Consider the following 278,342-nt stretch of genomic DNA (forward strand, 5'->3'; position numbering starts at 1 on the left):
CCGTAGTTTATGAGTGTTTGTGTGAATGAGTGTGTATGGGTGTTTCCCAGTACTGGCTGTGTAAAACATATGCTGGATGAGTAGGGGGTTCATTCCGCTGTAGTGACCCTTGATAAAAATCAGGGTCTAAGCCGAAAAGAAAATGAATGAATGAACATTTCAGCTAAATTTAAAACTGTTTTGGCTTCAGTCCTGACTAATCTAATGTATAAACACACTTATATTGTTGAACAGCATCCGATAGAAAGTAATAATTCATCAGAGAGATCTGTAAGAGGTGAACTCATTTATATTTTCATCTGTAATCTTATTTTATTAGTCCAATACTGCTTCTTTAAATCAAAATTTTCAGAGACCTATTGGATTTATTTCAAATACCTTTTTCCTCTATTCTCATATATATATATATATATATATATATATATATATACACACACTATATATAATATTCCTTTAACACACTCAGGCTCAGAAAATCTGCACAGATATCTTCAGCTCCAGTGGTTTGTGTGTTGTCTTGAGGACACGCCCACAGTCAGGAGAATCTCATTAATATTCATGTCAGCAACGCTCTGTGGAGCCAGTAATATTTTAGGATATACCTGTAGATCACACAGGTGTGTTTTAGTGAAGTGAAAGAGTGAAAGAGCTCAGATTGTGTTCCTGCTGCACAAGAGCGTCTGTACTTCTGCATGTGAGTTTAACACTTCTACATTACGCTGATTTGTGGAGATGATGAAGGGTTTATATGTGTGAGTGTGATTTAAATGTCTGATCCTGAAGATCAAATCCTCAAACACAGATTAAACACTGAGTCAAACACGCTCATTTAAACACTGTGTCTAAAAGCTTTATTTTTAATCCCTTTAAAGTGTTTGTTCTCTTCTATATCAGACTGACTCAATAGTTTCAATAATTCAGCATTAAATATAACTCTAAACATTCAAAGCCACGACCTTCAATTGAACAGGAAGAAAAGCTGCTGAAAAACAACAAGCTGACGATCCTTAAACAACACTGCATTTAACCTTTGTCCGTCAGAGTAACTTATTAACCAAATTGCCTCTTTTGTAGAGAGACATTTTATTACTAGGTGAACTAAATCAACAATTGGCTGTACCTGAACTTCTCTTGATAAACTCTATATAACATGCATTTATCTTAAATCAAATGTGAAACAGCTGGGATGTCAGATCAGGGGTTAAACCAACTGCATTTATGTTAAGGACTATGTTTATATATATATATATATAAATATGAGCAATATCACACGAGTAGCAGTGCGATATGGCTGTATATCGGCACTGGTGGGAGGCGTGTGATGGCACGAGGCCGCAGGCCTGCTACGAGTGTGATATTGCGTTTATACAACAGTTTGACGACATAATTGTGTATATAAAAACAAAATCAAACATGGAGAGTCTCAAAAACCCTTTTGTATGAAGAACTACTTTCTTCCACATTGGATTCAAATCATAAGCTGACATTTAAAACAGTTGAGCAAGCATCCTTTAAACTTTAGATCTGTAGTGTTTGCTTTTTGCTGCTTGTATGTGGGCGGAGTAATACACAAAGGGTAAAGAGGCTGTAGGAGTTCTGATATAGCAGAATATCGCACGGCTATCAGCCAATCAGATTTGAGAACCAGACAGAACTGTTGTGTGTGTGTGTGTGTGTATATATATATATATATATATATATATATATATATATATATATATATATATATATATATATATATATTGTTTCCTCAAAGCTCTGCTAATGTCTGCATTGGTGTTTTAGCTGCAGTATGGCAGAGGAGCGAGTAACGGACTCTCTCTCAGAGAAACACAGGTATTGACTCTGTTTTTACACCATTATTTCAACACTTTCTCTGAAGAACTAAGACCAACAACAATACACTTATTTGTGTTGCTATTGCCTGATCAAATGATGGACAAAGCTTCAGTTTACAGCTTCAGCAAATGTGTTTAAATCATTCTAGATTACAGACAGCTTGATCTGTGCTCAATGGTGCGGTCTATTTCAGTTCTTCAAATAACCTTAACACACCTCCTTTATAGACCGCAACAACCATGAGCCCACAAAGTGGCGCAAACTTGTGTGCTATTTTAACAACATGACATAAAACATGAAAATGTAGTGGCAATTTTCTTTAAAAAGGCGCTCTCTGTGGTCAAGAAACAAAGTCTTACCCGGGATGTCTTTTCAAAGTATTATTCTTTGCAAAGAAGGTCACAGTCATACAGCAACAACAGTTTCTGCAGAGTGAGACAGTGAAGCCAAGTGTGTTCACCCTTTTATCTGGTTTTTACTGCTTACAAGGTCAAATCCTAATAATGCCCATTCTGACAACAGTTTCTGCAGAATGAGACACTGAAACAAAGTGTGTTCACTGTTTTATCTGGTTTGTACTGCTTGCAAGGTCAAATCCTAATAAGGCCCATTCTGTATGTGCATCAAGCGTCTCCGCCATTTCTGTTGCAAGTTTCCACTACACATGTTCATCTAAAAATAAATTTCCATTACAAAAATTACAGTTGTGCTAATCTGAAAAAAGCAACGAATCATGTTGTTCACCTCTTGCACCTTGTGAATTATATATATATATATATATATATATATATATATATATATATATATATATATACACATACATACACAAAAACTTGGTATAATAAACTTATCACATGTTTCTGTTATTAGTAATAGCTAGACCCACACGCAATCTGTGTGTGCAGAAATACGCATGTTTTGATTTGGGTTTGATTTATTTACAGTACAGTTTGTAAAGTCATATTTTCTGTCTTTTAGTCAATATTACACGAGAGACTTGCTTTGTTTACCAAATATGTGGATCTAAATGGATTTGCATTGTAAACATTAAATAAAACTTTAACATTTTTTATTTTCATTTCATATATTAAGTTTTTAGTTATGATACGATAATGATTTATATTTATTATTTATATTTTATTTATATTTATTTATATGTATTATACTTTCCAAAATCATTCTGCAGATATTCTGCTGTAGATTTAGCAAAAAATGTAGAAAAAGAAGAAAAAAAAAACGTGACGGGAGAATGCACAGAGCTGTGAGTAAACTCCATGTAAATATATTTAATATGAATATTGACTTCAATCAAAAACTTTGAATGCAGAGGCACACGTGGGAATGTTGGACTGGGATTCACATATTCAGAGGAGTACACTGTTAACCCTTACTTTAGATTATGCAGTAAATAACTGTAAAATAGCCAGTGTTTTGCTGTAATAAAAAGAAACAGTATTTTACTGTAAAAGGAGCAGGATTTGTATGAAATTTTGTAGTGCAAAGAATAAATTACAGTAATGTACTTTATGTACCCATTACAGATAGTTACTGTGATAATAAATGGTAAATTACTGCTCAACCATTATTACCCCATGTACTCTGATGCATTATGTTGATATATATATATATATATTTTGGTTTAGTTTTGGTATGTGTATCGTCAGTATTGAGGAGAAAGTGAGACAATGCATTGATGATAAGCTAAATTTCTCTGCAGCCATCTCTGTGTTTTCTTTGGTTCCTTTTATGTTTTTAACATTGAGTATCAGGAGTCAACCAATGTCAATGTCACAGAGCTAATTAAAAGGTAAAGATATCGACAAGATGCATTTAAAGGCAAAAATATTCACACAGAGCAACCACATTTTCACAATCATTTTTATAACTTTGTTTACTTTTCTATGATTAATCTAATTTGCCTAGTTTAGCCTATAGTTAATTTTTTAAATTGCAGTTTGAGCTGAATATTAGTATTTTGCTAAATAACTAGTAAAAATGTGTTATTTAAAAAATATCTTAAACAGCACGTACATACAATTTTGCAGAGACTCAATGAATTTGTCTGGAAAACTTCAAATGAACTAGGTAAAAGTGGCATTACAGTATAGTATAAAAGCTTTCCTAAATAAATGATTTTATTCTAAACGCAAAGGTGTTAGAAAGAGTTTTCAGAAAATGCTGGCCCTTTAAGGGAGCCAGGTGTTTGATTTGTTTACTGCTGAGTGTGCTGTCCATCAATTCAGATGTAGAGTCTGTTATGTTTTAGGCTTTAAATAAGAATCTACAATGAGTAAGTAAAATGTGTTCAAATGTTTTTACGGTTTTTAAAATAAGGCTGTGTTTTAAGTTATATTGTTGTTATCTTGAACTGTGTACTTGAAAGCTACACTGTTAAAAATTGTCCCGTTAAAAAACAGTAAAATACTTGCAGCTGCAGTTGCCAGCAATGTACTGTTATTTTACAGTATGTTGCTGTAAAAATTTGTAAAAAAAATCCATTGATTTACACAATACTCAAGTGAACTCATTTTGCTCACTGTAAGCAACTGCCTCAACTTGGTCAACTGCTGAATGAGTTTATGAAGTAATGTGCTATATATGCTTAGAAGCATACTTATAATGATAACTTATTTTAGTTAATTAGAAAAGTTCGGTTTAACTCTAATGTCTTATTTTTCACAACAACACACATACATGTAAATCTGGAATCACCAGAGATTCTGACTGCATCAGCAACTAAACAGCCGCTATCTTTAAATAGAGAAACATGCAGAATAACATCAGCAGTTCATTGTTCATCTTTAACTCATACACTGGCTCTACTCTCCTCCACAACGGTGACACACAGAAGAAATTTGCTTCAGGTTTTACAGAAAAATACTGTTTTTTTTTCCTTGATTTAACGGTAAACTACTGGCAGCTGTGGTTGCCAGCAATCTACTGTTTTTTTACAGTCTACTTCCGTTGTGTAAATGAACAGTATATTACTGTTAAAATACATTTTTACACTGTGTTTTTACCTCTCACACCTTTAACCCTTTAAACCCCAGAGCATAAACTTCAGTTTTTATTGAAGTGTCCACACTACTGAGTGTTCAAGAAACATGTAGCAAAGCTGAAGTAAATTCATTAATTAAATGACTAATTAAATGATCATTGAGGATTAACAATGAACAAATGAAGAAATACTGAAGGGAAAAAACAAGAACAGAACATACAAAACTTTAGTCACAGCTTTATAATAAAATAACATGGAGGTCAACAAATGATTAAATCATTTAAATGATCAGCGGATGATTAAAAACTCTGCAAACATCATCACCAGCTACACTTATTACTCAATACATGTATTTTTGTATAACATCTACTAAAGTTCTTCTTGAGAAAAAGTGAAAGTTTTACGTCACCATCATGGAGAACAGAGTTTGCTTTAGTTGGGCTCTTAGCCCTGTCATTTTTAACATTTTTATATTTTGGCTGCTGCAATTGTTAAGAACTTTGTTTAAAAAGCTTCTTTGTTGTGGCCAGCCAAAAACCTAAATAAGATCTGGTGATGTTTATGTTGCTATTAAATGGCAGAGTCTGTTCTTATTTAGTATAATAAAATTTACTGCTCTTTATCAATGTTAAATCTATTGTTTTACATTATATGTCTTTATATGGCAATGATTTCTGGAAGTTTTTAAGAATATCTTGGACAATAACACTGCTCTATGGTGTAAAACGCACTCAAAGAGACATCAATAATCAGCATATGAACCTCAATAATGGTGACAACTAACAAAATTAACAGTTTAACTCACAAACAGGCAACTGAAAGTCTAAACATAAACAACAGCAGAATCAAACACAAATAAAGAAAACTGTTAGACCATTATACAACATTTATTTATATCGCAATGCATGCTGGGATATTTGTACCGTGCCACTCCCAGCATGCATTGCAGCATGAAACATTTGAGATGTTACCATTGTTGAGATATACGGTCAGATTCATGAGGTCTGAGTGTATAGTTGTCATAACTGAACTGTTTTTGTATGTTATTTTTTAACTGTTAAGTAATTACGGAGGTATCTTTTCTGTTTCCACTTCTCTTTAATTAAATTAATACCTGCAACTAAGCATAAAATCTGTTGCATGAGGTCCTTCTTCCAGATTTATAACATAACATTTATCAGAACAAATTTCAGACAAATAGATTTCTCTTATTATTGACTTTCCAACTTTATTGCTACAATACAAGCATTTTGTTAACTCTTTATTACAGTAATTGGAGAGTCTGAATTAATAAGTTCAACGGTGAAGAGCCCAACTAAATCAGCCCCTCACTCCATTACGGTGACACAAAAAACACCTTAATTTCTGTTGGATCTCAATGAGAATTGTATGGAAGTCAAATCAGTCAGTAATAAGTGTGTCTGCTGTTGTTTGTGGAGTTGTTTAATGATCCTCTGCTGAGATTGAAGGTGTTTTATTTGATTTAATGTTGTTACTGACGTCACTGTTTGTGTTTCTTGTTTCTTTCCTTCAGTAATTGTGATTATTAACAGCAGGTGTTCATCAGTGTCTGAATTCACTCATTAGTGTTCATTAAAACTGTCAGGTGAACTATATTAGTTTACTAGTGTATGAAATAGTGAACAAGGACACAAAGTGTGATTTCAAACACAGACTTTAAAACATCGAATCTGAACTCTGTTAGCTCACAGTTTTCTGCAGTTGGTTACTTTCTCGAAAACAAAAATGTTACCCAGAAAGCACTGTTTTTAACAGAATATTACTGTTTTAGTGAAAAAACATTATTTTACCGTAGAATATGACCGTTTTTAACAGCAATTTTTTACAGTGTACATTGTTAGCTAGTTAACTTCTCCTCATATAACTTCTTACATTACTTTTGTTTAAGTATATGTATTTATTGGATATTGCATATTGCCATAACGTACAGATGCTAACAGTTTCATGTATCCTTTTGGCAACTAAGCCAAAATTAAATTCCATCATCTCAGTAAGGTAACATGTGCACATCATCACAGGGAATCACAAAAACATGATACACATAACGTTAGCCATCCACAAACAAAAGCTCCACTGTCCAGTCCCAGGTTGTGAGTTTGTTGCTAAGTATCTTTCAGAGTTGTGTTTCCACCTATGAATTTATATTAGAAACAATAGAAAAGTTTGTTGTCATGAGATTTTTAAAGTAAATAAATAATAATTATAACAATAAAAGATTGGATCCTTTGGTTTTTCGGTGTTGCCAACTTTATTTTAGTTTTTTTTAATTATTTAAAACTTTAAAAATTTAAATAATTATTTTGTTGTTTTTTGCATGGTCAGAATTGAGGAGAGAGTAACACATTTCACTGCAGCACTTTGTGTGTGTGTGAGTGTGTGTGTGAGTGTGTGTGTGTGTTTATTGGATATGTGATTGTGATAAATGTTGGCAGTTGCTTTAAAAGTATGCTATATACCAGCGGTGCTCAATCCTGTTCCTGGAGATCTACCTTCCTGTAGATTTCAGTTGCTATCCGTATCAAACACACCTGAACCAATTAATAAGGACCTGAACACCACTTGATAATTACAGGCAGGTGTGTTTGATATGGGTTTGATATCATGTGATTGCTTGAGACCAATCAAAGATCAAAACATGACCTCTCTGGCTTGCTTTTTTAATCTCTAATTATTTTGTTTAATTCCACTACTCGCTTTGTTTAATTTCACTTCGCAGTGGTGTATGACAGAATTTTGCATGCTCAAACATTAGTTTGACCGCAGCCTTAGTGTGCAGACCTGTAATATGTAAGACAATATTTATATCTGCTGATTTCTTAATTTTGTTATACATTTTCTGTTATTTATTTGTTTGGTGCCAAAACAATAAAATAAATTTGTCTGAAAATTTTTTATGCCTTCTATTTTTAAATGACAGCTAAGAATACTGATTAATTTAATAACACTACAATAACTATATATGACATACTATTAATGTGTATGCAGTATAATGCTGTGATTTGTAACACTACAATACAGTAACTAAGGGTGCTTTCACACCTGTGAATCGATTCAGTTGTTCCGAAACAGAGATTAGAATTGTTACATTGTTGCTCTTGGAGCGGTTCGCTTTCACACTGCAAAGTTTCTAATCGGACCAAAAGAGCTAAAACAAGTCACGTGCGAGTAAACTCTCCTTACATTGGTCAGAGTGTCAGGGTTTATTTTGCAGCGTCCCGCTCAGCTGTCAGGAGAGGTGGTGGTTTGGTGGTGATTGACAGGGTGCGCGCGCGTGACGTGTCTGAGGAGAGACACGGTGGGGAGGGGTGAGAAGGGTGCGCGATGATGCCTATTTGAGGACTGGGAGAGAGACACGAGATTACCAGGAGATCATCACTCGTTTGCGGGCATCCGGAGACTCGCGAAACTTCCCGCCCTACTCATAACTCTCTCTTCATATAGCCGTAAGCCTATTACATATCCATAAAACACTGTGATATAACCGCGCTCGGATCGGATCGCTTTCTCACTGCAATCGAACCGCTCCAGGGTTCGTTTCAATCGAGCCGAGACCACCTCATTCAAGCGATCTCGGAGCGATTACTTTGGCGCGGAACAGAGCGCGATTGCCCTGTTCACGTATGTCAATCGAACCGCGCTAACTGGGCAAACGAGATGCGTTCCGAAACAAAAGTGTAGGTGTGAAAGCACCCTAACTGTAAACAGTTTCCAGTTAGTTACCACTGCTGCTCTATTACAGTAATTAACTGGCAACACTGTTGCCAGCCACTCAATGTAATGGTTCAGTTACAGTAATTAACTGGCAACACTGTTGCCAGTTACTTACTGCAACCAAAATTTTACAGTGAGTAGCTGGCAACAGTGTTGCCAGTATTCTACTGTAAAAAAAACACGGTAAGGTCTAACAGTGTATAATAAATGATCTGTTGACTATATTGATCTGAAATTTTGCACATTAAAGATTTATCTTACACATTAAAAAACACATTGAGGTTGTGATGCTCCTTTTCCTTTAATGTGTGCAGTGTGAGACCAGGATCATGTGTGTCCAGCTCTGTGTCTCTGAAGAGTGACTGGTCAATGCATAATCCACCAGACCTTAGAGAGAAAACACCATCATCTGCCCAAAGGTATTTAGTGCTGTGCATTATTGATCACACATGGACTGTAATTCAGTATTCATCAATACATTTTTATTATACTTAATATGTTTAAAAAGAGTCTCTTTAATAAATTGTGTTCTATAATGTTGGCTTTCTTGGATGTCCCCCCTTTTTATATCCTTTTTGAGCCATGAGGCATAACCATGGGGTCTACTCATTGATTCTTTGTGTTGTTATTGTTCCTGCAGTGTGGATAGAGATGATCAGACTGGAGACCTGCAGCAGGATTCACTCCAATCAGAACTTGATGAACTTCAGAGAGTCAAAGAGCAGCACAAAACCATCATGAAGAACAAGTATGAGAGATTATTTGAGGGAATCAACCATGGAGAGACTCAAACCCTCCTGAACAGGATCTACACACAGCTCTACATCATAGAAGGAGAGAGTGAAGGAGTAAATGAAGAACATGAGGTTATACAGATGGAGAAAACAACCAGAACAAAACTTTCACAAGACAGTCCAGTCAACTGCAATGACATCTTTAAAGCCTCAGCTGGAGCAGGACATGAGGAGAAGATCAAGAAGGAGAAAGCCCAGATCAAGACTGTTCTCACTAAAGGCATCGCTGGAATCGGGAAAACCGTCTCTGTGCAGAAGTTCATACTGGACTGGGCCGAGGGAAAAGACCATCAGGATGTAGATTTCATGTTTGTGCTTCCATTTCGAGAGCTGAACTTGATCAGAGATCATCAGTACAGTCTTCACAGACTTCTGCTGGACTTTCATCCTGAACTTGAAGATCTGGAGCCCAAGATTTATGAGCAGTGTAGAGTTGTGTTCATCTTTGATGGTCTGGATGAAAGCAGAATCACACTCAACTTTTCAGATGAGGAGAAAGTTTGTGCTGTGACTGAATCTTCATCAGTGGCTGTGTTGATGTGGAGCCTCCTGAAAGGAGATCTGCTTCCCTCTGCTCTCATCTGGATCACCTCCAGACCAGCAGCAGCCCATCAGATCCCCTCCAGATACATCAAGCGTCTGACAGAAATTCAGGGATTCACTGAGCCTCAGAAGGAGGAATATTTCAGGAAGAGAATCAGCGACGAGCATCAAGCCAGCAGAATCATCTCCCACATCAGAAGAGCAAGAAGCCTCCAGATCATGTGCCACATACCCGTCTTCTGCTGGATCTCCTCCACTGTGCTTCAGAAGCTCCTGGAAGAAGATGTGAGTGCAGAAATCCCTCAAACTCTGACTGAGATGTACATCCACTTCCTGCTGATTCAGATCAACATGAGGAAGCAGAAGTATGAAGAGAGAGATCCAGAGAAACTCCTGCAGTCCAACAGAGGAGTGATCCTCAAACTTGCTGAAGTGGCTTTCAGACAGCTGATGAAGGGCAATGTGATGTTCTATGAGGAGGACCTGATTGAGAGCGGCGTAGACGTCACTGACGCCTCAGTGTATTCTGGGATCTGCACTGAGATCTTCAAGGAGGAATCTGTGATTCATCAGAGGAAAGTCTACAGCTTCATCCATCTCAGCTTTCAGGAGTTTCTGGCTGCTTTCTTTGTGTTATACTGCCATTTAACAGAGAAGAGAGAACCGCTGGAGTTGATTTATGACAGAGGAAATTCCTATAATCAATATCCACAGTCCAGCTCTGAGAACTCTCTGTATGATCTGCTCAGATCAGCAGTGGATAAATCTGTCAGGAGTAGTAATGGTCATCTGGATCTGTTCCTGCGGTTCCTGCTGGGCGTCTCACTGGAGTCCAATCAGAGACTCTTCCAGGATCTGCTGACACACACAGAAAAGAGCTCAAAGAGCATCAGGAGAATCACACGGTACATTAAAGACAAGATCAAGAGAGATAAACGTCTCTCAGCTAAAAGATCCATCAATGTGTTCCAGAAGAAGAGAAATTTCCATCTTTCAGCTGAAAAATCCATCAATCTGTTCCTCTGTCTGCTGGAGGTGAAAGATCAGACTCTGGCCAGAGAGATTCAGGAGTTTGTGAAATCAGACAAACACTTGGAGGAGGAACTCACTCCTGCTCACTGCTCAACAATCTCCTACATAATTGAGATGTCAGAGGAGCCGCTGGATGAGTTAGACTCTAATAAATTCAACACATCAGATGAGGGAAGACGGAGACTGATAGCAGCTGTGAGAAACTGCAGAAGAGCTCTGTGAGTATTCATTGATTGATCACAGAAGACACACATCAGTCTGCACTGAAGACTCAGATCAGTTTAGTGAATCACAGCCCTGCTTTAACAGATTCACACAAACACTGTTTATTCCTCATCTCAATACTGAAGCAAAACGACAAAAAAGGCTGAAAACACTCTGAGAGTGTGTGTGTGTGTGTTGCTCTTGGATAATTGTGTTTGTTTTCTGATCAGAGAAATAGTGTAATTTTAGACACAGTATTGTTGTCTCGCCGCAGACATGCCTCTAATATTACATTTACTGTAGGCCTAAACACTAAACTTTACTCTGAGCTCAGTAAAATGCTCTTTGATTTGTTATTAATTATCTGTTAATTAATTCATTACAGTCATATGAATTGGGAAATACAGGTTTAGTTTAGTTTAATGTAGTTTCCATAAATAAATTAATAAACAAAAAGAACAGATTTTAAATTAAATAAATAGGAAATAAATGGAATAAAATGTATAAAAAATACATTTTCAGCTTGTTCTGTGCAATTCTTGCAATTCCCTAGAAGTAATGAGCATATGCTGTAATGTATTTAAAATTTACTCATTTATTGTGAATATTTCAAGTGTGAAGTCAAATATGAAAAAATAGCAGATATAATATTGCTCTTTATTGTAATTTCTGTTGAAATGATCATTGATTCATATTCTTTGATTTTTTACTCACACAAACAACATTTGTACTTATTTAATAATCTACTTCATTTGCTTTACATTTAATCCTAGAAAATAACTCAAATCCCTGTAAATCCCTGTGCTCCTCCAGCTGAATAGTGTCACGACTGTCAGTGACCACCTGAGGGCGCTGTAGTTCTATAGACAGAGTGGAACTACAGTGGTAAAAAAAGACTACATTTCCATACATACCACGCACATACACCGGAACATATACACTGACCTGTCATCACATCTGTTCTGTGTTACCGTTGATTATCTGGACTATATATTTCATCATTCCACCGTTGTTTATCGCGCCGTTTATCTTTCTTGTCTCCAGTTCCAGTAAGTCTGATATTCCGAGTTGTTATTCCTGATCTTGTTCTCTTATCCTGTTAAGTCTAGTTCATGTTTATCCATCTTAATTTCTTGTTTCGTTGTTTATTTGTTACTTTGCACCTTGATATTTTTGAATTTTTGTTCACTGCTTTTGCACTATATTATATTAAATCTGCACTTGAATCCGCAATCTTTTTGTTCCTGTTTTTGTTATTGTTTTGATCACGCTTAACGTGACAGAACGACGCGATCACATAATGGATTCAGCAGGTAATATTCTAGTGCGAATTAAACAGGGTAACCGCTCCGTTAAGCGTTACGTTAAAGAGTTTTTGGATCTGGCCCCAAGCAGTACATTTAGTGACTTACTGCTAATGATGTTTTGTCGGGGAGGACTTCTAGAACCTGTACGATCCAAAATGCCGCCATATGAGGAGGATTGGAACCTTTACCGCTTCATTGAAGCAGCATTGTTGATCGCTGGCTCCCCTCTCTTTGTTGCCCTGAGGGAGGAGAACCCTCAGGAGGGAGGCCTGAGTGGAGGGCAACAGAGAGGGATATTTTCGGAGCCAGCCGATTTAACAAAGGGAAAGAGGAAAGAGGCTGGATTAGACTTGCGGACTTATCCGCTTCGGGCTGTCCGGAGACCACCCTTCTCGGAGCCTCTGGAGACACTCCTAGAGCTGTGTGATACACCAGTTTCCGCTCTAATCCCACAATGCCTGCCAGTGTCGGTTCCAGCTCCAGAACAGGCTCCTTCTTCTGCCGACAGCGCTCTCCCTCAGATAACCAGACGGAGGAAGCGTTGGAAGAGGACTGCCAATGCACCAGAAAGTCCACCAGTGTCGGCTCCAGCCCCAGAGCGCCTGCCAGTGTCGGCTCCAGCCCCAGAGCACCCGCCAGTGTCGGCTCCAGCCCCAGAGCGTCCGCCAATGTTGGCTCCCGCCCCAGAGCGCCCGCCAGTGTCGGCTCCAGCCCCAGAGCGCAGTACTGTGCCAATTCCAGTCCGGCTCCTGGCTTTACTGGCGCCACCCTGGCTCCTCGCCCTGCCGGCACCACCCAGGCTCCTCGCCCTGCCGGCGCCACCCAGGCTCCTTGCCCTGCCGGTCCCAGTCCGGCTCCTGGCATTACCAACGCCATCCAGACGTCTTGCCCTGCCGGCACCTCCCAGACGTCTTGTCCTGCTGGCCCCAGTCAGGCTCCATGCCCTGCCGGTTCCAGTCCGGATCTTTGCTCTGCCGACCTCGCTCGGGCTCCTTGCCCTGCCGGCTCCAGTCCAGCTGCCTCCTGTCCCGCCGGCTACAGTCCAGCTGCTTCCTGTCCCGCCGGCTCCAGTCCAGCTGCCTCCTGTCCCGCCGGCTCCAGTCCAGCTGCCTCCAGTCCCGCCAGCTCCAGTCCAGCTGCCTCCAGTTCCACCAGCTCCAGTCCAGCTGCCTCCAGTCCTGCCGGCTCCTGTCCAGTTGCCTCTCCAGCTGGCTCTCCTAAGCTGGGGCGCCTGAACCACGGACCTACCCTGATCTGGCCCTCCCATCCCTCCCTTTGTTCCTGCTCCGCTCCCCCCCCTCCCTTGTGAACTGTTCTGGGAGCGTCTGGTAGCCGCTCTTTAGAGGGGGTGGTAATTTCACGACTGTCAGTGACCACCTGAGGGCGCTGTAGTTATATGGACACTGAGTGGAACTACAGCAGCCAAAAAGACTAAATTTCCATACATACCACGCACATACACCGGAACATATTCACTGACCTGTCATCACATCTGTTCTGTGTTACCGTTGATTATCTGGACTATATATATTCCATCATTCAACCGTTGTTTGTTATCGCTTCGTTTGTCTTTCTTGTCTCCAGTTCCAGTAGGTCTGATATTCCGAGTTGTTATTCCTGATCTTGTTCTCGTATCCTGTTAAGTCTATGTGACGAGGGTATAGAGTAGGGTTTAAATCTCTTTAAATAAAAATAACCGACTACGCCACCCCAGGAGTTACCCAGGGAATAAACTATTAGAAAAGGACACAGGTTCGTTTCTCCCAGAAAGGCACAGAGACGTGAGTTAATGAAAAAGTACAAAAATATTTATTTGGAGTAAAACTATCAAATGGTACGGTTCTTAAAAATACATCAAAAACTCCCACTTCATTATTAAACACAAGAAACAATAAATAAACAAAACCAAACCAGGATTGGAGGTTCCCACTGACTGGGTACGAGTGGACAGACTTTACCCCAGCACACGCACACACCACAGTGCACTCAAAAATCACGCTATCACGCACTCAGTGTCCACAGCACACGATAGAGAAACACCACCACCAGTGGAAAGTGACCCGTCACCCACCGGGGGAAACCTCAGTTCCTGAAATAAATAAAAATCAATAACCAACAAAACACAAATAAGTGGGTCAATCAGGTTAACACCTACTTTACATGATCTAATTGAAAGATAGCTACAGCTGTATTTACACCATCTGACCTACACTAGACCCAACATTAACTGTTACTAGAAATAAGACTAAACTCACAAAAGAATACTCTTAATAACGAAAGACAAAATCAATACTTTGCATAAATAAAGACACAACAAAAAAAAAACAGAAGAATGCTTATGTTGACAAATCAATTATCCAACACAAATAAACAAAATGAAAGAATGAAGAGGAGCACAAAGCAGCACGCTAAGAGTTATTGCAGGCAGTCCCCGCTAGCAGCTGCATTGGTGGTGTCCAAGCGGCAGCCAATACGCTGCCGTTAGCATTAGCAGCAGTTGCAGACGGTCTCCGGTAACCACGGCAATAGCGATGAACACGGGAGCTAGTAAGCAAATGATACCAGAGGAAGATCCGACGTGAGAGAGAAAGAAAGGGGAAAAGGCAGGATCCTAAGGAGGAAAAGCGCAAACAAGCCCATTAACATGGTCCTTTAAATGATCACACCACATCATACGTGCTTCACTTACCAATGGGCGCACACTCAGACACGTTCTAAATCACTCGTTGGTCGATACAATACAGCGAGGTGCCGGAATTAATAGCTGTACAGCATGAAACACGCAGGTTAAAATGCGGCTAAACCCCATTACTCAGCCAGTTCAAAGCCATCACATACCTGCAACTGAACAGTCATCCAGCCCCCACAGCCAAGGGAAAAGCCACCGCCACACGATGCACTAGAACAATGCCAAAAGAGAGCTTAACGTGGGTCGATTCAAACAACTTACAAAATTCAGAACGAGCGCAGAGCCTCTACCTGTAGCCGCGGCTACAGACACCCAAACCAGTGCGTCGGAGTCGGACGTGACGTATCCCAAGCACCGACCAATCAGGTTTAAAAAGGCGGTGCTACGTGCCAATTGGCCGATGTCAATGCCAATCAGCTGCACAGCACCATCACATTTTGGTTACTCATTTCAATCAGCTGCACTACACCATCACATTCCACCCCCAATTTCTGCAACGTCGCCCCGACGGTGAACTAAACATATCATTAATCGACGAGCCTAATTCCAAGGGCGAAAGAATGTACCAAAAGGGTTACTCGCTATACTGGACACTGTCCCTGTACCTACAGCTCGTGGAAGGTGGTGCAGGTTAGAATGCTGACCCGCCGTACTTCTCACAGTTCTCCTTACCACGACTTCGGCTGCTTTTACAGGGTTAGAGGGCACCACTTCAGGCTGCACAGTCTCCCCAGTTGCTCGACCCTCCAGTTCCTCGTCTACCACCCGAGGAACAGGGGGGACAGCACCCTGTGACCTTGACCTTCCTCTAAGCTCTGGTGTCTCAGGAACTAGAACCAGCAAGTCTCCATCACACTCCTCATCTGAAGGCTGCATGCCATCACCCATTGCAGGTTCAGGTGGACTAGGAAGCAGATTCGGACCAAGCTGGACCTTCAACAAGGATCTGTGTACATGTTTGGTTTTACTGAGGTCTGCAACAGGAGCAATAGTATAGACTACTCCACTTTCAGTAGGTGCTTTTAGGACTTGGTAGACCACTGAGCTCCACAGGTCTTGGATTTTACATCTACCTCGCACACTATGATCGCGAAGGTAAACTAGTTGACCCTCCTTCAGTGGTGCTTCCCTTACCTGAAGATTATGCCGGGCCTTCCGCCGGTCGGCTGCGGCACCCAATCGCTCACGAGCACCTTCAAAAGCGACTTGTAACCGATCTTGCTGTTCCACAATCCACCCATGAACACTGCCGGCTGACGGCTCTTTAACTCTACCCAAGAGGAAATCAATGGGAAGTTTAGGTTCCTGTCCAAACATCAAATAATAGTATTTTCCAGTTGACTGGTGAGGAGTAGTGTTGTACGCAAAGAGAACCTGAGGGAGACAAAGTGGCCAATCACTCTTTTAAGAAGGTGGAAGAGAACGCAGCAGATCATGTAACGTTCTATTGAAACGCTCACATTGACCATTTCCAGCAGGGTGGTATGGAGTAGTACGTGACTTTACAACTCCATACAACCCACACAGCTGCTGAATTAAAGTGGACTCAAAATTACGACCTTGGTCGGAGAGGATGCGACCTGGCACCCCAAATTTACAAAACCATTCGGCCACAAGGACCTGGGCTACAGTCTCGGCCCGTTGGTGTCTAGTGGGTATAGCTAAGGTGTACTTTGTAAATATGTCAGTCATGACCAACACATTTTCTAGGCCAGATCTTGAAGGCTCCATCAAAGTGAAATCGAGAGCTAAAATCTCGTTAGGCCGAGAAGCCAGAAGATGTCCCATATAACTACTGGGAGCAGAGGGGGTGCCTTTAGCACACTGGCAGCGCTCACACTCCTGGCACCAGCGTGCAATGTCAGCAAACATACCGGGCCAGTAACATCTCTGACGAACCAGCTGGGAAGTACGCTCAACCCCCTGATGTCCATGCTGCTGATGCAGCTGGGTCAAGACCTCAGTCTTCATGACGGCTGGTAGTAACACCTGGAGAACTTCCTCGCCGCCATCCGGCCGTGACACACGCCGATAGAGCACCCCTTCAATTTCCACAAGGCGGCCCCATTGGCGAAGCAAGATGACTGCCAAGCGAGAGAGCTGCTTACGCTCCTCCGAGGTAGGGAGCAACTTACGCCTCCAAAACACCAACACCTCACCAATGACTGTGTCTGCTTCCTGCAGAGCACCCATGTCACTGCCAGAGGGGCAGGGAAAGGCGGTAACTTGATTGACCTGGGTCACCAATCCATCTGGGGCCACTTGCTGCAACACAGCTGGAACAGCCACCCCTGGACACAGGCCTTGAACTTCTCCTGTACTGGAAAAGTTCTGCCGGGACAAAGCGTCTGCGTTACGATTGCTCCTACCCGATCTATACTTTATTTCAAAGTCAAATGCAGACAATTGAGCAGCCCAACGATGCTCCATTGCACCTAACTTGGCAGAATTCAGGTAGCTAAGGGGGTTGTTATCAGTAAAGACAATACATTTTTGGCCTAACAAATACTCCCTGAACTTTTCAGTCATGGACCACTTGAGTGCTAAAAACTCCAATTTCATTGAACTATAATTAGATGGATTACGCTCGGTGGGCCTAAGACTGCGGCTGCCATATGCTATTGGTCGCACCTTGCCTTGTTGTTCCTGTGAGAGGACTGCCCCCAAGCCTCCCTGACTGGCATCGATCTCTAAAATAAAAGGCAGAGAAAAATCAGCATAGGCCAACACTGGAGCACTAGTTAGCTTAATTTTCAACCCCTCAAAGCTACTTTGACATTCTGTGGACCAAGAAGCCGCAAAGTCATGGGCATTGCCCTTTCGCTGTTTTGGGTTTGCAAGCTGAGCCACCAGCCTATGGAGGGGGGCAGCCAATTTGGAAAACCCCTCCACAAAACGACGGTAGTAGCTAGCAAACCCCAAAAATGAGCGCAACTCGGTAACGCTGGTCGGGCAAGGCCAGTTGGCCACTGCCTCCACTTTACCTGGATCGGTAGAGACCCCCTCTGACGAAATAATGTGACCCAAATAACGCACTTCCCTTTGAAAGAAAGCACACTTGGATAACTTGGCCTTCAACCCTTCCCTCTGCAGATGGCTCAGGACAACCTCCATCCGTGCCAGCTGTTCATCTATAGAGGAGGAAAAGACAATAATATCATCCAAATACAGGAGGAGGGATTGGCACTGTTGATCCCCAAACAACCGTTCCATCAATCGTTGGAAGGTGCTTGGGGCATTACACAGTCCAAACGCCATCCTATTCCACTCAAAAAGGCCAAAAGGGGTACAGAAGGCAGTCTTAGGCTTGTCCTTCTCAGTTACAGGCACCTGGTTATACCCACTGGCTAGGTCCATGGTGGAAAACCAACAGGCCCCAGCCAGCGAGTCCAAAGTTTCCTCAATACGTGGTAGAGGGAATGCATCCTTTCTGGTTTTCGCATTCAAACGACGGTAGTCTACACACATGCGCAGACCACCGTCTTTTTTCTTAACCAGGACAATGGGCGAAGCATAAGGACTGGAACTTTCTCTAATCACCTGGGTCTCTAGCAGTTGGTTGATATGTGCCTTTACCACCTCATACTCAGACGGAGGGATGCGCCTGAACCGCTGCCTGACAGGGATCTCATCTAACAATGGTATATCGTGAGATATCAGGTTTGTACAACCCAAATCACCATCGTAACTGGAAAACACAGGCAAATACTTCAACAGCAATGCCCTAACTTTACCCTGCTCTACCTCAGGCAGTTTTGACAGGTCTAAAGTGGCTATTTGCTCCTGCACAGAAGGAGAAGACTGTGCACTTACCCTAGCGGCCACCATGTTTACCTCTGCGACCTCTGGGGGTAACGTAACTACATCAACCTTACTCACAACGCCCACAATAGTTCTGGCGTACAATACCACATCTATAGTGCCCACGTTGACTATGGGCACATAGACCGTACCACCATCCACCTTTAGGAGCGCAGGAGAGGCCAGCAAACCTGCAGGGAGACCAGAAATTGGAGGTTCAAACAGTACAGCATTACCAGAATACTGCACCGAACAAGTTGTAGCAACAAATTTTACAGTGCCACCTGGGATGCGACACGCCCGACGTCCACGCACTCTGACTTGTCCTTCTGCATCTTTAACTGGCTGAACTCCAGCTTGATGACAATTTTGTAAGGCCTGAAAGATAAAACTAGGGGCCTGTGATACTGCCGGTAAATCAAAAAGGCCTGTACCATGCTGGCCGAATAGCTCCTGGTAGCAGCGGCTCAACACATTCATACCCAATACACCAGGTGTTTGTGCACACATGCCCCCAGGAGGATCTTTAACAACCAGCACGCCACAGCCTGAAACTACTCGCCCACAAAGCTCTATATCTAATTCCAAATAACCAATATAAGGAATTGAAAGACCATTTGCAGCTCTAAGCTGTAACCAATGACATGATCTAAGCTGTTCTTGACCCCACAGCCCAAAATTAGTCATGAAACAACTCTCAGTAATGGTGGACACCATGGAGCCGGTGTCAACCAAACAAGGGACCTGAACCCCACCTATAGTTACAACGAGCTTCGGACATGTAGACATTAAACACGGCATATGATCATTAGAGCCTACCCTTTTCCCAACCAAGTTATGGCCCTGTAACTTGGTGGGAACTAGTTTTCCGACGGCTGGCTGGAGGATGACTGTTCGCGTCTTGTTAAAGCAGAAGTTATTTGGGCTGATGGTGCACGGACCGACATCCGCCCACCATCGCAATTTCTCGCAAAATGGCCTGGCTGACGACATCTTCTGCAAATAACAGGGTTAACTTTAGGTGGCGGCAAACTGGGTGAACAACTCTGAAGCAGAGACATACTTTGAACTAGTTGATTTAATTGTTGCTGCTGCTTCAGCAACATGTCCCGCAATTCAGTCATTTCAGACTTTGCCCCACTACTAACACTTCGATTCCCCTGCACCCCATACTGAATACCATAAACTGATGGAACAGACTGACTTCGGCCCCGCGCTCCCCCAGGCATGCCCTCTCTTTCCCACCGAAGTGCTTCACCACGTACGTCAACCAATGTGGCAGTAGGTTGACGCCGAACAAACTGCTTAAGTTCACGACGAAGGGTGCAATCATTAACATTTTCCACTAACTGATCTCGCAGTAAAATTTCTGCATTAGGCATGCCATGAGGTGACTGACCTTTAACCTTTTCCAGAAGGCTCATCAGGGCTAAGGAAAACTCCACCAAAGTTTCCCCTTCCTGCTGTCTTCTGGAAAAGAATGACTCCTGAAGAGCTACATAAGACTTAGTACAGCCATATAGATCGCGCAATACCTGAATCACCCGCTTTGGATCCTCCCTTTCACTCTGTGGCCTATAACGAATTTCCTCTCTTGCCTCTCCCTCCAGGTGATCAAACAAGAAAAATGCCCGATCAGCTGAAGACAAATGGCAAAGACGCATACAAGCCTCTGCTTCTTCCACTCACTCATTGATGTCAATTCCGGACCGGCCACTGAATTTTGGACATTTACGGTCTCGAGGAACGAAAACAAATCGTTCGGTTGACGAGGGACCAGCATCAATGAGGGGAGGATCTGAAACAACAGGAATAGAAATATTAGATGGACCCGGCAGTGCAGCTGGCACCTGCTCTTGCCGTAGTCGCTCATTATCAGCTTTTAATTGAGTTACCAACTCCCTTAACTCACGCAATTCATCTTCCATTGCTACAACGTACAAGCGAAAAGTCAACGTTTGTTGACTCACCAAAAAGAATAGGGGAGGGGGAGGGAGACTGCCGCAATTCAATTCCTACAAAAATGAAAATATACAAAAACAAACACACGTCTCTGCACACAATGAGGGGGAATCCTGCCGACTACGCCAGAATGTGACGAGGGTATAGAGTAGGGTTTAAATCTCTTTAAATAAAAATAACCGACTACGCCACCCCAGGAGTTACCCAGGGAAACAACTATTAGAAAAGGACACAGGTTCGTTTCTCCCAGAAAGGCACAGAGACGTGAGTTAATGACAAAGTACAAAAATATTTATTTGGAGTAAAACTATCAAATGGTACGGTTCTTAAAAATACATCAAAAACTCCCACTTCATTATTAAACACAAGAAACAATAAATAAACAAAACCAAACCAGGATTGGAGGTTCCCACTGACTGGGTACGAGTGGACAGACTTTACCCCAGCACACGCACACACCACAGTGCACTCAAAAATCACGCTATCACGCACTCAGTGTCCACAGCACACGATAGAGAAACACCACCACCAGTGGAAAGTGACCCGTCACCCACCGGGGGAAACCTCAGTTCCTGAAATAAATAAAAATAAAAATCAATAACCAACAAAACACAAATAAGTGGGTCAATCAGGTTAACACCTACTTTACATGATCTAATTGAAAGATAGCTACAGCTGTATTTACACCATCTGACCTACACTAGACCCAACATTAACTGTTACTAGAAATAAGACTAAACTCACAAAAGAATACTCTTAATAACGAAAGACAAAATCAATACTTTGCATAAATAAAGACACAACAAAAAAAAACAGAAGAATGCTTATGTTGACAAATCAATTATCCAACACAAATAAACAAAATGAAAGAATGAAGAGGAGCACAAAGCAGCACGCTAAGAGTTATTGCAGGCAGTCCCCGCTAGCAGCTGCATTGGTGGTGTCCAAGCGGCAGCCAATACGCTGCCGTTAGCATTAGCAGCAGTTGCAGACGGTCTCCGGTAACCACGGCAATAGCGATGAACACGGGAGCTAGTAAGCAAATGATACCAGAGGAAGATCCGACGTGAGAGAGAAAGAAAGGGTAAAAGGGAGAAGGGAGGATCCTAAGGAGGAAAAGCGCAAACAAGCCCATTAACATGGTCCTTTAAATGATCACACCACATCATACGTGCTTCACTTACCAATGGGCGCACACTCAGACACGTTCTAAATCACTCGTTGGTCGATACAATACAGCGAGGTGCCGGAATTAATAGCTGTACAGCATGAAACACGCAGGTTAAAATGCGGCTAAACCCCATTACTCAGCCAGTTCAAAGCCATCACATACCTGCAACTGAACAGTCATCCAGCCCCCACAGCCAAGGGAAAAGCCACCGCCACACGATGCACTAGAACAATGCCAAAAGAGAGCTTAACGTGGGTCGATTCAAACAACTTACAAAATTCAGAACGAGCGCAGAGCCTCTACCTGTAGCCGCGGCTACAGACACCCAAACCAGTGCGTCGGAGTCGGACGTGACGTATCCCAAGCACCGACCAATCAGGTTTAAAAAGGCGGTGCTACGTGCCAATTGGCCGATGTCAATGCCAATCAGCTGCACAGCACCATCACATTTTGGTTACTCATTTCAATCAGCTGCACTACACCATCACATCTAGTTCATGTTTATCCGTCTTAGTTTCTTGTTTCGTGGTTTATTTGTTACTTTGCACCTTGATATTTTTGGATTTTTGTTCACTGTTTTTGCACAATATTATATTAAATCTGCACTTGAATCCGCAATCTTTTTGTTCCCGTTTTTGTTATTGTTTTGATCACGCTTAACGTGACAAATAGGACATTTGTTGATGTGTATTTGCTCAAATCTAACACAGTGTTGCTCTTGGATAATTGTGTTTGTTTTCTGATCAGAGAAATAGTGTAATTTTAGACACACTATTGCCGTCTCGCCGCAGACATGCCTCTAATATTACATTTACTGTAGACAAAAACACTAAACTTTACTCTGAGCTCAGTAAAATACTCTTTGATTAGTTATTATTAATCTGTTCAATAATTCATTACAGTTATATGAATGGGGAAATACAGGTTTAGTTTTTTTTAATGTAGTTTCAATAAATATATAAATAAAAATAATTTATTTTATTTTTATGAGGGTTGAATGAGAGCCCTATGTCCACAGGTGGGAGTTGCAGCCCAACACCAACACCATGAGGTAGCCTGACTGCCATTAGGTACTGAGATGAGATCCTCAGACCCTTTTGTGAGACCATATACAGTGTGGTTGGCCCTGGATTTCTCCTAATGAAGACAATGCTGGACCTCATGTGTCTGGAGTGTGTCAGCAATTCCTGCCATTCACTACAGTTTTAAATGTGACTCCAAATCCAGTCCTCCATGGGTTAATACATTTGATTTCCAGTGATCATGTCTGTGTGATTTTGTTGTCAGCACATTCAACTGTGTAAAGAACAAAGTATTCATTCAGATCTAGGATGGGGTATTTTAGTGTTCCCTTTATTTTTTGAGCAGTATATATATATATATATATATATATATATATATATATATATATATATATATATATATATATATATATATAGTTTTTTTTTCAGTGTTACTTTTATCACTGTAAACAGTGCTCATTTCTTACTGCTGATTTTGTTGCGCTTTGTCCTCTACACAGGCTACAGCACTGTAATCTCACTGTTCAGTGCTGTGAGAGTTTGTCTTCAGCTCTACAATCCTCAAACTGTGTGCTGAGAGAGCTGGACCTGAGTAACAATGACCTGCAGGATTCAGGAGTGAAGCTTCTCTCTGATGGACTGAAGAGCCCAAACTGTAAACTGGAGACACTGAGGTAAAATAAAAACATTTTCATTAAATAAATGCTGCCACAAATGACTTTTACATTTTAAAATGCAGCAAAGTATGAGGAGGTAAAGAGCATTTGCTGTAATGTATTTTATTTTTTGTTTATTTATTGTGTATATTTCATACTTTAAGTGTAAAGTCAGAAATGAGAAAACCCTGTTTATAGCAGATATAATATTGCTCTTTAGTGTAATTCCTGCTGAAATGATCATTGATTGGTGTTCTTTTGTGTTTTTGGGGCGTCTCTAAATGAGCCGTGTTTCTGCAGATGTTCAGCTCATCACTGAGTCTATTTATTTACTAATGTTAATGTGTGTAAAGTTATATTTAGTCAGTTTCATATTAATTTCAGTAATATTATTGACTAATATGAAGATTTTCATGTGATTTATTTACAATAGTTTGTAAAGTCATATTTTCTGTCTGTTTATATTATATGAGAGACTTGCTTTCTTTAACAAATATGAGGATATAAATGGATTTGCTTTCCAAACATTAAATAACAGTTAAAATTTTTATTTTATTTTATATAATAAGGTCTTTGTTATGATTGTTACTCTTTTAAATCATTCTGCATAAATCTGCAAATTTTTTACAAATAATTGCTTAGAAATAGCAAGTAATTCTGTCTGGCAGACTCATTTTGATCCAGTGATCTTCTCTGTAAAAAAAAGTTTATGTAATAATGAAATACAAATGTTTGATCTTCCTCCATGTGACCATTGAAGCAACTCTGAATAGTTAAAGGAGTCTTTACCTTTACCCTATGAGGAGATATCACTCCTCACGGGGACATCAATAATTACATGCACACTCACACACAATAATACAGTGTATTTTACTGTCCTCTACACAGGTTACAGTGGTGTAAACTTACTGTTCAGTGCTGTGAGAGTTTGTCTTCAGCTCTACAATCCTCAAACTGTGTCCTGAGAGAGCTGGACCTGAGTAACAATGACCTGCAGGATTCAGGAGTGAAGCTTCTCTCTGATGGACTGAAGAGTCAACACTGTAAACTGGACACACTGAGGTAAATGATTCTCCACTCAACAGATACAGTTATATTGGGTTATCAAATGTGGAGCCCTGTTCAGTGGATTGGCAGAAGAAAAAACAAATTATTTACAGGATTGTGATTTTAATCATAGCTTTACTAATGAATGTTTATAAAATATATTTAAAAGCATCACTGAGTAAATTGTTAAATGTTGCATTTTCAGAGTATCTCTTTTTCCAATATGATTAACAGTTAAAGGAATCAGTTTATTTTAAAGATAATTTTAATTCAACTATTTATTCATATTTTATGTTTGGCTCATGATTATTGATGAAGTGTTTCTCACCTGACAGAATAAAAGTCCTCTAATGGTCCATCAGTGTGAATGTGACTGTCAGGCTTGTGAAAGAGACATTAAGAGAGTGGGTTTGTGTTTGTTTTAGTTTATTAACATCATCGTCCACAATATAATATACAAATGAAGATCAGGTCATTTTCTGTTGTTCTTCATACAAAGTTTGTTCTTTATATAAAGTTTGATCTACAAGGTGAAGTTTGTGACTGTCAGGGCTGTAGTACTCGAGTCCAGACTCAAGACGTTTCTTTCTATTGACCTTATTCTCCGCAGACGAGTGGGCGCTGCCATTTGAATCTTTTTGGCACCAGACTTCCGGTCTCATTCACTTCCATTCATTTTTAGACATTAAAAACTGCTCGTTTCGCTGTTTGATGTTGCAAACTGATATTTCCTTGTTATATTATTCTACTTGGTCTGTATAGTCATGCAAACATTTGTTTGTAGAGCAAGTAGTTTGACCGGTTTTTGCCGTTTATTATTCCTTGTCATTTCTCCCATAGGCGACTGAAACAGAAGTTCTAAGACAATCGCGAAAACAGGCACACTTCCGCATTTTAGAATAAGGTCAATAGTCTAGGACTCTCTAATATTCAGTCATGAACTTGGTCCAGCAATAGCCATTGGTTGAGTGTGTTTGTCTGGAAAACATCACTGTTAAATCCACTGTGAGTCTAGAATGGGCACTGACACTCTCGTGTTATACGCTTGTCTGCGGCTGCGTCTTATTGCTCCTCCTCCATATGAGTCCCCTGTTCAAGTGTGCATCAGTCACTGTCACTCAGACACATGTGGGACACCGCTGTATTTCTTAAGACTCCTGGCTGCTAAAGCTAATCTAATAGAGGTGATGTTTAGCTGAGAGCTAGCTAACGTTAACTGCTAGCATGCTCCATCCCAAACATAAGAGTTAGCATTCGCACTGGTTAGAAAGCAGTAAAAGTGATATAATATAATGTATGTCTGATATCTGCACATTTAGGGAGCATCTTTAAAGTCTGGACACCTGATTAGGGCTGGGTGATGTGAATTTGATTAGATCAGGTTAGATTAGATTAGATTAGATTAGATAATCCACATTATTGGGGAAAGATAATCTAGTGAAGTGATTAAGTAAATGTCGGCCCAGTCTGTAAGTGTAAATGGTCTAGTAATAACACGACACTTCCCTTTAGATTGTAGATGAATGCATATGCTAAAGCTTTATTTCATGTGTCAGTCGCTCCATCTCACCCACAGGAACAGGCTGACAGACATCTAGAAAGACTTTAACACACAAATAAACCAAACAAACCTCAGACATCTGAAGGGAAGATCGGACCTTTTGCTCATGAGTATAATCTGAGGTTTAGACCCCCTCACACGCTTTGTAAAGAAATGTGTGAGTGAAAGAGAAAGTGGATGGCCAATCATGAGCTGCGGCCTCAACACATTACACACATATTAGTTTGAGCACTGGCTAGACAGTATCTATAGGCTGTATCATATTTGCTTGTCCACAGTTTTAGTAGTTAATAAATGTGTCTTGATGATGCTGTGATGTAGGGCTGGACGAGAGTGTGAAGCTGCATTGAGTTTGTGCTGGGCGTCCTCCAAGATAAGCAGCTCAGCATCTGTCTGTTGGTCTGTCCCCAGCCTTACACCCGATTAGACATTTCAGACCTCTGTAGCATTTAATTCATTCATTCGTTTATTCAGAAGGATCTAAAATCACACTAGTAATAAATCACATTCTGATTATATTGATCATGCTGATTACACAAATCATTTAACAGGTTTCTGCACACATTAATACACTAGAGATCTTCAAACCCTCTTCTTAATATAGTTTCCCCATTAAGATTTACTTTTCAAAACATCCCTCTTCCCTGGGAGCCGGGCTAAACGAATAATCACTGTTATTGCGCTCCTGACCGAAATCAGACCCTCAGTCACCCCTCAGAGGTTTCCATCACAGAAATTGCCTGTTATTTGCACATTATTCATTAATTTCACACAACAAAATTCAGAAACATTTGTCAATCAGTTAAAATTACTAACCCTCTTCATTGTTAATTCAATTATAATACTCATTAACATAGGAACACGTTGTTGTTTCTGTACTCTTAAACATACATCACATTTTTACTCTTCTCTCGATTTTCATGCAAATGATCACTCTTTTAAGACTTGTTACAGAACATACAACTCATGCAGTTTGCTGTTTTTGTTTCGATAGACCCAAAATACATATAAGCAAGCAAATAGTCGTCTCAAAATTCAAACAAAAGTCAGATCCATTAACATTTTCTCAATTAAGTAACAGCCGTCACCTAAATCTGTTCTCAATCTGTTTACCGGTTTTCTTTGTTCATATCCACATAGCTGCTGCTATCATCAAAGTCATAATCAAATTTATCCCCCATATCAATATTCATACCCTCTTTGTTGACAGCCATCTCTACCATCTGAAGGGATGATTTAGCTGTAATCAGTCTGCCCACCGGCCATGATACAAATCTAAATATACATGGCAGACAACATAATATCACCAGGCCCACCCCCAATACAGGTAACACCACAATAAAGGTCCAGTAGATCCAGTTTTCCCGCATAAATGACAGCCAATCTAGCCATTAGTTGTTAGTGTTCTTAGGCACTTTTACGGCCAATCTCATATCAACTACAATGCCAGTAATGTTTTGTTGTAATCAGGTTAATTAAGGTGACACTAGCAGCAATGCCAGTGTTGTTCTCCTCAGTACCACACATTCCTTGCACACAGAATGGATGCCAGCAATCTTTTCGTCCATCTTCAGATCCTTAATGTGATGGTCAAGCACAGCTTATTCACCTCTCTTTTGGTTGCCTTCTCCTCAGTCTGATTGCTGCTTGGTGTTGTATTCAGAAGTTGCTGTTTCACACACACCTCTTGACTTTGTTGTTGTTTCTCCCCAGCTGTGACCTTGCTTCACTCAGATATCAGCCTGCTCTTTTCCTTCAGACAGCTTCAGAGCCCCTCTTTCTCTCCTACTCCCTCGCAGAATCCTCCTCAGGTGGTGGAATTTTCCTGCAGTGCCCAGCGTGCACCCACGTCGCCCGCTCCGCGACCTTCACCGCTGTCTCAGTGGTCAGTAGCACTTGAAATGGACCCAGCCAACGTTTCGCTCTCCAGCTCTTTTTCCTCAGGTCCCTTATCACCACGAAATCGCCAGGCCTCAGATTGTGTAATGGTCTGTCAGCTGCCTTTCCCAATGCAGCCTTTACCTGGACACAAACATTGGACAACACATGAGACATTTCTTTACAGTAATTCAACATGTCATCCTCACACACATCTGTTGAGGGCAGCTGCTGTTTACCCCCATTCACACCTACACGCGGTGGTCTGCTAAAGACAATTTCAAACGGGCTCAAATTCATTCTTGGTCTTTTTCTCATTCTCATGTACATCAGGACAATAGGTAGAGCTTGAACCCATGTAAGCCCTGTGTCTTCACAGCATTTTGCCAATTTGTTTTTCAGAATACCATTTTCTCTCTCGACAGCTCCGCCTGAAGCTGGATGGTAACTGCAATGTGTTCTCAAATCAATTTCCAAATATTGGCCCACTTGTTTGATTGCTTCATTAACAAAATTAGTACCATTATCTGAGCTTTTTTTTTTTTGTGGTATTCTCCATCTCGGCACGATTTCAGTCAGTAACGCTTTTGCTACCGCAGCCGAATCTTGTTTTGAGGTTGGAAAAACTTCAACCCACTTTGACCACATGTCAACCATCACCAAACAGTACCTTTTCCCATTGCATGGGCACAATTCAATGAAATCCATCATCAAATTTTCAAAAGGCCCTGTTGGAGGTGGATGAGATGATAGTGGAACCTTTATCGCTCTGGCCACATTATGTGTGTTGCAAATTACACATCGTCTACAGAAATTGTCCGCAAATGTAGTGAACCCCTTTGTGAACCACAGTTCGTTCATTTGCGCAACCATTGCTGTTTTTGACACATGATCTTTACCGTGAAGTAATTTCGCATAATGTTGGAAAAAATGTTTTGGTAAACACGCCTTGCCATCAGCACACATCCACACATTATCTTTCATCACACAGCCAGACTGTCTCCACTTGTTTTTCTCCAGCCCCGTCGCGAAGGTCTGCATATCCTGCAAAGAAGAACACATGTCATTGTCATTATCAACAGATAGCAGAGAACATTCAGAGTTGTCCTCGTCTCGGGACGCCGCGACTTTTGCTGCTGCGTCTGCTCTGTAGTTACCTGCAGAAACAGAATCTTTGTTGTTAGTGTGCGCTGCGCATTTACAAATGGCCAGTTTGTCAGGTAGTAAAATCGTATCAAGCAGCGCTGCCACTAAAGGAGCATTGAGTATTGGTCGACCATCAGACTTTAAAAATTTTCTCTGTTTCCACAGAGCCCCAAAATCATGAGCTACCCCAAATTCATACCTAGAGTCAATGTAAATGGTAGCTTATTTTTCTGCCATCAATTTACATGCCTCTGTCAACGCCACAAGCTCTGCGGCCTGTGCCGAATAGTGCCCTGGTAATTTACCAGAAGCCATCACATCAAATTCAGTTGTTACAGCGTAACCAACCTTATTCTGGCCTGTTTGTGGATCTTTGAACGCTGAACCATCCACAAAGAGGACATTGTCACAATTTTCAAGTGGTTCGTAAGAGAGGTCAGGTCGTGGTGTACACACCTGTTCAAGTGCTGTTAAACAACAATGATGCTCTTCCCTATCCTCCTCAGTAGGAAGAAGAGTAGCTGCATTCAAACCAGTACATCGTTTAACAGTCACATTTGGCATATCTAACAAGATAGTGTGATATCTCAGCCAGCGAGCTGTTGACAGATGCAATGTTTTTTGTTCTTGAAGTATCATGGACCCAGAATGTGGCACCATCAATATCAGATCAGAATAACCAACAAAATCTCTTGAAGCCATAACAGCTTTTTCCACAGCCGCCACTGCTCTTAAGCAACGTGGCAGGCCTGCTGCTACAGGGTCAAGTTTGCTCGAAAAGTAGGCCACAGGTCGCAATCTACCTCCATGATCCTGTAGGAGCAATGACGTCATAAACCCATTTCTCTCATCTACCATCTGAACAAATGGTTTTGCAGGGGCCTCAGCCATTTGTAACTTCATGTTTACAAATGCCTGCTCTGCCTCTTTCGTCCACTCTAGTTTATCAGTGGATTTCATCCCCTTCCCTAGTGTTAGGGCTCTCAGGGGTTGTTCCAAAATTGCATAATTTGGAAAAAATGTGCGACAATATGAGCACATTCCCAAAAAAGACAACATTTGTTTTTTTCGTCAGCGGTTTTGGTACATTTTTTATACCACTCACCCTATTTTCAGACAGGGATTTACTGTGTGGTGTAATGACATGCCCCAAAAATGTTACCTTTTATTTAACAAACTGCAATTTTGTCAAACTGACTTTGTGGCCCTCCTTAGCCAGGTCTTTAAGGAGAGTCACAGTGTCTTTCACACATGTCTCCTCATCCTCAGCACATATCAACAAGTCATCAACATACTGTAGCAAAGCAGTTCCAGCTGTCAGGGTCAAAGGTTCCAAACTTCTTAACAACGCTTCATTGTACAAAGTTGGAGATGCTGTAAAACCCTGACACAGACGTGTAAAGGTGTAGCCTTTACCATTAAAATTGAATGCAAACCAAAATTGACTGTCTTTGTCCACTGGCACACTGAAAAATGCATTTGCCAGAACAACCACTGAATAGAATTGTGATTTTTCAGGAATTTGTGACAAAATCGTGTACGGATTTGGAACTAATGGAGCCCTTTGTTTGACAGCTGCATTTACTACTTGTAAATCCTGTACAAAACGCCATTCTGTAGGCATCCCATTATCCCTTATCTTTTTTAACAGGAAAAATAGGGGTGCGAACCTCAGAATTGTTGCATGGTACAATAACACCCTGTTTCAGTAAAGCCTCAAATACTGGGGTAATGCCCTCAATGGCTTCCCTTTTCAAAGGATATTGTTGTTGGCAAGGTCTGTTATCAGATTTTGCAGTGATTTTCACTGGATCACAACCTTTGATTAAACGAACACCATATTTGCTTTTAGCCCACAATTCACTTGGTATTTCTGCTAAAGCTGGGTGTATGTCTTCAGCGTTAAAGTCAAACATGCAAGAATTCTTTACGCAAAGTTTGTCAATAGCAGTCACAGTTTTTGAAACAGCTGTTTCAGTTTCACTGTCTACTCTTAATGCTTTTGCTAAATTCCATCAACACACTGCTTCACAAACGGCCCTAAATCAGCCCGAGATTGTTGTTTGCCCTTGCAAACTGATATGTGAGGCACAGCCTGTGCTGACAAGAGATACAATGAAACCTTCTTTTCTGACAGAGACACTGAAACTGCACACAGACTATCCTTCCAGTACATTTTCTCTAAAATCAACGTTTCATTCACATTTGTCTCAAACCAAGCTTTCTCAAATTCCTCATCTGTAAATTACGACATGTGACGTACAATGCAGTTCACCAGGAGACATCATATCCCTGTCAAAAGGTTTAACACGTTCTTTAGCCAATTTGCAAATTTAATTAGCCCATTCATTGTCTTCAATCAGCCATTCATAGGCCCACTTCGGCTCTTGTGATTCAATTTGTAAACGACAAAATTCCTCCCCTTCAATCACTCTCACCCCAGAGGAATCTGCCGTTAAAATCAAATTTAGTTTACACAAAATATCCCTTCCGAGGATGGGAACGGGGCATTTTGGTGAACAAACAAATGCATGTCTGAAAATTTTACCCCCCTCTGTCTCACAGGTCAGCGGAGCTGTAAATCGCTCAACCACTGTATGACCAGATCCAGACAGAGACTTGTGAAATTTGGTTGATAGAGGTATTTCACACTGCAGGTCACATGGTCGTATGTAAGATCTGCTAGCTCCGCTATCAGCTAAAAAACTCAACCAAAGTGGTCTCAATCAACATAAAATATTTTGTCATATTAAAAATGCTTCATTACCAAAAAAACAATGCCATTTCATCAAAAAATGATCAACATCACTGTGATCAAAATTACAGTGGGAAATGCAAGCTTTTTCTTCATTGCAGAGAGCCAGTATATCAGTGTATGTGACTATGTCTGTATAAAAATGTGTCTGCATTTACACTTGTTAGTAAAAAAATGTTCACTTCCCTTTACTGTAGCTGTTGGCTGTTTGCCCAGACCCTCTCCAATCTGCTCTTCCCTCTCCGCACATGAGCTCCGTTGTTGGTTTGCGCCTTTCGGGTCAATCCTTGACCAAAAGTCCATCTCGGTGGCAATCGCAGACATTTGGTACAGTTTCTCGTCATGTACCCCACAGGCTCTGTAGATTTCATCGCCATCCGTCACATTCCAGTTTCTCCATCTTCTGGTATCTTTCTCACCCTTGACACCTTTGTCGCCTTTGAACTTGTGATATCTTTGGTTGTCAGGTCTTGGTTGGATCTTTGGTTGGCCACTTGTATCAGAGCCATGCACAGCTGCCTTTCTGCTTTCTTCTTGTCTTGCTCTTGCTTCACTGTCAGCTTGTCTTCAGCATGTTGAGCACACAGCAGAATGTCCGTTAAATGTCCATTTCTCCAGTTCAAACAGATGTCCTCCACTCGCTCGAGGTGGGAATTTCGTTGGTGCGGTCGGAGGTCTTCTGGGACAGTAGCAGTTGAGGTCTGGGTCAGTTCTCAGGGCTCGCAGCTCAGCCACGGGATAGTGATGGTACGGCGGTACATGTATGGAAACAGATGTATAGAAAAGATTAGTAATGCTAATTAATCTTTCATTCACACTTTCACATTTTTCACTTGCTTTTTTCTTCACTTTATCTCCTTCATTCTTTTCCCTACATGACACTTCTACGTTCTCTTCCCTATATGCCAGCTGCCTCAGCAGCATTTTCCTCTTTGCCTCTTATCTGCCTTTCTGAGCCAACAATCAACAGTGTCTCCAGACGACACACACACATGCCTTTCACAAAAACAAACTGCTTTTCCTTCTGCCTTCTTAATCAACTCTTTCAATTTGTTTAACCTAGTAACACTCAACATTCCCTTTCCCTCAGAAACTTGTGATACTTTATTAGTTTTCCTATATCTTGCATGCTTTTTTCCCATATAATTTTTTCCCATATTCCAAAACACCGGTCTATCATATCTTCGTACTTTGTTTTGAGACGTCCCCATGCTGGCAAAAATCTTCCCCTGGACTTTGTCGGTACCTATTAATCTGTCGGACGTCTCCAACAGATTTCGATTTTTCACCTAAAATCGACAAGTTAAGCTTTCCAGCTCTATTTCTCGTGGCACACAATTTCACTTTCCTTTTAGAAGTAAATCGCCCGGCCCCTGATTTCAACCTCCTTCTGGAAGTAAATCGCACAGCCTGGATTTCAGCTTCTTTTTGGAAGTAAATTGTACAGCCCCCTGATTTCAACCCCCTCCCGGGAGTAAATCGCAGTTAGCTAGCCGAACGTATTAAAAAGGTCTTGATCTTAGACAGGCGCCAGATCTCACTTGTATAAGGTCTTGATCTCAGCTAAACGCCAGATCTCACTTGTATAAGGTCTTGATCTCAGCTAAACGCCAGATCTCACTTGTAACAACAGTCTTGATCTCCGCCCGATGTCCGATCTCACTTTCATTAATCACGCCGCTATCCCACAGAGACAGATCTACCAGCATGGTGAGGCCCAATTTGCAGTAAAAACCCTTCTAATTATTTTTGATCACAATAATCAAATACCCAAAACTTGTTAAATTTCCTTTTTTAACAATAAACAAAGAATTTGTTTCTTACCAGAGAGTTCAGATGCCACTGAGTTCTTTTCCCAGATGTCAGTGGGGTCCCCCTCCGAGCCCGGCGGTCGGCCCCTCAACCCTCAATCGCGGGGCAGGGCTGTGACACAAAGTCCCAGGATGATCAGTCACCGTCCGCAGGGTCCGGAAAGGTTCCTCCAAGACATCCCACTATTCTGACACCAAATTGTAGTGGCTATTTTCTCTAAGGAGGCTCTCTCAGTGGTCAAGAAACAAAGTCTTACCCGGGATGTCTTTTACAAGTTTTATTCTTTATAAAGAAGATCACAGTCATACAGCAACAACAGTTTCTGCAGAGTGAGATACTAAAGCCAAGTGTGTTCACCCTTTTATCTGGTTTGTACTGCTTACGAGGTCAACTCCCAATAAGGCCTCATCTACAATTACGTCAGGCGTCTTCTGCTGTTCGTGGGATATGCTCATAACAACCACACATCCTTCTTAGGATAATGAAAAAGCTTTCACCTAAAGAAATATAGTTATCTATAAAAATGTACACATAGGTTTTATGATGAACATATGGAGAACACAGATACACACACATGTAATAATGAGTCTTAGACAAGTTTCTAACATGAAGCTCATCTAAAAATGAATTTCCATTACAAGATCATAATAAGATGATACATTATTGATATGAGTGTGTTTGCTGATGTGAAGGCTCGATCAATAAGGAGAGCTAATCAGGATGTGTGTGTTCATCACTGCTGTTGACATGAGCAGAAACAGCAGTCAGCATCTTCACAACACAAAGAGATGTGTGATTGTCCAACTGTGTGATGTGGACTATTGCTGTGTTTGTAGATTGTCTGGCTGTATGGTGACAGAGGAAGGCTGTGGTTTTCTGTCTTCAGCTCTGACTTCAAACCCCTCACACCTGAGAGAGCTGGATCTGAGCTACAATCATCCAGGAGATTCAGGAGTCAAGCTGCTCTCTGAACAACTGGAGGATCCAAACTACACACTGGACAAACTCAAGTATGTGGAGCATCACTGGCCTTGTGCTTTTACACTGAATGGGTTTAAAAAGACACTAGAAAGCTCTTTTGTGATCAGCTTCAGTTTTCTGTGAGGGTTATGGGGTGAGGACAGACAGAAGATACAGCTTGTAGAGTATTACAGAATCAGACTCTTGGATTAATGTTCAGACTCTTGTTCTAAAATCAACATCTGGATTCCTCTTCTCTGTGCACACATGTGTATTTTTCACTTGCTAATCTGTCAGGAGCAGCTTTAATAATCTGAACATAGTTTAGAGATGGACTGCAACATGTGCTCAAAGGCTGCATCTGCTGAAGAACGATGGCAAAGCTAAGTGTGATCACTGTAATAAATGAATGTTGCAGCAGGGTGTCTCCATCAACATGAGCAGTATCTGCGCTCGCTTCACCAACAGCAGAGGAAAAGAACGCACTGTGTTACATTCATTGTGCATCCCGGCTCAACCAACAAGTGTTGTGTGTTTGAGCTGAAGTGTTTTGAGCGTGTAGCTAAGCAGCTCAGTGCTAGCTTTAGCTTATTAGCTGAGGGGGAAACTAAACAGCTCATTCTCTCCATCTGTGTGTGTTTACAGTCTGGATCATGGAGGACACACGAGGATTACAGCAGGACTGCACAAATGTAGGACTACACACACACACATACACTCCCTATCTCACGCACACAAACACACTCTCTCTTTCTCTCTCTCTCTCTCACACACACACACACACACACACACACACAGCTGTGGTTGTAAATGTGTGTTCTTGTGTTCAGATGTCTGTTTCCTCACTCTGGATTTAAACACAGCACACACTCGTCTCATTGTTTCTGAGGAGAACAGAGAGGTGAAGTATGTGGAAGAGAATCAGCCGTATCCTGATCGTCCAGACAGATTTGATTATTATCCTCAGGTATTGTGCAGAGAGAGTGTGTGTGGACGCTGTTACTGGGAGATTGATTGGAGTGGAGATCATGTTGTGTTTATATCAGTGTCATATAAGAGCATCAGTAGGAAGGGAGGAGGTGATGATTCTTGGTTTGGATATAATGCTAAGTCTTGGAGTTTGAGCTGTGATTCCTCCAGATTCTCATTCTGGCACAATGACACACGCACTGGTCTCCCAGTAGAGTCGCTCAGCAGGAGAATAGGAGTGTTTGTGGATCACAGTGCAGGAACTCTGATCTTCTACAACATCTATAGAGACACAATGAGCCTCATCCACTCAGTCCAGACCACATTCACTGAGCCGCTCTGCCCTGGGTTTACTGTTTATTATGGATCATCAGTGAAACTAAGCTGAAGACTGATGAGAGATTTACCCAGAATCCTCTGCAGGATCAGTCAGTATGTGTGTTAAAGGGTGTAGGTGTGTGTGAGAGAGAGATACTGAGTGTGTGTATGTGTGAGAGCGAGAGAGAGTGTGTGTGTGTGTGAGAGAGAGAGGCAGAGTGTGCGTGTGTTTGTGTGTGTGTGTGTGTGAGAGAGACAGAGTGTGCGTGTGTTTGTGAATGTGTGTTTGTTTGTGTGTGTGTGTGTGTGCATGCGTGTGTTTCTCAGTCTTCATCAGTGTCATCATTGATGTTGATGAAGTGTCCTCCAGGATGCTGCTGTGTTCAGATCAGCTCATTCAGATCAATCATGTCTACAGATTGATCTTCTTCATTGTTTCTCTGTTGTTTGAGCACAAATAATAAAAGTCGATGTCAAATCCACTGCTGATATTAGAATGTGATGATGAACATGGAAATGTCTGAATCCTGTCTGAATCTCTGTAAAATCTTGAATCAACTGTAGAGAAATCCAGCAGCTCAATGAATAAAGGAGAAATGAAGTGTGACGTTTGTTTCTGCTCTTCTGATCTTCTTCTTCATGATTTGACTTGAACCGAACAATAAAAACACATTTATTCCAGTATTTATTAATCTGGGGCCTGTTTCAGAAAGGAGGTTAAGTGAAAACTCAGAGTATTTTAACCCTGAAATAAGAGAAACTCTGGGTTTTCCGTTTCAAAACGTTTGAGGTTACAGAAGTAACCCTTCGTTCCCCGAGGAGGGGAACGGAAGTGCTATTAAGTGGATTTGATTTGAAAATCCCTGAAATGGGAGGATTCGGTTCAGAAGCCGCTTGTCTGAAAGAGTATTGAACGGGCCAATGAATGCAATGAATTGGCAGCGTAAGCTTGCACAGGTGTGCTTCATTGCCAATTATCCCAGCATTTAAGCATACCTGGAGCGAGCAAACGCCATCCTTTTAAGCTGAAGAGACTTTCAAACAGCTAAGGGACAGTCATTATGGCGACGGAGTATAGCACTTCCGTTCCCCTCCTCGGGGAACGAAGGGTTACTTCTGTAACCTCGAACGTTTCCCTTCGGTTGGGGAACTTCAGTGCTATTAAGTAGATTTGATTTGAAAATCCACGAAATGGGAGAACTATGGAAAGCGCCATAATGACTGCACCTTACCAACGCCCCCGATGAGGGGATAGTCAAGCAAGCGTGACGCACCCACATCATGGGAGGCGCGGTCCTCCAACGTGTCCCTGGCCCTAATTTATCCTACTTCAACAGAAGTCTTATGGATTAGGATATATTTTTTGGGAAGTCGTGAGCATCTAGATAATTCTAGGAAAATATGACAGTACGTTGGGAAGCGTGCAATCCCGATAGGGAGGACGCTGCGGAGGCCATCCGTTACCTAAGGGGGGATAGATGGCAGAATTTACATATGGACTAGCCCTAAAAAGGGGGAGTACGCATAGCAAAAGAGTGGTTAGCGGAGAGGGAAGACACAGGTCTGCCCAGGGGGGTGGACTTAACCATGGCGGAAGAAGTATATGGGATCGCCTAGTGGGGATCACGCATAGCAGGCACCTATACCCAAAACGCAGGCTGACCAGCGGGCAGACCTACAACGTAGTGGGCCAGCAAGTGACTCCTCCGCTGAGTCAGTGCTGGGGGCCACGGAGGAATCTGCAGGGTTCACCTGACGGGGAACTTTACTGACAGATAAAAAGGCGCATGTACCTCCATGTTAGGGAGAATGGCGCAGCAAGCGTGTTTCAACACCCTACCGAACTGTTTCCTCAATCACCAAGGGTTACCTAATGCCCTTGAGGAAACCGGCTCCACTCGCAGATAGTAAAACCTTGCAAATGTGTTGGGTGTCACCCAGCCCGCAGCTCTACAGATGTCTGTTAGAGAGGCGCCGCGTGCGCGCGCTCGAGAGGATGCAAAGCTCCGAGTGGAGTGCGCACGCACTCTCGGGGGACGCGGCTCACCTCGGCTCTGATAATCGAGAGAATGGCATCCAAAATCCAGTGGGAAAACTTATTTCGGTACGGCACTTCCCTGCTGCCGACCGCCATAACAGACGAAAAGATGCTCAGATGATCTAAACTCTGAGTGCGGCCCGGATAATACGCAAGACGTGAACTGGACCATAAAGAAAGGGCTGGGTCTGCCTCCTCCGAGGGCAGCGCTTGCAGGCTCACTACCTCGTATTAGAACGGAGTGGTAGGAACCTTGGGCACATATCGCGGGCGGGGTCTCAGGACGTGAGAGGAAGCCAGCCCAATTACAGGCACGAATCACTGACCGAAAAATGCCTCCAGGTCCCCGACCCTCTAATCAATATCAACGCGACCAGCAGAGCTGTCTTCAGGGACAGAAAGATACTGAGTCGAGGATCGAAGGGATCTGACGCGGCTTGTGTAGCGAGGGCGAGATCCATAAGAGGGCATGAGAGGGGGCGGGGTGGATTAATTCGCTTAGCGCCCCTGAGGAACCGGATGATGAGGTTATGCGTTCCCACGGTGCTGCCAGCCACCGCGTCAGGAGAGCGGAGATGGCAGCCACGTAACCTTGAGTGTGGAGGGCGACAGCCTGCTCTCCAGCTTCTCTCGGCATAAAAAAAAGCACAACGCTGATCTGGCAAATTACGGGGGTCCTCTCTGCGAGAGACACACCATTCAGTGAATAGACTCCACTTCAGAGCATAGACGCGCTCGGGGAGGGGGCTCTAGCCCGAGTGACGGTATTAGCCACTGCAATCGGAGGTTACCTAAGTCTTCCTCGCATCTAAGGACCTCCAAAGATCGGCAAGGGTGCCAGATGGTGCCCTGTCCCTGAGAGAGTAGGTGCTCTCTCGAAGGGAACTGCCAGGGGAGGGCTATCGCGAGGGAGAGCTCTGACATCCAGGTCCGGTTGAGCCAGAGGGGCGCAACCAGCAACCTGTTCCTCGTCCTCCCTGACCTTGCACAGTAACTGCGCGAGCAGGCTCACTGGGGAAAACGCGTATTTGCGCATGCCCCGAGGCCAGCTGTAAGCCAGTGCATCCCTGCCGAGAGCACTCGGTCAGGGAAAGAACAACTGGCAATGAGCGATCTTGGGGGAAGCAACAGATCGATCTGGGCTTCCCCGAATCGCGCCCATATCAGCTGAACAGACTCGGGGTGGAATCTCCATTCTCCAGGATGTAAGGCTGTCGTGAGAGCGCATCGGCTGCACAGTTGAGTTTGCCTGAATATGAATGGCGTGCAACGATTTCAGCCGCGGATGACTCCAGAGGAGCAGACGGCGGGCGAGCTGAAACATGCGGCGACAGCGCATACCCCCCATACGGTGATATACGCCGCCGCCGTACTGTCCGTCCTGACCAGCACGTGTTGCCGCTCCAGCACCAGAAAAAAACGCCAACAGCCAACAGCTCCAGGCGATATGCCAATGCAACTGGGTACCTATCCACAGGTCCGCAGCCGCATGCCCGCAACGCACAGCCCCCCAGCCCGTGTTGGAAGCGTCTGTTGAAACGACAACAAGACTGGACGCCTGTCCTAGAGACACCCAGGCCTGTAGGAACGAGGGGTCGCTCCAAGGGCTGAGGGCGCGGCGACACAGCGCAGTAACAGAGACCCGGTGTGCGCGCGTGCCATGCGCGTTTGGGGACTCGATTGTGAAGCCAGTGCTGAAGTGGTCTCATATAGAGTAATCCGAGCGGCATGAAGCGGCTGGAGGGAGCGGCTCGATGGCATCCTTCGCCAGGAAGATAGCAATCTCCTCTCACAAGACAGGGGTGGACAGGGGGCTGTCCCTGGTGAATACACACCCGTGACTTGGGGGGCCGTTTCGCGAACTGAATCGCATAGCCGAGTCTGATTGTGCGTATGAGCCACCGCGAAGAGCTGGCCCGCGCTAACCAGGCAGGCAGAGCTCTCGCTAATGGACTCATCGCTACAATCGCTGATGTACCAGCAGTGGGGCAGCGCGGAGTGGGTGTGCTGATCCGGGAAGCGCGCGGGTCCCACGGAGAAGCTGGAGGTGAGATATTTGCTCTCACTCTGCACCCGAGCTCCGGACGGGAGGCTCGAGGGGTGGGAGAAAGGAGACCGTCCTCCCAGCGCTCGTGAGCCACTGGCGAAACGCACAGAATCTGCGAGCTAGAAAGCATAGCATCCCAGACTGGCAGATTTCGGGCTTTCACATCCGGGGAAATGGCAGTAAAAAGTGCCATTGGAAATGGGGCCCCGCCCTCCAGCGGGGAAAGAGCAAGTTCCCTCTTCTCCAGATGGCCTGTCCCAGGGACGCTTCGCAGTCCGTTGCCGGACTTAGCGGCATTCTGGGCAGGGGGGGCTGCCTGCTTCCGAGGTGCCCGACGCGTTCGCTTCGCCAGAGGCGTGTGCGGGGGCAGAGCAGCTCTCATCGGGCGTAAAGCTACCATCTGTTAGACGGATCGGTTCCTCCGCCCGAAGCTTGGATGGAGCGCTTAGAGGAGCGGGAGGTCCGCGGGCCCGTGGGCGACGCATTATCTTTCGCTGAAACCCTCAGATCTGCCCGAGTGCCCGCTGCAGAACAGGGGACAACTGGGGTGGTTTGCCCTTTTGCAAAGGCTAGCCGCGATCTTTACTGCGCAACAGTCATGGCACCGCAATGACGACATGAACTGCCCGCGAGCAGCACATTAACATGCTGGACCTCCCAGGCATGTAATGCAGTGCCCGTGCCCATCATCCGAGGACAGGAAACCACCGCATCCAGAAACGCACAGTCGGAGCGCCGTCCTGAAAAGGACGTGCTGCACGACTGCGTTGCTCTTTCTGTGAAGTTTGCAACTTTATACGCACCGCTCTGGAGGACCGGACCCAAAGAACGCCAGGCAAGGGAGAAACCCAGCTCGACCGTCTGCCGCTGCGTGTACACACTCTGGACCGGGAGAATGCTCTCGTTCGCTCAGAATCGCTGGTCACAGCAGGAGGAACCCTCATCGACTCGATCAGAAAGTCTCTGAAGCGAAAAGGATGGCGTTTGCTCGCTCCAGGTGTGCTTATATGCTGGGATAATTGGCAATGAAGCACACCTGTGCAAGCTTACGCTGCCAATTCATTGCATTCTTTGGCCCATTCAATACTCTTTCAGACAAGCGGCTTCTGAACCGAATCCTCCCATTTCGTGGATTTTCAAATCAAATCCACTTAATAGCACTGAAGTTCCCCAACCGAAGGGGAATGGCAGGTTTGTTAAACTCAAGAAATCAGGGTAAGTCAAGCCTGTTTCTGAAAGAAAGGTAACTTTAACTTAGAGTCAGTTACCGTGGTAACTGACTCTGAGAATCTATCCTGGTCCGGAGCAGGATTTATTCTCTAAACTCGGAGTTTCTGTCGGTCTCCTCCCCTTTTTTAAAGATGAAGCGGTATTTCTCGCCTTAGCCTTACGTCTCCACACACCTATTTTAGAGCTCATTTTGGAGATGCCCATAAAAACGATTGATGGAAACGTCATGATTCACATAACTTTTGAAAATACGCATAATAAAACATGTGCATAACTGATAAGATGCACATAAACTACTAAGTGCACTTAACAAATTACAGTATGTGCATTAAAAAAAGGTTTGTTAGAGATGATGATGAAAATATGTGTGAATGGACAAACCAGCAGGCTGAGCACACTGTAGAACATCTTAAATGTTGTTTTAGTCATTCTAAAATGCCTTAACTGTTTCAGTATTATTGTATATTATTAATTCACGTCTGGAGGGTGTCAAGATCTCCGCGTCTGGCTTCAAACGCCCCCACGTGTTCATTGTGTGTCAGCATTGTCTTGTCGCAAGTACATTTATTAAATAAAAATAATGGACGCAGCTTCTTCTACCTAAGTAAATTCTGTTTTTACTGTTGATATTTGGCGCAAGTTAATCAGGAAGTGACGATTGTGTTCTCTTCGACTCTTTGGATAAAAACGCTACTTTATTTTAGGCATTATTCCAGTTTTGCACAAATTTATGTAATAGCCTATATTTTGATGGAAACACAGCTGTTGTCTACATTTTTGTCAAACACAGAACAAAGTCACGTACGAGGCTTGTCATTTTTTTCATAAATAATTAGCTTAACCTTCAACATGCACTGTTACTAGATTAATGGGATTATTATTCTGTCTAAAAATTATTTTATTACTGCTTACCTTCTTAATGTTATATCAACCTCTATCACTTGATCAATAAAAAGGCAGACACACAACAAGTGCACTGTTAAATCTATTAAAACTAATAAAAGTGTATAAAAGTTTAGAAAAAAAGTATAAACGTCACACATTACATTACTTATTTTATTATACTTAAATGTTTAAATACTTAAAATTAAAAATTACGCATTAACTTGAGCAGCTGTTTTCCCTGGCTAACTGTCTCTGTTTCACTGATGGTTGCTTCTTTTTAAATATATAAACTCATATTTGCTATAACTTTGCATGAGCAGATCAAGTTAAGATGGAGAAAGAAATGGTGATCTCTTTTTTTAAGATGTTGCTATAGTCACTCGTAATATCTACACTCTATTGATATTGCCTTTTTATAGTCACGGTGTGCGCTCTTAACTCTGAGTTGGTCTACTCAAAGTTGATTGACCCAGCTCAGATAAGCTATTCTGAAACCGAAAACTCAGAGTTTTTAATCTCTCTGTAAATCAACTCAGAGTTCAAGTTTAAACTTTGAGTTGTTTGAACCTCCTTACTGAAACAGGCCCCTGGTCATGTTAGTTGATGACAATAAAGTTGTTCTCTGTTAGTTCTTGATGACTCTCAGTGCATTAACTGATGTTCACAAGCACAACTGTGGATTAATAATGCTTAATAAAGCAAATCAATCAAGCTCAGTAATGTCTGTGTCCAGTAATAAGCCTGTAACTCTTGACTAGATGAGGAGTTTTCTGTGTTGGATTGACTAAAGTAGGAAAACACACAGTTTAGCTGAAGCTTTCCTGCTGCGCTCAGAGAAATAAAGGCTTCTGCTCCTTCAAGACCAACACAGAGACACTGAGGAGGAGCTTCTGAACACAGACCAGACGCTCTCTCAATCACAAAACACACACACACACACACACACATTCAGCACGTCTGTGGACACATCTGCACATTCAGCCACAGTTACACACTCCACACACACACACACACACACACACATCTTTGTATGTATTCTAGTTCAGTTATGGTGTTATAAAGATCATTTGCCATGTGCTTGAAGGCCTTATAAAAAAATTATGTTCATGGGTTTTCCACTTTTGACATAAATCTAGTATTAAATATGATTACTCCATAAAGTTAACCTCCACTCCACAGCTGCCCTGTCCTGACCTATTCATGCATCTCAAAGGACCGAGCTGTCCCGGGAGAAGCTTGCTAATATACAGAATTGGACTCAAGGCCTTCTGGGCGTTCAAAGCATTTGCAGACCTGGACAGATTTGTCCAGCCCATCACCTCCTTGTGCTGCAAAAGGGATTAATTCTCCCTATGAGCTATCAACCAAGGCAGAACCTGGACGGGGGCGTCCCGCGAGTCACTTTTAACACACAAGGCAGGGATAGTTTGTCCCAATTGGAACGTGGCCAAGGCAGAACCTGGACGAGGGCATCCCACGTGACACTTTTAACACACAAGTTAGGGATAATCTGTCCCAATCGGAACGTAGCCAACGCAGAACCTGGACGCAGCAGGCATACAGCGTTGAACTAAGAAGACAGGGCTCATTTTTGTCCCTACTGAATCTACTTTTACCACACAGATAATAAATAAAAGGAATAATGAAGACACTGAACACCATTTGACCGTTAAGTTGTACAATATTTATTCAGGACGATTAAGAGTCTTCTGTTTGTTTGAGTGGGCGAGCGCCCTGGCTTTTCCCCCTGGCAGGGCGCCATGGCAGCGTCCCCCTGCTGGTTCCCTCCTGGAAAAGAGACACATAAAGGGCAGTTAGCCAATGCCACACGTTCTGCTGTCCACGCCAAAGAGAATCTGATTTTTACCAGGGGAGAGACGGGAGTCTCTGTCCTCTTGCGCCCTTTCCGCGGGGGGCTTTCAGTGCCCGCTGCCTCCCCATCCTCCTCCTCCTCCTCCACCAGGGCCCTTTCAAACAGTCTGCGGCGCTCGCGTGCTTGGAGAGGTCCGAGGTGAAGTGCGTAGAACTTATCTGAGGTTGAAGTGTCATGGCACATGAATTGCGCCACCTTGCGGCGATCCTCTGAAGAGTGTGCATTCTTTGCCTTTGTCGGAGAGAGACAGAAGCTTGATTAGGATCGAAGCCGCCGCTGGTAGTTACAGGGGCGTCACAATGCCTACTCACATGGGTCGCGATCGCAGTCCGTACGTCAGTAAAGGTGGGTTTGCCTGGAAGGCCCATACTGACCCAAGCAGACTGAAAGTACTTGTTCAGGGTCCGACAAGGACTGGCTCTGGAAGTGAAAAAGAAATAGGTAGCCTGGCTCCCTCCGGGGAGACCAGCCCGCAGCGCCAAAAACCTGCGGAACCAGCTGTATTCCTCCCTGTTTAGGGACAGCTGCGCCGCCCCAAAGGCTCTGTTTGTCTTGTGAGTGGTAATCTGCCGTCAGAGAACAAGCAGTGAGTGAGAGAGCATGCTACTGGTGACCCCCACCTTACTTGCGCCATACTCACGTTAATGACATAAGCAGACTCGTCGGGGCTTCTGGAGGCCTCTTCAACCTCCTGGATTGTGAGATTCTGGAAGACTCCACAGCGGTGCCCAGAGATGGAGGTTAGGTAGCCAGTCAGAAAGCCATAGAAGCGCCACTGTTGCCTAGTGCTTGGGTTGGATTCGAGGCTATCTGGTGAAGGACATTAGACAAATTAGACCACCGACGGTTCTATTTCCTCTCCGGGCCACCAGCAGCTCTTGGTTGAGCTGCTGGCGCCCCGGAGAACAGGTCACCTGTCAGGTCAAATGTTTGTTTCTTCTTCAGGGTCACCAGCAGTTCTTGGTTCACCCAGCCACGTCTGTCTGACTCATTCGGGGGGAAGGGGGGCAGACAGACGTGGCTGGATGAACCAAGAACTGCTGGTGACCCAGAGAGGAAATTAAACCTAGGCCACCAGCAGTCGTTGGTTCATCCAGCCACGTCTGTCTGCCCCCCTTCCCCCCGAATGAGTCCCATTCGTGGGGGAGAGGGGCAGACAGACGTGGCTGGATGAACCAACGGCTGCTGGTGACCCTGAAGAAGAAACAAACATTTCCTCTCCGGGCCACCAGCAGCTCTTGGTTCATCCAGCCACGTCTGTCTGCCCCCCTTCCCCCCGAATGAGTCCCATTCGCGGGGGAGAGGGGCAGACAGACGTGGCTGGATGAACCAAGAGCTGCTGGTGACCCAGAGAGGAAATTAAACCTAGGCCACCAGCAGCCGTTGGTTCACCCAGCCACGTCTGTCTGCCCCCCCTTCCCCCCCGAATGAATCCCATTCGCGGGGGAGAGGGGCAGACAGACGTGGGTGAACCAAGGGCCGTTGGTGCCCCGGAAGAACGAACAGGGGGAATCGTTGGAACGGCTGGCTTACCTAGCAGGGCGGGAATTTTCCTCCCAGCGGTCCGGTGACAGCGCACTAGGCTGGCCTTGGGGATCAGTCGGCTTTCCTTCGCCTGCTTGGTCCGTACCTCGTGCACGACGACACACCGGCGTATGCCGCGAATGAGGGCTCTGACCTCCCGTCGAATCAGAACCAGAGCCGTGCTGGAGAGCCGACAGGCGGCCGGCGGCGTTTCCGATAAGTAGTCGAGGAATTGGGCCACGTTCTTCAGATAGTGCTGCCTGGTGGGCTCGGCCATCCGCGTCTGACCTAGCAGGGCGGCCCACGCTCGGATTCGGGCTGGTTGGTTGAGGAAAAGGAAGGTCCCTGGCTCCGCGGTGCCCCTGGCCATGTAACCAAGGAAGGCTTTGATTCTCAACAGCTTGACTCTGCCGAAACACTCTGGAGTGAGTCATACATTCCCGCGTTCGTCTCGGCAGCGCGATTCGGATAAACGTAACTTTTTTGTATGGAACGTATTTTCAGAGTCAAGCCTAAAAATTTACCGATCGGCGACCCCGACCATATATGGCCTAGCGGGGTAACCGCGCGGGGCGCAAAAACAACCTCCGGGGGCAGAAGCCTGATCGCCGGGACTGCGCGCGTGCCGACTCTCAACATTCTGACGCGATTCGTCAACGTTCTCACTATTGCTCAGTGAGTGAATCGGCCTCTCACTGAAAATGTTAAAATACCAACGGAGCGCGCGATCACAGTGAGACGGGCGTCGCCGCGTCCGGGCCGCTCCCCCGAGAACATCGGCATCTCGTTTGTCGACGTGCGATTTAGCGTTTTCGTTTTAGGACCAAAAATGTGGTTTTGACCCGCCTCAGGCCAGACAGTCGCCGATGGGCTACTGGTCAGGAGCCGGAGGTCGGCCAAATTCTCCTTCCAATTCCCACTCTTCAGAAAACGCTGGAACAACGAGTCAGGGCTCTGTGGAAAGCAGACAATCTGAGCTCTCCAACGATAACAATTATTTGATTATAGCCTTCAAACTGGCGGAATTATGAGCAAAACGCTCACGGCAAATTTGGACTCTCGACACTACTGAAAAAAACTGCTCGGTTACAACGGCTCCTGTACAACTTCAGAACGGGATAGAGGAAGTTAATTGATCTCATTGGAAAACTGAGAATTTGCCGTTTCTGTTAATGTCAGTTGTTTGATGACAGCATTCTAACTCACATAATTATGAGTCAAATTATAAAGGTCAAATTTGGACGTTCGGAGAATTAGGAAAAAACAGCACAATTTGACAAACGATTTTGCAAGCTCCAAACAAGATACAGCTGAATCCAGCTGGTGTTCCTGGAAAGAGGGGATTCTGGGGTTTACAATGATGTGAGTAGATTGACTGGGGCATCAAAAATGGCAAAGTTATGAATTTTTTAATTCGGGCCAAATAATGTGATTTTTTAATACCGGCCAAATAATGTGTTCCACTACCAAACAATGTGTTCCGATGGGGATTTCAAAAGATAGGAACCTCCTACAGCTTCATGCCATACCTTGATGGAAAGCTCTAACTTAATTTTTGCATAAGCACAACCAAAGTTATGAATTTTTTAATACCGTCCAATACCCGGGCCCCTGCAAATGACTGAAAACTGGCTCAATTTGAACAGGGATTTTAAGAGACAGGAACAACACAGAGCTTAATCCAATACATCCTTGCTTAGAAAAATTGTGATACAATGGTGTTAATTTGGTCACTATAGCATTAAGACTCTTAAAGTTATGATCAAAATACTACTAGCATAAAAAGGCCCTTTCCATAAATGAACTTGCAAAGCACTTTAAAGGTCAGGAACAAGATACAGCTAAAAGCTTTACATTTCTGGAAAGAAGAGGAAATTTGCAGTTCATTGATGTGAGTAGATTGACTGGGGCATCAAAAATGGCAAAGTTATGAATTTTTTAATTCGGGCCAAATAATGTGATCCATGCAAATGGCAAAATTCAGCCAATTTGAATGGGGATTTCAAAAGATTGCAACATCCTACAGCTTCATGCCATACCTTGATGGAAAGCTCAGAGAATGTGCTAAACAATGGTGTACATTACTTAATTTTTGCATAAGCACAACCAAAGTTATGAATTTTTTAATACCGTCCAATACCCGGGCCCCTGCAAATGACTGAAAACTGGCTCAATTTGAACAGGGATTTTAAGAGACAGGAACATGTGCTTGGAGTGCCTGTTTGATGGTAGCTTTTTTTGATAACTCAGCATGCCGGAGTCTCGTTCGTTATCGGAATGCACTTAACAAATCGCTCCACCAACTAAGGCCGGGTGAGGTTTCCCGTGTTGAGTCAAATTAAGCCGCAGGCTCCACTCCTGGTGGTGCCCTTCCGTCAATTCCTTTAAGTTTCAGCTTTGCAACCATACTCCCCCCGGAACCCAAAGACTCGTGGTTTCCCGCACGCTGCCCGGCGGGTCATGGGAATAACGCTGCCGGATCGCGGGTCGGCATCGTTTACGGTCGGAACTACGACAGTATCTGATCGTCTTCGAACCTCCGACTTTCGTTCTTGATTAATGAAAACATTCTTGGCAAATGCTTTCACTTTCGTCCGTCTTGCGCCGGTCCAAGAATTTCACCTCTAGCGGCGCAATACGAATGCCCCCGGCCGTCCCTCTCAATCATGGCCCCGGGTTCCAGAAACCCACAAAATAGAACTAGAGTCCTATTCCATTATTCCTAGCTGCGGTATTCAGCGGCGGCTGGGCGGCCTGCTTTGAACACTCTAATTTTTTCAAAGTAAACGCTCCGGGCCCCGAGGTACCGGACACCTAGCTAAGGGCATCCGGGGGGCGCCGGGAGGCAGGGTCCGGGACAGGCGGTGGCTCGCCTCGCGGCGGACCGCCAGCCCACTCTCGAGATCCAACTACGAGCTTTTTAACTGCAGCAACTTTAATATACGCTATTGGAGCTGGAATTACCGCGGCTGCTGGCACCAGACTTGCCCTCCAATGGGTCCTCGCCCATGGGTTTAGGATACGCTCATTCCAATTACAGGGCCTCGAAAGAGACCTGTATTGTTCTTATTCAGTGTCTGTTTAAAAGCGGGAATTTTTTTTATAACTCAGGGAAGATTTAAGCTATTTTTATATAACCAACATCATTAAAAAACACATATTCTTAGCTTTCTAATGAGCCCACATGCGCTACTGTATCTTGTTCAGAAATATTAAGGTCACAAGGTTAAATTGGCCAAAAGTTAGCGCACCTCTACTGTTGAAATAATTAAAATTCAACTCGACAGATAACCCAAATTTAACATTTTCAGAAGTAGAAATATTGGATAAATAGATAAAATTTGTGGGTTTTCTGCATCTCACTGAGTACTCTGACACTATAGAATGTAAAATTAAGAATAAACACACACATGTTGGTCATACAATTAAAATTTGACCTTTTTTTTTGCGCATGTGCTTGGAGTGCCTGTTTGATGGTAGCTTTTTTTTGATAACTCAGGGAAGGTTTAAGCTATTTTTATATAGCCAACATCATTAAAAAACACATATTCTTAGCTTTCTAATGAGCCCACATGAGCTACTGTATCTTGTTCAGAAATATTAAGGTCACAAGGTTAAATTGGCCAAAAGTTAGCGGACCTCTACTGTTGAAATAATAAAAATTCAACTCGACAGATAACCCAAATTTAACATTTTCAGAAGTAGAAATATTGGATAAATAGATAAAAGTTGTGGGTGTTTTGCTTCTCACTGAGTACTCTGACACTATAGAATGTAAAATTAAGAATAAACACACACATGTTGGTCATACAATTAAAATTTGACCTTTTTTTTTTTGCGCATGTGCTTAGAGTGCCTGTTTGATGGTAGCTTTTTTTTTGATAACTCAGGGAAGGTTTAAGCTATTTTTATATAACCAACATCATTAAAAAACACATATTCTTAGCTTTCTAATGAGCCCACATGAGCTACTGTATCTTGTTCAGAAATATTAAGGTCACAAGGTTAAATTGGCCAAAAGTCAGCGCACCTCTACTGTTGAAATAATAAAAATTCAACTCGACAGATAACCCAAATTTAACATTTTCAGAAGTAGAAATATTGGATAAATAGATAAAATTTGTGGGTTTTCTGCATCTCACTGAGTACTCTGACACTATAGAATGTAAAATTAAGAATAAACACACACATGTTGGTCATACTAATAAAATTTGACTTTTTTTTTTGCGCATGTGCTTGGAGTGCCTGTTTGATGGTAGCTTTTTTTTGATAACTCAGGAAGGATTTAAGCTATTTTTAAATAACCAACATCATTAAAAAAACACATATTCTTAGCTTTCTAATGAGCCCACATGAGCTACTGTATCTTGTTCAGAAATATTAAGGTCACAAGGTTAAATTGGCCAAAAGTTAGCGCACCTCTACTGTTGAAATAATTAAAATTCAACTCGACAGATAACCAAATTTAACATTTTCAGAAGTAGAAATATTGGATAAATAGATAAAAGCTGTAGGTGTTTTGCTTCTCACTGAGTACTCTGACACTATAGAATGTAAAATTAAGAATAAACACACACATGTTGGTCATACTAATAAAATTTGACTTTTTTTTTGCGCATGTGCTTAGAGCGCCTGCTTGATGGTAGCTTTTTTTTGATAACTCAGGAAGGATTTAAGCTATTTTTATATAACCAACATCATTAAAAAACACATATTCTTAGCTTTCTAATGAGCCCACATGAGCTACTGTATCTTGTTCAGAAATATTAAGGTCACAAGGTTAAATTGGCCAAAAGTCAGCGCACCTCTACTGTTGAATTAATAAAAATTCAACTCGACAGATAACCCAAATTTAACATTTTCAGAAGTAGAAATATTAGATAAATAGATAAAAGTTGTGGGTTTTCTGCATCTCACTGAGTACTCTGACACTATAGAATGTAAAATTAAGAATAAACACACACATGTTGGTCATACAATTAAAATTTGACCTTTTTTTTTTTGCGCATGTGCTTGGAGTGCCTGTTTGATGGTAGCTTTTTTTTAATAACTCAGGGAAGGTTTAAGCTATTTTTAAATAACCAACATCATTAAAAAACACATATTCTTAGCTTTCTAATGAGCCCACATGCACTACTGTATCTTGTTCAGAACTATTAAGGTCACAAGGTTAAATTGGCCAAAAGTTAGCGCACCTCTACTGTTGAAATAATAAAAATTCAACTCGACAGATAACCCAAATTTAACATTTTCAGAAGTAGAAATACTGGATAAATGGATGAAAGTTGTGGGTTTTCTGCTACTGTTTTCAATTTCTTAATTTTACCATAAGGACAACCAAAGTTATGATTTTTTTGTCTTTTCTTTTGTAATGAATTGAATAATGATTATTTATGCAATGCCATTTAAATCAAGTTTTTTCTAAGCAAGAACAGGTTTTTTTTCAGTTATTAATCTTTAATGTATTGAAAATTTATAGTCATTTTTTAAAGTGTATGTTAATTGTATATAGTTGCATTTGTTTAAGATTGTATATAGTTATTATTGTATTTTTTATATTATTATGTACAGACTTGGACAAAGCCAACAAAGACAAGGCAAAGCAAAACTTCTTTCCCAATTTTAAGGTGAAAATGTTTTTCACGAACGCCTTGTACTCCAATGCTTATAACCTCAGAAATGAAGCATATAGTTCATTGTGTATATAGTTATGATCATGTTTAGTATTTTATTTTTGTCTTATTATTTTGTATTTTGTTATCTTTTTAGTAGTGTGTATTTTATGTAGATTTTTTGTTGAATATTAATATTATATGTATTCATTTAAATTAATTAATTTATTGAAGGAGTAAATCTGTTTTAGGGATGTGCAAAAACCTCATTGTTTTGGCCATTCTATAAGTCACTACAAAACCGACCAATCCAGTTAGGCCCACTTTTTTTATTATATCAATTTTTTTGTATATATGTTTATAGCCTTGTTTTAAAGTGTTTGTTTTTTGTATATAGTTACAGATTGCAAATTAATTATGATTATGATTAAGAGTGTATATAGTTATTTATTATTTTTATATATTATTATGTATATATGTAATGATTATGTTTAGTTTTTTAATTTGTGTAATTGCCATTTAGCAATGATTATGATTAAAAGCATATATAGATTTTCTTGTTTATTTTACAAAGCAAACAGATATTTCCCACCCAACTTTAAGGTCAAACTGTATTTCACGAACATCGTGTAGTGTCTTTGGTAATAATGAACCAGATCACTACCGTTATTCAGACGTAATGCAGCAGGTCACCTAAAGAAAACCACAAGAATAATACTACCAGGAGTAGAGCATGCGACCTGAAGTTTGATGATTATGATTAAAAGTATATATAGTTTTTCTTGTTGATTTTTATTTTATGGTCACCGTGAACAATGACAAGGCAAAGCAAAACTTCTTTCCCAATTTTAAGGTTAAAATGTTTTTTACAAACGCCTTGTACTCCAAAGCTTATAACCTCAGAAATGAAGCATATAGTTCATTGTGTATATAGCTATGATCATGTTTAGTGTTTTATTTTTGTGTCTTTTTATTTTGTATTTTGTTATCTTTTTAGTAGTGTGTATTTTATGTAGATTTTATGTTGTTAATTTTAATATTATATATGTATTTTTTAAATTAATTAATTTATTGAAGAAGTAAATCTGTTATAGGGATGTGCAAAAACCTCATTGTTTTGGCCATTCTATAAGTCGATCGACTACAAAACCAGACAATCCAGTTGGGCCCATTTTTATTATTATATCATTTTTTTAATATATATGTTTATAGCCTTATTTTAAAGTGTTTTATGTATATAGTTACAGAGTGCAAATTAATTATGATTAAGAGTGTATATAGTTGATCATGTTTAGTGTTTTATGTTTGTGTCTTATTATTTTGTATGTTGTTATCTTTTTAGTAGTGTGTATTTTATGTAGATTTTATGTTGAAAATTTTAATATTATATATATATTTTTTAAATTAATTAATTTATTGAACCAGTAAATCTGTTATAGGGATGTGCAAAAACCTCATTGTTTTGGTCATTCTTTAAGTCGATCGACTACAAAACCGGACAATCCAGTTAGGCACATATTTTAATATTATATCATTTTTTATATATATATAATGTTTATTGCCTCTTTTTAAAGTGTTTGATTTATGTATATAGTTACAGATTGCTAATTAATTACGATTAAGAGTGTATATAGTTATTAATTATTATTATATATTATTATGTATATATGTAATAATTATATTGAGTTTTTTTATTTGTGTAATTGCCAATTAGCAATGATTATGATTAAAAGCATATATAGTTTTTCTTGTTTATTTTATTTTATTAATTTGGGATTAATGAACCAGAGCACTACCGATATTAAGACAAAATGCAGCAGGTCACCTAAAGAAAACCACAGGAAGAATACTACCAGGAGTAGAGCATGCGACCTGAAGATTAATTTGACTCAACACGAGAAACCTCAGATGGCCAGGACTTGGGACAATGAGCTTGTCCTAAACCCACGGGCGAGGACCCATTGGAAAGCAAGCCTGGTGCCCCACTGTAAGAAGCCACATGCAGGCAGAACTGCTCTATGCTATTCTCATATGACTATATCTTGTTCAGAAATATTAATGTCAAAGATTAAATTATCAAAAAAAGAAAGACAGTGCAGCAGTATTGTTGTATGGCTGCAGATGAGCACAGGCCTCAGGCCCCGTTTACACTAGTGCGTTTTAGTTTGAAAACGCATAAGTTTTGCTACGGTTACGCCATCCGTCCACACTACGCCGGAGTTCTTGAGCGCCGAAAACGGAGCGTTTTGAAAACGCTGGAGAGGCCGTTTTCATCCTAAAACGCTGCTGCTCCGTCTCAGTGTGGATGGGGAAAGACGGAGACATCTGAAAACGGAGGCGGGGCTGCAAACGTTCGCCTATCTGATTGGGGCTTTTCCTCAATATTAAGTAGCCTAACACACAGTTCAGTCTCGCATCCTCTTATTGTAAGTTAAGACTTCGCAAGTTTGATCAAGGCTGCAGTCTCCCCCTTCTCAGTTTGATATGGAAAACATACCGAGGACACGGGTAAATCTTCAAAGGGAACAGTGTACTTTATAACTTCATTCACATCACCTTTGCTACGTTGTTTCACTTTCTCAACAATAAAATGTAAACATGATTTAAGGAACTGCCTATTTTCATTTTAATATTAGCAACTTAACAGACAGCAGAAATGTTGAGGCGTCGTGCTGCATATATGAGCGTCATCTTCACTGTGTGGATATTTATAACAAAACGGAGCCGATAACAACTGCCTCCTTTCAATTTCAGTGAAAATACGAAACACACCCTCTCTTTTGCTGAATATCAGTTTTAATAATCGATAATTATAAAAGTATAACATACAATAAGTTTATACATTGTAGGAAATAAAGGCAAGCGATCAGTCAATGTACCTGGATTAATCATTAACTTTGCGCTTAACCAAAACATGTTACCCGTGAACAAGTAACTTAATAGATTCCAATGACCAAAGTCAGGGAATTGGCCTATGTCGTTAGATAAAGACAACAACATGAATGAAATATCACGTTTAGCAAATATAGTGAGATTAGATCCAGCGGGAGATGCTTGATGAGCAGTCCGACAAGCAGAGCTCTCATCTGGGTAGAAATGCTGGAGCGCTTGCCCGAGAGTGAGTGTGTGGTCACGTGATGTGCGTTTTCAGCGTTTTGGTGTGGACGGAGAGCTGTTCAGAAACGCTGGGTAAAACGCGAGTGTGGACGCGGATCGTTTTCATTCTACAACGCCGTTTTAAAACTAAAACGCACTGGTGTAAACGGGGCCTCAGTGACACATGACCTGTATCCAGCAGAGGCCCTTTTGTTCTTTTGTTTGAAGGTGAGAAGATGCCGGTGTGTGTGTGTGTGTGTGTACACTGAAACAACATTTAGTGTGATAAATAAATGCTGTTGTTTAGACAGATATCTGCATCTGAACAAAGCTTAGTCTTTTAAAAGATATTAGAGTGCCTATCACCATGTGTGTTCATGGAGCTTGTTTCCAGCAGAGCACTGAAGAGGCACTTATCCTAAAAGGCTGCATAGGTTTAAAATAATGAAGTGTATTTTCTTAATTTAAGGATGGCACATTTTTAAATGACATAAATAGTTTGAATAATCATTTAATATATCTCAAACATTGGCTCTGTGTTTAATTATTTGTTCAGTTTAAATGCCATACATGAATATACTGAAACAGAGCTTGATGACACAGACTATTTAAATAATTTTTTTTTTTTTAAGAATATAAAATAACAGCACAGTGGAGGACTGTTAATTTTGCCTCAGTGTAGCAGATCCCAATCTGTACATAACAAACAATCACACCGGAAACAGCAGGACAGCTTTGCATCACCTTTTCTCCTTTCACACACACAAAATAGAAACACAAGTGCAGGAGAAACTTTTGCACGTCCTTCCTCGTCAGCGTCTGAACTCCGGCTGAGGCTTCTTCTTCTTCTTCTTCTTCTGGTGTTTTATGGCGGTTTGGCAAACCAACAAACATAGGTGCATTACCGCCACCTACTGATCTGGAGTGTGGATTGTACATAATTGGGGTAGAAAGAAAACACTTATATATACATTAAATGACTATATTAAATTATATATTTAAAAAAAAACTAAATCTATGCATTATTCCTATATTTCCCAAATATTTAATTAATATCTCATGAATTTTTGATTGTCTAAGCCCGTTTCCTAGCAATACTTTCAAAGAAATTACCTTATCTTCCAGCTGTCCTAATTCTTGTATTAAATCAAACCTCTCTCTTTCATAAGCTGGGCATTCTAAAATTATATGATTGACTGTTTCCAACTCTCCACAATTATCCCACTTCCCTGATTCATGCTTTCCTATTTTATACAAGCTGTAATTTAATGACGTATGGCCTATCCTTAGTCTTGTTATGATGACATCTTTCCTTCGATATCCGTATCTTTTCCTCCCGTTTCCTACAAATTCCTGAATCTGATATAAATGTCTTCCTTTGGTCTCCTTGTTCCACACCTGTTGCCATTTCTTATATATTTCGACTGCAATCATTCTTTTAAATTCTGTTTTACTTAATGCTAATTTAATTTCTATTTGCTCATTATTTAAAGCTTTTTTTGCTAGCATATCAGCTTCCTCATTCCCATCTACACCCACATGTGCCGGTACCCAGAGAAATGAAACCATTATTCTTAACTGCCTAATTGTGAATAAATTTTGTAAAATTTCAAATACTAAATCTTGTCTAGCTTCAGATTTGGCACTTTGAAGGCTTTTAAGTGCAGCCATTGAGTCCGAACAAATTACTGCTTTTTCTGGTTGGACTTCTTCAATCCATTGAAGTGCTATAATAATAGCTAATAATTCAGAGGTAAACACTGACACGTGATCTGATAATCTCTTTGCAATTTTGATGTTAAATTGTGGAATATATACAGCAGCAGCAGTTCTTCCACACTTAGGTTCCTTCGACCCATCTGTAAAGATTTGTAATACAGAATAATAATTCTGTTGGATATATTCTTGAACTAATAATTTAGTTGGAATACTTATCTCCTTGTTTTGAATTCTTTCGTGAATTTGCAGATCTACTACTGGCATAGGAAACACCCATGGGGGAATTGTTGGTATAATGACAGATGGAGCAACTTCCAGATCTTTCCATTCTAAACTGTTTATTTCCTTTCTTACTACCCAACCAAAACTTGCTATTTCTTTGTACACATACTCCCAGCAATCTTTTAAAAGACGTCTAACAGGATGGTTTTCCAAATGACCTTTTATTCCTATCCAATATCTCATTCTCAGCTGAGACATTCGATGTTCTAATGGCATCTCTCCCATTTCAACTTGTAATGATGCCACTGGAGAAGATCTAAAAGCACCACAACATATTCTCAGAGCTTGATTTTGTATGACCTCTATTTTTTTAATCAATGTTTTATTAGTAGAACTATACACCATACACCCATAATCAATGTTTGACCTTATCACTGCGTTATAAATTCTTTTTAATGCTGTACTACTGGCACCCCACTCAACTCCAGCCAAACACCTTAATACATTTATTCCTTTTTTACATTTTTCAATTAATTTCTCAATATGAATTTTAAATGTTAATTTATTATCCATCCATAAACCTAAAAATCTGATTACATTTACTTGCCCTAACCGCGTTTCATACATTTTGATGTTTAATACTGGATTGCTTTTTTTTTCGAGAAGCATATTACTTGCGTTTTTTCAACAGAAAACCGAAAGCCCCATTTATTAGCTCAACTCTCAACTTTATTCACTGCTATTTGCATTTTATTTTATTTTTTTTTTATTATTATTATTTTTTTTTATTGGTTTTAATGAACATACAAACGTAAACAAAAAAGGGTAAAGACAAATATATCAGTAGACAAATATAGCAGCAAAAGGCAAAGAGAGAAAAAAAAATCTATAATTAAATTATTTCAAAATAATAATAATAAAGAAATAAATAAACATACCAACAAAATACAAAAAAGAATAAAAATAAAACATAATACACAAAGTTATGCAGTGATTAAGGTCACACATATTGTGAAAATACATCAGATGTGTTCATAGAGTCAGAGGATCATTAGAGGCATCCATATTTTTTGAAAGGCATCCCCTTTGTTTTTTAAGTAGTATGTATATTGTTCCAAGGGCATTGTTTCATTCAAGATTTTTATAAAGAGTTCAAATGTTGGAGATTTTTGTTGGTTCCAGTTGAGCAAAATGCATTTTTTTGCTAGATAGGAGATGATGCCGAGTCTCTTTATAGAAATAGGATCAAGTGTCTTGTTCAGTTCTGTACCAAAGAGGTATAGTGTTGGTGTGTTGTCCAATGGAACTTGCAAAGCTTTGGCTGTAAAGTCCTGTACTGCTTTCCAGAAAATTTTTAGCTTTTTGCATTCCCAAAAAACATGCATGATTGATCCTAAATAGGCTTTACATCTGTGACACCTGGGTGATACATTAGGGTACATTTTGCTCAAACGAAGTGGGGTCAGATACATCCTATGTATAAATTTATAATTTTGTTCAATTATTCTGTTATTGGAAAGGGGAATAAAAGTATTCTGGCATATAGCCTCCCACTGATCGTCATTAAAATTATATCCCAAATCTTTTTGCCACACGTTTTTAAGTGATCCCAGTGAAGAGTTGTAATATTCTAATAGTGCAGAATATATCTCCGAAATTTTTTCTTTTAAAGATTCAGAGTTCACCAAAATCTCCTCTATATTGGACAGCTTTAGGGATAGTTGACCTCTCTTTTCGTGACTAATTATCAAATGGCGAATTTGCAGATATTTATAAAAATCCTGTCTTGGAATCTTGAACTCTTGCCTTAAGTCTATGAAGGATTTAAGGGTATCATTGATAAACAGATCTCGGAACTGACATATACCATGTTCTTTCCACTTTATAAATAAAGATTTCCCAAGCGAGGGTGGCAAATCTGGGTTAGGGGACAGAGGGGCTAGCATAGATATTTTAGCAGAGAAACCACAAAACCTTTTTGCATCTTGCCAGGCCTGAAGAATGTTGTGGATAACATAGGTTCTTGTCACTGGGGGTAATTTTCCCATATTGTTAATGAAAGGAAGAGATGTCAGAGGTATAGGTGAGCAAAGAGCTTCTTCAATATCTGTCCAGTGAGCAGTTCTTGATGGTTGTATCCAACCAATCATCCCCTTTATCTACGCAGACCAATAGTATAACTGTAAGTCAGGAAGGCCTAACCCTCCTTTCTCTTTTGTGTTAGTTAGTGTTTTAAAAGATATTCTGGGTGCAGAGTTCTTCCAGATAAAAGAGCTTATCAGTTTGTTAACATTTTTGAAAAAATCTTTATTTAAGTAACAGGGCAAGGATTGAAATAAAAAATAAATTCTTGGTAATATATTCATTTTTATTACGTTAATTCTTCCAAGCAGTGAAATGGGGAGCAAATTCCAATGTTCCAAATCTTCCTTAATCTTTTTATTAAGTGGGGGGTAGTTTATGTGAAATAAATCTTTGAGATTAGGAGAAACATTCACCCCTAAATATTTAAATCCAGTCTGAGACCAATTGAAAGGTGAGATGGTCTTTAGCTTATTAGAAATTGGCATGTTCATTAAAAATGCATTAGACTTTGATAGATTAATTTTATAGCCTGATATTCTCCCAAATGTATTTATCAGATCTAGTGCTGCTGGTACTGAATTTTCTGGGTTATTTAAGTACAGGATTATATCGTCGGCATATAGTGAAATTCTGTTTTCTATTTTATCAATACAAATCCCTGATATTTTACTGCTGAGCCGTACGGCCTCTGCAAATGGTTCGATGGCTAAATTAAATAAAAACGGGGACAGGGGGCATCCCTGCCGACATCCTCTATGCAGACCAAGTTTTTCGGACAGAGTCCCATTTACACATATTTTGGCTTGCGGGTTGCTATACATAGACTTTATCCACCCAAGACATCTATCGCCAATATTGAATTTCTTTAGAACTGAGAATAGGTATGGCCACTCGACCCTGTCAAACGCTTTTTCAGCGTCCAGAGATATTATTAATGCTGGTTGTTTGTACAGGGCCGAGTGGTCAATTACATTTAGTAATCGTCTAACATTGTCAAATTCCTTTCGAGTTTTTACAAAGCCAGATTGGTCAGGATTGATAAGTTTGGGCAGTAAGTTTTCTAATCTACGAGCGATTAATTTGGATATAATTTTAAAGTCAACTGGGAGCAATGAAATAGGGCGGAAAGAGCTACATTCTGAGGCATCTTTATCTTTCTTGTGTATCAAGGATATTGCAGCTATCTTCAATGTTTCGGGAAGAGTTCCATTTTGAACAAAATCTGTAATCATTGGCATAAACAAGGGTTCAATCTGAGGCCAAAAGGCCTTGTAGAATTCTACAGGATATCCATCCAAGCCCGGTGCTTTTCCAGTGGGGAGTGATAAAATAGCTTGAAACACCTCCTCTGAAGTAAATGGAGAATCTAGTAGTTCCTTTTCCTCCTCAGATATTGAGGGCAAGGATATCTGCTGCAAAAACAACTTAATATCAACTTCGGAGGGGTTATCTGATGTATAGAGCTTTGTATAGTAGTCAAAAAAAGAGGATTTTATTGATTGCAAATCATATTTCAGTTGGCCTGCTGCATTTCGTATACATTTTATAGTACGTTCAGCCTGCTCCTTTTTGAGTTGATAGGCTAAAAGCTTGCTTGGTTTATTACCATATTCATGATAGTGTTGTTTAGTAAAAAATAAAAGTTTTTTGGCATGATCAATTTGAAGTAAGTTAAGACTATTTCTAACAGTGTTGAGCTTCTTCTTGTTTGCCTCTGTAGGTGACTGTTTGTGAAGTTGTTCTAAGCAGGAAAGCTCTGTTTTCAGTTGTTCAGTTTGTTTGTTTATCTTTTTTTTCCTTGCAGATGCATATGAAATCAGTTGTCCCCTAAGCACTGCTTTAGCTGCGTCCCAAATCACTGCAGGAGTGACAGGGGAGGCCTCATTTTCTTGTCTGTATTGTTCCAGCCATTGCCTAATATTATTACAGGCTTCTGTGTTCGTAAGGAATGAAGAATTAAATTTCCAGTACCTTGTTGAGTGAATCTGTTCGTGTAGCAACAGCCGAAGGTAGACTGGTGCATGGTCAGATATAAGGATTGAACCTATACTACAGGAATTAACAGATGGTAGTAAACCCTGTGGTATGAGAAAAAAGTCCAATCGAGAATATGTCTTGTGTCTCGCTGAATAAAAGGTATAATCTTTAACTAAAGGATTAAACTCTCTCCACACATCAACAAGGCCTGCATCATTAGAAGCCATTTTTAAAGCCTTTGACGCATTGGGGTTAGAGGCAAAGGGTGAAGATTTATCTAAACTACTTTCCATACAGCAATTGAAATCTCCAGCTATTGTTCCAAACTCTGTATTGTATTGGCTAAATAGGGTAATCATTTTTATCATGAATTTAGGACAGTCTGCGTTTGGGGCATAGATGTTGAGCAATGTAAGTTCCCTGCCGTAGAGTGTTCCATGTATAAGTACATACCGACCCTCTGGGTCATTAAATTGTTCTTTAAATATAAATGGAAGATTTTTATGAATCAGTGTTGCTACCCCCCTTTTATTACTCGCAAAACTCGAAAAATATACCTGTCCTACCCAATCTCTTTTAAGTTTTTTATGCTCCTCACTGGACAGATGTGTTTCCTGTAGTAGTGCAACATCAGCCTTTTCCTTTTTTAAGAATGTAAGAATTCTTTTACGTTTAATAGGATGCCCTAAGCCTCTGACATTAAATGACATTATATTAAGTATATTGTTAGCCATTGGAAATCGTATGTTTCCATATTTTGTTGTGTGACTCGAAGTAATGGAGCAGTGTGAACATAATAATAATAAATAAAAGAAGGAAAAAATAAAAAAATATATAAAAAACGAAACGAGACATCCCCCCACCCCCAGAACAAAAGCCTAGTCCCCAAATGACAAGGCATCTTTATATAACCACAACTTTCCTGTAGCACCTAACTAAAACAGCCAACAATAGGTGTCCACAACAACGCGTAAAAGAGTATATTAACATGTAACGTTAGGCTAGACATAGCCTACAGCTTTAATTTATGAATGAAATTGAATATAACAAAGCTCCCGTTATTTAAGTCAACCAAAAACTATTTAACTAAGAAAGAGCAAGATTTTGTATAGGGATCGTAGCAAAAAGCAAACAAAATAATAACGTTAATAGTAGTAATAAAATCCAGGAAAACGGGAATTATGTCCTCATATTAAGTATACTGGTGGTGAACGGATAAGTTCAAAATTTTGTCTTTAGTTATGTAACAGGTAAAATATATCTATTCCCAAACAAATGGTCCAACCTGGTCATAAAGTTTGCGGTCAAGTAGTGCTAATGCTGCGATGGAACTCCTCGGCTTCGTGCGGTGTGGAGAACAGCTGGATCTTACCGTTGTGGAGCACCCTCAGCTTACACGGATGGTGAAACCCGCGGAAGTTTCCCATGCTCAAAAACTTTCTTTTGACATCGTTAAACTCACGCCTCTGTCGAATCGTTTCTGCGGAGAGATCTTGGGCAAATGAGATTTTGGATCCATCGTGGATGATATCTCGATTTCTCGCGTTGCGCAGTACAAATTCCTTGTCTTGAAATTTGAGAAAGCGGACGAGCACCGGTCTGTTTTGGTTGGGAGTTGCAGGTGCCAGCGTACGATGGGCCCTTTCCAGTGTGAAGGATTTCTCGGGTTCAAGACCTATCCATTGAGGGAGTGTGTCGTGTATAAAGTCCAGTAAAGAGCGTGTACCCTCTGCTCCTTCCTTAAGACCGAACACACGGATGTTCTTCCTCCTTCCGCGGTTTTCCAAGTCGTCTGTTTTCATTTCCAGATGTGCAATCCGTTTGGTCGCCATGGTCAACTCAGACTCCGTTCTGTCCAGTCTGTCCTCAATTGCAGAAATGCGCGACTCCGTTTCCTCTATGCGTTTCTCGTTCGCAGAAATCTCACGTTTGATGTCAGTCAGGCTGTTTTCCAAAACTGAGACAGAGCTTGCCATTAGTTCAAGGCGGTTGTTTATGCCATCTAGTTTTGATCCGAATTCGGAGCGAAGCGCTTTTAACTCAGTTAGCACCTCAGCTAAGTCCGCCATGCTGCCGGCCTCCACACTCTCTGTCGAAGGTGATACTTTCGCGCTTCGTGTACTCGTCGTCTTGCGTGCTTTAGTAAAAATATCACATTCCTTCAAAGGCAGTGGTTTAGGCATAGCCTGACCCAGGTTAATAGTCAGTTTGTAAAAGGTAGGAATAGTTTTTTTACGCGAAGTTGTGGAGAGCTCTCAAACTACGCAGCCATCCTCGTCGAGCTCACGTGCGCCCCCGCTAAAGTTGTTTTTAAGCAGAATGTCTTTATTTGTGCAGGTGAATTAAACAAAGCCTCAATCTTTGCGTCTCCTTTCTTCTTTATCATGTCAATATAACATTCACTCCATGTATACACAGCACATATCTAAACACTGCTGTTTTCTGGCTAGCAAACAAGTTACTCTGTAGCACGGTCAAAAACCGTGTGCTTTCCCATACCTGACGCTCTTCCTCGCTTACACAGGCACCTCAGTTATAGTTTTCAGTTAGTGACACCTAGTGGACAACATAAATCACTACAACACAAAAAATGGCTCCTACACTGATTTATCTGGAGCAGAAACGTAATGAATTGCCCCATAAGCCTTACTGTAGCTGCACAAATAGGTGATAGTGATCAGCAACAGGCTTAGTGATTCAGTAAATCACCCTATAGACTGACAAAAGTAATACACGGCGCTCTGGCAGATACAGTAAAGGACAGAGAAATCCTGAGGTTTGTAGCTGCTCATTGAAAAGAAAGTAGATACAAATAAAACAACTGAGATAATCGCACCAAGAATGAGAAGCAAAAATTGCCTTTTGAAGATATGGAGCCAGAAAAGAGAGGCCTGATTTTGGGGTCTAGTGTGCACTTTTTTTTATTACTGTTATTGATTAGCTCAAGTTATATAGTTTGGTTTTACTCTGATTTGCATGGATCAATCATTCTGTTTTCTCCTTTAATAAATATAACTTATTCCTCTATAATTCAAAATATGAACTGAACTTGTAAATAGTGTTCATTTAACATTGAGCGAATGCTAGTGCTTTACCCATTGAACATTCCAGTGATTATTTATAAAACATTTTACTTACTACAACTTGCCTAGTGCTTGACATGGATAACCCGCTGATTTACTGTGTCATCGCTGCAGTACAAACGGTCCTACATCCTCTTGAGACACTCTGCTGCAGCCAAGGCATTTTATACTGTCTGCACAACGGCAATACAACATGCAATTTAATAAAAGACTAATTAAAAAAAAACTGTATATGTTGTTGTATGATAAAAGACAACAAATTTAATCATATATATATAATGACTCCTGATGAATGAGTGATCAGACATTTACTGAAGCATTATTAATCCACAGCTGTGCTGGTGAACATCAGTTAATGCACTGAGAGTCAACAAGAACTAACAGAGAACAACTTTACTGTCATCAACTAACATGAACAGATCAATAAATACTGGAATAAATGTGTTTTTATTGTTCAGTTCAAGTCAAATCATGAAGAAGAAGAAGATCAGAAGAGCAGAAACAAACGTCACACTTCATTTCTCCTTTATTCATTGAGCTGCTGGATTTCTCTACAGTTGATTCAAGATTTGACAGATTCAGACAGGATTCAGACATTTTCATGTTCATCATCACATTCTAATATCAGCAGTGGATTTGACATTGACTTTTATTATTTGTGCTCAAACAACAGAGAAACAATGAAGAAGATCAATCTGTAGACAAGAATGAGCTGATCTGAACACAGCAGCATCCTGGAGGACACTTCATCAACATCAATGATGACACTGATGAAGACTGAGACACACACACACACACACACGCACGCACACACACACGTGCACACGCACACACACACACACACATAAAAGTGAACACAAACCCACACACACACACACACACACACACACACACGCGTGCACACGCACACACACGCACGCACACACATAAAAGTGAACACAAACCCACACACACACACACACACACATACACGCACACACACACACATAACAGTGAACACATACACACACACACACACATAACAGTGAACACATACACACACACACATAACAGTGAACACATACACACACACACACACACACACACACAAACAGACTTTCTTACACACACACACACGCAAATAACAGTGAACACATACACACACTCACACACACGTGTTCTCTTTCTCACACACACACACGCACGCGCTCTCTCTCTCTCACACACACACACACATACAGACACTCTCACATGCACACACTCACGCACACATACTCTCTCACACAAGCATGCTTGCACACACACAAATACAGACTCACACACACACACACACACACACTGCTGCTGACTGCTCCTGCAGAGGATTCTGGGTAAATCTCTCGTCAGTCTTCAGCTCAGTTTCACTGATGATCCATAATAAACAGTAAACCCAGGGCAGAGCGGCTCAGTGAATGTGGTCTGGACTGAGTGGATGAGGCTCATTGTGTCTCTATAGATGTTGTAGAAGATCAGAGTTCCTGCACTGTGATCCACAAACACTCCTATTCTCCTGCTGAGCGGCTCCACTGGGAGATCAGTGTGTGTGTTATTGTGTCTGAATGAGAATCTGGAGGAATCACAGCTCAAACTCCAGGACTGAGCATTACATCCAAACACACACTCATCACCTATTCCCTCCCTCCTGATGCTCTTATATGACACTGATATAGACACACCACCATATCCACTCCAGTCAATCTCCCAGTAACAGCGTCCACACACACTCTCTCTGCACAAAACCTGATGAACATCAAATCTGTATGGATGATCAGGATACCGCTGATTCTCCTCCACACTCTTCACCTCTCTGTTCTCCTTAGACAGAATGAGTTGAGTGTGTGCTGTGTTTGGATCCAGAGTGAGGAAACAGACATCTGAACACAAGAACACACACATTTACAACCACAGCTGTGTGTGTGTGTGTGTGAGAGAGAGAGACAGAGAGAGAGAGAGAGGGTGTGTGTGTCTGTGCATGTGTTCACTGCTGTGTGTGTGTGTTTACTGCTGTGTGTGTGTATGTGTTTGTGTGTGTGTGTGTGTGTGTGTGTGTGAGTGCATGTGTTCACTGCTGTGTGTGTGTGAGCGTGAGAGAGAGAGGAAGTGTGTATGTGTGTGAGAGCGAGTGTGTGTGTCTGTGTGTGAAAGAGGGCCATGCTTGTGTGAGTGTGTGTATATGTCTGATTGTGCGTGAGCCTGTGTGTGTGAGAGAGAAAGGGTGTGTGTGTGTGCGTGTGAGAGAGAGGTTGTGTGTGTGTGTGTGTGTGTTTGTGTGCGCGTGAGCATGTGTGTGAGAGTGCATGTGTGTGTGAGAGTGAGTGTGTATGTCTGATTGTGTGTGAGCGTGTGCGTGTGAGAGAGACAGAAGGGAGCGTGTGTGTGTGTGTGTGTAAGTGAGAGTGTGTGTGTCCGATTGTGTGAGTGTGTGCATGCGTGTTTGAGAGAGTGTGTGTGTGTGTAATCCTACATTTGTGCAGTCCTGCTGTAATCCTCGTCTCTCCTCCATGATCCAGACTGTAAACACACACAGATTCACATTCAGTCAGTACACAAACATCAGCTTATAACACACGCACGCACACACACACACACACACACACACAAACACACTCAAACAAACACACACACACACACACACACACACAATAAGACATGTGGAGTGTGTGCTGAATGCTGGATTGTGATTGGCTGATCTCAGTGCATTAATAACTGCAGTAAAACAACATGAGTGTGTGTGGAGCTGTCAAATCAGCTTCTGAATGACACACAGAGCTTTTAGATCAGATGTGGAAACAGAAAACAGAATGGAAACACAGAAACAGACAGATATAAAGACTGAAGGATTCATTCAATGATCAATTGACAAAAGCGCAGCACAATAATAAAGCAGAATTCAGTGTTAAATGACTTGAAATATGATGGAGATCTTCATCTTCTGTCAAATGCCTCTTCATCATCTCCAAACATTGCTAAGTTGGAGAGCAGTGAATCCAGACCAATCTGCAGTCCTCCTCGCCCTTTGGAAGCTTCGTGGGTTTGTGTTATGTTTATTGTTCATAATACTTCAGTTATTAAGGATTAGTTTAGGAGTTTTTTGTCATTTGCTTTATTTGAGTTTGTTCAACATGTGATTGCCACTGGACTATATCAGAACCAGCATCACTGTCTGCTGATCACTTTTAATCAAGTTAGTTTATAAGCAGAAAAGAGCCAGATTACAAGATATGTGAGATATTTGCCAAAAACATCTTTGTTATGTCCACATTGTGAATGTAAATTGATATTGTTTATTTTCTTCCTGTTTATAGTTTTACTCGCCCTTATTAAAGTGTGATAAAGGACATTCTGTGTCTGTGAAGTTAATGAGGGAGAGTTTAAGTTGCTGTTAAAGTATACGCAGGACGTATTTGGAGAACAGTACACACACATCTCTGACCTGATACTGTACAGTTCTTCAGCAGAAATGTAGAGAACAAGTTTCACTGCTCAACTACAATGCTGAAACTGTACAGTGTTAATATGAGATATAATATCACGTTTAATGTGAGAACTGCCCCAGTGCACTGACATATTTAACAGGTTTGATTAATATCTGGACACTAGAAGAGCAGTGAAGTATCAAAGTATCTGTATTCACAATAAAAAAGGCAGTGCTGCTCCACGTACTTGAGTTTGTCCAGTGTGTAGTTTGGATCCTCCAGTTGTTCAGAGAGCAGCTTGACTCCTGAATCTCCTGGATGATTGTAGCTCAGATCCAGCTCTCTCAGGTGTGAGGGGTTTGAAGTCAGAGCTGAAGACAGAAAACCACAGCCTTCCTCTGTCACCATACAGCCAGACAATCTACAAACACAAACAGTCCACATCATATTTGTTTGACAGAGAGATATCACTGAGAAAAAGTCACGAGTGCAGCTTGATATTTTCTGCTGTTGTTTTCTGCAGGTACAGTACTTTATACATTTCTGTTCATTCTGCCCTGGGCCTTTCTTCTGTCAGAAGCGTCATTGTATTAATTGATGGAAAAGCGTTTACCTCAGTATTGTCATCTTACAGTCGGGACTCTTCAGTCCACCAGAGAGAAGCTCCACTCCTGAATCCTGCAGGTCATTGTTACTTAGGTCCAGCTCTCTCAGCACACCGTTTGAGGATTGTAGAGCTGAGGACAAACTCTCACAGGACTGAGGATTGAATTTGCACAAGACCAATCTGTGCAAGAAGAACACAGACTACATTAGTGTGACTTTTAGTAATTGTGTATATGTAACCACAGTGGAAGGACATGTGTCACTATAATACACTATCATCTTCTGCAGCACCACCTTTTGGACACTGGTACATCTGGACTGACTGTATTTGTCATAGAGGTGCATGAACCAAACCCTCACCCCAGTACAGTGACACTTCAGAATGAATGCATATACCGATACACTTTTAATGCATATCAGTCAATCAGTTGTTTGAACTCAGACCTTAGTATCTCCAGTTTACAGTGTTGACTCTTCAGTCCAGCAGAGAGAAGCTTCACTCCTGAATCCTGCAGGTCATTGTTACTCAGGTCCAGCTCTCTCAGAACACAGTTTGAGGATTGTAGGGCTGAAGACAAACTCTCACAATGCTGAGCGGTGACATTACACATGACCAGTCTTGAGAAAGAAGACAGATTACATTAATATAGTTAGTAATTCCACTGATGTAATAATACATTTAAAATTAGATATCAACCAATAAATCAGGTGCATGAACTCAGACCTCAGTGTGCCCAGTTTACAGTCTGGACTCTTCAGTCCATCAGAGAGCTTCTTCACTCCTGAATCCTGCAGGTCATTGTTACTCAGGTCCAGCTCTCTCAGCACACAGTTTGAGGATTGTAGAACTGAAGACAAACTCTCACAGCACTGAACAGTGAGATTACACATGCACAGCCTGAGAAAGTAGAGAGATTACATTAACAGTGTGATTTTTAGCAAATCAACAAATGTAATAATATATATATATATATATATATATATATATATATATATATATATATATATATATATATATAGCTTTCAAATTAAAGCTGTCAACTGTCAGCTTTATTTGAGGGTATTTATATCCACATCAGGCGAATGATTTAGGAATTACAACAGTTTGCATTTGTGCCTCTCACTTGTTAAAGGACCGAAAATAATTGGACAATTGGCTTCTAATCTTTTTAATGGCCAGGTATGTGTTATTCTCTAATTATCCTAATTACAATGAGCAGATAAAAGCTCCAGAGTTCATCTCAAGTGTGCTATTAGCATTTGGAATCAGTTACTGTCAACTCTCAAGATGATATCCAAAGAGCTGCGAGTATCATTCAAGCAAGCCATAATTAGGCTGAAAAAAAAGATAGCAAAAACATCAGGCATGGCCAAAACAACTGTTTGGAACATTCCTAAAAGAAAAAAAACGCACCAGTAAGCTTAGCAACACCAAATGACCCTAAGAGAAGACTGCACCAGAGTCAATACAGGGGGTTCAGCACAAGATGTAAACCATTGGTGAGCCTCAAACACAGGAGGGCCAGATTAGAGTTCTGAAAAAGCCTTCACAGTTCTGGAACAACATCCTATGGACAGATGAGATCAAGATCAACTCGTACAAGAGTGATGGGAAGAGAAGAGTGTGGAGGAGGGAACGAGCTGCTCATGATTACTTGGATTGAAGCATGGTGGTGGTAGTGAGATGACTGTCAATGGAACTGGTTCTCTTGCATGTATTGATGTTGTGATGCTGACTAAAGCAGCAGAATGAATTCTGAAGTGTTTCAGGCAATATCTTCTGCTCATATTAAGCCAAATGCTTCAGAACTTATTGGACAGCGCTTCACAGAGCTGATGGAGAATGACCCAAAGCATACTGCAAAAGCAACCAAAGAGGTTTTGAAGGGAAAGAAGTGGAATGCTATGCAATGGTCAAGCCAATCACCTGAACTGAATCTGATTGAGCATGCATTTCATATGCTGAAGATAAAACTGAAAGGAAAATGCCGCAGGAACTGAAGACAGTTGCAGTAGAGGCCTGGCAGAGCATCACCAGTGATGAAACTCAGCGTCCGCTGATGTCGATGCGTTCCAGACTTCAGGCTGTAATTGACTGCAAAGGATTTACAACTAAGTATTAAAAGGGGAAAGTTTGACTTATGATTATTACTCTGTCCAATTACTTTTGGACCCTTAAAATGTGGAAGACACCTATGCAAACTGTTGTAGTTCCTACACCGTTCACCTGATTGGGATATAAATACCCTCAGATTAGATCTGACAGTCTGCAGTTAAAGCACATCTTGTTTGTTTAATTTCTAATTGTGTTGGTGTATAGGGCCAAAAATGTTAGAATTGTGTCAATGTTGAAATATTTATGGACCTAACTGTATATCTATCAATCAATCAGGTGTTTGAACTGAACCTCAGTGTCTCCAGTTTACAGTGTTGACTCTTCAGTCCATCAGAGAGCTTCTTTACTCCTGAATCCTGCAGGTCATTGTTACTCAGGTCCAGCTCTCTCAGCACACAGTTTGAGGATTGTAGAACTGAAGACAAACTCTCACAGCACTTAACAGTGAGATTACAGCTCTGAAGCCTGTGAGGGGAAAACAGAAATAATGATTTTGCATTTATCTATTAATCCAGAGCAGAGACAAAACATTTAAATGTTGTCTTTTAGTTTGAGCAATGGTAAAATCACAATATGGACTCTGTAAATACTGAATTTAAGGGAGAATACAAGGCTGTAAAATAAACATAAATGTATTCTTTACCTAACAATTGAGAGTTTATAGTGATAATTAATTATTAGTTATCATTATTAAAAATTTCTCGTTTTCCAAACTCTTTTTAACATATTAGAGTTATCAGTTTTGAAATGCAAATCATTTATATTTATATTCTATCTATCTATCTATATATATATATATATATATATATATATATATATATATATATATATATATATATATATATGTGTGTGTGTGTGTGTGTGTGTGTGTGTGTGTGTGTGTGTGTGTGTGTGTGTGTGTGTGTCTGTGTGTTTGTTAAAAGAAAGACGAGATTATAAAAGTAAAAAAAATAATCTAATTATTGAAAAGAATGTCTGAAAATGGAGTAAACATAAGCAGAAATAGTCTGTGCTGTTTCTGCACTGCACAAATATGACTCATGGGCTGCAGATGTGTTGCAAATCGATGTGTGAAGTGGGCATAAGTGTATCCAGAAAATTACAGTGCTCTTGTGGTGTTTTTGACCACTGGTATCAGTCTCATCAGTGCTTCATCAGATCTTCTGTATTTCTGCAGTTCAAACTTCTCTCGAGTTTTTTCTGACATCAGGAGCACAAACACCAGACCCGACCACTGAGCAGAGGACAGATCCTGTGATGTGAGATTTCCAGAGCTCAGACTCTTCTGGAGTTCCTCCACAAAGTCATCCTTCAGTTCATTCAGACAGTGGAAGAGGTTGATGGTCCTCTCTGCTGATTTCTCCTCCTCTATTTTCTCTTTGATATAGTCAGTCGTGTCTTTGATGTTCTCAGGCTTGAGCTTCAGTCCTGGCAGGAGCTCCTTCAGGTCACTCTGATTAGACTCCAGAGAGAGACCCAGCAGGAACCGGAGGAAAAGGTCCAGGTGTCCGTTCTTGCTTTGTAAAGTCTTCTTGACTGCATCCTTATGAAGTTTAAACAGGGTCTTTGTAGAGAGTTTCCATGTCAGTTCCTGTTTCCTGGATTCAAGAAATGGATTTGCTTTCTTGTCTTTGTAAGTGAAAAACACATAGAGAGCAGCAATGAACTCCTGAACGCTGAGATGAACAAAACTGTAAACCTGTTCCCCTGAAATGGGGTTTTCCTCCTGAAACATTCGAGTACATAATCCAGAGAACACAGACCCTTCCTTGACATCTAGTCCACACTTCTCTAGATCTGTTTTGTAGAAAATCAGTTGTCCTTTCTGCAGCTGTTCAAAGGCCAGTTTCCCAAGCTTCAGAACAATGTCATCAAAAGACCAGGCTTTAGGTTCAGAATCTTTGCTGTATTTTTCTTTCATCTGTTGCTTTTGAGACAGTAAGTAGCTGGTGTACATCCCTGTGAGAGTTGTGGGTGTTTTTTCATTGCTCTCTTGACCCAGCAGAGGCTGAAGAACAGTGAGAGAGATCCAGCAGAAGACGGGGATGTGGCACATGATGTACAGACTCCTGAATTTCTTGATGTGGCTGATAATGTTTCCAGCAACCACAGGACTGCTGTTTTTGATGAAGTACTGCTCCTTCTGCTCATCACTGAATCCACGCACCTCAGTTACCTGATCAATGTAGGTTTGGGGTATCAGACTGGCTGCTGCTGGTCTGGATGTGATCCAGATGAGAGAAGAGCGAAGCAGCTTTCTCTTTAGGAGATTTGTTACTATCTTACTCACTGTCATTTCCTTATTAATATCTGTATAGCCATCATCCTCTTCAAAGTTCAATTCAAAGCGATATTCATCCAGTCCATCAAAGATGAACATGACCTTGCCTTGTTCTTCAGGAAGAGAACTCAGTTCTGCCGATCTACTAAAGAAGTACTTGTTAATCAGACCTATGAGACTGTACTTTTCTTCTTTAATCAGATTCAGTCTACGGAACAGCAGTGGAAATATGAAGATTATTTCCTGATTGTCTTTTCCGTCAGCCCAGTCAAGGATGAATTTGTTGACAGATACAGTCTTTCCCACTCCTGCTATCCCCAGTGTCAGGACTCTTCTGTTTTGTCGACCTGTGTCAGGCTGGACTTTAAATATGTCGTTACACTTGAGTGGTTTATCTTTGGCTGTCTGTTGGTTGTGTTTTGACTCCATCTGCATCACCTCATGGTCATTCTCTCTTCCTCCTGTCTTGTTCTCCACCATATATAGATCAGTGAAAATATCATCCAGGTACTTCTGGTGACCGGTCTGTGAATTACCAAGCAATATCTGCTCATATTCCTCTTTTAATTTCTTCTTGAGTTCATGGCTGATGTTTGTGTAATTAAGAGGAGTTTTACTGTTCTCAGAAGTTGCACCTTTACAACAGAGAGGAAAAAAAAAAAAACATAAGTAAAACATGATTATGCCCTGTGCTTCCCTTTATGAAAAAAGCACAATTACACATATAAACAAATTAAGATGAACAAAGAATAATATATAAAAAATATATAATTGTTGATCATATGAAATTCAGACACCCATTTACATGCATTAGCAATATGATTGACCAACACTGTTGTCCATAGGAATACTGAATTTAAGACTGTTCATCTGAAGCTTTGCAATAAATTTTATGACAGTACATCTGACCCACAAACCACTGCTAGGACAGGGTTTTAACATGGAATCAAACTAAATAACATTTCTAAATTTTGACAAGGAATTAACCAATACCTTGCTTCTGTGTTTTCTCCAGCTCTTCAGCTAATTGATTCTGCTTTATTTTCCTCAGGGTGTCCACTGTGATCTTCACAGCTCTTTCTGGTCCAAAACATGACACCAACTTATCCACAGTATCCAACCTGTCTGCATTCTCCATTTCAGCTTTTGAAATCTCATCATGGTTATTCACTAAGCACCGCTGAAATTTCTTTAGTTCAGCTTCTAATAGTTCATCCAGTGAGTTGTCGAGCAGCTGTTTAACATATGCCATGGTGCTTCACCCATTCACAGCTACAGGACAAGAGCAACAACATCTGCATTAGTTTCACAATTAACATACGGACCTAAGCATTTTTTTTCTTGTTTGAATAATGAAATTAACCACAAAGTAGAAACTTGACATTTCAAATTTGACCATTTTGAAAATTGTCACTATTTTAAGTGGCTCTTACTAACCAGGAATTAATGTAGATGCTTGGTTGTCTACCTAACTTGTGTCTTTGGCTGAAGCTCTTTAACTTCTTCCTGAATCATCATACAGAAGTGCTTATTTGGATGTTGAACTGTTTAAACCACAATCATTTTAGAAAACTAAGAAAGCCAGTTAAAAAAGACTTCAGAAGACAGGTAAGACTGGTGGAGTTTCACACACATTTGACGACTGTTAAAAGCATTCTACATTTGTAAGTAAAAATGCCCATCACTGTGGTGGTACCCTAAAAGGTAACTTTCTGTACCTCTAGTTTAGATCTTATAATTCATAAAGGGTACAAAATAGAGGACTGTTGTGTACCTTTAAATGTACAATTATATTTAATGTACCTTATTGTTGCATTTTTTTCTGACTGTGTTGTAGAATTATTAAAAAAAGTGAATACTGAAAAAAACTGACGACTAATATACAAGCTCAAGAGATGTACATGTACATGCTCAGAATCCTCTGAATGAAAAACTTTTTTGACACACATGGCCACAAAGACAGCAAGATCCACTGGCAAAGGGGCTGCAAGAGCTGCCAAATCCCCTGTCACTCAAAGAGCTGTCAAATACTTTAGAGTTGACAGATCATCTTCCAGAGTACTCGGAGAGGGTCCCAGATCCTTCAGAATTCTCTGAATGGTGGGCACCAGATCCTCTACAATTCCCCAAATGTCGGGCACCAGATCCTCATGAATCCTACAAATGGCCAGAGCCACCACCTGAGTCTCACAAATGGCTACCAGAGCCATGTGTTTTCCCAGAGCCGTGTGACTTCTCAGAGCCATGTGATTTTTTTCTAGAGCCGTATGAATTCTCAGTGTCTCCTGATCCTTATTCTCCTTATCCACATGGGTTATCTGAACTGCCACGCTCCAGGCCCTCCACAGCTTCATGTATAGAACAAAATCAATGCCAAAAGTCTTGAATTAAAAAGCTTGTTGAATAGCACAAACTGAAAAAAATAATGCACCTTATTAACAAGTTCTTGCACTTTAATGACTTGAATTCCAGGATTTGTATTTTTAGGTCCTGAAATTTAACATAGCTGTTTATTTAAGCTGTTAATATTTCAATAAAAAATATTTCAAACACGTTTTCATACTTAAAACTTCAATAATTCATAATCAATTTTCAGATTTCACTTACAAAATATTCAATACCCTTTAAAATACGATGTACAATATTCAAAAGGTACTTTTCAGTTCATTTTATTTCAGTTCAAATATTTGCTTCCAGAAATTCAGTGGTTCATATTTGACTGTTAAAATTCAACATTACATCCGGGATCTGCAGGAGAAGCAATAGATTGCAGACTGAAGATCACCAGCTGCTCTAGCTGGAGATGGAATAATGTAAGATTTTTAACCCAGTAAACAGGCGATAAAAAAGATAATAAAGGCACAAAAGTATAATTTAATATTAATATCAATGCCTTGGACATTATAAATAATAAAAAGTATGAGTAAAATTATTAAATGAGGTTTTAGTCATCGATATTTGCCCTTATGTAACGGAAGCCAGCTGGTGATCGCGTAAATCTCACTCCTCGGATCCAGCGACAGACGTTCTGCAATCTTTAGCATCCTCGGAGCATTTGACTCCAATGCCGGCTCGCTCCCTGTTCGGAGTGGTGTGGTTACTTGCACATAAACCGTCTTTTGATGAATATGATGTTACACATTCTCTATCATTATTAACTCATTCTTCCATAGACGTGAAGTATTATATTGACAGCTAAAGAATATAAACGTAAGAGAAACAGGAGAGGAAATATTATAATAATAATACAAAATAGATAAACATTGCCAGGGCTAAGAACAATTACGAACAAAGATATTCAAAACCAGAGAGATTTTATGAGAATGTCACACAAAACAGTTTACTTGGAACTGTTAAACAGAGAGTTCAGGTATGATTTAAGGTTGGTTATGGATGGGACATGTAATTTAAAATAATTTAACATAGCGAGACATTACATCGTAACAATATATAACTTTAGATATAATAACAAGCCATGGTCGACCAGAGCTCAAACAAACCTTGTCGTCATCTTGGTGTACAGCCACAAAGCCAAGAAGAACAAAATCTGCTGTTTTACGACGCCATCTAAAAGTGTGAGCGGATTCACTTTTTCCAGAGAGCTCATGATCGTGTCTATATTTGGAATAATGAACTACTTGAGCTCATATTAATAAGGTGCTCATGGTCATTGAAGCGCTCTGATATCTGATCCTTTCAGAAAGAGACAAATGCAAGACTGGAGTAGGAAAAAACAAAGGAGAAGCTGGAAAAAACAACAAATGACGAACCTGCAACCTAAAATATGACCAAACTTCACCATGTTTAACTAGTATCACCACCTTTTGAACTATTATGAACTCAGAATGAAGGAATTACTCTCTAACAGAGGTTACATGTGCTGCTGAAGATTACAGACACTTATGAGAGGTTTGCTCTGTCTGCTCTGTGTAGTTTTTTTTCTGCCTTTAGTAACATCTTGGACACTGTAAGGGTCTGTATGTGTTCATACATGTTGCATTTATTTATTTATTTTATACAGTTGCAGACGTTACAGCAGACTACATGTTTACATTGATCTGATGTTATAATCAAATCATGTTAATAGAAAGGTTAGTAATGGTAAGACGTGCTTCTCATAATGATATGTGAACGACCCATACGGCTTTACTGTGACATTTCCTTGAGTAAAAATGACGTCTGAATCTTTCTGTCACAATTTACACCACGCCCACCAAAAGGCATTGAAAACGCAATCCTGATAAAGGTGACCCGTACCATACTGTACTGTACTTCTCAGTGAAAACGGGCCATTAGCTGCTAAGATCCACTCCTACTGCAGACATATCACTCTCTTCCTCCCTCACAAAGCCAGAAGATTCCAAACTTTTCTCAGGGCAACAAACAAACCTGCTACCTGGAGGTCATTACCTAAAGCATCTCCACATGAGTGAAAGACCATCACCTTCAGCTCAATCTAGCTAAATAAGAACACTTTATCCTGCCTGCGATTCTGACTACACATCATATCTTCATGATCAAACTGGAGTCCGCTACAATTAACCCTTCCCATTCAGTCAGGAATCCTGGGGTGATCTTTTATGACCAAACACAGCACAATTATGTAATCATGAACACTTTGAGATGTTCAATAAAGTCAATCTGAACCCTTGATTTATAATCCAACAATGGCTGCATAATTTTGATCTCAAACGATTGGGAAAAATGTTTGTATTTATTTTCATTTTATTGTACTTTTGAAGGGGGCAGCATAGTAGCGCAGTTGGTAGCACGATTGCCTTACAATAAGAAGGTTGCTGGTTCGAGCCCCCGGCTGGGTCAGTTGGCATTACTGTATGGAGATTGCATGTTCCCCCTATGTTGGCATGGGTTTCTTCTGGGTGCTCTGGTTTCCACCACAGTCCAAACACATGCGCTATAGGGGAATTAATTAATTAAATTGGCCAAAGTGTACCAGTGTGAATGTTGGAGTGTATGAGTGTTTCCCAGTACTGGGTTGCAGCTAGAAGGGCATCTGCTGCGTAAAACATATGCTGGATAAGTTGGTGGTTCATTCCACTGTGGCAACCCCTGATTAATGAAGGGACTAAGCTGAAAATAAAATGAATGAATGTAATTTTGAGAATGATTTTCCTTACTTTAGAGAATTTGTTAGTTTGTTTTCTACTTTTGTTTTGAGAAATGTCATGATCTCTGAAATGTACAGGTTTAATAGTATTTAGAAAAATAAAAGTGTATAAATAATGTAAAACAGGTGACAGTTGTAGCCACAGCAGTTGTTTATCATCAGAATCAGTTAAAGCAGAAACACTTCAGGCAAACACATGAAACCGGTCTGACTACTCAAACTCTTGAGGGTTTTCAGCTCATGTCTCTACACAAAAAATTGTGTGAATCCACTGTAAAATAAACTAAATGCATTCATGAATACTTTTATCGCAGTGCAAGTTTTCTGCATTCTGTAGCTTCAGTAAGGGCGCACTCACACTATGCTATCCAAACTGTGCCAAGCCTGTTTCCATGTACGTTTGAGAGGTTTCAGTGCTCTGAATCACGTCAAAAGTGGCTGATCTGTTTGGCGAATTATTTGACAGTGTGTCACTGCAAATCAAACTAAAATTATATATTAAAAAAGAAATGTTCACTGTGTTGAGCTTAATAAACACTCATAAACATACAGATCACTCATAAACACACAGATTTTAGTATCAGAATGAGAAGGTTATTGCTTTCTGTGATCCTCTTCCAGAAACGCACTTGACATTAAAGGTGTAAATTAAATCCTCAAAATGTCTTCAGCTCAGCCGTAAAATCTCAGTAAACACAAAGAGATGAACCACGGATAATCAGACAACACTCATAGATTATATAAAGCACAGAAAGAGCAAACTCACCTCAAATAATGCCTGCAGATCTTTCTGTTCCTCCGCTGAACTGTTGAATTGAACAACAGATCGGAAAATTCTTTCATGTCACAACCTGTTTGAGACATGAGGAAAAAACCAGTCGGATGAGAAACACAGACACACAAATAGATAAGAATTGAAAATAAAAATTGAGGCTTTTGCTCAGCTGGTAATAGCAGTGTTGCGAGTACAAAAGTAAAGCAATCACTGTAATGTAACAGTGGTCACTTTTCCAAATGTGCTATATATTGTATAATCTCAGTAACACAAGTTACAATGAGTGAATTTTAGCCCCAGTTAAGTCGTGTGTTTTATATTGTCCCCGATGGGAAGTGGGTAGAGTTTAAAATAGAAAAACAGTAAAAGTAGCACAACAACGATGAGGCTGTTCAAAAGGCTTCAATAAGCTGTATTTTAGATACGTTTCAGACAGTATTGATCTCTGTAACACTACAGCAGAGCCAGACACAGCTTCATCCCTCCAGGATGGCAGATATGTTGCTTTGAGCTTATTTCAGCTGATTTCCATCTAAGCCTGTGACTGGAGTCAGTTGAAGTGTTTGTGTTTCTCTTCAGTGACTCTACTTATTAACAGCAAGTCTTCGTCATCAGTGCTCGATCATCATTTAATTGTCTGATTAACTCAATGTAGAGAGGGAGCAGACAGACTCTGAGCTGAGGAAATGTTACTCAGAGGAGTTGTGTGGTACTGTGTAATTCAATCACAGCTTGTGCGCTGTTCTGAGGTATATTTAGCAGGTTTTGTAAGATATACAGTTTAATATATAAAACAAAGCAGGTAATGTAACACCCCCACAAATATCTTTTCAAGCATCAACCAATGTCTTGGAAATAAAAGCTCTATACAAACCTAATACTCATATTTATATGTTTACTCTACAGCACAATAATCTCTCGAAAGCTCTGCTGTTTAAACCTTTACAGTAAACTGGATATTCAAGGTCTGTTCTTCATCATCATCAGATTCTGATTATGGTCCCTGACACCTGCGCCTCTTCCTCAGATGTCCTGTCCTGTACTTTTCTATTGTACTTTTGAGCATTGGTGGATTTCCTAAAGCACATACAGGATGATCTACACCAGGGGTGTCAAATTCAAGTCCTGACAGAGTCAATAATCTGACAGACTATCAGATGAACCACTGCTGGATCTGGGTTATAAGAGAATATCTTGTGGAACTGATCTGCAAACTTTATTTAATCACAGTGAATGTCTCTCTGTTCTATTAAATGAATGAAACACATTACACATGAGAATCTGACTTTAATATTAGATAAACTCTAGCAAACTCTTCAAATGCTGAAGGAAAGTCAGACTTCCTGCTGAATATTCACCCTGTCAGACGATGTTTTGATGAACACAAACCTCTCGCTGGGCGAAGCAGTGGCGCAGTAGGTAGTGCTGTTGTCTCACAGCAAGAAGGTCGCTGGGTCGCTGGTTTGATCATCGGCTTAATTGACATTTCTGTGTGGAGTTTGCATGTTCTCCCTGCGTTCGCGTGGGTTTCCTTCCGGGTGCTCCGGTTTCCCCCACAGTCCAAAGACATGCGGTACAGGTGAATTGGGTAAGCTAAATTGTCTGTAGTGTATGATTGTGTGTGGATGTTTCCCAGAGATGGGTTGAGGCTGGAAGGGCATCTGCTGCATAAAAACTTGCTGGATAAGTTGGCGGTTCATTCCGCTGTGGCAACCCCGGATTAATAAAGGGATTAAGCCGACAAGAAAATGAATGAATGAATGAAAAAAAAACTCTCGCTGCTGAATGTAGAGTCTGAATGAGTTCAAATGAACTGTTCTGATGGTCTACTGTATTTGATCATAACAGTACAGAGTACAGTAAGAGTTATCATGTCTGTAGAAGCAGAGATAATGACAAACAAAAATCTGGAGATCCTGGAAACACACTGTAATATTTACAGCTCAGAGGATGTGAAATCAGACTGGATTGATTATGTTTGATGAATAATAGTGCAGCAAACCCTCACTGATGATCCTGATATCATTCACAGCAGCTCATATTAAGCTGGACTCAATAAAAGACTTTCTCCAGCTGATTTCACTGATTATACTCTATATATACTGTGATGTTTGTGTCCACCAGTGATGTGTCTTCATAAGTGTGCAGTTTCATTGCTTCAGAAACAAGAATTCAGTAGAAGAATGAAGCAGTCCTTTAAAAAAAAACCTGTTTTGTAAGTATTGTGCATTCCTCAACATGTTTCTTTACGTTTCGCTGCACTTCTTTTAGCAGAAAACACAGATGAAAACTCAGCTTTAATGACACACGACAGCAACTCAATGCCCCACTCTTTATAAGTAATAAAACACTGTAAAATGCAGTCTCTACAACGTAATAGTCTCTATTGCGGGTCCTTCTCAATTCATTTGACACTTTAGTTTAAGTAACAAATCACACTATTAAATACTGGCTTATTACCTGTCATTTTGTAACATATTAACAGTTGATTAGCAATTATGAAGTGTGTTCTCATTCTACATTCCTAATCCTAGCCAGTGCCTAAACCCAACTGGGTCATTCCTACTATCCTACATTTGAGTCCCAGAGGCATATTATGGTACACAACAATAAAAACTGCAATAAAAAAATCCCTTAAAGCTTGTCAGATAGGATTATACCATTCCCACCACAGAACGCAATGATGCATACTCTAAATTAAATGAAATTTAAAATAATTACTAATAGTAAAGAATTACTATTTTCACAGTAAAATCCTCAGAGTAAAATTTACTCAGTTCAGAGAACATTTTCTCCCTCTCTAAATTGAGCAAAATTTACTCAGCAGCAGAGTTAAAGTTAATGAGACAATGATGGGGTTAATTAAGTGATGATTGAGGACTGATGATGAACACCTGCTGTTAATAAGCACAAACAGAAGAGAAACACAAAACTACATTTACCTTCAGTCAAAGCCGTTCATAAAATAAACTAAATAAAACACATCAAATCTTTCAAAAACTCAGCAGAGAATCCTTAAGCAACCCCACAAACAGCAGCATTACTTATTAACAACCTGTTTGGCCTTATTTCTGCCACACAAAATTACATATAGTGATAATATTAAGAATTAAGTAATTTTTTTTACAACAACAATAAAAAAAAATAAAATAAAAACACTTTTTGTGTTTAAGCTGTCACCATTGAGGAGAACAGTAGTTGCTTTACTTGGACTCTGACTCGATTGCTAATGTTAGTTTCTATTTGTTTGTCAAATAGTGTATTGCGGCAAATAAAAAAGAATAATTATGCTTTGGTTTCGATCTGCTCAATGTATTTTTGTGTTTTAATTATGTTTATCAAGGCTACATTTATTTGATCAAATATTTAGTAAAAACTGGAATAATGTGAAATAATAATATAGGCAAATTAAATAGAGAAAGAATAATTTATTCAAACAATTCAAATCAAATAAAATCTACTTAATTTAAAAGCAAATCAAACACAATAGAATTCTTGTTATATATGATTAATATTAAGCTTTTATATTTTAACAATAATCATTTTTGAACATTAGTGTATATCACATTACATTTCAAGCAATTAGAAACTATCTTTTTATATGTCTGTTGTACAATCAGTTTGATTCCTATACAGTGTTTCGAGTTCAAGCTGTTTTTTACTACCACCCTCTGCTACTTTTACAGGTAGAAATAAGATATAAGTTAGAAAAGATTTAATTAGACAACTGGTTCATTGCAAATAAATGTGACACGTTAGGCTTTGAATAAAATTATAGTTTTCTGCATCAAGGAGCAATATGCAAACAAATATTTTTTTTTACTACCAAAGGAATAAAGTATTGCATTATGTTTTATACAGTATTATTGTACTATTATTACATCATGCATTTCAACAAAAACATACATTGTATATTACAACATCACACTATGTGTTATATACAGTTGAAGTCTGATTTATTAGCCCGCTTTTTTATTTTTTTCCACCAATTTCTGTTCAATGGAGAGATTTGTTCAGCACATTTTTTTAAACATCAAAGTTTTAATAACTCATTTCTAAGAACTGATTTATTTTATCTTTGCCCTGATGACAGTAAATTATATTAGACTAGATTTTCTTTAAGACACTACTATACCACTTAAAGTGACATTTGAAGGTTTAACTAGGTAAATTAGGTTAAGTAGGCAGGTTAGGGTAATTAGGCAAGTTATTGTATAATGATGGTTTGTTTTGTAGACTATGCCAAAAAAAAAAAAAAAAAAGCTTAAAGACGCTCATAATATTGACCTTGAAAAACGTATTCGAAATAAAACAAATAAGACTTTCTCCCAGAAGAAAAAATATTATCATACCTGTGGTAGCAAAAAAAAAAAAAAAAATATATATATATATATATTTATATATTTTTTAAATATGTACTTTTTCAAGATAATACCTCAGACTCGTTGTTTAGAAAAAGTACAAATTTTAGCTTACACTTAAAATCGAAACAAAGTATTTACTATTAGTGTTTATTATGTATCATTATCTGAAGACAAGAGGTTAAAATGTAGCTTTAAAAACTGTGACCCTGACCATGACCTGACCATGTAATTTAATCCAATCACAGAAACTCAAACCGACCAATCAGCAAGTGTCTGTTACCCCCCACTGTGCAAGAGGTGTGAAAAGAAGCAGGTCTCTAGCAACACCTCAACTTTTTTTAATGCTTTTTGTTCTTTTCTCTCCTATGTTTGAACTTTGAACTGAATTTTGAACACTTGAACACCTGAAACACTGAAATTGTCATTTCTTTTGATTTTTTAAAAAATGTACCATTGACAATTGCGGTGAAATCTTTAATGCCACTGGTGGAGTAGACGGGGGCTGGGGCTGGGCCCCAAGTTGTCTCGTCTCCATCACCTCCTGAGCAGGTACAGTAGGGGCAGGTTGTTGCACCGTTTGTGCTGGAGCAGCAGAAGCAGTACTCTGCTGAAAATAATCACAAAAATACATATAATCATGAAAAAGGAAAGGCATTCTAGTAAATAAAAATACACACATATTGACTCAAAAATGTACCTTTTGAGTGTGAAAACCACATGTGCATTTCAGCACACCTCCAAGCAAAGTCCTCTGCCCACGAGATTGCAATGGGCATTTCTCAATCTGAAAAAATCATGAAAAATATAATAAATAATTTATACAATACAAAAAACTTTTATAACTAAACAATAATTTTTACTCAATGACTCCCTTAATGAAGCACACAATAGCTCTGTAAATTAATTTACCACTGTTTCTAGAATGTGTTTAATATTTGTCTAATATGTAATCGTACAGTTTGTATCTCCAAAAACGAAAAGAAGAATAAAAGGAACTGGACAGGAACATTTCAGGCCTTAAAACCACATGCTGTATACTGTACACTCATAATCCCTTCCCTCACCTTTTCAGATCTCTCTCATAAACGGTCAATCTTACTAAAGTATTCGACGTAAATCTCAAAATACATGCAATTTAAAACCCTTTAATATTTAAAAACAAGTATGACATGTTTTACACAGATACTGTACTGAATGTACTGAAGCCTAACAAGTTAACGTTACTCTGTTAAGCAAATTTCAACAAACGTTATATCATGTAAACGAAATACACACCCTTTGATAAATCTCATGCCACTTTTTTTGTCGAGGAGCTGGCCTGTTGCCCTCATTTGATGGCCAAACTCCTGTGCTGGCAAACTTTTTCAGACGTGAAGTCCAGTGAGCGTCTGACATGGCTTTATGAGATTTTCCAGACATTTTTCTCCTAGAAATTAAACGGTTTTGAATTAAAGTATCCAAATTTGAAATACAACACACTAAAACATTAATTCCTGCAATTGTGTAGTTTTTCCAACCTTTTTTAAGAAATCACTATCGGAAAAAATCCTTAACTGTAAGCAAAACGATGCTGTGCTCTGTCGAATGATGCTGTTAGTTGAATATCACTGATGATCAATGAACTTTTTTGACCTCTGACCCGCCTCCAGAGGACTGCGTCATTCCTTCGTGTACCTTCGGCTCAGTTCGGAAAATTGATTGACATCTGACTAACCTGTTTGACTGCACACTTAGCTGTGATTCTTGGAACAGTTCCTCCCCCGGCTTCAACATTGTCTCGACTCTGATTGGTCAAATGTTGAAAATGTTGAGAATTCCGGTCCGCGATTGGCTGCAAATGTTGAAGCGCTGCAACGTGATTGGCTACAATGTTGGAGCAAATCGCTCCGATTGGCTCTCATCTTCAACATTTGTGAAATATTGTCGGACTACCCTTCTGCAGCTGGGATTAAGGCTCCAGTCTCTTTGGGGGCGTGGGTTCGAATCCCATCGCTGCCAGGCAGTCCTTTTAGGATGCTTGAGAATGACCTCTCTGCTTGAGCAAACAGACTTGCAAAGTGATACTGCATGCTTCCGCTCACATCCAAACGTAGACTCCTTAGCCAAAGTTGAAGGGCTTCACTAAGAAGCTAGGCGTCCTCTCTGCTTCCGTAAAATTGGGCAGAAAAGGGACCACTGCATGGAGTCATCTGGGATAGCGTAGCCAAGGGATCGAAGGCGCTGGATTTAGGCTCCAGTCTCGTTGGGGGCGTGGGTTTGAATCCCACCGCTGCCAGATGTGGTTTTAAACACGGCCAAACTGCTTGAGTGTGTGCGCATTCTCAGTGAACGCTGGAAATGAGAGAGTACATTTAAGTTGGCAACGAGTCAGTATAATGTGTTCTTTGAAACTCACGGCAGACTCGTTGGTGTGACAGCAACACATCCCCGGACTCAAATCTGATCAGGAGCAAGTGTCTTTCCCACGATTAGATTGCAGCATCTTAACAAAGTCTGCACTGGAAGTCTCTCTCTGCCATTGCTCCTTTTAGCAAGAGCACCCTATTGAAACAGGAACAGTAAAGATTCACAATTAGAGTAGTAATACTCTATAACTGGATTTGAATATAATAACAACAACAATGTGGGGTCTGCTGTGATGGAATCAGTAACTTTCACTCTTTTGTGAAATAACAGTTACCTTGTAATCAGGTGCTTACATGCATCGCAGCTGGCTGCCGTTTGGAGTAGACTTCAAATGCCTTAAGGTGTGCTAAAATAGAGACACAACTGTGGTTGACAGGAAGGTGGGAGTGCGTCCTAAGCTGGTATTAAGGAGCTCTCTTTCTTTGTGGAGGAGCTCCAGCAAGGCATGGCCAAACTGAACTGATTTCCCAGTGCTGTTGCGCTACTTGAAACAAGTTGGGGAGAAAGCTGCTCAGGGAAAACAGCTTGGCAAGGTAGCGTGGCCGAGCGGTCTAAGGCGTTGAATTAAGGCTCCAGTCTCTTCGGGGGCATGGGTTCGAATCCCACCGCTGCCAAGCAGTCCTTTTTAGGACGCTTGAGAATGACCTCTCTGCTTGAGCAAATAGACTTGCAAAGTGATACTGCATGCTTCCGCTCACATCCAAACGTAGACTCCTTGGCCAAAGTTGAAGGGCTTCACTACGAAGCTCGGCGTCCTCTCTGCTACCGTAAAATTGGGCAGAAAAGGGACCACTGCATGGAGTCATCTGGGATAGCGTAGCCAAGGGATCTAAAACGCTGGATTTAGGCTCCAGTCGCTTCAGGGGTGTGGGTTCGAGTCCCACCGCTGCCAGGCAGTCCTTATAAGATGCTTGAGAATGACCTTTCTTCTTGAGCAAACAGACTTGCAAAGTGATACTGCACGCTTCCGCTCACATCCAAATGTAGACTCCTTGGCCAAAGTTCAAGGGCTTCACAAGGAAGCTCTGCGTCCTCTCTGCTCTTCTGCCTCTGTAAAATTGGGCAGAAAAGGGACCACTGCACAAATCCATCTAGGGTAGCGTGGCCGAGGGGTCTAAGGTGCTGGATTTAGGCTCCAGTCTCATCGGGGGCCGTGAGTTTGAATCCCACCGCTGCCAGATGTGGTTTTAAACACAGCCAAACTGCTTGAGTGTTTACGCGTTCTCAGTTACCGCTGGAAATGAAAGAGTACTTTTAAGTCAGTATAATGTGTTCTTTGAAACTCACGGCAGACTTGTTGGTGTGATAGCAACACATCCCCAAGCTCGAATCTGCTCAGGAGCAAGTGTCTTTCCCACGATTAGATTGCAGCATCTTAATAAAGTCTGCACTGGAAGTCTCTCTCTGCCATTGCTCCTTTTAGCAAGAGCACCCTATTGAAACAGGAACAGTAAAGATTCACAATTAGAGTAGTAATACTCTATAACTGGATTTGAATATAATAACAACAACAATGTGGGGTCTGCTGTGATGGAATCAGTAACTTTCACTCTTGTGAAATAACAGTTACCTTGTAATCAGGTGCTTAAATGCATCGCAGCTGGCTGCCGTTTGGAGTACACTTCAAATGCCTTGAGGTGTGCTCTAATAGAGACAGAACTGTGCTTGACAGGAAGGTGGGAGTGCTTCCTAAGCTGGTATTAAGCAGCTCTCTTTCTTTGTGGAGGAGCTCCAGCAATGCATGGCCAAATTCAAGTGATTTCCCAGTGCGCTACTTGAAACAAGTTTGTGCAAAAACTACTCAGGGAAAGCAGCTTGGAAAGGTAGCGTGGCCGAGCGGTCTAAGGCGCTGGATTAAGGCTCCAGTCTCTTTGGGGGCGTGGGTTCGAGTCCCACTGCTGCCAGGCAGTCCTTTTAGGATGCTTGAGAATGACCTCTCTGCTTGAGCAAACAGACTTGTAAAGTAATACTGCATGCTTCCACTCACATCCAAACGTAGACTCCTTGGCCAAAGTTGAAGGGCTTCACTAGAAAGCTCGGCGTCCTCTCTGCTTCCGTAAAAATGGGCAGAAAAGGGACCACTGCATGGAGTCATCTGGGATAGCGAAGCCAAGGGATCTCAGACGCTGGATTTAGGCTCCATTCTCTTTGTGGGTGTGGGTTCGAATCCCATCTGCTGCCAGGCAGTCCTTTTAGGATGCTTGAGAATGACCTCTCTGCTTGAGCAAACAGACTTGCAAAGTGATACTTGTGATGGTTGATGGATCAGATGACATTAATCATGTGAGACACAAAAGATCACTGATGTATTCTGATATTCCTATGCGTAAAAGCACAACTCTTAGTGATGAAGTGAAACGTAAGAGGCAGAACAGAAGGCTCCGGCAGAGGGCGCGCCGAATCAACAAACCAGCTGGACGAACTCTCTGTGAACCTTTAGGTGCCTCAGGCTACCCCCTCCTGTGTACTTTGAATGAACCCCCTCCCCGTACTTCTACCGAGTTCTCTACCCAGCTCCTGGCCGAGTTTGAAAAGCTAAATCTGGGGCATAACTGAGAGAAGAGAGGCCGATATTAGAGAGGCCCATGTATTGATTTCTATGTACTCATATATCTGTCTTCCTATTGTTCAAGTGATTTAGCATGCTCCTTGAATGTATGAATTAAGCAGTTTTTGCATGATTTATGAACACTATTATATGAGACACTGAGTATAAAAGCTGACTTGTACTGTTCAGCTTTGCGCTTTCTGACTTCTGTATACTGGGAGTTGTAGGCCCTTTATTCTCACCGGAGAATAAAGTAAGGATTTTGTTTCTGTTATTTGTCTTTTGTTTATTCTACTTTTTCACTGGATTTTGTTTTATTAATAAAAGTGTATTTTATCACTTTTCTTCACTGGAGTGGACATTGAATTCATTTTCCAGAACCCATCAGAGTTACCCTGTGTGGTAAAGTATGATCTAATCTATTCTTTTGCAAAATACATTCTTTAAAGACGATCCTTTAACTAAACTCTAGCTAAGAAATATAGCGAAGGGAGGATCCTGATTTTAACTTTGTTTAATTAGGGTGATTAAATAAAGGCGAATCAGCACATGGAGGCCCCAGGCGAGGAACGTTAATATTTTTGCGAAAAGAGAATTAGATTAAGAGAGAAAGTAGGGGACGCCCGAAAAAGAAATCTCTCAAACAAGTATAGAATAAAGTGCACATAGACCTAAAGAAGGATCTATATTCTATACGAAAACATGACTGACGCTTCGGGTATTCAAATCCATCTTATCTCAAATGAGGAGTTGAAAACACGTAAAAAGGAGAATCCTTTACATGTTTCGCCTCAATCGTGTACAATAGGTAATTGTGTTTACATAGGCGTAAGTGATCAAGAAAATAACTGGCTGGAATTGTTCGACGCTATAGATAAAGCTACGGGTACCGGTGAACAGGTAGAATTAATTCTACATAACCATAAAGGTCCCGTACAATTCCCAGAGCGATTCAGAGGACGAATAAGAGTGTTAAAGAATAACACACCGTTAGCCCTGAATTCTATGTTGAATCAGAAGATGAGGGAGCTTTTTCAATCCTGGGCGAACAGGCTCATGCCGCCGCTCAGTACAGGTCAGTGGTAGCCTTCCTACCCCAGCACATCGGGAGGGAGAAACAGAGACTGACGCTAAAGAAGGGGCTCCCCTGCGATGGGAGAGACCACAAGCACACCGTATGATGAAGTAAAGAAAAGAAAAGGAAAGGGCTAAAAAGAGTCCATAAATTACATAGCTAGGGCTCATAGACTAGCTAAGTTGAACACAGACTTGTCATCAGAAGGTGATAGTATTTTTCAAACAAGAGCCAGAATGAGGCAGAAAAGTGGTAGAGCAAACTCCAAAGAGAGAAGGGCCCAAGCCGATATAGATTGTCGCTTTTTGCAGACAGGGAGTTTAATTATTAGTCTCCCGCCTGAGTTCACCTAAACAAGGTGGAAGGCAGAACAAAAAGAGAAGGCTGAGATAATATATCTAGCTTCGGCTAATATCTCGTACTGCAGGCGAGATGTTAGGGTGAACTGATATATTAAGAAAGCCAGACTGGGTATGATCTGTAAGTTGACAGACAAAAGATTCATCAAGCGAAGAAGTCCCAAAACTAGGGATTGTAAATAAAATTAATTAAAAAATAAATAAATAAATAAATAATAATAATAATAATTTTATTTAAGAAAAAACTCAAAGATTAAAGGAAAGCAGAAGATAAAGTGAAGCATTCCACTCTGCTGAGTGAGTCAAGTGAAGCGGAGAGCTCTAAAATGAATTGCGTTTCTGACGAGAGAGCTCCGTGTGTGAATTAGTGAAGTTAGGAGGACCTAACAAAAAATTTAAAAATAAAAATAAATAGGAGATATTCAAAATGCGAACTTTATAAAGTGGATGACGATCTAATGGAAGCTATGATTGTGCATTACACGCGCAAAAGAATTGCACCCGCTAAGGTTGCAGCTAGGCACAATACTGGGCATAAGCCCAGAAGATGAAAGAAACGATCGGGCTGAATTGATCAGAGCGATTGGAGTTTACCCGTATTGTCTTGATAGACAGGGTAAAGTCAAATCAGTGTATGCACTGATAAGAGAACTCCAAGAGGTGACAGATCTAGTCCCGGGTTTAGCTGAAGCGAAGCTTTTTAGGACCAGAAACCACCTGGGTAGAATTATTTAATTTTGCTATTAAATGAAAGAAAGCTAATCTCAGAAAAGCAGAGAGTTCAGCCTCCGAGAGCAGCAGCTCAGAGAGCACAAAGAGCCCCGCCCGCACGAAAAGGTAGGCAGTAGAGACAGAGAGCAGAAGCCCCTGTCACCGAGAGACATCAGAAGTCTATGCAGGAAAAAACAAAGAGCAGAAATAAATTCCAAAAATCAGATTTCAAGCTGAAACCTGCAGAAAGTGATTATGTCTCAAAAGAGAACTGGGAAAGAATGACCCCAGAGCAGAGACAGGAATTAATAGATAAAAGAAATAAAAAGAAGCAGTCAAAATCAAAAAATAAGACTAGAGAAGTTAGAAACGAGCGAGTCGTTAACAGTAACCGAAAAGAATCCCGAAATCGAGAGGAATAGGGTTGCCTGACTCCAGGAAAAAAGGCCATAATGTCCGAACAAATTAAAGAAACGGCAAATATGAATTTAAATATAAATTTCGAAGGAATATTATTTGATCTTGATACAGGAGCAGATGTTACAGTAGTAAGTCAGCTACCTAAAGAAACGGAAACCGCGTTTAATGTAAAAGACTTTAGAGGTAATATAGAAACGCATAAAGTTTATGATTGGAAAAACTTGCAAATTATCAAAGGTGTTAATAATTTAATGACACTAAAAGATGCTAGTACAATATTACAAAGCAAACAAATAGGCTGGTTAAAACAAATAAACCTGGAGCAGGAAATAAAAAGAATGGCCGAAACTAGCAAAGCCGACCGTACTGAAGTCACAGAGATATTAAGAAAATATCAAACTCACGCCGCAAGAAGTAAAAATGATTGCACGAAATAAAAGGTGGTATTCCACCACCACAAAGGCAGTATCCGATTAATAGAAACGCGTTGCCTGAAATAAAAATTACAATTGAAGAATTAAAACGAAAAGGGATAATTAAAGAAGTTGATAATGCGCCAACAAATTCCCCTATTCAAGCGGTAGCAAAACCCGACGGAGGGTGGAGGTTGGTAACAAATTATAAAGCATTAAACAAACAAACTGTACCCGATACAAGATATCTGATTAATGCAAGAGATGCTACGGGCGCAGCCCCAGAGGGGAGACTGTTGTCCAAAATAGATCTCGCGAATGGATTTTGGTCTGTGCCACTAAAGCCAGAGAGCAGGGCGCGCACAGCGTTTACCTTTGAGAACAAACAGTATGTATATAATGTTTTACCACAAGGATTTAAGAATTCTCCAAATGCTTTTCAAGCCATAATGATGGAAATTCTTAAAGGCCTTCCTATTGTAGTGTACATAGATGACATTTTAATCGTTACTAATGATGAAGAAGAACATCTTAAAATATTAGATGAGACCTTAAGCCGACTAACTAAAGAAGGATTCAGATTAAACTACAAAAAGATGGAAATCGCTAAAGAGGATGTTGAATTTTTAGGATTTCAAATAACTGGTAATGAACGATTCCTGTCGCAAACTACAGAAAATAAATTAAAGGTATTAAGAGGAAAAGAAATAACCACTTTAAAACAATTACAAAGCATGCTGGGCACATTAAACTTTGTAAGAGATTTAATCCCCGGATATGCTAGACATGCGAAACCTCTTTATAATGCGACTAAAGGGGGTGTTTTAAATTGGAATGAGAAACTTTCCGAAATAAAGGCTAAACTCATAGATGAAGCTTTAAATAGTGGTCGCCTTGTGAGAAGGGACGAAACCATTCCGTTAGTTGTAAAAATAGCCAAGACGGAGGATGAGATAGAACTAATTATTTTTAATGCGTCAAATGAAAAACACCCTGTTAGTTTCATATCCTACAGCAAGCCAGCAAACCAGAGAAAGCTGCAGAACATGAGTGGCGGCGACCTTTTAGCCACACTCGCTAAATCTTTACTAACTCTGAAAGCCCTAGCACTAGACCAGCAGATACTGGTTAAAGCCAAAGGTGAAGGTATAAATCAAATAGTAAGGGAATCAAAAAATTTAATCAGTGAGAACAAACGCGTTCACCGTCATACGTGGGCTAAGTGGTCGTTAATCTTAAACGATACTCAGTTCAGCTTTCACTCTGACAAAATTCCTAAAGCCGAAAAGACTACCAAGGTCCCTATAGACAAAGTCTGTTATTATACTGACGGTACAACCGAGCAGGGAATAACTAGATGGGGATGGATTCGAAAGAAAGGCCGCAAAGTCACTGAGTCAGATAAAGGTAGCTTAGAGGCAGGGCTAAGCGCACAAGCTGCTGAAGTAAAAGCATTCAGGAAAGCTTTAGAGAAAGCCAAACAGCTGAATGACCTTAAATGTTTTATAGTAACTGATAGTGATTATATCTATCAAGCTGTAGAGGAACATTTAGGTGCATGGAAAAATAATGATTTTAATACTTCCAAAGGGAAGCCATTAAAACAAGCAGACGACTGGAGGGTAATAGATGAGCTTATCACAGAAATTACACCAACAGTGTTGCATCAAACCAGCCATACGTCACAGAATACGACGGCTGCTATAGGGAATAAGGAAGTAGACAGTTATGTACATAGAGTACGGGCTGTTACCAAGGAAAGTCAAAAAGACTTACTTGAAAAATTACATATAGAGTTAAAGCACCCTACCACGAAATATTTAGCGCTATATTGTCATGCTTTAGGCCTAAATATACAAAACCTAAAGTCTGAGTACTATAAAATAAAAGTGAACTGTCCAAATTGCAGAAAAGCAATTGATTCACGTTTCAATGATTATGGATCTATAAAAACAGATCACGAGAACGATGAAATCAGCATGGATTTTGCTGGACCTATTAGACCGCAAACAAAAGAGAAAAATTGTTATTTTCTTTTAATCACAGACAATGCGAGTGATTATACGCAGATCTTTTCTTGTAAACAAGCTACAGAAGAAGTAGTAATTGAAAGTTTACAACAATGGTTCAAATTTAGGGGAATACCAAATCGAGTCAGAGCCGACGGAGCTTTTAACCTTTCAGGTCGAAAGGTAGAACAGTTTATAAAAGATTCAGGGGCAAAATTAATTAAATCCGTGAAATATCAACCCTCTAGTAACGGAATCGCCGAGAGGCGAATAAAAGAAATTAAAAATTGGTATTGTAAAAATTCAGATTTACCTTGGGACGAACAAATTGTTGATTGCTTAAAATTTGTAAATTACAGAGTCCCTGTACCTGAAAAGGAGGAAAATCCACCAAGAAACAGGGCCAAAATAAAGGTAGGCGACATAGTCTACATAAAGAAAAGAGTCCGAGGGCATAGATTTAAAGAAAATCTACGCACAGAAGATAAAGTTAAATCAATACCATCTAATACTACCGTAGAATTAGAAGCCAACGGTATTCGGAGTCTCAGAGACATAATAAAGAAGCCGGAATAATGGCAGACACAAACTTGACCTGTGACCTCAAAACTTGTGAAGGCCTTTATAAGCAAAAAGGCTTCATCAGAGTTATTAGAGGTTTTTCTGGACACTTAACCATTTAAAAATGGCTTAAACCAGAATATGATAGAGCACTGGGAAGAAAATCTGTTAGTGTACAAGGAACACCAGCTATCAGTTATAGGTTTGAAGACTGCGCCGTATGTGGAAAACCTAATGTAGCGTTTAAACTAGCTGAAGGCTTATACGCAAATAGGCCGAATAAAGCAGAGTTGCTAATTCAGCATGGTTTAGGAGCTCATTTCCCGTGGTGGAATGAGTTAGGAGATATCGATGCGTGTGCTTTGAATGATGTCACCATTTGTGGTGATTGCAGAGAGTCACACCAGAAGGTCGAAATCGAACAATATGAGATAAAGCAGGATGGATGCTTATGCCGAAACTGTCAGTCATGTAAGCAACGGTTTATTGCCCTAGGAAGGGAATGCAGATGTGTGTATGATGGGGAAGAATTTACATCGTGTGAAAGATGTAAGAGTCTATTCAGTTGCAAGTGCTTAAAGCTAATAAGCAAAAAGCAGATATGGATGACTCGTAAATCCAGAAAGGCCCTAGGGGCCTTAGTTGAAAATAGGATAATGACAATGTGGGACTTAAACCCAGTGTCCTTAATGACAAATGCAGAATCGAAATTCATGGCCCAGAGACTGAATGAACTGTCCTTTTGTCCGGAAGGTCTTCCGGGGGGGCAAGAGTCTCTGAATGGAAACGAGAGTTTTCGGAATGGCCTGATATATCTCACTCAGTTAGGTGGATGGGAGACCGCTGTCAAGTTGCAGTTACACACGCAGGTCAGCTATAAGAGAGGTGGCTTAGGTGCATGTGTATGGGTTCTGCATGACAGTGAGTGGTTTAAATGTGAACTTTCTGATGCTATAATAATTACAGCAAAAGACATGACATTTAAACAGTGCATCAAAGTATGCGAACCAAAAGATGAGCCCAGTTATTTCACTGAATCAAACATCTCAGTTTATGGATCTTCACAATCCTTTAGAGAAGGGACAGCAAAACTCAAAATAATCAGATCCACACAACCATATCACTTAATGACTCGTGAACCAAACGACGAGGATAAATCTAGGGTAGAAATTCTGGATTTAACTGATCTGTTAAATTTAACAGGAAGTTACCTGGGTATTGGAGAATGTATTCAGGGAGTAAATGTTTATCTGAATAGATCAAAAGATAAATCTAATATGGCAACAGGAAATAAATTAATACAATTTAAAAAGTGGATCTCCAAAAAATTCAGTCGAGGGACAGAATAGGATGAAACGAGTTTGTCTCTGTTCTCTGTTACAGGAAGCATGGAGAAATGTGAGCCGGAGCAGAGAGGAAGGGCCAGAAGGAAGTGTACGGAGTCACAGATTAAAGATGCTGTGATGAGTATATTGATAACTAGCTCTTTACTTCTGATTTTATTAGGCCTAATCTTCAGAGGACTCGAGATACAAACTCAAAGCACAGAAGAAACCCGACATGTATGTAGACATGTTGAGAAAACAGAACATTGGGTATGTCCAAATCAGGAAATAACTGTGAAAAATAAAACCTACAATAGTAGTGATTTTGTAACAATGATAAAATCATACATCAGAAATATTGACGACAAATTTTGGGTATGTAATCATTCGAACCCAAGTGCTTTATTCATACCATCCAAATATAATGGTCTGATTAATAATAAAGTACGGTATAAATGGGATAGGCTTATAGTTTTAAATGCATCCCATGTAAAACTGATTGGGCTTGAAATCCTAAATGAAAACCAGACTATGTGGACTAATGAAAGTAGCCTAAGCGTCTGGAGTTTGGAATTAGGAGTTGAAGTAAGCAAATCAGTAGGACATTGTTGGCAGAATTTGACAGACGCTAAACAATGGATAATGTCCGACTCCATTTCTGTACCCAGAAATGACAAGATACTTAGAGGCCTACACACTAGCCGAATAAGTAAAGTGGGTATATTGTCAGAAACAGGTAACGACAGCTCGAGAAAACCCAGATTAACAAATTGGTTAATGGCGGGAGCTAAAGGACATGTGACATATTGGCCTGACGATTTGAACAGTAGCCACCTAATATTAGGTGTGTATAAGACAAAACCAGTAATTCTTTATGAGGAGTTAGAATGGGTAACATGTAAAAAGCATTTCACCCAAGGAAAATATTGCGACAGTGAAAGAGATTGCATTTATAAATTAGGAATGAGACCTTTTGGCGCTACGGGGGCTAAATTTCTTATTAAGCGATATGGATCATTAAAACCAGATTCATGGGCATCCTTTTTCCAACACAATATGGTAAAATATTGTACAGATCTGACTAAAACCAGTTATTGGTATTGCTACATAGAGGGTCAGTCACTCTATGATCAAGATCTGATGGATCAATATGAAAGTGTAATATTTGATAAATGGAAAGATTATGTCAGATATATGGGCCTTAGAGAAGAAAGGGTTCTAAATGAAACCTGTCAAACCATAAAATGTTTCATTGACAAAAATTGGCTAGAGAATCGAGGAATACACCCCTGGCTGTTAGATAGCAGTCATGGTATGCCAGAAGATTCGGCCAATAAAAGTGGAATAACAGATTTTATTAAATCTATTCCGGATCAACAATATAGAATGGCTCTAGCTTTATATGTATACAAATGGGAAATGATGTCAGTAACGCAATATAAAACTAGGCCAAGCCCGGTCCATATAGGATTGGTAGACAGTGTGCACGGCCTATGGCATAATAAGTTCTACATTAAATTTGAGCTTATCGCCATCAATTTAATAAGCTAGGATTCTTTCATACAAATTTTAGAAAAACAATTTTCACCAGAAATTTGGTTGATGTTTCATATGGAAACTCTACTAATGAACCCTGGAAGGGCGAATCTACCTTAAATATGGGTTTTAGTGGATTCAAATGGAATTTGTATAAAGACAATGAACTAAACAATACTGCAAGCCTAATAGGGGCTGAGTTACAAGAGTGTGATCCAGATATCTTTAATAATTGGACTTATAAACGTATTCCACCGTATGCTCGACAAGGAGAAGAGATACGATTGTTAAAGGGAGAAAATAACTTCTGCTCTTGGGAAAACTATTCTATCATAACTGGAAAGATCAGGGATAAGTGTGACAAAATTAACTGCTCCATCCCTTGGCATGCAATGTTTGTGTCAGTACTCCCTCTAGTGGCGAAGTACGAAAACCAAGTTAAAAAACATTGTGCTTCAATTGGGCTGGAACCATATGACCCTAAAAGAAAAATTGTTCAATTAATCGATGATTATATTGAAGGTGTAAGCTTGGGTCCTAATTGGCATTTTGTGCACAATTGGATATCAGCATTAGACATTGAAGACTATGAGGTTCCAACAATTGTTAAGATTAAAAAGACTTTGCAAAATGCAGGCATAATAATTAGCCTGGGTGCAGGAACAACAGTTGAAATTATTAAACGAACCATAGTAAGCTGGTGGAGATGGGTAAAACTAGTTCTGATTATCATAGGATGTATAATCGCAGTGATATTACTTGTGTCTATCTCCCTGAAATTTGTGAAATTATGCAGCTCATTGGGAGCCCTCAGCTGTCTGTGCACAAGGAGAAAATATATGAAGCTGAGGTCAAAGTAGCAAAGCTGACAAAGGCATACTGCGAGGCCGTCCTCTATGATATAAACTCACCATCCTGTAGCTTAGATGCAAACTTAAGACGGCAGAGCTGAGGAAAAGTCTTTTGACCTAACTCCTGATTTTGAAGCTGAAAAACTTCTAAGATGGCATCTTAAAACAACAATTATGGACCTACTGGTATCGTTGTGTCGGGAGCAGACTATGCACAGGTAAATTGAATTCTGATCCACTAAATTGTGATAATATTGAATGAATATAGTTCTATTATTACTTTAAATTTAAATGGAAAGAAAAAGCAGTTATGATTGCATTAACAGGTGTTATGTCTGTTTATTCAATCATAACAGAGGTGCCAAATACCTGTGTACAAGACACAATGATAAGCAGTTTGGGGGGGTTTTGGGTTTTTTATGGTTTTTGAGATTTTTCTAAGAAGAAAATTTTTATTTTTGACTTTTGAAGTCTCAATGCATATTAAACTAATAACCTTTTTGGTTTCTCAAAATTTGTAACCTATTAAAATACATGATTGTTCAAGAACGAATATTACATTTACTCAAGTAATGAAAATGAAACAAAGTAATTTGTCTCTGAAGGGTAACATTTGGGTAAATTATGACATATGATTCCCTCAGATCCCGCTTGGAGGAAACTCCTACAGAATGAGTCCTGACTGCGACCATCAGAGACGAGCAGCATGCAAGATATATTGGCACCTAAACGGTGTTAGGAAATTTTGTTGTATGGACTGTTTCATATTTGGGGGGCAGGTTTTCAACAAGATCCATTATATACTTTGTTGGAGTGATAGCTATTTACAGCCTTTACTAAGAACTTTAACAAGTGCAGTGGGTCAGTCAATTATGCCATGGAAACCCGTTATTACTTACAGGGGGCGAGGAAGGGCAAAGTATTTTGTCCACCCCTATTGGGTTAATGGGGAAGTGTTAATGGGAGTTAAATCCTCAGCTGGTGTTTTATATGTGAAATTCTCAGATCGAAGTTCTGGCTTGGAAGCAGGATCAATGGATTTGTTCCAAGTTGGAGGACATTCTGTTGATGGATCGTCTGATTCTCAGACTGCCCTGGGACCAATTGCCGAACTTGACTTCATCTGCTCGACCCTTCTCAAGGGTGAGGAGGATTGGCAGGAGACTACTGACCTCCCTGGGAGTAACTTACTAACTCTACTTACTTACTAACTGTCCAACTTTCATACCAAAAAAGGGAAAAGAAATTTAATCTTTGGTCAATTGGCTTTGATGGATGGGCTATACCTCTAGAACAGTGTATATATGGATCTTGTGTACTAGATTGGATAATGATTATTTTATGTCTCAATTGAGAATGTCAAGAGGGGGTGTGATGGTTGATGGGTCAGATGACATTAATCATGTGAGACACAAAAGATCACTGATGTATTCTGATATTCCTATGCGTAAAAGCACAACTCTTAGTGATGAAGTGAAACGTAAGAGACAGAACAGGCGGCTCCGGCAGAGGGCGCGCCGAATCAACAAACCAGCTGGACGAACTCTCTGTGAACCTTTAGGTGCCTCAGGCTACCCCCTCCCGTGTACTTTGAATGAACCCCCTCCCCGTACTTCTACCGAGCTCTCTACCCAGCTCCTGGCCGAGCTCGAACAGCTAAATCTGGGGCATAACTGAGAGAAGTGAGGCCGATATTACAGAGGCCCATGTATTGATTTCTATGTACTCATATATCTGTCTTCCTATTGTTCAAGTGATTTAGCATGCTCCTTGAAATTATGAGTTAAGCAGTTTTTGCATGATTTATGAACACTATTATATGAGACACTGAGTATAAAAGCTGACTTGTACTGTTAAGCTTTGCGCTTTCTGACTTCTGTATACTGGGAGTTGTAGGCCCTTTATTCTCACCGGAGAATAAAGTAAGGATTTTGTTTCTGTTATTTGTCTTTTGTTTTCTACTTTTTCACTGGATTTTGTTTTATTAATAAAAGTGTATTTTATTACTTTTCTTCACTGGAGTGGACATTGAATTCATTTTCCAGAACCCATCAAAGTTACCCTGTGTGGTAAAGTATGATCTAATTTATTCTTTTGCAAAATACATTCTTTAAAGACGATCCTTTAACTAAACTCCAGCTAAGAAATATAGCGAAGGGAGGATCCTGATTTTAACTTTATTTAATTAGGGTAATTAAATAAAGGCGAATCAGCACAATAGTCATTAGCATATTCATACGGGGGAGGAGGCAGGGAGGGGTTTTGTGCTCGTGCATGTTGCGCTCAGTTTCACGTTCATTCGGATGTACAAAAGAATATGCGTGAGATTCGGCGTACGCAGTGTTTCATACATCTGAATTTTTTCTGCGTACGCACATTTACAGCTTTCTGCGTACGCAATGTTTTAGTAAGATTTCCACGCAAGTCTTCGTACATGAGGCCCCTGGTGTTGAGAGAAGCTTCGGTCTCCGGTCGAATGCGCTATGCATAGGCCACTGCACTGACTAATGTGGGATCACTATTGTTTACTGTAGGAATGAGTAATAACTTGTATTTATTTATTTTTGTCATTCTCCTATTTTAGCGACAATTGAAGTTATCGACTTGATGGTGGAAGAAGAAGAAGAAAAGATTGCAGAGCAGCAAGAATCATTGCGAGAAGAAAAGTTTGATGCAGCGCCGGGGACTTCTGTCCCTAAGAGACCAAGAATTGTTTACATACCATATGTAAATAAAAGGCAAAAAATTTCTGAAACTGTTGTGCAAGAAGAATACGATGCCGATGAGGATGATGATGAAGACGCAGAATCAGGTAATATCCTATTTTTGTTTGTTTGTTTCAATCACTTAATAACACCCGTAATGATATTATTTTCATATTTTCACACACAGATCCATGGACACCTCTTGCTAGCCCACTAAGTCCTTATGCCAGTCCATCAGAACCAAATCCTTCTGTTATTAATTTTAATTTATCTGAAGGTTAGTGATCCATTTATTTAATTGATTATGACAATATAATGTCCTTTAAGTGGTTTATATTAAAATTTCAAATTAATATTTTATTGTTAAGTATTATTTGTCGCTCAATACTAAACAATATTTTGATTTATTTTTAATACAGATCCATGGTGCGAACAAGATGCTTCCAACAGTAGTCATCATGAATCAAGTCAGGGAGGCGCACATCATCCGATTTACCCTTTTCAAGCACCAGTAGAATAAGAAGAAGACCCGGAAGACATCGAAAGACCACAGTGGCCCCAGCAGAATCAGGAGGCTGGTAGCGACAGCAATCACAACAATAACAAAGACTTTTTCGAGTCGCCTGCTTATTGTCTAATTTGTGAATATCTGGACAGATATGAGGTAAAAATTAATGCTCTATCGGATTCTATTGGCCAGCAGCAGCGTGTGATAGAAAATGTCAAGGATTTCTTGTCTGAACAACAGCGACGTATGGATGAAAAAATTGCCGAGCTTCAGCAATTGATGGGTAAAAGTGAACGGGAACATCGGTTAATAACGACACAACTCATTTTCATTAGCCATTCATTGATGGATGAATAATTCCTAAAAGGAATATTCTCATCATCTGTACGATCGTTCATCATTGTACTACTTAAAAGACCATATTTTATACTCTGATAAATGTTATACTTGTCTTACGTTTCTAATTTTAATCGACTTTGTTTAGTGTTTGAACTTTAGATGTTGGTCTATATTCAATTTGTACTCCTTTGGCTTTCTTTTTATTACGAACTTAGTCATTTGTTTAGTGTTTGAGCTTTTACAATTGGTGTAATACCGATGTATTTTGATTCAGTTTAACATTTTGATGTGCTCTAAATTGATTTAACTGCTAGTGTTTTAACTTTTGATGTAATACAAAACCATTTTCAAGTTTTATTCTGCTTAACATTTTGATGTACTCCAAATTGCCTTAAATGTTTAGTGTTTTAACTTTAGCTGTTGATCTATATTAAATGTTTATTCATTTGTGATTGTTTTATTGAGAACTTAGTCAATTGTTTAGTGTTTGAGTTTAAATTTGATGTAATACCGATGTTTTTAATTCAGTTTAACATTTTGATGAACTTTATATTGATTCAGCTGTTTAGTGTTTTAATTTTTGATGTTGATCTATATTACAATTTGTATTCCTTTGAGTTTGTTTTTTATTGTGAACTTTGTTTAATGTTTGAGCTTTTAAATTTGATGTAATAACATATTTCATTGTGTTTTATTCTAGCTAGTCATATACATTACTTCATAGTTGTATTCCTGTTATTGACACACATGCATTTCTAATAACATGGTTAAATATGTATACATATTCATGTATAAATAAAGATTGAATTGTATAAACACTGCAATTATTAAAGCTAAAATAAGCAACAAATATAAATAAAATGAAAAACTTAAGCAATCAAATAAGCGATAAAAGTAAATAAAGTAATAAAAAAACAGAAGAAAAAAGTTAAAGAATAAAATAAAGCTAATAACAATAAAATAATTTTAAAATAACCAATAAAACTAATTTAAACATAAAAGTCAGAAATAAAATAAACATTAACAAAAATAAATAAAAAATAATAATGAAATAAACCAACAATTACAATGGATGATGAAAATCGTACAGATGATACATACAATATTCAACCAGACCATGCTCTATCTGTTAGACTGCAAAGAGCTATCGAAATGCATGCAGACAGAGATGAAGACATATTTACATCTCTTCAACATATGATAGATATGTATCCAAATTCTAGAGACATAACTTTTAACAATATTCCTATTTTACAAATTACAAATCTGGATGAATTGGAAATGTATATAGAACAGGAATTGAATTTAAATTTGACTGAAGATGTGGAATCTTTTTTAAACAGTGAACAGAGCGGTGGTGCACTCACTCAGGAAACTATTCCTTCTGCTACTGTTAACAGCCAACTGACAGATGGTGGTTTTGATGATGATGATGATGATGATGACGACAGCCATTCAACTAGCCATGCAACACACGGTAGGACTGATATTGAAACAACACAGCAGTCAAATGTCGATGATGAACAACCATCAACCTCTAATGTTAAGGGACCTTTACGGCCCAGGCCAACAAGTCAGATAGACATTGAAACATTGTTGAGAGATGGCGGTAATGTAAACGAATATCATGTTTTACCAAGGCCTCGTTTCAATAGTGTGTCGTTGCGTAGGACATTGAATATGAGTGAAATAAGATCTCAGGATTTAGCATCGTACCACATACGTTTACACGATACCATGTGTGGAGAGGTAAGCTTCTTCTTCTTCTTCTTCTTATGGGGTTAATGGCGGTTGGCAGACCAACTTAAATGGTGCATTTCCGCCACCTACTGGATAGGAGTGTGGAGCGCATAATGTTGGAAAAAGCATGAGTACTAAAGATATATGATACGAATGGAGGGATGAGATTACCATAGGGAAGAGAGAACAGTAATAACAGTAGGAGGAGAGGAGAGAAAGAAAGAAAAAAAATACTAGTTAAAAATCATAGTAAATTTTATTTCCTTATTTTGCTAAGCTATTCTTAAATTCTATTAATCAATTTTGTTTCCTTTAAGTAATTAATTAATTGCATTATTATTTCAACTTGATTTGAACTGTTTCCTAATAGGGTCTGAAATGACAAATTTTTAATCCCATAAATACTTAATCCTTGAACTAACTGATATCTCTGATTGTCATATGCCACACATTCTGTAATTACATGTTCTAATGTTTCTATTTTCCCGCATTTATCACAACATCCTGTCTCGTGCTTCCCTATTCTGAACTTATACTGGTTTAGCAAACAATGACCAGCACGCAACCTAGTTATTACCACATCATTCCTTCTATTACCAAACTTATTTCTAGTACCACCCACACATCCTTGAATATTATGCATATGTCTGCCTTTTTCTCCATTATCCCACTCCCTTTGCCACATTCTACCTGTTTCTTTTGCAATTATGTTTTTTACCTCTGACTTACTTATTTTTATTTTTATTTCTATCTGAGTATGTTGTAATGCTTCCTTTGCAAGTTGGTCTGCCTCTTCATTACCTACTACTCCCATATGACCAGGAATCCACAAGAAGCTTACAAAAAGTCCACCCTGTCTGATTCTGAATAAATTTTGCATTATCTCATTCATTATGTCCTGTCTTGCCTTAGATGTTCCAGTAATTAAGTTGTTTAGTACTGACAGAGAATCGGAGCATATTACTGATCTTAATGGTTTCACGTCTTCTATCCACTGAAGAGCAAGAAGTATAGCTACAATTTCTGTAGTGTACACAGAAAGTCGGTCCGTTATTCTTTTTGATATTTTAATATTGAATTTTGGGATGTAAACTGCTACTGCCGTTTTTTCATCTTTAGGATCTTTTGACCCATCTGTATATATCTGTAAATAATTGAAATATGACTGATTTATGTATTGTTGTATTTCTTTTTCATTTAACATATTATTTTTGTGTTTTTCCTCATGTAGTAATAAATCGACTACTGGTTTATGGAAAAGCCAAGGCGGAATCGCAGAGGTTGGCACAGCAGGGGCTAAATTGATGTCTCTTATGCCCATATTTTGAGCCTCGTCTTTTACTGTCCAACCAAAACTATCTATCTTTTTATGTCCATATTCCCAACATTCCTTTAGTACTGTTTTTACTGGGTGCCTCTCTTCTTGGCTTTTAATGCTAACCCAATATCTCATTTTTAACTTAATTCTTCTAATTTTTAGAGGCATTTCCCCCATCTCTACTTGTAATGCTATAATGGGTGTAGCTCTTAGTGCTCCACAGCATATTCTTAGTGCCTGAGATTGAATCGCATCTATTTTCAACAACTGAGTTTTAGCTGCGGAACTATATACTACGCATCCATAATCTATAGTAGATCTTACCAGTGCATTATAGATTCTTTTAAGCGAGAAACGACATGCACCCCATTCAGCTCCTGCCAGACACCTCATTACATTAATTCCTTTTTTACATTTATCTATTATTTTTTGAATATGCATATTAAAATTCAGTTTTACATCCATCCACATTCCTAAATATCTAATTACTGATACCTGTTCTATTTTTTGTCTGTATATATTAATATTTATATTTGGATTAACTTTCTTTTTTGAAAAACAAATAACCTGAGTTTTATCAGTAGAAAATCTAAACCCCCACTCATCCGCCCAATCTTGTACTGTCCTCACTGCATTCTGTAAACACCTTTCTACATGAACTACATTTCTTCCCCTCTTCCATAGCGCACCATCATCTGCATATAAAGATCTCCCGATCCCCAACTCCATTTTTGAAAAGATGTCATTTATCATGATATTAAATAGGATAGGGCTGCTAACACTCCCTTGTGGTGTTCCGTTCTCTACCTTATATATTTGGGAGAATGCAGAACCCACTCTAACTTGTATTGTTCTTTTTAACAAAAAATTCTTGATCCAGTTATACATTTTTCCATTAATTTCCATTTTTTCTAATTTAATTAAAAGTCCTTCTCTCCACATCATGTCGTATGCTTTTTCAATATCGAAAAATACTCCCACCAACACTTCCTTATTTACTTGTGCCTTTCTTATTTCTGATTCCAAACAAATCACTGAATCCATTGTATTACGTCCCTTCCTGAAACCACTTTGGTATGCGGCAAAAAAGTTTTCTTTTTCGATAGCATAAACCAGTCTGCTCATTACCATGCGTTCCATTAATTTACATATATTAGAAGTTAATGCTATGGGTCTGTAGTTATTTGGTTGTGACTGATCCTTACCTGGTTTTGCAATTGGTATTATGACACCGTGTTTCCACTCTGCTGGTAAAATCCCTGACTCCCATACTTTATTAAATAATTTTAGTATTATACATAATGAATTATCTGATAAATGCTTAATCATTTCGTTACAAATTTCATCTTTTCCAGGTGAGGTTTTCTTACTTTCTGCCAATGCTTTTTTTAACTCAAATAATGTAAATTCCCTATCTAATGTACTTTCAGATGGCCCTTTGTTTTCCAACAACCACGGATTCCTGATCAAGATCTGTTCCCTATTTCTTCTAATTTCTTCAGATAGGTTAGCGTTACTATGAATTCTGGCAAAATTTTTTGCTAGAACTTCAGCTTTCTCCATATCAGAAATTACTAATCTGTTATTTTCTGTCAATGTAGGAATATTATTATTTCTTTGTTTTCCTGCCATTTTCCTTATCATACCCCATATGTCAGATACATTGACATCCTCCCCAATACTGTCACAGTACTCTCTCCAATAATTCTTTTTTGCCCTTCTAATTATTTTCCTCACTATTGCCTGAGCTCTTTTATAATTTATAAAGTCATTATAATTTAATGTTTTTCTAACTTTTTTTAATGCATTATTCCTTTTACTTACTACTTCGCTGCACTCTTCATTCCACCAAGGAACTGCTTTCTTCTTATCATTAGCTTTTTTTCTTCCTATTACTTCTTCCGCAGTGCTCTTAAGAACTTCACAAAGTTTAGAATTAATAACTTCCACATCATCCTCACATCTATCTATTTCCGACAATCTATTATTACATAATTCCTTAAAATTTTCCCAGTCAGCTGTTCTGAATTTCCACCTTGGCATTCTTTCTACCACAGTTCGAATTATCTGTATTCCAATTGAACTTAGAATTGGATAATGATCACTACCAATTGTGTTTTGCTTTAATACTTTCCAATCACATCTTCCAGCTAGGCTTTCAGAAACTAGTGTTAAATCTAAATTTGAGTATTTTCCTTTTATTAACTCTACTCTTGTGTAACCTCCATCATTGATACATACTAATCCTCCCCAATCCAGCATATCTTCTATAATTAGTCCATTGTAATCTGTTTTTTTACTCCCCCATAAAGTGTTGTGAGCATTAAAATCCCCGCACCACACGATTTTATTATTTCCATTCCCTTGGATATGTTCTAGATTGTCCTTACTTAATTTATCACATGGATTATAATAGTTTATTATTCTAACTTTCTGTGTTCCATCGCATATTTCAACTGCCACAGCTTCTTGTTCCCCAGTGATCTCAACTGCCCTATACCCAATACTCTGTTTAATAAATGTAGCTACCCCACCACCATTAGACTTGTCTCTATCTTTTCTTACCGAAGTGTATCCATTAATTACAAAATCTAAATGTGACTTAAGCCAAGTTTCCTGAACACATATGATGTCAGGGCTATTTTCATGATCTACTATGAATTTTTTAAATTCTTGTCCGTTTGCAATTAGGCTTCTTGCATTCCACTGCAGTATTGTTAATACCATTATATACTTCCACATGGTTGACTATATACTGTCTGACTAGTTCCTGATTGTATCTTGAGTCTATCGTTTATCATATCTACTGTAACACCCTCTAATTCCAAATATTTTGAAGCAGCTCTGATGATAATTTTAATTCTCTCGGTCCTGCTCTCCGTCTGCGCAGAGCAATTAACTACTTCTGCTATAAATGTGACGAACGATACTTTGTCAATACATACTTCATTATCTTTATTTTGTTCTTTCATCGTTGCTTTTTGTTGAGATTCTGTTACTCTGGTTTCTGGTTCTCTTGATGTCTGTTTAACTTTCTTTAGAGCTTCAGCATACGAGATTCCCTCAGACATTCGGACATTTTGGACTTGTACAGCATTTTTCCTAACTTGACATCCTCCGTAGCCCGCACTGTGTTCCCCACCACAATTACAACACCTTGGCTTTACTTCCTGCCCACATTTACCATACTCATGGTCTCCCCCACATCTCGCACATCTCTGTTTACCTCTACAAACTGCCGCTACGTGTCCGAACTTTTGGCATTTGTAACAGCGTATTGGCGGGGGGACATATAGCCTAACGTTGTAGCTCAAATATCCTAAGTACACTCTTTCCGGTAGTTTGTTTTCATCAAAATGAATCATTACAGACAGACTGTCTACTTTTTCGTTATTTCTAACGCATTTTAGTCGTTTGACTTCTTTTACTGCTGCCCCAGTGATATTTCGTTTTATTTTCTCAACTGTAACATCAGTAGGGATTCCTGTTATTACTCCTCTAATCCATTTTTTTTCTTCTGGGATAGAACATATTACTTTATGCCCTAATAATGTCTTCATAGCCAAGGCCATCTTCTGTTGCTTATGATCTTTACAGTATATAATCATTTTCCCGTCTCTCAAGGTCTTAACACTCTCAATCGTTCCTAACATTTCTTTAAGAGTTTTTGTAAGCTTCAAAGGATTGATGGTATTCACAGAGTCGCTAGCAAACTTCAGCATTACCTTATACTCTTCTCTTCTCCTTCTCGCCTGGTGACTTCCCTTTTCGCTGTCCGATTCAGATATTTGTGCCCAACTTTTCTTTCTTTTACGATTTTCTACAACGCTCCATTCATTACTAGCATTACCTCCACTATCTCCGTCTACCCTCTCCTCCTCCATTTCCGGATCACTTCCGGAATCCACACTACCTTCCGCCATTAGCGCACCAGTCACAATCCAGCTCGTCTCACCAACCGCCCTCTCCTGGAGAGGTAAGCATGATCGAATACCCAATAAAGGGGGAGAGCATGCTCAGAGCCCGGCGGCTAATCAGCAGGCCAATCCGAAATAATAAGCAACACCTGTTTATTCTAGTGATTGGACCGGAGAGACACCCGTCTTAAGGAGAACGGGAGGAACAGTCGAGAGAAGAGAGCTGAACGACGGCCACATAGTGGGAGCTGTGCAGTACAGTTGTGACTTAAAAAAATAAAATCTGTTACTTACCTCAACGCCGACCCTGTCTTCTTCTTCCCACACAAAGAACATTTGTTACACCATGGATGACATTGTGTCATTCGCTAGACAGATTGGTGGCGATGGTAGCGTCATCAATTTATGCCTTCGAATCCCCTCTCTGAAATCGGATGTAAATGCAGTTTTAACACCGGGTAATAATTACGACGTTAATCTTTTTACAGATCAAATTGAAAAAATTTTGCAGAGTGATGATTGGTTATCAGTTAACGAAACTGTTGAGATTGAAGCAGAGGTTGTAATGAACAAACTAGGAGGAGGTCGTCGTAAACTTACGGATTTGGCGTTTGATCAGGTAATCAAAAGAAAAAAGACAAGCTTGTTTATACCTACAAATATTTCAAACAAATTATGTTTCTCTATCTGTATAACACATTTTCTAGAGCCTCAATTACCAGAGTGTGAATTAGAAAACCGTGCATCAATCATACACAATAAAGCGGGTCTTGCTATCCAAGACAAGGTCGGTTTTCACGACAGCAAAATTTGAAAACATGCTAGACATCAAAATTGTTGTTTTTTATAGGACAAACACCGGTGTGTTACAAACCTACGTAAATAACACAGAGCCTCACAACAAAACGGTGTTCCTTTATTTACAAGACCAACATTACTACATGATTCTCAATTTGAAATCATTCATAGGTGCTAGCTATGTATGTGAATTCTGCTATAAAGGGTTCACAGACCCTAGGCATCATCAATGCAAGCATGTCTGTAACGTCTGCTTCGACATTAAATTATACAAGCACCCTAAAAAAAATCATTCATTGTACCGATTGTTTGCGCTACTGCAAATCGTCTTACTGCTACGATGCTCATAAGAAACCTAAGCTTGAAGGAGAAAAAGTACCTTGCGATGTTATAAAATACTGCAAAAAATGTTATAGACGGTACGATAAGAAAAAGTCTAAACACATATGTGCACCAACCCAATGTGGTGCATGTTGTGAAGAACTTGTCCCTGGTGGAGAACATGAGTGTTTCATTAACACAGTACCACTCAAAGACCCTCAGAATAAATACATCTTTTACGATTTCAAGACTCGTTATGAAAATGGGAGACACGTAGCAAATTTTGTGTGTGCAATAACGTTTTGTGGTGAAAGACTTGTAGCCGGAGGGTCTGACTGTGTGAAAAAAATGATCGATCATTTCAGAAAACCCAAATACGAAGGCTATTGTTTCATAGCTCATAACGCATCCAGATTTGACTCCTTTCTAATTCTTGAATATTTTTGTAAAGCAGGTCTTCAAATGGACATCATCATGCAAGGTTGTAAATGAATCTTCATGTTCGATGTTTCATTTAAGCAACGCTACATAGATAGCATATCCTTCATACCGATGGCTCTGTCTAAGATGCCGGCAGCATTAAATCTCACCACAACAGAAAAAGGCTTCTTTCCGCATCATTTCAATAGATTAGAAAATGAGAACTATGTAAACCTTATCCTGACAAAAAGTATTATGGTTATGAAAAACATCAGGCAAAGTTCGATGCATGGTACACTACTACTTCAGGGGAGGTTTTCGACTTCAAGGAACAGTTGTGCCAATATGGTGTACCCTTTGGTGTTCTCAGACGACAAGTTGACGAAAAAATGAAATTCTACAAAACGTTTATGGCTTGAAAGTAGAGTTTATCTGGCAATGCGAATGGTCTAAAATGGAACAAACAGACCCTTCAGTGATAGAATTTATGAGGACTCATTCAGCCCCTGAAAGACTGAAACCAAGAGATGCGCTTTTCGGAGGTCGTACCAATGCTTATAAGTTGTATCACAAAGTGGGGGAGGGGGAGACCATTTCTTATCTCGATTTTACATCTTTATATCCCTTTGTAAATGTCTACAAAGACCTATCCAATAGGGCACCCCGAAATAATTTTCAACGACTTTCAGCCGATCGAAAATTATTACGGTCTTAAGGCAACTATGTATCCGCCCCGAAAATTACTACATCCGGTCCTCCCTTACAGATGCGGCGGTAAACTCATGTTCCCGTTATGCAGAACATGCGCACACGCTGAAAACCAAACATCGAGATGTAATCATACGTATGATGAGAGGGCTCTTAGTGGGTGCTGGGTCAGTGTTGAACTTTTAAAAGCGATTGAGAAAGGTTATGTCGTGGTCAAAGTCGACGAAGTTTGGCATTTTCCTGAAAGGTCGGAGAAGTTGTTTAGCGAATACGTTGAAACGTTTTTACGTTTAAAACAACAAGCACCCTTCAAACGTTACCACTGATGCTGAAAAAGAGACATACATCCGCAAATACTATGAGAGAGAGGGAATTCAACTTGACCTTTCACAGATCAGTCAAAACCCCGCCCAGAGGTCCATAAACAAGCAAATTTTGAATACCCTGTGGGGGAGGTTCGCGATGAAATCTCAGCATCCGGTTACGCAGCTTGTACGAGACCCTGAAGAATTCACCACGATTGTTTTCGGTAAAACTGATGCATTGAAATATTTTACTTTCATCTCAGATGATGTAGCGCTAGTCCAATATTCACCCTAACGAAGATAGTCATTGCATTACACGTGACATTAACGTATTCGTGGGCGCGTACACAACGGCTTGCGGGAGGTTAGAATTGTACAAATTGATGGACAAACTTGGCGATCGTTTATTATACTCTGACACAGATAGCGTAATTTTTGTATCCAAGGACGGTGACTGGATGCCACCTCTGGGGGATTATTTGGGGGACTTGACAGATGAAATAGACGTCGATGATTATATTACCGAGTTTTGTTCCAGCGGGCCTAAGTCGTATGGTTATCGTACCGCTTCCGGTAAAGTCTGCATGAAAGCTAAGGGTATAACTTTGAATGCTAAAAATTCCCAAACGATAAGATTAGACACATTGATTGGTCTGGTTGATGGGTATGTGACATCAGGCGATGACTCTCTACATTTTAGCTCAAGCTGACAACACTGTCAGGAATAAAAAACACCTCACACTCCACAACAAATCAGTTGTTAAAAAGTTCAAGGTGGTGTATAACAAGCGAAGACTTTTACCCGACTACACAACTCTGCCTTATGGCTTTTAATTCAGTGTATAGAGGAATGCGTGAAATGGTTGATTTTGATTGCAGACTTCAACATCCATTTTCATGTGTCATAAGCGGACCATCCAATTCTGGTAAGTCCTTTTTTGTAAAAATGCTTTTGGAAAATGCTGTAAATATGATTTCTAAAAAAATGTATAATGTTGTTTTCCTGTATGACTGTTGGCAACCTTTGTATGACGAATTGCTTAAATTGTATGGTATACCTCAGAGTCTGAATGATGATAATCTACTACCCCGTAATAAAACTAATTTGTTGATTATCGACGATATGATGAAAGAAGCAAGCGGTAATTCTGAAATTGAAAAAGTCTTCACGCAATACGTTCATCATCGTAATCTCTCTGCAATTCTTATCGTACAAAATTTGTTTGTTCAAGGTAAATCCAGCAGAACCATCAGTTTGAACACAAATGATTTAATATTGTTTAAAAAAAACCCGCGATGCTAATCAAGTAGCAGTGTTGGGCCTCAAATGTATCCTGGTAACACAAAATATTTTATGGCATGTTATCAAGATGCCGTCAAGAGTCCTTTCGGTTATCTCATGATCGACTATAAAGCTAAAACACCTGAACAATTTCGACAATTTCGAAACTTTACTCAAACATCTTAACCAGATATTTAACAATTGTTAAACTAGGCGATGGTGAGAGTAGTGTTTTAACGCTATCGCTACCAAGCCCTGAACACGATCATAAAGTTAACTCTGTCGAAGCACATGCTGAAGACAAGTCAAAAGATGATGTGACGTCTGAAGTTCTAAAGAACGTTACGATAAAACGTGTGAAAAAACAGCAAGTATATATTGGACAAAATGTCTAAAGCTAAAGATCTCAGCTCCTGGTCCGAGTTTGGTGAGTTTGTGCTTAAGGGTAAAACCATACCTGGTTCACACATGCTCGATTTAATAAACAACGTTACTGCCCCGCAACAAGTACGAGATGACCGAAGACCTAAAGGCTGGACGGAGTTTCTTCAAGCATGCGCGGAATTAAACATACCTTTTTCGACTGTACCAAACCAACAAGTTAGGAGTAAGATTATTAGTTTAAAAAACACCCCTATTGACGATGATCAGGATCAGCAAAGGACACAAACTACTAGTTCGTTTCACCTACTCGTGATAAGAGTCGATGGATGCATTTTTAATGTCAATATGTTTCATATTTTTTATGTTTTGTGTATCACTATCTTGAAATAAAATTCAACAAAACAGATGATGATTGTAAGGTTTTTTTTATTACTCATTAAATTCATTTATGCATCATGGAAGAATTACAGGTCTGAACACAATGGGTACACAAATACATGTTATCACTGCAAACATTAGCTTTTAGTTTTTTCACAAAAAGTTCTACCATTTTGTCATTTTTAACATAATTTTCACTCTACAGATTCATCACATAGTTGTAGTCAAGACCCCTAGACATATGATACAAGAAAAAAACAGTGCTGACCACACACATTTGACAAAGTCCTGGACACGTTTTGTAGAATATCTTGTCACTGTACTATTTCTCATTAAAAAGTTTTTGATAGCTATTTGTGACCAGATGACTTTTGTCAGTGTTAATGATTTAGCAGAGGGTAAATGAAGTGACTTACAATTAGGAGGACAATTATATTTTATTCCACAAGTTGTAATATACAAATTGTCTCCATCTTTATTGCAAATAAGGAGGAAAAAAAAAGTAAATAAACTAAATAAAAGAAAAGAAAAAACAAACCACTAATGGCCACCGGTTACCCAGAAAGTGAGGACAGATGAGGTACCCAAGCAGCAGTGTTTTCACCACACTCAGCTCACAGCAATCACACTGCAACCTAAAAAACACAAAAATCAACGGTGACCAAATCACCACACAATCCCAACCACCTTTTCTCCACCGCCATCCACACAGTGCAGGGAACCCAGTGGCCACTGATGGTAAAGCAAATCCAAAACAGAACCTACAAAAGAAAGAAAAAAGTTTAACAAAGGAAAATACAAATTGTTTTCAACCTAGCAACAAACAACCCAAATTCGCATACAACAAAAGTCAACAACAAAGATTCAATAACAAAAATATTATTGGAAGTCTAAAGTAAACGGCAACCGTGCATCCCTAAAAAGGGGAAACACAGTTTATTACAACACAGAAACTCAGAATATAAAGAAATCAAACACAATAAAACATCCTATAAATAAAACATGCATTAAGAGATAAAAACCCTTCTTTGTTTTAAACAATACCTCTAAGATCCTTAATTTCCCATGCTGACACTCAGGCAACAATCAGCAAACAATGATCCCGTAATAGCACTAGAAATAAAAAGGATAATATCATTAAAACACAATGCTAAAAACGGTTTATTAAAATTATAAAACAACTACCTCTTTAAATAAGTTCGCTATGAAGATCTGGCAGCATTAAATGTTGTTTGCTCATCAGCTACCCCTCACGTGAAGTGTGGACTCTATAAATGTCAGTTTATGCATGCGTTAAAAAAAGGAAACTCCGCGAGAAAGAGAGAGACCGCACATCACACAAATAAACTTACTACCTACCGGCCTTTACGTGCCGCGACCAGAATGCAACAACGACAGCAAAATGGCAAACAAACTTTGACTCACTTATATAGCGCTGAGCAATCTACAACCTGTTGTTAATTTACGCCGCAATCAGGAAATAAAGTGTCCGCACATAAACAACAACACTTCCTTGCATGGCGCTAAGCCTGCTGGGACTTGTAGTGCCCAGACATGGTCTCATTACATATTGGAAATCCATCACTGTCCGGTTTGTTACCGAAACTGTCAAAGAAACATCCGACACCATCTTCCGATAAATAAACAGCTAGCCAGTGTTCGCCCGGTAGTTCTGAAGGGTGTGTGTTAATAACCAGCATCGATGGTAAGTTTGTTAACGGTCTTTCAGGTAGTTGATCAGATGCCAGAGATCCGAGAAAATGGGTGTTACATGTAATTTTGTCCATGATTGCGTTTAGCTGAATGGTGTTCATTTCCGATCAATAGTAATCAACCAGAATCTGTCTTCGGTTAGACACCTCGATGATACTGTCAAACACAGAGTAGATGATGAGGTTTATGGTATTTGGCAATGGCTGTCTGAAACGGGCTTCAAGTCTGATATTTCCAGACTTTATAAGTGAAACGTGTTGACCACAGTCTTCGTCCGGTGTAAGGTTGAATGCATAAAGAGAATAACCCCTGGCAAATTCAGATCTGCTGATAGACTGTGCATGATTTTTAAGATGTCTGCCGGTAGCTGTTACGAGTTGATAAAATTCTCATACCACGGAGCTGTCTGTAAAATTTGGCTGTAGAGGTTTAGCCGGAATTTGTTGTCCGTCGACGTAGATGGCTAGGAACTCCAAATCGTAATGTTTGAACGCAAATGGGTTTTTATCATAAGAACTGGTAAATGCATCGTTATCGGTCATCCTCAAGACGATTGATTTCGGTAAAGTCCCCAAAAATAGATTTTCCTGATTTGAAACTCGGGCTCCTTCTGGTATGGAGAAATTTTTCAGACATACCCTGTCAATCGGATACTTTGCGTTGGTTGACAGCAAAGCCTGAGCATGGGCCAGTCGAACGTTCGGTGTGACTGATACTTTCTTGACAAATAGCGATGCAGACACAATCTTTAATTTATATGGTACGTCATCACTCCTCATCAGACAGAACTCGTCTTTACCTCTGATCATGCGTATTTTTATATTGACGCAATTGAGCATTAATTTTTCTTGAAAGAAAATATCGCTGTGAATAGGACCCATCAGCTCGACAATCTTACTCTTGCTTGTGTATGTTGACCTTTTCAGGAGACCCTGATTATTGCCTAAGGGGTCTTTGTCATCCATATGACCAGCTGTGTCTTTGAAGAAGAGACCGGCGCTGAATGTTGATTCCAGCGTGTCTTTGCCGTAGTTGATGAGACTCTCGATGATACATCGGTACGGGTGGGTGCTTGAGCTTTGAGAGATTAGTCGATCTTCGAGACTCACGTCGACTTGTGAGAAAATGGTGGCGGCGGGGTAATTGATTAAACCGACTTTTGCAGGATCTGCTATTTCACCACCATTAGGCTTTGTGATTTTAAGTCTTAGATGCAACAATGTGTTATTTAGATCGATGTATTCCTCACCGGAGCCTGCTATAAAAAAACTCCAAAGGCGACGAATCCGAGATGGCCGATAGAGGTGGTACCTCAACATACGTATTTTATTCTATAGCCGTCTGTGTTAAAGGTACTGTAAATAAGTCAAGCTCTGACTTAATACACTCTCCGGACATACGATGGAGTAGAGCCATGTTAGAAAATGGTGTTTGTTTCTCTTAGGTAGGTATTTCGTCTCACAGTCTTCTTACGCTTCCTGCGTGTGAGTGAAGTTTTCTTGACGGTGCGCTTTTTCTTTATAGCACGACCACGCCTCCTGACCCCTGGTGGTTTAGATATTCTCTTACGGACCTTTTATTTCTATGTTTATGTCCGTGATGATCAATTTGTTGACCGATGCGTGATGCGGTTTGTCGTATCTGACACTGACGATATCGTTGTTTTCACCGGTTATATGTATGCATCTTAAAAGTGGTACGTATGAATCACCGACTGATTGGTAGTCGTTGATATCGGTGTAGACATATGAGTAGAATCCACCTTTGATGTCGGCTTGATGAGGTGCATATGTGGTGACGGTCCTGGTAAAATCAGCTTTTTCATGGTAGGCCGAAAGACCTAGTCCCTCTTTAGGTCTCACTCCTAATATAGCACCTAGTTTCTCATAAAAACCTATAAAAATGTTAGGTTTTGCAATCAGATTAATTTTATTTTTTAATTCATCGTAAAACAATATCCCTGATGGTTTGATTGCATAGTTTATCATTTTGATCACAGCCGGTATATCCTTGTAGTATCCTCCGGGTATTTGATAACGCCTCGAAACAAAGAAACCATGTAGATCTGGAAGTACATTTGTTTCTAGTTTTTTCTCTCTTCATTATCACGGGCTGGGTACATGTTTAGGTTAAAGATACCATCATCGTCTGTAATATTATACCAACTTCTAGGATATTCAATTTCAGCGAGACCTACTTCCCATTCCCCTTTCAGGTGTATAGTTTGACAAATTAGTCTTATAACTAGATATACGATTTTCTGGATAAACGGATAAAGAAGCGTTACACGGGAGCGTAACGTAGAACCCGTTGTAGTCCATAGCTTGATTTGTATAATAATAAATAGCCATGAAAAGAAATGTGAAATTTAAGGTTTTTGCAAGTCTACCAGGGTTTTTTTGTCGATATAGCTATTAAATTTCGATGGCCATCCTAACCATTTCACTAAAACAAGTGTAGACCTCCCTTGCTTTTTCTCGCCTAAAATCTTTTCCACTTTGAACGATTTGTTTTTATTTACAAATATTTTCTGTATCTCTTGCTCATAAAAAAAACTCCTTCGATAACATCGCCGTCATAATCTTTGAGCCTGTAGACGGGTGGTTGACGTGGAATACACTCAGAAACTGTAAAAAATTCTTCGGTATAGTTTTGTTCGTAACCTTTGGCAAAGGGACCTCTCACTTTAGAAATCCTAACCACGTCACAGACTTTAAATTTGAATACTGGTTTCTGAATCTGTTACCGTAAGAGTCTTGAAACACCGTAGCTTCATTTTCTTTACAGACGTCAACGGGTCTCATCTTAATAGTCTTGTGATAGCTGTTGTTGTATCCTGTCATAATGTCTGGTAAAACATCGATGTAACGCCGTGAATTAGTGGCCGTTAGAAATCACCACATTCTACTTTTTAATGTTCTATTAAAACGATCCACAACGCTTGCCTTTAAATCAGTAGCAGTTGCAAAATGATTAATATCATGTTTTTTCATAAGTTCTTGAAAATGCTTGTTGAAAAATTCCATTTCCTGATCAGTCTGTAATTTCCGGGGTACGCGACCCTCGTCAAGTATAGACTCGACCGCTTTAGTAACTTCGAGTCCACTCTTATTCTTCAACACCTGACTCCATGCATACTTGCTGAATACATCGATACAAGTTAGCATAAATTTATTACCGTCGTTTTCCGTAGAATAGGCCATCATATCGACGAGATCGGCTTGAAATAGGGTATTCATACCATATACCACAACTCTATTTTGTTTGTATTTTATGGGTGCTGTTTTATGTAAAGTGTAAGCGTCTTCCCCGGCCAACCATCCCGATACCTGTTTATCGCTTAGACGCACTCCAGTTTCCTTAAACACAGCATCTTTTAAACGTTTTTTTTACCACCTAAAGCACCGGGGCTTGATGGGTCGTAATAAACTTTCTTCATTATATCAGACATGGTCCTGTTTCGATGGTTGTCAAAGAATAATGCAAAACATTGTTTGTACGAATCTTTTTATTTAAAGCGAGGAAACATACATGACATCAAATCAGAAAATGGTTACATACGGTCAAGGTAACAAAGAAATTGGACACACGATGACATGTTTTTGTCTAAAATGTAAGTGACCAAAGATTCAACAATTTCAGATATATCATCATCATTTTTTGCAATCAGCGAAATGCATACATGTTACATAGGTAGACATACAGAGAACATCACTGACTCCAAACTGATCAGATACTACAGACATAGCATCTAAAACTCTTTTAAGCATAATACAACATGGTTCGGTACCATTAACACAAACATCAATCATATTGTCCCATGAGTTATTCATACTTCTAATAACATTCATTTCTTTTTTAAAATTCATAACACGTTTGGATTGTGATAAACGATCATCATTCGTGGCATCATTAATGACTTTACATAAAAGACCATTTAACTGATTTTTATAGTACTCTATTAAAAAGTTTAAGTACCTTACTAGGTTTACATGTGTTCCCCATTGTGGTGTTTTCAGCTGTTTTGAGGTCTAGCCACTGCGGTGCCAGAAATCGACAGCGTCACTGACGATTTTCTCACAGGAGTCGTCCAGAATCTTGGTCCTGATGTCTTCCAGTCTTGCAACAATGAATGGTTTGCTCCTCAATTCGTGTAGAATACCCAGGGCTGTTCCGTGGATCGTCTGAGGCTGTGACTTTAAGCCAACACGCATCATAGCCTGTGACACAGCAGTGTGAAACTCAGGTTTGATCAGTTTATTGACGAGTGTTCCAAAGTGAGAGTCGAAGTAGAATGGTGAGGGTTCAAACAGACATGAGTGTTGAAGCTGGCTGGGGTGGTCGATAGCACAACCCTCACATTCCTTTTTCAGCTGAGCCTTGATTATGTGTTGCATGAGCACAGCGATCAGCGCTTTTGTGATCTTGAAACCAGAACTGCAGAAACATCCATCTGTGACGTCAAACTTTGTATCGTCATCTTTTTTGTACTTGTTGGTCAGGTATGTCAGGTTACGGTATCCTAGTTCGGTGCAAAATTTATCCAGCCAGTTTTTTTCATCGTTGTCCGGTTCAGAAGATTTGAATAGCTCAAAGCATGGTAAGTCGTGGTCTAATGCAGAAGTTCCGAATTTCGGAAAGCATGGCAAAGCGTTGTCATCAGGAGGAATTGCTTTGATATCCTCAGCCTTGAAGATACCAAATTCTGAAGAGAGTTGTTGAGACATGTTTTAGTACTGCGGTGAGCAGTTGTTGATTAGGGGTTTTTATGCTCGTAGTAGATGGGCGGAGACAGTTGGGAGTGTTCCCTCCCTCGTCGCACAGACCTCTGGGGGTGAAACAGCTGAACTTTAATATCCCTGTATCGATCATTCAAGTCACACCATTTGAACAATTGGTTTATGGTGCCAAAAATTTCAGACAGCTTGTCGACATCTTGCCAGAGGATGGGGAGCAACATTTCATATCGCTCGTTATGCTCATCAGCATGTATTATGCCAGAACGCTCACGAAGCTTTGTCTTGTCATCGCACAAGAATATGAAAATACAGTCTTTAGGATTCTTTTCACAGTTGTTTCCAACCACTCGAAATCGATTGTTCGGTTTTTCAGAATCCCACTCGACGATAAACAATGGCTCCTGTTTAGAATTCTGGATATCCGCCCAGACATGATTGTAGAATAAGAACCAGTCTTTAACTGGTAAGATCAGACAGGGGTCATCCAGACTGTGCGGCTCTCCAGATTCCGTTGTGTACAAGGTAACAACCCGCTGTTTTTTGTCAAATAGGTAATGACAAATGCGTTCGCTAGGCATAGCAAACTCTTTTTTCATGTAACGTTTATTCTCGTGAAGAAAATTTGTTAGCTTCAGGTTGGTGATCCTTTTTCTAGGAGCCATCGTCAGCCTTCTCAGCATATGGTCTTCCCAATTTTCTTCCATAGCGATAGGATTACTGTTTAAGTCAATATTGAGATCGTCGGTCCAAATCTGACCCGGTGTGCTAGTGTTTATTTCAAAGCCAGCCATGACTTTGACATAACACTCAATCTATTTCTTGGTCTATATATACATATACACGCATATGTTGATACCATCTGTAGTGACACACCCGTACTCTATCAGTTATATGTTGCGTCAATACTTCATCATTATTTAACATTAGGACAAACAACAACTTATCATTCTATCAGCCTGATGTATCTGCCAGGGCATTGTCTAACGGTCAACATTTTTTCCTTATCACCTAACAACATATAGTATTTAGGGGGAGACACCCACCATATACAATCAGATATACAAATTCTACACCTGATACAAATCTATCTTTCACAACCAGTTGATGGGTGTCGTCTAACAGTTTCCTTATCACATACAGTCAGTATGTTCATACCACCATGCAGGCAACATCAGTGATGCATTAACTATAATTTATTAATGATATTATAATATAATAATTAAATAATGGTTCTAATAACAGTAATTTAATTTTCGTTACTATTATAATAATAATAATTTTATTTCTCTGATTAAAATCTAATTACCGGAACTATTATTTTATATTAAACCGATAAGAATCTAATTACCGGAACTATAAAGTTTATATAAAAGGGGCAGGGCTTAGGCCGGAAGTCCCTACAATCCATCAAACTTTTTGACAGGTGGTACCCTATAAGACTCTCTCGCAACTCTGCGCCGAAGTTTAGACCGGGTTTGTTTTGGTCTAACAAAAAAAATCTATTTTAGAACGCCTATAGGTGCACATCTGAACGCAAATGCATTTGCTATTTAAACAGTGTAGCGCAACTCTTGCGCCAAGCTGAAACTAGCAAAAGACTATTGCACCGCGCCTTCCGCCACATTGCGCCGGGTGTATGATAGGGCCCTAGGTGCTTCAATGCTTAAAGAGCAGAACTGCAATCGGAGCAAACTAAAAAACACTCTTTATTTCAGCATCTTTCACCCATTGTAAAGCTAAACTTATTGCCAACATTTCCCCTCTATACACTGCTAATTTGTTTGAAATCCTTATTTTTTTACTAGATTGAACTTTGGAATTACATATGCTATTCCTAGCTGGTCATTATCTGGATTTTATTGATGTATCTGAATAAACGTACCATATGTCCGTATTGTTCCATTAAATTTTCCCTTACATATGTTTCCTCCAATTCTCCCATTCCCTCTTTTTGTCTATTTTCTAACATTTTTAAATCCACTACTGGTTGAGGCAGAACCCACAGAAGTAAAGCAGGTATAATCAGTCGGGGAGATATACTTTACTCTTTAATGTTCACTTCCTCTACTAAATGTTCCACTATCCACCCAAAACTGTTACATTCACTTTTTCCATACTCCCAGCATTTCTGTAAAACCTTAGTTGTAGGGTGAGACTCCTCCTGCTCCATTAGATTAACCCAATAAACTGCCGTTAACTGTTTCCTCAAACTAAGAGGCATTTCTCCCACTTCAACTTAAAGTGCTGACACAGGTGATGATCGGATCGCCCCACAACAAATCCTTAATGCTTGAGCCTGTATTCTAACATCTCTAGATGAGTCTTTGCTGCTGAACTGTACATAGCCGTAATCCAACACTGATCTAATCAGTGTAATATATATATAGTTTTTAAAGCCAATCTGTCTGCCCCCCCATACCTGCCCAGCTACACATCTCATTATGTTCAGAACCTCTTTGCATTTATCTTCCATCCTTTTAATACGTTCATTCAAGTCTAGGATCTAGCCACATAACTAAAAATCTTATTTTTGATACCTGTTCTAGCTGTTGATTATATAACCTTAACTTCAAATTTGTTCCTTTACTTTTTTTTTGTAAACAAGACCACTTGCGTTTTTTCCATTGAAAACTTGAAACCCCATTTAAATGACCACTCTTTAACCTTATTTAATGCCTCTTGCATTTTCCTCACAATATAATCTATATTTCTTCCGCTAAACTACAAAGCTCCATCATCCGCAATCAATGACCTAATTATCCCCCTATCTACTTTCTCAAATACATCATTAATCATTATAATGAAAAGCAACGGGCTTATGACACTCCCTTGAGAAGTACCATTCTCTGTCAATTGTTTTGGGGTTATAAATTCTCCTACTTTTACCTTAATTGATCTCTCTTGCAAAAAATCTTTAACCCAATTAAACATTCTCCCTTCTACTCTCATTTTATCCAGTTTATTAACAGTCCATCACGCCATACCACATCATAGGCCTTTTCAATATCAAAAAATACTGCTCCCACTGATTCTTTATTCATTAATGCATTTCTTGTATCTGTCTTCAAACATACCACTGGATCCATAGTCCCTCTTCCCCCCCTAAAGCCACTCTTATTTGGTGATGATTTCTTACCCTTTTCCAAATGACACATTAATCTGTCAGTTATGATTTTTTTCCATTATTTTACCTAAATGAGATGCAAGTGCTTTTGGTCTGCAGCTGTTTGGATTACTATAATCTTTTCCTGGTTTCTTAATTGGAATTATTAAAGTTCTTTCTAACTCTTTGGCAAAATTCCTTCTCTCCATACCTTATTGCAAAATTCTAACATAATATTCAAAGCCTTGTCACTTAAATGTTTAATCATAGTGTAACGTTATCTAATTCAGAGGAAGATTCTTTTACTCTGTTTAAAACTCTTTTTAGTTCTTCCATTTCCAACGGAACATCCAAAACACTGCCCGTTTCTTCTTTCCATTGCTTTATCATAGGATTACCTGATAACACCTCCTCCCTGATCCTTACTCTATCCTCACACAAATTTCTAGAGTTTACTTTGGTGAATGCTTCTTTTAGCATCATAGCCTTTTCTCTGTCATTCACCGCCATCACGTTTCCTTCTTTGAGCACAGGAATTTCCACATCTTTTCTAATTCCTCATTTTTTTAATCATATTCCATATTTCCTCTTCTGGTGTACTTCTTCCCATTTCGTTACAAAATTCCCTCTAGTATTCTTTTTTTGTTTTCTTTATTACTCTCCTAACTTCTGCTTGAACAGCTTTATATTCCATTAAATTTTGAAAGTAATGTGAATTTCTAATTTTTTTAAATGCCTTCCTTTTTTTTTTTATGACTTCTCTGCATTTCTCATTCCACCAAGGCACTATCTTCCTCTCCCTTCTCCCTTTACTCTTTAGAATATATTGTTCAGCTGCCTCCATAGTTACTGCTACTATTCTGTTGTTTATTTCATCATTGTCAGATATCTCCATTTTATCCAGTGTTTTTAACCCTTCTTCACTAACTGACATAAATTTTTCCCAGTTTGCTTTTACATAAATCCATCTCCCACCAATCTTTGCACAAGACTGAGTGTGTGAGCTGCTTTTATGAGTGAGTGTGGTTCATCAGTGTGATGTGCTGCAGGTGTGTGTGGCAATTAGTGTTTGTGCATGACGTCATGGTTAGAAGTCCGGTGATGGTGACCTCTGCTGGCCAGCGAGGGGAATGACTGGGACCGAGACAGTGACATTACAGGTCAGCTGCATCTTGTGTTAACCATACTCCTAAGTATTTAAGGGAGTTTAGTTTCCAATTAATATTTAATTTATGTTGAAGTTTATTGTTTGGGTTGTAGCCAAATTATAAAATTTGAGTTTTTTGTATATTTAATTTGTACCCAGAGAGTTGTCCAAACCTTTTAAGAACAAGAAGCAGACTAGAAAGTGATTCATGTGTATTGGAGAGATATAGTAGCACATCATCCGCATATAGAGCAATTTTATGGTCTACCTTATTAATGTTAATCCCTCCAATTGATTTTTCTTCTCTAATTGCCTGGGCTAGAGGTTCAATGTACATGGCAAACATCAGGGGAGAGAGGAGACAACCCTGCATAGTTCCTTTTTCTAGTTTTATCTTTTTTGAAAGACAATCGTTTATTTTTATCCTAGCCTTTTGGTTTGAATATAAACATTGAAAGCTTCTAACTGTATTTTCTGTAAATCCAAATCTATTTTAAACTTTAAATAAATATTCCCAATTTACACAGTCTAAAGCTTTCTCTGCATCTAGGCTAACTAAAATTGCTTTAATGTGATCTTTTTTAATTTGTCGTATTGCATGAAGTGTCTATGTCTATCAAATCAGGTAAAAATGTTTCAAGTCTCTTGGCTAAAATAGAGGCAAATAATTTATAGTCTACATTTAAAACAGACACAGGTCTAAATGAACTATAAAGAGTTTTATCCTTCCCCTCTTTAGGTATGACTGAGATATTTGCTTCCCTCCAAGAAGGGGGAATTTCTGCCTCTTTAAGTGTCTAATTAAATGATGATATAAGAAGAGGTGAGATCTCTTTTTTAAATGTTTTGAACCATTCAGAAGGTAGACCATCATTGCCGGGTGTTTTATTATTTTTAAGATTATTTATAGCTTTATCTAATTCATCCTCTGTAATTTCTTTTGTTAGGAGACTATTTTGTTCCCATTTAATACAGGGAAGATCAAGAGAATAAAAAAAAAAAAAGCTTTAATTGATGTATTATTTACCTGTGTCTGTTGTGAGTATAAAGATTTATAATAGGTTTCAAATGCCTCTTTAATTTTATCCAGACTATACAATATTTTTCCTGAGTTGGGGTCTTTTTATCTTATGTATTAAAACCTTTTGTTGTTGCTTTTTAAGTTTCCATGCTAGTCTTTTTGTTGCTTTTGGTCCCGATTCATAAAAGGCTTGCCTTAGGAATTTTTTTTTTTTTCTCTATGTCCTCTTTATACATCTCATCAATTTTATTTTTTATATTTTTGATCTATTTCAAAATCTGGGTATCTTTACTAGTTGCATGTTGTTAATTGCTTTAAATTATCTTTAAGAATCCTAAATTGAAGTTCTTTTATCTTCTTAAGGGTTGCTGTAATAGAAATGATCTTGCCTCGTAATACAGCTTTAGCTGCATCCCATAAGATTATAGGACTTACTTCCCCGTTATCACTATTCCCTACGTATAATTCAATTTCTGATTTAATTTGGGCCACTACTTCTGTTTTCCCTAGTATACTTGTATTTAGCCTCCATATTTTATCAGCTTTTCTGTCATTAAAATTTAAAGTGAGGTACAATGTTGCATGATCTGATACATCGGCTGCTTTCAGTTCACATTCTTTTACCCTGTGTCTGTCCCTGCTAAACATAAAAAAATATTCAATTCCACTGTAAACTGCATGGGGTGAAGAAAAATAGGAGTATTCTCGTTTTGAGGGGTGAAGATCTCTCTAAACATCTAATACTCCAACTCTTTTAATGAATTCTAAACTTCTTAACTGAGTTGTTTTAATTCTTTTATTATTGGAAGTGTCCTTTTGTTGGTTAAGAACTATACTGAAATCACCTCCACATATTGTTATTCCCTTAGTCTCCATAGCCAAAAGGTTGATGATTGTATTGAACAGCGTTTTACTGCCAGGGGGTGCATATACATTTACTAAAGTGATTAATTGTTCATTTAGTTTTCCCTGAAGCAAAATATATCTGCCTTCTTTATCTGATATCTCTTTTAGCAACTCAAAATTATGTATTGATATTGAAACTCCCCTTTTATTATTTTTCCAAAAAGAACTATAAAAAGTTTGTGTATATCCAAATTTTTAAAGTTTATCATGTTCAGATGGGGAAAGGTGTGTTTCTTGCAAGTATATGATTTGTTTTTTTTTTTACGTTTCATTTTGGCCATAACCTTACTCCTCTTAATTTGATTATTTAACCCATTTACATATGCAATTTTATTTTATTTTATTTTACATATCTCTGCATGGTAATTTCGGAAAGTTAAGTTGGCAACCTTTAGAACTAACAAAAATTATAATAAAACTAAACAAAAAAACAAAGAACATTGGCTTCCAAAGTTGTGGGCCATGTTTGACCCCACAAAACCCAGCTCCAGTCCTGGGGAGAGGCATTTATTCCTGCCTCTTACAGGGGTCCCTCATTCAGATAAGAAAAATTCTCTTCTAACATACCAATCTAATCACTTGTCCCCGGTCTTTTTTCTTTTTAACTCAGATTATTAACTTAAGTAAATATTATTTTAAACAAAATGATTTCTATAGCCACTCGAGGATTCCAACCAACTAGGAATCATGAGGATTGTTCAAATACAAAATGAAACATATTCAGTCCAGAACGACGTAGTTTTTACCTTTTAAATGACTCTATCGAGAAGAACATATATTCAAACAAATTGTAGAATGGTTAGAGTTCAAGTATTTCAGCCGAAGTCAGTTCGCACTCATAAAGTAGTTTGAAATAGCGTTATTTGTAAGTTGTGTATCATAACAGTGCTTCTGCATACCTCTTTAACGTTAACTGTCAGCGGTGTTTCTCAACAGTTAATCTTCATTCGGTGTTTGTCTCTGAAAGCTCTTCAACCTTTCCTGAACACGATCAGGAGCAATCCGTCCAGCTCTTAGCCACTGGATACGGCATGTCAGTCTTTCTTTCCATCGACACCGGGGGTCTTCGGATACCTGCTGCGTCATCGTCAGATCCACCATATATCCTCTCTTATTCAAGTCTTTCGTAGCTTCAGCCACGCTTTCGTAAAGTTGTGGTCCTGTCTCCCAGTGTATTCGCATTTCGGCTGGGTAGGGCGTCTGAAATCTGATTTTGTTCTCCTTGAGGACTTTTTTTACTTCTTTATATTCCTTCTGTTTTGCATTAATCTCCATGGGGAAATCATGCGCAAAGAAAATCGGCTTGCCATCGTGTTGCGGTTCATCTGTGCGCTCTCTGTACCTGCAGGTCTAAATTGTAGTCCAGTGAGAGCTCAGTTTTTAGCAAAGACGTGATGAAATTAATCATGGAGGTCCCTTCTGCTCCTTCTTTAATACCGTATATTCGGATATTATTTCGTTGTGATAGGCCCTCGAGATCTGTGACCTTATTCTGCATCATTTTTTGCTCTTTCAAGGTGTGCAGTAAGACGTCCTTTAGTTCAAGGTTTGCCAACTCGAGTTCAGTTATTTGCTCCTCTGCTTTATTGCGTCTTGTGCCATGTGACTGAATATCTCACTGCTCGCAAAGTTTTGGCGCCATGTTCTTTCTCAGGTAGGCCTAACTTGTCGTTATCATTCCTCGTCTCTTTTTCCTCCTCGCTTAATTTTAGCTTTGAATTCCCCTTTTTAGGTTTTGACCTATTAATTTTGAAGTCATCAAGCGCAAAGCTCACTTGAATTGGTAAAAGTATAAGGGCTTTTTGAACACCTTGACCGGGAGAGTACGTTCTATGCTGCCATCCTACCGCTCACCCAACTCGAAGTCCTGGATTATGGCATTTATGTATGTATTTGCAACTATTTTCAGTAAAGGTGACATTAAATATTGCAACAACATCCTTCAAAACCCTGAGAGGGTGTGAGTAAAAGAACTTCCAAGGAAGCACCAGGCCCTCTCAAATGCCAGAGCACACGAGCGACAAGTATGGGATTCGAACCCACGTGTACAGAGCACAATGGATTAGCAGTCCATTGCCTTAACCACCTCATCAAATATTTTCCTTTTTTGTCTGGTGGAGGCTGGACTGTGGCACATATTTGTAAATGTATGTTTCTGCAACTATTTTCGGTAAGATGACTTTCAGTTTTGCCATATGAACGACATAGCATATGAACGACAAGAATGGGATTCAATAGATTCAGCCACCTCGTCATGTATGTACTCACTTTCCTGATGGGGGCTGGACTATGGCATTTCTGTATGTATTTGCAGCTATTTTTAGTAAAGATGACTTTAAATTTTGCAACAACATCCTTCAAAACGATAAGAGGGTGAGAGTAAAACACCTGTCACCAAAGCACCGGCCTCTTTCAAACGCCAGAACATATAATCGACAAGGATGGAATTTAAACCCACGCGTGCAGAGCACAATGGATTAGTAGTCCATCGCCTTAACCACTCGGCCAACTTGTCATGTACAAAGCCATTTTCCTGATGGGGACTGGACTATGGCATTTATGTATGTGTTTGCAGCTATTTTCAGTAAGGATGACATTAAATTTTGCAATAACATCCTTCAAAACAACTTCCACAGAAGCACCAGGCTCTCTCAAACGCCAGAGTATACAAGCGACAAGGATGGGATTTGAACCCACGCGTGCAGAGCACAATGGATTAGCAGTCCATCGCCTTAACCACTCGGCCACCTCGTCACGTATTGTCCCTCTTCTCTGGTGGAGGCTGGACTTTGGCACATATTTTTATATGTATGTTTCTGCAACTATTTTTCGGTAAGAAGACTTTCAGTTTTACCCTTCGAACGACGGAGCATATGAACAGTAAAAAAGGAATTCAATGGACTCGGCCACCTCGTCATGTATGTACTCACTTTACTGATGGGGGCTGGACTATGGCATTTCTGTATGTATTTGCAGCTATTTTCAGTAAAGATGACATAAAATTTTGCAACAACATCCATCAAAACGATAAGAGCGTGCGAGTAAAACACCTTCCACAGAAGCACCGGCCTCTTTCAAACGCCAGAACAAATGAGCGACAAGGATGGGAAATGCCAACTGACCCAGCTGAGGCTTGAACCAGCGTTTTTCTTGCTGTAAGGCGATTGTGCTACCCACTGTGGCATAGCGTCACCGACATTGAAATGAAATGTTAGATTTTATATTGTTGAAAAAGAGATCAATATTAAAAAATGTCTATATTAAATGTGAAATATATTTATTTTTTTACATGTAGTCAATGAACCACTTTTCAGTGTTTATTAAACTCATCTGGGGCCTCATGTACGAAGACTTGCGTGGAAATCATACTAAAACATTGCGTACGCACAAAGCTGCAAATGTGCGTATGAAAAAATTCAGATGTATGAAACACTGCGTACGCCGAATCTCACGCATATTCTTTTGTACATCTGAATGAATGTGAAACTGAGCGCAACATGCACGAGCACAAAACCCCTCCCTGCCTCCTCCCCCGTATGAATATGCTAATGACTATGCTAATGGAAAAACCCAACGAAAAAGCAATGGCAAAATCAAGCAAAAAGAGAAACTTTGAACAGAATGTGAATTGGAGGTGCTGCTTTCGGAGGTAGACCGGAGAAAAGCGGTGTTATTTGCAAGTTTGCTCTCCGGAATTAACAACAAAAGAAAAAAATAGAGTGGAAGAGTTTAGCTGATGCGGTCAACACAGTTGGGTCTGAACATCGCACTGAGTGCATTAAAAAAAAGAAATAATGTGGTTTATATCTGTAAAATGTTGCAAGACGCTTAACAGTCTCAGTGGCGCTACTCGTAAGACGCATGTGATCATGAACTGATACATTCGAACATGAACTCGGCTTGAATTGAAGAAGATTTCTATTCTCTCAGTGTGAAGTATTTTCTAAGTGTAAAGCAGTTAATTTTCTCTTCTCAAAATGTATGTAGTGTTTCCACTGTGTAAGATGAGAGTGCCTGCACAGGAGCAACACTAGGAGAAGGCTGAGTGACTGAGTGTGTAGAATAACTGAATATGTAAAGCACTGATTATATATGTTAAATACTTGTATGAAGCTATATGTGGCAGAAGTTAGAATGAGTAACATATTATCAAGTTATTATCCTATCATGACAATGTATGTAAACACTTAGTTCCTTTGCATAAGTTGCATCTATGGAGAGAGAACTTTGGTGTCAAAACAGTTGCTGACACAGACCTGTAACATCTCTGCTGACATGAGCTAGTGGGCTGAGAACCAAGAATAGCAGGACCCCTTAGACTAGAAAACCTATTCAAAAATGGTCAAGAGTTAAAAAGAGACTTAGGGGTGTGTCAAATAATCCTGTATAAAAATTGTAACAAACACAGATACTTCAGAAGGTGCAGGAGAGACTTCAGAAGGTGTCCAGGAGAGACTTCAGAATGCTCTGGGGTCTGCTCTGCTCTTTCTCGGCTTTATTATGGAGAATAAAGTCTATTTTCTGATATTCAAAACCTCTGGTCTGATAATTTGTAATTAATGAGAAGTCAATATTTACCACAAATGACGCCCAAAATCGTGGGGCTGGAAAGAGACGATCGGGTGACACTGGACATGCTGGGGCTTGGAGGAAAAACACAAATATGTGGCCACGATAAAAAACGGTAAGCAATTTTAAGCTTATACGTTTGTGTTTTTTCTACCAAGGACCTGCTTGTAATGGTAAAAAGTCACTTGAACTGTTTCTCCAGCTATAACGAACTACAAGTAAAACTAAAAAAGTAAAAGTAAAGATATAAAAGGAAAACAATGGGGTTTTGAATACCAGAAGAAAATAACAATTTGCATGCAAATGATCTGTGTTTTCCTAAGAGGGCCTTGACGGATAGGATAAACGTTAACTAGTAACTGTTACTCATGTTTGGGAAATTTTTTAATAATGAAGAATATGCCTAGAGCATTTTTAAGTTTTAAAAGGAAGTTCTTAAAGTGTGGTGACAGTTAAGAGATTAAAGCAGATTAATAAAGAAGAGAGAAGCGCGCAAAGACCTCGGAGTACCCGTTCTGTTTTAATAATAATAAATATTATTATTCAGGAGGCTGGGGGAAAAAAGGCACAAATCCTGTGAAATGCTATTTTTACTGAAGAACAGTAAAGACGGGAGCAGAAGTAACAGGTCACTCAAGAGGAGTGTAGTGGAGAATTCTGTGGTTACCGCTCTAAGGTTAGAGGCTGTTCGGACAGGTCACTCAAGAGGAGTGAGGTGTATTTATGTAATTGTAAGTATTTGTGTATTTGTCTGTGTTGCTGGGGTGCTTAGAAGCTATCACCTTCGATCTAGAGAGACTAGAATAGAGGTGAGGTTCAGGTTACACAGTGTAACAGATGAGTTAGGATGAGTGAGAAGTATGATTGTGTTTAGAAGTATGGTTGCAATAAGAGTGAGTTTAAAAGAATTATCATTTTATATTATAATATAAAAGAAAGACTGCATATGTTGTGTGATTTAAGAACAATAAGATAGAGAGTGATGCAGTTTAGGGAAGAGATTGTGATACAGAGGAGGTTTAAGCCTCATAAGATTAATTGAGATCATATTGCATTTGAAAGACACAGACTGAAAACAAGAATATACTAGTTAAACATTTTTCTGAATAATCTCTGTGTGTTTGAAGTGTTTTTAAGTATGAAATAGGCAGAGAGGTGACTGAAATTCCTGACATGTCGACAGTCTGGAAGAAGGTCTGCTTCAGGAGTGGTAAGAATCTGTCTATTTTAAGAACAAAAGTTTCACAGGACAGATAGAAGCTAAAGAGTAAAGATATATTATAAGGTATTAAATAAATAGAAATATAAAGTAATGTAATAGGATAAATGAAATAAGAAAATATACATGATAGAATAAGATTTAATAAATAAAAAGTGTTAATAAAAATGCAACTAGAAGCTATACTAATAAATATAAAGAAATAAAAAATTGAAGCATGGAAATAACTACATATGGAGATTAATAGTTATATTGATCAGGAAATAAATTTACTAAATCAGTATGAATAAAAATAGATAAGTTAATGATTTGAGTAAATAAAGAATTAGAAGAGAAAAATTTAATGAATATTGATTAATTGAAGAGTTAATGATCAAATGTTTAAGGAAAATAAGTTTAAAGAAAAATGAATTAGGAAAATCTAAGAGACAAAAATGCTAATTTTAAAAAAGGAAAAGAAGCATAGGAAAATGTAGAAAAAAGGTCCAAACATTGTTTAATAGAATAAAAAGAGAAGATGTTTAAAAATATATATTAAACAGATAAGATAAAAATTAGAAAAAACTGTAACATTTTGAAGAAAACAAGTTTTGGCTTTAAAAGATAAAATTATGTTTAAGTGCAATAAAAAATTGTTGTGGAGTAAGTTGACTGTTGTCATCTGTTTTAAAGTCAGCTGCAGGCTGTCATCTGAGCCAACAGCTATTTGTAGTAAAAGCAGTGAGTCAGATGTAAAGCATAGACACTGAGGAGAAATGAAAGAACATAATAGTGAGTTTAAAAAAATGTATAATTAATATTTTATGTACCTAAAAATTAATTTAAAATTAAAAATTGCATTTCAGATAGGAAAAATGCTTAAAGTAAACAAACATGTAGAGTTAAAATAGTGCTATGAACTTGAAGCTATTGCAGTAAGGATTTTGAACACACAGCAAAAATTCCAGTGTTAAATATACAGTGTGATTTTTTTGGTGTTGTTCAGTGTTAAAACTGGAGTACATTTTAATCCACGAGTGTGAAAACGCGTATATTTAAGAGTTTTTTTTTCAGTGTTAAACTTTTAACCCAATATGCAGTGTATTTCTCATTAGTGATGGGAAGTCCATTTTTTTTTACTTGAACCGGTTCTTTAGGACAAACAGTGATCAAACCAGTATGTTTTACGAGTCTTGATGATATAATCAATTATATGATATAATAAATTAATTCTCATCAGAAACAGTGAACTATATGCACATGCATATTCTATTAATATTAAATTGTTATTAAATGATCTTATTTTAATAAATCAATGTTTCATAAGATGATAATAGCATTAGCACAAAATAGTCCAAAGAATTAGTTTGGTTCAGACAACGGTCATGAGTTTGAATGTGTTCGGCCGCTTCAGGAGTCACAGCACTTCACGCATGCGCACAGTTTTAGCTCTTAGGTTCTTAAATCGGACGGGTCCGAAAGAAACCGCATTACCAATTGCAAAACCAGGTAAGGATCAGTCACAACCAAATAACTACAGACCCATAGCATTAACTTCTAATATATGTAAATTAATGGAACGCATGGTAATGAGCAGACTGGTTTATGCTATCGAAAAAGAAAACTTTTTTGCCGCATACCAAAGTGGTTTCAGGAAGGGACGTAATACAATGGATTCAGTGATTTGTTTGGAATCAGAAATAAGAAAGGCACAAGTAAATAAGGAAGTGTTGGTGGGAGTATTTTTCGATATTGAAAAAGCATACGACATGATGTGGAGAGAAGGACTTTTAATTAAATTAGAAAAAATGGAAATTAATGGAAAAATGTATAACTGGATCAAGAATTTTTTGTTAAAAAGAACAATACAAGTTAGAGTGGGTTCTGCATTCTCCCAAATATATAAGGTAGAGAACGGAACACCACAAGGGAGTGTTAGCAGCCCTATCCTATTTAATATCATGATAAATGACATCTTTTCAAAAATGGAGTTGGGGATCGGGAGATCTTTATATGCAGATGATGGTGCGCTATGGAAGAGGGGAAGAAATGTAGTTCATGTAGAAAGGTGTTTACAGAATGCAGTGAGGACAGTACAAGATTGGGCGGATGAGTGGGGGTTTAGATTTTCTACTGATAAAACTCAGGTTATTTGTTTTTCAAAAAAGAAAGTTAATCCAAATATAAATATTAATATATACAGACAAAAAATAGAACAGGTATCAGTAATTAGATATTTAGGAATGTGGATGGATGTAAAACTGAATTTTAATATGCATATTCAAAAAATAATAGATAAATGTAAAAAAGGAATTAATGTAATGAGGTGTCTGGCAGGAGCTGAATGGGGTGCATGTCGTTTCTCGCTTAAAAGAATCTATAATGCACTGGTAAGATCTACTATAGATTATGGATGCGTAGTATATAGTTCCGCAGCTAAAACTCAGTTGTTGAAAATAGATGCGATTCAATCTCAGGCACTAAGAATATGCTGTGGAGCACTAAGAACTACACCCATAATAGCATTACAAGTAGAGATGGGGGAAATGCCTCTAAAGATTAGAAGAATTAAGTTAAAAATGAGATATTGGGTTAGCATTAAAAGCCAAGAAGAGAGGCACCCAGTAAAAACAGTACTAAAGGAATGTTGGGAATATGGACATAAAAAGATAGATAGTTTTGGTTGGACAGTAAAAGACGAGGCTCATAATATGGGCATAAGAGACATCAATTTAGCCCCTGCTGTGCCAACCTCTGCGATTCCGCCTTGGCTTTTCCATAAACCAGTAGTCGATTTATTACTACATGAGGAAAAACACAAAAATAATATGTTAAATGAAAAAGAAATACAACAATACATAAATCAGTCATATTTCAATTATTTACAGATATATACAGATGGGTCAAAAGATCCTAAAGATGAAAAAACGGCAGTAGCAGTTTACATCCCAAAATTCAATATTAAAATATCAAAAAGAATTACGGACCGACTTTCTGTGTACACTACAGAAATTGTAGCTATACTTCTTGCTCTTCAGTGGATAGAAGACGTGAAACCATTAAGATCAGTAATATGCTCCGATTCTCTGTCAGTACTAAACAACTTAATTACTGGAACATCTAAGGCAAGACAGGACATAATGAATGAGATAATGCAAAATTTATTCAGAATCAGACAGGGTGGACTTTTTGTAAGCTTCTTGTGGATTCCTGGTCATATGGGAGTAGTAGGTAATGAAGAGGCAGACCAACTTGCAAAGGAAGCATTACAACATACTCAGATAGAAATAAAAATAAAAATAAGTAAGTCAGAGGTAAAAAACATAATTGCAAAAGAAACAGGTAGAATGTGGCAAAGGGAGTGGGATAATGGAGAAAAAGGCAGACATATGCATAATATTCAAGGATGTGTGGGTGGTACTAGAAATAAGTTTGGTAATAGAAGGAATGATGTGGTAATAACTAGGTTGCGTGCTGGTCATTGTTTGCTAAACCAGTATAAGTTCAGAATAGGGAAGCACGAGACAGGATGTTGTGATAAATGCGGGAAAATAGAAACATTAGAACATGTAATTACAGAATGTGTGGCATATGACAATCAGAGATATCAGTTAGTTCAAGGATTAAGTATTTATGGGATTAAAAATTTGTCATTTCAGACCCTATTAGGAAACAGTTCAAATCAAGTTGAAATAATAATGCAATTAATTAATTACTTAAAGGAAACAAAATTGATTAATAGAATTTAAGAATAGCTTAGCAAAATAAGGAAATAAAATTTACTATGATTTTTAACTAGTATTTTTTTTCTTTCTTTCTCTCCTCTCCTCCTATACTGTTAGTACTGTTCTCTCTTCCCTATGGTAATCTCATCCCTCCATTCGTATCATATATCTTTAGTACTCATGCTTTTTCCAACATTATGCGCTCCACACTCCTATCCAGTAGGTGGCGGAAATGCACCATTTAAGTTGGTCTGCCAACCGCCATTAACCCCATAAGAAGAAGAAGAAGAAGAAGAAACCGCATTTCGTTCACGTAGCTCTCGGTTCAGTGTACTTGTGATCCAAAACAGCTGCAACCGGTTCTTAACTCGAGAACGAGGTTCGAGAACCGTTGCAGCTGTTTTAGAACCATCAGTACACTGAACGAGAACCTGTTTCTTTAGGATTTTTTAAGCCGATGAAGTGAAGCACGTTCATACGCTGTTCGAGTAACTAAATAATTTAACTTATTTATTTTTTAATCAGAGAAAGTGCCAGGCACGGTTAAAAAGCAAGGATTTTGAAGTAATTTGTGATTAGTGATTAATGGAGACTGTGAACAGTTTCAAACGATTCAGTTGGACTTGGTGAACTGATTCACTAGGACGATCCAGGTAACGTAAATTGATTGATTCGTTCGCGAATCGGACATCACTATTTCCCACGAGGCTCAGCTCCGCGGCTGTCTTTTCAGTTGGAGATCCCACGGAGGTTGGCTTGGAGGCTCCGAGTTCAGTGGTAAGTTTTAGCCGTTTTTTCTAAAGAAATGTTTGATACAACGATAATAAATACTCTAACGTTATAATTACATTTAGCAAATAGTTTAAATATTTGTAAATGTTTGTGAGAAGTGTCGCACGGCGTCGAAGCTAACGTTAATTCATTTGAGCATGTTGTAAGGTCATTGGCTTATTTCGCACGTGGACCCTAAACATATCGAAAAGATAAGTTAAATGGCTATGATTTCAGATTAATACAGTTTTAATCCTCTCGCGACGAAATATTTAACGTTATGTGTTTTAAAAATTAGTTTGTGACTATCACTGCGGGGTTTCCCGCCGTTGACTGCCCCTGAGGCAGCTGCATTTTGAAAATGCGCGTCCTTTAATGTTACACTTTGGTCGCACTTCGTTTTAAACGGCGAATTACAGCTTTTTTCCTTTTCTCTAACGATCCGTTCAACTGAATAACCCATATAACGTTAAGTTAGTGATGTCCGGCGTTGTGATGAAATATGTGACTCGTCGAAAATTGACCAGGTCGCGCTCTTCAGTAACATTTTCACTCGGGAACGTGCTTGTCTCATGCACGTGACTGTGAACGCGCAGACGTCTAAACCAAGCAAATAGCATCGAGCTGTGCTGTAAAGGATATTTTAAATTCTGGGATTCAGAAAACGGGTTTATGGAAAAACTTTAATGTGATATTTTGTTGTTGTCTGCTGGTAGACTGCTATAACTAAACATGAGTCTAAAAAATCCTATAGTTCATTACAAATGCCAATTACTGAGTTCAAATTACATGTGATACAGGTAGGATTAAGATAGAAGTGTTTTCCCTGTATAAACTTACTATAATGTTTAATAAATTGACATTTTGTGTCAAATTTATTTGTTTTCTAAAACATTGACCAGATATCTTTATACAGTTGGATGTCAATTGATTAGAATGTCATTAAAAAGGTGATTAATTTTACTAATACAAAATGTGACACTCAGTAATTAGCTTTTGTAATGAACTGTTTTTTTTTTCAACTCAAATCTCACAACTAAATGTTTAGTTTTAGCAGTCTACCTGCAGACAACAACAAAATATCACGACTACATTAAAATTCTTCCATGAACCTGTTTTCTGAATCCCAGGATTTGAAACATTCTTTACAGCACCGCTCGACGCTATTTGCTTGATTTTTGTGTCTGCGCTTTCACAGTCACATGCATGAACGTCATGCACTTTGCCGAGTGAAAATTTTACTAAACGTCACACACGGGTCACAGTTTTCAACAAGTCACAGATTTCGGCACAACACCGGTTTATCAATGTGTTCTTTTGAATCACACTGTAAGCCTAATCAAACGAAAACTTTTTTTTTTTCTTTAGCTACAATGCTCTTCAAAGTCATTTATGGAGGCAAAAAGAAGTTGATTAAGGTAGATGAAGTTGATTACAGCAGTCTAATAAAAGAAGGTAAGTTCTTAAATTATTGACTCCATTTTTGTTTTGACTGTTGCTGCAGGTGGAATGTCTTTTTTCAATTAATGTTATTTCTTTTAATACGTCAAGTCAAGAAGAAATTTTCCATCGAGCAAAAGGATCTGGTTTTGCAAGATGACACCGGTGTGGAGGTAGATGAAGATGTTTTCACTGACGTGCTGGAGGAGAGATCGCGTGATATACTTTGGAGAGTCATTGACCAAGATTCAGGCAAGTTTCTGTATGCAGGGCTTTCTGGTCCCATGCATTCAATGTTTAATAAACCACATCTGTTTGCCTTTTTTTCTAACTTTATAACAGGGCTCGAAATTAACCTTTTTGCTTGGTAGCACCGGTGCTCCTAATTTAGGCGCATCAGCCAAAATTTAGTCGCACCCACCAATTATGAGCACCGTTACTACAAGTTTTATACAAACATATTTATTGCATTTGAAATCAACAGTAATCAAACTAACAAGCAAAAAAAAATTAATAGATATGCAAGCGTAAGGAAAATATGTCTCAACGAAATCCAGTTATCACAAGAAAATACATTTTTATAACATAACTGAGTGACCAAAAGCATACACGGAGCGATCACTGGCCCTGCACGCACTGCTTGAATGAATCTGTTAATGGTATAACTGCTGTTCTCACAAGTGCTGTCTGATATTGCACTGATGCTTTTGACACTTACTGTACCTTATTATATGCATACGTCATGTTAATATCAATACTGGTCTTTTTAGGAGTAGCAATGTTAGTTTACTCAGTGCAAGCCCGTTTGCGATGTTGTACGTGGTGTTAAATTTGACATATAGCTGCCCCTTGCATGGCGGACAGCATCTGGCGATTTATATGAAGGATTAAACAGAAGCTGTCGTGCTATATGTGGCAAACAGTTACCTGAAAACTCCATCCCACAGACTTTTCATAGCGGACTTGAAGCCAATGGAAGTCTTCTACTCTTGGAAAAGTGTAGATGGTGGATTAACATTCAGCACATAGTCACTAGTAAGATGTGTCATTTATAACTTTAGATGCCATGGTTTCTAAAACAAAATCTGCCAGTGTTATCTTCATTCTCATCTTCAGCGCTTTACAGTTTTTCACGGTAGTAGCTCTCATCCGACGCCAGAAGGCAAGGCGCTGACTGAGTGATTGACAGCTGATATTAACCAATCATTCGCATTCAGTGCTAGAGCAGTGGTGGGCCAATAAGAAGAGCGTAAAGGTGGGGCAAGCATTACGGACTTGGCTTTGTTTACTGCAGCAAGTTGACATGACAATTGTTTTAAACCATTTCTGTGTGCTGCGTTTCAAGTGCAGACAAAGAGCTTAGAGATGCATTCTGCGTGAATGTCTCCCGAATCCGTGCATGTGGTGAACATTTTGCAGTAAAAACTGGTCGCACACAAATTTTAAGCACTCGCAGAATTCCTCCCAAATATATTTTAAGGTTGCATAGATAAAATTTAGGCCGCATATGCGACCAAAATGGTCGCAATTTCGAGCCCTGTTATAATTATTTAAACTGGCCTCATATGTGGCGACAAGCTACAGTTCCATTAAAACGATATGTCAGATAACTTGTGCTTAAATTGTGAAATTGTTTTATCTAAAAATGTGTAAATGCTTAGTTATTCAATCATTCATGACTGAAATGTACTACTAAATTTAATATTTAAAAGTAAATCCTATTACTAAAATCAAATTAATGTATCTTTTTCATATTAATCTTCTGGGTTTTTCCTACATTGTGAAGCCTTATTTCATCAGTTTTGTAAGTGAACTGGCGACTGCACTTGTGACTGAGGGAGCGAGCAGCATCTTAAATACTGTTTTTGCTCTCTCTTGAGTCAAAAACAACTGATAGCCTACTATATTCGCAAGTTTGAAAGACCAATTCCATGTTTTATGTGATGCAAAGTTGTATGCTGAAAATCTCTGACATACCTTTTGGTTTTGTGATGTTAAACATTAAGAAGTTTGGCTTAGGGCAAATCTAATTTTAAAATTGCTTGGCACATCACTAGAATGCAGTACATATAACATGCTTTTTAATATTATTATTACTATTACTTTCAGAATGCACAGTCCTCGATTCTTGTAGCTCCCACTCAGACACACTAGTTCTCACCCCAAACCACACTGAAACTGATGACCGTGCTGGGCCAAGCATGAAGAGACCTCGTTTTGATGAAGCTTTTGAGGCTAAGCAGGTAATTTTTAAATTTCATGATGTACTAGTTGAAGTGTTTGGCAGTTTTTTCACATTTTTTTATTATGCAGACATTTTATTACTTTGTTTTTATTGTAGTTTGTCAGTGAAATTTTGAAAGAAAAGGCAGGTGGACTTGCCGTTTTGGCCGAATATAATGAACATGGAAAACTCACAGATTCAACCCGGCGACAGTTAGTCAACATCGTTGTTGCATACATAACTGAAAAAGAAGGGTAGGTTTCAATCTAAAAATCATTGATACAATTTTTGTAATCAAACTGTTTTAGTGTTTTAACTTATTTTTCTTGTTCTTATAGTCGTGTCCCTTCCAAAGAAACAAAAACACGCTGTGCCTTGGGAATTGTAACTCTTTGCCCATCACTGAAGGATCCATACTCAAGAACTGGATATGTAAGAATTTAAAACTTATTATTATTCTACTGTACCTTATAGAAACATATTTTAGATTTTGTGGAACTATGTTACATTTCTAGTTCCCCTAATTGAATTAAATAAATTTTGTTGTATTCTTCATCAGTATTTTTTTAGTCTAGTGTAGTGACATGATCAGAAATTTTAAATGTTTGCATTTGATCTTATCAGCAGTCATTTTGTTTTTATTTAAGGAACATTTCTATGACCCCAAGAGCAATCAAGGATACATATCATGGCGTCTGAAAACAGTTTCACGCCGAAGCAAAAGCCAGAGCACAAGAAATGCCAGGTCAAGTGCAGCATCGGATGATGAAGGCAACGGAGGACCAACAGCTAACAGAGCCAACTGGAACTATTTGGAAAAGCAGCTCGATGGCGACCAATGCAAAGAAGCCATATCATTTATGAGTCATTGTGCTGACAAGGACCAGATTTTTGAGAAGATGAAATTAACATTCAAGCACAGACAGCAGCTTATTCATGATGCAGAGAAGTCCAGCACAGCTCTTTCAGTTTTTCCAAGATTTCTCGACACAAAGGGATTGGTAAGAGAAAGAGACAGATAATAGTATTTGGTTGAGATAAAATTAGGTAATATGCAAAAAGCATGGTGTGAATTTTTGTTATGTTTGTAATTGTTTTACAGGTTCTTCAAGACTTTGACATCAAATTTGGAACTGAAACCGCTTCCAGACTACTAGAACAATGGGACACTTTAAAGCCAAAGATCATCGCAGAGGCGAAAACGCTTAATTCAAACTTGTACCTAAACAGCCTGCTTGCAGCTGGCACTGGACAGAACCTGGAATGTGAATGGCAAGGTATTAAATGGTTTGTTATTTGTAAGTTTTTGGTTATTGTATTTGTTGTTGATCTACATGCTCTCTTTGTTCTTGCTTGCAGGATGGGACAGTGACATGTCCTGTCTTTTACTACTGGCTTTCCTTTTGCCACCTTCAGCAGGTGGTAGAAACAATTCAACAAAGATCAGCATTAAGGAGGCAATGGATCATGTTGTGCAGTTTCACAAGGTTTGCATGGAAACATTAGTGAGCTGTATTGTAGGTTACTTGTTTGTAAGAAAATCTGTTTTTCACCTGTTTCAGGCTTGTTGCAGTCTAACTGAATATGTTGAGAAGACTGAAGGCCTGCAACCACATCTCCTTGCAGTTGGCTCTGCAAAGAATGCCATTCATGAGTTCTACATTGTTCTGGATGGAAAACTTCTACCATGTCAGGCAAAGTCATCCCTTTCTGCTTTTGACGAACTGTTTAAAGCGTATTTTGTTTTTAGTGTGTCATACCCCCACTCCTTAAATGCAATGTTTACATTTGTTCAGACAACAATCTACAAGATTGGTTGTGGCACAGTTCGTGAAACCCCAAGGGTAAAGGACCTACGAGCCAAACTTCTGAATTAGCTCTCTTGACTGACTGAAAATGTTCCGCTGTTTTGCTTGTAAAGCGGTACATTTAACAATTAATGACCTCATTCGTCATCTAAAACTCATTCATGCTTATTATCCTGGGAAAAAATTGAACTTGAAATGTGCACAGAACAATTGCAAGCATAGCTTCATGACTTATGCCGGATTTCGAAAACACTTGAGTAGTGTTCATAGACATGAATTTCTAGACCAAGCAGAGACTGAAAATCAGACTGAAGATACTGAACCGTCACATTTAAATAATCATAATGAACAACAACCTGAGACACCACTCGGTGATAAAAGGAGGGTGATTGACACTCAAGAAATGTGTGCATCTATTGTTGCTAGATTGCAAAATAGTGGAGTAGCAACCAGTGTTGTAACTTCTGTAATATCGGACATGGAGGAACTGGTCCATGAAATACATTCTAATATTAAAAGTAAAGTAATGAATTTACTTCCAGCAAAGGATTTTGCAACACCATTACAGGTAGATGACTGTTTTAGTAGTCTGAATAATCCATTCACAAATCTAAACACAGAACACAAATGGAAAAAATATTTCAAAGACAAATGGGCTGTTGTCGATCCTACTGAGATAAAGCTAGTTGTACGATTTGACAGTAGATTGAATCGAGTGACGAGGACTTATGATCAAGTTCCTGTAACCGACAAGTTCATTTACATTCCCCTTTTGAACACATTGCAGTTTATATTTAGGAATTCGGATATATGTAAACATATGACAAGTCCAAGTGCGAGTACATCTGTCTATAAAGATTTTTGTGATGGGGATTATTTTAAAAACCACCCACTTTACAGTAAACATAAAAATGCACTTCAGATACAGTTATACTATGATGATTTTGAATCTGCTAATCCGCTGGGCTCGAAGCAAGGCATTCATAAAATTGGAGTAATTTACTTTATTCTCAGGAACTTTCCACCCAAAATGAATTCAAGCTTAATGAACATACATTTATTGTCATTATTCTATGCACAGGATATTAAAAACTATGGATTTGATGCAATTTTGCGGCCCCTTGTTGAAGATTTAAAAGTCCTTGAAAGTTCTGGCATTCCAGTTCCTTTCTCCAAAGATCCCTTGTTTGGCACTATTGCACAGGTTACTGGCGACAACTTGGGAATGCACACAATTCTTGGTTTTATGGAATCTTTTAGTGCCCTTTACTTTTGTCGGTTCTGTTTAGTAGACAAAAAAACATCTCAGTCTGTTTTCAGTGAAGACGACACTAATATTACATTAAGAAACAAAGCGTTACAAGAACAGCACTATGCAGATTTGGTAGCTGACCCTAGCATTACTTCATCTTTTGGGGTTAAGCGTACATGTCTATTTAATGACTTAAAATACTTTCATATTTGTGACAACTACTCCCCTGATATAATGCATGACATCCTCGAGGGTATTGGTCAGTATGAAATGAAGTTACTTCTTGAATATCTTTCTGGCATTATACCAAGACAAGACGTATGTAACAGAATCTATTCTTTCAATTATGGCTTTCTTGAAAGAAAAAACCGACCCACTAGATTAAATCTAGAGCAGACAGCTAATTCTATAGGTCTAAATGCCGTTCAGACATTGTTTAATACGGAACATTCCTCTGATATTTGGAGACCTCATTGAAGAGGAAAATAATTACTGGCGTTTATTACTATTGTTGTTACAGATCATCAACATAGTGCTTTCTCCTGTGATAACAGAAGGCATGACCTACTATCTGAAACATCTAATTTTAGAACATCATAGTCTTTTTAAAGAGCTATATCCACAAAAGTCTTTGATTCCCAAGCATCATTTTATGCTACATTATCCACATTGTATACGCAAAATTGGTCCATTAGTACATGTATGGTCGATGCGTTGTGAAGCGAAACACAAGTTTTTTAAAAACAGCATAAAAAATTTTAAAAACCTCACCAAGTCTTTTGCTATAAAACACCAATATGCAATTACGTATCATTGGGAAAGTTTACCCGTTAAAAATGTTGAATATGGACCTTTAAAAACTCTAGACCTTGATGATTTGCCATATCGTGACATTATTCTTAAAATGTATCCACATTTTTTGGACCGTGAGATCACAGTAACTTCATGGCTGAAATATTCAGGAACGGAATATCGTCATGATCTACTGGTGTTCAGTAAAATGGAGAAGGACTTACCAATTTTCAGTAAAATATGTGAAATTATTTTCATAGAGGACCAAAACCTTTTGGTAACTAAAGACTTTGAAACACTTGGATTTGTTGAGCATCTTCATGCATACCATGTAAGAGAAAATAACACTTTTTTGGTTTGTCAAGAGTTGAGGATCTTCCTTTTTTCAGACCATTTGACTTACAGGCATCATATGGATTTGAAGAACCATATTTGTATATTGTTCCAGTGCATTGTTTTGTGCACGAAAATATTTAATTAGCTTGCACTAATTTCTGATTGTTTAGCACATAAGCTGAATGTATTTACAGATTTTATATTGAAGTCAGAATTGTGAGTTTTTAGCTTGTTCCTTTTTTGTGGCAGAAATGAGCTTAGTCTATGGGCACTTTCATGTTTGCACTTTATGAAATAAGTATATGTTGTTTCAGGTAACCTCAGGTTTATGAGTTTTCTACGAGTTACAAAACAACAAGTTATATGATTTCTATGAGTTACAAAAAACGAGTTATGATATTTCTATGAGTTATAAAATGAGTTATATGATATTTCTATGACTTGCAAAACAAGGAGTTTTTAAACAATGGTCTTTTTTATTGCGCATGTGTTAATTCTATTTTCTTGCACTTGTGGAAACAGATTTTCTAAAGTTTGTTAAAAAAATTGAAATATGTCGTTGCATTTTTAAATGCAGAGTTGAATGTATTGAAAATATTTCTAAAGTTTAATGAACATTTAATAAACAATTTTCAACATATTTGATCACTGTTATCTGTCACACCCACCAATTGATAATTAGGAAATAAAGGTAATATATTGACACTTTGAAGGGTACCACGCACTCCAGTTTGATGTTAAAATAAACTCTTACAGTGTTAAAATGAACACTGAGTAATGTACACATTTTATATATTAACACTTTGAAGGGTAGCAAACACTCTAGTTTGATGTTAGAATAAACTCTTACGGTGTTAAAATGAACACTGAGTAATGTACAAATTTTATACATTAACACTTAGGAGGGTAACAACCACTCCGGTTTGATGTTAAAATAAACTCTTACAGTGTTAAAATGAACACTGAGTAATGTACAAATTTAGTATATTAACACTTTAAAGGGTAACAAACACTAGTTTGATGTAAGAATAAACTCTTACGGTGTTAAAATGAACACTGAGTAATGTACAAATTTTATATATTAACACTTTGGAGGGTAACAACCACTCCGGTTTGATGTTAGAATAAACTCTTATGGTGTTAAAATAAACTCTTTGAGTAATGTACAAATTTTACACTTTAGAAAGTGTTATTTTAACTCCAAAATGGAGGGAGTCATATGTACACCCAAGGAGTGTTAAATTAAACTCAAATTGAGTTAAATGTACACTCATTTTTTTGCTGTGCAGGTATATTAGACATTTGGCCACCATATAGTACTGTTGAATTAAAACAGGTATGGAAATGTTAGAGAAATTAAAATAGTGTAAGATGTAATGTAACTAGTGAGGAAACACTAGAATAAGATTAGGAAAAATAAGTGAAGCACAATCTGAAGCCAAAGAAATTAAGTATAAGAACATTTAACAAATAGAAAATTAAGCATATTTACATATGATAAAAATGATTGAGAATTAGAAAAAATAAGTTGTTAAACAGCAAACAAAAATAGATAAATAAATAAAATAATTAATTAAAAAAATGGATAAAAGGAGTCTTTATTTGATGGAGGAAAAAATGGGGAAAAAATAATTTATTAAGTCATGAGCTAAATTCTATATGTATTAATTAAGAGGACATAGGGATGAACTTTGGGGGACTGTAGTCTTGTACCTACCAGACATCTCTGAGTGCACTGGCAAATATAAAGGTGTTTGAAAAACACAATGAGCAAAATGGCTGTTGACACTTGTGACATGCTACAGCAGTGATGCAGGCACTGCATACCCAGGATTTACTGAGGACTGAAAAAGCTACATTTGTTCAGAGACATTCAAAAGAGACACTAACAAGAGACTGATGAACTGATCAAAAATAAAAAACGCTCCACCAGAACTTTACATCAGCTGAGTCAAAGAAAGAAGCCAGCCCAAAGAGAGAGGGGGAAACACAGTGCCCTGATATGAAGGAATTTCATCAGGACACCACAGAAAAGACAAGCGCTAATCTGAAGCTAGGTGTCTCAGGTTGCGAGGAGGGATAGTCTGACAGTCCATCTCAAAGTAGCTCCTAAAGTCCAAATTAAGTTCAAGCATTACAGAAGGAAAATTAAGAACAAAAGTGTAGCTACCCATTCTTGTATCAAATCATACTCCTGTCAATTTGAGAAAAATTATTCTCATGCAAATTTTAAAGTAAGAAAAAATGTTATAAGGTAATTTCAATGTGAAACTTTAAATATTGAATGATATATTATGATGAATGTTAAATTATTTAGGTTTAAGTTTCAATAGGTTAATCATAAAGTTCCTTAAACATAGAATAATAAATTACAATGCAGGGTGGTGACTAAAGAAAAAAAAAGAAAAAGCTTTTGATAAGGCAATAAATAATTTGGAGAATAAATAAGAATGGAATTAAGTATTTAAATTAAAATTAAGTAAAGGAAATATCTTAACATAATCTTATTGTGAATGGCCTAAATCAAGAGTGGATATTGAAAACTGGAAAGAGATTCAAATTTAGAAAAATTATTTATAGTTAAAGAGAAGATTGAAACAACAATTGAAATTAATTCATACGATATGATAAGGTCAAAAAGTAACAGTTCTAAATTACTATAAAACCAATTGAAAGAGAAAAGTGTTTAAGAAAAAGATAATGTTTTACATGAAAACATATGTGAAAAATAATTAGAAGAAAATATTAGGTAATAATAGTTAAAACAGAGCAAAAAGAAATTTACAAAACATGCAGTAAGTTTTAGTCAGCTGATAAAAAAGTGCACCAAAATTGTATAAACAACTAGTTTAATGGGAATGCCTCAGGAAATAATTATGAGCCAAAAGAAAATAACTCAAAGACAAAAAAGGAATTAATATATAGATCAGAAAATAAATTAGTAAAGGAAAGAAGTGTCAAATTCCAACTAAATGATTGTCATTACAGGACTGAGATGCAGATAAAATCAGCCAGCATAGTCAGGGTTAAAATTAAATCAGATGTAGATCTGCCCAGAAAGAAAAACACTAGATGCTGAAATAGGTATTAAACACTATTGAAAAGTTTGTGTAAAAATAGGAGCAATAATATAAACATTTACTGTAATATACAATCTGTCCTAGACATTTCTATTTAAATTTAAAGGAGTAATAAATAATAAGTAACTAATAATATTTAATTGTAGTTAATTTGATAATTAAAATAAATGGTTAATCAAGACAGATAAAAGAGGCTTAATGTTGATAATATGATTTAAGAGTAATCAATAGGAGAAGATTTTCCAGTTGAAGTTCATATGGTATGTGGAGATATGTTCTTTTGGATGGTAAATATATTAAGTGCTTAGTTTCTATTGAGTTAATTTTAGGTAACTACCAGAGGAGGGTAGAAACTTGTTTGTACTTGTGTAGGCTGATGACTAGCAAATACTGTATACACCAGAATGCATAAAAGGTTATAATAAGGGAGAAGATCATAGTATGGACACTGTCGCAATATGTGGATGATTGAATTATCTGCAACTTCACAGAGCTCTAGTTCAATTAAAAGACTTGACTGGAGACCATTGCTCCAAACAGTGAGATAATGACTGTTTTTGGTGTTGACTGGATAGAGAATTATTCTGTAAACAAGCACAGTTGAGAAACTATGATGAGTAGATGATTAGAGGTAGCATCAGGAGCAGATTATGAAGCAGGGATAGTTATTACATCTGTGACAAGAGAAGTATTTCCTAAATTTTGAAATGCCGTCAGAAATAAGTTCATAATGGGTTTGCATTCATGAAGTTAATAAGGGATCAATAAATAAAAAACATCTAAAGGAGTATGAAAAATTGTGAATAAAGCAAAAGAGAGAATAATTGTATTATGCTCAATTACCAGAAATGGCTGAAAGAGATGAAGATGATCCATCAAGGCCAACGCGCAATGAAATATGTGAAAATAATAAACTTAATGGGATTAATTTGCTAACAAGTGCATTGGTGAATGATGGCATGGAAACTGACAGAAACAGGCATCTAACACCGCATCGCATGAACTACTATTGGGTCGACCCTTGCAAGAAACCATATGAAACTTTGCATAAAACCTTGCATATAATCTCACCTATAACCTTGCACATAACCTCTTGGAATGTTTTGCAAAGATGTCTAATGCAGTAGGGACTTTTATGAAGAAACAATTAATTGCCATGTGCAAAGGGCAAATCCAACAGCTGCCAAAGTGGATGCCATTAATGGGGTACCAATGCCTCAAAGGAGCGAAAGTAAACAACTCCAGCAAGGGAAAGCTGACCGGAAACAGAGGAGCCTGAATATTCTAAAGCTCTAAACTACTAAGTGCAACGTGTGGAAGGAGAAGTTAATCAGAACAAAGTAAAGAGTGATTCTGATAATATGCCTGAATACCACATACAGCAGTGCCACAGCAGTGCCACAAGTCAAGGGATGATGAATGCACAACTGCAGATTTCTATCACTAGATAGAGGTAATTAAGAGAACTGGATTATGAAATTGCACTTTGGGTTAAAAGACAATAATATTAAGAGTAAAGTCTTAAGAGGAGGGATTGAAGAAGATTTCTATTCTCTCAGTGTGTAGTATTTTCTAAGTGTAAAGCAGTTAATTTTCTCTTTTCAAAATGTATGTAGTGTTTGCAGCAAACATGCCAGCATGTGTTAAAAATACTGTGTAATATGAGTATGCCTGCACAGAAGCAACACTAGGAGAAGGCTGAGTGACTGATTGTGTAGAATAACTGAATATGTAAAGCACCGATTATATATGTTAAATACTTCTATGAAGCTATGTGTCAGAAGTTAGAATGAGTAACATATTATCAAGTTATTATGCTTTCATGACAATGTATGTAAACACTTAATCCTTTTGCATAAGTTGCATCTATAATTTGCTGACATAGACCTGTAACATCTCTGTTGACATGAGCTAGTGGGCAGAGAGCCAAGAATAGCAGGACCCCTTAGACTAGAAACCTATTCAAAAATGGTCAAGAGTTAAAAAGAGACTTAGGAGTGTGTCAAATAATCCTGTATAAAAATTGTAACAAACACACTGAAAGTTTAGAAGGTGCAGGAGAGACTTCAGAATGCTCTGGGGTCTGCTCTGCTCTTTCTCGGCTTTATTATGGAGAATAAAGTCTATTTTCTGATATTCAAAACCTCCGGTCTGATAATTTCTAATTGATTAGACGTCGAATTTACGACAAATGGCGCTCCAACGTGCGGCTGAGAAGAGACGATCGAGTGACACTGGACATGCTGGGGCTTGGAGGAAAAACACAAATATGTGGCCACGATAAAAAACGGTAAGCAATTTTAAGCTTATACGTTTGTTTTTTTTCTACCAAGGACCTGCTTGTAATGGTAAAAAGTCACTTGAACTGTTTCTCCAGCTATAACGAACTACAAGTAAAACTAAAAAAGTAAAAGTAAAGATATAAAAGGAAAACAATGGGGTTTTGAATACCAGAAGAAAATAACAATTTGCATGCAAATGATCTGTGTTTTCCTAAGAGGGCCTTGACGGATAGGATAAACGTTAACTAGTAACTGTTACTCATGTTTGGGAAATTTTTTAATAATGAAGAATATGCATAGAGCATTTTTAAGTTTTAAAAGGAAGTTCTTAAAGTGTGGTGACAGTTAAGAGATTAAAGCAGATTAATAAAGTATAGAGAGAAGCGCGCAAAGACCTCGGAGTACCCGTTCTGTTTTAATAATGATTATTTTAATGAATATTATTATTCAGGAGGCTGGGGGAAAAAAGGCAAAAACCCTGTGAAATGCTATTTTTACTGAAGAACAGTAAAGACGGGAGCAGAAGTAACAGGTCACTCAAGAGGAGTGTAGTGGAGAATTCTGTGGTTACCGCTCTAAGGTTAGAGGCTGCTCGGACAGGTCACTCAAGAGGAGTGAGGTGTATGTATGTAATTGTAAGTATTTGTGTATTTGTCTGTGTTGCTGGGGTGCTTAGAAGCTTCACCTTTGATCTAGAGAGACTAGAATAGAGGTGAGGTTCAGGTTACACAGTGTAACAGATGAGTTAGGATGAGTGAGAAGTATGATTGTGTTTAGAAGTATGTTTGCAATAAGAGTAAGTTTAAAAGAATTATCGTTTTATATTATAATATAAAAGAAAAACTGCATATGTTGTGTGATTTAAGAACAATAAGATAGAGAGTGATGCAGTTTAGGGAAGAGATTGTGATACAGAGGAGGTTTAAGCCTCATAAAATTAATTGAGATCATATTGCATTTGAAAGACACAGACTGAAAAGAAGTATATACTAGTTAAACATTTTTCTGAATAATCTCTGTGTGTTTAAAGTGTTTTTAAGTATGAAATAGGCAGAGAGGTGACTGAAATTCCTGACATGTCGACGGTCTGGAAGAAGGTCTGCTTCAGGAGTGGTAAGAATCTGTCTATTTTAAGAACAAAAGTTTCACAGGACAGATAGAAGCTAAAGAGTAAAGATATATTATAAGGTATTAAATAAATAGAAATATAAAGTAATGTAATAAGATAAATGAAATAAGAAAATATACATGATAGAATAAGATTTAATAAATAAAAAGTGTTAATAAAAATGCAACTAGAAGCTAGACTAATAAATATTAAGAAATAAAAAATTGAAGCATGGAAATAACTACATATGGAGATTAATAGTTAGGAAATAAATTTACTAAATCAGTATAAAAAAAAGATAAGTTAATAATTTGAGTAAATAAAGAATTAGAAGAAAAAACTTTAATGAATATTGATTAATTGAAGATTTAATGATCAAATGTTTAAGGAAAATAAGCTTAAAAAAATGAATTAGGAAAATCTAAGAGACAAAAATGCTAATTTTTGAAAAGGAAAAGAAGCATAGGAAAATGGAGAAAAAAGAAGTCCAAACATTGTTTAATAGAATTAAAAGAGAAGATGTTTAAAAATATATATTATAAAGTAATATAAGATAAAAATTAGAAAAAACAGTAACATTTTGAAGAAAACAAGATTTGGCTTTAAAAGATAAAATTATGTTTAAGTGCAATAAAAAATTGTTGTGGAGTAAGTTGACTGTTGTCATCTGTTTTAAAGTCAGCTGCAGGCTGTCATCTGAGCCAACAGCTATTTGTAGTAAAAGCAGTGAGTCAGATATAAAGCATAGACACTGAGGAAAAATGAAAGAACATCATAGTGAGTTCAAAAATTATATAGTTAATATTTTATGTACTTAAAAGGTAATTGAGAATTAAAAATTGCGTTTCAGATAGGAAAAATGCTTAAAGTAAACAAACATGTAGAGTTAAAATAGTGCTATGAACTTGAAGCTATTGCAGTAAGGATTTTGAACAGGTATATTAGACATTTGGCCACCATATTGTACTGTTGAAATAAAACGGGTATGGAAATGTTAGAGAAATTACATAATGTAAGATGTAATGTAACTAGTGAGGAAGCACTAGAATAAATTAATAAAAAAAAAGTGAAGCACAATCTGAAGCCAAAGAAATTAATTATAAGAACATTTAACAAATAGAAAATTAAGCATATTTACATATGATAAAAATGATTGAGAATTAGAAAAAATAAGTTGTTAAACAGCAAACAAAAATAGATAAATAAATAAAATAATTAATTAAAAAAATGGATAAAAGGAGTCCTTATTTGATGAAGGAAAAAATGGGAAAAAAAGAGTCATGATCTAAATTCTATATATATTAATTAAGAGGACATAGGGATGAACTTTGGGGGACTGTAGTCTCGTACCTACCAGACATCTCTGAGTATACTGGCAAATGGAAAGGTGTGTGAAAAAACACAAAGAGCAAAATGGCTGTGGACACTTGTGACATGAACATTATGCCCAGGATTTACTGAGGACTGAAAAAGCTACATTTGTTCAGAGACATTCAAAAGAGACACTAACAAGAGACTGATGAACTGATCAAAGGAAAAAAAAAAAAAAAAAAAAACGCTCCACCAGAACTTTACATCAGCTGAGTCAAAGAAAAGAAGCCAGCCCAAAGAGAGAGGGGGAAAACTGTGCCCTGATATGAAGGAATGTCAGGACACCACAGAAGCACCAATCTGGAGCTAGTTGTCTCAGGTTGCGAGGGGGGATAGTCTGACAGTCCACCTCAAAGTAGCTCCTAAAGTCCAAATTAAGTTCAAGCATTACAGAAGGAAAATTAAGAACAAAAGTGTAGCTACCCATTATTTTATCAAATCAGACTCCTGTCAATTTGAGAGAAATTATTATCATGCAAATTTTTAAGTAAGAAAAAGTGTTATAAGGTAATTTTAAGGTGAAACTTTAAATATTGAATGATATATTATGATTAATGTTAAATAATTTAGGTTTAAGTTTTAATAGGTTTAGTCATAAAAGTCCTTAAACATAGAATGATAAATTACAATGCAACAGACTAACTAAAGAAAAAGAAAAAGCTTTTGATAAGGCAATAAATAAATAGGAGAATAAATAAGAATGGAATTAAGTATTTAAGTTAAAACTAAGTAAAAGAAATATCTTAGCATAATCTTATTGTGAATGGCCTAAATCAAGATTGGATATTGAAAACTGGAAAGAGATTCAAATCTAGAAAAATTATTTATAGTTAAAGAGAAGATTGAAATAACAAGTTGAAATAAAATTCATAGGACATAAGGTCAGAAAGTAACAGTTCTAAATTGCTGTAAGAAAAATTCAAAGAGAAAAGTGTTTAAGAAAACAATATAAGGAATTAATAAGGAATAATAGTTAAAACAGAGCAAACAGAAATTTACAATACATACAGTAAGTTTTAGTCAGCTGATAAAAAAAATTCATCAAAATTGTATGAACAACTAATTTGAGGGGAATGCCTCAGGAAATAATTATGAGCCAAAAGAAAATAACTTAAAGACAAAAAGGAATTAATATATAGCTCAAAAAATTGATAAGTAAAAGAAAGAAGTGTCAAGTTCAAACTAAATGATTGTCATTACAGGACTGAGATGCAGATGAAATCAGCCAGCATAGTCAGGGTTCAAATTAAATCAGATGTAGATCTGCTTAGAAAAAAAAAAAAACACTAGATGCTGAAATAGGTATAAAACTCTATCAAAAAGTGTAAAAATAGGAGCATTAATAGAAACATTTACTGTAATATACAATCTGTCCTAGACATTTCTATTTAAATTTAAAGGAGTAATAAATTATAAGTAACTAATAATATTTAATTGAAGTTAATTTGATAATTAAAATAAATGGTTAATCAAGACAGATAAAAGAGGCTTAATGTTGATAATATGATTTAAGAGCAATCAATAGGAGAAGATTTTCCAGCTGAAGTTCATATTGTATTTGAAGATTTGTTTTTTTGGATGGTAAATATTTCAAGTATTGGGTTTCTATTGAGTTTATTTTAGGTAACTACCAGAGGAGGGTAGAAACTTGTTTGTACTTGTGTAGGCTGATGACTATCATATATTGTATACACCAGAATGCATAAAGGGTTAAAATTAGGGAGAAGATCTTAGGATGGACACTGTCACAATATGTGGGTGATTGAATTATCTGCAACTTCACAAAGATCTAGTTCAATTAAAAGACTTGAGTGGAGAACATTGCTCCAAACAGTGAGATATGATGACTGTTTTTGGTGTTGACTGGATAGAGAATTATTCTGTAAACAAGTACAGTTGAGAAACTATGATGAGTAGATGATTGGAGATGGTAGCAGAAGCAAATTATGAAGCAGGAACAGTTATTCATTTGTGACGAAAGAAGTACTTCCAAGGATTTGAAACATCAGCAGAAATAAGTTCATAAAAGGTTTGCATTCATAAAGAAATTAAAATCTAAGTTAATAAGTGATTAATAAATAAAAACATCTAAAGGAGTATGAAAAATTGTGAATAAAGCAAAAGAGAGAGTAATTGTATTATGCTCAATTACCAGAAATGGCTGAAAGAGATGAAGATGATCCATCAAGGCCAACGCTCAATGAAAGATGTGAAAATAATAAACTTAATGGGATTAATGTGTTAACAAGTGCATTGGTGAATGATGGCATGGAAACTGACAGAAACAGGCATCTAACACTGCATCGCATGAACTGCTATTGGGTCGACCCTTGCAAGAAACCACATGAAACTTTGCATAAAACCTTGCATATAATCTCACCTAAACCCTTGCACATAACCTCTTGGAATGGTTTGCAAGGATGTCCAATGCAGTAGGGACTTAAATAAAGAAACAATTAATTGCCATGTGCAAAGCGATATCTGTGCAGGAAACCAGAAAGGAGCCATGTGAGAGAGCAGTGATACAAGGTCGAATTGGTCCAGCTGATCGAGTCTATCTGTGGATGTTCTGGAAAAGGAGAGAGCTCAGGAGGAAAGGACCATATCTGGATGAGGGCAAATCCAACAGCTGCCAAAGTGGATGCCATTAATGGGGTACCAATGCCTCAAAGGAGCGAAAGGAAACAACTCCAGCAAGGGAAAGCTGACCGGAAACAGAGGAGCCTGAATATTCCAAAGCTCTTAACTACTAAGTGCAACGTGTGGAAGGAGAAGTTAATCAGAACAAAGTAAAGAGTGATTCTGATAATATGCCTGAATACCACATACAGCAGTGCCACAAGTCAAGGGATGATGAATGCACAACTGCAGATTTCAAAACTCAGACTCTTAACCACACATCTCCATCAACATCTATTAAAGTCAAGTGAAGATGCTGGTAGCTTAGAAGAAGAGAAACAAGGATGACCAAAGATCAAGATCAACATTTGATGATTTTTATGTTTGTATATTGAATTTGTTTGCATATTGCTTTTATGGTACCTATATATAATATCACTTCAGTATATTCTACATGAGTGTGAAAACTAGCAGCTAGCACTGAACCAACTGAATACTTATGCTTAAAACATTGTTGTCTTTGATGTGTTAAGAGAAAAAAACAGAGTACAGTCTTTTACTTCCTTCAAACCAAGAGAGAGGGGAGATGTTTGGCTGGACTTCTGTCAAAGTACAGTGGCATAATCTACTCAATTGATAACAGCTATGTGGCTTATATCAGTCACTAGATAGAGGTAATTAAGAGAACTGGATTATGAAATTGCACTTTGGGTTAAAAGACAATAATATTAAGACTAAAGTCTTAAGAGGAGGGATTAAAGAAGATTTCTATTCTCTCAGTGTGTAGTATTTTCTAAGTGTAAAGCAGTTAATTTTCTCTTCTCAAAATGTATGTAGTGTTTGCAGCAAACATGCCAGCATGTGTTAAAAATACTGTGTAATATGAGTATGCCTGCACAGAAGCAACACTAGGAGAAGGCTACTGAATGGCTGATTGTGTAGAATAACTGAATATGTAAAGCACTGATTATATATGTTAAATACTTGTATGAAGCTATATGTGTCAGAAGTTAGAATGAGTAACATATTATCAAGTTATTATCCTATCATAACAATGTATGTAAACCCTTAGTTCCTTTGCATAAGTTGTATCTATACTTTGCTGACATAGACCTGTAACATCTCTGTTGACATGAGCTGGTGGGCTGAGAGCCAAGAATAGCAGGACCCCTTAGACTAGAAAACCTATTCAAAAGTGGTCAAGCGTTAAACAGAGACACAAAGGGGTGTGTCATAATTACCTGTATAAAGATTATGGAGAACACAGATACTTTAGAAGGTGTCCCGGAGAGACTTCAGAATGCTCTGGGGTCTGCTCTGCTCTTTCTCGGCTTTATTATGGAGAATAAAGTCTATTTTCTGATATTCAAAACCTCCGGTCTGATAATTTCTAATTGATGAAAAGTCGAATTCACGACATGACCCCGTTCAACCCGGGGATGCTGTGGCCACAACGCAAAGTTCTAACCACTATACGATCACGGCAAGCTACGAGACAGCCGTTGTGACCTATGTGTGGTATGTTCCTCCCTGTGATAAGCCCCTTTCTCTTCAGTGAGAACACTCTGTTGTTTTTCTCCTCCTACCAGAACAACGCTTTTCCCAAGAAACAATGGAAATGCAAACAATTGATGACTGCTGCAATTTTAAAAATGTGGAGGACGTAGTCGGCAGGATTCGAACCTGCGCAGAGAGACACCAATGGATTTCTCGTCCATCGCTTTAACCACTCGGCCACGACTACAAGACTGACTGTACTGCCATTTCTTTATAGCTAGTACACATATTGTGCATCCAGATGAAACTTTCTTCAAGCAATAGCTCAACGGCAAAAGCTGTGGCTCCACACAATGTGCCTCACACGCCCGAACAGGGACTTGAACTCTGGACCCTCAGATTAAAAGTCTGATGCTCTACCGACTGAGCTATCCGGGCTCCACAACAGTAATTTACAAGTAGGCAAGGTTTGGGTTGTGGTCGGCGCAGACCTTTACAGTACACTAAAGTTTACCGTGAGATGGGGTTTTAAGCTTATGGTTGGTGTGGATGTTGCTAAAACACGACAGGTTACTTTGAGGTTGGGTTTATGGCTGTTGTAAGTATAAACATCAGTACAACACAATAGTTTGGACTTCATGTCATGTAGGAGACATTAAATAGATCAATGATAACTGCAGAATGTCTTTCTGCTGTTGTGGCAATGAATGGACACAACAATTGAAAAGATTCCTTCCATGCCTTAGAAGCGTGACTTGATCAGTACTTATCTACACAGCATGCTGGCATCAAAGATCCTATTTCTCTTATATCATATCCCTAGTCTTCCACACTTTAGAAAACATAAACATTCAGGACATGCAACACAGAGTGCGACACCAATGTCACCTTGAAAATCCTGCCGTGACCCGGATTCGAACCCAGGTTGCTGCTGCCACAACGCAGAGTACTAACCACTATACGATCACGGCGAGCTATGAAACAGCCGTTGTGATCTATGTGTGGTATGTTCCTCCTTGTGATAAGCCCCTTTCTCTTCAGTGAGAATACTCTGTTGTTTTTCTCCTCCTACCAGCACAACGCTTTTCCCAAGAAACAATGGAAATGCAAACAATTGACGACTGCTGCAATTTTAAAAAGGGGGAGGACATAGTCAGCAGGATTCGAACCTGCGCGGGGAGACCCCAATGGATTTCTAGTACATCGCCTTAACCACTCGGCCACGACTACAAGACTGCCTGTACTGCCATTTCTTTATGCCTAGTACACATATTGTGCATCCAGATGAAAATTTCATCAAGCGATAGCTCAACGGCAAAAGCTGTGGCTCCACAAAATGAGCGTCACACGCCCGAACAGGGACTTGAACCCTGGACCCTCAGATTAAAAGTCTGATGCTCTACCGACTGAGCTATCCGGGCTCCAAAACAGTAATTCACAAGTAGGCAAGGTTTGGGCTGTGGTCGGCGCAGACCTTTACAGTACACTAAAGTTTACCGTGAGATGGGGTTTTAAGCTTATGGTTGGTGTGGAGGTTGCTAAAACACGACAGGTTACTTTGAGGTTGGGTTTATGGTTTTTGTAGGTGTAGACATCAGTACAACACAATAGTTTGGACTTCATGTCATGTAGGAGACATTAAATAGATCAATGATAACTGCAGAATGTCTTTCTGCTGTTGTGGCAATGAATGGACACTCAACAATTGAAAAGATTCCTTCCATGCCTTAGAAGCGTGACTTGATCAGTACTTATCTACACAGCATGCTGGCATCAAAGATCCTATTTCTCTTATATCATATCCCTAGTCTTCCACACTTTAGGAAACGTAAACATTCAGGACGTGCCATTAGCACAGCCTGCACTAAAAGAAGGCTGGAGATAACGGATGGCAACACAGAGGGGCTTATCCTCCCTGTGATAAGCCCCTTTCTCTTCAGTGAGAACACTCTGTTGTTTTTCTCCTCCTACCAGCACAACGCTTTTCCCAAGAAACAATGGAAATGCAAACAATTGACGACTGCTGCAATTTTAAAAAGGGGGAGGACATAGTCAGCAGGATTCGAACCTGCGCGGGTAGACCCCAATGGATTTCAAGTCCATCGCCTTAACCACTCGGCCACAACTACAAGACTGCCTGTACTGTCATTTATTTATGACTAGTACACATATTGTGCATCCAGATGAAACTTTAATCAAGCGATAGCTCAACGGCAAAAGCTGTGGCTCCACAAAATGAGCGTCACACGCCCGAACAGGGACTTAAACCCTGGACCCTCAGATTAAAAGTCTGATGCTCTACCGACTGAGCTATCCGGGCTCCACAACAGCAATTTACAAGTAGGCAAGGTTTGGGTTGTGGTCGGCGCAGACCTTTACAGTACACTAAAGTTTACCGTGAGATGGGGTTTTAAGCTTATGGTTGGTGTGGAGGTTGCTAAAACACGACAGGTTACTTTGAGGTTGGGTTTATGGTTTTTGTAGGTGTAGACATCAGTACAACACAATAGTTTGGACTTCATGTCATGTAGGTGACATTAAATAGATCAATGATAACTGCAGAATGTCTTTCTGCTGTTGTGGCAATGAATGGACACTCAACAATTGAAAAGATTCCTTCCATGCCTTAGAAGCGTGACTTGATCAGTACTTATCTACACAGCATGCTGGCATCAAAGATCCTATTTCTCTTATATCATATCCCTAGTCTTCCACACTTTAGGAAACGTAAACATTCAGGACGTGCCATTAGCACAGCCTGCACTAAAAGAAGGCTGGAGATAACGGATGGCAACACACAGTGTGACACCAATGTCACCTTGAAAAACCAGCCGTGACCCGGATTCGAACCGGGGTTGCTGCGGCCACAACGCAGAGTACTGACCACTATACGATCACGGCGAGCTATGAAACAGCCGTTGCGATCCATGTGTGGTATGTTCCTCCCTGTGATAAGCCCCTTCCTCTTCAGTGAGAACACTCTGTTGTTTTTCTCCTCCTACCAGCACAACGCTTTTCCCGAGAAACAATGGAAATGCAAACAATTGACGACTGCTGCAATTTTAAATAGGGGGAGGACGTAGTCGGCAGGATTCGAACCTGCGCGGGGAGACCCCAATGGATTTCAAGTCCATCGCCTTAACCCCTCGGCCACGACTACAAGACTGCCTGTACTGCCATTTCTTTATGCCTAGTACACATATTGCATAGTAACATGTAAGAAAACAGATTTTCTTTCACATGTAACCATGTGAAGAAGTTTAATGATGAAGTCAAAATACAGCTGAAAGAAACGGATGAGAAAATGTAGTGATTTTTAGTTAGCTTATAAAAGTATATCAAGATTGTATGGGCAACTAGTTGAACCGAAATGATGTAGAACTAATTAGTAGCCAAAAGAAAATCATAAAAATGATTAGAAGAAACTAAGTAATAAATAGTTGAGAAAACGAATTATCAAAATTAGTGTCAAATTCAAAAACTGATTGATTATTAGTGAAATACTTAAATGGAGGATTATAAAATTAGCCAGCGTAGTGAAGAGGTAGTTTGTCGTTGAGCAATTAATAGAAACACCTAGACAAGGTCATAGGGAATCTGTTTTAGAAATTTTATTTAAGCTAAATTTTATCTGAGTTACAAACATAGATGTGACTAATTTAATTTTAATACAATTTTACAAGAAAGCAACAAACAAAGGAAGATTGTGTTTAATTTATGATTTAGAAGCAATTAAGGAGAATAGATTTTAAAGCTGAGGTTAATAGTGTATGCAGAAATATGGTCATACTGATGAAAAAATGTAAAGTGATAGATTTTTGAATTATCAGAGAGAGTGGTGATGATTAAGCATGTTGATGAAATTTTACTCTCAGAAAAAGAATAGACACCTAATTGATTAAAATGAAATAGGTGTTATGACATTTCCATGGAAATAGATTTAAAGGAAGTAAAAATTATAGGTGATTAGATGACATGCCTCAATATTAGGAAAAGTCAGATCACTAAATAAATAAGCCATTTCAAATAACTGTAAACTGGTGAATGTATAACACATGGTAATAAGACTAATATGAATTATAGACTTTAATTATATTTAGAGATATCAGAAACTGCAAGAGAAGAATGAGGGTGAGGTTATAATTGATTATCTAGATAAGGGAGAACAGGTGAATAAAAATATATCTGCTAGTCATGATTGACAGCTATAGTGAATGGCTAGAGGAGTGGCCAGCAAGCAAAGAGGACAGTCAGACAGTAATGAAGTGTTTAATGAAAGACTAAGATTTAGAAACAAATAGATGTTGAGTAAGAATTAGATTGGATAATGATAAACATTGAAATAATGAATATTTTAAATTGCAGCAAGTAATGGGCCGGAAGCATGAATTTAGGGATGGTGTAAGACTAATAATTACAGGGAAAGGTAGAAAAAATTGATACAAATTTAAACACAATTGGCAAAATTCTGTGCACAGACCAAACTGAATTGGATAAAAATCATGTTGAGGGGTATTAGTTTGTTATGGAAAAAAACAATGGAATTAATGACTTTTGCATTGTTTACAGGACTGCAGTTTTGGGGACCTGGTGCAGCTTGGACGTGCAGTGGATTACTTATGTAGAGATTAGAATTTGACAAATTAACAACTTTACTTCAGACTTTTCTAAACAGGTTGCTGAAGGTGTGAGGCTGGCCGGAGTAACTTGAAAGTTAACATAGGGGTGTAAAAACGGCCTGGAGCTAGGCCCAGGCCGAAAGGGGGATAAAACACAAAAAGGGGATATCTGATATCTAATTGGAGTGTGTAAGCATGTATTGGTGTGGGAGCTGAACACGCTGCACCACCAATGCATGAGGCCAACTGTATATTAGATACAGGCCAACACAAAAAGGGGAACCAAAAACCACATTAAATTCTAGAATAGAAAGAGAAAATAAGACTGATTTACTAGCATATGACAATCTGACAGAAAGTGTGTGATTAAGTGTGTATGGACGTTTCCCGGAGATGGGTTGCAGCTGGAAGGGCATTCGCTGTGTAAAACATATGTTGGATAAGTTGGCGGTTCATTTTACTGACTGTGGTGACCCCAGATTAATAAAGGAACTAAGCCTTAAAGAAAATGAATGAATGAATGAATGAATGAATTGGACTAATTAGATTGGAGAAAATTGAAAAAAAATAAAATGAAACACAATTACATTTTAAAATTATTTTATTTTACACACGTTAGTTTTTTGGAATTTTTTGAATTATTTTTATTCTTTTATTTTAGACATATAATTTTTTTATCTTTTATGGGAAGACATTCTTAATGTTTTTTTTATTATACTTTATTTTAAGAATTTTTTATGCTTTTTATCTTTTATTTTAATACCTTTCTAATGTTCTATTATTTTAAGACATTTGTATGTTTTTTCATAATCTTTTATTTTAAGACATTCAATGCTTTTATATTTTTCTTTTTCAATGCAAAAATCTTGTATTTTAAGATGCTTTTTGAATCTTTTATTTTAAGACATTTTTAAGATTATTTTATTTTAAACACATTCTTATGAGTTTAAGATTCTTTTATTTGAAGACGATTTTAAAATTCTTTTATTTGAACACATTTTTAAAGATTATTTTAGTTTGAGCCATTGTTGTTTTTAAATCTTTAATTTGAAGACATTTAAGATTTTTATTTTAAGCCATTGTTGTTTTTGAACCTTTTGTTTGCAGAGATTCATAAGATTTTTATTTTATTTTAATCACATTGTTGTGTTATTGATTTTCCTATTTTAAGACATTGAGAGAAAAAATCTCTAGTTTAAATATGTTTCAATTTTGGTTTTAAAATTTGGTGACAAGTCTGAGTTGTTAGTTTAATAACCTTGTTATGATTTAGTTCTGAACTTTTCATTTTAATAATTGGTAAGTTTAATCCTACTTTGAAGCTGTTGATTTTTCATCCTAAATCTCAATTGTAATTTTGGTTCAATAATGACTTAAAAATGTTGAAATTCAGTCTGAACTAAGCAGGGGGATTATAATTTGTATTAGTGAATTGCTGATTTGAATTATGTTGTTAGAATTTTGAATTTCTAATTCCAATCAATTTTTCACAAGTGTTGATCTTAGATTTTATTCATACTGTGGGATTTTCAACATGTCACAAGTTGTCCTGATGCTTGTAGAAGTTGTGAAATATATTAAAGATGCACGTAATTGTTCAGTTCTGGTATACAGAGAAAGGTTGCAGAAAGAGGAAGTAATGTCCAGGGGTTGCAAAGAGCCAAAGGACTGCTGAATGACTGATAAGTGACGTTAAACCAAAACTCCACCTGTTAAGATCAGTTGTGTATATATATACTGGAGTCAGGAAATGTAAGTCAGTTGCGAACCTCTTGAATGTAATTCTTGTATTGCATTGGGGTAACGTAACCCAGAGCTCTGTCATCGAACTATTCATTTGTATCTAATAAATTACTAATATTTTTGTCATTGAAAAAAAACCTCTCCTGACCTTTTCTCTTGAACAGGCATGGAATAGAGATAGATATTCCAACAGTTTGGATGACATGGTCAGGCTTGAGACATGATAATCCAGACTCTAAAAGACCGCGTCCGGCTTGTCAGCATTTGCTGCATCCTGACATGCTGCTTTTTGTTGTGTATTATTTTTTCTTCACAATGTAAACACAGAGCCACGTGGTTTGACAACAGACGCAAGACACATGCCTCAACCATCCCACGTAGCAAGTACATGTTAGAGAAGGCATTTAAAGAGTTTTCAGATACTAGGGGTACTCTACAATAAAGCCGATGACTAAATTGAGCTGTTTTAAATAAGAGAGATTAGAAAACGGTGTAGGGCCTAGAGGGCTTCAGGAATGACTCAAAGGCTCTGTGGCGCAATGGATAGCGCATTGGACTTCTAGGCTGTGAGCTGAGCCATTCAAAGGTTGTGGGTTCGAGTCCCACCAGAGTCGCAAGCTTTGCTCTTTTTCTTCACTGACTTAAGGTGTGGTGCGTTTCTAACATTTTAGGCATCTGTCCATCCCGTTTTGCTTCTTTCTTTCATTGCGCAGTGCAGGCTCAGATACTAGGGGTACTCTACAATAAAGCCGATGACTTAATTGAGCTGTTTTAAATAAGGGAGATTAGAAAACGGTGTAGGGCCTAGTGGGCTTGAGGAATGACTCGTCGGCAACCTGTGGTTTTGGGGAAAAGTAACTGCCACCTATTGTTGAGATCACGCCTTTTGGATTTGTCGTACAAGAGCCTCTTTATGCATGTGCAAAGTAACTGAGTAGAAAGCACAGTAAATTTTGCTTCCCCCCCACTGTCTTAGATGAAACTGCGTTTGGAAGTATCGTATCCAGAGGTTTTTTCTTTTAGTGTTAAGACTAAGTTGGCCAGAGCACCTGTCTTGGGAACAGCAGGTGCTAGGTTCAAATCCAAACTGCACCTTTCCCTCAGATTATGGGAGAGTGGCTTTCTGATCTGAAACTCTTTCAATGGCCGATAGCATATGTTTGTCCTGATTTCCATTTTCCGAGCTGACTCTGGGTTTGGATGACATGGTCAGGCTTGAGACATGATCATCCAGACTCTAAAAGACCGCGTCCGGCTTGTCAGCATTTGCTGCATCCTGACATGCTGGTTTTTGTTGTGTATTATTTTTTCTTCTTCGATTTTTGTTATCGGGCAAATGTCTCTTACTGCGAATTTCTGTGGCGCTGTGGCTTAGCTGGTGAAAGCGCCTGTCTTGTAAACAGGAGATCCTGGGCTCAAATCCCAGCAGCGCCTTAGTCCAGGTGGTGCGTGTGCTTGTTTTATAGAGCTCACCGGAATGAATTATAAAATTGTATAGCTTTGAGGCGTAATGAATAGTGCGACAAATAGAGTTAAACAACCTCTTTGCTTGCCATTTTAAGACTTGCTGTCTTTTTTTGGTCTCTGTGTGCAAAAACGTCTTGCCTCCTAAACAGCATTGGCGCTGTGGCTTAGTTGGTCAAAGCGCCTGTCTAGTAAACAGGAGATCCTGGGTTCAAATCCCAGCAGTGCCTAATGTACAGGTTTTGTGTTTGCTTTTGTTAAGAGTAACGAGTGTTTACGCAGCGGGATGTTTAGCAGTCGGTTTCTTAACAACACTCAAATCCTTAAGAACGCTGCTCGTTCAAGAAGGCTTTGGACGATGCCTTTATATAGCATAGTGTGGTAATGCCTAACCAATTGGACTTTAATATTTCAAGTCCAGACATTCCCACATGCAGCGCTACCGTTGTTAGTTTTTTTTTTATTTTTTGGAATTAAACATTTAGCCTGTGTCAAGGTCGTTTGGCGCTGTGGCTTAGTTGGTCAAAGTGCCTGTCTAGTAAACAGGAGATCCTGGCTTTGAATTCCAGCAGTGCCTTGTCCGCAGTTGGCTGTTCTTTCATGGGCCAGAGAGTACTAAAAAGTGCTTTCTGTCCGACAGTTCTAGAGGAAACAGAGCACTTAGGCTCTGTGGCGCAATGGATAGCGCATTGGACTTCTAGGCTGTGAGCTGAGCTATTCAAAGGTTGTGGGTTAGAGTCCCACCAGAGTCGCAAGCTTTGCTCTTTTTCTTCACTGACTTAAGGTGTGGTGCGTTTCTAACATTTTAGGCATCTGTCCATCCCGTTTTGCTTCTTTCTTTCATTGCGCAGTGCAGGCTCAGATACTAGGGGTACTCTACAATAAAGCCGATGACTTAATTGAGCTGTTTTAAATAAGGGAGATTAGAAAACGGTGTAGGGCCTAGTGGGCTTGAGGAATGACTCGTCGGCAACCTGTGGTTTTGGGGAAAAGTAACTGCCACCTATTGTTGAGATCACGCCTTTTGGATTTGTCGTACAAGAGCCTCTTTATGCATGTGCAAAGTAACTGAGTAGAAAGCACAGTAAATTTTGCTTCCCCCCCACTGTCTTAGATGAAACTGCGTTTGGAAGTATCGTATCCAGAGGTTTTTTCTTTTAGTGTTAAGACTAAGTTGGCCAGAGCACCTGTCTTGGGAACAGCAGGTGCTAGGTTCAAATCCAAACTGCACCTTTCCCTCAGATTATGGGAGAGTGGCTTTCTGATCTGAAACTCTTTCAATGGCCGATAGCATATGTTTGTCCTGATTTCCATTTTCCGAGCTGACTCTGGGTTTGGATGACATGGTCAGGCTTGAGACATGATCATCCAGACTCTAAAAGACCGCGTCCGGCTTGTCAGCATTTGCTGCATCCTGACATGCTGGTTTTTGTTGTGTATTATTTTTTCTTCTTCGATTTTTGTTATCGGGCAAATGTCTCTTACTGCGAATTTCTGTGGCGCTGTGGCTTAGCTGGTGAAAGCGCCTGTCTTGTAAACAGGAGATCCTGGGCTCAAATCCCAGCAGCGCCTTAGTCCAGGTGGTGCGTGTGCTTGTTTTATAGAGCTCACCGGAATGAATTATAAAATTGTATAGCTTTGAGGCGTAATGAATAGTGCGACAAATAGAGTTAAACAACCTCTTTGCTTGCCATTTTAAAGAGCCCATATTATGGGTTTTTGAAAATTCCCCTCCATGTAGTGTGTAACACAGCTCTAAGTGAAGTGAAGTATCCAGCTAAGGCTTAAATCTGTAAGAATACAGTGTTTAAAACTGTTGATTCATCTATAAAAGAGTCGAATCATAGTGCTTCAAACGAGTCGCCTTGATACCGACTCATTAGGTGTTTCGCCATGACGTACGAACGAAACAAAGTTTTTCACGTGCACGCGCAAACCCGGGAGATTTCAAACCTGAGGCCCCGCCCTCTGACGCAGTAACCCAGACACACACAAACACACGCACACCCACAAACACACGCACACAAACATGCCGGTCGATTGAAGTCACACTGCAGATGGATATATTGAGTCTCTACCCAAAGATGAAACATCAGCATTATAACCAAGCAGTTGGAAACTTCTGGAAACTACATGCTACAAAGAATACTTCATCTGAGTTTGTTAAAGGAAGGATCAGTAAAGAGTAACTGATGGACGTCAGGATGGGTTTCTTCCTACATTTCTCAAGTGTAAGTACGTGCGGTTAAAGTTGTTGCCTCGTTTACTCTAGCTTGCAAATGTATTTAGTTGTGATTTGTTACTTGTAACCGCGTGTACTGTATCAGGTTAACTGGATATATTATCTTATCGCGTGCAAAGTCACGTTAAAAACGCGACGCGTGCTGTTTGTTTATGGAGCTCCGTGCTAGAGTTCTGCTCCCGCGATTTATTCGGAAATGTATTCCCGCGCCGCAGAAATCTGGCGCGGGGAGAGAGAGAGAGAGAGAGAGAGAGAGAGAGAGCGAGAGAGAGAGAGAGAGAGAGAGCGAACGAACGAACGAGCTTTGTGTACTTTGTGCTGTGTGTATGTGTTTATACAGACACCTTGGCTGTCTGGACTGTATACTGGGTGATATTTGGTTGTGTTCTCCGCTCTAGCGGGACCGGGCGCGGCGGGCAGAAAACGGAGCGGGTTCTCAGGCTAAAACCTGGCGGGTGCGGGCTGAAGCGGGAGCGTTGTCATCCGGAGGTGTGTGTGTGTTTTTGTGTGTGTGTGGTATGGCGAGTACACGACTGTCTCCTTCGTTCGGTTATCCGTGGCACTATCCACTCGCCATAGCGTGGCAGCTAAAGTCCACGCCTACACTATCGAGCGTGTATGAACTGTGATTACTTTTTAAATTGCTGATTAGCTATTGGCCATTTCCCTCTCTGACTGAAGGCAGTCGACCAATCGCGACAGACTGTCATCGGTCCAATCAGCGCAGATTAGCTCCGCGCTAAGGAGGGGTTTGGGAACAAATGAATCACTGGACGATTCATACAGGAGTCGCTGGGATAATTAGGTAAAAATAAATGCAGATTATAAGACCATGAAAGTGTTTTTTGACCTTGCATGCATATTAGACTGTTGTTGGAGACCCTTACAACCAAGATATGACCTTATTTCATGTATAATATGGGCTCTTTAAGACTTGCTGTCTTTTTTTGGTCTCTGTGTGCAAAAACGTCTTGCCTCCTAAACAGCATTGCCGCTGTGGCTTAGTTGGTCAAAGCGCCTGTCTAGTAAACAGGAGATCCTGGGTTCAAATCCCAGCAGTGCCTAATGTACAGGTTTTGTGTTTGCTTTTGTTAAGAGTAACGAGTGTTTACGCAGCGGGATGTTTAGCAGTCGGTTTCTTAACAACACTCAAATCCTTAAGAACGCTGCTCGTTCAAGAAGGCTTTGGACGATGCCTTTATATAGCATAGTGTGGTAATGCCTAACCAATTGGACTTTAATATTTCAAGTCCAGACATTCCCACATGCAGCGCTACCGTTGTTAGTTTTTTTTTTATTTTTTGGAATTAAACATTTAGCCTGTGTCAAGGTCGTTTGGCGCTGTGGCTTAGTTGGTCAAAGTGCCTGTCTAGTAAACAGGAGATCCTGGCTTTGAATTCCAGCAGTGCCTTGTCCGCAGTTGGCTGTTCTTTCATGGGCCAGAGAGTACTAAAAAGTGCTTTCTGTCCGACAGTTCTAGAGGAAACAGAGCACTTAGGCTCTGTGGCGCAATGGATAGCGCATTGGACTTCTAGGCTGTGAGCTGAGCTATTCAAAGGTTGTGGGTTAGAGTCCCACCAGAGTCGCAAGCTTTGCTCTTTTTCTTCACTGACTTAAGGTGTGGTGCGTTTCTAACATTTTAGGCATCTGTCCATCCCGTTTTGCTTCTTTCTTTCATTGCGCAGTGCAGGCTCAGATACTAGGGGTACTCTACAATAAAGCCGATGACTTAATTGAGCTGTTTTAAATAAGGGAGATTAGAAAACGGTGTAGGGCCTAGTGGGCTTGAGGAATGACTCGTCGGCAACCTGTGGTTTTGGGGAAAAGTAACTGCCACCTATTGTTGAGATCACGCCTTTTGGATTTGTCGTACAAGAGCCTCTTTATGCATGTGCAAAGTAACTGAGTAGAAAGCACAGTAAATTTTGCTTCCCCCCCACTGTCTTAGATGAAACTGCGTTTGGAAGTATCGTATCCAGAGGTTTTTTCTTTTAGTGTTAAGACTAAGTTGGCCAGAGCACCTGTCTTGGGAACAGCAGGTGCTAGGTTCAAATCCAAACTGCACCTTTCCCTCAGATTATGGGAGAGTGGCTTTCTGATCTGAAACTCTTTCAATGGCCGATAGCATATGTTTGTCCTGATTTCCATTTTCCGAGCTGACTCTGGGTTTGGATGACATGGTCAGGCTTGAGACATGATCATCCAGACTCTAAAAGACCGCGTCCGGCTTGTCAGCATTTGCTGCATCCTGACATGCTGGTTTTTGTTGTGTATTATTTTTTCTTCTTCGATTTTTGTTATCGGGCAAATGTCTCTTACTGCGAATTTCTGTGGCGCTGTGGCTTAGCTGGTGAAAGCGCCTGTCTTGTAAACAGGAGATCCTGGGCTCAAATCCCAGCAGCGCCTTAGTCCAGGTGGTGCGTGTGCTTGTTTTATAGAGCTCACCGGAATGAATTATAAAATTGTATAGCTTTGAGGCGTAATGAATAGTGCGACAAATAGAGTTAAACAACCTCTTTGCTTGCCATTTTAAGACTTGCTGTCTTTTTTTGGTCTCTGTGTGCAAAAACGTCTTGCCTCCTAAACAGCATTGGCGCTGTGGCTTAGTTGGTCAAAGCGCCTGTCTAGTAAACAGGAGATCCTGGGTTCAAATCCCAGCAGTGCCTAATGTACAGGTTTTGTGTTTGCTTTTGTTAAGAGTAACGAGTGTTTACGCAGCGGGATGTTTAGCAGTCGGTTTCTTAACAACACTCAAATCCTTAAGAACGCTGCTCGTTCAAGAAGGCTTTGGACGATGCCTTTATATAGCATAGTGTGGTAATGCCTAACCAATTGGACTTTAATATTTCAAGTCCAGACATTCCCACATGCAGCGCTACCGTTGTTAGTTTTTATTTTATTTTTTGGAATTAAACATTTAGCCTGTGTCAAGGTCGTTTGGCGCTGTGGCTTAGTTGGTCAAAGTGCCTGTCTAGTAAACAGGAGATCCTGGCTTTGAATTCCAGCAGTGCCTTGTCCGCAGTTGGCTGTTCTTTCATGGGCCAGAGAGTACTAAAAAGTGCTTTCTGTCCGACAGTTCTAGAGGAAACAGAGCACTTAGGCTCTGTGGCGCAATGGATAGCGCATTGGACTTCTAGGCTGTGAGCTGAGCCATTCAAAGGTTGTGGGTTCGAGTCCCACCAGAGTCGCAAGCTTTGCTCTTTTTCTTCACTGACTTAAGGTGAGGTGCGTTTCTAACATTTTAGGCATCTGTCCATCCCGTTTTGCTTCTTTCTTTCATTGCGCAGTGCAGGCTCAGATACTAGGGGTACTCTACAATAAAGCCGATGACTTAATTGAGCTGTTTTAAATAAGGGAGATTAGAAAACGGTGTAGGGCCTAGTGGGCTTGAGGAATGACTCGTCGGCAACCTGTGGTTTTGGGGAAAAGTAACTGCCACCTATTGTTGAGATCACGCCTTTTGGATTTGTCGTACAAGAGCCTCTTTATGCATGTGCAAAGTAACTGAGTAGAAAGCACAGTAAATTTTGCTTCCCCCCCACTGTCTTAGATGAAACTGCGTTTGGAAGTATCGTATCCAGAGGTTTTTTCTTTTAGTGTTAAGACTAAGTTGGCCAGAGCACCTGTCTTGGGAACAGCAGGTGCTAGGTTCAAATCCAAACTGCACCTTTCCCTCAGATTATGGGAGAGTGGCTTTCTGATCTGAAACTCTTTCAATGGCCGATAGCATATGTTTGTCCTGATTTCCATTTTCCGAGCTGACTCTGGGTTTGGATGACATGGTCAGGCTTGAGACATGATCATCCAGACTCTAAAAGACCGCGTCCGGCTTGTCAGCATTTGCTGCATCCTGACATGCTGGTTTTTGTTGTGTATTATTTTTTCTTCTTCGATTTTTGTTATCGGGCAAATGTCTCTTACTGCGAATTTCTGTGGCGCTGTGGCTTAGCTGGTGAAAGCGCCTGTCTTGTAAACAGGAGATCCTGGGCTCAAATCCCAGCAGCGCCTTAGTCCAGGTGGTGCGTGTGCTTGTTTTATAGAGCTCACCGGAATGAATTATAAAATTGTATAGCTTTGAGGCGTAATGAATAGTGCGACAAATAGAGTTAAACAACCTCTTTGCTTGCCATTTTAAGACTTGCTGTCTTTTTTTGGTCTCTGTGTGCAAAAACGTCTTGCCTCCTAAACAGCATTGGCGCTGTGGCTTAGTTGGTCAAAGCGCCTGTCTAGTAAACAGGAGATCCTGGGTTCAAATCCCAGCAGTGCCTAATGTACAGGTTTTGTGTTTGCTTTTGTTAAGAGTAACGAGTGCTTACGCAGCGGGATGTTTAGCAGTCGGTTTCTTAACAACACTCAAATCCTTAAGAACGCTGCTCGTTCAAGAGGGCTTTGGACGATGCCTTTATATAGCATAGTGTGGTAATGCCTAACCAATTGGACTTTAATATTTCAAGTCCAGACATTCCCACATGCAGCTCTACCGTTGTTAGTTTTTTTTTTTTTTTTGGAATTAAACATTTAGCTTGTGTCAAGGTCGTTTGGCGCTGTGGCTTAGTTGGTCAAAGTGCCTGTCTAGTAAACAGGAGATCCTGGCTTTGAATTCCAGCAGTGCCTTGTCCGCAGTTGGCTGTTCTTTCATGGGCCAGAGAGTACTAAAAAGTGCTTTCTGTGTGACAGTTCTAGAGGAAGCAGAGCACTTAGGCTCTGTGGCGCAATGGATAGCACATTGGACTTCTAGGCTGTGAGCTGAGCCATTCAAAGGTTGTGGGTTCGAGTCCCACCAGAGTCGCAAGCTTTGCTCTTTTTCTTCACTGACTTAAGGTGTGGTGCGTTTCTAACATTTTAGGCATCTGTCCATCCCGTTTTGCTTCTTTCTTTCATTGCGCAGTGCAGGCTCAGATACTAGGGGTACTCTACAATAAAGCCGATGACTTAATTGAGCTGTTTTAAATAAGGGAGATTAGAAAACGGTGTAGGGCCTAGTGGGCTTGAGGAATGACTCGTCGGCAACCTGTGGTTTTGGGGAAAAGTAACTGCCACCTATTGTTGAGATCACGCCTTTTGGATTTGTCGTACAAGAGCCTCTTTATGCATGTGCAAAGTAACTGAGTAGAAAGCACAGTAAATTTTGCTTCCCCACCACTGTCTTAGATGAAACTGCGTTTGGAAGTATCGTATCCAGAGGTTTTTTCTTTTAGTGTTAAGACTAAGTTGGCCAGAGCACCTGTCTTGGGAACAGCAGGTGCTAGGTTCAAATCCAAACTGCACCTTTCCCTCAGATTATGGGAGAGTGGCTTTCTGATCTGAAACTCTTTCAATGGCCGATAGCATATGTTTGTCCTGATTTCCATTTTCCGAGCTGACTCTGGGTTTGGATGACATGGTCAGGCTTGAGACATGATCATCCAGACTCTAAAAGACCGCGTCCGGCTTGTCAGCATTTGCTGCATCCTGACATGCTGGTTTTTGTTGTGTATTATTTTTTCTTCTTCGATTTTTGTTATCGGGCAAATGTCTCTTACTGCGAATTTCTGTGGCGCTGTGGCTTAGCTGGTCAAAGCGCCTGTCTTGTAAACAGGAGATCCTGGGCTCAAATCCCAGCAGCGCCTTAGTCCAGGTGGTGCGTGTGCTTGTTTTATAGAGCTCACCGGAATGAATTATAAAATTGTATAGCTTTGAGGCGTAATGAATAGTGCGACAAATAGAGTTAAACAACCTCTTTGCTTGCCATTTTAAGACTTGCTGTCTTTTTTTGGTCTCTGTGTGCAAAAACGTCTTGCCTCCTAAACAGCATTGGCGCTGTGGCTTAGTTGGTCAAAGCGCCTGTCTAGTAAACAGGAGATCCTGGGTTCAAATCCTAGCAGTGCCTAATGTACAGGTTTTGTGTTTGCTTTTGTTAAGAGTAACGAGTGTTTACGCAGCGGGATGTTTAGCAGTCGGTTTCTTAACAACACTCAAATCCTTAAGAACGCTGCTCGTTCAAGAAGGCTTTGGACGATGCCTTTATATAGCATAGTGTGGTAATGCCTAACCAATTGGACTTTAATATTTCAAGTCCAGACATTCCCACATGCAGCGCTACCGTTGTTAGTTTTTTTTTTATTTTTTGGAATTAAACATTTAGCCTGTGTCAAGGTCGTTTGGCGCTGTGGCTTAGTTGGTCAAAGTGCCTGTCTAGTAAACAGGAGATCCTGGCTTTGAATTCCAGCAGTGCCTTGTCCGCAGTTGGCTGTTCTTTCATGGGCCAGAGAGTACTAAAAAGTGCTTTCTGTCCGACAGTTCTAGAGGAAACAGAGCACTTAGGCTCTGTGGCGCAATGGATAGCGCATTGGACTTCTAGGCTGTGAGCTGAGCTATTCAAAGGTTGTGGGTTAGAGTCCCACCAGAGTCGCAAGCTTTGCTCTTTTTCTTCACTGACTTAAGGTGTGGTGCGTTTCTAACATTTTAGGCATCTGTCCATCCCGTTTTGCTTCTTTCTTTGATTGCGCAGTGCAGGCTCAGATACTAGGGGTACTCTACAATAAAGCCGATGACTTAATTGAGCTGTTTTAAATAAGGGAGATTAGAAAACTGTGTAGGGCCTAGTGGGCTTGAGGAATGACTCGTCGGCAACCTGTGGTTTTGGGGAAAAGTAACTGCCACCTATTGTTGAGATCACGCCTTTTGGATTTGTCGTACAAGAGCCTCTTTATGCATGTGCAAAGTAACTGAGTAGAAAGCACAGTAAATTTTGCTTCCCCCCCACTGTCTTAGATGAAACTGCGTTTGGAAGTATCGTATCCAGAGGTTTTTTCTTTTAGTGTTAAGACTAAGTTGGCCAGAGCACCTGTCTTGGGAACAGCAGGTGCTAGGTTCAAATCCAAACTGCACCTTTCCCTCAGATTATGGGAGAGTGGCTTTCTGATCTGAAACTCTTTCAATGGCCGATAGCATATGTTTGTCCTGATTTCCATTTTCCGAGCTGACTCTGGGTTTGGATGACATGGTCAGGCTTGAGACATGATCATCCAGACTCTAAAAGACCGCGTCCGGCTTGTCAGCATTTGCTGCATCCTGACATGCTGGTTTTTGTTGTGTATTATTTTTTCTTCTTCGATTTTTGTTATCGGGCAAATGTCTCTTACTGCGAATTTCTGTGGCGCTGTGGCTTAGCTGGTGAAAGCGCCTGTCTTGTAAACAGGAGATCCTGGGCTCAAATCCCAGCAGCGCCTTAGTCCAGGTGGTGCGTGTGCTTGTTTTATAGAGCTCACCGGAATGAATTATAAAATTGTATAGCTTTGAGGCGTAATGAATAGTGCGACAAATAGAGTTAAACAACCTCTTTGCTTGCCATTTTAAGACTTGCTGTCTTTTTTTGGTCTCTGTGTGCAAAAACGTCTTGCCTCCTAAACAGCATTGCCGCTGTGGCTTAGTTGGTCAAAGCGCCTGTCTAGTAAACAGGAGATCCTGGGTTCAAATCCCAGCAGTGCCTAATGTACAGGTTTTGTGTTTGCTTTTGTTAAGAGTAACGAGTGTTTACGCAGCGGGATGTTTAGCAGTCGGTTTCTTAACAACACTCAAATCCTTAAGAACGCTGCTCGTTCAAGAAGGCTTTGGACGATGCCTTTATATAGCATAGTGTGGTAATGCCTAACCAATTGGACTTTAATATTTCAAGTCCAGACATTCCCACATGCAGCGCTACCGTTGTTAGTTTTTTTTTTTATTTTTTGGAATTAAACATTTAGCCTGTGTCAAGGTCGTTTGGCGCTGTGGCTTAGTTGGTCAAAGTGCCTGTCTAGTAAACAGGAGATCCTGGCTTTGAATTCCAGCAGTGCCTTGTCCGCAGTTGGCTGTTCTTTCATGGGCCAGAGAGTACTAAAAAGTGCTTTCTGTCCGACAGTTCTAGAGGAAACAGAGCACTTAGGCTCTGTGGCGCAATGGATAGCGCATTGGACTTCTAGGCTGTGAGCTGAGCTATTCAAAGGTTGTGGGTTAGAGTCCCACCAGAGTCGCAAGCTTTGCTCTTTTTCTTCACTGACTTAAGGTGTGGTGCGTTTCTAACATTTTAGGCATCTGTCCATCCCGTTTTGCTTCTTTCTTTCATTGCGCAGTGCAGGCTCAGATACTAGGGGTACTCTACAATAAAGCCGATGACTTAATTGAGCTGTTTTAAATAAGGGAGATTAGAAAACGGTGTAGGGCCTAGTGGGCTTGAGGAATGACTCGTCGGCAACCTGTGGTTTTGGGGAAAAGTAACTGCCACCTATTGTTGAGATCACGCCTTTTGGATTTGTCGTACAAGAGCCTCTTTATGCATGTGCAAAGTAACTGAGTAGAAAGCACAGTAAATTTTGCTTCCCCCCCACTGTCTTAGATGAAACTGCGTTTGGAAGTATCGTATCCAGAGGTTTTTTCTTTTAGTGTTAAGACTAAGTTGGCCAGAGCACCTGTCTTGGGAACAGCAGGTGCTAGGTTCAAATCCAAACTGCACCTTTCCCTCAGATTATGGGAGAGTGGCTTTCTGATCTGAAACTCTTTCAATGGCCGATAGCATATGTTTGTCCTGATTTCCATTTTCCGAGCTGACTCTGGGTTTGGATGACATGGTCAGGCTTGAGACATGATCATCCAGACTCTAAAAGACCGCGTCCGGCTTGTCAGCATTTGCTGCATCCTGACATGCTGGTTTTTGTTGTGTATTATTTTTTCTTCTTCGATTTTTGTTATCGGGCAAATGTCTCTTACTGCGAATTTCTGTGGCGCTGTGGCTTAGCTGGTGAAAGCGCCTGTCTTGTAAACAGGAGATCCTGGGCTCAAATCCCAGCAGCGCCTTAGTCCAGGTGGTGCGTGTGCTTGTTTTATAGACCTCACCGGAATGAATTATAAAATTGTATAGCTTTGAGGCGTAATGAATAGTGCGACAAATAGAGTTAAACAACCTCTTTGCTTGCCATTTTAAGACTTGCTGTCTTTTTTTGGTCTCTGTGTGCAAAAACGTCTTGCCTCCTAAACAGCATTGGCGCTGTGGCTTAGTTGGTCAAAGCGCCTGTCTAGTAAACAGGAGATCCTGGGTTCAAATCCCAGCAGTGCCTAATGTACAGGTTTTGTGTTTGCTTTTGTTAAGAGTAACGAGTGTTTACGCAGCGGGATGTTTAGCAGTCGGTTTCTTAACAACACTCAAATCCTTAAGAACGCTGCTCGTTCAAGAAGGCTTTGGACGATGCCTTTATATAGCATAGTGTGGTAATGCCTAACCAATTGGACTTTAATATTTCAAGTCCAGACATTCCCACATGCAGCGCTACCGTTGTTAGTTTTTATTTTATTTTTTGGAATTAAACATTTAGCCTGTGTCAAGGTCGTTTGGCGCTGTGGCTTAGTTGGTCAAAGTGCCTGTCTAGTAAACAGGAGATCCTGGCTTTGAATTCCAGCAGTGCCTTGTCCGCAGTTGGCTGTTCTTTCATGGGCCAGAGAGTACTAAAAAGTGCTTTCTGTCCGACAGTTCTAGAGGAAACAGAGCACTTAGGCTCTGTGGCGCAATGGATAGCGCATTGGACTTCTAGGCTGTGAGCTGAGCCATTCAAAGGTTGTGGGTTCGAGTCCCACCAGAGTCGCAAGCTTTGCTCTTTTTCTTCACTGACTTAAGGTGAGGTGCGTTTCTAACATTTTAGGCATCTGTCCATCCCGTTTTGCTTCTTTCTTTCATTGCGCAGTGCAGGCTCAGATACTAGGGGTACTCTACAATAAAGCCGATGACTTAATTGAGCTGTTTTAAATAAGGGAGATTAGAAAACGGTGTAGGGCCTAGTGGGCTTGAGGAATGACTCGTCGGCAACCTGTGGTTTTGGGGAAAAGTAACTGCCACCTATTGTTGAGATCACGCCTTTTGGATTTGTCGTACAAGAGCCTCTTTATGCATGTGCAAAGTAACTGAGTAGAAAGCACAGTAAATTTTGCTTCCCCCCCACTGTCTTAGATGAAACTGCGTTTGGAAGTATCGTATCCAGAGGTTTTTTCTTTTAGTGTTAAGACTAAGTTGGCCAGAGCACCTGTCTTGGGAACAGCAGGTGCTAGGTTCAAATCCAAACTGCACCTTTCCCTCAGATTATGGGAGAGTGGCTTTCTGATCTGAAACTCTTTCAATGGCCGATAGCATATGTTTGTCCTGATTTCCATTTTCCGAGCTGACTCTGGGTTTGGATGACATGGTCAGGCTTGAGACATGATCATCCAGACTCTAAAAGACCGCGTCCGGCTTGTCAGCATTTGCTGCATCCTGACATGCTGGTTTTTGTTGTGTATTATTTTTTCTTCTTCGATTTTTGTTATCGGGCAAATGTCTCTTACTGCGAATTTCTGTGGCGCTGTGGCTTAGCTGGTGAAAGCGCCTGTCTTGTAAACAGGAGATCCTGGGCTCAAATCCCAGCAGCGCCTTAGTCCAGGTGGTGCGTGTGCTTGTTTTATAGAGCTCACCGGAATGAATTATAAAATTGTATAGCTTTGAGGCGTAATGAATAGTGCGACAAATAGAGTTAAACAACCTCTTTGCTTGCCATTTTAAGACTTGCTGTCTTTTTTTGGTCTCTGTGTGCAAAAACGTCTTGCCTCCTAAACAGCATTGGCGCTGTGGCTTAGTTGGTCAAAGCGCCTGTCTAGTAAACAGGAGATCCTGGGTTCAAATCCCAGCAGTGCCTAATGTACAGGTTTTGTGTTTGCTTTTGTTAAGAGTAACGAGTGTTTACGCAGCGGGATGTTTAGCAGTCGGTTTCTTAACAACACTCAAATCCTTAAGAACGCTGCTCGTTCAAGAAGGCTTTGGACGATGCCTTTATATAGCATAGTGTGGTAATGCCTAACCAATTGGACTTTAATATTTCAAGTCCAGACATTCCCACATGCAGCGCTACCGTTGTTAGTTTTTTTTTTATTTTTTGGAATTAAACATTTAGCCTGTGTCAAGGTCGTTTGGCGCTGTGGCTTAGTTGGTCAAAGTGCCTGTCTAGTAAACAGGAGATCCTGGCTTTGAATTCCAGCAGTGCCTTGTCCGCAGTTGGCTGTTCTTTCATGGGCCAGAGAGTACTAAAAAGTGCTTTCTGTCCGACAGTTCTAGAGGAAACAGAGCACTTAGGCTCTGTGGCGCAATGGATAGCGCATTGGACTTCTAGGCTGTGAGCTGAGCTATTCAAAGGTTGTGGGTTAGAGTCCCACCAGAGTCGCAAGCTTTGCTCTTTTTCTTCACTGACTTAAGGTGTGGTGCGTTTCTAACATTTTAGGCATCTGTCCATCCCGTTTTGCTTCTTTCTTTCATTGCGCAGTGCAGGCTCAGATACTAGGGGTACTCTACAATAAAGCCGATGACTTAATTGAGCTGTTTTAAATAAGGGAGATTAGAAAACGGTGTAGGGCCTAGTGGGCTTGAGGAATGACTCGTCGGCAACCTGTGGTTTTGGGGAAAAGTAACTGCCACCTATTGTTGAGATCACGCCTTTTGGATTTGTCGTACAAGAGCCTCTTTATGCATGTGCAAAGTAACTGAGTAGAAAGCACAGTAAATTTTGCTTCCCCCCCACTGTCTTAGATGAAACTGCGTTTGGAAGTATCGTATCCAGAGGTTTTTTCTTTTAGTGTTAAGACTAAGTTGGCCAGAGCACCTGTCTTGGGAACAGCAGGTGCTAGGTTCAAATCCAAACTGCACCTTTCCCTCAGATTATGGGAGAGTGGCTTTCTGATCTGAAACTCTTTCAATGGCCGATAGCATATGTTTGTCCTGATTTCCATTTTCCGAGCTGACTCTGGGTTTGGATGACATGGTCAGGCTTGAGACATGATCATCCAGACTCTAAAAGACCGCGTCCGGCTTGTCAGCATTTGCTGCATCCTGACATGCTGGTTTTTGTTGTGTATTATTTTTTCTTCTTCGATTTTTGTTATCGGGCAAATGTCTCTTACTGCGAATTTCTGTGGCGCTGTGGCTTAGCTGGTGAAAGCGCCTGTCTTGTAAACAGGAGATCCTGGGCTCAAATCCCAGCAGCGCCTTAGTCCAGGTGGTGCGTGTGCTTGTTTTATAGAGCTCACCGGAATGAATTATAAAATTGTATAGCTTTGAGGCGTAATGAATAGTGCGACAAATAGAGTTAAACAACCTCTTTGCTTGCCATTTTAAGACTTGCTGTCTTTTTTTGGTCTCTGTGTGCAAAAACGTCTTGCCTCCTAAACAGCGTTGGCGCTGTGGCTTAGTTGGTCAAAGCGCCTGTCTAGTAAACAGGAGATCCTGGGTTCAAATCCCAGCAGTGCCTAATGTACAGGTTTTGTGTTTGCTTTTGTTAAGAGTAACGAGTGTTTACGCAGCGGGATGTTTAGCAGTCGGTTTCTTAACAACACTCAAATCCTTAAGAACGCTGCTCGTTCAAGAAGGCTTTGGACGATGCCTTTATATAGCATAGTGTGGTAATGCCTAACCAATTGGACTTTAATATTTCAAGTCCAGACATTCCCACATGCAGCGCTACCGTTGTTAGTTTTTTTTTTTTTTTTGGAATTAAACATTTAGCCTGTGTCAAGGTCGTTTGGCGCTGTGGCTTAGTTGGTCAAAGTGCCTGTCTAGTAAACAGGAGATCCTGGCTTTGAATTCCAGCAGTGCCTTGTCCGCAGTTGGCTGTTCTTTCATGGGCCAGAGAGTACTAAAAAGTGCTTTCTGTCCGACAGTTCTAGAGGAAACAGAGCACTTAGGCTCTGTGGTGCAATGGATAGCGCATTGGACTTCTAGGCTGTGAGCTGAGCTATTCAAAGGTTGTGGGTTAGAGTCCCACCAGAGTCGCAAGCTTTGCTCTTTTTCTTCACTGACTTAAGGTGTGGTGCGTTTCTAACATTTTAGGCATCTGTCCATCCCGTTTTGCTTCTTTCTTTGATTGCGCAGTGCAGGCTCAGATACTAGGGGTACTCTACAATAAAGCCGATGACTTAATTGAGCTGTTTTAAATAAGGGAGATTAGAAAACGGTGTAGGGCCTAGTGGGCTTGAGGAATGACTCGTCGGCAACCTGTGGTTTTGGGGAAAAGTAACTGCCACCTATTGTTGAGATCACGCCTTTTGGATTTGTCGTACAAGAGCCTCTTTATGCATGTGCAAAGTAACTGAGTAGAAAGCACAGTAAATTTTGCTTCCCCCCCACTGTCTTAGATGAAACTGCGTTTGGAAGTATCGTATCCAGAGGTTTTTTCTTTTAGTGTTAAGACTAAGTTGGCCAGAGCACCTGTCTTGGGAACAGCAGGTGCTAGGTTCAAATCCAAACTGCACCTTTCCCTCAGATTATGGGAGAGTGGCTTTCTGATCTGAAACTCTTTCAATGGCCGATAGCATATGTTTGTCCTGATTTCCATTTTCCGAGCTGACTCTGGGTTTGGATGACATGGTCAGGCTTGAGACATGATCATCCAGACTCTAAAAGACCGCGTCCGGCTTGTCAGCATTTTCTGCATCCTGACATGCTGGTTTTTGTTGTGTATTATTTTTTCTTCTTGATTTTTGTTATCGGGCAAATGTCTCTTACCGCGAAATTCTGTGGCGCTGTGGCTTAGCTGGTCAAAACGCCTGTCTTGTAAACACGAGATCCTGGGCTCAAATCCCAGCAGCGCCTTAGTCCAGGTGGTGCGTGTGCTTGTTTTATAGAGCTCACCGGAATGAATTATAAAATTGTATAGCTTTGAGGCGTAATGAATAGTGCGACAAATAGAGTTAAACAACCTCTTTGCTTGCCATTTTAAGACTTGCTGTCTTTTTTTGGTCTCTGTGTGCAAAAACGTCTTGCCTCCTATTCAGTGTTGGCGCTGTGGCTTAGTTGGTCAAAGCGCCTGTCTAGTAAACAGGAGATCCTGGGTTCAAATCCCAGCAGTGCCTAATGTACAGGTTTTGTGTTTGCTTTTGTTAAGAGTAACGAGTGTTTACGCAGCGGGATGTTTAGCAGTCGGTTTCTTAACAACACTCAAATCCTTAAGAACGCTGCTCGTTCAAGAAGGCTTTGGACGATGCCTTTATATAGCATAGTGTGGTAATGCCTAACCAATTGGACTTTAATATTTCAAGTCCAGACATTCCCACATGCAGCGCTACCGTTGTTAGTTTTTTTTTTTTTTTTTTGGAATTAAATATTTAGCCTGTGTCAAGGTAGTTTGGCGCTGTGGCTTAGTTGGTCAAAGTGCCTTTCTAGTAAACAGGAGATCCTGGCTTTGAATTCCAGCAGTGCCTTGTCCGCAGTTGGCTGTTCTTTCATGGGCCAGAGAGTACTAAAAAGTGCTTTCTGTCCGACAGTTCTAGAGGAAACAGAGCACTTAGGCTCTGTGGCGCAATGGATAGCGCATTGGACTTCTAGGCTGTGAGCTGAGCTATTCAAAGGTTGTGGGTTAGAGTCCCACCAGAGTCGCAAGCTTTGCTCTTTTTCTTCACTGACTTAAGGTGTGGTGCGTTTCTAACATTTTAGGCATCTGTCCATCCCGTTTTGCTTCTTTCTTTCATTGCGCAGTGCAGGCTCAGATACTAGGGGTACTCTACAATAAAGCCGATGACTTAATTGAGCTGTTTTAAATAAGGGAGATTAGAAAACGGTGTAGGGCCTAGTGGGCTTGAGGAATGACTCGTCGGCAACCTGTGGTTTTGGGGAAAAGTAACTGCCACCTATTGTTGAGATCACGCCTTTTGGATTTGTCGTACAAGAGCCTCTTTATGCATGTGCAAAGTAACTGAGTAGAAAGCACAGTAAATTTTGCTTCCCCCCCACTGTCTTAGATGAAACTGCGTTTGGAAGTATCGTATCCAGAGGTTTTTTCTTTTAGTGTTAAGACTAAGTTGGCCAGAGCACCTGTCTTGGGAACAGCAGGTGCTAGGTTCAAATCCAAACTGCACCTTTCCCTCAGATTATGGGAGAGTGGCTTTCTGATCTGAAACTCTTTCAATGGCCGATAGCATATGTTTGTCTTGATTTCCATTTTCCGAGCTGACTCTGGGTTTGGATGACATGGTCAGGCTTGAGACATGATCATCCAGACTCTAAAAGACCGCGTCCGGCTTGTCAGCATTTTCTGCATCCTGACATGCTGGTTTTTGTTGTGTATTATTTTTTCTTCTTGATTTTTGTTATCTGACAAATGTCTCTTACTGTGAATTTCTGTGGCGCTGTAGCTTAGCTGGTCAAAGCGTCTGTCTTGTAAACAGGAGATCCTGGGCTCAAATCCCAGCAGCGCCTTAGTCCAGGTGGTGCGTGTGCTTGTTTTATAGAGCTCACCGGAATGAATTATAAAATTGTATAGCTTTGAGGCGTAATGAATAGTGCGACAAATAGAGTTAAACAACCTCTTTGCTTGCCATTTTAAGACTTGCTGTCTTTTTTTGGTCTCTGTGTGGAAAAACGTCTTGCCTCCTATTCAGTGTTGGTGCTGTGGCTTAGTTGGTCAAAGCGCCTGTCTAGTAAACAGGAGATCCTGGGTTCAAATCCCAGCAGTGCCTAATGTACAGGTTTTGTGTTTGCTTTTGTTAAGAGTAACGAGTGCTTACGCAGCGGGATGTTTAGCAGTCGGTTTCTTAACAACACTCAAATCCTTAAGAACGCTGCTCGTTCAAGAGGGCTTTGGACGATGCCTTTATATAGCATAGTGTGGTAATGCCTAACCAATTGGACTTTAATATTTCAAGTCCAGACATTCCCACATGCAGCTCTACCGTTGTTAGTTTTTTTTTTTTTTTTGGAATTAAACATTTAGCTTGTGTCAAGGTCGTTTGGCGCTGTGGCTTAGTTGGTCAAAGTGCCTGTCTAGTAAACAGGAGATCCTGGCTTTGAATTCCAGCAGTGCCTTGTCCGCAGTTGGCTGTTCTTTCATGGGCCAGAGAGTACTAAAAAGTGCTTTCTGTGTGACAGTTCTAGAGGAAGCAGAGCACTTAGGCTCTGTGGCGCAATGGATAGCGCATTGGACTTCTAGGCTGTGAGCTGAGCCATTCAAAGGTTGTGGGTTCGAGTCCCACCAGAGTCGCAAGCTTTGCTCTTTTTCTTCACTGACTTAAGGTGTGGTGCGTTTCTAACATTTTAGGCATCTGTCCATCCCGTTTTGCTTCTTTCTTTCATTGCGCAGTGCAGGCTCAGATACTAGGGGTACTCTACAATAAAGCCGATGACTTAATTGAGCTGTTTTAAATAAGGGAGATTAGAAAACGGTGTAGGGCCTAGTGGGCTTGAGGAATGACTCGTCGGCAACCTGTGGTTTTGGGGAAAAGTAACTGCCACCTATTGTTGAGATCACGCCTTTTGGATTTGTCGTACAAGAGCCTCTTTATGCATGTGCAAAGTAACTGAGTAGAAAGCACAGTAAATTTTGCTTCCCCACCACTGTCTTAGATGAAACTGCGTTTGGAAGTATCGTATCCAGAGGTTTTTTCTTTTAGTGTTAAGACTAAGTTGGCCAGAGCACCTGTCTTGGGAACAGCAGGTGCTAGGTTCAAATCCAAACTGCACCTTTCCCTCAGATTATGGGAGAGTGGCTTTCTGATCTGAAACTCTTTCAATGGCCGATAGCATATGTTTGTCCTGATTTCCATTTTCCGAGCTGACTCTGGGTTTGGATGACATGGTCAGGCTTGAGACATGATCATCCAGACTCTAAAAGACCGCGTCCGGCTTGTCAGCATTTGCTGCATCCTGACATGCTGGTTTTTGTTGTGTATTATTTTTTCTTCTTCGATTTTTGTTATCGGGCAAATGTCTCTTACTGCGAAATTCTGTGGCGCTGTGGCTTAGCTGGTGAAAGCGCCTGTCTTGTAAACAGGAGATCCTGGGCTCAAATCCCAGCAGCGCCTTAGTCCAGGTGGTGCGTGTGCTTGTTTTATAGAGCTCACCGGAATGAATTATAAAATTGTATAGCTTTGAGGCGTAATGAATAGTGCGACAAATAGAGTTAAACAACCTCTTTGCTTGCCATTTTAAGACTTGCTGTCTTTTTTTGGTCTCTGTGTGCAAAAACGTCTTGCCTCCTAAACAGCGTTGGCGCTGTGGCTTAGTTGGTTAAAGCGCCTGTCTAGTAAACAGGAGATCCTGGGTTCAAATCCCAGCAGTGCCTAATGTACAGGTTTTGTGTTTGCTTTTGTTAAGAGTAACGAGTGTTTACGCAGCGGGATGTTTAGCAGTCGGTTTCTTAACAACACTCAAATCCTTAAGAACGCTGCTCGTTCAAGAAGGCTTTGGACGATGCCTTTATATAGCATAGTGTGGTAATGCCTAACCAATTGGACTTTAATATTTCAAGTCCAGACATTCCCACATGCAGCGCTACCGTTGTTAGTTTTTTTTTTTTTTTTTGGAATTAAACATTTAGCCTGTGTCAAGGTCGTTTGGCGCTGTGGCTTAGTTGGTCAAAGTGCCTTTCTAGTAAACAGGAGATCCTGGCTTTGAATTCCAGCAGTGCCTTGTCCGCAGTTGGCTGTTCTTTCATGGGCCAGAGAGTACTAAAAAGTGCTTTCTGTCCGACAGTTCTAGAGGAAACAGAGCACTTAGGCTCTGTGGCGCAATGGATAGCGCATTGGACTTCTAGGCTGTGAGCTGAGCTATTCAAAGGTTGTGGGTTAGAGTCCCACCAGAGTCGCAAGCTTTGCTCTTTTTCTTCACTGACTTAAGGTGTGGTGCGTTTCTAACATTTTAGGCATCTGTCCATCCCGTTTTGCTTCTTTCTTTCATTGCGCAGTGCAGGCTCAGATACTAGGGGTACTCTACAATAAAGCCGATGACTTAATTGAGCTGTTTTAAATAAGGGAGATTAGAAAACGGTGTAGGGCCTAGTGGGCTTGAGGAATGACTCGTCGGCAACCTGTGGTTTTGGGGAAAAGTAACTGCCACCTATTGTTGAGATCACGCCTTTTGGATTTGTCGTACAAGAGCCTCTTTATGCATGTGCAAAGTAACTGAGTAGAAAGCACAGTAAATTTTGCTTCCCCCCCACTGTCTTAGATGAAACTGCGTTTGGAAGTATCGTATCCAGAGGTTTTTTCTTTTAGTGTTAAGACTAAGTTGGCCAGAGCACCTGTCTTGGGAACAGCAGGTGCTAGGTTCAAATCCAAACTGCACCTTTCCCTCAGATTATGGGAGAGTGGCTTTCTGATCTGAAACTCTTTCAATGGCCGATAGCATATGTTTGTCCTGATTTCCATTTTCCGAGCTGACTCTGGGTTTGGATGACATGGTCAGGCTTGAGACATGATCATCCAGACTCTAAAAGACCGCGTCCGGCTTGTCAGCATTTTCTGCATCCTGACATGCTGGTTTTTGTTGTGTAATATTTTTTCTTCTTGATTTTTGTTATCTGACAAATGTCTCTTACTGCGAATTTCTGTGGCGCTGTAGCTTAGCTGGTCAAAACGTCTGTCTTGTAAACAGGAGATCCTGGGCTCAAATCCCAGCAGCGCCTTAGTCCAGGTGGTGCGTGTGCTTGTTTTATAGAGCTCACCGGAATGAATTATAAAATTGTATAGCTTTGAGGCGTAATGAATAGTGCGACAAATAGAGTTAAACAACCTCTTTGCTTGCCATTTTAAGACTTGCTGTCTTTTTTTGGTCTCTGTGTGGAAAAACGTCTTGCCTCCTATTCAGTGTTGGCGCTGTGGCTTAGTTGGTCAAAGCGCCTGTCTAGTAAACAGGAGATCCTGGGTTCAAATCCCAGCAGTGCCTAATGTACAGGTTTTGTGTTTGCTTTTGTTAAGAGTAACGAGTGCTTACGCAGCGGGATGTTTAGCAGTCGGTTTCTTAACAACACTCAAATCCTTAAGAACGCTGCTCGTTCAAGAGGGCTTTGGACGATGCCTTTATATAGCATAGTGTGGTAATGCCTAACCAATTGGACTTTAATATTTCAAGTCCAGACATTCCCACATGCAGCTCTACCGTTGTTAGTTTTTTTTTTTTTTTTGGAATTAAACATTTAGCTTGTGTCAAGGTCGTTTGGCGCTGTGGCTTAGTTGGTCAAAGTGCCTGTCTAGTAAACAGGAGATCCTGGCTTTGAATTCCAGCAGTGCCTTGTCTGCAGTTGGCTGTTCTTTCATGGGCCAGAGAGTACTAAAAAGTGCTTTCTGTGTGACAGTTCTAGAGGAATTAGAGCACTTAGGCTCTGCGGCGCAATGGATAGCGCATTGGACTTCTAGGCTGTGAGCTGAGCCATTCAAAGGTTGTGGGTTCGAGTCCCACCAGAGTTGCAAGCTTTGCTCTTTTTCTTCACTGACTTAAGGTGTGGTGCGTTTCTAACATTTTAGGCATCTGTCCATCCCGTTTTGCTTCTTTCTTTCATTGCGCAGTGCAGGCTCAGATACTAGGGGTACTCTACAATAAAGCCGATGACTTAATTGAGCTGTTTTAAATAAGGGAGATTAGAAAACGGTGTAGGGCCTAGTGGGCTTGAGGAATGACTCGTCGGCAACCTGTGGTTTTGGGGAAAAGTAACTGCCACCTATTGTTGAGATCACGCCTTTTGGATTTGTCGTACAAGAGCCTCTTTATGCATGTGCAAAGTAACTGAGTAGAAAGCACAGTAAATTTTGCTTCCCCCCCACTGTCTTAGATGAAACTGCGTTTGGAAGTATCGTATCCAGAGGTTTTTTCTTTTAGTGTTAAGACTAAGTTGGCCAGAGCACCTGTCTTGGGAACAGCAGGTGCTAGGTTCAAATCCAAACTGCACCTTTCCCTCAGATTATGGGAGAGTGGCTTTCTGATCTGAAACTCTTTCAATGGCCGATAGCATATGTTTGTCCTGATTTCCATTTTCCGAGCTGACTCTGGGTTTGGATGACATGGTCAGGCTTGAGACATGATCATCCAGACTCTAAAAGACCGCGTCCGGCTTGTCAGCATTTGCTGCATCCTGACATGCTGGTTTTTGTTGTGTATTATTTTTTCTTCTTCGATTTTTGTTATCGGGCAAATGTCTCTTACTGCGAATTTCTGTGGCGCTGTGGCTTAGCTGGTCAAAGCGCCTGTCTTGTAAACAGGAGATCCTGGGCTCAAATCCCAGCAGCGCCTTAGTCCAGGTGGTGCGTGTGCTTGTTTTATAGAGCTCACCGGAATGAATTATAAAATTGTATAGCTTTGAGGCGTAATGAATAGTGCGACAAATAGAGTTAAACAACCTCTTTGCTTGCCATTTTAAGACTTGCTGTCTTTTTTTGGTCTCTGTGTGCAAAAACGTCTTGCCTCCTATTCAGCGTTGGCGCTGTGGCTTAGTTGGTCAAAGCGCCTGTCTAGTAAACAGGAGATCCTGGATTCAAATCCCAGCAGTGCCTAATGTACAGGTTTTGTGTTTGCTTTTGTTAAGAGTAACAAGTGTTTACGCAGCGGGATGTTTAGCAGTCGGTTTCTTAACAACACTCAAATCCTTAAGAACGCTGCTCGTTCAAGAGGGCTTTGGACGATGCCTTTATATAGCATAGTGTGGTAATGCCTAACCAATTGGACTTTAATATTTCAAGTCCAGACATTCCCACATGCAGCGCTACCGTTGTTAGTTTTTTTTTTTTTGGAATTAAACATTTAGCCTGTGTCAAGGTCGTTTGGCGCTGTGGCTTAGTTGGTCAAAGTGCCTGTCTAGTAAACAGGAGATCCTGGCTTTGAATTCCAGCAGTGCCTTGTCCGCAGTTGGCTGTTCTTTCATGGGCCAGAGAGTACTAAAAAGTGCTTTCTGTCCGACAGTTCTAGAGGAAACAGAGCACTTAGGCTCTGTGGCGCAATGGATAGCGCATTGGACTTCTAGGCTGTGAGCTGAGCTATTCAAAGGTTGTGGGTTAGAGTCCCACCAGAGTCGCAAGCTTTGCTCTTTTTCTTCACTGACTTAAGGTGTGGTGCGTTTCTAACATTTTAGGCATCTGTCCATCCCGTTTTGCTTCTTTCTTTCATTGCGCAGTGCAGGCTCAGATACTAGGGGTACTCTACAATAAAGCCGATGACTTAATTGAGCTGTTTTAAATAAGGGAGATTAGAAAACGGTGTAGGGCCTAGTGGGCTTGAGGAATGACTCGTCGGCAACCTGTGGTTTTGGGGAAAAGTAACTGCCACCTATTGTTGAGATCACGCCTTTTGGATTTGTCGTACAAGAGCCTCTTTATGCATGTGCAAAGTAACTGAGTAGAAAGCACAGTAAATTTTGCTTCCCCCCCACTGTCTTAGATGAAACTGCGTTTGGAAGTATCGTATCCAGAGGTTTTTTCTTTTAGTGTTAAGACTAAGTTGGCCAGAGCACCTGTCTTGGGAACAGCAGGTGCTAGGTTCAAATCCAAACTGCACCTTTCCCTCAGATTATGGGAGATTGGCTTTCTGATCTGAAACTCTTTCAATGGCCGATAGCATATGTTTGTCCTGATTTCCATTTTCCGAGCTGACTCTGGGTTTGGATGACATGGTCAGGCTTGAGACATGATCATCCAGACTCTAAAACACCGCGTCCGGCTTGTCAGCATTTTCTGCATCCTGACATGCTGGTTTTTGTTGTGTAGTATTTTTTCTTCTTGATTTTTGTTATCGGGCAAATGTCTCTTACTGCGAATTTCTGTGGCGCTGTGGCTTAGCTGGTCAAAACGCCTGTCTTGTAAACACGAGATCCTGGGCTCAAATCCCAGCAGCGCCTTAGTCCAGGTGGTGCGTGTGCTTGTTTTATAGAGCTCACCGGAATGAATTATAAAATTGTATAGCTTTGAGGCGTAATGAATAGTGCGACAAATAGAGTTAAACAACCTCTTTGCTTGCCATTTTAAGACTTGCTGTCTTTTTTTGGTCTCTGTGTGGAAAAACGTCTTGCCTCCTATTCAGTGTTGGCGCTGTGGCTTAGTTGGTCAAAGCGCCTGTCTAGTAAACAGGAGATCCTGGGTTCAAATCCCAGCAGTGCCTAATGTACAGGTTTTGTGTTTGCTTTTGTTAAGAGTAACGAGTGCTTACGCAGCGGGATGTTTAGCAGTCGGTTTCTTAACAACACTCAAATCCTTAAGAACGCTGCTCGTTCAAGAGGGCTTTGGACGATGCCTTTATATAGCATAGTGTGGTAATGCCTAACCAATTGGACTTTAATATTTCAAGTCCAGACATTCCCACATGCAGCGCTACCGTTGTTAGTTTTTTTTTTATTTTTTGGAATTAAACATTTAGCCTGTGTCAAGGTCGTTTGGCGCTGTGGCTTAGTTGGTCAAAGTGCCTGTCTAGTAAACAGGAGATCCTGGCTTTGAATTCCAGCAGTGCCTTGTCCGCAGTTGGCTGTTCTTTCATGGGCCAGAGAGTACTAAAAAGTGCTTTCTGTCCGACAGTTCTAGAGGAAACAGAGCACTTAGGCTCTGTGGCGCAATGGATAGTGCATTGGACTTCTAGGCTGTGAGCTGAGCTATTCAAAGGTTGTGGGTTAGAGTCCCACCAGAGTCGCAAGCTTTGCTCTTTTTCTTCACTGACTTAAGGTGTGGTGCGTTTCTAACATTTTAGGCATCTGTCCATCCCGTTTTGCTTCTTTCTTTCATTGCGCAGTGCAGGCTCAGATACTAGGGGTACTCTACAATAAAGCCGATGACTTAATTGAGCTGTTTTAAATAAGGGAGATTAGAAAACGGTGTAGGGCCTAGTGGGCTTGAGGAATGACTCGTCGGCAACCTGTGGTTTTGGGGAAAAGTAACTGCCACCTATTGTTGAGATCACGCCTTTTGGATTTGTCGTACAAGAGCCTCTTTATGCATGTGCAAAGTAACTGAGTAGAAAGCACAGTAAATTTTGCTTCCCCCCCACTGTCTTAGATGAAACTGCGTTTGGAAGTATCGTATCCAGAGGTTTTTTCTTTTAGTGTTAAGACTAAGTTGGCCAGAGCACCTGTCTTGGGAACAGCAGGTGCTAGGTTCAAATCCAAACTGCACCTTTCCCTCAGATTATGGGAGAGTGGCTTTCTGATCTGAAACTCTTTCAATGGCCGATAGCATATGTTTGTCCTGATTTCCATTTTCCGAGCTGACTCTGGGTTTGGATGACATGGTCAGGCTTGAGACATGATCATCCAGACTCTAAAAGACCGCGTCCGGCTTGTCAGCATTTGCTGCATCCTGACATGCTGGTTTTTGTTGTGTATTATTTTTTCTTCTTCGATTTTTGTTATCGGGCAAATGTCTCTTACTGCGAATTTCTGTGGCGCTGTGGCTTAGCTGGTGAAAGCGCCTGTCTTGTAAACAGGAGATCCTGGGCTCAAATCCCAGCAGCGCCTTAGTCCAGGTGGTGCGTGTGCTTGTTTTATAGAGCTCACCGGAATGAATTATAAAATTGTATAGCTTTGAGGCGTAATGAATAGTGCGACAAATAGAGTTAAACAACCTCTTTGCTTGCCATTTTAAGACTTGCTGTCTTTTTTTGGTCTCTGTGTGCAAAAACGTCTTGACTCCTAAACAGCGTTGGCGCTGTGGCTTAGTTGGTCAAAGCGCCTGTCTAGTAAACAGGAGATCCTGGGTTCAAATCCCAGCAGTGCCTAATGTACAGGTTTTGTGTTTGCTTTTGTTAAGAGTAACGAGTGTTTACGCAGCGGGATGTTTAGCAGTCGGTTTCTTAACAACACTCAAATCCTTAAGAACGCTGCTCGTTCAAGAAGGCTTTGGACGATGCCTTTATATAGCATAGTGTGGTAATGCCTAACCAATTGGACTTTAATATTTCAAGTCCAGACATTCCCACATGCAGCGCTACCGTTGTTAGTTTTTTTTTTATTTTTTGGAATTAAACATTTAGCCTGTGTCAAGGTCGTTTGGCGCTGTGGCTTAGTTGGTCAAAGTGCCTGTCTAGTAAACAGGAGATCCTGGCTTTGAATTCCAGCAGTGCCTTGTCCGCAGTTGGCTGTTCTTTCATGGGCCAGAGAGTACTAAAAAGTGCTTTCTGTCCGACAGTTCTAGAGGAAACAGAGCACTTAGGCTCTGTGGCGCAATGGATAGCGCATTGGACTTCTAGGCTGTGAGCTGAGCTATTCAAAGGTTGTGGGTTAGAGTCCCACCAGAGTCGCAAGCTTTGCTCTTTTTCTTCACTGACTTAAGGTGTGGTGCGTTTCTAACATTTTAGGCATCTGTCCATCCCGTTTTGCTTCTTTCTTTCATTGCGCAGTGCAGGCTCAGATACTAGGGGTACTCTACAATAAAGCCGATGACTTAATTGAGCTGTTTTAAATAAGGGAGATTAGAAAATGGTGTAGGGCCTAGTGGGCTTGAGGAATGACTCGTCGGCAACCTGTGGTTTTGGGGAAAAGTAACTGCCACCTATTGTTGAGATCACGCCTTTTGGATTTGTCGTACAAGAGCCTCTTTATGCATGTGCAAAGTAACTGAGTAGAAAGCACAGTAAATTTTGCTTCCCCCCCACTGTCTTAGATGAAACTGCGTTTGGAAGTATCGTATCCAGAGGTTTTTTCTTTTAGTGTTAAGACTAAGTTGGCCAGAGCACCTGTCTTGGGAACAGCAGGTGCTAGGTTCAAATCCAAACTGCACCTTTCCCTCAGATTATGGGAGAGTGGCTTTCTGATCTGAAACTCTTTCAATGGCCGATAGCATATGTTTGTCCTGATTTCCATTTTCCGAGCTGACTCTGGGTTTGGATGACATGGTCAGGCTTGAGACATGATCATCCAGACTCTAAAAGACCGCGTCCGGCTTGTCAGCATTTTCTGCATCCTGACATGCTGGTTTTTGTTGTGTATTATTTTTTCTTCTTGATTTTTGTTATCGGGCAAATGTCTCTTACCGCGAAATTCTGTGGCGCTGTGGCTTAGCTGGTCAAAACGCCTGTCTTGTAAACACGAGATCCTGGGCTCAAATCCCAGCAGCGCCTTAGTCCAGGTGGTGCGTGTGCTTGTTTTATAGAGCTCACCGGAATGAATTATAAAATTGTATAGCTTTGAGGCGTAATGAATAGTGCGACAAATAGAGTTAAACAACCTCTTTGCTTGCCATTTTAAGACTTGCTGTCTTTTTTTGGTCTCTGTGTGCAAAAACGTCTTGCCTCCTATTCAGTGTTGGCGCTGTGGCTTAGTTGGTCAAAGCGCCTGTCTAGTAAACAGGAGATCCTGGGTTCAAATTCCAGCAGTGCCTAATGTACAGGTTTTGTGTTTGCTTTTGTTAAGAGTAACGAGTGCTTAAGCAGCGGGATGTTTAGCAGTCGGTTTCTTAACAACACTCAAATCCTAAAGAACGCTGCTCGTTCAAGAGGGCTTTGGACGATGCCTTTATATAGCATAGTGTGGTAATGCCTAACCAATTGGACTTTAATATTTCAAGTCCAGACATTCCCACATGCAGCTCTACCGTTGTTAGTTTTTTTTTTTTTTTTGGAATTAAACATTTAGCTTGTGTCAAGGTCGTTTGGCGCTGTGGCTTAGTTGGTCAAAGTGCCTGTCTAGTAAACAGGAGATCCTGGCTTTGAATTCCAGCAGTGCCTTGTCCGCAGTTGGCTGTTCTTTCATGGGCCAGAGAGTACTAAAAAGTGCTTTCTGTGTGACAGTTCTAGAGGAAGCAGAGCACTTAGGCTCTGTGGCGCAATGGATAGCGCATTGGACTTCTAGGCTGTGAGCTGAGCCATTCAAAGGTTGTGGGTTCGAGTCCCACCAGACTCGCAAGCTTTGCTCTTTTTCTTCACTGACTTAAGGTGTGGTGCGTTTCTAACATTTTAGGCATCTGTCCATCCCGTTTTGCTTCTTTCTTTCATTGCGCAGTGCAGGCTCAGATACTAGGGGTACTCTACAATAAAGCCGATGACTTAATTGAGCTGTTTTAAATAAGGGAGATTAGAAAACGGTGTAGGGCCTAGTGGGCTTGAGGAATGACTCGTCGGCAACCTGTGGTTTTGGGGAAAAGTAACTGCCACCTATTGTTGAGATCACGCCTTTTGGATTTGTCGTACAAGAGCCTCTTTATGCATGTGCAAAGTAACTGAGTAGAAAGCACAGTAAATTTTGCTTCCCCCCCACTGTCTTAGATGAAACTGCGTTTGGAAGTATCGTATCCAGAGGTTTTTTCTTTTAGTGTTAAGACTAAGTTGGCCAGAGCACCTGTCTTGGGAACAGCAGGTGCTAGGTTCAAATCCAAACTGCACCTTTCCCTCAGATTATGGGAGAGTGGCTTTCTGATCTGAAACTCTTTCAATGGCCGATAGCATATGTTTGTCCTGATTTCCATTTTCCGAGCTGACTCTGGGTTTGGATGACATGGTCAGGCTTGAGACATGATCATCCAGACTCTAAAAGACCGCGTCCGGCTTGTCAGCATTTGCTGCATCCTGACATGCTGGTTTTTGTTGTGTATTATTTTTTCTTCTTCGATTTTTGTTATCGGGCAAATGTCTCTTACTGCGAAATTCTGTGGCGCTGTGGCTTAGCTGGTGAAAGCGCCTGTCTTGTAAACAGGAGATCCTGGGCTCAAATCCCAGCAGCGCCTTAGTCCAGGTGGTGCGTGTGCTTGTTTTATAGAGCTCACCGGAATGAATTATAAAATTGTATAGCTTTGAGGCGTAATGAATAGTGCGACAAATAGAGTTAAACAACCTCTTTGCTTGCCATTTTAAGACTTGCTGTCTTTTTTTGGTCTCTGTGTGCAAAAACGTCTTGCCTCCTAAACAGCGTTGGCGCTGTGGCTTAGTTGGTCAAAGCGCCTGTCTAGTAAACAGGAGATCCTGGGTTCAAATCCCAGCAGTGCCTAATGTACAGGTTTTGTGTTTGCTTTTGTTAAGAGTAACGAGTGTTTACGCAGCGGGATGTTTAGCAGTCGGTTTCTTAACAACACTCAAATCCTTAAGAACGCTGCTCGTTCAAGAAGGCTTTGGACGATGCCTTTATATAGCATAGTGTGGTAATGCCTAACCAATTGGACTTTAATATTTCAAGTCCAGACATTCCCACATGCAGCGCTACCGTTGTTAGTTTTTTTTTTTTTTTTGGAATTAAACATTTAGCCTGTGTCAAGGTCGTTTGGCGCTGTGGCTTAGTTGGTCAAAGTGCCTTTCTAGTAAACAGGAGATCCTGGCTTTGAATTCCAGCAGTGCCTTGTCCGCAGTTGGCTGTTCTTTCATGGGCCAGAGAGTACTAAAAAGTGCTTTCTGTCCGACAGTTCTAGAGGAAACAGAGCACTTAGGCTCTGTGGCGCAATGGATAGCGCATTGGACTTCTAGGCTGTGAGCTGAGCTATTCAAAGGTTGTGGGTTAGAGTCCCACCAGAGTCGCAAGCTTTGCTCTTTTTCTTCACTGACTTAAGGTGTGGTGCGTTTCTAACATTTTAGGCATCTGTCCATCCCGTTTTGCTTCTTTCTTTCATTGCGCAGTGCAGGCTCAGATACTAGGGGTACTCTACAATAAAGCCGATGACTTAATTGAGCTGTTTTAAATAAGGGAGATTAGAAAACGGTGTAGGGCCTAGTGGGCTTGAGGAATGACTCGTCGGCAACCTGTGGTTTTGGGGAAAAGTAACTGCCACCTATTGTTGAGATCACGCCTTTTGGATTTGTCGTACAAGAGCCTCTTTATGCATGTGCAAAGTAACTGAGTAGAAAGCACAGTAAATTTTGCTTCCCCCCCACTGTCTTAGATGAAACTGCGTTTGGAAGTATCGTATCCAGAGGTTTTTTCTTTTAGTGTTAAGACTAAGTTGGCCAGAGCACCTGTCTTGGGAACAGCAGGTGCTAGGTTCAAATCCAAACTGCACCTTTCCCTCAGATTATGGGAGAGTGGCTTTCTGATCTGAAACTCTTTCAATGGCCGATAGCATATGTTTGTCTTGATTTCCATTTTCCGAGCTGACTCTGGGTTTGGATGACATGGTCAGGCTTGAGACATGATCATCCAGACTCTAAAAGACCGCGTCCGGCTTGTCAGCATTTTCTGCATCCTGACATGCTGGTTTTTGTTGTGTATTATTTTTTCTTCTTGATTTTTGTTATCTGACAAATGTCTCTTACTGTGAATTTCTGTGGCGCTGTAGCTTAGCTGGTCAAAACGTCTGTCTTGTAAACAGGAGATCCTGGGCTCAAATCCCAGCAGCGCCTTAGTCCAGGTGGTGCGTGTGCTTGTTTTATAGAGCTCACCGGAATGAATTATAAAATTGTATAGCTTTGAGGCGTAATGAATAGTGCGACAAATAGAGTTAAACAACCTCTTTGCTTGCCATTTTAAGACTTGCTGTCTTTTTTGGTCTCTGTGTGGAAAAACGTCTTGCCTCCTATTCAGTGTTGGCGCTGTGGCTTAGTTGGTCAAAGCGCCTGTCTAGTAAACAGGAGATCCTGGGTTCAAATCCCAGCAGTGCCTAATGTACAGGTTTTGTGTTTGCTTTTGTTAAGAGTAACGAGTGCTTACGCAGCGGGATGTTTAGCAGTCGGTTTCTTAACAACACTCAAATCCTTAAGAACGCTGCTCGTTCAAGAGGGCTTTGGACGATGCCTTTATATAGCATAGTGTGGTAATGCCTAACCAATTGGACTTTAATATTTCAAGTCCAGACATTCCCACATGCAGCTCTACCGTTGTTAGTTTTTTTTTTTTTTTTGGAATTAAACATTTAGCTTGTGTCAAGGTCGTTTGGCGCTGTGGCTTAGTTGGTCAAAGTGCCTGTCTAGTAAACAGGAGATCCTGGCTTTGAATTCCAGCAGTGCCTTGTCCGCAGTTGGCTGTTCTTTCATGGGCCAGAGAGTACTAAAAAGTGCTTTCTGTGTGACAGTTCTAGAGGAAGCAGAGCACTTAGGCTCTGTGGCGCAATGGATAGCGCATTGGACTTCTAGGCTGTGAGCTGAGCCATTCAAAGGTTGTGGGTTCGAGTCCCACCAGAGTCGCAAGCTTTGCTCTTTTTCTTCACTGACTTAAGGTGTGGTGCGTTTCTAACATTTTAGGCATCTGTCCATCCCGTTTTGCTTCTTTCTTTCATTGCGCAGTGCAGGCTCAGATACTAGGGGTACTCTACAATAAAGCCGATGACTTAATTGAGCTGTTTTAAATAAGGGAGATTAGAAAACGGTGTAGGGCCTAGTGGGCTTGAGGAATGACTCGTCGGCAACCTGTGGTTTTGGGGAAAAGTAACTGCCACCTATTGTTGAGATCACGCCTTTTGGATTTGTCGTACAAGAGCCTCTTTATGCATGTGCAAAGTAACTGAGTAGAAAGCACAGTAAATTTTGCTTCCCCACCACTGTCTTAGATGAAACTGCGTTTGGAAGTATCGTATCCAGAGGTTTTTTCTTTTAGTGTTAAGACTAAGTTGGCCAGAGCACCTGTCTTGGGAACAGCAGGTGCTAGGTTCAAATCCAAACTGCACCTTTCCCTCAGATTATGGGAGAGTGGCTTTCTGATCTGAAACTCTTTCAATGGCCGATAGCATATGTTTGTCCTGATTTCCATTTTCCGAGCTGACTCTGGGTTTGGATGACATGGTCAGGCTTGAGACATGATCATCCAGACTCTAAAAGACCGCGTCCGGCTTGTCAGCATTTGCTGCATCCTGACATGCTGGTTTTTGTTGTGTATTATTTTTTCTTCTTCGATTTTTGTTATCGGGCAAATGTCTCTTACTGCAAAATTCTGTGGCGCTGTGGCTTAGCTGGTGAAAGCGCCTGTCTTGTAAACAGGAGATCCTGGGCTCAAATCCCAGCAGCGCCTTAGTCCAGGTGGTGCGTGTGCTTGTTTTATAGAGCTCACCGGAATGAATTATAAAATTGTATAGCTTTGAGGCGTAATGAATAGTGCGACAAATAGAGTTAAACAACCTCTTTGCTTGCCATTTTAAGACTTGCTGTCTTTTTTTGGTCTCTGTGTGCAAAAACGTCTTGCCTCCTAAACAGCGTTGGCGCTGTGGCTTAGTTGGTTAAAGCGCCTGTCTAGTAAACAGGAGATCCTGGGTTCAAATCCCAGCAGTGCCTAATGTACAGGTTTTGTGTTTGCTTTTGTTAAGAGTAACGAGTGTTTACGCAGCGGGATGTTTAGCAGTCGGTTTCTTAACAACACTCAAATCCTTAAGAACGCTGCTCGTTCAAGAAGGCTTTGGACGATGCCTTTATATAGCATAGTGTGGTAATGCCTAACCAATTGGACTTTAATATTTCAAGTCCAGACATTCCCACATGCAGCGCTACCGTTGTTAGTTTTTTTTTTTTTTTTTGGAATTAAACATTTAGCCTGTGTCAAGGTCGTTTGGCGCTGTGGCTTAGTTGGTCAAAGTGCCTTTCTAGTAAACAGGAGATCCTGGCTTTGAATTCCAGCAGTGCCTTGTCCGCAGTTGGCTGTTCTTTCATGGGCCAGAGAGTACTAAAAAGTGCTTTCTGTCCGACAGTTCTAGAGGAAACAGAGCACTTAGGCTCTGTGGCGCAATGGATAGCGCATTGGACTTCTAGGCTGTGAGCTGAGCTATTCAAAGGTTGTGGGTTAGAGTCCCACCAGAGTCGCAAGCTTTGCTCTTTTTCTTCACTGACTTAAGGTGTGGTGCGTTTCTAACATTTTAGGCATCTGTCCATCCCGTTTTGCTTCTTTCTTTCATTGCGCAGTGCAGGCTCAGATACTAGGGGTACTCTACAATAAAGCCGATGACTTAATTGAGCTGTTTTAAATAAGGGAGATTAGAAAACGGTGTAGGGCCTAGTGGGCTTGAGGAATGACTCGTCGGCAACCTGTGGTTTTGGGGAAAAGTAACTGCCACCTATTGTTGAGATCACGCCTTTTGGATTTGTCGTACAAGAGCCTCTTTATGCATGTGCAAAGTAACTGAGTAGAAAGCACAGTAAATTTTGCTTCCCCCCCACTGTCTTAGATGAAACTGCGTTTGGAAGTATCGTATCCAGAGGTTTTTTCTTTTAGTGTTAAGACTAAGTTGGCCAGAGCACCTGTCTTGGGAACAGCAGGTGCTAGGTTCAAATCCAAACTGCACCTTTCCCTCAGATTATGGGAGAGTGGCTTTCTGATCTGAAACTCTTTCAATGGCCGATAGCATATGTTTGTCCTGATTTCCATTTTCCGAGCTGACTCTGGGTTTGGATGACATGGTCAGGCTTGAGACATGATCATCCAGACTCTAAAAGACCGCGTCCGGCTTGTCAGCATTTTCTGCATCCTGACATGCTGGTTTTTGTTGTGTAATATTTTTTCTTCTTGATTTTTGTTATCTGACAAATGTCTCTTACTGCGAATTTCTGTGGCGCTGTAGCTTAGCTGGTCAAAACGTCTGTCTTGTAAACAGGAGATCCTGGGCTCAAATCCCAGCAGCGCCTTAGTCCAGGTGGTGCGTGTGCTTGTTTTATAGAGCTCACCGGAATGAATTATAAAATTGTATAGCTTTGAGGCGTAATGAATAGTGCGACAAATAGAGTTAAACAACCTCTTTGCTTGCCATTTTAAGACTTGCTGTCTTTTTTTGGTCTCTGTGTGGAAAAACGTCTTGCCTCCTATTCAGTGTTGGCGCTGTGGCTTAGTTGGTCAAAGCGCCTGTCTAGTAAACAGGAGATCCTGGGTTCAAATCCCAGCAGTGCCTAATGTACAGGTTTTGTGTTTGCTTTTGTTAAGAGTAACGAGTGCTTACGCAGCGGGATGTTTAGCAGTCGGTTTCTTAACAACACTCAAATCCTTAAGAACGCTGCTCGTTCAAGAGGGCTTTGGACGATGCCTTTATATAGCATAGTGTGGTAATGCCTAACCAATTGGACTTTAATATTTCAAGTCCAGACATTCCCACATGCAGCTCTACCGTTGTTAGTTTTTTTTTTTTTTTTGGAATTAAACATTTAGCTTGTGTCAAGGTCGTTTGGCGCTGTGGCTTAGTTGGTCAAAGTGCCTGTCTAGTAAACAGGAGATCCTGGCTTTGAATTCCAGCAGTGCCTTGTCTGCAGTTGGCTGTTCTTTCATGGGCCAGAGAGTACTAAAAAGTGCTTTCTGTGTGACAGTTCTAGAGGAATTAGAGCACTTAGGCTCTGCGGCGCAATGGATAGCGCATTGGACTTCTAGGCTGTGAGCTGAGCCATTCAAAGGTTGTGGGTTCGAGTCCCACCAGAGTTGCAAGCTTTGCTCTTTTTCTTCACTGACTTAAGGTGTGGTGCGTTTCTAACATTTTAGGCATCTGTCCATCCCGTTTTGCTTCTTTCTTTCATTGCGCAGTGCAGGCTCAGATACTAGGGGTACTCTACAATAAAGCCGATGACTTAATTGAGCTGTTTTAAATAAGGGAGATTAGAAAACGGTGTAGGGCCTAGTGGGCTTGAGGAATGACTCGTCGGCAACCTGTGGTTTTGGGGAAAAGTAACTGCCACCTATTGTTGAGATCACGCCTTTTGGATTTGTCGTACAAGAGCCTCTTTATGCATGTGCAAAGTAACTGAGTAGAAAGCACAGTAAATTTTGCTTCCCCCCCACTGTCTTAGATGAAACTGCGTTTGGAAGTATCGTATCCAGAGGTTTTTTCTTTTAGTGTTAAGACTAAGTTGGCCAGAGCACCTGTCTTGGGAACAGCAGGTGCTAGGTTCAAATCCAAACTGCACCTTTCCCTCAGATTATGGGAGAGTGGCTTTCTGATCTGAAACTCTTTCAATGGCCGATAGCATATGTTTGTCCTGATTTCCATTTTCCGAGCTGACTCTGGGTTTGGATGACATGGTCAGGCTTGAGACATGATCATCCAGACTCTAAAAGACCGCGTCCGGCTTGTCAGCATTTGCTGCATCCTGACATGCTGGTTTTTGTTGTGTATTATTTTTTCTTCTTCGATTTTTGTTATCGGGCAAATGTCTCTTACTGCGAATTTCTGTGGCGCTGTGGCTTAGCTGGTCAAAGCGCCTGTCTTGTAAACAGGAGATCCTGGGCTCAAATCCCAGCAGCGCCTTAGTCCAGGTGGTGCGTGTGCTTGTTTTATAGAGCTCACCGGAATGAATTATAAAATTGTATAGCTTTGAGGCGTAATGAATAGTGCGACAAATAGAGTTAAACAACCTCTTTGCTTGCCATTTTAAGACTTGCTGTCTTTTTTTGGTCTCTGTGTGCAAAAACGTCTTGCCTCCTATTCAGCGTTGGCGCTGTGGCTTAGTTGGTCAAAGCGCCTGTCTAGTAAACAGGAGATCCTGGATTCAAATCCCAGCAGTGCCTAATGTACAGGTTTTGTGTTTGCTTTTGTTAAGAGTAACAAGTGTTTACGCAGCGGGATGTTTAGCAGTCGGTTTCTTAACAACACTCAAATCCTTAAGAACGCTGCTCGTTCAAGAGGGCTTTGGACGATGCCTTTATATAGCATAGTGTGGTAATGCCTAACCAATTGGACTTTAATATTTCAAGTCCAGACATTCCCACATGCAGCGCTACCGTTGTTAGTTTTTTTTTTTTTGGAATTAAACATTTAGCCTGTGTCAAGGTCGTTTGGCGCTGTGGCTTAGTTGGTCAAAGTGCCTGTCTAGTAAACAGGAGATCCTGGCTTTGAATTCCAGCAGTGCCTTGTCCGCAGTTGGCTGTTCTTTCATGGGCCAGAGAGTACTAAAAAGTGCTTTCTGTCCGACAGTTCTAGAGGAAACAGAGCACTTAGGCTCTGTGGCGCAATGGATAGCGCATTGGACTTCTAGGCTGTGAGCTGAGCTATTCAAAGGTTGTGGGTTAGAGTCCCACCAGAGTCGCAAGCTTTGCTCTTTTTCTTCACTGACTTAAGGTGTGGTGCGTTTCTAACATTTTAGGCATCTGTCCATCCCGTTTTGCTTCTTTCTTTCATTGCGCAGTGCAGGCTCAGATACTAGGGGTACTCTACAATAAAGCCGATGACTTAATTGAGCTGTTTTAAATAAGGGAGATTAGAAAACGGTGTAGGGCCTAGTGGGCTTGAGGAATGACTCGTCGGCAACCTGTGGTTTTGGGGAAAAGTAACTGCCACCTATTGTTGAGATCACGCCTTTTGGATTTGTCGTACAAGAGCCTCTTTATGCATGTGCAAAGTAACTGAGTAGAAAGCACAGTAAATTTTGCTTCCCCCCCACTGTCTTAGATGAAACTGTGTTTGGAAGTATCGTATCCAGAGGTTTTTTCTTTTAGTGTTAAGACTAAGTTGGCCAGAGCACCTGTCTTGGGAACAGCAGGTGCTAGGTTCAAATCCAAACTGCACCTTTCCCTCAGATTATGGGAGAGTGGCTTTCTGATCTGAAACTCTTTCAATGGCCGATAGCATATGTTTGTCCTGATTTCCATTTTCCGAGCTGACTCTGGGTTTGGATGACATGGTCAGGCTTGAGACATGATCATCCAGACTCTAAAAGACCGCGTCCGGCTTGTCAGCATTTGCTGCATCCTGACATGCTGGTTTTTGTTGTGTATTATTTTTTCTTCTTCGATTTTTGTTATCGGGCAAATGTCTCTTACTGGAATTTCTGTGGCGCTGTGGCTTAGCTGGTCAAAGTGCCTGTCTTGTAAACAGGAGATCCTGGGCTCAAATCCCAGCAGCGCCTTAGTCCAGGTGGTGCGTGTGCTTGTTTTATAGAGCTCACCGGAATGAATTATAAAATTGTATAGCTTTGAGGCATAATGAATAGTGCGACAAATAGAGTTAAACAACCTCTTTGCTTGCCATTTTAAGACTTGCTGTCTTTTTTTGGTCTCTGTGTGCAAAAACGTCTTGCCTCCTATTCAGCGTTGGCGCTGTGGCTTAGTTGGTCAAAGTGCCTGTCTAGTAAACAGGAGATCCTGGGTTCAAATCCCAGCAGTGCCTAATGTACAGGTTTTCTGTTTGCTTTTGTTAAGAGTAACGAGTGTTTACGCAGCGGGATGTTTAGCAGTCGGTTTCTTAACAACACTCAAATCCTTAAGAACGCTGCTCGTTCAAGAGGGCTGTGGACGATGCCTTTATATAGCATAGTGTGGTAATGCCTAACCAATTGGACTTTAATATTTCAAGTCCAGACATTCCCACATGCAGCTCTACCGTTGTTAGTTTTTTTTTTTTGGAATTAAACATTTAGCTTGTGTCAAGGTCGTTTGGCGCTGTGGCTTAGTTGGTCAAAGTGCCTGTCTAGTAAACAGAAGATCCTGGCTTTGAATTCCAGCAGTGCCTTGTCCGCAGTTGGCTGTTCTTTCATGGGCCAGAGAGTACTAAAAAGTGCTTTCTGTGTGACAGTTCTAGAGGAAGCAGAGCACTTAGGCTCTGTGGCGCAATGGATAGCGCATTGGACTTCTAGGCTGTGAGCTGAGCCATTCAAAGGTTGTGGGTTCAAGTCCCACCAGAGTCGCAAGCTTTGCTCTTTTTCTTCACTGACTTAAGGTGTGGTGCGTTTCTAATATTTTAGGCATCTGTCCATCCCGTTTTGCTTCTTTCTTTCATTGCGCAGTGCAGGCTCAGATACTAGGGGTACTCTACAATAAAGCCGATGACTTAATTGAGCTGTTTTAAATAAGGGAGATTAGAAAACGGTGTAGGGCCTAGTGGGCTTGAGGAATGACTCGTCGGCAACCTGTGGTTTTGGGGAAAAGTAACTGCCACCTATTGTTGAGATCACGCCTTTTGGATTTGTCGTACAAGAGCCTCTTTATGCATGTGCAAAGTAACTGAGTAGAAAGCACAGTAAATTTTGCTTCCCCCCACTGTCTTAGATGAAACTGCGTTTGGAAGTATCGTATCCAGAGGTTTTTTCTTTTAGTGTTAAGACTAAGTTGGCCAGAGCACATGTCTTGGGAACAGCAGGTGCTAGGTTCAAATCCAAACTGCACCTTTCCCTCAGATTATGGGAGAGTGGCTTTCTTTTTTTTTTTTTTTTTTTTAACACTTTTATTGTTTCAGAAAGGTGTGATACATTCTTACTGTATTTGTAACCAAATACCAATCAAAGAACTCCCGCCCCATCCCGACGTTCAAAATAAAAATTAAAAATTAAAAAAAGAAAGGAATAGAATAAAAAAATGCATTCTCATGCGAGGAAAGTAATACAAAAACAAATAAATAAAAATAAAGATTAACTAAAATAAACTTAAAGATAAAAATAAAAAGGGCAATTTTGTTAAAAATTAAAAATATATAAAAAATAAATACCATTAAAAAATTGACATTTCAACATATACATTCCAGTGAAAGTATATTAAAGTTAGTCATTACAAACACAGTGTATTTTAACAGTCACATTGTTTGGGATTACTAAACAGTCAGTGCACTGTTATTTAAAAAATAAAGGAAGAAGTCCCAAATCTTGTAGAATATGTGCATTTTTTGTTTGATTGAATAAGTCAACCTTTCCATTGCTATACAGGAAGACATTTCCTTAATCCAGAGTGACAAAGATGGAGCATGAGTACTTTTCCAGTGAATGGCAATCAGGCGCTTCGCATGTAATAGACACAGATTTATAAACTTCTGTTCATATGACTTCAGCGATAAGGCAGGTGGGAAAAGACCAAGGATACAGATTTTAGGGCAAACAGGGATTTCTTTACCAATAGTTTTAGAGATTACACCAATTATTTCTTTCCAAAAGAATTGCAAGTGCTCACATTGCCAAACACAATGGAACAGTGTGCCCTTGTAAGTCAAACATTTTCCACAAATGTCCAGAATATTTCTATTAAATTTATTTAACATTTCTGGTGTTATATATGTTCTCATTACCCAATTATATTGGATTAATTTAAAACGGGTATTGATTGATAATGTTTGCGCTTGAAGACAACTTTCTTCCCATTCATTTTCTGTAATATCTTTTGAAAGTTTTGAAAGTCTTCAATCCAAGCCAGTCTTTTATGATTTGTAGATTCTTTGGAAGCATTAACAAATTTGCTATATAGTGTAGAAATTTTGTATTTGGCACTGGGATCTTTAACTGCAATTTCTTCTAAACTACTTAGGGTCGGACACTGATATGAATGATTTTTAGATCTTATAAAATTACGGATCTGAAGATACTTAAAAAAATGAGACTGAGGAATTTTATATCTTTCCTTAAAGGTTTCAAAGGACATCAATATATTATCTTCATAAAGATCTGATATCTTTTGCAAGCCTTTCTGGAACCACAGCTTAAAACCCTTGTCTGATTTCCCTGGTACGAATAATGCATTACCCCAAATGGGAGAGAATTTAGAAAGTACCGGGGTTTCTCCCAGCTCAACCTGTGACTCATGCCATGATAAAATAGTGGCTCTCACAAATGGGTTAGATGTATTTTGTTTGAGTTTCTTTAAAGAATCAGAGTATAAATATGTGTCAAGACTCAAATTGCCTGTACATTTTCTTTCAATCTGTATCCATGGAATGCTAGGTGAGCCAGCAAACCAATAACATGCAGATCTTAGCTGAGCTGCCTTAAAATACCAAAAAAGATTAGGGAGTCGCAGCCCGCCTCGTTCATAAGGAAGATACAGGAGTGATAAGCGAAGCCTTGAGCGTCTATTATTCCAAATAAATTTAATAAATGCATATTTGAGAAAAAGGAAGGAGGAGGGGTCAGGGGGATTGACTGAAACAAATATAGAAATTTAGGGAGAATATTCATTTTAATGGTATTCACCCTTCCAATAGTAGTGAGAGGAAGAGACATCCATCTGTTCAAACTTTCGTTTACCTGAGTTATCAGAGGAGTATAATTGGCTGAGATAAGATTTTTTACCTGTGGAGTAACTTTGATTCCCAAATATCTAAATCCGTCTACAGAAGTTTCATAAGGGTGTTGTATTACTGGATTTTGTCTCTCCTGTTCATTAAGAAAAAGGATAGATGACTTTGAATAGTTAACTTTATAACCTGAAAATTTTCCAAATTTATTAATCAATTTGTTAAGATTTGGTATTGAATCTTTAAGTTTTGTTAAAAATAAAACAATATCGTCTGCGTATAGAGATATCCGATGCTCTACACCTGCAATTTCAATTCCCTTTATAGATGGGTGAGTTCTAATTGCTATTGCCAAAGGTTCCAAAGTCATTACAAATAATAAAGGAGAAAGTGGACAGCCTTGACGTGTGCCACGATATAGATTAAATGGTTTGGAGATTAAGTTATTGGTAATTACTTCTGCAGTTGGACTTTGATACAAGGTCTTCACCCACTGGCAAAAATTCTGTCCACATCCAAAACGGCTGAGTATGTCAAATAAATAGGACCATTCGACTCTGTCAAATGCTTTTTCTGCATCTAACGATAAAATGCCTGTATCTTTAGAGCCATCTATCTCATGAACGATATTTAGTACTTGCCTGATGTTATGAAAGGCCTGTCTGTTTCAAACAAAGCCATTTTGGTCCATTCCTATTAGGGACGGTAGATGAGCTTCCAATCGAAGGGCTAAAATCTTGGCATCGAAGTTCATTAACGAAATTGGCCTATATGATTCACATCTGTCTAAGGGTTTATGGGGTTTAGGAATGAGTGTTACTAATGCAGCTCTTAGAGAAGGAGGAAGACAGCCCTCCAACATCGACTCTTCATACATTTCCAACAAAGGAACTGCTAATTTATCTTTAAAGGCTTTATATATATCAATTGGTATCTGTCTAGTCCAGCTGTTTTACCACTTTTCATATTCACAATAGCATTTAAAATTTCTTTACTAGTTAGAGGTTTCTCCAGTTCTTTTTTGGCTTCAATGCTTATAGAAGGAATCAAAAGATCATCTAAAAATAAAGTTTGGTCCATGCTGCATGGTACCGGAGTGGGCGGGTTAATCGCCGTATGAAAAACGGGCTTTAATTTAGAAACGTGAAACACGGGATGTATTCTCCTGTACGCTGGAGGAAGTTTAAGGCGGACTGCCACCGGACTAATGATCTTGATGACAGTGAATGGGCCAATAAATTTAGGTGCAAGTTTATTACATACGGAACGCAAGGGAATATTCTTAGTTGAAAGCCACACTTTTTGACCAACGACGTAAACGGGAGGCTTCGACCGGTGGCGATCGGCTTTAGCCTTGGTGCGCGCACCCACTTGGAGGAGGGTCTGTCTGGCCCTGTTCCAAGTGCGTCGACACCCCTGGATAAAGGCGTGGGCGGAGGGAACCGCGACTTCGGATTCCAGACTGGGAAAAGCTGGTGGCTGGTAACCTAAGCTACACTGAAACGGAGAAAGGCCCGTAGCCGATACTGGTAATGAATTGTGTGCGTACTCCACCCATGGGAGCTGCTGACTCCAAGAGGAGGGATTCTGGGAAACCAAACAACGTAACATGCGCTCGAGATCTTGATTGGCTCTTTCGGTTTGTCCGTTACTCTGAGGATGAAAACCAGAAGAAAGACTTACAGTCGCTCCCAATAAATGACAGAATTCTCTCCAGAATTTAGAGACAAATTGAGGCCCACTGTCAGAAACCACATCCGTCGGGAGGCCATGAATGCGAAAGACGTGATTAATGACAGCATCCGCTGTCTCTCTGGCTGAGGGTAATTTGGGCAGAGGAATAAAATGAGTAGCCTTCAAGAACCGGTCCACAACGGTCAAAACAGCCGTATTGCCACCAGATGGCGGGAGACCGGTAAAGAAATCTAGCGAAATGTGCGACCAGGGTCTCGAAGGCACTGACAGCGGCTGAAGGAGTCCAGCAGGGGGGCGATTAAAAGTCTTAGAAACAGCACAAATAGAACAGGCCAAAACAAACTCGTGTATGTCCCGTGCCATAGCTGGCCACCAGAATCGCTGTTTAACTAAGAATAATGTACGACTCACCCCTGGATGACAAGCCACTTTGGAGGAATGTCCCCATCAAATGACGTCAGACCGAATCCCCTCCGGCACAAACAATCGACTAGGTGGGCATCCGACCGGGGGCGTTACCCCGTCCAGGGCTGTGCGAACCCTGGTCTCGATTTCCCATGTCACTGCAGAAATACAAATCCTCTGGGGAACGATGGGCTCAAGAGACGTATTGCGCTCGGAAGAATCAAAAAGACGGGATAACGCGTCGGGCTTGATGTTTTTGGAACCCGGCCGATAAGAGATGGTAAAGTCGAAACGTCCGAAAAATAATGCCCACCGAGCCTGCCTGGAAATGAGTCGTTTGGCGGACCTGATGTATTCGAGGTTCTTATGATTGGTCCAAACGATAAAGGGAACCCCCGAACCCTCCAACCAATGACGCCACTCCTCCAAAGCAAGTTTGACAGCCAACAACTCCCTATTACCAATGTCGTAGTTTCGTTCTGCGGGAGATAATCGGTGAGAGAAAAATGCGCACGGATGAATTCTGTCATCCGAGGCGGCGCGCTGGGACAGGATAGCGCCCACCCCCACCTCTGACGCGTCAACCTCCACCACAAACTGCTGGGAGGGATCAGGTGTCACTTAAATGGGAGCTGAAACAAAGCGGCTCTTTAGATTGGAGAATGCAGCCTGCGCTGCGCTCGACCACCTGAAGGGAGTTTTGGAGGAGGTCAAGGACGTCAGAGGGGCGGCGAGCTGGCTGAAATTGCGAATAAGTCGCCGGTAAAAATTGGCGAAGCCCAGAAATCTCAACAGGGCCTTACGAGACTCCGGAATTAGCCAATTTACCACAGCCTGAACCTTCTCTGGATCCATGCGCACCCCCTCGACTGACACAATGTGTCCTAGAAAGGGAACAGACTGTGCATGGAACACGCATTTCTCCGCCTTGACAAAAAGCCCATTCTCTAGCAGCCGCTGAAGCACTCGCCTGACGTGCTGCACATGTCCCTGGAGAGAACGAGAAAAAATCAGAATGTCATCCAGGTAGACATAAATAAACTGATCTATCATGTCTCGCAACACGTCATTTACGAGTGCTTGGAAAATTGCAGGAGCGCTAGAAAGCCCAAAAGGAAGAACACAATATTCAAATTGCCCCCTGGGGGTCAAAAACACAGTTTTCCACTCATGACCCTGCTTCATGCGAACCAAATGATATGCGTTACGAAGATCTAATTTCGTGAAAAACAAAGCCCCCTGCAGACGCTCGAACGCTGAAGACATCAGCGGCAAAGGATACGTATTCTTCACCGTGATGCTGTTCAGCCCTCGATAGTCAATGCAGGGTCTAAGAGACCCATCCTTCTTTTTCACGAAAAAGAACCCTGCCCCCGCCGGTGAAGAAGAGGGCCGTATGATCTTGGCCGCTAGAGAATCAGAAATATATTTCTCCATGGCCTCCCTCTCAGGAATAGAAAGAGAGTATAACTTGCCTTTGGGCGGAGACGTACCTGGCAATAAATCTATTGCACAGTCATAGGGACGGTGAGGAGGCAGAGAAGCAGCTCGAGACTTACTGAACACTCTCTTCAGGTCGGGGTACTCACTGGGCACGTTTGACAGGTCCATGCGCTCCTCCTGAAACACAGAACAAGAAACAGCAGAACGAGCAGACAAAAGACAAGACTGATGACAGTTCTCACTCCACGAAAATATAGTATTAAGACCCCAGTTAATATGAGGCTTATGGAGAATCAACCAAGGATGACCTAAAACTACCGGTGTGTTGGAACAGTCTGTTAAAAAAAATGAAATGTTTTCAACATGATTTCCAGACGTGATCAGTTTTATGGGTTTAGTGGAGTGAGTGATTGTGGGAAGGGAAAGTCCGCTGAGTGCGCGTACAATGGGTTGTGCAATGGGTTGTGCCAGAGCTATAACCGGAAGTTTAAAACTGAAAGCAAAACTGGAGTCTATGAAGTTTCCCTCCGCCCCGGAATCGACAAGGGCGTGGGTGTTCTGACTTCCGGAACCCCATGTTATGGTGACAGGTAGTAATGTGGCCGCCGCAGAGGATTTGTCCAAACTGATTTCACCCATCCGTAACCTCTTACCTACTGATGGGTGTTGTCTTTTACGGGACAGGAAGCCACCGGATGCCCCGCCCCCCCACAGTAAAGGCAGAGTCCCTCAGTTCTCCGACGGCGCTTCTCCTGCACGGACAGGCGGGATCTGCCCACCTGCATGGGCTCCCGGTCAGCGCTACTCATCTCCGGCGCCACCGCCGAGACCGGAAGCTCAGGAACAGGATCCGGAAATCTGCCATGCCTCAAGCGACTCTCACTCTCTCGAAATCTGTGATGCACTCGCTGGATCCATGGTGAAGGTCAGTTCGTTCTGTCACGAATAAATGAATGTTCAGAGGGATCCAAGTGCGAGTTAAACAAAATAATATTTATTGACAAAGTCAAACAAAAATCAAGTAATGAATGGTGCTAGTGCTAGGAGAGATCGGGCAGGAATCAGACGGGAAACAGGGTCCAGAAATTAGTCCTCAGATCCTAAGCACACAGACAGAACAGCACACCATAAGCACACATAACGAACTGACAAAGACACACAGAAAACGTGGCCCATATATAGACCCGAATATGAGCCTCAGCTGGCGAGCTCATCAAGCCAGCTGAGTGCCTTCATCACACGTGATCAAAACAAATACACGAGGAGAACAAAAACAAACCAATGTGATCAAACAGACACTCCGGAAAAGCGCACAAACCTGCAACCGTGACAAATTTTTGAAACATTTTATACAAGTTTTATTGGACCATGGTCTGAAATTACGATAGACTCATAGGAGCAGTCAACAATTTGATGGAATAAATTATTGGAGATTAAAAAATAGTCTATTCGTGAATATGATTTTAATGATGAACTACAACATGAATATTCAGTTTTGTTTGGATATTTTCTCCTCCATGGATCACATAAATCAAGTTCCTCTATAAAACTATTAAGTTTTTTCCTACTTTGTGTGTGAGCCATCTCTTTACTATTGTATCGATCTAAATGTGGGTTTAATGTCACATTAAAATCTCCTCCTATAATTAAATAGCCAGGTTGAGAGGCCAAGATTAAGAACAAGTTCTCAAAAAATTCTGGACTGTCAGAGTTGGGTCCATACACATTTACAAGGGTAATATTATTATCTATAAGAAAGCCTTGAACAATTAAATATCTGCCGAATTTATCTGCAATCACTTTTGACACTTTAAAGGGAATGGCTTTGTGTATCAGAATTAATACACCCCTTGAGTTAGATGCATATGAAGCAGAGATTACTTCACCTGGCCATCTTCTACGTACTTTTAGTAATTCATTAGACAAAAGATGGGTTTCTTGTAGAAATACAATAGATGTTTTAAATGTTTTAAGTCTAGTCATGACTTGTTTTAACTTTGAAAGTTTACCCAACCCCCTAACATTCCAGGATATAAATGTTAACTGAGATTCACTTGACATACTTTTTTATTATTCAATATTACATGTCCATATGTCCATAATCATAATGCAAAAAATTAATAAAATAAATAAATACAAAAAAAGAGAAAAAAAATTGCCCATTAAAGAAAAAGAAAAAAGAAAAGGAAAAAAAAACAAGGGAAAAAAGGGAAAAGAAAAACCTTAACAAACCCGTGTTTACCCCATTTGATCAGAACCAGCCGATATCTATCTCTTTCCCATCAAATTGCAAAGATTCTTCAACAGGCCTGGATGGTCGTATTACTAGGAACACATCCTTGGCTAGCAATAAAAGAGTCATTGGACATTGCCCTACCCACAGACAACCTAATGAAATAGAACATCAAGAACAATCAAACATTTTCTTCAAACAATCATTGAACTGACTTGCATTTAAATATAGGCCTATTTGTTTTTAACCGGCCATTATACAGTAGGTGAATAATTGTCACGTTACGTGTTCGCGGTTAATTACCTTGATTTATGATAATAGCTTTGAAAAATAAAACAGTTGAACATTCAGCCAACTATTTGAAATTTGTCTTTACTCTCCTGATGTTTCTCCGAATTCTTCAATACACTTCTGTACATCCTCTGGCGTCTCACAGATCCTCCACTGGCCTTTACGCATGAAGCTCAGTTTGGCAGAATACATAAATCTGTACGGAATGTTCAGTACCTGGAGTCGTTTCTTCACATCATCGAATTGCTTTCGTTGTTTCCTCACCGCTACAGAGAAGTCCGGGAAAAACATTACCTTGTGCTCCTGAAATTTCACAATTTCCATCTCTCTGGCAGCCTGTATCACTCTCTGTCGGTCACGAAAGTTGAGGAATTTCATGATCAGTATTCGCGGGTATTGCTGAGGCTTTGCCTGGAGCCTGCCGATTCTGTGCGCTCTTTCAATAATCACTGGAGTAGGGAAAGTAGATGCTCCAAACACATCAGTAAGCCACTTTTCTAGAAAGTTTGCCGCGTCCGTCCCTTCCGCTTTTTCGGGTAGGTTGACTAGCCGGAGATTGCAACGGCGACTACGGTTTTCTAAGTCATCCAGGTCCGCGCTGAGTGTTACAACTCGGCTTTCCAGAGTTTTCACAGTTTTTTGTAGCTTATCCACATTATCCTCGGTATCACTAATTCGATGTTCAGCCTCTGCTAATCTGCCGCCAAATTCGGAGATTTCATTTTTAATTCCTTGAATAGCATTCAGAACGCCTTCAAATTGAGATGTGAAAAAGTGTTTCATGTCTGCGAGAGCCTTCATCACATCGTTTTCCTCGTTCGTTGTAGCTTCACTTGTTAGCTTGGCGCTACCGTTAGCTTCGTCACCGTCAGGACTTTCCTCTGGATTCTTCCTTGTATTTCTTCGATTTGCCATGGCGAAGCAATTTTTTTTTTGTTACCGGGGTTGAACTTGGAGGCTATTTCGTCAATTTAATATCTAAAAGTTTCTTAAAGTTTAAATTCTGGCTGTCTGTGGTAAGACCGTTGAGTTGCACGTCTGTCTAGCTCGTCGCCATGTTGGAACCCCCCCGAGAGTGGCTTTCTGATCTGAAACTCTTTCAATGGCCGATAGCATATGTTTGTCCTGATTTCCATTTTCCGAGTTGACTCTGGGTTTGGATGTAATGAAACTGGAGGTACCAAAAAACACTCAACACATGATTTAGGATAGATTAAATAAAAATAAATTCATGCACTTTTTGCTTTGATCTTGAGCAGAGGCCAGGTTACCGGTCAGGTTTGAGACATGATCATCCAGACTCTAAAAGACCGCGTCCGTAGGATAGATTAAATAAAAATAAATTCATACAAACTTGACGAATATTTTATGATTTAGGCAGAGCGACAGGTATTAAGTGTTACAATATTAATACACAGATGATCCCAAAGTAAATCCCAGGTAAATCCTGATTGGATGCCTGCATTACTCATCAATAAGTAAATAAAAGTTGTTGTGCTAGCTACCTCAAGGACGCTGTGGCTACTCAGGAGTCCTTATGTCAAGACCATCATGCCATTTCATTGACTCTTTAACTTTAAGGTATTGTTTTGCATTACTTATATCATGTAGGTAAAGTGTTGTTGTGATTATATCCTAAGTTCTTTATCTTCATTATTATCCCTAGACATTTGTTGGTTGCTTTTATTAATTGTTCTATGAGTTATATTCTATAATAAATAATTTGCATTCAGGCTATTTTGTTGGCTCATCTCTCTTGTATGTTGCGACTCAAACATGCAGCATATACTTGATATACTGAAGTAAACAAGTAACTTTAGAAAGAAAGTTAAAAATTTGATTTGGTATGCGAAATGTATTTTTTGCTGTATGGAACAGAACAAACACTCATTTGGGGGATGGTTGGTCTCTAGAACGACAAAGTCAGTTTGGGGGGGGGGTCTTTCTCTCGAACTAAGGGCCAGTAGAAATACATTCGGTCTTTGGAACAATCGCTGGCAAACGCTTGGATGCACTTACCGGGGGGTGTTGATTAAACCCAGGCCCAAACCCACCAAGCCATGACCGAAGAGAGACCACCTTTCCTGGCTTACCTGTCGGGACGTCCTGCACCTGGAGGTGCGTGCCCGAAGCCAATTGTCTCTGACCTGCCGTCGTGGTTTCGGCGAAGAAAAAGGGACTTTGTTTATTTTTGGCTTTTGCGGTTGAAAAAGCCCTGGCAAGGCTGGTGTGCGCTATGACCCTGGTGCAGGCGGGGAACCAGGGTCCAGAGGCATCAAACACTGCCCCAGGTAGGAGTGCCCGAGCCAGGGCAAGGCAGGTGCGCGCTATGACCCTGGTGCAGGTGGGGATCCAGGGTCCAGAGGCATCAAACGCTGCCTCAGGTAGGAGTGCTCAAGCCGGGGCAAGGCAGGTGTGCGCTATGACCCTGGTGCAGGCAGGTATCCAGGGTCCAGAGGCATCAAACGCTGCCCCAGGTAAAAGTGCCCAAGCCTGGGCAAGGCAGGTGCGCGCTATGTAGGGTTGGGTACCAAAACTCGGTGCCATAGTACCTTTGGAACCGGTATGCACTGGATCAAATCAGCATATGAATTTCTGTGCATAACTTCGGTGCTGCAACAAGAACGTAAAGCAGGTCGCGCACCGGAAGCGCCACTCGGCAACGCACAGCACCATGCATTTTATAATCAACAATCAACACAAATCAACGGCTCAAAAACACACGCAATATAGCCCATAGTCAGCGCAAACTTCTCATCTGGGTCTCTAATCCTTACCAGCACATGTAAGCTTTGTTAGAGTCATTTTGTCATTCCCAGTTCATAATAGTCCAAAAGGTGAATCTAATCATGGCAGTTTGTTCATGATTCAGGTTGCTAAAACAATTTTGCTCCTGTGTTTTGCCGGGCTTCTCTTTTTTTCCGCGTTTCACTCTCGCTTCACTCTTGCGCTTGTCCTTTTTTTCTGAATGGATAAGATGACGGGGACACTTCAATAATCACACACACGTTCGTTATATCAAATATAGCCGCGGACGCGAGCTCCCAAAAGAAAGCGAATACCGCTCACACTTTTAGACGGGCTCGTAAAACAACAACAGGACACGTCAGATTTTTCTTCTTCTTTTTTTTTTGAACTTTTATTGACAGCAGTCAACATAAATACTAACAGTAATAAGAACAGTCCTGAGATTGGGCCCGAGCATACAAATAAAGATATATATAATGACAATATAGATCTGAGGAAAAAATTAAAAATAAATAAATAAAAGTAAATAGAGAAACTTCAAGCAAAAATACAAACTTAGAGACATAAGTGACCTATCCAATGAGGCTTTGAACTGGTCACCATCTTCTTTCAAAGATTTGAGTCTTCAGCTGTATTTGTGCTGTCAACTGTTCCATTGAATATAACTGTCAGATTTTTTTGTATCCACTGTGAAACCGTGGGTGGTTCAGGTTTAAACCAGTTAATTGTTATATTTTTTCTTCCAGCCATTAGCAGGAGATGTAGCAAAGTTTTCTGATCATGGGACAGATCCTCTGGAAATTTATCCAGTAAAAATGTTAAAGGGTCCCAAGAGAGATTCACTTTAAGGAGCTTTTCCACGATCCCCTTTACTTCAGTCCAAATGTGTTGAACAATAGGACAGTCCCAAAATATGTGCGTTTGATCCACAGTTTCTCCAGCACTTATTGCTGCCACAACTACCAGAACGGAAACACTTTAGTGGTGTCCTGAAAAATCGAATTTTAGACTTCCAATCAAACTCCGTCCACATTTGACTCCCCACTCCCTTATGGCAACCAGAACAAACATCTACCCAAGTATCATCATCCAATGTCACATTGAGTTCCATTTCCCATTGTTGTTTTATATGTTGTGTGTTATCCGACATATCCATCATCAGTTTGCAATAAATTAAGGACACTTGTTTTTTCATTACGTCCTTGTTTTCAATCAGATGAATCAAGTGTTTTTCTATGTTTGTTGGTTCTCTTCTGAGCTGATCCCAATTCTTATGTTTTGTTAAATAGTCCCTTATTAGTAAATATCTGTAATGGTCCCCTGAGGGTAGATTAAACTTGTTTCTTACTTGGGAGAAAGATTTCATTACATTTCCCTCAAAGAGTTGGTTTACAGTAAAAAGCATTTTTCCGCCCACATCCCAAAGCCCCTGTCCATTAGAGATGGAAGAAACTCAATATTCTGACTTATGGACATGGCTCGTGAGAGGGCCACCAATCCTCTTGATTGTTTTTGTACCTGGTTCCAGATTTTTAGAGTGTTTTTAACCCATAAATTTTCTATCTTTATTTTCTTCTGTGTCTCTAGACCAACAAATGGGAGCCTAGATAGAGATATTCCAGGCATTGACACCTCCTCCATGGAGACCCATACTGTTTCTGGATCACGAATGATCCAGGCCACGATTGCTCTTATTTGGGCAGCCCAATAATACATTTTTATGTTAGGCAGCCCCAGACCACCATTACCCTTATCTGACATCAGAATTTTAAGGCGCATTCTTGGCCTTTTGTTCTGCCAAATAAATTTTGAAATGCACTTTTGTAATGATTTGAATGCAGATTGTGGTACAACAGCAGGAAGGCTTTGAAAAATGAACAATAATCTTGGTAGAACATTCATTCTAATACTTTCAATTCTTCCTAGGAGAGAAAGTGGAAGTATATCACTTCTATTCAAATCGGTTTTAATTTCCCTAAATAACTTTTCATGATTAGATGAAAACAACTGAGTGGTCTTAGGGGTAATTGTTACTCCCAGATATTTAAACCCCTGTGTGGAGTGTCTAAATGAGACCAAATTATCTAACTGTGATGGCCAGTTCCCAACAATCATTAATGCTTCAGATTTGTTTGTATTAACTTTATATCCCGATACAGTACTATACTCATTAAGGCTTTGGAGCAGGGCAGGGATGGTGGTAATTGGATTTTCCAAAAATAATAAAATATCATCAGCAAAAAGAGACAACTTATGGGGAGCATTGGTTTCGTCTCTTATTCCCTGTATAAGAGGATTGGATCTAATCAGTTCAGCCAGCGGCTCTATGCTAAGTGCAAATAAAGAGGGGGAGAGGACTTCACCCTGTCTAGTGCCGCGTCCCAGTGGGAAAAAATCAGAGCAGTGGCCATTAACCCTTACTCTTGACCTGGGGTCTTTATAAAATATTTGGATCCATTTGATAAAGGTGTCATTAAAACCCATATGTTTGAGAGTCTGCTGTAGAAAGGCCCAGTCCACTCTGTCAAACGCCTTCTCAGCATCTAAGCTGAGAAGCATTGATGGGATATTCCTTTTTTGCACTATTATTTAGAGATTTAAGGCTCTTCTGACATTATCTGTTCCTTGTCTCTGTGTAATGAAACCAGTCTGGTCAGGTTTTACAAGTTTTCTTATGTGGTTCTGAATTCTGTTTGCAATGATGGCCGTAAGTATTTTCAGATCAACACATAGAAGGCTGATGGGACGATAAGAGGTGCAGAGTGTTGCGTCTTTGCCCTCTTTATGGATGACACTAATAATGGCTTTAGACCATGACCGGGGGGAACACCTTCTGAAAGGGCATAATTGTAAACCTTATGCAAAATCGGCGTCAGCTCTTTTTCAAACATTTTGTAATATTCTCCAGGGAGTCCATCTACTCCTGGGGATTTGTTATTTTTAAGTTTCATAATGCTTTTTTAAATTTCTTCTTTTGTTATTGGGCTTGTTATTTGGTCAGCTTCCTCCTCGGTCAGTTTACTAAGATGAATTGATTTAAGGAAATTTTTAGTCTTTTCCATCTTATTTGGGCAGTCCTCTTCCCAATATAACTCCTGGTAATAGTTAGCAATACCTTTGTAATCTCCTTCGGTTGGTGCTTCATATCCCCCGATTTTGGGCACTTTATTTTATGCACCACTCTGCTTGATTGCGATTTACGCAGCTGAAATGCTAACAAACGACTAGCCCTATTACTAAATTCATAATATTTTTGGTTTGTAAATCTCAGCTGCCCCTCTGCTTTATAGGTTAACAAGTTGTTCAGTTGTTGTCTAGTCTCATTTAGTTTGTCCAGTAAATCATCCGTCCGAGTTGTCTGAAATTCTCTTTCCAATGTACTGATTTTGATTTTCTAATACTAATTGTTCTGCAATTCTCTCTTTTTTTAATCTGGAACAAATTGCAATAATATTGCCCCTTAGAACACATTTGGCTCCCTCCCATAAAACTGTTGGAGACACCCCATCCTTATCATTAAATTCAAGATAGTCAATAATGCTTTTTTGTAACTCCTGTTTAACAATTTCGTTATTTAATATAGATACATTGGCTCTCCAATATTTAAAATTATTATTTGGGCTCATCTTTAATTTCAAACATACTGGAGCATGGTCTGAGATGGTGATTGCTTCTATATTACATTCAGTGGCTCTAAAGGAATCTGTTCCCGACATCAGGAACATATCCAACCTTGAGTGGGCACAGTGAACCTGTGAGAAAAAAGTAAAATCTCTTTCCTTGCGATGTAAGCTGCGCCAGACATCAACCAAGCCTAATTCCCCCATCAGTGCTAAAAGAGCCAGAGACTTTTGGGATTTTGAACCTGAACCTGCAGGGAGCCTATCAACCGCTGCTCTCAAAACACAATTAAAGTCCCCGCCAATTAGAATAATCCCTTCTGCTTTATCTGCTATCAATGATGCCATCTTTTTGAAAAAAAAATTGGGTTGTCCTCATTTGGAGCATATAAATTAAGCAAAGTTATTTTAATGCCCCATATACTTCCAATTACCATCACATACCGCCCCTCTTTATCACAAAAATGTTTTTCATGACAAAAACAAATAGATTTATTGAAAAGAATTGCGACACCCCTCTTTTTCCCATTGTGGTATGAGGAGCTATATTGCTGGTCAACCCATTCTCTCCTCAGCTTCAAATGTTCCTTTTCTGAAAGATGAGTCTCCTGAAGCATAGCTATAGCACAGTTAAATTTCTTTAATTGGTTGAATATTTTTTCCTCTTAATGGGGCTACACAGCCCTTTAACATTATAATTAACACAAATTAGATTGTTCATCTTGTACTATGAACTTATTCCTCATAGAGCAAAACGAAAAATGTTTTTTACATATTAGTAGGGATTGGCTTATTTTCAATCTCAGGACATAAAGAACATTAAGAACATAACAGAACAAAAGTGAACAGAACAATGTAGACTTCCACATACCAGACTGGATCAGTCAGTTATCAAACCTGAAAAATCCAGTCCCCGATGTTTCCTGGGCAGAGGATGGTGACTGGTCCTCCGTGGAAAACGAAACTAAACGTTTTGCGTCGCTGCGTCCGGTTCTTAGGGCAGTCTGTTGCACGCCAAGCCGTGGAAGGATGAAACTCCACTCGTTTTTAATCCCGCCCCGTCCAGCGTTAAAACGTATCAGTCTCAAACATGAGATGTACTCGGCAAAGAAACACTAAATGAAAAAAGAAAAAGAAAAGAAGAAACATCTCACTCCTTTGTGGTGAAAAAGGATTCAATCCCTGCGTATGAACGTGTTTGAGGGCCGCTCCATGCTTTCGCTCCCGCAGTGCTCCATCCGCGTTTGGACAGCTCCGCTTCCAGCCGCTCCCTCTCGTCCACGCGCACCTTCACCCCCATCTTCTCAAGTACAGGTTGAGCATCTGCCATCGTCGGAAAGATTTTCTCACCGTCTTCTAGGCCCACTCTCAGCTGTGCAGGAAAAATACACCTGGCTCTGATGTTCTTCGTTCGCAGCTGCTTAACTGCGTCATGCACAAGCGATCTTTTCTTCTGCAATTCGGGTGAGAAGTCGTGGTCCAAGTATATTTGTCCTTCTTTATACATCACTTTTTTTTTGCTCCCATGCTTTCCTTAGAATAGACTCTTTGACGGAGTAGTCCAGAAACTTCACAATCAGGGATTGCGGGGCAGCGTCTGGGTTTTTAGGTCTGGCGGTAAGTGCTCTGTGGGCTCACTCGATGCTAATGCTCATCTCTGGAGGTAGTTGAAGGACAGATTTAAGAATCTCTTGTACGAAAAGTTTTACATCTGTTCCTTCACTTCCCTCTGGCACACGGTAAATTCTCAGGTTGTTTCTCCGTAGTCTGTTCTACATGTCCTCGCAGCGCCCAGTCAGGTGCATGTCGCGCTGCAACAGGTGTCGGATGGCCTGCTCATGGCGCTTCACAGTATCCTCGTTAGCGCTAATACGGTCCTCCGCCTCCGAGGTTCTCTTTTCCAAATTTGTCACGTCATCTTTTAGTCCTTTAAAAGCCGTTTCTAATCTCGTTAAGGAGAGCTGAGTTTGCGTTTGTCCCTCTTGGTTATCTTTCCTCATTTTCTCGAGTTCCTCCAATATTCTTGACCCAGAGTCATGCGGGCTAGCATCTGCAACCGCCGGTGAACACGAGGCTTGTTTCAGAGTCAACTGTTTCAGGTTGTCCCCCTTGTCCTTAAGTTGTTCCTGTTTTTGCGATCCCTTACCTCTCAGGGATGATGCCATTTTGAACGGAGCAATTTCTTCAAGCTACTACTAGCCACATGACGTCACCGGAAGTTCCACCCAAATCTTTTATAGTAGAGCTAAAACTAACTTTGTATCCCTCTAATTGTAAATTGAGTTGCGAGATCTGCTGTGTGCAAGATTTAGGCCCAATAAGTAATAATTCTGTTTTGTCGGAGTTTAAGAGAAAAAAATTGTTGCTCATCCAGTCTTTGATGTCTTTGATACACTCAGTTAGTTTAGAAAGTTTAGACGTCTCGTCAGGTTTAGTTGAAATATATAATTGAGTATCATCTGCATAGCAGTGAAAGCTGATCCCATGTCTTCTAATAATGTCTCCCAGAGGTAGCATGTAAATTTCCATCCTTCTTCAGGATCTCCGACTGCCTGAGCCCGGTATTGTTTGTCCCAATGTGGAGGACAACGGCACCAGGGCTCTCGGCAGCACCCAGGATGGTTGGAATCTGTGTAGAAATATTTCTCACACGGGCACCAGGAAAGCAGAAAGTACGTACTTTATTACCTTTTGAGGAGGCGGCACGGACGTGACGAACAATCGAGTCACCGATGATGGCCACATCGGGATCCGACTCGCGGAGAGGGGAGAAGCGGTTCTCGGTGGAGATCTCGAAAACGTGAGGAGGAGACGTTCTGCCCCAGGATCTGGCAAGCACCTTACGCGGCTGCACCCAGGCGCCGTGGTAGCCGGGTGTCGGCGTGAACGACGCCTGGCCAAGCCGCGCCCCGGGTGCGCTGGGCCTGGACAGAGAAGGACGCGGGTTGAGGTAGAGGGAATGATGTGGTTGTAATTTCCACGTACCTTAGATGATGAGGCGGCCTTAGCGTTAGGCACAACAAGCAGTTGTTCCTGCAGCCGCGTCCACCTCATCAGATGTGCCCGGGTCTGGGACTCCACTTCTTCCAGCTCCAGCTCCAACGCCTCCATCGATGCTTCTCCTCCACACAAGGACAGAGACGCAAGCGACATTTTACGGGGTAAAGAGCAAAGCCAGTATGTCAAAAGTGTATGGTAAAAGAGGTTGGTAGCTTTAGCTGACCAGCGGCGCTAGCAGGCTAAATCTACAAACAACAGGCAGATGCTCGAGGGACAGACCGTTTTAAAGCAGTTTTGTTTGTATAAATGTATTAAGGGTTTGTTCACCCTAAGTAGGAGAGAAAAATAGTTAGCGAATGAGGAAGAATTTTATGATTAAGATTTAAATTGCGAGTTAATAGCGAGTCCAAACTTCAAGAAAACGCAGTAGGCGACCGAACGGAGACAGTGACGTCAGTGACGTCACTCGAGCCCTTGCAGGTGTACTGTGTTTTACAGGGCATTATGTCTTTCGTAAAAACGTCTTTCAAAGAATTCCAATTTGTCAGCAGATAGTGTCGCCACATAAAATATTTCTTGCATAGTGGCTTGCTGGTCTAGGAGTATGATTCTCGTTCATGCCATGAGAAATCCTAGGTTCCAATTTCAGTTGAACCCTTACAGTTGTCTTTTGTTTTGTATGGGCGTTGTGGCTTACACGGAGGCCTTTTTTCTGAGAATGCCGGTTTGTCAGCAGATAGTGTTGCCATGTAAAGTGGCTGTTTTGCAGTTGCTCGTTGGTCTACGGGCTTGATTCTCGCATAGGGTGCGAGAGGTCCCGTTTTCAAAGCCTGGACGAACCATTGCAGAAGTCCCTGGTCCAAATGAAGCAAAAGCCCTTCTTCAATGTTTGTAAGATAAGGACTTCTGACCATCTGTTGCTTCTGATGTCTTGTGAAATAATCAAGCTTTTGTGGCTCGTTGGTCTAGGGGTATGATTCTCGCTTAGGGTGCGAGAGGTCCTGGGTTCAAATCCCGGACGAGCCCTTGCATTTGTTCTGTTGTTTTACAGGGCTTTATGGCTTTCATAAAAAAACAATTTTCGAAGAATTCCAGTTTGTCAGCAGATAGTGTCGGCACATAAAACATTCCTTTCCATAGTGGTTTGGTTGTCTAGGAGTATGCTTTTCGTTCATGCCGTGAGAAATCCCAGATTCAAATTTCGGTTGAGCCCTTACAGTTGTCTGCTGTTTTGTAAGGGCGTTGTGGCTTACACAGAGGCCTTTTTTCTGAGAATGCCAGTTCGTCAGCAGATAGTGTTGCCATATAAAGTTACTGTTTTGCAGTGGCTCGTTGGTCAAGGGGTATGATTCTCGCTTAGGGTGCCCTTGATTCATTAGAGAAAGTTTTCTGACTATCTGATGCTTCTAAGGCCATGTGAAATTCTCTCAATTTAGTGGCTCGTTGGTCTAGGGGTATGATTCTTGCTTCGGGTGTGAGAGGTCCCGGCTTCAAATCCCAGACGAGCCCTTGCAGGTGTCATGTGTTTTACAGGGCACTATGTCTTTCATTAAAATGTCTTTCGAAGAATTCCAGTTTGTCAGCAGATAGTGTTGCCACCTAAAACATTCCTTTGCAAAGTGGCTTGCTGCTCTAGGCGTATGATTTTCGTTCATGCAATGAGAATTCCCAGATTCAAATTTCGGTTAAGCCCTTACAGTTGTCTGCTGTTTTGTAAGGTCGTTGTGGCTTACACAGAGGCCTTTTTTCTGAGAATGCCAGTTTGTCAGCAGATAGTGTTGCCATATAAAGTTGCTGTTTTGCAGTGGCTCGGCGGTCTAGGGGTTTGACTCTCACTTAGGGTGCCCTTGATTCGTTAGAGAAAGATTTCTGACTATCTGACGTCTTGTGAAATTGTCTCAATTTAGTGGCTCATTGGTCTATGGGTATGATTCTTGCTTCGGTTGAGAGAGGACCCGGGTTCAATTACCGGATGAGCCCTTGCAAGTGTACTGTGTTTTACAGGGCATTATGTCTTTCGTAAAAACGTCTTTCAAAGAATTCCAATTTGTCAGCAGATAGTGTCGCCACATAAAATATTTCTTGCATAGTGGCTTGCTGGTCTAGGAGTATGATTCTCGTTCATGCCATGAGAAATCCTAGGTTCAAATTTCAGTTGAACCCTTACAGTTGTCTTTTGTTTTGTAAGGGCGTTGTGGCTTACACAAGGGTCTTTTTTCTGAGAATGCCAGTTTGTCTGCAGATAGTGTTGCCATGTAAAGTGGCTGTTTTGCAGTTGCTCGTTGGTCTACGGGCTTGATTCTCGCATAAGGTGCGAGAGGTCCTGTTTTCAAAGCCTGGACGAACCATTGCAGAAGTCCCGGGTCCAAATGAAGCAAAAGCCCTGCTTCAATGTTTGTAAGATAAGGATTTCTGACCATCTGTTGCTTCTGATGTCTTGTGAAATATTCAAGCTTTTGTGGCTCGTTGGTCTAGGGGTAGGATTCTCGCTAAGGGTGCGGGAGGTCCCGGGTTCAAATCCCGGATGAGCCCTTGCAATTGATCTGTTGTTTTACTGGGCTTTATGGCTTTCATAAAAAAACAATTTTCGAAGAATTCCAGTTTGTCGGCAGATAGCGTCGGCACATAAAACATTCCTTTGCATAGTGGTTTGGTTGTCTAGGAGTATGCTTTTCGTTCATGCCGTGAGAAATCCCAGATTCAAATTTCGGTTGAGCCCTTACAGTTGTCTGCTGTTTTGTAAGGGCATTGTGGCTTACACAGAGGCCTTTTTTCTGAGAATGCCAGTTCGTCAGCAGATAGTGTTGCCATATAAAGTTATTGTTTTGCAGTGGCTCGTTGGTCTAGGGGTATGATTCTCGCTTCGGGTGTGAGAGGTCCCGGGTTCAAATCCCGGACGAGCCCTTGCAGGTGTCATGTGTTTTACAGGGCACTTTGTCTTTCATTAAAATGTCTTTCGAAGAATTCCAGTTTGTCAGCAGATAGTGTCGCCACCTAAAACATTCCTTTGCATAGTGGCTTGCTGGTCTAGGCGTATGATTTTCGTTCATGCAATGAGAAATCCCAGATTCAAATTTCGGTTGAGCCCTTACAGTTGTCTGCTGTTTTGTAAGGTCGTTGTGGCTTACACAGAGGCCTTTTTTCTGAGAATGCCAGTTTGTCAGCAGATAGTGTTGCCATATAAAGTTGCTGTTTTGCAGTGGCTCGGCGGTCTAGGGGTTTGACTCTCACTTAGGGTGCCCTTGATTCGTTAGAGAAAGATTTCTGACTATCTGACGTCTTGTGAAATTGTCTCAATTTAGTGGCTCATTGGTCTATGGGTATGATTCTTGCTTCGGTTGAGAGAGGACCCGGGTTCAATTACCGGATGAGCCCTTGCAAGTGTACTGTGTTTTACAGGGCATTATGTCTTTCGTAAAAACGTCTTTCAAAGAATTCCAATTTGTCAGCAGATAGTGTCGCCACATAAAATATTTCTTGCATAGTGGCTTGCTGGTCTAGGAGTATGATTCTCGTTCATGCCATGAGAAATCCTGGGTTCCAATTTCAGTTGAACCCTTACAGTTGTCTTTTGTTTTGTATGGGCGTTGTGGCTTACACAGAGGCCTTTTTTCTGAGAATGCCGGTTTGTCAGCAGATAGTGTTGCCATGTAAAGTGGCTGTTTTGCAGTTGCTCGTTGGTCTACGGGCTTGATTCTCGCATAAGGTGAGAGAGGTCCCGTTTTCAAAGCCTGGACGAACCATTGCAGAAGTTCCGGGTTCAAAAGAAGCAAAAGCCCTGCTTCAATGTTTGTTAGATAAGGACTTCTGACCATCTGTTGCTTCTGATGTCTTGTGAAATATGCAAGCTTTTATGGCTAGTTGGTCTAGGGGTATGATTCTCACTTTGGGTATGAGAGGTCCCGGGTTCAAATCCCGGATGAGTCCTTGCAGTTTCTCTGTTGTTTAACAGGGCAATATGGCTTTCATAAAAAACGTTTTTCGAAGAATTCCAGTTTGTCAGCAGATATTGTCGGCACATAAAACATTCCTTTGCATAGTGGCATGGTTCTCTAGGAGTATGATTCTCGTTCATGCCATGATAAATCCCAGATTCAAATTTCGGTTGAGCCCTTACAGTTGTCTGCTGTTTTGTAAGGGCGTTTTTTGTAAGGGTGTTTTGTAAGAGGCCTTTTTTCTGAGAATGCCAGTTCGTCAGCAGATAGTGTTGCCCTGTAAAGTTGCTTTCTGAGTGAACTATGCTTTTAAGCCAGGGGTCACCAAACCTGTTCCTGGAGGTCTTAAAATGACAACCAAAGAGTTTGTTTCCAGTTTTTTCCAGTTGTTTACACACAATTTCTGAAAGCATGTTTCATATTGTCAGAACTCTACACACAAATCCCAAAACACACACACATTGGGCAAAACTCTTCAATTCTTCTGCAAAATGAAACTATACGTTCAAAACAATGTGATTTCTTCTCAAAATGGTATTTTGTTTTCAAATGACACACACAAGCCATCACATTAACAGACATTCATAAGATAAGTTAAACACTAATGTGCTTAATGTAAAACACTATGACGACTTCTTCTCTATTCATCATAATGACTTTCTGTTAGCCTTTTTCAGTTCAGTGTTACACTTACTACAGACAGTACATAGACCTACAGAAGTGCATTGTAAAATTTTTCTGAAAATTGTTTTTATACAAAACAAACAAATACCGAATATATTTTACTGTATTTTCCCCACAAAAACAGCGTACAAAGTGTTGATCCCAACCAACACAAAGTTGCAGAAAATGTGGTCTACATATACCATCAACAGAAGTGTTTACTAAATACAGTTACAGAAAATACATAAATAAATAAATAAAAAAACAGCTATACTGCATTCTCTTTTCTGTTTTGGTGTGGCCAAGCAGTGGGGGAAATGTAACCTTGCATGACAAATCCAGCCATGAAAAGCATCAACTGCTATAGCTTGGAGAAGGGGTATAGGTGTGTTTGGATTTCGGTCATACACTTTTCATCTACAGGCAGGAAAAAAATCCTCAATAGGTTTGAGGAATGGAGATTATGGAGAGGGAGATAAACAACTAAAAAACATGGGTGTGCAGTAAACTAGTTGTGAATCAGATGAGCTCTCAAATGTAATTCAATTTGTCGCACTATCCATTATGCCTCAAAGCTATACAGTTTTATAATTTATTTCATTAAGCTCTATGAAAAAAGCACACGCACCAACCTGAACTAAGGCGCTGCTGGGATTTGAGCCCAGGATCTCCTGTTTACACGACAGGCACTTTGACCAGCTAAGCCACAGCACCACAAAAATTAATTGTAAGAGACATTTGCCCGATAACAAAAATCGAAGAAGAAAAAAATACACAACAAAAAACAGCATGTCAGGATGCAGAAAATGCTGACCAGATGGATGTGGTCTTTTAGAGTCTGGATGATCATGTCTCAAACTTGACCGGTAACCTGGCCTCTGTTCAAGATCAAAGCAAAAAATGCATTAATTTTTTTTATTTAATCTATCCTTTATCATGTGTTAAGTGTTTTTTGGAACCTCCAGTTACATTACATCCAAACCCACTTTCAGCTCGGAAAATGGAAATCATTTAATCTAAGATAATGGAAAGCGCATTGGACTTCTTGGCTGTGAGCCGAGTCATTTAAAGGTTTTGGGTTCGAGTCCCACAAGAGTTGCAAGCTTTGCCCTTTTTCTTCACTGACTTAAGGTGTGGTGCGTTTCCAACATTTCAGGCATCTGTCCATCCCGTTTTGCTTTTTTCTTTCATTGCGCAGTGCAGGCTCAGATACTAGGGGTACTCTACAATAAAGCCGATGACTTAATTGAGCTGTTTTAAATAAGGAAGATTATAAAACAGTGTAGGGCCGAGTGGACTTGAGGAATGACTCGAAGGCAACCTGTGGTTTAGGGCAAAAGTGACTGCCATCTATTGTTAAGATCACGCATTTTGGATTTGTCATACAAGAGCCTCTTTATGCATGTGCAAAGTAACTGAGTAGAAAGCATAGTAAATTTTGCTTCACCCGCACTGTCTTAGATGAAACTGCATTTGGAAGTATCGTATCCAGAGGTTTTTTCTTTTAGTGTTAAGACTAACGGCTGTTTCACACCGCAAGCGCCAGCAGCGCGTGAGCAGAGCGTATTTTTTCGGCGTCCATGTTAACAGATTAGAGCTTTCACAATGCACACAGTAGCAGCGCGTCAGAGCGAGGCGTGAGCGTCGCTGAAGCAGCAGTGCAGCGATAGTTTCGACGCCGGGTCTATTTTTGACGCGCTGCTCACGCTCAATTAAAGTGACAGTGCATTGATAATGACCAAAACACAATGAATGACAGTAAAAAGTAGCAATTTTACCCAATACATGCCTTAATAATGTCAACTGATTTATATATAGTCAATTGTAACCCAGGTTACTAGTGGGTAGTACACAGCAATAGAGCAAATAGAAACACCCTTATAAATATGAAAAAAAAAACATTGGCAGAATACTCGATTAAATATTATATATTAAAATTATGTATTTATATAAATAATTCATAATAGAGTATTATACAGCATTCAAGGGAATAGTGCTTTAGAAGAACATCATCGTGCCTTAGACTATAGCAGCAGATCAGCTTTACAAACAATAACAAATCTCTGTCTGTTAGCTTGTGTTTACCATTGCTATGGTGATTCAGTGTTCGCAAGGGAATGCAGAGATGTAAGTTGTTATATTAATAACAGTAGAAAACTATTAGATTTATATCTTTTAATGTTTTAAATGTGTATTAACTGTAAAAATTAACCATTAATAAGATGCTGAAATGATTTCTATCATATATTTTTAATGAAGGATTGAGAGAAAAAAACAAGATTTGTATCTGTGAGTGAAATCTGCACACGAGTGCCACCTGGAGTTTTCCTGGTTTTTCGCTTTGATTTTGAATGATTTCCTTGGTGAGTTCGTGATTTTTTTTATTATTGTTTTCATTATAACATGATTTAAACTAGTGTCAAAAATGTGTTTCATTAATTAACCATTTGTTTGGTTCAGTAAAAACACAGTATTATACACAGTATTATACAAGTGATTGTGTAAAGTTTAAGTGAGAGAGTAAAATGCTGTCATTTGTAAAAAGAAAATGCCAAATAGGAGAGAGAAATAGGAAAAACACAGAAATTCAGCAGAGAGAAGCATATACATGGTCATTTATTGTTGCTGTTTATTTACAAATGTGTTAAGCTGAGATAATGCATACACTGTAAAATGCTAATGGGTTTTTTTCTCCCCTTTGTTTGTTTGCTTGTGCATCTTCTTCTGGTTTTTCATCGGTGAGATGTTCTATTGAAGTCAGTTGCTGAATGTGATCTGCTCTGCATTCAAATTAATTGAAGTGTGAACTCTTTTCTGGATTTGGATTGTCTCAACTTCCATCGGTGCGTGTCTAATTGTGGAGTTGGACTGGCGAGCCTCCCATTAAGTGGATTTTTTGGATACACCTGTTGGAAAGATACAAAGTAAAACCTATTCAGCGTCATGGTAGGAGTGTAAATTTACAACACACTCACAAGTGCAACATCCTGGATCTCTGGAACTGAATGTGCAACCTAGTTGTTTTGCAAAAGAATCTTTTTGAGTGTTCATCACCTGTACTGGACTTTTGGGACATTTTGAAATGTTTTAAGTGAATGTTTTATTTTCATTTTTATTTTATTTGTACATTGTTTCATTGGAGTGTTCATTAGTTGCAATTTTTGAAGCTTTATAGAGAGAAGTTAATTGGTTTAAGAAGGGAAACCTTGATTATATATTGAATAATAAAACAATTTTAATATTGTATTATTAAGAGGGTTTTGGACGATGGCATTATATAATGGCATTATACGATAATTATATGGCATTATACGATGGCATTATATAATTATATATTATATATATTCACAACATGGAGGTTTATTAATAGGGTATGTCCTATTAATAAATTTGTAGGACATGTAAGCTCGTATAAAGCAAATAGCCTAAATAAAGAGATGCATGGATTAATGTAAATAAATAAATCTTTTCATTATGGCATTGTTCAAAATGGCTTACCTGGCTTTTCCAGAGGTCCACCTGAGTTGTTTTACTGGTTTTCTAATATTGCAGACTGATGCTTTTAACTGTATTCTAAACAGAAGCTCACTCTGAATCTTTTTAGCAGATCGCTATTGTGGATTGTGCTGCACAGCCAACTTAAAAGGGACTGCATCAAAGACAACCCAGGTGGCACATACTAAAAACAACAAGAACAAAAAGTATTTATAAAAAAGTAAGAATTTTTTTTTGGCACAGCAGGGTCTTTCTTCAGGGCTCGTTGGTCAAGGGGTATGATTCTCGCTTAGGATGCGAGAGGTCCTGGGTTCAATCCATGGATGAGCCCTACAGCTCAAAAAAGCAGTGGAACTTTGGCATTTCTACATTAATTGTAGCACCTTTTGCTGTGACTTTAGTTAATGAACATTTAGTGGACTTGTAATTTAAATTAGTTTAACATGTACAATTATACAGACAAAACCGTCTGCTACCCTCAGGCAGATGGTTCCGCAGCATCTGGTTACGCACCAGCCGGCTAAAGGAAAGTTTCTTCCCTCAGACTATCAGGCTGATGAACACTTAACACACAGGCTCTTCCATACCCTCACTGCACACCATCGATATGTAGCATGCACTGACCTTTAGCCAATCCATACTTGAAACAACACTGCCTACAACTATGTGGACACCTATTCATGGTACATATCGTTGTCAATTTCACATTGTCATTTTATTTGTGTTGTTTGTACTGTCGTTGTATTTGCACAGTCATTGTTTTTGCTCTTTCTGTATTTTTTTTACTGTTTGTACAGATAATTTTTCATGATTTTTGGTGAATTTATATGATTTTTTGTGATTTTTCAAGATTTTTTCATGATTTTTCAAGATTTTTTCATCTTTCATGATTTTTCGTGATTTTTCAAGTTTTTTCATTTTTCATGATTTTTTCATTTTTATGAATTTTCATGATTTTTCATGATTTTTTCATTTTTTAATGATTTTTCAAAAATCTTTCATTTTTCGTGATTTTTCATTATTTTAAAAAAAATTTCATTTTTCTTGATTTTTTTGTGATTTTCTTATTTTACGATTTTTAAAAAAATGTTCATTTTTTGTGATTTTTTGCGATTTTTCAAAAATTTTTCATATTTTGCGATTTTTCAAAAATTTTCATTTTTTGCGATTTTTCAAAAATGTTTCATTTTTTGCGATTTTTCAAAAATTTTCATATTTTGCGATTTTGCAAAAATTTTTCAGTTTTTGTGATTTTTCAAAAAAAATTTATATTTTACAATTTTTCAAAAAAATTTCATTTTTTGTGATTTTAAAAAATTTTCATATTTTGCAATTTTTCAAAAATTTTTCATTTTTTGTGATTTTGCGATTTTTCAAAAAATTTTCATTTTTTGTGATTTTTCAAAAATTTTTCATGTTTTGCGATTTTTCAAAAAAATTATATATTTTGCGATTTTTCAAAAAATTGTAATATTTTGCGATTTTTAAAAAAATTTTCATGTTTTGCAATTTTTCAAAAAATTTTCATATTTTGCGATTTTTCAAAAATGTTTTATTTTTTGCAATTTTTCAAAAATTTTTCATATTTTGCGATTTTTCAAAAAATTTTCATATTTTGCGATTTTTCAAAAATTTTTCATTTTTTGTGATTTTTCAAAAAATTTTTGTTTTGCGATTTTTCAAAAAAATTTCCATATTTTGCGATTTTTCAAAAAATTTTCATGTTTTGCCAATTTTCAAAAAATTTTCATTTTTTGCGATTTTTCAAAAATTTTTCATATTTTGCGATTTTTCAAAAAATGTTCATTTTTTGCGATTTTTCAAAAATTGTTCATATTTTGCGATTTTTCAAAAAATTGTCATTTTTTGTGATTTTTTGCGATTTTTCTAAAAATTTTCATGTTTTGCGATTTTTCAAAAAAATTTCATATTTTGCGATTTTTCAAAAAAAAATAATTTTTTGTGATTTTTTGTGATTTTTCAAAAAATTTTCATGTTTTGCGATTTTTCAAAAAAATTATATATTTTGCGATTTTTCAAAAAATTTTAATATTTTGCGATTTTTAAAAAAATTTTCATGTTTTGCAATTTTTCAAAAAATTTTCATATTTTGCGATTTTTCAAAAATGTTTTATTTTTTGCAATTTTTCAAAAATTGTTCATATTTTGCGATTTTTCAAAAAATTTTCATATTTTGCGATTTTTCAAAAATTTTTCATTTTTTGTGATTTTTCAAAAAATTTTCATGTTTTGCGATTTTTTAAAAAAATTTCCATATTTTGCGATTTTTCAAAAAATTTTCATGTTTTGCCAATTTTCAAAAAATTTTCATTTTTTTGCGATTTTTCAAAAAATTTTCATATTTTGCGATTTTTCAAAAAATGTTCATTTTTTGCGATTTTTCAAAAATTGTTCATATTTTGTGATTTTTCAAAAAATTTTCATTTTTTGTGATTTTTTGCGATTTTTCTAAAAATTTTCATGTTTTGCGATTTTTCAAAAAAAATTCCATATTTTGCGATTTTTCAAAAAAAAATAATTTTTTGTGATTTTTTGTGATTTTTCAAAAAATTTTCATGTTTTGCGATTTTTCAAAAAATTTTCATGTTTTGCGATTTTTCAAAAAAATTTCCATATTTTGCGATTTTTCAAAAAATTTTAATGTTTTGCGATTTTTCAAAAAATTTTCATTTTTTGCAATTTTTCAAAAATTGTTCATATTTTGCGATTTTTAAAAAAAATTTCATATTTTGCGATTTTTCAAAAAAATTTCATGTTTTGCGATTTTTCAAAAAATGTTCATGTTTTGCGATTTTTCAAAAAAATTTCCATTTTTTGCGATTTAAAAAAAAAATTTCATGTTTTGCGATTTTTCAAAAAAAATTTCATATTTTGCGATTTTTCAAAAAAATTTCATTTTTTGTGATTTTTCAAAAAATTTTCATTTTTTGTGATTTTTCAAAAAATTTCCATATTTTGTGATTTTTCAAAAAATTTCAATTTTTTGCGATTTTTCAAAAAATTTTATATTTTGCGATTTTTCAAAAAATTTTCTTGTTTTGCGATTTTTCCAAAAACTTTTATTTTTGTGTTTTTTCAAAAAATTTTCATATTTTGCGATTTTTCAAAAAAATTTTATTTTTTGTAATTTTTTGCGATTTTTCAAAAAATTTTCATGTTTTGCGATTTTTCAAAAAAATTTCATATTTTGCGATTTTTCAAAAAAATTCAATTTTTGTGATTTTTTAAACAAAAAATTATATTTTGTGATTTTTCAAAAAATTTTCATGTTTTGCGAATTTTCAAAAAAATTTCATACTTTAAAAAAATTTACATTTTTTGTGATTTTTCAAAAAATTTTCATGTTTTGCGATTTTTCAAAAAAATTATATTTTGCGATTTTTCAAAAATTTTTCATATTTTGCGATTTTTCAAAAATTTTTTATTTTTTGCAATTTTTCAAAAATTGTTCATATTTTGCGATTTTTCACAAATCTTTCATATTTTGCGATTTTTCAAAAAATTTTCATTTTTTGCGATTTTTCAAAAAATTGTCATATGTGATTTTTCAAAAAATTTTCATTTTTTGCGATTTTTCAAAAAAAATATATTTTTCAAAAAATTTTCATATTTTGCGATTTTTCAAAAAATTTTCATGTTTTGCGATCTTTCAAAAAATTTTCATGTTTTGCGATTTTTCAAAAAAATTTAATTTTTTGCGATTTTTCAAAAAATGTTCATATTTTGCGATTTTTCAAAAAATGTTCATTTTTTGCGATTTTTCAAAAATTTTTCATATTTTGCTATTTTTCAAAAATTTTTCATTTTTTGTGATTTTGCGATTTTTCAAAAAAAATTCAATTTTTGTGATTTTTTAAAAAAAAATTTATATTTTGCGATTTTTCAAAAAATTTTCATGTTTTGCGATTTTTCAAAAAAATTTCATATTTTAAAAAAATTTACATTTTTTGTGATTTTTCAAAAAATTTTCATGTTTTGCGATTTTTCAAAAAAATTATATTTTGCGATTTTTCAAAAATTTTTCATATTTTGCGATTTTTCAAAAATTTTTTATTTTTTGCAATTTTTCAAAAATTGTTCATATTTTGCGATTTTTCAAAAATTTTTCATATTTTGCGATTTTTCAAAAAAATTTCATTTTTTGCGATTTTTCAAAAAATTTTCATATGTGATTTTTCAAAAAAATTCCATTTTTTCGATTTTTCAAAAAATTTTATATTTTGCGATGTTTCAAAATACTTTCATTTTTTGCCATTTTTCAAAAATTGTTCATATTTTGTGATTTTTCAAAAAAATTTCATATTTTGTAATTTTTAGCGATTTTTCAAAAAAATTTTCATGTTTTGCGATTTTTCAAAAAATTTTCATATTTTGCAATTTTTCAAAAATTTTTCATTTTTTGTGATTTTGCGATTTTTCAAAAAATTTACATTTTTTGTGATTTTTCAAAAAATTTTCATGTTTTGCGATTTTTCAAAAAAATTATATTTTGCGATTTTTCAAAAATTTTTCATATTTTGCGATTTTTCAAAAATTTTTTATTTTTTGCAATTTTTCAAAAATTGTTCATATTTTGCGATTTTTCACAAATTTTTCATATTTTGCGATTTTTCAAAAAATTTTCATTTTTTGCGATTTTTCAAAAAATTGTCATATGTGATTTTTCAAAAAATTTTCATTTTTTGCGATTTTTCAAAAAAAATATATTTTTCAAAAAATTTTCATATTTTGCGATTTTTCAAAAAATTTTCATGTTTTGCGATCTTTCAAAAAATTTTCATGTTTTGCGATTTTTCAAAAAATTTTAATTTTTTGCGATTTTTCAAAAAATGTTCATATTTTGCGATTTTTCAAAAAATTCATTTTTTGCGATTTTTCAAAAATTTTTCATATTTTGCTATTTTTCAAAAATTTTTCATTTTTTGTGATTTTGCGATTTTTCAAAAAAAATTCAATTTTTGTGATTTTTTTAAAAAAAAATTATATTTTGCGATTTTTCAAAAAATTTTCATGTTTTGCGATTTTTCAAAAAAATTTCATATTTTAAAAAAAATTACATTTTTTGTGATTTTTCAAAAAATTTTCATGTTTTGCGATTTTTCAAAAAAATTATATTTTGCGATTTTTCAAAAATTTTTCATATTTTGCGATTTTTCAAAAATTTTTTATTTTTTGCAATTTTTCAAAAATTGTTCATATTTTGCGATTTTTCAAAAAATTTTCATATTTTGCGATTTTTCAAAAAAATTTCATTTTTTGCGATTTTTCAAAAAATTTTCATATGTGATTTTTCAAAAAAATTCCATTTTTTCGATTTTTCAAAAAATTTTATATTTTGCGATGTTTCAAAATACTTTCATTTTTTGCCATTTTTCAAAAATTGTTCATATTTTGTGATTTTTCAAAAAAATTTCATATTTTGTAATTTTTAGCGATTTTTCAAAAAAATTTTCATGTTTTGCGATTTTTCAAAAAATTTTCATATTTTGCAATTTTTCAAAAATTTTTCATTTTTTGTGATTTTGCGATTTTTCAAAAAATTTACATTTTTTGTGATTTTTCAAAAAATTTTCATGTTTTGCGATTTTTCAAAAAAAAAATATATTTTTCAAAAAATTTTCATATTTTGCGATTTTTCAAAATTTTTTCATTTTTTGCAATTTTTCAAAAATTTTTCATATTTTGCGATTTTTCAAAAAATTTTACTTTTTTGCGATTTTTCAAAAAATTTCATATTTTGCGATTTTTCAAAAAATGTTTATGTTTTGCGATTTTTCAAAAAATTTTCATTTTTTGCAATTTTTCAAAAATTGTTCAAATTTTGCGATTTTTCAAAAAATTTTCATATTTTGCGATTTTTCAAAAAATGTTCATTTTTTGCGATTTTTCAAAAATTTTTCATATTTTGCAATTTTTCAAAAATTTTTCATTTTTTGTGATTTTGCGATTTTTAAAAAAATTTACATTTTTTGTGATTTTTCAAAAAATTTTCATGTTTTGCGATTTTTCAAAAAAATTATATTTTGCGATTTTTCAAAAAATGTTCATATTTTGCGATTTTTCAAAAAAAAAATTTTTTTGTGATTTTTTGAGATTTTTCAAAAAATTTTCATGTTTTGCGATTTTTCAAAAAAAAATCATATTTTGCGATTTTTCAAAAAAATTCATTTTTTGTGATTTTTTGTGATTTTTTAAAAAAATTGCATATTTTGCGATTTTTCAAAAAAATTTCATTTTTTGTGATTTTTTGCGATTTTTCAAAAAATTTTCATGTTTTGCGATTTTTCAAAAAAATTTCATATTTTGCGATTTTTCAAAAAAATTTCATATTTTGCGATTTTTCAAAAAATTTCATTTTTTGTGATTTTTTGTGATTTTTCAAAAAACTTTCATGTTTTGCGATTTTTGCAAAAAAATTTCATATTTTGCGATTTTTCAAAAAAATTTTATTTTTTGTTATTTTTAGTGATTTTTCAAAAAATTATTTTTTTGTGATTTTTTTGCGATTTTTCAAAAAATTTTAATTTTTTGCGATTTTTCAAAAAATTTCATATTTTGCGTTTTTTCAAAATATTTTCATGTTTTGCGATTTTTCAAAAAATTTTAATTTTTTGCGATTTTTCAAAAAATTTCATATTTTGCGATTTTTCAAAAAATTTTCATGTTTTGCGATTTTTCAAAAAATTTTCATTTTTTGCAATTTTTCAAAAATTGTTCAAATTTTGCGATTTTTCAAAAAATTTTCATATTTTGCGATTTTTCAAAAATTTTTCATTTTTTGTGATTTTTCAAAAAATTTTCATGTTTTGCGATTTTTAAAAAAAATTTCCATATTTTGCAATTTTTCAAAAATTGTTCAAATTTTGCGATTTTTCAAAAAATTTTCATATTTTGCGATTTTTCAAAAAATGTTTATTTTTTGCGATTTTTCAAAAATTTTTCATATTTTGCAATTTTTCAAAAATTGTTCAAATTTTGTGATTTTTCAAAAATTTTTCATATTTTGCGATTTTTCAAAAAATGTTCATTTTTTGCGATTTTTAAAAAAATTTACATTTTTTGCGATTTTTCAAAAAAATTATATTTTGCGATTTTTCAAAAATTTTTAATATTTTGCGATTTTTCAAAAATTGTTCATATTTTGCGATTTTTCAAAAAAATTTCATGTTTTGCGATTTTTCAAAAAAATTTTTAATTTTTTGCGATTTTTCAAAAAATGTTCATTTTTCGCGATTTTTCAAAAATTGTTCATATTTTGCGATTTTTCAAAAATTTTTCTTTTGTGATTTTTTGCGATTTTTCAAAAAAATTCATGTTTTGCGATTTTTCAAAAATTTTTCATTTTTTGTGATTTTGCGATTTTTCAAAAAAATTACATTTTTTGCGATTTTTCAAAAAATTTTCATATTTTGCGATTTTTCAAAAAATTTTCATATTTTGCAATTTTTTAAAAAAATTTCATTTTTTGCAATTTTTCAAAAATTGTTCATATTTTGCGATTTTTCAAAAAATTTTCATATTTTGCGATTTTTCAAAAAAATTTCATATTTTGCGATTTTTCAAAAAAAATTCATTTTTTGTGTTTTTTTGCGATTTTTCAAAAAAATTTCATGTTTTGCGATTTTTAAAAAAAAAATTCATATTTTGCGATTTTTCAAAAAAATTCATTTTTTGTGATTTTTTTTGATTTTTTAAAAAATTTTCATATTTTGGGATTTTTCAAAACAATTTCATTTTTTGTGATTTTTTGCGATTTTTCAAAAAATTTTCATGTTTTGCGATTTTTCAAAAAAATTTCATATTTTGCGATTTTTCAAAAAAATTCATTTTTTGTGATTTTTTGTGATTTTTCAAAAAATTTTCATGTTTTGCGATTTTTCAAAAAATTTTCCATATTTTGCGATTTTTCAAAAAAAATTCATATTTTGCGATTTTTCAAAAAAATTCATTTTTTGTGATTTTTGCGATTTTTCAAAAAAAAATTATATTTTGCGATTTTTCAAAAAATTTTCATTTTTTGTGATTTTAAAAAATTTTTCATATTTTGCAATTTTTCAAAAATTTTTCATTTTTTGTGATTTTGCGATTTTTCAAAAAATTATCATTTTTTGTGATTTTTCAAAAAATTTTTGTTTTGTGATTTTTCAAAAAAATTTCATATTTTGCGATTTTTCAAATAAATTCATTTTTTGTGATTTTTTGCGATTTTTCAAAAAATTTTCATGTTTTGCGATTTTTCAAAAAAATTTCATATTTTGCGATTTTTAAAAAAAATTCATTTTTTGTGATTTTTTGTGATTTTTCAAAAAATTTTCATGTTTTGCGATTTTTCAAAAAATTTTCCATATTTTGCGATTTTTCAAAAAAAATTCATATTTTGCGATTTTTCAAAAAAATTCATTTTTTGTGATTTTTGCGATTTTTCAAAAAAAAATTATATTTTGCGATTTTTCAAAAAATTTTCATTTTTTGTGATTTTAAAAAAATTTTCATATTTTGCAATTTTTCAAAAATTTTTCATTTTTTGTGATTTTGCGATTTTTCAAACAATTATCATTTTTTGTGATTTTTCAAAAAATGTTTATGTTTTGTGATTTTTCAAAAAAAATTCATATTTTGCGATTTTTCAAATAAATTCATTTTTTGTGATTTTTTGCGATTTTTCAAAAAAAAATTGTATTTTGCGATTTTTCAAAAAATTTTCATTTTTTTGTGATTTTAAAAAATTTTTCATATTTTGCAATTTTTCAAAAATTTTTCATTTTTTGTGATTTAAAAAAAATTTTCATATTTTGCAATTTTTCAAAAATTTTTCATTTTTTGTGATTTTGCGATTTTTCAAAAAATTATCATTTTTTGTGATTTTTCAAAAAATTTTTATGTTTTGTGATTTTTCAAAAAAATTTCATATTTTGCGATTTTTCAAATAAATTCATTTTTTGTGATTTTTTGCGATTTTTCAAAAAAAATTTATATTTTGCGATTTTTCAGAAAATTTTCATTTTTTGTGATTTTAAAAATTTTTTCATATTTTGCAATTTTTCAAAAATTTTTCATTTTTTGTGATTTTGCGATTTTTCAAAAAATTTACATTTTTTGTGATTTTTCAAAAAAATTTCATGTTTTGCGATTTTTCAAAAAATTATATATTTTGCGATTTTTCAAAAAATGTTCATATTTTGCAATTTTTCAAAAAATTTTCATTTTTTGCAATTTTTCAAAAAATGTTCATATTTTGCGATTTTTCAAAAATTTTTCATATTTTGTGATTTTTCAAAAAATTTTCATTTTTTGCGATTTTTCAAAAAATTTTCATATTTTGCGATTTTTCAAAAAAAATTCATTTTTGTGATTTTTTGCGATTTTTCAAAAAATTTTCATGTTTTGCGATTTTTCAAAAAAATTTCATATTTTGCAATTTTTCAAAAAAAATTCATTTTTTGTGATTTTTTGTGATTTTTCAAAAATATTTCGTTTTGCGATTTTTCAAAAAAAATTCATATTTTGCGATTTTTCAAAAAAATTCATTTTTTGTGATTTTTTGCGATTTTTCAAAAAAATTCATTTTTTGTGATTTTTAGTGATTTTTCAAAAACTTCATTTTTGTGATTTTTTTGCGATTTTGTAAAAAAATTTCATTTTTTGCGATTTTTCAAAAAATGTTCATTTTTTGCGATTTTTCAAAAAATTTTCTTTTTTGCGATTTTTAAAAAAATTTTCTTTTTTGTGATTTTTTGCGATTTTTAAAAAAAAATTATTTTTTGTTATTTTTAAAAAAAAATTCATTTTTTGTGAATTTTCAAAAATTTTAATTATTTTAAATTGTTTATTATTTTTTATTTTTTGTGATTTTTTGTGCTTTTTCAAGATTTTATAATTTTTCATGATTTTTCTTGATCTTTCAAGATTTTTTCATTTTTCGTTATTTTTCGATTTCTCGAGATTTTTCGTGACACTGAAGCGGTTCCAGCAGTACATTCTCAGCAAAGAGATAGGCTTTATTTTATTTTTAAAATACTTTATTAAAAATATATATCATGCTGGCAACATTTCATGCAAACTACAACTTGTAACTCACAGAAACCCCCAAAGGACAGGCCTCTTCCTGCAGTGGCGGCCAGCTCCAGCTCATCGGGTTCTAGAGGTGATGGTGGATGCGCAGATGATGCGCTACTTGTGAAAAACCCTCAATGCTTTTGAAGCACAAGGTGCACAGCAAATTCATTGGTGTTCAATTTTTAAGTGTTGTGGTAATTCAGAGTGAAGTGTTAAAATTCTAGAGTTATATAAAGTGTCATACACTAAAGCTCCACCAGATCTTTATGACACACAGACATCAAGAATCAGGATATGAACCTCAACCATGGTTGCTTAAAAGAAAAAAAGCTGCATATTTCATGCTGGGTGCCAGCATAGTACAAAGCTCCCAGCATGCATTGCATCATAAATAAATTATGCAGCTTTATGTTGTTACAATCTCTTTCTTTTTATTTATTTTGTGTTGTGTTTGGGAGGTAATATTTCAGTAGTTTTTTTAATTGATTTTTATTTTTTTTGTTTGTCACCATTATTGAGATTCAAAGACTAATTGTTGATGTCTGTGTGTTTTTAAGTGCTGCCATAGATCAAACATTCACATTGTAAATCATGCTTTTAAAGTCATTAATTGTTAAAGCTTCAGTGGTTTCATTTACGTATTTTATTTATTTCACACACATAACTAATTTGACACTGAATTAGAAAACAAGCAGGAGAAGATGGCTTTGATATCATAGTTAATCTCTTCAGACTGACTCTTACATTTTCTTTTGAATTTTCATGCTACATGTAAGAATAGTGTGATTAGCACTAATAATTATAGCATCCAAATAAAAAAAACATTTATAGCAAGAAGTTGAAGAGCCCTACTAAAGCAGACTCTGTCCTCCATCATGGTGACTTCAAATGAACAACAGAAATTTCATAAAGAGCTTTTGTTCACATGACAGAATTAAAGCCAAAGCTCAGTAATAAGTGAAGCTCCATGATGAGTTGTTTAATGTGATGAGTTGTTTTAAAGATGTTGAAAATAAAAATAAATTTTATTGTGTAATTTGTTTATTTTTTTTTATTCATTATTATTTTATTTAAAGTTTTATTCTCAGTTAATTTCATCTTTGGTTTTGGCTACTGCTGCCAGTATTTTGATATACATTTTTCATATATTTTACACAATAAGAGTTTGCTAATTAACACTCTCTGAGTGGTAATTTTTTTAACACTTTCAAAAGTGTTATTTTAACACTTTTTATAGTGGTTCCCATATAAACACTGAGGGAGTGTTAATTTGAACTCTAAGGTAGTTAAATCTACAATCTAAAATTTGCAGTGTGTATAACCCTTTATTATTGTCTTTAATTGTTTATGTACCATAGCATAATCAATGAAACACAACATCAAAACACTGTGCTGATGAGATTGTCTTCTTGCTGCTTTGACACTGACTTTTGCCTATCTTGTGTTTTTTTTTGTCCTTCTTTAGCAGTTGAGGACAAAGGCGGTCTGCCGAAGAAACCACTCAGCTCCTCTGAAAGACAAGGTATATCACATAATAAATGTCACTTATTAACATTTATTCATACTGTTGCAGCATGAACTACAGTTGAGGGCCCTCCTGTGAAATATTTATTCAAGCTAATGGAGCAAGGACATTTTCACAGTACTTACGATAGTATATTATCTTCTGAAGAAAGTTTTATTTGTTTTATTATTTATGTTTTTTTATTGGCTACAGAACAAACAGTGTTAAGCTAGTTAAGCCTTTACTTTCTCAATCTAAATATGGTAGCACATCAGAATAATAGTCCTTTAGTTAATCAATTTACTAACACTAAGTGTCACCAATCTTGTGCCGCATTTTTTAATTACAGTTCAACATTAATGCATTATTAAAATCCAAAGTTGTGCTTGTTGACATTACTTAATGCACAGTGCATTAATGAACTAATGTTATTTAACTTAAACATTAAATCGTTAACAAAGATGAATGAATACTGTAATTAATGTATTAAACTTCTAAGTCATGTCAGTAAATGCATTAACTAATATTAACTAATGGACTATTACTCTAAAGTGTTACCTTAAAGGGTGACACTTTACAATAAGTTTGTATTAGTTAATGTCAAAGCATTTACTACCATAAACAAGCAATGAACAATACACTTAATGCAGTATTTGTTCGTGTTACAGTCATCCATGCCAACTCACAGTCCATCAACTAAGCATTAAATATTATTTTAATAAAGCATTAGTACATGTTGAACTATGATTAAAAATGTTGTACAAGCATTGTTCATAATTAGTTCATGTTAATAAATACATTATCTAATGAAACCTTATTGTAAAGTGTGACCCAATATTATATACTGTCATCATGGTAAAGATAAATTATGAGAAATTAGTTATTAGAACTATTATGTTTAGAAATGTGCCTGAACAAGTCCTCTCTCCATTACACATAAATTGTGAAAAATAAACTCAAATTTAACAGGGGGGCTTATAATTACGGCTTCAACTGTATGCAATAATAAATAAAAGTCGTCACACTAAGACACTGTGTTCTGATAATCACAACTGTGCTCATTTAGGAGCCGGGGAAGCAAAGAGAAGAAAACGTTCCTGTGAAGATCTTTCACAGAAGCCCCACTCAGACTCTCCACTGTCTGCTGTAAGTTCATCGTTTGTACATCACAATTAGGTGGTGTATATACTCCTGAATACAGTTTTGTGAGCATAGATGGGGAGACTGTGCAAAAAGTATGAATATGTCAATGAAAAAGGTTTTACCTATTATACTTACTTTGTTGAAGGCTCCTGCATCGACTTCTTTATTGGAGGCTCCTGCGTCAGCCTCATCAGTTCCTGGCCAGTCTTCTTCATCGGCTCCTGCATCAGCCTCATCAGTTCCTGGCCAGTCTTCTTTATCGGCTCCTGCATCAGCCTCATCAGTTCCTGCCTTGGGTTCTTCATCAGCTCCTGTATCAGCCTCATCAGTTCCTGCCTTGGCTTCTTCATCGGCTCCTGTTTCAGCCTCATCAGTTCCTGCCTTGTCTTCTTCATCAGGTCCTGTATCAGCCTCATCAGTTCCTGCCTTGGCTTCTTCTGACGTTCAACCTAGAAGGTCATCTGGTGGGTCAACACACAGTGACCCAGCACATTCTGAGGTAACTGTCAAAGTACTCTGTGGATGTTAAGATAAGAAAAATTTATACTTTAATACTAAAAAAATCAACTTTAATTGATTTTAACACCGTTTTGTCTCGGTTATTCTAATTACCAGGTGTCATTTAAGGGTTGGCACAAGATGTGGGAGTCTGGACATACTGTGGCTGAAGGAGAATGCTAAAAGGGGACTCTTTCAGAGGGCCATGTCTTATAAAGACAAATATGGAAACAGAAAGTGGAGGAAAGTCCTGAAGGATGACCGGATGTGGTTTCACCCTCCAGAATTTCCTGGAGTGGTGGAAGGAAAAGTCCCCTCAGCTTTTTTCGCAGCTCCGTTTTTTTCTGGAGACCAGTCGGTGTGTGGCGTTACATTCTTCGGTGCCCAAGGTCTGACTGCCCAGCACGCACCAATCAGAAGGCTTTTCTCCACCGTTGTGGCTATTCATCCACGGTAAGACAGATCTGCCACATGTCTGGCTGGTACTCCATGCTGACTGAGGTCCTAGCATGCGACGCCTGTAGAAAGGCTGCAAAGGAGTCGAAAGAGCATACTTTTGGTCGTTTCCTGTTATGGGATCAGTGCATCCTTAACCAGCTCAGTCCAGCTCACAGAGCGGTGTTTCCTGCTGTCTTGACGCTACGGTGAGTCTCTAGCAGAATACAAATCATTGTGAAATTATGCAGAGTCTTAAAAAAAGTTAAGATTCACCATCATCTAATGATTGTGTTGCTCCTATGATTCTAGGCGTGGCGTGGACAAGCAGGTGATCCGTCTGATGAGGGATCGCACTGAGGGAAACACCATGGTGAAGGTTTGGAGACAGGTGCAGGAGAGCCACTGCGGGGACTATCTGCAGAGAAAGGACTTGTACACCACTCTTCTCAGCCAGTACAACAAACCTGGGAAGATCATCAGCGCCTTGAACAAGCTTGACCTCGATGACCGCAGCATCCAACAATTCGACAGCCTCTACTCTGCACGCTGGGGCAATGCTCTGTTTGGCCGCACCAGTGGAGATCCGACTGAGGCGTCCCTGGTGCAGAAGTTCAAGTTCAGCAAGCGGTACTCAGCCGCACACTTGGTGGACTCCAGAAAGGACCGGCTGATGTACTGCCTGGTCAAACAGCTGTGGCTTCATCCTGGTGTTGGAGGAAAAGCTAAAGGGTCACCGCTGAAACAGCAGATCACTAAACTGTACCAGCGTGTGCAGCAGAGAGTGACGGTGGACGATGATCAGCTCAGCAAACTTGGGATTCCCATCCTGAAAATAAATTCAAAGTGCGTGAGCGAGTTCATCAGGAGGCAGGAGGCGCTGTCAGCCACAAATGTCATCGACCAGGGTCTGTCTGTCCTCCGTCGTCACCAGAGCGTCTCCAGCACCAGCCAGCCCCCCGCTGAGGAGCTTCCAGAGGAAAGACCCCATACCAGCCGGCCTCCAGTGCAATATCCTATCACCACTTCTCTGGCCGGCACCCGAAAGTTGAAGCAAAGGCTCCCGCAAATCTTACCTGTCCCTCCCTCTGCTCTTGCTCAACCAGTTCCTGCGCCGGCCCATTCAATGCCCGCAGGACTCCGGCACACACACACTCCGCTGACTGCACCTCCCGCTGTTTCCTTGCCGCAGGCATCCACTCCGCCACTGTTGCCCTCAAGATCAACAGTCTAAAAGAGGAAAAAGGCAGAACTCAGTGGCTCTGGACATCCAACCTCAGTGAAGGTTTACATCTGTGCTCTGTGTGGCCAACCAACTCAAGGCCACAAGAAATACAGAAAGAAGAGCTACTGTGAGAGCTCCAAAGCCTCCACATTCACAAACCTTGCTGGGCAGACGTTTGACTGTTTTGAAGACTTTAAAAGGGCTGTGGACATTCTCTTGGGCTCTCAGTCTCAGGCCTCCGAGTCTGTCTAACTGGACCTCTATCCATGTTATTGTTGCAAAAATGTATATGTTATAATAACAGTTGGTTGTTTGAGAGTTTACAGTGTTTTACACTAATTTGTTAATTTTTGCAACACTGTTATTGATGCATAAATGTTATATTAACATTTATTTGTTTTAAAGTTTACAGTTTTTTACAGTTTGCACTAATTTGTTCATTGTTGTTACACTTATTGTTGCACAAATGTATGTAATATTAACAGTTGATTGTTTCAGAGTATAAATCGTTTTAAACTGATTTGTAGATTGTAATTTATTGTTGCAAAAATGCAACCGTTTACAGTTTGCACTAATTTGTTGATTGTTGTTATTTTTTGCAGAAATTAATGTTTTATTAACATTTGATTGTTTAAGTTTACAGTGTTTTACACTAATTTGTTGATTGTTGCAGAAACTAATGTTATATTAACATTTGTTTAAGTTTACAGTGTTTTACACTAATTTGTTGATTTTTGTAACACTGTTTTGTTGCAGAAATGTATGTTATATTGTTTTACAGTTTACAGTATTTCGTTGATTGTTTTCTTGTTTTTTATTTATGTTTAATAATTATATAATATTAGGTTAAAGTATTTTAATAACTACTTTTTGATTACAAATGTTGCTTTTTATACTTTAATTGTTAGCCTTGTTTTTTTTAAAGGAACTTTTTTTTTTATATATCTGAATGCTTGACCAGGCAGCAATTTTTTGTTAATATATACAGATATATTCTTATATCTATAACTGCTATCAATAATATTATAACTAATTATAGTGATAGTAATGTGTTTTTATTTATTATGTACAAAGCATATGTATACATTTTTATGTCAGGCAGGTCTAACAATATGTTTAGAACTTTTCTTTTGCACTTTTAATAAATTTGGATAATAAAATACAACCTCGTGTTTGTTTTTGTATTTGTGGGAATGACTTCATTAGTTTTTAAAAATTGCCTAAATCATTTGAATTTAATTTAGAATCATATTATCTAACTCTATGACAATAATATGCAGTCCATTTTAAAAGTAATCTCTGGTACAGGTGCTCTGAAAAGTCTATTGCTCCTCTGTGTTTTTCCAAGTCCAGCTCTGGAGTCGAAGACAGCTTATCCTGTTGCCGCCAGATGGGATGCCACTGGATTCATCCTTAAACCACACTCCAACATCAAGCTTCACCTGCAACACACAAATACCACTTGGTTAATATGGTGTAAAAAAAAAAAAAAAAAAAGTACATTAATCAAATATCCTATGACATTACACTCTCAAACTAGAAATGTTGTAATTTGTTACAAAGTAGTTAGGTACTATAATTAAAATACTCACCCAGTGACAAAGTAAGGGATTATTGTTAATTTTATGTAATTGTATTACTGCTATTAGAAATATGATGGTATATCTGTATAATATAATAGAACAGAAGCTAAATATAATTTGCATTTTTTTGTTATACAAACATATTTAAGAATAATTCTACTAAACATTATGCATTTATAAAACAAGTTTGACCTTTAATTACTACTATTAATTATATTACATATGAATATTTTATTTATAGAACTGATATTACATATATTAATTTATATATTCCATTTGTTGAGGTTTATGGGGATTTTGAGTGAACTTATTAAATTTTAATAACAAACTTATTAAATGATCATTTCATAGTTTACTTTTGTGCACAGTTAGAGTTGTTTGCTTAAATTTCAAAAGCACCACACTATATAGAACGTGTTCTGACAGCTAATACTATTTGTTTTGATGACATCACCAGGGGGTTGTTCACTCGCAAAAGCAGTTCATTCATGGTTTTCTGAAACACAATCAATCAATCAGATGCTGTAATTGCCTACACATCTATAATGGAGTTTGCACGCCGTACAGGTCGAACGCCGTTCGCAGGGGTCAGCGTGGCCGGAGTGCAATGGCCAAGCCTCGCCCTGGGTGAACCACCTTCTTGATCATGGTATCTCCCCTGCCAGGTAAGTATGAGTTGCCGGGCGGCGCAAATGGCAGCCGCCGTTTTCTATCGGCCGTACTCCAGGGCGGTGATGCCCAGCCACCGAGCATGGGGAATGGGCCAGCAACCCCTGTCTCCTGACGGCGCTGTACTTGCAGCAGACGTGCCTGTGCCTGCAAACCACTCGCTAGTAACTGTGGCAACGCATGAAGAGTTTGAGCTTCCTCCAGATGCTTGCTTTGGGTTTTGTCATCAGTTGGGGCTGCCAACACATGGATTCCACCGGACGCACTCGATCTGGGGATAACAGACCCTCTATGGGGGGAGGGGAGGGGATCCTCCTGTTCTTTCTTTCTTTTCCTCCATCTGTTTTCTTTCTCTACAGATGCCGTTTTTCTCTGCTTAGTTTCTGATTTGGTCTATTTGGACATGTCGACCTCCTGCTTTGCTGCGGTTCGGACCGCCTTAGCCTAGAGCTCCGTGCTTTGCACTCTTGCCTTGTACGTTTTGTGTCCTGTTTTCTCACGTCAGCCTATCAGCACAGTGCTCAAACGACATAGCTTGAAGAAGACGACGGGATCTACAAACGTTCCGCAAAAGAACTTCACTGACGAAAGCGGAAGCGCTAACGAAACAACCTCCCGCTGCAAGCACCTTACATTCCTGGGACGGGAAACCACCGACGGCTGGCTGCGAAATTGCCTCTGGTTCAGATTGGTTTAGAACCGTCCCTCTGCCCAAAACGCCACAGACGTCTGCAAAAGATTGCAGTTCTTGAAACAAAGTTACCTCTGATCCGAGCCGAAGCGTTCGCTTACTTAATGGCAGATAAAATGATGACCTTTCACACGGTCTGCATTCGTTCCGTCAGTAACAGCGGCAGGCCGGTAAAAATAAAATTCTGACATTCCACAGGGCACACTCGCTTGGCGGACAAAAGCCACCGGGGGCTCTCTTTGCGTGTTCCTTCACCTGGTCAAACCGCTTTGAGGGGGGACCTTTCGAGTAGCTTTCGGCGTCAGAACAGGCTCTTCTAGCGACGGGTGGGCAGGCCTTCCACAGGCGCGCGCGCGGCTCTACTGGAGCAAAAGAGGCTTGGCAAAGGACGAGGAAGAGAGGGAAGCGCCGCTCCAGCGAGAGGGTGCTCGCTGCAGAGCCATTTGAGGAGAGCTGAGCTCCAGCGAGGGGGAGCATGAGCTGTCGCTCCTCCTCCTGTAAGCTGTTTTAATGCGTACACCAACCCCGCCCCTAACCCTACCCCCAGTGACATCACTCGTAGAAGAAGTGCAAAAAAGGTGGAGCTCAAGCTTAAGCTCCCCCTCGCTGGAGCTCAGCTCTCCTCAAATGGCTCTGCAGCGAGCACCACTTGGCTCCAGCCGGGTCCGACGCTACCGCCTGAACTCTGTCTTGAACCACTGTGCTCAGGGGAGAGCGCGAACGCAGTCCCCCACTACCAGAAATTATGCAGTCGAGATTCCCACATTTGGGGAATTCGCAGGGGTCAGCGTGGCCGGAGTGCAATGGCCAAGCCTCGCCCTGGGTGAACCACCTTCTTGATCATGGTATCTCCCCTGCCAGGTAAGTATGAGTTGCCGGGCGGCGCAAATGGCAGCCGCCGTTTTCTATCGGCCGTACTCCAGGGCGGTGATGCCCAGCCACCGAGCATGGGGAATGGGCCAGCAACCCCTGTCTCCTGACGGCGCTGTACTTGCAGCAGACGTGCCTGTGCCTGCAAACCACTCGCTAGTAACTGTGGCAACGCATGAAGAGTTTGAGCTTCCTCCAGATGCTTGCTTTGGGTTTTGTCATCAGTTGGGGCTGCCAACACATGGATTCCACCGGACGCACTCGATCTGGGGATAACAGACCCTCTATGGGGGGAGGGGAGGGGATCCTCCTGTTCTTTCTTTCTTTTCCTCCATCTGTTTTCTTTCTCTACAGATGCCGTTTTTCTCTGCTTAGTTTCTGATTTGGTCTATTTGGACATGTCGACCTCCTGCTTTGCTGCGGTTCGGACCGCCTTAGCCTAGAGCTCCGTGCTTTGCACTCTTGCCTTGTACGTTTTGTGTCCTGTTTTCTCACGTCAGCCTATCAGCACAGTGCTCAAACGACATAGCTTGAAGAAGACGACGGGATCTACAAACGTTCCGCAAAAGAACTTCACTGACGAAAGCGGAAGCGCTAACGAAACAACCTCCCGCTGCAAGCACCTTACATTCCTGGGACGGGAAACCACCGACGGCTGGCTGCGAAATTGCCTCTGGTTCAGATTGGTTTAGAACCGTCCCTCTGCCCAAAACGCCACAGACGTCTGCAAAAGATTGCAGTTCTTGAAACAAAGTTACCTCTGATCCGAGCCGAAGCGTTCGCTTACTTAATGGCAGATAAAATGATGACCTTTCACACGGTCTGCATTCGTTCCGTCAGTAACAGCGGCAGGCCGGTAAAAATAAAATTCTGACATTCCACAGGGCACACTCGCTTGGCGGACAAAAGCCACCGGGGGCTCTCTTTGCGTGTTCCTTCACCTGGTCAAACCGCTTTGAGGGGGGACCTTTCGAGTAGCTTTCGGCGTCAGAACAGGCTCTTCTAGCGACGGGTGGGCAGGCCTTCCACAGGCGCGCGCGCGGCTCTACTGGAGCAAAAGAGGCTTGGCAAAGGACGAGGAAGAGAGGGAAGCGCCGCTCCAGCGAGAGGGTGCTCGCTGCAGAGCCATTTGAGGAGAGCTGAGCTCCAGCGAGGGGGAGCATGAGCTGTCGCTCCTCCTCCTGTAAGCTGTTTTAATGCGTACACCAACCCCGCCCCTAACCCTACCCCCAGTGACATCACTCGTAGAAGAAGTGCAAAAAAGGTGGAGCTCAAGCTTAAGCTCCCCCTCGCTGGAGCTCAGCTCTCCTCAAATGGCTCTGCAGCGAGCACCACTTGGCTCCAGCCGGGTCCGACGCTACCGCCTGAACTCTGTCTTGAACCACTGTGCTCAGGGGAGAGCGCGAACGCAGTCCCCCACTACCAGAAATTATGCAGTCGAGACTCCCACATTTGGGGAATTCGCAGGGGTCAGCGTGGCCGGAGTGCAATGGCCAAGCCTCGCCCTGGGTGAACCACCTTCTTGATCATGATATCTCCCCTGCCAGGTAAGTATGAGTTGCCGGGCGGCGCAAATGGCAGCCGCCGTTTTCTATCGGCCGTACTGCAGGGCGGTGATGCCCAGCCACCGAGCATGGGGAATGGGCCAGCAACCCCTGTCTCCTGACGGCGCTGTACTTGCAGCAGACGTGCCTGTGCTTGTAAACCACTCGCTAGTAACTGTGGCAACGCATGAAGGGTTTGAGCTTCCTCCAGATGCTTGCTTCGTGTTTTGTCATCAGTTGGGGCTGCCAACACATGGATTCCACTGGACGCACTCGATCTGGGGATAACAGACCCTCTATGGGGGGAGGGGATCCTCCTGTTCTTTCTTTCTTTTCCTCCATCTGTTTTCTTTCTCTACAGATGCCGTTTTTCTCTGCTGAGTTTCTGATTTGGTCTATTTGGACATGTCGACCTCCGGCTTTGCTGCGGTTCGGACCGCCTTTGCCTAGAGCTCCGTGCTTTGCACTCTCGCCTTGTATATTTCCTGTCCTGTTTTCTTACGTCAGCCTATCAGCACAGTGCTCAAACGACATAGCTTGAAGAACACGACGGGATCTACAAACGTTCCGCAAAAGAACTTCACTGACGAAAGCGGAAGCGCTAACGGAACAACCTCCCGCTGCAGGCACCTTACATTCCTGAGACGGGACACCACCGACGGCTGGCTGCGAAATTGCCTCTGGTTCAGATTGGTTTAGAACCGTCCCTCTGCCCGAAACGCCACAGACGTCTGCGAAAGATTGCAGCTCTTGAAACAAAGTTACCTCTGATCCGAGCAGAAGCGTTCGCTTACTTAATGGCAGATAAAATGATGACCTTTCACACGGTCTGCATTCGTTCCGTCAGTAACAGCGGCAGGCCGGCAAATAAAATCCTGACGTTCCACAGGGCACACTCGCTTGGCGGACAAAAGCCACCGGGGGCTCTCTTTGCGTGTTCCTTCACCTGGTCAAACCGCTTTGAGGGGGGACCTTTCGAGTAGTTTTCGGCGTCTGAACAGACTCTTCTAGCGACGGGTGGGCAGGCCTTCCACAGGCGCGCGCAGCTCTACTGGAGCAAAAGAGGCTTGGCAAAGGACGAGGAAGAGAGGGGAGCGACGCTCCAGCCGGGTCCGACGCTACCGCCGGAACTCTGTCTTGAACCACTGTGCTCAGGGGAGAGCGCGAACGCAGTCCCCCACTACCAGAAATTATGCAGTCGAGACTCCCACATTTGGGGAATTCGCAGGGGTCAGCGTGGCCGGAGTGCAATGGCCAAGCCTCGCCCTGGGTGAACCACCTTCTTGATCATGGTATCTCCCCTGCCAGGTAAGTATGAGTTGCCGGGCGGCGCAAATGGCAGCCGCCGTTTTCTATCGGCCGTACTGCAGGGCGGTGATGCCCAGCCACCGAGCATGGGGAATGGGCCAGCAACCCCTGTCTCCTGACGGCGCTGTACTTGCAGCAGACGTGCCTGTGCTTGCAAACCACTCGCTAGTAACTGTGGCAACGCATGAAGGGTTTGAGCTTCCTCCAGATGCTTGCTTCGTGTTTTGTCATCAGTTGGGGCTGCCAACACATGGATTCCACTGGACGCACTCGATCTGGGGATAACAGACCCTCTATGGGGGGAGGGGATCCTCCTGTTCTTTCTTTCTTTTCCTCCATCTGTTTTCTTTCTCTACAGATGCCGTTTTTCTCTGCTGAGTTTCTGATTTGGTCTATTTGGACATGTCGACCTCCGGCTTTGCTGCGGTTCGGACCGCCTTTGCCTAGAGCTCCGTGCTTTGCACTCTCGCCTTGTATATTTCCTGTCCTGTTTTCTTACGTCAGCCTATCAGCACAGTGCTCAAACGACATAGCTTGAAGAACACGACGGGATCTACAAACGTTCCGCAAAAGAACTTCACTGACGAAAGCGGAAGCGCTAACGGAACAACCTCCCGCTGCAGGCACCTTACATTCCTGAGACGGGACACCACCGACGGCTGGCTGCGAAATTGCCTCTGGTTCAGATTGGTTTAGAACCGTCCCTCTGCCCGAAACGCCACAGACGTCTGCGAAAGATTGCAGCTCTTGAAACAAAGTTACCTCTGATCCGAGCAGAAGCGTTCGCTTACTTAATGGCAGATAAAATGATGACCTTTCACACGGTCTGCATTCGTTCCGTCAGTAACAGCGGCAGGCCGGCAAATAAAATCCTGACGTTCCACAGGGCACACTCGCTTGGCGGACAAAAGCCACCGGGGGCTCTCTTTGCGTGTTCCTTCACCTGGTCAAACCGCTTTGAGGGGGGACCTTTCGAGTAGTTTTCGGCGTCTGAACAGACTCTTCTAGCGACGGGTGGGCAGGCCTTCCACAGGCGCGCGCAGCTCTACTGGAGCAAAAGAGGCTTGGCAAAGGACGAGGAAGAGAGGGGAGCGACGCTCCAGCCGGGTCCGACGCTACCGCCGGAACTCTGTCTTGAACCACTGTGCTCAGGGGAGAGCGCGAACGCAGTCCCCCACTACCAGAAATTATGCAGTCGAGATTCCCACACTTGGGGAATTCGCAGGGGTCAGCGTGGCCGGAGTGCAATGGCCAAGCCTCGCCCTGGGTGAACCACCTTCTTGATCATGGTATCTCCCCTGCCAGGTAAGTATGAGTTGCCGGGCGGCGCAAATGGCAGCCGCCTTTTTTTATCGGCCGTACTGCAGGGCGGTGATGCCCAGCCACCGAGCATGGGGAATGGGCCAGCAACCCCTGTCTCCTGACGGCGCTGTACTTGCAGCAGACGTGCCTGTGCTTGCAAACCACTCGCTAGTAACTGTGGCAACGCATGAAGGGTTTGAGCTTCCTCCAGATGCTTGCTTCGTGTTTTGTCATCAGTTGGGGCTGCCAACACATGGATTCCACTGGACGCACTCGATCTGGGGATAACAGACCCTCTATGGGGGGAGGGGATCCTCCTGTTCTTTCTTTCTTTTCCTCCATCTGTTTTCTTTCTCTACAGATGCCGTTTTTCTCTGCTGAGTTTCTGATTTGGTCTATTTGGACATGTCGACCTCCGGCTTTGCTGCGGTTCGGACCGCCTTTGCCTAGAGCTCCGTGCTTTGCACTCTCGCCTTGTATATTTCCTGTCCTGTTTTCTTACGTCAGCCTATCAGCACAGTGCTCAAACGACATAGCTTGAAGAACACGACGGGATCTACAAACGTTCCGCAAAAGAACTTCACTGACGAAAGCGGAAGCGCTAACGGAACAACCTCCCGCTGCAGGCATCTTACATTCCTGAGACGGGACACCACCGACGGCTGGCTGCGAAATTGCCTCTGGTTCAGATTGGTTTAGAACCGTCCCTCTGCCCGAAACGCCACAGACGTCTGCGAAAGATTGCAGCTCTTGAAACAAAGTTACCTCTGATCCGAGCAGAAGCGTTCGCTTACTTAATGGCAGATAAAATGATGACCTTTCACACGGTCTGCATTCGTTCCGTCAGTAACAGCGGCAGGCCGGCAAATAAAATCCTGACGTTCCACAGGGCACACTCGCTTGGCGGACAAAAGCCACCGGGGGCTCTCTTTGCGTGTTCCTTCACCTGGTCAAACCGCTTTGAGGGGGGACCTTTCGAGTAGTTTTCGGCGTCTGAACAGACTCTTCTAGCGACGGGTGGGCAGGCCTTCCACAGGCGCGCGCAGCTCTACTGGAGCAAAAGAGGCTTGGCAAAGGACGAGGAAGAGAGGGGAGCGACGCTCCAGCCGGGTCCGACGCTACCGCCGGAACTCTGTCTTGAACCACTGTGCTCAGGGGAGAGCGCGAACGCAGTCCCCCACTACCAGAAATTATGCAGTCGAGACTCCCACATTTGGGGAATTCGCAGGGGTCAGCGTGGCCGGAGTGCAATGGCCAAGCCTCGCCCTGGGTGAACCACCTTCTTGATCATGGTATCTCCCCTGCCAGGTAAGTATGAGTTGCCGGGCGGCGCAAATGGCAGCCGCCGTTTTCTATCGGCCGTACTGCAGGGCGGTGATGCCCAGCCACCGAGCATGGGGAATGGGCCAGCAACCCCTGTCTCCTGACGGCGCTGTACTTGCAGCAGACGTGCCTGTGCTTGCAAACCACTCGCTAGTAACTGTGGCAACGCATGAAGGGTTTGAGCTTCCTCCAGATGCTTGCTTCGTGTTTTGTCATCAGTTGGGGCTGCCAACACATGGATTCCACTGGACGCACTCGATCTGGGGATAACAGACCCTCTATGGGGGGAGGGGATCCTCCTGTTCTTTCTTTCTTTTCCTCCATCTGTTTTCTTTCTCTACAGATGCCGTTTTTCTCTGCTGAGTTTCTGATTTGGTCTATTTGGACATGTCGACCTCCGGCTTTGCTGCGGTTCGGACCGCCTTTGCCTAGAGCTCCGTGCTTTGCACTCTCGCCTTGTATATTTCCTGTCCTGTTTTCTTACGTCAGCCTATCAGCACAGTGCTCAAACGACATAGCTTGAAGAACACGACGGGATCTACAAACGTTCCGCAAAAGAACTTCACTGACGAAAGCGGAAGCGCTAACGGAACAACCTCCCGCTGCAGGCACCTTACATTCCTGAGACGGGACACCACCGACGGCTGGCTGCGAAATTGCCTCTGGTTCAGATTGGTTTAGAACCGTCCCTCTGCCCGAAACGCCACAGACGTCTGCGAAAGATTGCAGCTCTTGAAACAAAGTTACCTCTGATCCGAGCAGAAGCGTTCGCTTACTTAATGGCAGATAAAATGATGACCTTTCACACGGTCTGCATTCGTTCCGTCAGTAACAGCGGCAGGCCGGCAAATAAAATCCTGACGTTCCACAGGGCACACTCGCTTGGCGGACAAAAGCCACCGGGGGCTCTCTTTGCGTGTTCCTTCACCTGGTCAAACCGCTTTGAGGGGGGACCTTTCGAGTAGTTTTCGGCGTCTGAACAGACTCTTCTAGCGACGGGTGGGCAGGCCTTCCACAGGCGCGCGCAGCTCTACTGGAGCAAAAGAGGCTTGGCAAAGGACGAGGAAGAGAGGGGAGCGACGCTCCAGCCGGGTCCGACGCTACCGCCGGAACTCTGTCTTGAACCACTGTGCTCAGGGGAGAGCGCGAACGCAGTCCCCCACTACCAGAAATTATGCAGTCGAGACTCCCACATTTGGGGTATTCGCAGGGGTCAGCGTGGCCGGAGTGCAATGGCCAAGCCTCGCCCTGGGTGAACCACCTTCTTGATCATGGTATCTCCCCTGCCAGGTAAGTATGAGTTGCCGGGCGGCGCAAATGGCAGCCGCCGTTTTCTATCGGCCGTACTGCAGGGCGGTGATGCCCAGCCACCGAGCATGGGGAATGGGCCAGCAACCCCTGTCTCCTGACGGCGCTGTACTTGCAGCAGACGTGCCTGTGCTTGCAAACCACTCGCTAGTAACTGTGGCAACGCATGAAGGGTTTGAGCTTCCTCCAGATGCTTGCTTCGTGTTTTGTCATCAGTTGGGGCTGCCAACACATGGATTCCACTGGACGCACTCGATCTGGGGATAACAGACCCTCTATGGGGGGAGGGGATCCTCCTGTTCTTTCTTTCTTTTCCTCCATCTGTTTTCTTTCTCTACAGATGCCGTTTTTCTCTGCTGAGTTTCTGATTTGGTCTATTTGGACATGTCGACCTCCGGCTTTGCTGCGGTTCGGACCGCCTTTGCCTAGAGCTCCGTGCTTTGCACTCTCGCCTTGTATATTTCCTGTCCTGTTTTCTTACGTCAGCCTATCAGCACAGTGCTCAAACGACATAGCTTGAAGAACACGACGGGATCTACAAACGTTCCGCAAAAGAACTTCACTGACGAAAGCGGAAGCGCTAACGGAACAACCTCCCGCTGCAGGCACCTTACATTCCTGAGACGGGACACCACCGACGGCTGGCTGCGAAATTGCCTCTGGTTCAGATTGGTTTAGAACCGTCCCTCTGCCCGAAACGCCACAGACGTCTGCGAAAGATTGCAGCTCTTGAAACAAAGTTACCTCTGATCCGAGCAGAAGCGTTCGCTTACTTAATGGCAGATAAAATGATGACCTTTCACACGGTCTGCATTCGTTCCGTCAGTAACAGCGGCAGGCCGGCAAATAAAATCCTGACGTTCCACAGGGCACACTCGCTTGGCGGACAAAAGCCACCGGGGGCTCTCTTTGCGTGTTCCTTCACCTGGTCAAACCGCTTTGAGGGGGGACCTTTCGAGTAGTTTTCGGCGTCTGAACAGACTCTTCTAGCGACGGGTGGGCAGGCCTTCCACAGGCGCGCGCAGCTCTACTGGAGCAAAAGAGGCTTGGCAAAGGACGAGGAAGAGAGGGGAGCGACGCTCCAGCCGGGTCCGACGCTACCGCCGGAACTCTGTCTTGAACCACTGTGCTCAGGGGAGAGCGCGAACGCAGTCCCCCACTACCAGAAATTATGCAGTCGAGACTCCCACATTTGGGGAATTCGCAGGGGTCAGCGTGGCCGGAGTGCAATGGCCAAGCCTCGCCCTGGGTGAACCACCTTCTTGATCATGGTATCTCCCCTGCCAGGTAAGTATGAGTTGCCGGGCGGCGCAAATGGCAGCCGCCGTTTTCTATCGGCCGTACTGCAGGGCGGTGATGCCCAGCCACCGAGCATGGGGAATGGGCCAGCAACCCCTGTCTCCTGACGGCGCTGTACTTGCAGCAGACGTGCCTGTGCTTGCAAACCACTCGCTAGTAACTGTGGCAACGCATGAAGGGTTTGAGCTTCCTCCAGATGCTTGCTTCGTGTTTTGTCATCAGTTGGGGCTGCCAACACATGGATTCCACTGGACGCACTCGATCTGGGGATAACAGACCCTCTATGGGGGGAGGGGATCCTCCTGTTCTTTCTTTCTTTTCCTCCATCTGTTTTCTTTCTCTACAGATGCCGTTTTTCTCTGCTGAGTTTCTGATTTGGTCTATTTGGACCAAGTGTGCCGCAAGCCTGCGTTTGAGTGAAGGTCTCGGCCGTTAGATCGCCCCCTGGGGGCTGGCTGCAGTACAAGTCATAAAGCCCGCCTCCTCCGTGTTAATGAAGGAGACTTGAGCCCAAATAAAAAAATTAATTACACTTGCAATAAAATGTCCCGAAAGATGGTTCTGGTCGATTAAGGCACTGATTATTGTGCTGAAATAGGTGCAGATCCTCATTTTTGTAAACAGTTTGTTTTTAGCAGTAATTTAATGCTGGGCGTGTCATCGTGATTGACAGCTGTGATTGACAGTTTCTCAAAGCGCGGCGTCTGAGCTTCGGCAGAAGACTGAAGTGTTATTACTCGATTTCTGTGATATTTTACTATGACAAAATGAGTTCAGCAGTAAACTACAGTTTCTGACATACATGATCTGGTGGAACACTGTTTATTCGCTAAGGTCAGAGCTTTTTTCGGGCTTTATTAGTTTGCTAATACACGCCTAGCCACCCAGATAGCAAAATACACTGGGGCCAGTTCTTGCCTGCCGGAGACTTACCCCTCAGACTGACTACCTCTGCTGGACCTACTCCGGATGCCTGGACTTACTGCCCGATTCCAGCCTGAGTCAATTGAGCCAGATGCGGGGGCCGAGCGAGCAGGCGCTGCCGCATGCGAGCCGGAATCAGCCCGCGACGCCGCGACTAGGTTATGCGCTGATTGCACAAGTATTAAATAATAATAATAATAAATACGAAAATGACTATAAAACTGCACAATAAAATAAACCCATTTAAGTATGGGGTATACAGGAGATCGTTAGAAGTAATTCTCTTTGTGTTTAAATAATAATCTCCACGTTGATCTCCTGTAAGGTTATTTGAACTTAATTGCTTTATAGGACGTCTCTGCATTTTAAGTTTTGGCATGTTATTAAGTAATCTACTGAATTTGCTGTTATAAATCATTATAACGTTCTTGAAATCGAATCTTATATAACCTAATAGAGCTGTAAATGTTAGATATTATTTATTTACATCATTTACTGTTGGCGTTTTATTTGAACACTCCAGCTAACATTAAAAAGAATGTAAATTCCTCGTTGCCAGATATAATGAAGGCATCGAATAAACCAAATGAAAACGGAGGCAAAAAAATTTAATAAATAAACAATTCAAGCGAAAATGAATAAACAATATACTAGTGATGTTACAGCAGATAGACGTTGTATTAATAGTGCAAAGTTTTTTTGCACAAATTTACAAATTGCAGGGTTGGGATGTGTAAATATCCTGTTGATATTTAGTAATCTTGCTGTATTTATCTTCTAAACGCACGATTGTTCCCGCATGGTAAATCGTTATGGTGTGTAGGCTATATTTTGGGTTCTGTTGATGGCTAATTAAAAATAAAAACCTTTCTAAAAATGTATGTGTTGTTTATATGTTATTGTTCATATTTTACAAGTGTTATTTCTACCCCTATGAAGATAACAAATACCAACAACAAATATAACAATAAGAGAATATATTATTTGTGCTCATATTCAGGCTAGAGTGTATAAAAGATCGTTTAATTCTGCAGTCCACCATGTATTGCTTTTATTAAAGTTTAACAGCTTACATCACACCGTTTTTAAACCGTATATTATTGTGTTTTTTTAATGTAAGTGCTTCTATTTACATCAGTGAGCGTTTGTTATAGTGCAGACACCGGCAGTCGAGTGAGAAGTTCGGGGGGCGTGGTTGATTTTACATAAAGCGTTTGGTTGGAAGCTCGACTCCGCTCATTATCGCGGCTCCTCCTCTGGCTCCATCAGACAATCCTTCTGCGCATGTCTGGCTCCAATTTCAGCAGTCTTTTGCGACAGTTTGTGCCCGTCAAGCAGGCGTTTTGCCCTCAAGGCGTTCAATGGCAAAAGGGGCTGTCGCGTCGTCCATATTTTTTACAGTCATTGATTTGGACATGTCGACCTCCGGCTTTGCTGCGGTTCGGACCGCCTTTGCCTAGAGCTCCGTGCTTTGCACTCTCGCCTTGTATATTTCCTGTCCTGTTTTCTTACGTCAGCCTATCAGCACAGTGCTCAAACGACATAGCTTGAAGAACACGACGGGATCTACAAACGTTCCGCAAAAGAACTTCACTGACGAAAGCGGAAGCGCTAACGGAACAACCTCCCGCTGCAGGCACCTTACATTCCTGAGACGGGACACCACCGACGGCTGGCTGCGAAATTGCCTCTGGTTCAGATTGGTTTAGAACCGTCCCTCTGCCCGAAACGCCACAGACGTCTGCGAAAGATTGCAGCTCTTGAAACAAAGTTACCTCTGATCCGAGCAGAAGCGTTCGCTTACTTAATGGCAGATAAAATGATGACCTTTCACACGGTCTGCATTCGTTCCGTCAGTAACAGCGGCAGGCCGGCAAATAAAATCCTGACGTTCCACAGGGCACACTCGCTTGGCGGACAAAAGCCACCGGGGGCTCTCTTTGCGTGTTCCTTCACCTGGTCAAACCGCTTTGAGGGGGGACCTTTCGAGTAGTTTTCGGCGTCTGAACAGACTCTTCTAGCGACGGGTGGGCAGGCCTTCCACAGGCGCGCGCAGCTCTACTGGAGCAAAAGAGGCTTGGCAAAGGACGAGGAAGAGAGGGGAGCGACGCTCCAGCCGGGTCCGACGCTACCGCCGGAACTCTGTCTTGAACCACTGTGCTCAGGGGAGAGCGCGAACGCAGTCCCCCACTACCAGAAATTATGCAGTCGAGATTCCCACACTTGGGGAATTCGCAGGGGTCAGCGTGGCCGGAGTGCAATGGCCAAGCCTCGCCCTGGGTGAACCACCTTCTTGATCATGGTATCTCCCCTGCCAGGTAAGTATGAGTTGCCGGGCGGCGCAAATGGCAGCCGCCTTTTTTTATCGGCCGTACTGCAGGGCGGTGATGCCCAGCCACCGAGCATGGGGAATGGGCCAGCAACCCCTGTCTCCTGACGGCGCTGTACTTGCAGCAGACGTGCCTGTGCTTGCAAACCACTCGCTAGTAACTGTGGCAACGCATGAAGGGTTTGAGCTTCCTCCAGATGCTTGCTTCGTGTTTTGTCATCAGTTGGGGCTGCCAACACATGGATTCCACTGGACGCACTCGATCTGGGGATAACAGACCCTCTATGGGGGGAGGGGATCCTCCTGTTCTTTCTTTCTTTTCCTCCATCTGTTTTCTTTCTCTACAGATGCCGTTTTTCTCTGCTGAGTTTCTGATTTGGTCTATTTGGACATGTCGACCTCCGGCTTTGCTGCGGTTCGGACCGCCTTTGCCTAGAGCTCCGTGCTTTGCACTCTCGCCTTGTATATTTCCTGTCCTGTTTTCTTACGTCAGCCTATCAGCACAGTGCTCAAACGACATAGCTTGAAGAACACGACGGGATCTACAAACGTTCCGCAAAAGAACTTCACTGACGAAAGCGGAAGCGCTAACGGAACAACCTCCCGCTGCAGGCATCTTACATTCCTGAGACGGGACACCACCGACGGCTGGCTGCGAAATTGCCTCTGGTTCAGATTGGTTTAGAACCGTCCCTCTGCCCGAAACGCCACAGACGTCTGCGAAAGATTGCAGCTCTTGAAACAAAGTTACCTCTGATCCGAGCAGAAGCGTTCGCTTACTTAATGGCAGATAAAATGATGACCTTTCACACGGTCTGCATTCGTTCCGTCAGTAACAGCGGCAGGCCGGCAAATAAAATCCTGACGTTCCACAGGGCACACTCGCTTGGCGGACAAAAGCCACCGGGGGCTCTCTTTGCGTGTTCCTTCACCTGGTCAAACCGCTTTGAGGGGGGACCTTTCGAGTAGTTTTCGGCGTCTGAACAGACTCTTCTAGCGACGGGTGGGCAGGCCTTCCACAGGCGCGCGCAGCTCTACTGGAGCAAAAGAGGCTTGGCAAAGGACGAGGAAGAGAGGGGAGCGACGCTCCAGCCGGGTCCGACGCTACCGCCGGAACTCTGTCTTGAACCACTGTGCTCAGGGGAGAGCGCGAACGCAGTCCCCCACTACCAGAAATTATGCAGTCGAGACTCCCACATTTGGGGAATTCGCAGGGGTCAGCGTGGCCGGAGTGCAATGGCCAAGCCTCGCCCTGGGTGAACCACCTTCTTGATCATGGTATCTCCCCTGCCAGGTAAGTATGAGTTGCCGGGCGGCGCAAATGGCAGCCGCCGTTTTCTATCGGCCGTACTGCAGGGCGGTGATGCCCAGCCACCGAGCATGGGGAATGGGCCAGCAACCCCTGTCTCCTGACGGCGCTGTACTTGCAGCAGACGTGCCTGTGCTTGCAAACCACTCGCTAGTAACTGTGGCAACGCATGAAGGGTTTGAGCTTCCTCCAGATGCTTGCTTCGTGTTTTGTCATCAGTTGGGGCTGCCAACACATGGATTCCACTGGACGCACTCGATCTGGGGATAACAGACCCTCTATGGGGGGAGGGGATCCTCCTGTTCTTTCTTTCTTTTCCTCCATCTGTTTTCTTTCTCTACAGATGCCGTTTTTCTCTGCTGAGTTTCTGATTTGGTCTATTTGGACATGTCGACCTCCGGCTTTGCTGCGGTTCGGACCGCCTTTGCCTAGAGCTCCGTGCTTTGCACTCTCGCCTTGTATATTTCCTGTCCTGTTTTCTTACGTCAGCCTATCAGCACAGTGCTCAAACGACATAGCTTGAAGAACACGACGGGATCTACAAACGTTCCGCAAAAGAACTTCACTGACGAAAGCGGAAGCGCTAACGGAACAACCTCCCGCTGCAGGCACCTTACATTCCTGAGACGGGACACCACCGACGGCTGGCTGCGAAATTGCCTCTGGTTCAGATTGGTTTAGAACCGTCCCTCTGCCCGAAACGCCACAGACGTCTGCGAAAGATTGCAGCTCTTGAAACAAAGTTACCTCTGATCCGAGCAGAAGCGTTCGCTTACTTAATGGCAGATAAAATGATGACCTTTCACACGGTCTGCATTCGTTCCGTCAGTAACAGCGGCAGGCCGGCAAATAAAATCCTGACGTTCCACAGGGCACACTCGCTTGGCGGACAAAAGCCACCGGGGGCTCTCTTTGCGTGTTCCTTCACCTGGTCAAACCGCTTTGAGGGGGGACCTTTCGAGTAGTTTTCGGCGTCTGAACAGACTCTTCTAGCGACGGGTGGGCAGGCCTTCCACAGGCGCGCGCAGCTCTACTGGAGCAAAAGAGGCTTGGCAAAGGACGAGGAAGAGAGGGGAGCGACGCTCCAGCCGGGTCCGACGCTACCGCCGGAACTCTGTCTTGAACCACTGTGCTCAGGGGAGAGCGCGAACGCAGTCCCCCACTACCAGAAATTATGCAGTCGAGACTCCCACATTTGGGGAATTCGCAGGGGTCAGCGTGGCCGGAGTGCAATGGCCAAGCCTCGCCCTGGGTGAACCACCTTCTTGATCATGGTATCTCCCCTGCCAGGTAAGTATGAGTTGCCGGGCGGCGCAAATGGCAGCCGCCGTTTTCTATCGGCCGTACTGCAGGGCGGTGATGCCCAGCCACCGAGCATGGGGAATGGGCCAGCAACCCCTGTCTCCTGACGGCGCTGTACTTGCAGCAGACGTGCCTGTGCTTGCAAACCACTCGCTAGTAACTGTGGCAACGCATGAAGGGTTTGAGCTTCCTCCAGATGCTTGCTTCGTGTTTTGTCATCAGTTGGGGCTGCCAACACATGGATTCCACTGGACGCACTCGATCTGGGGATAACAGACCCTCTATGGGGGGAGGGGATCCTCCTGTTCTTTCTTTCTTTTCCTCCATCTGTTTTCTTTCTCTACAGATGCCGTTTTTCTCTGCTGAGTTTCTGATTTGGTCTATTTGGACATGTCGACCTCCGGCTTTGCTGCGGTTCGGACCGCCTTTGCCTAGAGCTCCGTGCTTTGCACTCTCGCCTTGTATATTTCCTGTCCTGTTTTCTTACGTCAGCCTATCAGCACAGTGCTCAAACGACATAGCTTGAAGAACACGACGGGATCTACAAACGTTCCGCAAAAGAACTTCACTGACGAAAGCGGAAGCGCTAACGGAACAACCTCCCGCTGCAGGCACCTTACATTCCTGAGACGGGACACCACCGACGGCTGGCTGCGAAATTGCCTCTGGTTCAGATTGGTTTAGAACCGTCCCTCTGCCCGAAACGCCACAGACGTCTGCGAAAGATTGCAGCTCTTGAAACAAAGTTACCTCTGATCCGAGCAGAAGCGTTCGCTTACTTAATGGCAGATAAAATGATGACCTTTCACACGGTCTGCATTCGTTCCGTCAGTAACAGCGGCAGGCCGGCAAATAAAATCCTGACGTTCCACAGGGCACACTCGCTTGGCGGACAAAAGCCACCGGGGGCTCTCTTTGCGTGTTCCTTCACCTGGTCAAACCGCTTTGAGGGGGGACCTTTCGAGTAGTTTTCGGCGTCTGAACAGACTCTTCTAGCGACGGGTGGGCAGGCCTTCCACAGGCGCGCGCAGCTCTACTGGAGCAAAAGAGGCTTGGCAAAGGACGAGGAAGAGAGGGGAGCGACGCTCCAGCCGGGTCCGACGCTACCGCCTGAACTCTGTCTTGAACCACTGTGCTCAGGGGAGAGCGCGAACGCAGTCCCCCACTACCAGAAATTATGCAGTCGAGACTCCCACATTTGGGGAATTCGCAGGGGTCAGCGTGGCCGGAGTGCAATGGCCAAGCCTCGCCCTGGGTGAACCACCTTCTTGATCATGGTATCTCCCCTGCCAGGTAAGTATGAGTTGCCGGGCGGCGCAAATGGCAGCCGCCGTTTTCTATCGGCCGTACTGCAGGGCGGTGATGCCCAGCCACCGAGCATGGGGAATGGGCCAGCAACCCCTGTCTCCTGACGGCGCTGTACTTGCAGCAGACGTGCCTGTGCTTGCAAACCACTCGCTAGTAACTGTGGCAACGCATGAAGGGTTTGAGCTTCCTCCAGATGCTTGCTTCGTGTTTTGTCATCAGTTGGGGCTGCCAACACATGGATTCCACTGGACGCACTCGATCTGGGGATAACAGACCCTCTATGGGGGGAGGGGATCCTCCTGTTCTTTCTTTCTTTTCCTCCATCTGTTTTCTTTCTCTACAGATGCCGTTTTTCTCTGCTGAGTTTCTGATTTGGTCTATTTGGACATGTCGACCTCCGGCTTTGCTGCGGTTCGGACCGCCTTTGCCTAGAGCTCCGTGCTTTGCACTCTCGCCTTGTATATTTCCTGTCCTGTTTTCTTACGTCAGCCTATCAGCACAGTGCTCAAACGACATAGCTTGAAGAACACGACGGGATCTACAAACGTTCCGCAAAAGAACTTCACTGACGAAAGCGGAAGCGCTAACGGAACAACCTCCCGCTGCAGGCACCTTACATTCCTGAGACGGGACACCACCGACGGCTGGCTGCGAAATTGCCTCTGGTTCAGATTGGTTTAGAACCGTCCCTCTGCCCGAAACGCCACAGACGTCTGCGAAAGATTGCAGCTCTTGAAACAAAGTTACCTCTGATCCGAGCAGAAGCGTTCGCTTACTTAATGGCAGATAAAATGATGACCTTTCACACGGTCTGCATTCGTTCCGTCAGTGACAGCGGCAGGCCGGCAAATAAAATCCTGACGTTCCACAGGGCACACTCGCTTGGCGGACAAAAGCCACCGGGGGCTCTCTTTGCGTGTTCCTTCACCTGGTCAAACCGCTTTGAGGGGGGACCTTTCGAGTAGTTTTCGGCGTCTGAACAGACTCTTCTAGCGACGGGTGGGCAGGCCTTCCACAGGCGCGCGCAGCTCTACTGGAGCAAAAGAGGCTTGGCAAAGGACGAGGAAGAGAGGGGAGCGACGCTCCAGCCGGGTCCGACGCTACCGCCTGAACTCTGTCTTGAACCACTGTGCTCAGGGGAGAGCGCGAACGCAGTCCCCCACTACCAGAAATTATGCAGTCGAGACTCCCACATTTGGGGAATTCGCAGGGGTCAGCGTGGCCGGAGTGCAATGGCCAAGCCTCGCCCTGGGTGAACCACCTTCTTGATCATGGTATCTCCCCTGCCAGGTAAGTATGAGTTGCCGGGCGGCGCAAATGGCAGCCGCCGTTTTCTATCGGCCGTACTGCAGGGCGGTGATGCCCAGCCACCGAGCATGGGGAATGGGCCAGCAACCCCTGTCTCCTGACGGCGCTGTACTTGCAGCAGACGTGCCTGTGCTTGCAAACCACTCGCTAGTAACTGTGGCAACGCATGAAGGGTTTGAGCTTCCTCCAGATGCTTGCTTCGTGTTTTGTCATCAGTTGGGGCTGCCAACACATGGATTCCACTGGACGCACTCGATCTGGGGATAACAGACCCTCTATGGGGGGAGGGGATCCTCCTGTTCTTTCTTTCTTTTCCTCCATCTGTTTTCTTTCTCTACAGATGCCGTTTTTCTCTGCTGAGTTTCTGATTTGGTCTATTTGGACATGTCGACCTCCGGCTTTGCTGCGGTTCGGACCGCCTTTGCCTAGAGCTCCGTGCTTTGCACTCTCGCCTTGTATATTTCCTGTCCTGTTTTCTTACGTCAGCCTATCAGCACAGTGCTCAAACGACATAGCTTGAAGAACACGACGGGATCTACAAACGTTCCGCAAAAGAACTTCACTGACGAAAGCGGAAGCGCTAACGGAACAACCTCCCGCTGCAGGCACCTTACATTCCTGAGACGGGACACCACCGACGGCTGGCTGCGAAATTGCCTCTGGTTCAGATTGGTTTAGAACCGTCCCTCTGCCCGAAACGCCACAGACGTCTGCGAAAGATTGCAGCTCTTGAAACAAAGTTACCTCTGATCCGAGCAGAAGCGTTCGCTTACTTAATGGCAGATAAAATGATGACCTTTCACACGGTCTGCATTCGTTCCGTCAGTGACAGCGGCAGGCCGGCAAATAAAATCCTGACGTTCCACAGGGCACACTCGCTTGGCGGACAAAAGCCACCGGGGGCTCTCTTTGCGTGTTCCTTCACCTGGTCAAACCGCTTTGAGGGGGGACCTTTCGAGTAGTTTTCGGCGTCTGAACAGACTCTTCTAGCGACGGGTGGGCAGGCCTTCCACAGGCGCGCGCAGCTCTACTGGAGCAAAAGAGGCTTGGCAAAGGACGAGGAAGAGGAAGAGAGGGGAGCGACGCTCCAGCCGGGTCCGACGCTACCGCCTGAACTCTGTCTTGAACCACTGTGCTCAGGGGAGAGCGCGAACGCAGTCCCCCACTACCAGAAATTATGCAGTCGAGACTCCCACATTTGGGGAATTCGCAGGGGTCAGCGTGGCCGGAGTGCAATGGCCAAGCCTCGCCCTGGGTGAACCACCTTCTTGATCATGGTATCTCCCCTGCCAGGTAAGTATGAGTTGCCGGGCGGCGCAAATGGCAGCCGCCGTTTTCTATCGGCCGTACTGCAGGGCGGTGATGCCCAGCCACCGAGCATGGGGAATGGGCCAGCAACCCCTGTCTCCTGACGGCGCTGTACTTGCAGCAGACGTGCCTGTGCTTGCAAACCACTCGCTAGTAACTGTGGCAACGCATGAAGGGTTTGAGCTTCCTCCAGATGCTTGCTTCGTGTTTTGTCATCAGTTGGGGCTGCCAACACATGGATTCCACTGGACGCACTCGATCTGGGGATAACAGACCCTCTATGGGGGGAGGGGATCCTCCTGTTCTTTCTTTCTTTTCCTCCATCTGTTTTCTTTCTCTACAGATGCCGTTTTTCTCTGCTGAGTTTCTGATTTGGTCTATTTGGACATGTCGACCTCCGGCTTTGCTGCGGTTCGGACCGCCTTTGCCTAGAGCTCCGTGCTTTGCACTCTCGCCTTGTATATTTCCTGTCCTGTTTTCTTACGTCAGCCTATCAGCACAGTGCTCAAACGACATAGCTTGAAGAACACGACGGGATCTACAAACGTTCCGCAAAAGAACTTCACTGACGAAAGCGGAAGCGCTAACGGAACAACCTCCCGCTGCAGGCACCTTACATTCCTGAGACGGGACACCACCGACGGCTGGCTGCGAAATTGCCTCTGGTTCAGATTGGTTTAGAACCGTCCCTCTGCCCGAAACGCCACAGACGTCTGCGAAAGATTGCAGCTCTTGAAACAAAGTTACCTCTGATCCGAGCAGAAGCGTTCGCTTACTTAATGGCAGATAAAATGATGACCTTTCACACGGTCTGCATTCGTTCCGTCAGTGACAGCGGCAGGCCGGCAAATAAAATCCTGACGTTCCACAGGGCACACTCGCTTGGCGGACAAAAGCCACCGGGGGCTCTCTTTGCGTGTTCCTTCACCTGGTCAAACCGCTTTGAGGGGGGACCTTTCGAGTAGTTTTCGGCGTCTGAACAGACTCTTCTAGCGACGGGTGGGCAGGCCTTCCACAGGCGCGCGCAGCTCTACTGGAGCAAAAGAGGCTTGGCAAAGGACGAGGAAGAGGAAGAGAGGGGAGCGACGCTCCAGCCGGGTCCGACGCTACCGCCTGAACTCTGTCTTGAACCACTGTGCTCAGGGGAGAGCGCGAACGCAGTCCCCCACTACCAGAAATTATGCAGTCGAGACTCCCACATTTGGGGAATTCGCAGGGGTCAGCGTGGCCGGAGTGCAATGGCCAAGCCTCGCCCTGGGTGAACCACCTTCTTGATCATGGTATCTCCCCTGCCAGGTAAGTATGAGTTGCCGGGCGGCGCAAATGGCAGCCGCCGTTTTCTATCGGCCGTACTGCAGGGCGGTGATGCCCAGCCACCGAGCATGGGGAATGGGCCAGCAACCCCTGTCTCCTGACGGCGCTGTACTTGCAGCAGACGTGCCTGTGCTTGCAAACCACTCGCTAGTAACTGTGGCAACGCATGAAGGGTTTGAGCTTCCTCCAGATGCTTGCTTCGTGTTTTGTCATCAGTTGGGGCTGCCAACACATGGATTCCACTGGACGCACTCGATCTGGGGATAACAGACCCTCTATGGGGGGAGGGGATCCTCCTGTTCTTTCTTTCTTTTCCTCCATCTGTTTTCTTTCTCTACAGATGCCGTTTTTCTCTGCTGAGTTTCTGATTTGGTCTATTTGGACATGTCGACCTCCGGCTTTGCTGCGGTTCGGACCGCCTTTGCCTAGAGCTCCGTGCTTTGCACTCTCGCCTTGTATATTTCCTGTCCTGTTTTCTTACGTCAGCCTATCAGCACAGTGCTCAAACGACATAGCTTGAAGAACACGACGGGATCTACAAACGTTCCGCAAAAGAACTTCACTGACGAAAGCGGAAGCGCTAACGGAACAACCTCCCGCTGCAGGCACCTTACATTCCTGAGACGGGACACCACCGACGGCTGGCTGCGAAATTGCCTCTGGTTCAGATTGGTTTAGAACCGTCCCTCTGCCCGAAACGCCACAGACGTCTGCGAAAGATTGCAGCTCTTGAAACAAAGTTACCTCTGATCCGAGCAGAAGCGTTCGCTTACTTAATGGCAGATAAAATGATGACCTTTCACACGGTCTGCATTCGTTCCGTCAGTGACAGCGGCAGGCCGGCAAATAAAATCCTGACGTTCCACAGGGCACACTCGCTTGGCGGACAAAAGCCACCGGGGGCTCTCTTTGCGTGTTCCTTCACCTGGTCAAACCGCTTTGAGGGGGGACCTTTCGAGTAGTTTTCGGCGTCTGAACAGACTCTTCTAGCGACGGGTGGGCAGGCCTTCCACAGGCGCGCGCAGCTCTACTGGAGCAAAAGAGGCTTGGCAAAGGACGAGGAAGAGAGGGGAGCGACGCTCCAGCCGGGTCCGACGCTACCGCCGGAACTCTGTCTTGAACCACTGTGCTCAGGGGAGAGCGCGAACGCAGTCCCCCACTACCAGAAATTATGCAGTCGAGACTCCCACATTTGGGGAATTCGCAGGGGTCAGCGTGGTCGGAGTGCAATGGCCAAGCCTCGCCCTGGGTGAACCACCTTCTTGATCATGGTATCTCCCCTGCCAGGTAAGTATGAGTTGCCGGGCGGCGCAAATGGCAGCCGCCGTTTTCTATCGGCCGTACTGCAGGGCGGTGATGCCCAGCCACCGAGCATGGGGAATGGGCCAGCAACCCCTGTCTCCTGACGGCGCTGTACTTGCAGCAGACGTGCCTGTGCTTGCAAACCACTCGCTAGTAACTGTGGCAACGCATGAAGGGTTTGAGCTTCCTCCAGATGCTTGCTTCGTGTTTTGTCATCAGTTGGGGCTGCCAACACATGGATTCCACTGGACGCACTCGATCTGGGGATAACAGACCCTCTATGGGGGGAGGGGATCCTCCTGTTCTTTCTTTCTTTTCCTCCATCTGTTTTCTTTCTCTACAGATGCCGTTTTTCTCTGCTGAGTTTCTGATTTGGTCTATTTGGACATGTCGACCTCCGGCTTTGCTGCGGTTCGGACCGCCTTTGCCTAGAGCTCCGTGCTTTGCACTCTCGCCTTGTATATTTCCTGTCCTGTTTTCTTACGTCAGCCTATCAGCACAGTGCTCAAACGACATAGCTTGAAGAACACGACGGGATCTACAAACGTTCCGCAAAAGAACTTCACTGACGAAAGCGGAAGCGCTAACGGAACAACCTCCCGCTGCAGGCACCTTACATTCCTGAGACGGGACACCACCGACGGCTGGCTGCGAAATTGCCTCTGGTTCAGATTGGTTTAGAACCGTCCCTCTGCCCGAAACGCCACAGACGTCTGCGAAAGATTGCAGCTCTTGAAACAAAGTTACCTCTGATCCGAGCAGAAGCGTTCGCTTACTTAATGGCAGATAAAATGATGACCTTTCACACGGTCTGCATTCGTTCCGTCAGTAACAGCGGCAGGCCGGCAAATAAAATCCTGACGTTCCACAGGGCACACTCGCTTGGCGGACAAAAGCCACCGGGGGCTCTCTTTGCGTGTTCCTTCACCTGGTCAAACCGCTTTGAGGGGGGACCTTTCGAGTAGTTTTCGGCGTCTGAACAGACTCTTCTAGCGACGGGTGGGCAGGCCTTCCACAGGCGCGCGCAGCTCTACTGGAGCAAAAGAGGCTTGGCAAAGGACGAGGAAGAGAGGGGAGCGACGCTCCAGCCGGGTCCGACGCTACCGCCGGAACTCTGTCTTGAACCACTGTGCTCAGGGGAGAGCGCGAACGCAGTCCCCCACTACCAGAAATTATGCAGTCGAGACTCCCACATTTGGGGAATTCGCAGGGGTCAGCGTGGCCGGAGTGCAATGGCCAAGCCTCGCCCTGGGTGAACCACCTTCTTGATCATGGTATCTCCCCTGCCAGGTAAGTATGAGTTGCCGGGCGGCGCAAATGGCAGCCGCCGTTTTCTATCGGCCGTACTGCAGGGCGGTGATGCCCAGCCACCGAGCATGGGGAATGGGCCAGCAACCCCTGTCTCCTGACGGCGCTGTACTTGCAGCAGACGTGCCTGTGCTTGCAAACCACTCGCTAGTAACTGTGGCAACGCATGAAAGGTTTGAGCTTCCTCCAGATGCTTGCTTCGTGTTTTGTCATCAGTTGGGGCTGCCAACACATGGATTCCACTGGACGCACTCGATCTGGGGATAACAGACCCTCTATGGGGGGAGGGGATCCTCCTGTTCTTTCTTTCTTTTCCTCCATCTGTTTTCTTTCTCTACAGATGCCGTTTTTCTCTGCTGAGTTTCTGATTTGGTCTATTTGGACATGTCGACCTCCGGCTTTGCTGCGGTTCGGACCGCCTTTGCCTAGAGCTCCGTGCTTTGCACTCTCGCCTTGTATATTTCCTGTCCTGTTTTCTTACGTCAGCCTATCAGCACAGTGCTCAAACGACATAGCTTGAAGAACACGACGGGATCTACAAACGTTCCGCAAAAGAACTTCACTGACGAAAGCGGAAGCGCTAACGGAACAACCTCCCGCTGCAGGCACCTTACATTCCTGAGACGGGACACCACCGACGGCTGGCTGCGAAATTGCCTCTGGTTCAGATTGGTTTAGAACCGTCCCTCTGCCCGAAACGCCACAGACGTCTGCGAAAGATTGCAGCTCTTGAAACAAAGTTACCTCTGATCCGAGCAGAAGCGTTCGCTTACTTAATGGCAGATAAAATGATGACCTTTCACACGGTCTGCATTCGTTCCGTCAGTAACAGCGGCAGGCCGGCAAATAAAATCCTGACGTTCCACAGGGCACACTCGCTTGGCGGACAAAAGCCACCGGGGGCTCTCTTTGCGTGTTCCTTCACCTGGTCAAACCGCTTTGAGGGGGGACCTTTCGAGTAGTTTTCGGCGTCTGAACAGACTCTTCTAGCGACGGGTGGGCAGGCCTTCCACAGGCGCGCGCAGCTCTACTGGAGCAAAAGAGGCTTGGCAAAGGACGAGGAAGAGAGGGGAGCGACGCTCCAGCCGGGTCCGACGCTACCGCCGGAACTCTGTCTTGAACCACTGTGCTCAGGGGAGAGCGCGAACGCAGTCCCCCACTACCAGAAATTATGCAGTCGAGACTCCCACATTTGGGGAATTCGCAGGGGTCAGCGTGGCCGGAGTGCAATGGCCAAGCCTCGCCCTGGGTGAACCACCTTCTTGATCATGGTATCTCCCCTGCCAGGTAAGTATGAGTTGCCGGGCGGCGCAAATGGCAGCCGCCGTTTTCTATCGGCCGTACTGCAGGGCGGTGATGCCCAGCCACCGAGCATGGGGAATGGGCCAGCAACCCCTGTCTCCTGACGGCGCTGTACTTGCAGCAGACGTGCCTGTGCTTGCAAACCACTCGCTAGTAACTGTGGCAACGCATGAAGGGTTTGAGCTTCCTCCAGATGCTTGCTTCGTGTTTTGTCATCAGTTGGGGCTGCCAACACATGGATTCCACTGGACGCACTCGATCTGGGGATAACAGACCCTCTATGGGGGGAGGGGATCCTCCTGTTCTTTCTTTCTTTTCCTCCATCTGTTTTCTTTCTCTACAGATGCCGTTTTTCTCTGCTGAGTTTCTGATTTGGTCTATTTGGACATGTCGACCTCCGGCTTTGCTGCGGTTCGGACCGCCTTTGCCTAGAGCTCCGTGCTTTGCACTCTCGCCTTGTATATTTCCTGTCCTGTTTTCTTACGTCAGCCTATCAGCACAGTGCTCAAACGACATAGCTTGAAGAACACGACGGGATCTACAAACGTTCCGCAAAAGAACTTCACTGACGAAAGCGGAAGCGCTAACGGAACAACCTCCCGCTGCAGGCACCTTACATTCCTGAGACGGGACACCACCGACGGCTGGCTGCGAAATTGCCTCTGGTTCAGATTGGTTTAGAACCGTCCCTCTGCCCGAAACGCCACAGACGTCTGCGAAAGATTGCAGCTCTTGAAACAAAGTTACCTCTGATCCGAGCAGAAGCGTTCGCTTACTTAATGGCAGATAAAATGATGACCTTTCACACGGTCTGCATTCGTTCCGTCAGTGACAGCGGCAGGCCGGCAAATAAAATCCTGACGTTCCACAGGGCACACTCGCTTGGCGGACAAAAGCCACCGGGGGCTCTCTTTGCGTGTTCCTTCACCTGGTCAAACCGCTTTGAGGGGGGACCTTTCGAGTAGTTTTCGGCGTCTGAACAGACTCTTCTAGCGACGGGTGGGCAGGCCTTCCACAGGCGCGCGCAGCTCTACTGGAGCAAAAGAGGCTTGGCAAAGGACGAGGAAGAGAGGGGAGCGACGCTCCAGCCGGGTCTGACGCTACCGCCGGAACTCTGTCTTGAACCACTGTGCTCAGGGGAGAGCGCGAACGCAGTCCCCCACTACCAGAAATTATGCAGTCGAGACTCCCACATTTGGGGAATTCGCAGGGGTCAGCGTGGTCGGAGTGCAATGGCCAAGCCTCGCCCTGGGTGAACCACCTTCTTGATCATGGTATCTCCCCTGCCAGGTAAGTATGAGTTGCCGGGCGGCGCAAATGGCAGCCGCCGTTTTCTATCGGCCGTACTGCAGGGCGGTGATGCCCAGCCACCGAGCATGTGGAATGGGCCAGCAACCCCTGTCTCCTGACGGCGCTTTACTTGCAGCAGACGTGCCTGTGCTTGCAAACCACTCGCTAGTAACTGTGGCAACGCATGAAGGGTTTGAGCTTCCTCCAGATGCTTGCTTCGTGTTTTGTCATCAGTTGGGGCTGCCAACACATGGATTCCACTGGACGCACTCGATCTGGGGATAACAGACCCTCTATGGGGGGAGGGGATCCTCCTGTTCTTTCTTTCTTTTTTCTCCATCTGTTTTCTTTCTCTACAGATGCCGTTTTTCTCTGCTGAGTTTCTGATTTGGTCTATTTGGACATGTCGACCTCCGGCTTTGCTGCGGTTCGGACCGCCTTTGCCTAGAGCTCCGTGCTTTGCACTCTCGCCTTGTATATTTCCTGTCCTGTTTTCTTACGTCAGCCTATCAGCACAGTGCTCAAACGACATAGCTTGAAGAACACGACGGGATCTACAAACGTTCCGCAAAAGAACTTCACTGACGAAAGCGGAAGCGCTAACGGAACAACCTCCCGCTGCAGGCACCTTACATTCCTGAGACGGGACACCACCGACGGCTGGCTGCGAAATTGCCTCTGGTTCAGATTGGTTTAGAACCGTCCCTCTGCCCGAAACGCCACAGACGTCTGCGAAAGATTGCAGCTCTTGAAACAAAGTTACCTCTGATCCGAGCAGAAGCGTTCGCTTACTTAATGGCAGATAAAATGATGACCTTTCACACGGTCTGCATTCGTTCCGTCAGTAACAGCGGCAGGCCGGCAAATAAAATCCTGACGTTCCACAGGGCACACTCGCTTGGCGGACAAAAGCCACCGGGGGCTCTCTTTGCGTGTTCCTTCACCTGGTCAAACCGCTTTGAGGGGGGACCTTTCGAGTAGTTTTCGGCGTCTGAACAGACTCTTCTAGCGACGGGTGGGCAGGCCTTCCACAGGCGCGCGCAGCTCTACTGGAGCAAAAGAGGCTTGGCAAAGGACGAGGAAGAGAGGGGAGCGACGCTCCAGCCGGGTCCGACGCTACCGCCGGAACTCTGTCTTGAACCACTGTGCTCAGGGGAGAGCGCGAACGCAGTCCCCCACTACCAGAAATTATGCAGTCGAGACTCCCACATTTGGGGAATTCGCAGGGGTCAGCGTGGCCGGAGTGCAATGGCCAAGCCTCGCCCTGGGTGAACCACCTTCTTGATCATGGTATCTCCCCTGCCAGGTAAGTATGAGTTGCCGGGCGGCGCAAATGGCAGCCGCCGTTTTCTATCGGCCGTACTGCAGGGCGGTGATGCCCAGCCACCGAGCATGGGGAATGGGCCAGCAACCCCTGTCTCCTGACGGCGCTGTACTTGCAGCAGACGTGCCTGTGCTTGCAAACCACTCGCTAGTAACTGTGGCAACGCATGAAGGGTTTGAGCTTCCTCCAGATGCTTGCTTCGTGTTTTGTCATCAGTTGGGGCTGCCAACACATGGATTCCACTGGACGCACTCGATCTGGGGATAACAGACCCTCTATGGGGGGAGGGGATCCTCCTGTTCTTTCTTTCTTTTCCTCCATCTGTTTTCTTTCTCTACAGATGCCGTTTTTCTCTGCTGAGTTTCTGATTTGGTCTATTTGGACATGTCGACCTCCGGCTTTGCTGCGGTTCGGACCGCCTTTGCCTAGAGCTCCGTGCTTTGCACTCTCGCCTTGTATATTTCCTGTCCTGTTTTCTTACGTCAGCCTATCAGCACAGTGCTCAAACGACATAGCTTGAAGAACACGACGGGATCTACAAACGTTCCGCAAAAGAACTTCACTGACGAAAGCGGAAGCGCTAACGGAACAACCTCCCGCTGCAGGCACCTTACATTCCTGAGACGGGACACCACCGACGGCTGGCTGCGAAATTGCCTCTGGTTCAGATTGGTTTAGAACCGTCCCTCTGCCCGAAACGCCACAGACGTCTGCGAAAGATTGCAGCTCTTGAAACAAAGTTACCTCTGATCCGAGCAGAAGCGTTCGCTTACTTAATGGCAGATAAAATGATGACCTTTCACACGGTCTGCATTCGTTCCGTCAGTAACAGCGGCAGGCCGGCAAATAAAATCCTGACGTTCCACAGGGCACACTCGCTTGGCGGACAAAAGCCACCGGGGGCTCTCTTTGCGTGTTCCTTCACCTGGTCAAACCGCTTTGAGGGGGACCTTTCGAGTAGTTTTCGGCGTCTGAACAGACTCTTCTAGCGACGGGTGGGCAGGCCTTCCACAGGCGCGCGCAGCTCTACTGGAGCAAAAGAGGCTTGGCAAAGGACGAGGAAGAGAGGGGAGCGACGCTCCAGCCGGGTCCGACGCTACCGCCGGAACTCTGTCTTGAACCACTGTGCTCAGGGGAGAGCGCGAACGCAGTCCCCCACTACCAGAAATTATGCAGTCGAGACTCCCACACTTGGGGAATTCGCAGGGGTCAGCGTGGCCGGAGTGCAATGGCCAAGCCTCGCCCTGGGTGAACCACCTTCTTGATCATGGTATCTCCCCTGCCAGGTAAGTATGAGTTGCCGGGCGGCGCAAATGGCAGCCGCCGTTTTCTATCGGCCGTACTGCAGGGCGGTGATGCCCAGCCACCGAGCATGGGGAATGGGCCAGCAACCCCTGTCTCCTGACGGCGCTGTACTTGCAGCAGACGTGCCTGTGCTTGCAAACCACTCGCTAGTAACTGTGGCAACGCATGAAGGGTTTGAGCTTCCTCCAGATGCTTGCTTCGTGTTTTGTCATCAGTTGGGGCTGCCAACACATGGATTCCACTGGACGCACTCGATCTGGGGATAACAGACCCTCTATGGGGGGAGGGGATCCTCCTGTTCTTTCTTTCTTTTCCTCCATCTGTTTTCTTTCTCTACAGATGCCGTTTTTCTCTGCTGAGTTTCTGATTTGGTCTATTTGGACATGTCGACCTCCGGCTTTGCTGCGGTTCGGACCGCCTTTGCCTAGAGCTCCGTGCTTTGCACTCTCGCCTTGTATATTTCCTGTCCTGTTTTCTTACGTCAGCCTATCAGCACAGTGCTCAAACGACATAGCTTGAAGAACACGACGGGATCTACAAACGTTCCGCAAAAGAACTTCACTGACGAAAGCGGAAGCGCTAACGGAACAACCTCCCGCTGCAGGCACCTTACATTCCTGAGACGGGACACCACCGACGGCTGGCTGCGAAATTGCCTCTGGTTCAGATTGGTTTAGAACCGTCCCTCTGCCCGAAACGCCACAGACGTCTGCGAAAGATTGCAGCTCTTGAAACAAAGTTACCTCTGATCCGAGCAGAAGCGTTCGCTTACTTAATGGCAGATAAAATGATGACCTTTCACACGGTCTGCATTCGTTCCGTCAGTGACAGCGGCAGGCCGGCAAATAAAATCCTGACGTTCCACAGGGCACACTCGCTTGGCGGACAAAAGCCACCGGGGGCTCTCTTTGCGTGTTCCTTCACCTGGTCAAACCGCTTTGAGGGGGGACCTTTCGAGTAGTTTTCGGCGTCTGAACAGACTCTTCTAGCGACGGGTGGGCAGGCCTTCCACAGGCGCGCGCAGCTCTACTGGAGCAAAAGAGGCTTGGCAAAGGACGAGGAAGAGAGGGGAGCGACGCTCCAGCCGGGTCCGACGCTACCGCCGGAACTCTGTCTTGAACCACTGTGCTCAGGGGAGAGCGCGAACGCAGTCCCCCACTACCAGAAATTATGCAGTCGAGACTCCCACATTTGGGGAATTCGCAGGGGTCAGCGTGGCCGGAGTGCAATGGCCAAGCCTCGCCCTGGGTGAACCACCTTCTTGATCATGGTATCTCCCCTGCCAGGTAAGTATGAGTTGCCGGGCGGCGCAAATGGCAGCCGCCGTTTTCTATCGGCCGTACTGCAGGGCGGTGATGCCCAGCCACCGAGCATGGGGAATGGGCCAGCAACCCCTGTCTCCTGACGGCGCTGTACTTGCAGCAGACGTGCCTGTGCTTGCAAACCACTCGCTAGTAACTGTGGCAACGCATGAAGGGTTTGAGCTTCCTCCAGATGCTTGCTTCGTGTTTTGTCATCAGTTGGGGCTGCCAACACATGGATTCCACTGGACGCACTCGATCTGGGGATAACAGACCCTCTATGGGGGGAGGGGATCCTCCTGTTCTTTCTTTCTTTTCCTCCATCTGTTTTCTTTCTCTACAGATGCCGTTTTTCTCTGCTGAGTTTCTGATTTGGTCTATTTGGACATGTCGACCTCCGGCTTTGCTGCGGTTCGGACCGCCTTTGCCTAGAGCTCCGTGCTTTGCACTCTCGCCTTGTATATTTCCTGTCCTGTTTTCTTACGTCAGCCTATCAGCACAGTGCTCAAACGACATAGCTTGAAGAACACGACGGGATCTACAAACGTTCCGCAAAAGAACTTCACTGACGAAAGCGGAAGCGCTAACGGAACAACCTCCCGCTGCAGGCACCTTACATTCCTGAGACGGGACACCACCGACGGCTGGCTGCGAAATTGCCTCTGGTTCAGATTGGTTTAGAACCGTCCCTCTGCCCGAAACGCCACAGACGTCTGCGAAAGATTGCAGCTCTTGAAACAAAGTTACCTCTGATCCGAGCAGAAGCGTTCGCTTACTTAATGGCAGATAAAATGATGACCTTTCACACGGTCTGCATTCATTCCGTCAGTGACAGCGGCAGGCCGGCAAATAAAATCCTGACGTTCCACAGGGCACACTCGCTTGGCGGACAAAAGCCACCGGGGGCTCTCTTTGCGTGTTCCTTCACCTGGTCAAACCGCTTTGAGGGGGGACCTTTCGAGTAGTTTTCGGCGTCTGAACAGACTCTTCTAGCGACGGGTGGGCAGGCCTTCCACAGGCGCGCGCAGCTCTACTGGAGCAAAAGAGGCTTGGCAAAGGACGAGGAAGAGAGGGGAGCGACGCTCCAGCCGGGTCCGACGCTACCGCCGGAACTCTGTCTTGAACCACTGTGCTCAGGGGAGAGCGCGAACGCAGTCCCCCACTACCAGAAATTATGCAGTCGAGACTCCCACATTTGGGGAATTCGCAGGGGTCAGCGTGGTCGGAGTGCAATGGCCAAGCCTCGCCCTGGGTGAACCACCTTCTTGATCATGGTATCTCCCCTGCCAGGTAAGTATGAGTTGCCGGGCGGCGCAAATGGCAGCCGCCGTTTTCTATCGGCCGTACTGCAGGGCGGTGATGCCCAGCCACCGAGCATGGGGAATGGGCCAGCAACCCCTGTCTCCTGACGGCGCTGTACTTGCAGCAGACGTGCCTGTGCTTGCAAACCACTCGCTAGTAACTGTGGCAACGCATGAAGGGTTTGAGCTTCCTCCAGATGCTTGCTTCGTGTTTTGTCATCAGTTGGGGCTGCCAACACATGGATTCCACTGGACGCACTCGATCTGGGGATAACAGACCCTCTATGGGGGGAGGGGATCCTCCTGTTCTTTCTTTCTTTTTTCTCCATCTGTTTTCTTTCTCTACAGATGCCGTTTTTCTCTGCTGAGTTTCTGATTTGGTCTATTTGGACATGTCGACCTCCGGCTTTGCTGCGGTTCGGACCGCCTTTGCCTAGAGCTCCGTGCTTTGCACTCTCGCCTTGTATATTTCCTGTCCTGTTTTCTTACGTCAGCCTATCAGCACAGTGCTCAAACGACATAGCTTGAAGAACACGACGGGATCTACAAACGTTCCGCAAAAGAACTTCACTGACGAAAGCGGAAGCGCTAACGGAACAACCTCCCGCTGCAGGCACCTTACATTCCTGAGACGGGACACCACCGACGGCTGGCTGCGAAATTGCCTCTGGTTCAGATTGGTTTAGAACCGTCCCTCTGCCCGAAACGCCACAGACGTCTGCGAAAGATTGCAGCTCTTGAAACAAAGTTACCTCTGATCCGAGCAGAAGCGTTCGCTTACTTAATGGCAGATAAAATGATGACCTTTCACACGGTCTGCATTCGTTCCGTCAGTAACAGCGGCAGGCCGGCAAATAAAATCCTGACGTTCCACAGGGCACACTCGCTTGGCGGACAAAAGCCACCGGGGGCTCTCTTTGCGTGTTCCTTCACCTGGTCAAACCGCTTTGAGGGGGGACCTTTCGAGTAGTTTTCGGCGTCTGAACAGACTCTTCTAGCGACGGGTGGGCAGGCCTTCCACAGGCGCGCGCAGCTCTACTGGAGCAAAAGAGGCTTGGCAAAGGACGAGGAAGAGAGGGGAGCGACGCTCCAGCCGGGTCCGACGCTACCGCCGGAACTCTGTCTTGAACCACTGTGCTCAGGGGAGAGCGCGAACGCAGTCCCCCACTACCAGAAATTATGCAGTCGAGACTCCCACATTTGGGGAATTCGCAGGGGTCAGCGTGGCCGGAGTGCAATGGCCAAGCCTCGCCCTGGGTGAACCACCTTCTTGATCATGGTATCTCCCCTGCCAGGTAAGTATGAGTTGCCGGGCGGCGCAAATGGCAGCCGCCGTTTTCTATCGGCCGTACTGCAGGGCGGTGATGCCCAGCCACCGAGCATGGGGAATGGGCCAGCAACCCCTGTCTCCTGACGGCGCTGTACTTGCAGCAGACGTGCCTGTGCTTGCAAACCACTCGCTAGTAACTGTGGCAACGCATGAAGGGTTTGAGCTTCCTCCAGATGCTTGCTTCGTGTTTTGTCATCAGTTGGGGCTGCCAACACATGGATTCCACTGGACGCACTCGATCTGGGGATAACAGACCCTCTATGGGGGGAGGGGATCCTCCTGTTCTTTCTTTCTTTTCCTCCATCTGTTTTCTTTCTCTACAGATGCCGTTTTTCTCTGCTGAGTTTCTGATTTGGTCTATTTGGACATGTCGACCTCCGGCTTTGCTGCGGTTCGGACCGCCTTTGCCTAGAGCTCCGTGCTTTGCACTCTCGCCTTGTATATTTCCTGTCCTGTTTTCTTACGTCAGCCTATCAGCACAGTGCTCAAACGACATAGCTTGAAGAACACGACGGGATCTACAAACGTTCCGCAAAAGAACTTCACTGACGAAAGCGGAAGCGCTAACGGAACAACCTCCCGCTGCAGGCACCTTACATTCCTGAGACGGGACACCACCGACGGCTGGCTGCGAAATTGCCTCTGGTTCAGATTGGTTTAGAACCGTCCCTCTGCCCGAAACGCCACAGACGTCTGCGAAAGATTGCAGCTCTTGAAACAAAGTTACCTCTGATCCGAGCAGAAGCGTTCGCTTACTTAATGGCAGATAAAATGATGACCTTTCACACGGTCTGCATTCGTTCCGTCAGTAACAGCGGCAGGCCGGCAAATAAAATCCTGACGTTCCACAGGGCACACTCGCTTGGCGGACAAAAGCCACCGGGGGCTCTCTTTGCGTGTTCCTTCACCTGGTCAAACCGCTTTGAGGGGGGACCTTTCGAGTAGTTTTCGGCGTCTGAACAGACTCTTCTAGCGACGGGTGGGCAGGCCTTCCACAGGCGCGCGCAGCTCTACTGGAGCAAAAGAGGCTTGGCAAAGGACGAGGAAGAGAGGGGAGCGACGCTCCAGCCGGGTCCGACGCTACCGCCGGAACTCTGTCTTGAACCACTGTGCTCAGGGGAGAGCGCGAACGCAGTCCCCCACTACCAGAAATTATGCAGTCGAGACTCCCACACTTGGGGAATTCGCAGGGGTCAGCGTGGCCGGAGTGCAATGGCCAAGCCTCGCCCTGGGTGAACCACCTTCTTGATCATGGTATCTCCCCTGCCAGGTAAGTATGAGTTGCCGGGCGGCGCAAATGGCAGCCGCCGTTTTCTATCGGCCGTACTGCAGGGCGGTGATGCCCAGCCACCGAGCATGGGGAATGGGCCAGCAACCCCTGTCTCCTGACGGCGCTGTACTTGCAGCAGACGTGCCTGTGCTTGCAAACCACTCGCTAGTAACTGTGGCAACGCATGAAGGGTTTGAGCTTCCTCCAGATGCTTGCTTCGTGTTTTGTCATCAGTTGGGGCTGCCAACACATGGATTCCACTGGACGCACTCGATCTGGGGATAACAGACCCTCTATGGGGGGAGGGGATCCTCCTGTTCTTTCTTTCTTTTCCTCCATCTGTTTTCTTTCTCTACAGATGCCGTTTTTCTCTGCTGAGTTTCTGATTTGGTCTATTTGGACATGTCGACCTCCGGCTTTGCTGCGGTTCGGACCGCCTTTGCCTAGAGCTCCGTGCTTTGCACTCTCGCCTTGTATATTTCCTGTCCTGTTTTCTTACGTCAGCCTATCAGCACAGTGCTCAAACGACATAGCTTGAAGAACACGACGGGATCTACAAACGTTCCGCAAAAGAACTTCACTGACGAAAGCGGAAGCGCTAACGGAACAACCTCCCGCTGCAGGCACCTTACATTCCTGAGACGGGACACCACCGACGGCTGGCTGCGAAATTGCCTCTGGTTCAGATTGGTTTAGAACCGTCCCTCTGCCCGAAACGCCACAGACGTCTGCGAAAGATTGCAGCTCTTGAAACAAAGTTACCTCTGATCCGAGCAGAAGCGTTCGCTTACTTAATGGCAGATAAAATGATGACCTTTCACACGGTCTGCATTCGTTCCGTCAGTGACAGCGGCAGGCCGGCAAATAAAATCCTGACGTTCCACAGGGCACACTCGCTTGGCGGACAAAAGCCACCGGGGGCTCTCTTTGCGTGTTCCTTCACCTGGTCAAACCGCTTTGAGGGGGGACCTTTCGAGTAGTTTTCGGCGTCTGAACAGACTCTTCTAGCGACGGGTGGGCAGGCCTTCCACAGGCGCGCGCAGCTCTACTGGAGCAAAAGAGGCTTGGCAAAGGACGAGGAAGAGAGGGGAGCGACGCTCCAGCCGGGTCCGACGCTACCGCCGGAACTCTGTCTTGAACCACTGTGCTCAGGGGAGAGCGCGAACGCAGTCCCCCACTACCAGAAATTATGCAGTCGAGACTCCCACATTTGGGGAATTCGCAGGGGTCAGCGTGGCCGGAGTGCAATGGCCAAGCCTCGCCCTGGGTGAACCACCTTCTTGATCATGGTATCTCCCCTGCCAGGTAAGTATGAGTTGCCGGGCGGCGCAAATGGCAGCCGCCGTTTTCTATCGGCCGTACTGCAGGGCGGTGATGCCCAGCCACCGAGCATGGGGAATGGGCCAGCAACCCCTGTCTCCTGACGGCGCTGTACTTGCAGCAGACGTGCCTGTGCTTGCAAACCACTCGCTAGTAACTGTGGCAACGCATGAAGGGTTTGAGCTTCCTCCAGATGCTTGCTTCGTGTTTTGTCATCAGTTGGGGCTGCCAACACATGGATTCCACTGGACGCACTCGATCTGGGGATAACAGACCCTCTATGGGGGGAGGGGATCCTCCTGTTCTTTCTTTCTTTTCCTCCATCTGTTTTCTTTCTCTACAGATGCCGTTTTTCTCTGCTGAGTTTCTGATTTGGTCTATTTGGACATGTCGACCTCCGGCTTTGCTGCGGTTCGGACCGCCTTTGCCTAGAGCTCCGTGCTTTGCACTCTCGCCTTGTATATTTCCTGTCCTGTTTTCTTACGTCAGCCTATCAGCACAGTGCTCAAACGACATAGCTTGAAGAACACGACGGGATCTACAAACGTTCCGCAAAAGAACTTCACTGACGAAAGCGGAAGCGCTAACGGAACAACCTCCCGCTGCAGGCACCTTACATTCCTGAGACGGGACACCACCGACGGCTGGCTGCGAAATTGCCTCTGGTTCAGATT

The 278,342-nt window shown here is 41.0% G+C and overlaps 7 protein-coding genes, 5 long non-coding RNA genes, 89 other non-coding genes and 1 pseudogene across 105 annotated transcripts; 64 read left to right on the forward strand and 38 right to left on the reverse strand.

Moving 5' to 3' along the window:
- Nucleotides 1-613: 613 nt before the first annotated feature.
- On the forward strand, nt 614-36,803 carry LOC148680399 (protein NLRC3-like). Of its 4 annotated transcripts, XM_088650180.1 has the most exons (9): nt 614-694; nt 1,786-1,836; nt 8,884-8,988; nt 9,210-11,156; nt 23,595-23,768; nt 24,639-24,812; nt 34,786-34,959; nt 35,555-35,601; nt 35,740-36,803. In XM_088650180.1, exons 2-9 carry the CDS (start codon nt 1,793-1,795, stop codon nt 36,264-36,266), a joined length of 3,192 nt encoding a protein of 1,063 aa, XP_088506306.1. In that variant the 5' UTR covers nt 614-694; nt 1,786-1,792; the 3' UTR covers nt 36,267-36,803. The 4 variants fall into 4 exon arrangements, with proteins under 4 accessions (XP_088506306.1, XP_088506304.1, XP_088506307.1 ...); XM_088650178.1 differs by having other exon boundaries at nt 35,555-36,803; XM_088650181.1 differs by lacking the exon at nt 1,786-1,836.
- Nucleotides 11,163-22,997, forward strand: LOC148680400 (uncharacterized). Its single transcript, XM_088650605.1, has 2 exons — nt 11,163-14,098; nt 22,567-22,997. The coding sequence occupies exon 1, from the start codon at nt 12,443-12,445 to the stop codon at nt 13,682-13,684; it is 1,242 nt and encodes a 413-aa protein (XP_088506731.1). The 5' UTR covers nt 11,163-12,442; the 3' UTR covers nt 13,685-14,098; nt 22,567-22,997.
- On the reverse strand, nt 25,209-34,144 carry LOC147845042 (uncharacterized). The gene is made up of 2 exons (XR_015942970.1): nt 33,962-34,144; nt 25,209-28,380 (listed from the first exon to the last, which is right to left on the reverse strand). It is a non-coding gene; the product is annotated as an uncharacterized LOC147845042 (long non-coding RNA).
- On the forward strand, nt 32,415-34,547 carry LOC148680401 (uncharacterized). Its single transcript, XR_015942972.1, has 2 exons — nt 32,415-33,687; nt 33,728-34,547. It is a non-coding gene; the product is annotated as an uncharacterized LOC148680401 (long non-coding RNA).
- Nucleotides 36,804-43,954: 7,151 nt separating the features above from the next.
- On the reverse strand, nt 43,955-46,175 carry LOC147846302 (uncharacterized). Its single transcript, XM_088650822.1, has 4 exons — nt 45,803-46,175; nt 44,581-45,079; nt 44,264-44,500; nt 43,955-44,184 (listed from the first exon to the last, which is right to left on the reverse strand). The coding sequence occupies exons 2-4, from the start codon at nt 44,635-44,637 to the stop codon at nt 44,095-44,097; spliced, it is 384 nt and encodes a 127-aa protein (XP_088506948.1). The 5' UTR covers nt 44,638-45,079; nt 45,803-46,175; the 3' UTR covers nt 43,955-44,094.
- A 17,920-nt stretch (nt 46,176-64,095) lies between these two features.
- On the reverse strand, nt 64,096-77,960 carry LOC148680402 (protein NLRC3-like). 2 transcript variants are annotated; one of them, XM_088650133.1, is made up of 10 exons: nt 77,919-77,960; nt 73,018-73,296; nt 70,847-72,659; nt 70,035-70,208; nt 68,352-68,525; nt 68,072-68,245; nt 67,635-67,808; nt 67,269-67,442; nt 66,070-66,116; nt 64,096-65,479 (listed from the first exon to the last, which is right to left on the reverse strand). In XM_088650133.1, exons 2-10 carry the CDS (start codon nt 73,274-73,276, stop codon nt 64,956-64,958), a joined length of 3,513 nt encoding a protein of 1,170 aa, XP_088506259.1. In that variant the 5' UTR covers nt 73,277-73,296; nt 77,919-77,960; the 3' UTR covers nt 64,096-64,955. The 2 variants fall into 2 exon arrangements, with proteins under 2 accessions (XP_088506259.1, XP_088506260.1); XM_088650134.1 differs by lacking the exons at nt 67,635-67,808; nt 68,072-68,245; nt 68,352-68,525.
- An 8,559-nt stretch (nt 77,961-86,519) lies between these two features.
- trnal-aag (transfer RNA leucine (anticodon AAG)) lies at nt 86,520-86,601 on the forward strand. Its single transcript has one exon. It is a non-coding gene; the product is annotated as a tRNA-Leu (tRNA).
- Nucleotides 86,602-98,367: 11,766 nt separating this feature from the next.
- Nucleotides 98,368-101,370, forward strand: LOC148680404 (uncharacterized). The gene is made up of 4 exons (XR_015942943.1): nt 98,368-98,574; nt 99,090-99,317; nt 99,398-99,487; nt 99,630-101,370. It is a non-coding gene; the product is annotated as an uncharacterized LOC148680404 (long non-coding RNA).
- Nucleotides 101,371-112,046: 10,676 nt separating this feature from the next.
- On the reverse strand, nt 112,047-113,147 carry LOC147839021 (uncharacterized). Its single transcript, XR_015519248.2, has 4 exons — nt 112,988-113,147; nt 112,814-112,896; nt 112,673-112,741; nt 112,047-112,389 (listed from the first exon to the last, which is right to left on the reverse strand). It is a non-coding gene; the product is annotated as an uncharacterized LOC147839021 (long non-coding RNA).
- Nucleotides 113,148-126,690: 13,543 nt separating this feature from the next.
- Nucleotides 126,691-126,772, reverse strand: trnas-acu (transfer RNA serine (anticodon ACU)). The gene has a single exon. It is a non-coding gene; the product is annotated as a tRNA-Ser (tRNA).
- Nucleotides 126,773-126,929: 157 nt separating this feature from the next.
- Nucleotides 126,930-127,011, reverse strand: trnas-gcu (transfer RNA serine (anticodon GCU)). Its single transcript has one exon. It is a non-coding gene; the product is annotated as a tRNA-Ser (tRNA).
- Nucleotides 127,012-134,469: 7,458 nt separating this feature from the next.
- On the forward strand, nt 134,470-143,012 carry LOC148680407 (uncharacterized). The gene is made up of 10 exons (XM_088650316.1): nt 134,470-134,526; nt 135,889-135,975; nt 136,072-136,212; nt 138,070-138,203; nt 138,302-138,438; nt 138,523-138,616; nt 138,832-139,185; nt 139,287-139,461; nt 139,544-139,671; nt 139,747-143,012. The coding sequence occupies exons 2-10, from the start codon at nt 135,894-135,896 to the stop codon at nt 140,059-140,061; spliced, it is 1,560 nt and encodes a 519-aa protein (XP_088506442.1). The 5' UTR covers nt 134,470-134,526; nt 135,889-135,893; the 3' UTR covers nt 140,062-143,012.
- Nucleotides 143,013-155,677: 12,665 nt separating this feature from the next.
- trnak-uuu (transfer RNA lysine (anticodon UUU)) lies at nt 155,678-155,750 on the reverse strand. The gene has a single exon. It is a non-coding gene; the product is annotated as a tRNA-Lys (tRNA).
- A 626-nt stretch (nt 155,751-156,376) lies between these two features.
- trnas-aga (transfer RNA serine (anticodon AGA)) lies at nt 156,377-156,458 on the reverse strand. Its single transcript has one exon. It is a non-coding gene; the product is annotated as a tRNA-Ser (tRNA).
- Nucleotides 156,459-156,576: 118 nt separating this feature from the next.
- trnak-uuu (transfer RNA lysine (anticodon UUU)) lies at nt 156,577-156,649 on the reverse strand. The gene has a single exon. It is a non-coding gene; the product is annotated as a tRNA-Lys (tRNA).
- A 509-nt stretch (nt 156,650-157,158) lies between these two features.
- trnah-gug (transfer RNA histidin (anticodon GUG)) lies at nt 157,159-157,230 on the reverse strand. Its single transcript has one exon. It is a non-coding gene; the product is annotated as a tRNA-His (tRNA).
- A 177-nt stretch (nt 157,231-157,407) lies between these two features.
- Nucleotides 157,408-157,489, reverse strand: trnas-uga (transfer RNA serine (anticodon UGA)). Its single transcript has one exon. It is a non-coding gene; the product is annotated as a tRNA-Ser (tRNA).
- Nucleotides 157,490-161,216: 3,727 nt separating this feature from the next.
- Nucleotides 161,217-161,305, forward strand: trnar-ucu (transfer RNA arginine (anticodon UCU)). The gene is given in 2 exon segments: nt 161,217-161,253; nt 161,270-161,305. It is a non-coding gene; the product is annotated as a tRNA-Arg (tRNA).
- A 746-nt stretch (nt 161,306-162,051) lies between these two features.
- On the forward strand, nt 162,052-162,125 carry trnat-ugu (transfer RNA threonine (anticodon UGU)). Its single transcript has one exon. It is a non-coding gene; the product is annotated as a tRNA-Thr (tRNA).
- A 186-nt stretch (nt 162,126-162,311) lies between these two features.
- trnat-agu (transfer RNA threonine (anticodon AGU)) lies at nt 162,312-162,385 on the forward strand. Its single transcript has one exon. It is a non-coding gene; the product is annotated as a tRNA-Thr (tRNA).
- A 433-nt stretch (nt 162,386-162,818) lies between these two features.
- trnar-ucu (transfer RNA arginine (anticodon UCU)) lies at nt 162,819-162,907 on the forward strand. The gene is given in 2 exon segments: nt 162,819-162,855; nt 162,872-162,907. It is a non-coding gene; the product is annotated as a tRNA-Arg (tRNA).
- A 746-nt stretch (nt 162,908-163,653) lies between these two features.
- trnat-ugu (transfer RNA threonine (anticodon UGU)) lies at nt 163,654-163,727 on the forward strand. The gene has a single exon. It is a non-coding gene; the product is annotated as a tRNA-Thr (tRNA).
- Nucleotides 163,728-165,894: 2,167 nt separating this feature from the next.
- On the forward strand, nt 165,895-165,983 carry trnar-ucu (transfer RNA arginine (anticodon UCU)). Its single transcript is given in 2 exon segments — nt 165,895-165,931; nt 165,948-165,983. It is a non-coding gene; the product is annotated as a tRNA-Arg (tRNA).
- Nucleotides 165,984-166,729: 746 nt separating this feature from the next.
- Nucleotides 166,730-166,803, forward strand: trnat-ugu (transfer RNA threonine (anticodon UGU)). Its single transcript has one exon. It is a non-coding gene; the product is annotated as a tRNA-Thr (tRNA).
- Nucleotides 166,804-166,989: 186 nt separating this feature from the next.
- Nucleotides 166,990-167,063, forward strand: trnat-agu (transfer RNA threonine (anticodon AGU)). The gene has a single exon. It is a non-coding gene; the product is annotated as a tRNA-Thr (tRNA).
- Nucleotides 167,064-167,496: 433 nt separating this feature from the next.
- Nucleotides 167,497-167,585, forward strand: trnar-ucu (transfer RNA arginine (anticodon UCU)). Its single transcript is given in 2 exon segments — nt 167,497-167,533; nt 167,550-167,585. It is a non-coding gene; the product is annotated as a tRNA-Arg (tRNA).
- Nucleotides 167,586-168,331: 746 nt separating this feature from the next.
- Nucleotides 168,332-168,405, forward strand: trnat-ugu (transfer RNA threonine (anticodon UGU)). Its single transcript has one exon. It is a non-coding gene; the product is annotated as a tRNA-Thr (tRNA).
- A 186-nt stretch (nt 168,406-168,591) lies between these two features.
- Nucleotides 168,592-168,665, forward strand: trnat-agu (transfer RNA threonine (anticodon AGU)). Its single transcript has one exon. It is a non-coding gene; the product is annotated as a tRNA-Thr (tRNA).
- A 432-nt stretch (nt 168,666-169,097) lies between these two features.
- Nucleotides 169,098-169,186, forward strand: trnar-ucu (transfer RNA arginine (anticodon UCU)). Its single transcript is given in 2 exon segments — nt 169,098-169,134; nt 169,151-169,186. It is a non-coding gene; the product is annotated as a tRNA-Arg (tRNA).
- Nucleotides 169,187-169,932: 746 nt separating this feature from the next.
- trnat-ugu (transfer RNA threonine (anticodon UGU)) lies at nt 169,933-170,006 on the forward strand. The gene has a single exon. It is a non-coding gene; the product is annotated as a tRNA-Thr (tRNA).
- Nucleotides 170,007-170,699: 693 nt separating this feature from the next.
- Nucleotides 170,700-170,788, forward strand: trnar-ucu (transfer RNA arginine (anticodon UCU)). Its single transcript is given in 2 exon segments — nt 170,700-170,736; nt 170,753-170,788. It is a non-coding gene; the product is annotated as a tRNA-Arg (tRNA).
- Nucleotides 170,789-171,534: 746 nt separating this feature from the next.
- Nucleotides 171,535-171,608, forward strand: trnat-ugu (transfer RNA threonine (anticodon UGU)). Its single transcript has one exon. It is a non-coding gene; the product is annotated as a tRNA-Thr (tRNA).
- Nucleotides 171,609-172,302: 694 nt separating this feature from the next.
- On the forward strand, nt 172,303-172,391 carry trnar-ucu (transfer RNA arginine (anticodon UCU)). Its single transcript is given in 2 exon segments — nt 172,303-172,339; nt 172,356-172,391. It is a non-coding gene; the product is annotated as a tRNA-Arg (tRNA).
- A 746-nt stretch (nt 172,392-173,137) lies between these two features.
- On the forward strand, nt 173,138-173,211 carry trnat-ugu (transfer RNA threonine (anticodon UGU)). Its single transcript has one exon. It is a non-coding gene; the product is annotated as a tRNA-Thr (tRNA).
- A 186-nt stretch (nt 173,212-173,397) lies between these two features.
- trnat-agu (transfer RNA threonine (anticodon AGU)) lies at nt 173,398-173,471 on the forward strand. The gene has a single exon. It is a non-coding gene; the product is annotated as a tRNA-Thr (tRNA).
- Nucleotides 173,472-173,904: 433 nt separating this feature from the next.
- On the forward strand, nt 173,905-173,993 carry trnar-ucu (transfer RNA arginine (anticodon UCU)). The gene is given in 2 exon segments: nt 173,905-173,941; nt 173,958-173,993. It is a non-coding gene; the product is annotated as a tRNA-Arg (tRNA).
- Nucleotides 173,994-174,739: 746 nt separating this feature from the next.
- trnat-ugu (transfer RNA threonine (anticodon UGU)) lies at nt 174,740-174,813 on the forward strand. Its single transcript has one exon. It is a non-coding gene; the product is annotated as a tRNA-Thr (tRNA).
- A 186-nt stretch (nt 174,814-174,999) lies between these two features.
- On the forward strand, nt 175,000-175,073 carry trnat-agu (transfer RNA threonine (anticodon AGU)). The gene has a single exon. It is a non-coding gene; the product is annotated as a tRNA-Thr (tRNA).
- Nucleotides 175,074-175,506: 433 nt separating this feature from the next.
- On the forward strand, nt 175,507-175,595 carry trnar-ucu (transfer RNA arginine (anticodon UCU)). Its single transcript is given in 2 exon segments — nt 175,507-175,543; nt 175,560-175,595. It is a non-coding gene; the product is annotated as a tRNA-Arg (tRNA).
- A 746-nt stretch (nt 175,596-176,341) lies between these two features.
- Nucleotides 176,342-176,415, forward strand: trnat-ugu (transfer RNA threonine (anticodon UGU)). The gene has a single exon. It is a non-coding gene; the product is annotated as a tRNA-Thr (tRNA).
- A 186-nt stretch (nt 176,416-176,601) lies between these two features.
- On the forward strand, nt 176,602-176,675 carry trnat-agu (transfer RNA threonine (anticodon AGU)). The gene has a single exon. It is a non-coding gene; the product is annotated as a tRNA-Thr (tRNA).
- A 1,526-nt stretch (nt 176,676-178,201) lies between these two features.
- trnat-agu (transfer RNA threonine (anticodon AGU)) lies at nt 178,202-178,275 on the forward strand. The gene has a single exon. It is a non-coding gene; the product is annotated as a tRNA-Thr (tRNA).
- Nucleotides 178,276-178,709: 434 nt separating this feature from the next.
- trnar-ucu (transfer RNA arginine (anticodon UCU)) lies at nt 178,710-178,798 on the forward strand. The gene is given in 2 exon segments: nt 178,710-178,746; nt 178,763-178,798. It is a non-coding gene; the product is annotated as a tRNA-Arg (tRNA).
- A 745-nt stretch (nt 178,799-179,543) lies between these two features.
- Nucleotides 179,544-179,617, forward strand: trnat-ugu (transfer RNA threonine (anticodon UGU)). Its single transcript has one exon. It is a non-coding gene; the product is annotated as a tRNA-Thr (tRNA).
- A 186-nt stretch (nt 179,618-179,803) lies between these two features.
- On the forward strand, nt 179,804-179,877 carry trnat-agu (transfer RNA threonine (anticodon AGU)). The gene has a single exon. It is a non-coding gene; the product is annotated as a tRNA-Thr (tRNA).
- Nucleotides 179,878-180,309: 432 nt separating this feature from the next.
- trnar-ucu (transfer RNA arginine (anticodon UCU)) lies at nt 180,310-180,398 on the forward strand. Its single transcript is given in 2 exon segments — nt 180,310-180,346; nt 180,363-180,398. It is a non-coding gene; the product is annotated as a tRNA-Arg (tRNA).
- A 746-nt stretch (nt 180,399-181,144) lies between these two features.
- trnat-ugu (transfer RNA threonine (anticodon UGU)) lies at nt 181,145-181,218 on the forward strand. Its single transcript has one exon. It is a non-coding gene; the product is annotated as a tRNA-Thr (tRNA).
- A 186-nt stretch (nt 181,219-181,404) lies between these two features.
- On the forward strand, nt 181,405-181,478 carry trnat-agu (transfer RNA threonine (anticodon AGU)). Its single transcript has one exon. It is a non-coding gene; the product is annotated as a tRNA-Thr (tRNA).
- Nucleotides 181,479-181,911: 433 nt separating this feature from the next.
- Nucleotides 181,912-182,000, forward strand: trnar-ucu (transfer RNA arginine (anticodon UCU)). Its single transcript is given in 2 exon segments — nt 181,912-181,948; nt 181,965-182,000. It is a non-coding gene; the product is annotated as a tRNA-Arg (tRNA).
- A 1,005-nt stretch (nt 182,001-183,005) lies between these two features.
- On the forward strand, nt 183,006-183,079 carry trnat-agu (transfer RNA threonine (anticodon AGU)). Its single transcript has one exon. It is a non-coding gene; the product is annotated as a tRNA-Thr (tRNA).
- Nucleotides 183,080-184,346: 1,267 nt separating this feature from the next.
- trnat-ugu (transfer RNA threonine (anticodon UGU)) lies at nt 184,347-184,420 on the forward strand. Its single transcript has one exon. It is a non-coding gene; the product is annotated as a tRNA-Thr (tRNA).
- A 689-nt stretch (nt 184,421-185,109) lies between these two features.
- trnar-ucu (transfer RNA arginine (anticodon UCU)) lies at nt 185,110-185,198 on the forward strand. Its single transcript is given in 2 exon segments — nt 185,110-185,146; nt 185,163-185,198. It is a non-coding gene; the product is annotated as a tRNA-Arg (tRNA).
- A 1,005-nt stretch (nt 185,199-186,203) lies between these two features.
- trnat-agu (transfer RNA threonine (anticodon AGU)) lies at nt 186,204-186,277 on the forward strand. The gene has a single exon. It is a non-coding gene; the product is annotated as a tRNA-Thr (tRNA).
- A 1,268-nt stretch (nt 186,278-187,545) lies between these two features.
- On the forward strand, nt 187,546-187,619 carry trnat-ugu (transfer RNA threonine (anticodon UGU)). The gene has a single exon. It is a non-coding gene; the product is annotated as a tRNA-Thr (tRNA).
- A 186-nt stretch (nt 187,620-187,805) lies between these two features.
- trnat-agu (transfer RNA threonine (anticodon AGU)) lies at nt 187,806-187,879 on the forward strand. Its single transcript has one exon. It is a non-coding gene; the product is annotated as a tRNA-Thr (tRNA).
- A 433-nt stretch (nt 187,880-188,312) lies between these two features.
- Nucleotides 188,313-188,401, forward strand: trnar-ucu (transfer RNA arginine (anticodon UCU)). The gene is given in 2 exon segments: nt 188,313-188,349; nt 188,366-188,401. It is a non-coding gene; the product is annotated as a tRNA-Arg (tRNA).
- A 1,098-nt stretch (nt 188,402-189,499) lies between these two features.
- Nucleotides 189,500-200,351, forward strand: LOC148680445 (uncharacterized). Its single transcript, XR_015942975.1, has 2 exons — nt 189,500-190,454; nt 200,050-200,351. It is a non-coding gene; the product is annotated as an uncharacterized LOC148680445 (long non-coding RNA).
- On the forward strand, nt 189,913-190,001 carry trnar-ucu (transfer RNA arginine (anticodon UCU)). Its single transcript is given in 2 exon segments — nt 189,913-189,949; nt 189,966-190,001. It is a non-coding gene; the product is annotated as a tRNA-Arg (tRNA).
- On the forward strand, nt 190,748-190,821 carry trnat-ugu (transfer RNA threonine (anticodon UGU)). The gene has a single exon. It is a non-coding gene; the product is annotated as a tRNA-Thr (tRNA).
- Nucleotides 191,008-191,081, forward strand: trnat-agu (transfer RNA threonine (anticodon AGU)). Its single transcript has one exon. It is a non-coding gene; the product is annotated as a tRNA-Thr (tRNA).
- On the forward strand, nt 191,514-191,602 carry trnar-ucu (transfer RNA arginine (anticodon UCU)). Its single transcript is given in 2 exon segments — nt 191,514-191,550; nt 191,567-191,602. It is a non-coding gene; the product is annotated as a tRNA-Arg (tRNA).
- Nucleotides 192,607-192,680, forward strand: trnat-agu (transfer RNA threonine (anticodon AGU)). The gene has a single exon. It is a non-coding gene; the product is annotated as a tRNA-Thr (tRNA).
- On the forward strand, nt 193,113-193,201 carry trnar-ucu (transfer RNA arginine (anticodon UCU)). Its single transcript is given in 2 exon segments — nt 193,113-193,149; nt 193,166-193,201. It is a non-coding gene; the product is annotated as a tRNA-Arg (tRNA).
- On the forward strand, nt 193,948-194,021 carry trnat-ugu (transfer RNA threonine (anticodon UGU)). Its single transcript has one exon. It is a non-coding gene; the product is annotated as a tRNA-Thr (tRNA).
- Nucleotides 194,208-194,281, forward strand: trnat-agu (transfer RNA threonine (anticodon AGU)). Its single transcript has one exon. It is a non-coding gene; the product is annotated as a tRNA-Thr (tRNA).
- On the forward strand, nt 194,715-194,803 carry trnar-ucu (transfer RNA arginine (anticodon UCU)). Its single transcript is given in 2 exon segments — nt 194,715-194,751; nt 194,768-194,803. It is a non-coding gene; the product is annotated as a tRNA-Arg (tRNA).
- On the forward strand, nt 195,809-195,882 carry trnat-agu (transfer RNA threonine (anticodon AGU)). Its single transcript has one exon. It is a non-coding gene; the product is annotated as a tRNA-Thr (tRNA).
- Nucleotides 197,150-197,223, forward strand: trnat-ugu (transfer RNA threonine (anticodon UGU)). The gene has a single exon. It is a non-coding gene; the product is annotated as a tRNA-Thr (tRNA).
- Nucleotides 197,913-198,001, forward strand: trnar-ucu (transfer RNA arginine (anticodon UCU)). The gene is given in 2 exon segments: nt 197,913-197,949; nt 197,966-198,001. It is a non-coding gene; the product is annotated as a tRNA-Arg (tRNA).
- Nucleotides 198,747-198,820, forward strand: trnat-ugu (transfer RNA threonine (anticodon UGU)). The gene has a single exon. It is a non-coding gene; the product is annotated as a tRNA-Thr (tRNA).
- trnat-agu (transfer RNA threonine (anticodon AGU)) lies at nt 199,007-199,080 on the forward strand. The gene has a single exon. It is a non-coding gene; the product is annotated as a tRNA-Thr (tRNA).
- Nucleotides 199,509-199,597, forward strand: trnar-ucu (transfer RNA arginine (anticodon UCU)). The gene is given in 2 exon segments: nt 199,509-199,545; nt 199,562-199,597. It is a non-coding gene; the product is annotated as a tRNA-Arg (tRNA).
- Nucleotides 200,352-218,295: 17,944 nt separating the features above from the next.
- Nucleotides 218,296-218,367, forward strand: trnap-agg (transfer RNA proline (anticodon AGG)). Its single transcript has one exon. It is a non-coding gene; the product is annotated as a tRNA-Pro (tRNA).
- A 1,806-nt stretch (nt 218,368-220,173) lies between these two features.
- On the forward strand, nt 220,174-220,245 carry trnap-cgg (transfer RNA proline (anticodon CGG)). Its single transcript has one exon. It is a non-coding gene; the product is annotated as a tRNA-Pro (tRNA).
- Nucleotides 220,246-224,537: 4,292 nt separating this feature from the next.
- Nucleotides 224,538-238,674, reverse strand: LOC148680458 (uncharacterized). The gene is made up of 2 exons (XM_088650831.1): nt 238,294-238,674; nt 224,538-237,021 (listed from the first exon to the last, which is right to left on the reverse strand). The coding sequence occupies exons 1-2, from the start codon at nt 238,572-238,574 to the stop codon at nt 236,973-236,975; spliced, it is 330 nt and encodes a 109-aa protein (XP_088506957.1). The 5' UTR covers nt 238,575-238,674; the 3' UTR covers nt 224,538-236,972.
- A 112-nt stretch (nt 238,675-238,786) lies between these two features.
- LOC148680459 (uncharacterized) lies at nt 238,787-242,553 on the forward strand. The gene is made up of 2 exons (XM_088650585.1): nt 238,787-239,300; nt 239,404-242,553. Exons 1-2 carry the CDS (start codon nt 239,128-239,130, stop codon nt 240,323-240,325), a joined length of 1,095 nt encoding a protein of 364 aa, XP_088506711.1. The 5' UTR covers nt 238,787-239,127; the 3' UTR covers nt 240,326-242,553.
- LOC148680460 (U1 spliceosomal RNA) lies at nt 242,454-242,572 on the reverse strand (annotated as a pseudogene).
- Nucleotides 242,573-243,964: 1,392 nt separating this feature from the next.
- Nucleotides 243,965-244,128, reverse strand: LOC148680461 (U1 spliceosomal RNA). The gene has a single exon (XR_015943399.1). It is a non-coding gene; the product is annotated as a U1 spliceosomal RNA (small nuclear RNA).
- Nucleotides 244,129-245,520: 1,392 nt separating this feature from the next.
- Nucleotides 245,521-245,684, reverse strand: LOC148680462 (U1 spliceosomal RNA). Its single transcript, XR_015943828.1, has one exon. It is a non-coding gene; the product is annotated as a U1 spliceosomal RNA (small nuclear RNA).
- Nucleotides 245,685-246,825: 1,141 nt separating this feature from the next.
- LOC148680463 (U1 spliceosomal RNA) lies at nt 246,826-246,989 on the reverse strand. Its single transcript, XR_015943351.1, has one exon. It is a non-coding gene; the product is annotated as a U1 spliceosomal RNA (small nuclear RNA).
- Nucleotides 246,990-248,130: 1,141 nt separating this feature from the next.
- Nucleotides 248,131-248,294, reverse strand: LOC148680464 (U1 spliceosomal RNA). Its single transcript, XR_015943823.1, has one exon. It is a non-coding gene; the product is annotated as a U1 spliceosomal RNA (small nuclear RNA).
- Nucleotides 248,295-249,435: 1,141 nt separating this feature from the next.
- Nucleotides 249,436-249,599, reverse strand: LOC148680465 (U1 spliceosomal RNA). Its single transcript, XR_015943353.1, has one exon. It is a non-coding gene; the product is annotated as a U1 spliceosomal RNA (small nuclear RNA).
- Nucleotides 249,600-250,740: 1,141 nt separating this feature from the next.
- On the reverse strand, nt 250,741-250,904 carry LOC148680466 (U1 spliceosomal RNA). The gene has a single exon (XR_015944076.1). It is a non-coding gene; the product is annotated as a U1 spliceosomal RNA (small nuclear RNA).
- Nucleotides 250,905-252,045: 1,141 nt separating this feature from the next.
- LOC148680467 (U1 spliceosomal RNA) lies at nt 252,046-252,209 on the reverse strand. The gene has a single exon (XR_015943362.1). It is a non-coding gene; the product is annotated as a U1 spliceosomal RNA (small nuclear RNA).
- A 3,090-nt stretch (nt 252,210-255,299) lies between these two features.
- LOC148680468 (U1 spliceosomal RNA) lies at nt 255,300-255,463 on the reverse strand. Its single transcript, XR_015943824.1, has one exon. It is a non-coding gene; the product is annotated as a U1 spliceosomal RNA (small nuclear RNA).
- A 1,141-nt stretch (nt 255,464-256,604) lies between these two features.
- Nucleotides 256,605-256,768, reverse strand: LOC148680469 (U1 spliceosomal RNA). The gene has a single exon (XR_015943371.1). It is a non-coding gene; the product is annotated as a U1 spliceosomal RNA (small nuclear RNA).
- Nucleotides 256,769-257,909: 1,141 nt separating this feature from the next.
- Nucleotides 257,910-258,073, reverse strand: LOC148680470 (U1 spliceosomal RNA). The gene has a single exon (XR_015943374.1). It is a non-coding gene; the product is annotated as a U1 spliceosomal RNA (small nuclear RNA).
- A 1,141-nt stretch (nt 258,074-259,214) lies between these two features.
- Nucleotides 259,215-259,378, reverse strand: LOC148680471 (U1 spliceosomal RNA). Its single transcript, XR_015943377.1, has one exon. It is a non-coding gene; the product is annotated as a U1 spliceosomal RNA (small nuclear RNA).
- A 1,141-nt stretch (nt 259,379-260,519) lies between these two features.
- Nucleotides 260,520-260,683, reverse strand: LOC148680472 (U1 spliceosomal RNA). Its single transcript, XR_015943378.1, has one exon. It is a non-coding gene; the product is annotated as a U1 spliceosomal RNA (small nuclear RNA).
- A 1,147-nt stretch (nt 260,684-261,830) lies between these two features.
- Nucleotides 261,831-261,994, reverse strand: LOC148680473 (U1 spliceosomal RNA). Its single transcript, XR_015943382.1, has one exon. It is a non-coding gene; the product is annotated as a U1 spliceosomal RNA (small nuclear RNA).
- Nucleotides 261,995-263,141: 1,147 nt separating this feature from the next.
- LOC148680474 (U1 spliceosomal RNA) lies at nt 263,142-263,305 on the reverse strand. The gene has a single exon (XR_015943383.1). It is a non-coding gene; the product is annotated as a U1 spliceosomal RNA (small nuclear RNA).
- A 1,141-nt stretch (nt 263,306-264,446) lies between these two features.
- On the reverse strand, nt 264,447-264,610 carry LOC148680475 (U1 spliceosomal RNA). Its single transcript, XR_015944097.1, has one exon. It is a non-coding gene; the product is annotated as a U1 spliceosomal RNA (small nuclear RNA).
- A 1,141-nt stretch (nt 264,611-265,751) lies between these two features.
- On the reverse strand, nt 265,752-265,915 carry LOC148680476 (U1 spliceosomal RNA). The gene has a single exon (XR_015943384.1). It is a non-coding gene; the product is annotated as a U1 spliceosomal RNA (small nuclear RNA).
- Nucleotides 265,916-267,056: 1,141 nt separating this feature from the next.
- LOC148680477 (U1 spliceosomal RNA) lies at nt 267,057-267,220 on the reverse strand. Its single transcript, XR_015943387.1, has one exon. It is a non-coding gene; the product is annotated as a U1 spliceosomal RNA (small nuclear RNA).
- Nucleotides 267,221-268,361: 1,141 nt separating this feature from the next.
- Nucleotides 268,362-268,525, reverse strand: LOC148680478 (U1 spliceosomal RNA). Its single transcript, XR_015944098.1, has one exon. It is a non-coding gene; the product is annotated as a U1 spliceosomal RNA (small nuclear RNA).
- A 1,142-nt stretch (nt 268,526-269,667) lies between these two features.
- LOC148680479 (U1 spliceosomal RNA) lies at nt 269,668-269,831 on the reverse strand. Its single transcript, XR_015943389.1, has one exon. It is a non-coding gene; the product is annotated as a U1 spliceosomal RNA (small nuclear RNA).
- A 1,140-nt stretch (nt 269,832-270,971) lies between these two features.
- On the reverse strand, nt 270,972-271,135 carry LOC148680480 (U1 spliceosomal RNA). Its single transcript, XR_015943876.1, has one exon. It is a non-coding gene; the product is annotated as a U1 spliceosomal RNA (small nuclear RNA).
- A 1,141-nt stretch (nt 271,136-272,276) lies between these two features.
- On the reverse strand, nt 272,277-272,440 carry LOC148680481 (U1 spliceosomal RNA). Its single transcript, XR_015943390.1, has one exon. It is a non-coding gene; the product is annotated as a U1 spliceosomal RNA (small nuclear RNA).
- Nucleotides 272,441-273,581: 1,141 nt separating this feature from the next.
- On the reverse strand, nt 273,582-273,745 carry LOC148680482 (U1 spliceosomal RNA). The gene has a single exon (XR_015944099.1). It is a non-coding gene; the product is annotated as a U1 spliceosomal RNA (small nuclear RNA).
- Nucleotides 273,746-274,887: 1,142 nt separating this feature from the next.
- On the reverse strand, nt 274,888-275,051 carry LOC148680483 (U1 spliceosomal RNA). Its single transcript, XR_015943391.1, has one exon. It is a non-coding gene; the product is annotated as a U1 spliceosomal RNA (small nuclear RNA).
- Nucleotides 275,052-276,192: 1,141 nt separating this feature from the next.
- LOC148680484 (U1 spliceosomal RNA) lies at nt 276,193-276,356 on the reverse strand. The gene has a single exon (XR_015943888.1). It is a non-coding gene; the product is annotated as a U1 spliceosomal RNA (small nuclear RNA).
- Nucleotides 276,357-277,497: 1,141 nt separating this feature from the next.
- LOC148680485 (U1 spliceosomal RNA) lies at nt 277,498-277,661 on the reverse strand. The gene has a single exon (XR_015943392.1). It is a non-coding gene; the product is annotated as a U1 spliceosomal RNA (small nuclear RNA).
- Nucleotides 277,662-278,342: the final 681 nt, after the last annotated feature.

Source organism: Danio rerio, chromosome 4 (assembly GCF_052040795.2).
Source record: "Danio rerio strain M-AB ecotype USA chromosome 4, GRCz13ab, whole genome shotgun sequence".
Taxonomy (NCBI): Eukaryota; Metazoa; Chordata; class Actinopteri; order Cypriniformes; family Danionidae; genus Danio; species Danio rerio.

Bases quoted from the DNA above. Each gene is read 5' to 3' on its own strand.
- LOC148680399 (XM_088650178.1), top strand. From the start codon at position 1,793: ATGGCAGAGGAGCGAGTAACGGACTCTCTCTCAGAGAAACACAG. The intron at 1,837-8,883 runs GTATTGACTCTG...TAATGTGTGCAG, and splicing joins TCTCTCTCAGAGAAACACAG to TGTGAGACCAGGATCATGTG. The intron at 24,813-34,785 runs GTAAATGATTCT...CTGTGTTTGTAG, and splicing joins TGTAAACTGGACACACTGAG to ATTGTCTGGCTGTATGGTGA.
- LOC148680400 (XM_088650605.1), top strand. From the start codon at position 12,443: ATGGATTCAGCAGGTAATATTCTAGTGCGAATTAAACAGGGTAACCGC.
- LOC147846302 (XM_088650822.1), bottom strand. From the start codon at position 44,637: ATGGGCCTTCCAGGCAAACCCACCTTTACTGACGTACGGACTGCGATC. The intron at 44,501-44,580 runs GTGAGTAGGCAT...TCTCCGACAAAG, and splicing joins GGACTGCGATCGCGACCCAT to GCAAAGAATGCACACTCTTC. The intron at 44,185-44,263 runs GTAAAAATCAGA...TCTCTTTTCCAG, and splicing joins AGACTCCCGTCTCTCCCCTG to GAGGGAACCAGCAGGGGGAC.
- LOC148680402 (XM_088650133.1), bottom strand. From the start codon at position 73,276: ATGGCATATGTTAAACAGCTGCTCGACAACTCACTGGATGAACTATTA. The intron at 68,526-70,034 runs GTTCAGTTCAAA...CTACTTTCTCAG, and splicing joins TGTAAACTGGAGACACTGAG to GCTGTGCATGTGTAATCTCA. The intron at 65,480-66,069 runs GTAGGATTACAC...TCTTGTGTTCAG, and splicing joins TACAGCAGGACTGCACAAAT to ATGTCTGTTTCCTCACTCTG.
- LOC148680407 (XM_088650316.1), top strand. From the start codon at position 135,894: ATGCTCTTCAAAGTCATTTATGGAGGCAAAAAGAAGTTGATTAAGGTA. The intron at 135,976-136,071 runs GTAAGTTCTTAA...TAATACGTCAAG, and splicing joins CAGCAGTCTAATAAAAGAAG to TCAAGAAGAAATTTTCCATC. The intron at 139,672-139,746 runs GTTTGCATGGAA...CACCTGTTTCAG, and splicing joins ATGTTGTGCAGTTTCACAAG to GCTTGTTGCAGTCTAACTGA.
- LOC148680458 (XM_088650831.1), bottom strand. From the start codon at position 238,574: ATGAGGCTGATACAGGACCTGATGAAGAAGACAAGGCAGGAACTGATG. The intron at 237,022-238,293 runs GTAAGTATAATA...CTTGTCTTTCAG, and splicing joins ATGCAGGAGCCTTCAACAAA to AGGAGCTGAGTGGTTTCTTC.
- LOC148680459 (XM_088650585.1), top strand. From the start codon at position 239,128: ATGTCTGGCTGGTACTCCATGCTGACTGAGGTCCTAGCATGCGACGCC. The intron at 239,301-239,403 runs GTGAGTCTCTAG...CTATGATTCTAG, and splicing joins CCTGCTGTCTTGACGCTACG to GCGTGGCGTGGACAAGCAGG.